This window comes from Triturus cristatus, chromosome 7, assembly GCF_964204655.1.
Source record: "Triturus cristatus chromosome 7, aTriCri1.1, whole genome shotgun sequence".
Lineage (NCBI taxonomy): Eukaryota > Metazoa > Chordata > Amphibia > Caudata > Salamandridae > Triturus > Triturus cristatus.
This window is the reverse complement of record NC_140590.1, coordinates 1,575,049,949-1,575,338,306: the sequence shown is the minus strand read 5'-3', so window position 1 is coordinate 1,575,338,306 and position 288,358 is coordinate 1,575,049,949. Positions and strand designations below refer to the sequence as shown.

Here is a 288,358-nt window from a genome sequence, read left to right as displayed (position 1 = left end):
TATGCAATAAGACGAAAAGACGGAGCCTCAATAATAAAAACAAAGAGGTAAAAAAGTCAAAATAGTTTGTTAATGGAAATGGAGAAAGAATAAGACATCCTACAAAAGTATAACAATAAAAAATAAGGACAAAGTAATCAAAATTCAATATACAACAGAGTCTTTGAGGCACACAGGCTTCTTTCTGGGGCAAGAGTGGTATGTTTCATTAATTTCTTTTTAATTGTTTTTATTAAGGTTTTTATTTTCAAACAAAAAACAAGGCAGAAAAACATTTGTGATATTACAATTGTTCATTTAGCTGCTGCTCCAGAGATCCATGGGTTGTAGCTCATTTAGAAGTTTGCGAATCAGGCACCTCAGTCATCAGAATGCCATAGGGTAAAGTATCGCACGTATGTGTGCTCATCCGACATGTGTCGATAAGCCCACTCAGATAACTGGGGTTGGGCCTCTAAACTGATAGGGGTGGAGGGTGGGTAGTGATTAGGTTTCAAAGATAGTCATAACCATGTGTGTAGCAGATATACTGGTAAGGCCGGAGCTAAGCTCCAGCCGCATTGTGTCGGGTGTCACGAGTGAGGCTGAGGGTGGGATGCTACCCATTGTCCCTTACTCAGAGTAACAAAAGACTATATGGCGGGGGGAGAGATCTTGGGGTGGAAGTGGTGTGTGAGCAGCTACATGCAGGGTAGTGGGTATTGGCTTGGATCTTCTCTCTTGGATGTGAATAACGTTGTCCACTATGCTGACTTGACAGGGGTAGGTCATTGCTTCGGGTGAGTTGCTCAAGGTGATCAAGGAGAGCGTCCTAGGCTGCTGAGATGGATCACTTGCCCAGGTGTCTGATTTCTTCATGTCCTTGCACTTAAGGTGCCGATCACGATCCTGTAAAAACCGGGTACGAACCGTCGGACGGAGCATATTTTCCGTCCGACGCCTACCCGGTCGTAACAATATACAAACATGGAAGTACGATTCGCACGGAAATACCATTTCCGTACGAATCGTACAAAACCCCGACCGACGAAAATAATCATACAAATGTGATCCGGGAAAGCGCCGATGTGACGTCGGGACGCACGCAGCCTGCCATTCACGAACCAGGAAGTACGATTCGCACCGACGTCATCCCGCACGGACAATATTTTCCGGCAGCCAAAAACTTCCGGGAAATCAGGACGACGCGAACAAGGAGTACCTGTACGCGACGGACAGACATGGACCCGAACCTACGTGTCATCCCGGCCCTCATAGCAGTCGACCTCCTCTACAGGTTACGACGCAGACGCCGCAGAAGGTCAGAACAACAAAGGGAGGGGGGAAAGGGGGGGGGGCAGGAGCAGGGGCAGGCCACAAAACCCCCACCATAGTCACACAGCACACATGCCCTGGACATACCTGACCCCCAGGCCCTGGTCACTACGAGGGGGTGGGGGCGTGTCCAGCAAAGCCAGCGTCCGCCACAACGGAAGTGCTTGACGACGCGAACCAGCAACACAACAATACAGGTACGTCCCGTACCCACGCCTTAAGAGCGTGGGTACGAGTCGTACCACACCCACACCTACGTCACCCCAACAATGGCGGGACGGCTGTACCCACGTGGCAAAGGCCTGGGTATGGCCCGCACAAGCATTCCATAGCGTGGGTACGGATATGTACGGACCGTACCCCCACCCGCGTATGCATGGAGCGTACCCCCACCCCAACAGTGTAAGTACGACCCGTACCCTCAACCGCATACGTGTGGAGCGTACCCCCCACCCCAACAGTGTAAGTACGACCCGTACCCTCACCCGCGTATGCATGGAGCGTACCCCCACCCCAACAGTGTAAGTACGACCCGTACCCTCACCCGTGTACGTATGGAGCGTACCCCCCACCCCAACAGTGTAAGTACGACCTGTACACTCACCCGCGTACGTATGCGTCCCACCCCAACAGTGTAAGTACGACCCGTACCCTCACCCGCGTACGTATGGAGCATACCCCCACCCCAACCGTGCATGTACGACCCGTACCCTCACCCGCGTATGCATGGAGCGTACTCCCACCCCAACCGTGTATGTACGACCCGTACCCTCACCTGCGTACGTATGGAGCGTACCCCCCACCCCAACAGTGTAAGTACGACCCGTACCCTCACCCGCGTACATATGGAGCATACCCCCCACCCCAACAGTGTAAGTACAACCCGTACCCTCACCCGCGTATGCATGGAGCGTACCCCCACCCCAACCGTGTATGTACGACCCGTACCCTCACCCGTGTATGCATGGAGCGTACCCCCACCCCAACTGTGTATGTACGACCCGTACCCTCACCCGCGTACGTATGGAGCATACCCCCCACCCCAACAGTGTAAGTACGACCCGTACCCTCACCCGCATACGTATGGAGCGTACCCCCCACCCCAACAGTGTAAGTACGACCCGTACCCTCACCCGTGTACGTATACGTCCCACCCCAACAGTGTAAGTACGACCCGTACCCTCACCCGCGTACGTATGGAGCGTACCCCCACCCCAACAGTGTAAGTACGACCCGTACCCTCAGCCGCGTATGCATGGAGCGTACCCCCACCCCAACAGTGTAAGTACGACCCGTGCCCCCACCTCGTATGAATGGAGCAAACCCACACCCGTGTATGTTCTAAGCGCACATATCCTGAAATAGGAGGGGTGGGTGCCTATCACTCCCAGCAGTGCCCAGACACAGGAGGGGTGGGTGCAGAGTCCTCCCAGCAGTGCCCAGTCACAGGAGGGGTGGGTGCCTATCACTCCCAGCAGTGCCCAGACACAGGAGGGGTGGGTGCAGAGTCCTCCCAGCAGTGCCCAGTCACAGGAGGGGTGGGTGCAGAGTCCTCTCAGCAGTGCCCAGACATAGGAGGGGTGGGTGCCTATCACTCCCAGCAGTGCCCAGACACAGGAGGGGTGGGTGCAGAGTCCTCCCAGCAGTGCCCAGACATAGGAGGGGTGGGTGCCTATCACTCCCAGCAGTGCCCAGACACAGGAGGGGTGGGTGCAGAGTCCTCCCAGCAGTGCCCAGTCACAGGAGGGGTGGGTGCAGAGTCCTCCCAGCAGTGCCCAGACATAGGAGGGGTGGGTGCCTATCACTCCCAGCAGTGCCCAGACACAGGAGGGGTGGGTGCAGAGTCCTCCCAGCAGTGCCCAGTCACAGGAGGGGTGGGTGCAGAGTCCTCCCAGCAGTGCCCAGACATAGGAGGGTGGGTGCCTATCACTCCCAGCAGTGCCCAGACACAGGAGGGGTGGGTGCAGAGTCCTCCCAGCAGTGCCCAGACATAGGAGGGGTGGGTGCCTAACACGCACAGCAGTGCCCCTGCAAAGAAAAGGGTGGAGTACCCACAGATCCAATGCCCACAAATGTCAGTCAGGTGCACAAAGATCCTGCAGTACATGTACCACATGTGTGCGAGGCTGGGAGTATACACATGCATAGCGCCAAAAAGAAAACATGTACACATGAAGTCATGGCAACAGTCTACATACACAAGTACAGTGACCACCAAGGACGCCACGAATGATGCAGGTGGAGACATCGCTCAGCATGCATGGCCCAAGTCTAACGAGTCCGTCACACACCCAGCCAATGTAGACACAGCTCAGCACCACATATTGGAAAGACCCTGCAGGGAAGATGTCAGGTTACACAGAGGAAGGAACACACCTTGGGACGATGACACCATGCAGTAACTGCGTACATGAACAAAGTTATGTAGCCAACAGCTTGTGATGGCACACAGATACCAGGATCCACCCTATGACCAGCACAAGACTACAATTCCCACACACCCAACACATTATCACCACCCAAAATAATGGGGCAGGTCCACCAACAGCAATACCAGACAGACAGTAGTGTACTAAGGAAAAAGAAATTGCTTTATTCAGCATCAAAATAATGTGTTTGTCCCTTGAAAGTTCAAAATGTACAATGCCCATAGGGCAATCCAGAGTTCACATCCAGGTGGGGGACACCTTGGGACGCGTGTCCCCTAGCTTGCCTGCACAGTCAGACTCCTTCTTCTTCCAGAGCGGGGAGGGCATCATGTGGGGGGGAAGGACCAGGCACCGCAGGGACATGAGGGCGAAGGGTAGGCGTCGTGGGTGCAGGGATGGAGGACTCCACCACAGGGGGTGGGTCAGGGCCAAAGGCGGAGGCCAGGATGGCGCTGCACACCTTAGCAAGGTCCTCCAGCGACTCCCCAGCACCCGAAGGAACCACAGGCCCCAAGGAGGGGGGGGGGGGGCAGAGGGATGGGTCGCAGCGCCACTGGGGGAGGGTGTGGACAGGGGGGGACTCAACCACCCTGACCGGGGACTCCCTTGACCGCTTGCGGGGTGGTGTCACTGTGGGGCTCAGGGACAGAGCGGCCATGAAGGAGTCTTTGCCGGATATGTGGCCAGAAGAGCTGAGGGGAGGGGATTTGGAGGGAGTGGATTGGGTGGAATGCGGACTCCCACTCTGGCTGCGTGTCTTACGTTTGCCCCCCGACCCAGTGGGTGTGCCTACTTCAACCTGTGTGTGCGTGCCAGGAGGTGTGCGTTTGACCTTCCCTGCTGGTGTGGTGCCTGTGTCTGTTGTGGTGGGTGCATGCTGACGTCTGGGTGTACGTGGGACAGGCATGGGAGTGGGAAGTGTGGATGGGTCAGGGGTAGGGGGTTGGACGTAGCGCTGCAGTAGACCCACTGCTGCAGTCAGTGTCGAGTCAATGGACCTCAGCAAGTTGCGTTGGTCAGCCTGCGATGAGAAAATGCCCTCCAAGTATGCCTCCATGTTGTGCAGCACTTGGCTGTGGCCATGGAGGACATTAAGCATCGCAGCCTGACCAACCTGCAACTGCCGCTGGATGTCCACAGACTCGGCATTGGCGGCAGCAGTGGAGACAGGGGCAGGGGGTGCGGTGCCTGGCAGGAAGGAGACATGTGGTGACTGGGCACGCTGGGAAGGGACACGAGCAAGTGGGAGGCGGCTGATGGCAATGGAGGGGGCGGGGAGAGATGTTGTGCTGCTGTCAGCTGCTGGTGCAGCCTCCGCCCACTCGGAGAGATCATCCTCGGACCCGTCAGCTTCATATTCTGTCGTGCCAGTGGACAGGTCCTCGGCCTCACTCTCCTCCGCCTCAGTTCCACTCGATGTGCCAGGCACGATGTCACCGCTGGCACTGGTGCTCGGTCCCTCCGCTCCGTCTGTGCTCATGTCTCCTTCCGTGTCCCCCGACGATGCTGTGGGCAAGGTGAAGAGACAGCAATTAATCATACACCTGTATACATATGTCACATGAGTCCAATCTACATAGGTTACAGTGCATAGCCTGAAAAGAAAGATCAGTAACATCTACAAAACAAGGTACAGATGTAGGGCATGCAACACACAGTTGGTTGACCCACCATGCCACTGAAAAACTATGGAGAGCATGACACAATAGCAAATGACATGAAATGGAGTTTGACAGAGGAGCCAGGCCCTGGGGACAATCCAGCACTGCATCTGCACCACACAGCGTTGCCGAAAATAGGGATGAGCAGGGACCATATCCATGAACTTGAGGCACATGCTGCATAGGTAATACTGAAAACATGCCCACCATGACTGGCTCACTGCACCTTGAGTGCATGTGCAGACAAACATCACACACTGGCCAGACCTAGCAAGGAGATATCAGGTTTTGACATGTAGGCTTTGCCCGCACCAACCACCTCCTACATGAGACAATTTGTTGAGACACAGGAAGCACTTACATCTCTTAGTCTGGGTGAAATACACATGGGCTGGATGAATGCAAGATTGGACACCAAATACCCAAGGTGCGCCTGTCCAAATAATCATGTACAAATGGGCATCATCAGATGATTGTAACAAGACACACAGGCACTGGCCACCGTGAGTATGAACAATGAAAATCAGGTCAGGCTGTACAGTGGACACTTGTACAACATTTTACGTCAATATACATGGTGCCAGGGGACAATGGCACAGAGCACAACCTATGCTGTAGACACTGAGAGTGTCCACATTTTGTGATGACACACATGACACCTAGGAAAATATGCCCCAGGGGACAGTAGTGGCCACACAACTCCATGGTACTGAATGGGAATGACTGCAACACACGCCACCATCCCTGCACTATGCGTATCGCACACTCATGCACATCATGTCACAGGCTACAACATAGGACATGCGTGCTGTAAGGCAAGACACTTGAGAGACTAACTCCCATGTCTGGACTCAGCATCAGTGCCAACTGACATGGGACCCACAAGTACTGAACTGGACAGGGCACAGGCAAGGTCCCAAAACCTGTTACACACCACCCCCACACATGATGCTACAGGCATAGTTCACGTGGAGAAAGTGCCAGCCTAGATAACCTTGTGAAGGAGTGACTACACACAGACCAGGGAACACATTGCAAGGAGGGGAAGGGAGGCAGGAGAGCACCGCTATACTGTGGGTAACTGGATCTGCACAGCACCTTTAAACCCTGGCAGTGTATCCATGCAACTGTGCACTTACATATGCTGGTGACACACAACAAACACACATGTACCTACCCCCTTCCTGCTGCTGCTTCTCCTTTAAGCGCCTGTCCAAGTCTGGAAATACCACCGCCAGCACACGCTTGTGGATGTGGATCAGACGGCGGCGCCCGCGGTTCTTATGAGTCTCAGGTGAGTCCCCCAGCAGGACATGTGCGATCCTTCGCGTCCAGCACCGGATATCCTGCCAGCGTTTCCTCACCTGGGCCAGGCGCCGCTTGCGACCCTCCGTCCTCCTCACGGCACTGACAGCGTTCATCCACATCTGCTTCTTGGCAGAGGCGCCTACCTGTGAGGATGAACAAGTGACACTACATCAATACACCTGGCACATGTCACAGAGACACATATTAGAACAAATTTGCTGTTTACAACAAGGCATAGTATGCATCCAACGCATTGCACCTTTGTCATAGGGACATGATCCTCTGGGGAAGGGCAAAAGCAGTACGTGCCATTGAAAGTACACAGGTGGAATGAGGGCAACGACACAATCAATGATCCAGGCTCACATTGTGCATCAGAAGGTACACCAGGATAATGTGCAGCACCTCTAAGCAGTCACATGCCACAGGCCACTGACGCTACCGCAGCAGAGTACACAGACACACACAGGCACAGGACATTCACCTGCCATTGCCAAATGCAGCGACAAACCTCACTCTGCACATGTGCCACTAGACGGGGGGGCTCACAGGTGTGGGGCTGGCTCTGCACGTCAGACACACAGCACTGCTCCCTGCTCACATCACATGGGCAGGGTATATCCATCCCTCATGCAGCCCGGGTGCCACACTCCACATATGCACCCACCCACATGACAGGGGACTTACACACACACCGATGTCCAGGGTACGAACACATCATGTGGACACTCTCAGCACAGGTACACAGAACTAACACACATCTGTGGGTACAGTCACCTGTCACACTGGGCTGACCACATAATAAAATGAGGACTATAGAGGCTACATTCCCAGGAGGACAAGACAGGCAGAATGTGGCATGCACCATGCAGTGATTGTCACAGTAAACACAATGCAAGTGAGGACGGCAGACATGCACCACAGCATGCACTGGCTGGGAGACATCAGGCATTCCCCCCCTGGGACCCCCCCTACAGTACATGTGTGTCACACCTGGACACAATGCCAGAAGTCATAGTCACAAAAAAGGGACACAGTCTGTGCTAGTGGACCCTGCACTCATCTGATACCCTGGTCGCCCATACAGCAGGGGGTACTGTGGGAGGATCACATCCAGCAAAGCCAGGTTCTCCTCTAGGGTGAAAGGCTGTGCCCTCTCCACAGACCTTGACATGGTTCCAGGGAATCAGTAGCAGCAGCTGGCTCGTAGAATCCAAAGATGTGCAGGCAAGTGCTCCCTCATGGGACCTGGCTGCCTTATATCTGCCTTGCTGGCCTGTTTCATGCACAGGAGTACAGAGTGATTGGTCACTCACATTTGCATCCTATGTTTCCTCCAATCCCTTCAAACCTAGCACAGTCAGTGGGTTCTTATTGTGTTTTTTTTTTAGCATGATGTCAACTCCAGAACCACATTGCATCAAAGTAGATGCATTCAAACTGACTACTGCTGTGCACCTGCTGAAAAAAATTCAAACTTTAAACTTGGTCTCCATGACAACCAGCATGCATGTAGGCCTTTATACTTGTCCCTCATGTATCCCCTATGTAATTTGGATTTTCACACACAGGTACGGTGCGTACCGGGACCCTAGGGCACCCCAAATGCATAGCAACGGCCCGTACAGGCATGTGTACGGTCCGTATCACTATGGGTGTTCTCGCGTATGCGTACCCATAGTGATAGTGAGCGTACGCACGCGTGTACGGTCCGTACCACTATGGGTACGCATACGCGACAACACCGATAGTGATACGGACCGTACACACGCCTGTACGCTCACTATCACTATGGGTGTTCTCGCGTATGCGTACCCATAGTGGTACGGACCGTACAGGCGTGTGTACGGTCTGTATCACTATGGGTGTTCTCGCGTATGCGTACCCATATTGGTACGGACCGTACACGCGTGCGTACGCTCACTATCACTATGGGTACGCATACGCGAGAACACCCATAGTGATAGTGAGCGTACGCGCGCGTGTACGGTCCGTACCACTATGGGTACGCATACGCGAGAACACCCATAGTGATACGGACCGTACACACGCCTGTACGCTCACTATCACTATGGGTGTTCTCGCGTATGCGTACCCATAGTGATAGTGAGCGTACGCACGCGTGTATGGTCTGTACCACTATGGGTACGCATACGCGAGAACACCCATAGTGATACGGACCGTACACACGCCTGTACGCTCACTATCACTATGGGTGTTCTCGCGTATGCGTACCCATAGTGATAGTGAGCGTACGCACGCGTGTACGGTCCGTACCACTATGGGTACGCATACGCGAGAACACCCATAGTGATATTGAGCGTACAGGCGTTTGTACGGTCCGTATCACTATGGGTGTTCTCGCGTATGCGTACCCATAGTGGTACGGACCGTAAACGCGTGCGTACGCTCACTATCACTATGGGTACACATACGGCAGCACTCCCATAGTGATAGGGAACGTACACAGGCCCTCTGAGCGAATGTACGGTGCCTTTCACACATCACAGTGGTGACAGGCAGCACACAGGAAGGAATAGGGCTGACATACTTGTCCATGGATGGACATCAAGGCATTGTCTGGGCAGTACTAAATGTGTGGGGCACAGGTGTGAAAGGCTGTGATGTGGCACATTACTCCTGAGTCGAGAGGGCACCAGATGTATGATGAGATGTGTACAGATGTTATGTGTGACGGTGCAATGTGTGCCAGGCATGCCCTTAACTCCTTTGACATGTGTGCATGTCGTACTGCACACTTGGGATGAGCGTCACTGGCATGGCACAGTCAACAACACACGCAAGTGTCCCCTGATGCCCGCTACAGGGGTTACCACACCAGACATGTGACTACCCACGGTGCACGATGTGTCTATGTCATATATGTGTGGGGTGTTCCCATTAGCTTGATGTTGGTGCTCCCTCAAATGCATCAGCTGTTGCAGCAACCAACATGTGTCTGTGTGTAGATGGACATGGCACACTGTTACACACACCAGGCCACATGTGGTATCGGATGTGAGGTGCGTATGTATGCATGGGACACGGAGTAGCGTAACAAGGACATGTCTGCATCCTCTCAATGAATGTGTGGTGAGTCATTACATGTACACCTTATTGGCAAGGTGTGTGGGCTGTCCTAGTGTGATGTCGTGTGACCTGTGGCTCTAGTGTTCCGCTACCAGTGTCTGAAATCGACATCCTACTTCTGCTGATGTGTTGATGTATGTCACTCCTGTGTTGGGTCTGGCTGTTCACTTACACTGGGACACAGCTAATCCCATGCCATGGCATGTGGAGGTTCACAATCTCCGTGTGTAGCTGGGTCTTGGTAGGATGTCACCTGGCAGCCATACGTGTCCAGGGCATGTGGCACATACCTGACTCCGTATGTCGTATATGTGTATTGACAGATTGACATGTACTCAGTACAAAAAAATTGTTGTTGTAGTGCACTCACTCTTCCTTGTCACTTCCAAATTACTGCAGAGCGCCGCCTCTTCCCCGACCAATTCCGGACTTGGCTGACATGCGGGAGAATGACTGTATCTGGTGCTACCGCTTCCCCCAACCGTTGATTGAGGAGTTGACGGCGAGGCTGGCACCACACCTGCAACCGCTGCACAGGTATCCTACGGCACTGACACCCAAGCTGAAGGTAATGGCAGCCCTACATTTTCTTGCCACGGGTACCTTTCAATATACCATAGCTCATGTTGGTGGCATGTCCCAGAGCATGTTCAGCCGTGTGCTGCATGATTTCTTAGAGGCCATGTTGCTTCACCTGGATGAGTTCATCCATTTCCCTACTCCTGAACTGTTGACTGGGGTCAAGCGTGGATTCTATGCCCTGGGAGGGATGCCCCATGTCATTGGGTCCATAGATGGGACACATGTGGCTTTGGTACCACCACAGGCACAGGAGGTGGCGTACAGGAATCGCAAGCACTACCACTCCATCAATGCCCTTGTGGTGTGACTGTCCAACAGGGTGATTTCACATGTCTGTGCTCGTTTTCCAGGATCAGCACACGATGCCTACATCATGAGGCGTAGCAGGGTGCCTGAAATGATGACGCAGCTGCGCAACGAACGAGCATGTGTTGTTGGTGGGTACACTCTGTCTGTCCTGTATTTTGCGTAGACTTCCAGCACGACCGCTTCTCCTGTCCTACTTATGTCCATGTGGTTTCCATGTAGGGGACGCTGGCTATCCCAACATGCCATGGCTGATCACACCTCTCCGCAACCCCATCTAGCCGGCCCAGCTCCGCTACAACACCGCCCATGGCCGGACAAGGCGAGTGATAGAGAGGACATTTGGCCTCCTGAAGAGCCGATTCAGATCCTCCACAAGACCGGTGGCGCCCTCCCATATGCCCCGGCGAAGGTCTGCAAAATCTTCATGGTCTGCTGCATGCTGCACAACATGGCAGTTGAGAAAGCTGTGCCACTCATCCTGGATCAAGATGATCAGGACCATCCACCCGTGGAGGACGAAGGGCTTGGCAATGGGGCTAGTGATGTGGAGGATGTGGTTCCGCAAGAGGACATCCGGAGTCGGCTCATACGCAACTTCTTTGCTTAGTGGTGAGTACCAGTGTCTGTGGGGCCGATTCACAGAACTAACTTAAGACAAAATCCTAAACTTACTACTTTTGGTATTCACAGAAGTTAGGATTTTGTCTTAAATTTGTCTTAAGACAAACTTAAGACAGACTTAAGACAGTCTTAAGACAGACTTAAGACAGTCTTAAGACAGACTTAAGACAAACTTAAGACAGACTTAAGACAGACTTAAGACAGACTTAAGACAAACTTAAGACAAAATCCTAACTTAAGTCTGTCTTAAGTCTGTCTTAAGTCTGTCTTAAGACTGTCTTAAGTCTGTCTTAAGACTGTCTTAAGTCTGTCTTAAGACTGTCTTAAGTCTGTCTTAAGTTTGTCTTAAGACGAACTTAAGACAAAATCCTAACTTCTGTGAATACCAAAAGTAGTAAGTTTAGGATTTTGTCTTAAGTGAGTTCTGTGAATCGGGCCCACTGTGTGCACGCATTGGTCCCCGTGTGGCATGTGTTGCAATGTGTGTGTCCATCTGCATGTATGCCACGTGAGTCAGAGGTGTGTGTGGATGTGTCACTGGAGTGATGGTGCCAGTGATGGTTGTATTTCCCCAGTCATAATTGTGACCTAGCATGTTGTCATCCTTACATGTGTCGAGTACATGCACATGCAAGTGGCTGTGCTTTTTGTGGCTGACTTCTTGTGTGTCTCTCATCCCCAGGTACTTGCGCATGCCGTCTGCTGGTTGCATTGTTGTGGCACTGCTATTCCTCATGGACACGTCATCGTGTGCTGACTCAGCGTTACACGCACGGACAAGTTTGGAAGTCTCCTTAGGGAAAGGGATGCATCAGGGGTGTATTGGGTGTGGCAGTTGTTTACGATGTGTGCACACTGCCCCTGTCGATGTTTGGTTCCTCTGCAGACATGTCGCATCACCATGGGACACATGACATGTAGCTGTGTAGACCTGAATAGATGGTCAGACTTGTTGCCAGTCATCTGTGATGGGATAGTGGATTGTGATGATGGCATCAATGTGTGTAACACTGCCCTCGGACACATACGGTTTGCATTGGCTTGACATGGTGTGGGACTTCCACATCAGAGGATCAATGGTGTATGGCAGCCTCTCCGTGAGCAGCAGGGGGTGTTTAGCTGTTAGCCGACACTTGTGTGCCAGTTCCATGGCTATCACGCATTTGTGCTGCAGAAGGGGGGTTCCAGTGTTGGACCCACATGTTACTCCACATGACCTGTTCATGTGTACTCCGAGTTGCCTCTGCATTCCCGAATACATAAATAATAAAGGTGTCCCTATGCCTCCAAGGTGCCTATTCTCAGTCAATGCTGGTGTGTTGCCACGGTGCATCCGGCATGTCTGGCATGGTTTTCCGTGATAGTGGCTATGTGTCTATGTGTCGAGTAGCAAGATGCAAGCTGTTTGTGTGGGATTAGACTGTGTATTGTGCATGATGTCCATGACTGTGTGGGTATTGTGACATGTGCCATCCCCATGCATCCAACGTTGGCCAGGCCACCATTCTCTGCATCCACCTGACTCAAGCTTGCAGGACATGGTTCTGCCACCTGTCCACACATACATGGGTGCCCCCCAGGACACTCCACATGATCCCTGCCCTCTGCGCATGGCTGTCGCTGTACTCAATATGTCTGTCGGCACGGTTGTACGGCCACCCCCTCAGCTGGTTGGGCCCATCACGGGTGTGTATGGTGCTCCATGTCCATCTTGCCTAATACATTGTGACCCATGTGTGTCCTGTGCCAGACTCAGGCCCCAGGGTGTGGATGGTTGAAGTCAAATGAGAACTCAGGCATGGTTATACTTTACAAGACACATGTAAGGTAATAATGCAAAATGTAGGCATCATCTCTTTATCGTGTAACTTTTTATTTTGGTTGGGGTACGTGGGGGGGGGGGGTATGACATGAGGGGCTTTCCGGGTGTGTGGAATCCAAAGTTCAGTAGGGGAGTTGGTGTCCTTGCCATTGAAAATCCTCGGAGTCCATGCCACAGTCTTTGGCAACATTGGTCAGACAGTGACCAGCAAGTCCATGTGGCAGAGAATGTCTTTTGCTGCTGTGCTGCTGTTGGTCCAATGGGCCAGGTGCCAGGCCAGGTGTCCTGGGAGATGGTGCTGTTGCGCCGACCCTCACGGTCTTTTCCGTGTACGACCCGCCCTCCTGCGGGGACCCTCAGAAGCAGGCCGTGATGATGTTTGGGATGCTCCGTCGGATGACTCCTCCTCCTCCTGATCCCTCCCTGTGGGTGGTGATGTTCTACGCCTGGTGGCACAGGGAGGGTTGCCCATGTTGTCGGCTATCCGACGGAGTGTACTGTGAATTCCCGTGAACACCGTCACGAGCTCAGCCTGTCTGTCCTCCATCCGCCCTTGGTGTCGCAGTAGACAGGTATGTTGCTCCGCATGTTGCTGGGCCTGCTGGGTCTTGATCTCCTCGAGGATGGACACAACCTGGGCCATGCCCGTGGTGTCCTGCCGGTATGTGTCCAGGATGTTTCTGACATGGGAATATACCGGTTCCGCAGCCAACCGGTCAGGCTCGCGCCTCCGCTGTCCTCCACTCCCACCACCCCTGCCCACTTGCACCTGGCCTGCCCTTGTGGGCACATCGGGTCTCCGGGACCCCTGAGGGGTGGCATTGGCGTTGTCGCCTGCCTCCTCCTGGGTGCCCGGTACACCGTGTCCCTCCTGGCCAGCCTGGCTGCATTGTGGTGGTGGGGCAGGGATCCTGGGTGTCTCCTGTGATGTGGCAGGAATGGGGGTGGTGGTTGGCCCAGTTGTACCTGACGCAGGTGCTGCAGGTCGTTGGACACCAGAGGGACCAGGTTGGTCGGGTTCGTCCACAGAGTGGTGAGAGTCGTCGCTGCCGGTGGGTCCATCATCTCGCAGAGCCGGGTCCTGCGAGTCTTCCCCCCAGTGTTGGGGGGTGATCCACGACGTTGACCTGTGTGTGAGAGAGACAATGTTAATTTTGTTCCATGCAACATCCATGTTTCATTCGTTTCTAAGTTGGCACATTTCCTCTGGGAATTTGGATATGTCTTGCATTCCACTCACAGTGCACTTGTGCATGGGTATGTCCCCTGGCCACAGCTTTTGCGACTTTACCTATGTGTGGCACAGTCTTACTTGCTGCGTCAATTGTGACTGCAGTCAGCAGTGGAGTGAGCAGGTGTGGCGAGCCATGCATTGGCGCCTTCCATGTTGCACTGTACGTGGGCACATGGAGTGGTTCCACACACTTAGATAATGCAGGTAGCTGGCATTGTGCTCGTGCACAGGTTGAGACATGGCCCTGTGTTTTGCCATGGAGAAGAGGGGGGGTTCTGGCACTGGCCACCCTTGTCTACATGCACGCAGTCCACCTGCTGACGAGCAGACATTCCCACCCCCCTCAGGCTGAATTGGGCTCCCTGTGTGTCCCTTTCTCACTCCCTCTCTGTCCCCCTCTCCCTCCCTCTGTGTGTCAGCCTCCTCCCTCTGTCCGTCTCCCTGTGTCTCCCTCCCTCTCTGTCCCCCTCTCCCTCCCTCTGTGTGTCACCCTCTGTCACCTCAGCCCAGCTTCCAAGGCACACACTTTTTGCAGATCTTTGAATGGCCCTTGGCTTGTTGATGGGAGTTTGTTTCTGATCTCCAGGCACCCATTGGGTGTAGTGTCTGTGTCTGCGCTGCTGCTGTGGTGGTGTGTGCTGCCACTCTTTCACAGTGTTGGCTGTTCATTATCTGCTGTCATGTGCAAAAACGTGCCGTCACCCCCATGTGTTTATGCAAGGCGTCCGCCATTTGCTGGCAAGTCTTTCCTGTGTGGGGACACACTGTTTGTCTGGCTGTGACCTAGGCCATATGGGCAGGGGGCATTGTTGTCTGCTTCTGAGTTGCACTATGTGATTTTTGGGGCCCACACTCCCGCCATCCGGCTTACCGTGTCTTGTGTTGGTGTTTTCTGTGGCCTGTGACTTGGCATTGTCCAGCTGGGTGCATGGGGCATGGTGGCGCCAGTGGCATGTGCGTGTTCATGGAGTGTGGTTGAGTCATGCGATAGCTTGGGGTGGTTGCGTGCCTGTTTGTGAGTTTGGTTGGGGATGACGTTCCCCCCATGTGAGGTGAGTTGTTTGTGTACTCACCCGGGTCTCGGAGTCCTTCTAATCCGTCCACTGCCACCACCGGCAGTATGGCCATCACCCTCTCCTCCCAGGGATGGTATTGTACGCGTCTGCGGGGCGGCCCTCCTCCAGTGACGTTGGCCTGGTTGTGGTCGTCGGTCATTTTGGCTCGGACCCTCCTCCGCAGATCGTACCACCTGGCTTGGCATTCATGCCTGGTCCTTCTGGTGGACGCAACAGCATTCACAGCATCGACAATCGTCTGCCACATGGCTCTTTTTTCTGAAATGCTGTTCTGTCTGACCAATGTTCCAAAGAGGTGTGGCTCGACTCTGAGGATTTCATCGACAAGGACCTCCAACTCTCGGCTAGTGAACTTTGGATTCTTGTTAGTGGGCATGGTGAGGGGTGTGAGTGTGGATGGTTGTGGGTGTGTGGTTGTGCAGGTGTGTGTGTGAATGTGATGAGGGGGTGTTTGTGAAGGTGGGTGTGTGAAGGTGTGCAAGTGTAAGGTGTAGTAAAGGTTCAAGTATGGTGCTGTAGGTTGTCTTTGGGGTCTGGCAGCAGTGAGTCTGTTGCAAAGGCTCATGGTTTGTGTCTGTGGGCCCTTTTTATTGGTCCATTGGTGGGTGTGGCTGTGTTTGAAGTTTGGGTGGGTGTGTTATAAGGAGTGGTTGTGTTTTGGGCCTCTGTTTGGGATTTTGGCAGTTGCAGGTCAGTGAATGTGTTGTTTTTGTGCTTGTTGGACATGTTTTGTGGCTTTGTGCCATTCGAATGGTGTATTCTTGTGTTGTTTTGCTTTGTCCTGGTTGTGTACGTGCGTTTTTAGCGTTTGTACGGTGTGTACTTCGGGAATTTAGTTGTACAGTGCTGTCCTTGTGTCTGGCTTGGTACGACTCGTACATGCGCGATGTTGTGTGAAGGTGCTGGTGTTGGGGCCTGGGGTGCGCTACGTACTTAGAATGTTGGGGTGGGGGTACGCTCCATACGTACGCGGGTGAGGGTACGGGTCGTACATACACGGTTAGGGTGGGGGTACGGTCCGTACATACACGGTTGGGGTGGGGGTACGCTCCATGCATACGTGGGTGTGGGTACGTGTTGTACATACACGGTTGGGGTGGGGGTACGGTCCATACATACACGGTTGGGGTGGGGGTGCGCTCCATACGTACGCGGGTGAGGGTACGTGTTGTACATACACGGTTGGGGTGGGGGTACGGTCCGTACATACACGGTTGGTGTGGGGGTACGCTCCATGCATACGCGGGTGTGGGTATGTGTCGTACATACACGGTTGGGGTGGGGGTACGGTCCGTACATACACGGTTGGGGTGGGGGTGCGCTCCATACGTACGTGGGTGAGGGTACGTGTCGTACATACACGGTTGGGGTGGGGGTACCGTCCGTACATACACGGTTGGGGTGGGGGTACGCTCCATGCATACGCGGGTGTGGGTACGTGTCGTACATACACGGTTGGGGTGGGGGTATGGTCCGTACATACACGGTTGGGGTGGGGGTGCACTCCATACGTACACGGTTGGGGTGGGGGTACGCTCCATGCATACGCGGGTGAGGGTACGGGTCGTACATACACTGTTGGGGTGGGGTACGCTCCATACGTACACGGGTGAGGGTACGGGTCGTACATACACGGTTGGGGTGGGGGTACGCTCCATGCATACGCGGGTGAGGGTACGGGTCGTACATACACTGTTGGGGTGGGGGTACAGTCCGTACATACACGGTTGGGGTGGGGGTACGCTCCATGCATACGCGGGTGTGGGTACGTGTCGTACATACACAGTTGGGGTGGGGGTACGGTCCGTACATACATGGTTGGGGTGGGGGTGCGCTCCATATGTACGCGGCGGAGGGTATGGGTCGTACATACACGGTTGGGGTGGGGGTACGGTACGTACATACACGGTTGGGGTGGGGGTACACTCCATGCATACGCGGGTGAGGGTACGGGTTGTACATACACTGTTGAGGTGGGGGTATGCTCCATACGTACGTGGGTGAGGGTACGGGTCGTATATACACGGTTGGGGTGGGGGTACGGTCCGTACATGCACTGTTGGGGTGGGGGTACGCTCCATACGTACGCGGGTGAGGGTACGGGTCTTACATACACGGTTGGGGTGGGGGTACGGTCCGTACATACACGGTTGGGGTGGGGGTATGCTCCATGCATACGCGAGTGAGGGTACGGGTCGTACATACACTGTTGGGGTGGGGGTACGCTCCATACATATGCGGGTGAGGGTATGGGTCGTACATACACGTTGGGGTGGGGGTACGGTCCGTACATGCACTGTTGGGGTGGGGGTACGCTCCATACGTACGCGGGTGAGGGTACGGGTCGTACATACATGGTTGGGGTGGGGGTACGCTCCATGCACACGCGGGTGAGGGTACGGGTCATACATACACTGTTGGGGTGGGGGTACGCTCCATACGTATGCGGGTGAGGGTACAAGTCGTACATACATGGTTGGGGTGGGGGTACGCTCCATACATTCACGGGTGGGGGTACGTCTCATACATACACGGGTGTACATACACGGGTGGGGATTCGACTCGTACATGGGAGGGCTGGGGGGAGTGTTGGGCGCATATGCGGGCACATGTCTCCATGGTTGCTATGGGAGTTCGGTGCGGACGGTGTTTTTTCCATACGGTTGTAACATCGGACGCACGGGATGGATCGTACTTCCGCGGTCGGACTTCACTTTTCACATTTGTACGGTAAATTGTCCGAGGACGTGTCGGACACATTTTCCGACCCGAGGACGTGTGGGGAATAATTCCCAATGCGATTCGTATGGACTTTTTCCCATGCGAATCGTACTTGGCAGTTTGTATGGCACTTGTACGATTCGTACGGTAAAAAGACCGGATACGAGTCGTACAGGGAATTTTTTTACAGGATCGTAATCGGCACTGTGTCTTGTTGACGTCTATATCAATGTGACTTGACACTTTCACACGTTCTTGGAAAGATAAGGGTAGGCAACATTTGCATCAATGACAGAAATGTTGATGATTCTGCAAAAATACAAAAAATGGAGCCTCAGCTTACTTAAAATGGAGATGGACCATATAAGCTTTATTTCTCCAGTTATTTAGGGGATATTGGATACATATCATGGGTCACATTTACTATTCTGAGTTCACCCCCACTTACATTAAGGAAAATGTGTATGTTTGCGGTGTGGGAGTTCAGATTTACAAGTTTAACTTCAATTCCACTTACAATGGGGAAAGTGCATACATTTGGACAGTCAGATTCATTATTCTAACCCCAATCCCAATTACTTTTATTGGTGCCAGATACTGTATTCTAACTACAAATTATATTAGGGAATATGCACATATTTGAGGGAAGGAGTAGATTTAGTGTTCTAACTTCAAACCCACTTTCACTGGGGAAACTATATTTAATATGGACGGGTATCACAGTCCTTATTTTAAGTCAAATACCACTTTCACTGGGATAGTATCTTTAATAGTAGGCTTCCAAATAGAGATTACTGCTTTGTGTGCATTTTCATCACTCGTTGATTCTTTTTTAGGAGTCATTCATGATTTAATTTAGTTTGCTTGGTCAAACAACTCCCTGCTTACCTATCTAGGGGACAAGAGGAGATGGATGAATGGTCAGTGGAGGCGTTTAAGATTCAGAACACTAGAACGCTAACTCCACTACTCAGTCTGAGGTCAGTTCCGGATTATTGGTGGTAGAGCTCCATGTAAGACCTATGGGGACTCATGCACCTTGCGTGATAAAACGTTACACTTAGTTCGCACCCAAACCTTATTTTCTGACCTTTGTTGTTTTCCTCTAGTTACGTTCCCTCTTTGTTCCTAGTCCCTTGTTAGTCCATTTTTCTCTTTTACACTTCATATTTGGATCGATGTACTGTCAGCAGTGCACTGGGGCAGTCAAATGCTTTCCAAGTCAGCTCATTCACGTTAGGGACACATTCGCTGTTGAGACTAGTAATCCTATTGTTTGTGTATCTCTTTATGTGGTGTTGCTGTCTATTACACCATGCTTATTTTGTGTCCACAAACCCCATGTACAAATGTCTGTCTAGTAGAATTGCTGAGGTTTGGAAAGGGAGTTCAGTTTGGTGCTTACACCTCTCTCTTTACCCTTCAATGTGGACTCCACATTCCTATTGCAGACAGCAAGTTCTGTTTTGCTGTCAGCGTAGAGACGCTAGGAAGAGATGTTTTAAGCATATCCTTGAACTTGGAGCCTGTGTACTCTTGGCTGAACGAATAATAATTTTTTTGCCTATTTATCACCTACATTCCCAGGAGAAGTGCTCCCTTCTTGAAGTGTGATACGAAATTGGCACCCTTGCCATCAATATCATAGATTTATTGTGCAATGTAATTTTAATGTGCATATTGAAGGTGAAACAGACCAAATAGAATGTTTGATTAGAGGTGCTATGAATATGTTTGGCATGAGCCAAGTAATTGTTTTCCCTACTCACAGTAAGGGCCATGTTTTAGATCACACTTAGGTCAATGAATTACCCGTCCAGATAAATGAGGTGAGGCCACTACCATCATCTGACTGGAAAATGGTTACATTCAACTTTTGTTTAATTACTTTAAAGGCTATCCAGTTCCTCAATCTTAAAAGAACCTCTACATATTGGGTAAACTCTCAAATCCACAAACACTTGATACCTTTACCTTAGTGCTAAATCATGCCAATACATTCTGCACTGTAGAAGAGGCACTGGCTTTCTTCAATAAGTCACTGCTGAAAGTCCACGACCAATTCTTTCTTCACAGCTAGTGAAAATAAACACAGCTAAAACAACACACTTATGGTATAAAGAGGATCTGAAAAATCAAAACTAAGAGTTCACTAGCATGAATGGAAAAGGGCCTATTTCTTAGGACAAAACATTACTTAAACCTTAAAAGTAACAGTCACAATTTACAAAGATGATATTTTCCTACTCGAAAGTTTATATCAATAAAACATTTAAGGTCTTCTCAAATCCTTCCGAAGACCTTATTAGATTTCTTCATTCTTTTATTTTACCTAGTTGTCTTTCATCACAATTTTTGGCGGATTCAAAATTCTGTGAAAAGATCGTGAATCATTTTGTGATAAAATACAAAATATCGTCAAAAGCTTTACTATTGCTTTCGCACTATGAGCTGAAATCAAGACCTTTTTAAAACAGTCCAGGTCTAATCTTCAGTGGTCCAACTTTTCAATTCCCAAACTGGACGAAGATGTGCTTTTTAAAACTAAATTATGCTCCCCAGACGATCTTTGTCATACAATGTTGTCACAATTACTGCACTAAAACCTATGATAAGAGAACTAAAAGAGATATCTTTAGAAATTGACTCAGATGAATGGAAAAAGGGAGTTGTAAAGCTACTGCTAAAGAAGAACAAATTGGATGGCTGCAAGGAGGCCAGTAATAGGTCATTCACGTTGTTGCCCTACCTTAGAAAACGTACAGAGAATGTGATGGCTTACAACTTTCTGGCTATTTAGAGCAAAATGTGCTTCTAAGCACCTGGCAACTAGAATTCAGAGCAGTTAGAGGCAATAAAACTGCTCTTGGCCTAGCAATGGAGGAAAATTCAATCTTTCACTGACCAAGCTGCTCTCTCTACTTAAAAAGTACTATGATGGTTTCAATCACAACATTTTGTAGAACTAGGATCAGAGGCAGATCACTTGGGATCCTTGAGACACAGTTATGGAATAACCTTCCTATATACACAAATGCAATGCTCCCTTATGGCAGTTTTAGGAAAACTCTTAAATATTTTTTTAATTTTATTAATCTATGTGGGCACATCTATTCATAACTCGAATACAATGACTAGACTGTTATTGCCAAGATACCCATGTGTGGGTTTATGTCTGCGTTTTTTAAATTCAATCTTAAATATATCTGGGGGGAGGAGGAGGGGGTCAAAGTAACGTTTTTAACTTTAGCCAATTTACAATGGGGAAAGTGTTTCAATTTGGGGGGTGTCAGATTTTCCATTCTAACTCCAATCCCACTTCCTCTGGGGAAACTGTTTATATTTGGAGAATGGTCAAATATAATATTCTAACTCCAAACCTATTGACAGTGGGGAAATTTAATATATTTTAGAGATCATATGTACTATCTTAGCTCCAATTCCATTTATATTGTAGAATGTTTATACATTTGTGGGGGGGGCAGATTTATTGTTTTGACTCCAATCCCTCTTACATTAAGGAAAGCATTTACATTTGAAGGGTGTTTTGGAGAAACATTGACTATTCTAACTCCAAACCCACCTACAGTGGGGAAAGTATATATATTTGGAGTGTGGGATCAGGTTTACTATTTTAACTTCAAGCCAACTTAGACAGGGACAAGTACATATATGGCCTGCTGCATTTATTATTCTAACACCAATTCCACTTACCTTTGGCAAAGTTCATACAGTTGGTGGTGTCTGCTTTTCTATTCTAATTGCAACCTGATTTACTATTCTAACTCAAACCCAACTTACATTGGGGAACGCATATATATATTGGAGAGAGGTCAGATTTATATTCTAATGCTACTTGCGATTGGAACCTGTAATTATTTGAGGGGATGTCATATTTTCTATTCTTTTTTTTTAAAGTTTAAAAGAGTTTTATTAAACAATGAAAAAGTAAAATGTAATACAGAATACCAATTAGGAAGGAGGGGGGAAAAAGAGAGGGGGAGGAAGAAGGGGGGGAAGGGGATTGCAAAATACAATATGTAAGAGAAAGTACACAACAAAGCAATGAACATGGGCATTGAAAAGAAACAAAGAGATTATATCAATCAAAACTAAACGACTAATTACAAAAAGCATGAAAGTAAAACAGTAGGATGAAAAATTCTGAAGGTGAAAAGGGTATCATGGAGGTTTGGGAACTTCTTGTTGAGCAGGTGATGGAAGGGAGGAACGAGCAGCACAATTATCTAAATATAGCGTAATAGGGAGCCACAGGTCCGCACGTTTAGCTGCTAGTTGAACAGGAAAGACAAAGGCATTATCAAGTCTATGGTTATGACAGACATTATACCACCATGCTTTGAAAGAAATATTAGATGCATTTTTCCAATTAACAGTAATTTGTTGAAAAGCAACAGCTAATAACAAATCAACAATGCGAGCAGACATATCTGCGTTATTCCAACAAGTGGATAGACTGCCCAGGAAAAGGTGAACGAAAGAAAAAGGAATACAAGTATGAAAAATAGCATTGACTTGAGCCCACACCTGTATCCAAAAATCATGTACATGCCTGCAAAGAAATAACGAGTGAAGTAAGGTAGCATTAGGAGCATCACACGACCAACAATTGTCTGGGGTAGTAGGAAATCGCTTATGTAGTGTAGAAGGAGTATGAAGTAATCTGTTGTAGATAAAAAATAGGGATTTTGTCAACAAAGCCGCTCTAGAATTCTAAGTAATTTAATCCAGATTTTGTCCCATAAAAATGTTGGCCAATCTATCCCAAGGTCATTTTCCCATTGAAGTTCAACCTTGGATTTAGACCTAAGTGACTCAGGTGTGTGAAGGTGTTTATAGATAAGAGACGCGTTAGGGACAGAGCGCAAGAGGGAATGAAGTCGAAAAATAGGGATATGAGAAATAGGGGAAGGAGGGAAAGCCGAAAGTCGCTCATGGATCTCCAGGACAGCAGATTTAAGTAGAAGATATTTGGAGAAAAAGGATTGGGGTAAGCCAAAAGAAGAAATGAGATCAGGAAAAGAAACAAAGGTGGAACCAGAGAAAAGCTGCGAAATCCAGATCAAACCTCGGGTTCTCCAAGATTTCCAATAAAAGGGCTTACGACCAATTAGGAGGTATTTATTATGCCAGATAGTGGAAGAAAGGAGATCAGCGACGGTCATAGGAGGGCCGGGGGCAGCCGACAGTAAAAGCTTAAGAGTATACTTGTGAATAGAAGTAGGGATCAAAGAGGGTTTACGGGAAAAAGCAAGATACTCTGCAAAAGAGAACGGGGAGAGGAGAGCACGTTCAACTTTAAGCCATAAAGGGCAGGGGGAAGTGGGATCTTGTAACCAGAGGGAAGCTTGACGCAATAGAAAGGCCTTCTGATATGCAGGGAAGTCAGGGAAGTTGACACCACCTTCAGAGGCAGGACGGATGAGTCTGGCAAGAGACATTCTAGGTTTTTTGGAGTTCCATAAAAACGAGGATAACGTTCAATTAACCTTTGAAAAGAATTTCGTTGAGATGGGGGCAGGTATATTGGAAAGTGTATAGAGAACAATAGGGGAGATCATCATTTTAATAGTGTCGAGACGACCCCACCAGGAAAGGTATAAAGGATGCCACCGTGCTGTGAGATCCGCAATCTTTTGTACGCATTTGGACATGCATAAAGAAATAGTGTCTGAGATTGAGGGGGTAATGTATAGACCTAGATATTTAATGTGGGAGGGACACCAAGTAAACCGAGAGTCAATAAATTCTTGCTTGAAAGTAAATTTGGTTAGGGGGAGGATCTCACATTTATCATTATTAAGTTTATACCCAGAGATAGAGGAAAAAGTTCGGACTTCAGTCATGAAAGCAGGGATGGATTCTGCAGGGTTGGAGAGAAAAAGTAAAATATCATCTGCATAAGCAGCCAGTTTAATGTGCAATCTGAAACCCATGAATGGCAGGATTTTGACGCAACCTGGACAGAAAAGGCTCCAAAGCAAGGTTAAAAAGAAAAGGGGACAAAGGGCAACCCTGGCGAACGCCTCTACCTAGATCAAAGTAGGAGGAGATTTGACCATTCGCAAATACAGCCGCTCTGGGATGGGAATATAACAGGGAAACTAAAGAGATAAATCTAGGGCCAAAACCAAACCAAGTGAGAGTGTGAAAGAGATAGCGCCGCTCAACCCGCTCAAAAGCCTTTTCGGCGTCAAGGGCAATCGCTGCAAGTGAGTGCTGGCAACGGGAGGATTTTGACAGGATGTTGAATAAAAGCCTAGTGTTGTCCGTGATATATCGGCCCTTAACAAACCCAGATTGCTCCTCGCCTAGAAGATCGGGAAGAAGGTGGTCCAATCGGATCGCTAATGCTTTAGCGAAGAGTTTGTAGTCAATATTGACTAGGGATATGGGCCTGTAATTTTTGCAGTAATGTGCATCCTTCCCGGGCTTAGGTATGAGGCAAATATGTGCATCCGAAAACGTCGCCGAGGAGGCACTGCTGGAAATAAAGGTATGAAGAAGAGAATGAAGTCGTGGAATCAACAATTTAGAGAAGTGAAGATAGAATTCAACGGTAAAGCCGTCAGGACCAGGGGCATTGTTGGGTTTGAGATGTTGCAATGCATTAAGTAATTCCTGTTGTGTGACGTCAGATTCTAAAGAGGAGAGATCTAGAGGGAAGTCAGCTGGTGCGCGAATGGTAGAAAAGAAATGAGCAAGGGAATTGGGAGTAGAGTGAGTCTCGGAGGTATACAGAGTTTCATAAAAACGTGAAAATTCAGCAAGAATATCAACATCCATGTGTTTTAAATTGTCATCAGAGTCATAAACAGATTCAATATTTAACTTATTATGCTTGATCTTCAAATAATTAGCCAGAAGCTTTCCTTTCTTGTTCCTACCTCCATAGAATTTAGCAGTAGACTTCAACAGGTACAAGGAGGCATCCTCCGTAGACTTCTCATTAAACTTCATTTTTGCTGCGATAAGAGCTGTCAGGCTATCAGCGGAATGAGAAGTGAAATATGCATGCTCCAGTGTTTTAATGTCAGAAAGGAGATTTTTAGTGAACCTTCGGGCGCTCTTACGTTTGTTCGCAACATAACCAATAATAAAGTCACGTGCTGCTGCTTTAAAAGCATCCCAAATAGTGTGGTCAGGGAGAGAATCGTCATCGTTAAGGAGGAAAAATTCATCAAAAAAGGAAGTAAAGGTGGCTGTAAAGTTGGGGTCTGCAAGGAGGGAATTATTAAAACGCCATCTCCTAGGGCCAGCATTTTTAGGGAATACATCAACACTTGTAAGAACAGGAGCATGGTCAGAAAGCAATATCGGGCCTATCTCAGAGTGCAAGAGTGATTGAGCGAGGTTGTGGGAAACAAAGATGTAGTCAAGTCGTGACTGGGAGTGGTGGCAGGGAGAATAAAAAGTGTATTCCCGCAACTTTGGATTACAAAGGCGCCAAGAATCTACTAATTTATGTTGTGAAATAGCATGGCTAAACAGCTTGTGGGGCCTGTTGGGAATATAGGGGGCTGTGGACACCCTATCGATAAAAGGATCAAGAGGTTGATTACAATCCCTTGCCAAAATAAAGTTGTGGTCCATAAATTTAGTTAAAAGTGGAGAGAAATCAGCCCAAAAAGAAGGTTCACCCATGGTAGGACCATAAACATTGAGAAGAGAGATTGGAACACCTCTGAGCGATAACTTGGCATAGACCCATCGACCAGAAGCATCCGATTCATGTGTAAGGACCTGGAAGGGAAGAGACTTGCGACAAAGGACTGCTACACTATTGCGTTTGCCATCACCTTGCGAGTAAAACAATTCACCCACCCAACCACGTTTAAGCTTAACAGATTCAACCTCAGTTAAATGCGTTTCTTGGAGGAATGCAATATCAACATTCAATTTGGCAAGGTGTGACAGAATCCGTTGACGCTTAATCGGAGAGTTGATACCCTTCACATTCCATGACAATATATTCAGCGACATGACAATAATTTATCTACAAAAAATATGAATAACAGAGCCAGTAAAAGAAAAACCCATGAAAAGTGGAGAAGATAGAAAGAAAAAAGAAAAACTGGTGGAAACACGTTGAAGTAAAAGAAAGAAAACAAGTGGTCACAAGTGTGAGCCGTATCAAGAGAGGGAGAATAAAGTGCGACAGTGTCGGGAATGACACAGAAAGCCAGAAATAAAGAAGTAGAGAGAAAAAAGGAGCCAGAAGAACAGGGAATGCAATTCTCATAAAAGGCAGGAGCAGGAGCATTAAAACAAAGCAGAGAATATAAGAGAATAATAAAGACACTGGAGTAGGAAGCCAGAAGGGGGAGAAAAGTTGAGAAACGAGTGAACCAAGAAGAAAGGAGAATATAATCCTTGCAGAGGCAAAGAATTCCAATCAGAGATAATAAATCACCATAAAAATGTGTAAACAATAATGCAAACAAGGGAAAAGGAGCAAGGGAGGGGAAGAGGGAAAGACCAACAAATGCATCAGGGAGGGAAAAAAGGAAATAGGGAAACAACATACCTACGAAGGGAAGATACGAGAAAGGGTGGAGGGAGGAAGGAGCCACAAGGGTGAGGCAGCACACCGAGGAGCAGCAAGGCAGGGGTCGAGAGACATCATCAAACACGAGGACAAACTCCTGTAGGACGAAAAAAGGAGAACAAAGGATTAAAACATACGGGAAAACCATGCTGGAACCATGACTAAACAAGGAAAGCAAGGAACAATCATCATGCCTAAACAGTAAAAGAGCCAGCCACGTGGGCACCTGAAGAATCAGAAAAATTCAGGTGAATTACAACCAAGAAAAAGTATCTAAAGAAACTTAGCAGAAAAAACATTAATCATAAGAAAAATATGAAAACATTAGTCAGCCACAAGCAAAGGATGATGATCCGGAGGCATCCATGGCAGATGATTTGTGCGCATTGATGAAACTCTGTAAGCGCACTGGATCTTCAAAAGTTGTAGTCTTGTTGTTATAAGTAACTTTGAATAAACATGGGTGATACAGGCCGTATCGCGCCCCCATCGCCCGCAGATCTGCTCTTAAATTCAGAAAAGCCTTTCGCCGAGTGGCCGTTGCCTTAGCATAATCCTGCGCGAAGAACAGGGATGAGCCAGACCAGGTTAAATTCGGAGAGGATTTGGCCGCCGCTAAAACCATCAAAAGGTCAGTATATTCCAAACAGTAGATGATAACCCCTCTGGGCCTCTGAGATGAAGAAGTAGAGGAAGGTGGTCTGCCCAGCCTGTGAGCTCGTTGAATGTTAAGAGCCTTGTCCTGTGCCAGATGTAAGAGCTTGGGGAGGAACGACTTAAAGAAGGTGATTGGGTCAGAACCCTCAAGTCCTTCAACCAGGCCATAAATACGAAGGTTGTTGCACCTGTTTCTGTTTTCCAACTGCTCCACTTGCGGCTGAAGATCCGAGACTTGAGATTTCAAGTTGGATACCACCGAAGATGTCTCTTGGAGCGACTGAACAGATTTTTCAACTGAAGTTACCCTCGTTTCCATTTGCGCCCAATTATCCGTAAAGACCTGGAGCTTAATATTAGTCTCTTCCATAAAAGGACGCAAAGACCGTATCTCTTCCAACAACAGTTCCATGGATACTGGCCCTGAATGCTTTGGAGGTGAAAGAGAATTTGATTTGAGTCTTTTCGTGTTAGATTTAGAAGTGTCCTGCGGGTTCCTGGAAGGATCCATTGGCGTATCTGAGTCAGATGGGATAAGAGAATCTTCTAGCTGCGAAAACGCAGAAAAAACCTTGGAATTCTTCACAAGCTGAGGCTTGGTAGAGTGAGGCGAGCGCGACACTGATTTAAGCCTACCCATGTAGCAAATCCGTGGAATGGCTGACACAGTAGAGGTCACAGGAAACAAGAATAAAGGCAACACAAGAAGGAGCACAGCAGGGGTACGACGACATCCGAGTACCTCAGGAAGAGAGTGCAGCCAACTTCACAGCACCGCAAAGAAAACAGTCGTCAATACACACCCAAAAAAGTGGAAAGAGCCATCCGTAAAAGGATCAAAACATTGTCCATGCAGCACTATAATGCAGAAGGCTGGCACCAACTCACTGCATAATACAAAATGAGCTCAGTCAGAGGAACAAAAGGATGGAAAAAAAAAAAAAAATGACCCATTGAATACCTCATAAGAGTCCGCAGTGAGTAAAGCGCCAACAGAAAAGGGCCACCTGGCGCGCTAATGAAATAAATTGCTGCTTTCAGATAAAATCAGAGGAAGGGCAATAATGTAGTCATGGCTGAAGAAAGGCAAAAAAGCAGACATATAAAATAAGAGCACTCCATGAGGGAACGTCATCCTTGTGCTTAGAGAGAATTGGCATTCCAATAATGCTGATGCTGCATATGAGGGTGAGGAAACATGAAAGCAGGCAGTTTAAAGTCCATTAGGGAGACACAGTTGCAGATGTGCAGGGCGCTAGCGCTGACATTGGGATAATCACCTCACGAAGCGCGTCGGTAGCGAATCCAAGATGGCGGCCGCCCGAGTAAATCCTGTCAGAACTCTCGAGTGCCACTTAAAGCAACGCGAAGTCTGCGAAATGCGTTCCGCGATGACGGACGAGGTCAGGGCATGTTCCGACACCTCAGCAGTCAGTCCTCGTCAGGAGAACGAAGCAGGAACCGGCATAACTCCCAACACCGCCCCGGAGCCTCACCGGAGCGCCGCCATCCCCCGCAGGCGCCAAGCCACGCCCCCCATATTTTCTATTCTAACTGTAATCCCACTTACACATGTAAAAGCATATATATTTGGGAATGGAGTGGGTCAGAATAATTATTCTAACTCTAATCCAATTTACACAGTTTAAAGCACTCATATTTGTTGTGGGGGGAGGGGCGGGGCAGATTTACTATTCTATCTTTAATACCTTTGTGTTAGGGAAAGTGCTTATATTAGAAAAAGAGTCAAATTTAATACTCAATGTCAAGTCCCACTCACAGTGGGGAAAGTGCATATACCCTAATGCCAGTTCCATTTACATTGGAGAAGTGGGCATTTGTGTAAGTGGGGCAGATTTACTGTTCTGTCTCCAATTCAATTTACATTAGGAACATGTATACATTTGGAAGGGGTCAGAGTTACTATTCTAAATCTAATCCTACTTTCATTGTGGAAAGTGTATATTTTTAGGGGAATAAATTTAACATTCTAACTCCAAACCCATTTACACCTACAAAACAACATTATACATTGGGGAAAGACATATATTTCATGAGGCATATTTACTATTCTAACTCCAATATCATTTAAAATAAGGAAAGAGTATATATTTTGGGGGTTAGATTTACAATTCTAACTTCAATTCCACTTACATTGGGAAAGTGTACATGTTTGGATGGGAGGCTGATTGACTAGTCTAAATTCATTCCCACTTACATGAGAATGTACAAATATTTTGGGGCGGGCAGATTTACTATTCAAAGTCAATACCCTCCTACGCTTACAAAACAATATATATTTAGTTTTTTTTTTAAAGTACCATTCAAACTCGATTATCATAATCAAAATTGTATTTATATATTATTCACAATGCTATTCACAATTCTAACTCCACTTATATATTTAAAGCATGTTTAATGAACTAAACAATTCATAATAAAGGTCTATTTAACATATCTGCAAATTAAAAATGATAAAGTAAAATAATATATGAAAAAATAATACAAACTGTCATTCCTATTAATTCCATTTGCATTGTGGTACAAGTTAAATTTTTATTAAACTTGAGTTTTGTAACTAATTTTCAATACTGTAAAGATAGAAAAATATAAATAATTGCTAAATTATATAAAAAATTCAAGTAACATTTAAAATATGTATATAATTAATTGTTGAAATTGTAATTTTATTCATTAATGAAATTAAATGAATAATATTTAATTCTTTTGTAAAATTATTTATATAAATGTAACCTCGAATTAATGTTAACCCCCTGTAGGAAGCTGGCTCGGTATATACTATACCAAAGTAAGGTATAGTGTGCACAGAGTCCAGTGAATCCCCAGAGGCTTACTGAGCTTTTAGTAGATAATACTAAAAGCTCTATTAGTGGTAGTGTGGTCGAGCAGTTAGGCTTAGCAGAGGGTAGTGTTAAGCATTTATTGTACACACTCAGGCAAGAAATGATAGCACACACTCAAAGACTGAATCCGGACCAATTGTTTTGTATAAATATTTATTATTTTGTTATTTTATTGCTAGAACCAAGAAATACTCGGTTGCAGGTAAGTAACAGTTTTCAAAGCAGTAATATGTTCAAAAATGCAGAATGAATTGCTTTGCAAGACAGAAGAAATGCTTGACAGTAATAGCATACTTTTGTAGAATCGACTTAGAACAGTAGAAATTTGCAGTAGCAATAGATAGACTGTTGTGTGCAATAGCTGTCGCACAATGCTATCCTATGGGAGGAAAACAGTGTTAAGCATTAGCAGGTAAGTACTCGACTAACAATCCCAGTCTTTGGGTGGTTTTGGTCAGCACTGGGCAAGGTTCAATTTCCGGTAGGTACTGCAGCACCAGCGGTACTAGGGTGAGCGGGTGCAGAGGTCACTGGGTCAGATGTAAAACAGTGGAGACTAGGGGCACCTCAAAGAGGCACGGGTTGCAGGTAAGTGCCTGTGGTTTCAGGACACAGGCCCAGGGGTTTAAGATCACCACAGGGGGGGCCACAAGACAGCACCAAAGTTACAGCAACAGCGACACAGGGGCAGCCAGGTACCAGTTGCAAAATCAGCGCTGGGCACCCACTAGATTTCAAGGGAGGTTGTTGGTTGCACAAAGAGGCTGCAGACGCGGACCAGGAGGCTGGCTGAAGGTGACCACCGGCTGGGCAGGTAAGTTGGAGAGCTGGGGGAGGTTGAGGCACCGTCGGTTGAGCTTCCCAAGGCCGGAGGGCTTAGGATGCAGGGGTAACTTTTGGTGTCGGATCTTCTGGGTTAGAGTCAGCCGCGGTTAGGAGGACCCTTCTTGTAGAGGCTAAATATGACTTCGTGGGGTCCATGAGAGGTCAGCCACCTATGGGGATACGGTCAGGATTGCCTGGGAGACTTCACTGGACAGGTGAGCCACTCGAGCCCGAGCTGGGGTCATCAGGTGCAGAGTATACAGGGGGTCGCAGATCCACCTGGATCCGGAATCCTTGGTGTTAGAGTGTTATGGACAGGGCCACTGTCCTAGGGCGATCTGGTCCATATTGAAGAGTGGCAGTTTTCCTGGGGTTTATGGAAGTTGCTGGCCATGGGACAGGCGCCTTCTTGTTCACAGGCTCGAGAAAGCAGGAGACAGGTCGGAAGGGCTGTGGCCAAGGCAGTAGATGTCTTCTTGCTTTGCTGCACAGTGTCTTCTTTGTCCGTCTTCTTCATAGGTTGCAGGACTCTGAGGATCAAGGTTTGGGGGTGCCCCTAAATACTGAATTTAGGGACGTTACACGGACAAGCAGATTGTAGGTCATGGGCTTCTTCCCTTTATGGTGACTACACTTTTAGAATGTCCCCTACCTTTGCGGAGGGGGCATCCCCCTAACCTGATTGGGTCGAATCCTTCCATTTAAGTTGGAAACTTTCCTAAGGCGGAGGTCCCCTTGGTCCAGGGCACCTTAGGGGTGGTCCTGGCAGAGAGGGGACACACCTCTCCTGACTACTAATTTTCCCACCGACCTTGCCACCAAAAGTGGGGCAAGGTCATGGTGTTGTGCACCTCCACTATCTGGAGAGGCCATGGCTAGCATATCAAAGGGCTGGAAGCCTTTGAGGCTCACTACCCTGAATGCTGTTCCTCCTTGGGGGTAGATGTGAAGCACCTTCACCCCAAGCAGCCTTTGTCCCTGACCCAGGGGTCAGAAACATGTCTGTGTGTGGCAGGCTGGTGCAGACTAGTCATCTGGACATGAGGGAGTTGGTCATTTTCACTTAGTCAAAGTGCATCAGAAATCTGGCAAAAAGTATGTGGGGGGCTTACTAAAACAGAAACCCACCTTGCTATACCCCCCAAAAATGTAATTAATTTCCCAAAACATTTTTATATTTCATTATAAGTGTTATTATAATATATATATAACATGAAATAGCTGAACGGCAATGCTCGATTTTTAAATTAATAACAGATTTCTTTTTAAATGAATTTAATCATCATTTCATCATTAGTTTCATTTAAAAAGTGCATTTATTTTAAATTCATTCAAAACCCTATAACCTGTTATAAAACATAAACAATTAACGTATGACTATCCAATCACATATTTATTAACAATTTTGAATTACCTAATTAATTACATAATAATGTAATATAATTTTAAAAATATGAACTAATTTGAACAGGACACACCTAAACACCCCATAAATCCGATAACGTGCAAAAATAATGAAGATAATTCCAGAAATAATTAAATAAATAGAAAATAAAAAAATAACGTATTTATTGTTTACATCATTAAATATAAATATTTAATTTTACATTTCAAACTTCTAATACTAAAACTACCCACACATTATTTCAATAGATGTAACATCAAACATAAATAATAAACAATAATTTAAATAATATTTATATATAAACTTTTCAAAAATACAAATTAAAATTATGTATGAAAACATTACACACAACATCTAGACAAATGATGTTTCAAATAGTGATATTTGTACACACATATAAAATAGACTTAACCTCAATATAATTTCTACAATATTTTTGATGTCCCTCTATTTTCTGCACAATTATTTTGCCCCATAAATGTTTTGGTTTCAGCTAGTAGTTCTTTGATGCTGTCATTTTGACTTATTTTTTGGACATATTTTGAGTGGAAGTTTGAGATGGAAACAGCCATACTGTAAATCAGAAAGATTTTCTGCCTTGGGGAGTAAAATCAACTACTTACAATATGGGGAATTTCATGCATATTGAAAATTGGGTTTTGGTGACACTCTACGGTTAAGTCTTATACTAGTTAAAGGTCTAACAATGCCAGCTGAAAATTAATTTTGTCATCGCAGATCCAAATGTGTATTAGAATTGCTAACTTTTTTAAACGTATCCTGTCTTTGATTTTCCTCTTCCAGCAAAAATGCTGCTAACTACATCTTTCAAGACTCCTGTAGTATGAGGTATGTGCGTACATGCTCTCGTGCTTAGTGCGCGAGGGTTCGTATTCATTTAACTGAGGTTCTACAGTCTGGCTGCGAACGATGCGTGCCAGCATTCCTTCAACGTTAGTCAGTTGCTGGAGATCCTGGTACGCAGCGGGAGCGCCGGGCTGTGGGTGTCATTGACCTGTACAATAAATACTTCAAAAGAAGAATTTCGTATCCTCTCTTACTTCATTTGGCGACAAGGAAGAAGAACGGACCGACGCGTCTGACACCCACCAGCATATTTCGAAGATTTGGGCGCAGCAGTTTTCTACGAGACTCCGCCTTGTTACGTTTTCACGCTCCTGCTGCCAGCCTCATTGGTCGTTTATTTTAAACTGCTTCCTGCATACCGGTGTTATTCTGAAGGCATTCTGGGCCATTTTCTCGTGATTGGAGACATCGCGGTTACAACGCGCTGTCTCCTAGCAACGAGGGAGGGCTTCCTTCGCTGACATCACATGCAGAGGTTTCCTAGCAACGCCCACAAGCTCGAGTGAGGAAGATCGACGCTGACATCACACGCAAAGGTTTCCTAGCAACGCCTACAAGCTCGAGTCAGGAAGACCGACGCTTATTTATTTATACTTGAAGGCAGCCACACGCTGAGGCATTACCTGGCTGTTAACACTATTCTTCTGATCCCAGGTAGGATCCAACCTTCGCTTTTAACACAGTGACAGGCACACTTTTGTCTCAAGCACATTTCAGCCTGCACCTTTCACGGTGACAGGCACACCTCTCATATGTACTCTCAAGTTTAGTTCAAGGATATTTTGGTCACTTTTTAAAGAACCATTTCATTTTTTTTTTGTGTTGTGTATGTAGTAATGATTTAAAATTGTTTGATTTAACAGCATAATAGTCACTTGCTCATTTTAAATTTGAAATTATTCTATTTAACAGCATAGTAACTCATTTATTGTTCAAATTTTGTCTCATTTATAATTTATCAATAATCCATTTTGGTCATGGCTTCTGCTCAGCAGTTTGCTCAACCTCCTCCTTTTCTACAACGACCTGGCAAACCTGAAATTCCATGGCGTCAGTGGGTTAAAGCCTTTGAAAATCATATTGAGGCTATAGATGCTGTTAAATTTTCTCATGATCGCAAAGTTGCTATTCTGTATGGTTGTTTGGGTCTGGCAGCGCAACATGTTTTTGAGAATTTACCAAAATTCCCAACACCACCTGGGGAAGCTGGAGATGCGCAACATTGGAATTCTTATAAAGAAGCGTTAGCTCGTTTGGCAAGACATTATGACCAAGAACCAAACATTATGCTTGAGAGACATAATTTTCACAAGAGGAAACAGCGTGAGGATGAAACAGTAGATGAATACATTGCTGCATTACGCGTTCTTGCTTCCACTTGCGAATTTGAAGCAGATCCAGAAATTTATATACGTGACCAGTTTGTTTTTGCTTGTTTTTCCAGAAAAATACAGGAACGCCTACTAAGCTGTAGAAAACCATCCTTAGAAGATACAATTGATATTGCCAAAAGTATTGAAAGGTCAATTGTTACTTCAAAAGTTCTTCAACAAGACCAGTCTGTTAACTCCTTCAGTTCGGTTCCAAACGAACCTGCGAATTCTGTCAATGCCGTTAATGTTCGCAAAATTTATAAGCAACCTTTCAAAAAGGTTAATACAATATGTTTCAGATGCGGTTCTCGTTCACATCTTGGAAATCATCCCATGTGTCCTGCGTCAGGTAAAAGATGTGTTTCATGCCAAAAAATTGGCCACTTTCAAAGCGTTTGTAAATCTGTCAAGAGACCTACTAGAGTTAATAGCATTGAAGTTGCGGAATCCCTTGAGGATTGTACAAATCAATTTCATGACATGATTGTCTCAATTGAATGTAACTCAATTTTCAATTCACATCATGTCAAAGGCCCCATAGGTGTTGCACTATTTGGTAAAATTGAAATTCCTATCATGGCAGATTCAGGTTCTCCTATAACCATTTTATCAGATGTAATGTTTTTGGAGAAATGGAAGAATTCCATCACCTTGACCAAAACAGACATCAACCCAAAAGCGTTTGGTGAATTTGACATAGAGATGTTGGGATTTTTCATTTCTAGGTTGGAGTGTCTCGAAAGATCAATATACACTAAAGTCTATGTTGCAGTTAGGGGACGCAATATAGTTGGTTGGCAGGATCTTGCTAGAATGGGGCTGTACCTCCTCCCTGGGGGGGATAATCCCATTATGCGGGGTGATCCACCCCAAGGTTATTCCCCAGCCGGATGGACAGAAGATGTACTAAGCTCAGTAGATTGTGTTGATGGCACGGATCAATCACATGATCTCAGAAAGATTCTAGATCTTTTTCCTAACTTGTTTTCCGATAAACTTGGCAATGTCAAAGGTTTCCAACATCGGATTAAGTTAAAACCAAATGCTCAACCCTTTGTACATAAGGTTCGCACTTTACCACTTAGTGCTAGGGATGAACTCAAGTCTACACTTAAAAAATTGTGTGATGATGGGGTCATTGCACCTTGCAACTCTTCAGAATGGGTTTCTCCCATCGTTATCGTCCGCAAAAAATCAGGCGAGGTGAGGCTATGTGCGGACTTGCGCACTTTGAATAAAAACATATTAGTTGATTGTCACCCACTCCCAAGGATTCATGATCTTCTTGCTAGTTTAGGGGGTGCAAAATATTTTTCATTAATCGATCTTCGTTCAGCCTATCACCAAATTTGTTTAACAGATGATTCACAAGAGCTTACCACTTTTGTCACACCCTTTGGTGTCTATAAATATCTTAGGCTTCCTTTTGGCCTGGCATCTGCAGCCAGTGTTTTTCAAAAAATTATGGATAGTTTATTTCAAGATCTGCCAGGTGTCCAAGCCTATCAAGATGATATTCTGGTTTTTGCAAATGACTGGGAAACACATCTGAAAAATCTTACTTGTGTTCTATCCAAGTTGAATGATGCGGGCATGACTATCAGATCTGACAAGTGTCAATTTGGGAAACAACAGTTAGATTACTTAGGTCATACGTTGTCTTGTCAGGGGATAAAACCTAAGTTTTCGCTTGTCGGGGCCATCAGTCAGGCTATTCCTCCCAAAGATAAAGATGCGCTTCGCTCTTTCTTAGGTTTGGCAGAGTACTATGCCCGTTTTGTTAAAGGATATGCCCAGACCGTGGAGCCATTACGTGCCCTGTTGCGTAAAGGTTCAAAGTTTCTTTGGTCCAAGGAGGTCTCATTTTCTTTTGATCAAACAAAAAAAATGATTATTGAAGCTCCTGCTCTTCATGCTTTTCAAGATGATGCTAAATGTTTCATTATGGCGGATGCCAGTCTGACAGGTTTGGGGTCAGTGGGTAGCAGGAAAGGAACATACTATAGCCTCTTCATCCAGAATGCTCAAACCTGCAGAGACCCATTATAGCACAATTGAACGCGAAGCACTTGCTTGCGTTTGGGCAATAGAGAAGTTCAGGAACTACATTTGGGGACGTGAATTTGAAATATTCACCGATCATAAACCTCTTACACATTTACTTGATGGTGATGGGTTTGGTAGGACGTCTGCCAGGTTGATTTAGCTTTTGTCAAAATTGCAAGAATTTCATTTTACCATAAAACACATTTCTGGTGGGGGAAATTTTAGGGCTGATTGTCTGTCACGCATGGCATCTTATGATGCTCCTGATTTAGATGTTGTTGAGGACACAGAGTGTGTTGTTGCTGCACTTGACGCAATCAAAGAATGTCCTACCATTACTGAACAAACTTGGTTGGAAGCTTATAGTAAGGATATTACACTCAAATTGGTCATGCAATATATTGTAAAGGGTTGGCCAGAGAGTAGAAAGCTGTCAAATGAGTTAAAAGCCTTTTCTATGGTGGCTTCTGAACTTTCCTTGGTCAATGGGATGGTTATGAGACATGAATCCTTTGTTCCCCCGGTGAGCTTGAGGGAAGATATTATTAAATGTGCACATCAGGGTCATTTGGGGATTTCAAAAACCTCTCAACTTATTAAGTTGTATTATTGGTGGCCATCTTTAGAATCACAAGTCAAGTTTTACATTGATTCATGTTCAGAGTGCCTTTTGTCAGACAAAAAATGGAGGGTCATGAAAACACCCTTACATCCGGTCCCTTTTCCAGACAAACCTTGGGAAAAGGTTGCGGTGGATTTCTCTGGTCCTTATGATCTTTTACCTCCCGAGTTGAGATATTTAATTCTGTTGATTGACTATCATTCCAAATGGATTTATCATATGTTTTGTGATTCACCTAGTTCCAATAATGCCATTAGATTTTTGAAGAGAGTGTTTACTATTGAAGGTTCGCCCTCCATTATCGTTAGTGACAATGGTACACACTTTATTTCACAGAAATTTGAGGAATTTTTAGCGGAAAAGGATGTCACTCATTTCAAGGTTGCTTTGTACTCACCATCATCTAATGGGTTAGTTGAAAGGGCTAACAGGGTGGTCAAAGATGCTATTCAAGTAGCTCTTTCATCAAAAAAGAATGTTCAGGATTTTGTTGAGGAAAAATTATGGTCATATGGTCATACAACATTTCACCACATTGTACAACAGGTCTTCTGCCTTTTTCCCTGTTGAGAGGAAGGAAAGTTCACACTACCCTGTGCCCTGGTTGGCTGCAGGATAAACAAAGTGAGACTACACCTCAAGATATTAATCTAGCTTCACGGATTCTAGAAAAACAATCCTACATGAAAAAGGTGTATGATCAAAAGAAGAGTTTTAATGATGTTGATTTAAAAATTGATGATTGGGTTCTTATCAAAAACCCAAAGAAAGTGGCAAAAGGTTTGTCTAAGTTCTCTTCTCCAGTGCAGGTTACAGATGTGCACAAAGGTTCAGCACTCCTTGGGTATAAAGGGTGGTGGAACAAGAGATCGCTTGTCCGACTAACTGATTCACAGGTTTCATCCTTATTGAAACTGTCTAAGCAACAGTTTGATCAATCTGATTGGACAATTTGGCTGCATGATGGTTCACATCAGAGGGAGGCTGGTGAATCAGTGGGAGGACAATTATTTGACAAGGTTCCTCATGGTAGTATTGGGCATGCATTGTCTTCTCCTACTGTTTTGGATACACGTCAAAGAAGATTGCCTGCAAGATTTAATGACTATGTTTTGTCTTAATAATTTCAATTAGCATTGCTGTATTAATAGTTAACCATTCACTTCTGTTTGTTAGAAGGAGAGAAGTTGTAGTATGAGGTATGTGCGTACATGCTCTCGTGCTTAGTGCGCGAGGGTTCGTATTCATTTAACTGAGGTTCTACAGTCTGGCTGCGAACGATGCGTGCCAGGATTCCTTCAACATTAGTCAGTTGCTGGAGATCCTGGTACGCAGCGGGAGCGCCGGGCTGTGGGTGTCATTGACCTGTACAATAAATACTTCAAAAGAAGAATTTCGTATCCTCTCTTACTTCAACTCCTTATAATGAATGTTTCAAAAGATGTCTCTTATGATGAGAGCATGATTAGGAAAGTAATCAGACACCAGCGGTCTCAGATACATTGGCCCTGTATTCGCACGGCACTTGTACATACAGCATAAGGTCTTAAAATGGACTTGCAGCTCAATCAGCAACAAGTGCAACAAGTGCAAATTTTGTTGCAAACTGGCCGAGGAGGTAAAGCTAGGTGTGTGAAGAAGAAGACGAGCTGCCATATTTTGGACAATTTGGAGCAGTTTTAGCAGGGATTTTGCAACAGCCAAATACAGATCGTTGCTGTAGTCCAGTTTCGAAATCACCAGAGCCTGGACGGACTACAGTTCATTGGGCATGGTTCAGAATGTTTGCCAGAATTTTCTTTAGCCATTTAAGGATGCCGAAGGAGGTGGAAGCCATTTTATTTATCTGATAACTCACGGAGAGCTTGTCTTCTAGCCATACTCCTTCACAGATTAAATTCCTAACTGAAGATGTGTAGAATGCTTTTAGGTTTTATATTATTTAATATCTTTATTTGTGTACAGTTGTTCTATGTTTAGTTGTATAGCAGCATAATTATTTATCATATATTGATTTCTATAATGTACACTGTAGGAAAGTGCACTTTTTGTATGGTCACACCCCCCCCCCCTTTTTTTTTACGGACAGTGCAATCTCCCTAAAACGGATATGCGCTAACTGCTAACCCCAATTGGCAAAAACTTTAACACCCTTATAAGTCCCTATTATACGGTACCAGTGTGGCCAGGGCATGTGTGTTAAAGGGATCTGCAGGGCCTGAAGCACTGGTTGTGCCAACCTGAGTGACCCAAGTAAACTACTGACAGCAGGCCTGTCATTGCAGACTGCAGGAGCAATGCAGACTGCTTGAGCTCGACTTTGCCCTCACCATGTGAAAAAAAGTCATGCACTATTTTTTTTTTTTTTTTTTTTTAAACCGTTTATTACAAGACTCAAAAAATTATACAAGTATGGGCCTACAACCTTCCGGCCGGCCGCTAGTAATAAAAGGAGCATACGGTATACATTTATAAAACACATGGTGCTGCGGCCGAGCATTTACAGGAGATAACATCGTTGCGTGCCACACTATTCAGACCCCATTATACGGTTCCATTTTAAATTTAAAGAACAACAAACACAAACAAACCCACAAGGCAATCCTCAATCGGAATAGCAACACGTGCTCCCCTAGAGGGGGGATTCTAGCCATCCATAGGAATCTCAAGAGGGGGGGGAGAGATCAGAACTAGGGTTGGGGACACCTAATGCCCAGGTACCGGGGGGATGAGTTGGCTAAGGGGACGGGGGCGGCGACGGATCAGGCAATAGGGGTGGAGCACAGATTCCCCCGCGGTAGTCGTTCCAGGGGCCCCACACTTTCACCCATGTCGCAGGCTTACCTCTCGCCACATACACCACCTTTTCCCGAAACATGCACCAATCCATATGTTCCTTCCAGGCCGAGACAGTCGGGGGGCTCTGGGATCCCCACAGCTGGGCAATATCACGCTTGGCAACCATATACCCCAGAGTCACCCACCACGTCTGCGGCACCGAGTAATCGGTTGGCTCCCACACATTCAACAGGCATCTCCTCGCTTCGGGCAACAGCGCCACATGTGTGACCACTCGCAGCACCTCATGCACACCTCGCCAGAACCCCTCCACTTGCGGGCACTCCCAAAGGATATGCAGAAAAGTCCCCAGCGCACCACACCCACGCTTACACAAACCGTCCTCAGCATAGCCCATACGCAGCAGCTTTGGCCCCGTCATGTAGACCCTGTGGAGTATCTTGAGCTGGACGAAACGAAGGCGAGCCGGTATGGCCACCTCTTTCGGGGAGGCCACCGCGGAGATCCAGTCCTCGTCGTCCAGCTCCAGCCCATCGGCTACCCAAGCCTCACGAAGGGCAGTCAGCAAGTCTGAGCGATCGTTGATCAGTTTTTTGTAGATCAGTGAGATCGTGCTGTCAGGGACGTGTCCATCCAGCACTCTATCCTCCAGGGGGGAGCACTCCGGGATGGAGGCAATGTCCGGAAAGACGGAGCCCAGCGCGTGCCGGACCTGCAAGTACCGAAAGTACTCGCAGCCCTGCAACTGAAATTCCGTCTGCAGCATCTCGAACGTTTTAAATCCTCCCCTCGTCCAGAGATCCCCCACTCTGCTGATGCCTATTAAATCCCACTTCTCAAAGCCCTTCGAGGTCCACAAGGAGCCCAACCGCTCAGATGCGTATAGTGGTGACGCCCGGGTCAAACGGTCCTTCCACCCCATTGCAGCATTGGCCGCGTGCCACACTCGCACCATGACACGCGTGGGGCCCGTCAGGCGAGCGTCGGGCGCGCTAGAGTAGAGCGTCCGATTATAGTCACCACCTGGAAGTAGCATCCTATCCATTTCAAACGCCGGGTTTAAGGCTGGCCCATATAGGCCCTGATTAATTGCAGCTAGCTGGGAGGCCCAATAATACCGTTTAATATCCGGGAGGGCAATCCCCCCATCATACCAGGGGAGCGTCAGCTTAGCCAGGGCAATACGTGGCCTCCCGTCCCAGAACAGGCGGCGCTGCAAACTCTCCACTTCGCGGAAGTAGCGCGCTGGGACGAGGTCCATCGTGTTCTGCAACGCGTATAGGAAACGCGGCAACGACATCATTTTAAACAATGCCGCCCGGCCTAGCGGCGAAAGCGGCAAACGCCGCCAGCGCGCGACATCCTCTTTCAGACGCTGGAGGGGGGGAAGCAAGTTCCGATCATACCGAGCCTCCGGGTCCAGAGTAATGAAGACACCCAGGTACCTAAATCCCTGCGGGGCGACCTGGATCGGACAGCCCCGCGGGAGGATAGGAGCCTCCCCAGAGAGAACATACACACACGATTTAGCCCAGTTGATGACCAGACCGGAGTTACGACCGAATGAATGCAGAACATCAACTAGTACTATGAGTGATTTACGTGGGGAAGCTAGGTACAAGAGGATGTCATCAGCGTATAGGGATACGCGGTCCTCATACTCGGGGGTCCAGCGGACACCACGGATGGAAGGCTCCCACCGCAGCCACTCCGCCAGGGGCTCCAAGGCAAGTGCAAAGAGGAGCGGCGATAAGGGGCAGCCCTGTCGAGTGCCCCGGCCCAGCTCAAACGGAGCCGATACTCTTCCGTTCACCACCACCTGCGCCAATGGGCCCGAATATAGCAATTTGACCCAACTGATGAACCCTGGGCCAAATCCACACTTCGCAAGCATCGCCCAGATATATGGCCATTCAAGCGTGTCAAACGCCATGGTGGCGTCTAAGGACGCCAAAATGGCCGGCTCCCGTATAAATGGTGCACGTGCGAGCACACCGTGCAAACGCCGCAGATTAAGGGCTGTGTTGCGATGAGGAATAAAGCCAGACTGGTCCTGATGAACCAAATCGCCCACCACGCCGACCAGCCGATTGGCCAGTACCTTAGCGAGAATCTTGGGCTCCGCATTCAGCAGCGAAATGGGCCGATAGGATGTAACCCGGTCCCGAGGTCTCCCCTCCTTGTGGATGACCACGATTGTAGCCAGACGCTGGTCCGGCGGGAGGGAGCCCACCGAGTGTGCCGCCAGGAACATAGCCCGGAGGTGGGGTGCCAGCGTATCCGGTCGTAACTTATACAACTCGATAGGGAGACCATTCGGACCCATGGCCTTGCCGGAAGTGACCGAGCGTATGGCGAGGGCGATCTCGTCGGAGGTGGGAGCGGCGTCCAACGACACCCTGTCCTCCCCGGAAAGGGAGGGCAGCGCGATATCACTGAGCAGGGCAAGGGAATCCTCTTCCGAGCAGGGAGACACCGGGGAATACACCCCATGGAAATAATCCGCGAAGCAGGAGACAATTTCTTCTGGCTCAGTCACACACACACCATCCGTTTTCTCAATCAGCGGGACCACACGATTCGCTCTCTCTTTTTTGTCCAACCACGCTATAAGTTTACCAGCCTTATCACCCACATCATACAGACGCCCCTGTTGCTCTCTACTGAGGCCCCTGGCCGCCTCCGTGACGAGGGCCCTGTAGGCCGCCTGCTTGAGTTGGAGGACATGTAATGCAGCATCCGTCACCCCACCTTCTAAATTCCCCTCCAACTCGGCTATTTCAGCCTCCATCCGGGTCACCTCCTCCCGCTCGCGCCGCCGGGCATGGGAAATAAGGGATAGGGCCTCCCCTCCGAGTACTGTCTTGAAGGCCTCCCATAGCGGTATGGCCGAAGGCACAGACCCCACATTCTCATCAAAATATCGCTGAAGGGATTTAATCAATGCAGCGTGAATGGAGGGGTCGCGCAGGTACCAAGGATTGATTGGGACCACCCTACCCTCACCCCTCGGAAAGACATCAAAGTGCAGTAGGAGCGGGGAGTGGTCCGAAATGCCCCGTGGCAAATGGCGTACCTCTCCCACCCTCCCAACATAGGCCGCCGGGACAAGGACATAGTCTAGTCGTGAGAGACTACCATGGGCTCCCGAGTGGAAAGTATACTGCAGCTGCGCGGGGTGTTTTAAACGCCAGCAGTCCACTAATCCAAATGTATCTAAGAGGCCGGGTAGCCACGCCTGTGCCCGGGGGAGGTCCCTAGGGGGGTGACGATCCAAAGATCCAGATACCACCGCATTGAAATCCCCCCCCACAACCAAAAGCCCCCCCGGAAGGCCAAGGAGAAGGCGCCCAAGGTCCGCAAAGGTGGTCGACTGCAGCCCCGGTGGGATGTATACTGACACAAAGACAACCACTTTGCCCTCCAGTCTTCCCACCAAGACCGTATAACGTCCCCTATCATCGTGGAGCACCTCATCAATCTCCAACGGGAGCGAGTTCTTCACCATGATGCCCACACCCCGTCAGCCGGACGTAAAGCCCGAGTGAGCCACTAGGCGATAGCCACGCCGATTCATGGCGCAGAAGGAGTTACCAATGAGGTGTGTCTCCTGCAGAAAGACTACATCAGGCGAGATTCGTTTCAAAAACTGCAGGACCACACCCCGTTTGATCCTGTCCCCCAGTCCATTCACATTCCAGGATAACAAAGTTAGTTCCCTACCCCCATCATATACAAAAGCCATCATTCGTACCCCGGAGAGCACTTTAAAACCAACACAATAATACGTTTGCCTTGTGATAAAAACGAACAACACCCCATCCCTACCCACCCACCCCAACAGAACTCCCCCCTCCCTGCACCCCTGCATGAGCCCAAACAGCCCCCCCAACGTGCAGTGTGCCTGTCGCCCCATATGTAGTTAGACTAACTAAACCCCCTAGAGGAGGAGGGAGAACCCCCAAGAGACCCAACACAACCTCCATAGGAGGGGAACTTACAAAAAACTGACGCAGAATTAAAAGTGGCATCATTTTCGTCCAGAGTGAGGCCCATTATTAGACCCTCAGTCCTGATCCAGCGTGCCGTCTCCCCCCGCCGCCCCCCCCCTGCCCCCCCGATCACGATCCCCGGGCAGAGTATCCAGCCAGTCCCCGGCAGCCTCGGGACGATCAAAGAAATGCGTGCGACCATCCACCTCCACACGCAACTTGGCCGGGAAAAGCATGGCATATTTGAGGTTTAGGTCCCGAAGACGGCGTTTGACACCTAGGAAGCTCAGTCTCTGCTTCTGGACCGCTGGGGTGAAATCAGGATAGAAATTAACCTCCATATTGTCAAGCTTGACCGGTCCATGCAGTCTGGAGGTTTGCAGGATAGCGTCTCTATCCCGAAAATTGAAAATCCGGGCGATGAGAGGTCTCGGAGGGGCTCCGACATGCGGCCTTCCCCCGGGAACCCTGTGAGCCCTCTCCACAGCGAAGAATTTGCTCAGCCCCCGTGGCTGGAGATGGGTAGCAATCAGGTCCTCCACAAAAAGATCCGCCGCCGCCTCCTCGCGTCCCTCGGGCACCCCGATAATGCGGATGTTGTTCCTCCGTGCCCGACTCTCGGAGTCCTCCAGGCGTCGATCCATTAGCGCAGTCACCCGACTAAGCCGGCGCACCTCTGTTTGCAAGGCCGCCACATCTGTCCTTAGGCCCGATGCGGTGTGGGCCAAAGACTCTACTCGGTCATTGGTTTTGGAAAGATCGGCCCTCACTAGGCCAACATCCACGAGGACCGAGTCAATCTTCTGCGCCAGTGTATCAAACCGCTGGCCCACCGAGGCCTTCATCTCGGCAATGGCGCCCATAACATCTCGCAGAGTCAAATCTGCGGGCAGGTCTGGGGCATCAGGAGGGCTCTCAGGGGACTTGCGCGGTCCATCGGGCGATCCCTTCTGGAGGGTATAGCGGTCCATACTGTTGGCCGGATGGACGGCGCCGCGCCGGGTCGATTTGGTCTTTGCCCGGTCTCCATCTTGTTTCGTGGCCATGGCCACCAGTCTCCCAGTCGCACCAGCCACGTCGTGTAGGGCAGGAAAGCAGACACGGGCTCCGGGGGGGCCCCCTCAGGGCAGCGGGGTGGATCACAGCCTGCAGGCAGGCAGGGTCTCCCAGCAAGGCCACACCACACCAACACCAAGGGCTCCGCGACCCAACCTCGCAGAAACGACAAGGTGGTGCGAAAGCGAAAGTGCGGGGCACGCGAGTCGCCAGGCCCTGCCTGCCGCTGTTGTTCACTTTGTCACTGGATCACCCCACAGCGCAAATCCGGGGTCCGGCGAGGGGAAGGCCGCACACTTCAATCGGTGCTCACTCCGGTGTCCGAGGTCCGATTCGGAAGCGGGAAACGGGTGCCACCTCAGCACAGGTTCACCAACCTAGTCCCCTCATCCAGGGCAGGATAATGTCAGGATAATCGTAGGAGGTCGCGGAGGTCCTCGGGAGCCTCGCACCTACGCGGCCATCTTGGTTGCGCGCTAGGCTCCTCCGTCATGCACTATTTTTAATATATGCCAATCACCCCCAAGGAAAGCCTCCTGAGCCCAGGAGGCAGGGCGCATTATATTAAAGGTGTGGACATGTGAGTGCAAGCTTATATATCCCTATAATGGCCTTTACCATTAAAGGCTACAAAAAGTGATAGGTGGTCCATAGCATAACATAGACTGGCACCCGGGAAAATTCGAGGTCACAAGCTCCATTATGGTACTGCTGAAATATGGTAACAAACAACATGCCTCATCATTCCTGACATGAATAGCATGTTGAGGACGATGTGGCTTGCACCCAGGTGCAACCTAGTTACCCTGGCTTTTCCTGTGCTCTGGCTGCCAGCCCGCAGCTCCAGCCGCCAAGACAGGAATTTGACCCCCTGCCCGGAGGTGTTAACTCTCCCAGGACTCAGAAACAATGGCCTGGATAGGAAGGAGGTCACATCTCCCTCCCTCCCTGACAGGATGGCTAATGAAGTTGCACATCAAGGTGGTGAGCTTCAAAGACTTCACGTCCTGTGAAATGCACCCAGGCTGCCCCCAAAAGGAGAAACAGCCTTTTCCCTGCCCCAAGCACATTTGCACATAGGAAAATTAGGTATTCATGTGTTGTACACCCCCAGAAGACTATCCACACTTCTAGGGTGGGCTACCTGGACTGTTCAGCTTAGGAAAACTGCATTTTTTTAAAGTGGAAGAATAGAGGGTTTTGGGTAGAAAAGGTGACCCCCCCCCGATGTGGTCACTTCATGGGCAGATTAGCCACTGGGACTAGTAACCCATTGGCCACTTGTACCCACACCCCTAACACCCCCAAACCTAGGATTTAAGAGCTACCTCTGACACCAGAACCTCAGTTCTGTTCTGACTTGCAACAAAGGACAAAGAGGAGACCCATGTCTGCAACAACAGGATCTGCGCAAAGCAGTGGCGTGGTACTCTGCACCTTCCTGGAACTGCACAACTGTGACTCGCCCTGGACCAAAGTCTATTCCCCAGACAGAGGAACCCCTTTGAGAGCCAAAGGCAACTCCAGACTCCCCTAGACTAGAGGCACTAATCCCCTGCACACTGCAGGTAAAAACAACATAACAGAATCAAAGATTCGCGGGCCATCAGGCCCTCTGAGGGATAGCCCAAAAGGAGATGGTCAAATGCATTGTGGGAAATGTAATCCTGACCTGCAGCAGGTTTCAGCCGGCTGCCGCTTTCCCCTGGATCTCTGGATGTTGAAATAACTTTCTGCTGACCTAACAACTGTCAAGGCTTATTGATTGCCAGTCCAGCAGCCACCCCCTTTACTCAACGCTGCACCACGAGGGAACCTCACAAAACTTTCATCCAACCGCAGCAGTGGCTTTGTTGTCGACTTTTTCTTTAGACTCAAAATATTTATTTTGTATTTTTTCTCAATTTTTGTAAATTGGAATTTAAGGACCCTGTGTAGACCCCCATTCCAATAGTATAATAAAAAGACTTAGGAATTTCAGAAAAGGTTCAAAGGTTTTGTAAAGTTTTAAAAAGGTCCAACTTTCAAGTAAATGGTTAATGGCAGTAAAGTAATGGCAAAATTGAGGCAGGTAAGAATCTTGACCAGTCAGTTATCCCAGCCCTGAAGGTCAGTGATTTGAGTGTTTTGTGCAAAGCAAGTGGCATTAGCTATAGAGTTTCAGCTAAAAAGGAAGAACTTGAAAAGCCCTCAGCTCCTATGAAAAACAGAAACTAGAGACGGAGAGCCATTCCTCAGAGGAAGACATTGAAGAAGGTGAGGATGATGCCATCGCCCAAATTGAAGAGAGTGGGAAAGAAGATGAGGATCAAAACTAGTCTCCCTTTCCCAGACCTCGTTCATCAGTGGGAAGTGACAGAAGTCGCACTAGCAGACTCCCTACTGATAAGGTGGTAGTACGCCTTGAGGAAGAGCTTTATCTCCTCTCACTAAAGGAGAAAAGTTTGAACTTGAGGAAAGGAGACTAGCCCTTGAAAAAAGAAGGGTCAATATGGGCTTGAAGCACAAATATAATGGTGGCAGCAACTGTACTAGGGAGAAAGAGCAATTTTTTGACCCTATAATCCTCACTGGGATTGTCCCCATGTTTAGTGATGGTGATGATATTGATAAATGGTTTGCAGTCTTTGAACGGGCCTGCAAAATGAGGTGGATAAGTCACCAGCACTGGGGTTCTCTCCTGTTGGAGTTATTCTCATTGAAGGGCAGAGATAGACTTCTGACCCTTAATAAGGATTTGGCTGAGTCCTATAAGCATACGAAGTGGACCTCGATAGGAGGATTTGGACTAATCACAGAGGAATACAGATTGTAGTTTAGGGACACCTACAAAGTTCCAAACCAGGCATGGTGGACTTTGTGAACTCTTCAGTCAAAGCACTAGAAAGCTGGATGAAAGGCAATGAGATGGATACTTACGATGGGCTATCTAAATACATTTTAAGTAATTGTACCACAGAGAAATAGAATAAGTATTTGGTGGAACCAAGTTGTCTTCTTCAGAGATGCTGGGGAAGATAGTTGACAAGTGGGTCAGAACCAGGGTATCCAGAAAGACACATGATGGGAGTGAGCAGAAAAGGGTGTGCAGACTTCCCAGCAGGGGAAGGGGGTGAGCAGCAACAATGGTAAAAAGAAGAGGTTCTCAAAATGCCTCAAATGTTCTTCTCAGGATGGTGGGCCCCAAGACTTCTCCCAGACTAAAGGCAAAGGGTATCAAGGTAAGAAATGGGACCCAGCAAAGGCTTCTGGGTTATGCTATGACTGTTGTCAGGCAGGACATAAAATTAGAGACACAGCATACTCCAAAAAGTCCCCCAGCGATGGGCAATCCAAGGGATTGGCTAGGATAGGAGTGGGCATGGAAGTATACTCTGGAGAGGCCAGAGGATACAATGAGGGTACTTTAGTTTCCCTGGGTGGAGTGGATATTAAAGCCCTGGCTGTCATACCTTCAAGCCTGGAGGAGCATAGATAACGGCCTAAAATTAATGGGACCAAGGTAGAGGTTCTGAGGGATACCGGTGCCAATGTCACAGTGGCGGCTGCTTGACTGGTTTTCCGAGACCAAATGGTACCTGGTATTAGTCATCAAGTCACCAATGCTGACAACGAAACTAAGCTTCATCCAATGGCCCTGGTAGACTTAGAGTGGGAGGGGTTGCTGTCCTAAAGAAAGGGGCTGTGTCCCCTGCTATCCAAGTGGAGTGTCTGAAAAGAATCTGGAGACTTCTGCTTGGGAAGATGTTGAAATGAAGGCTCATGCAGAAATGCTGGGTCTCCCTAAGAGAGTTTGTTACCACAAGAACACTAGCAGCACATCAGGGAAGTCATGGGAGCTCGGATCCTGAAATAATGAAATAATGAACCAAGGCACCCAAAGCTAGAGAAAGGGCACGAAGTCTGCTAAGGGAGCTTCAAAGATGTCACAGGACTGGGGGGAGAGTTCTCCTGAGGGAGATTCCCTGCTGCATGAGGAAGAAACTGAGGCTGAAGGAGTCTGGCCTCTTCTGGCAGAGCTCCTAAGTGCAGAGGGACCCACCAGAGAGGACCTATGCAAAGGGAAAAAGACATGCCCAACTCCGAAGTCCTTAGGCAGCACTGTAAGGCAAGAAGAGGGAGATGTCAGTGGCACCCATAGCATCTACTGGGAAGATGGGCTTCAAGACACTGAAGACAGGGATCCCATACCAGTGGTAGCCTGGAGACTGGTGGTCCCCCAAGTGTACAGAGATTTTATTCTGACCATAGCACATGATATCCCCCTAGCTGAACATCTGGGACAAACCCACACCTGGGATAGGTTGGTTGCCCATTTATATTCCCCTCAAATGTATGAAAAAGTGAAGGAGTTTTGTTGCTCTTGCGTCACCTGTCAAGCCAGTGACAAGACAGGGGGACAATCAAAGATTTAATTCCAAGTCCAGTGTTTGGGACTCCCTATGAGAGGCTAGAGATTGACATTGTTGGTCCCCTTGACCTTCGAACGGCATCTAGGAACAGATTCATTATAGTGGTAGAGGACCATGCCACTATGTACCCAGAGGCAATTTCCTTCAGGATTGCCCCTGCAGTGGCAAAGGCCCTCCTTGGTATCTTCGCCATGGTAGGGTTTCCTAAACAGGTGGTCTCTGATAGAGAAACACATTTTATATCTGCATACCGAAAAGCTATGCGGGATGAATGTGGAGTGACTTACAAGTTAACCACTCCCTATCCCCCTCAGACAAATAGTTTAGTTGAAAGTTTCAACAAAACCATAAAAGGTATGATAATGAGCCTCCCTGAACAACTCAGAAGGGGATGGAATGTCATGTTACCTTCCCTCTTGTTTACCCACAGAGAGGTGCCACAAAAGGGGGTTGGATTCAGCCCTTTTGAACTTTTGTTTGGCCGTCCTGTAAGGGGTCCATTGATTCTCGTAAGGGAAGCATGGGAGAGACCTCCTAATAGGGCCCACGCACGACATAGTGGACTACGTACTGGGACTGCGTTCACACATGGCTGAGTACATGAAGATAGCAAACAAACATTTGGAGCTTACCAAGCACAGTTATGACCAAAAGCCAGCACTTGTTGAGTATCAACCAGGTCAGTTGGTGTGGGTGATGGAGCCAGTGGCTCTCATGGCACTCCAGGACAATTGGACTGGCCGCTATCTCATTTTGGAGAAGAAAGGGGAAGTCACCTACTTGGTAGACTTAGCAACCTCAGGAGTCCTCATAGAGTTCTCCATGTAAATCGCCTAAGGCTACACCAGGACAAAGCTGCCATGACCATGCTCATGGTCACCGATGGAGGCCAGGAGGAGGAGAGTGAACCCCTACCTGACCTACTGTCAAACAACCCAGAAGATGATTCAGTAGAGAGTGTTGTTTTATGAGACTCTCTGACTGCAACAGTAATTGTATCTTAGGCAAGTCCTAGGCCAGTTTGCTAAGCTCTTTTCTTTGACCCCTGGGCAGACAACATGGTGCACCCATGATGTGGACACTGCTGACAACCTCTCTGTCAAAAATAAAATATACAGACTGTCTGATCATGTCAAGGAATGCATCAAAGCTGAGATAGGCAAGATGCTAGTGCTAGGGTTGATTGAACCCTCTGATAGTCCCTTGGCTAGCCCAGTGGTTGTGGTCCCCAAACTTCACTCCAAAGGTGAAAAAACAGAGATGAGTTTCTGTATGGATTACAGGGGTTTAAATGCAGCCACTAAAACTGACGCATACCCCATTCTAAGAGCAAATGAGCTCATTGACAAGCTGAGCACAGCCAAAGTCTTGAGTGCTTTTGATTTAACATCAGGGTACTGTAAGATTGGAATTACCAAGGGAGCACAGGAGAGGTCAGCATTTTCAACTTCAGAAGGCCACTTTAAATTTAAGGTGATGCCTTTAGGCATAAAATATGCACGTTCCACTTTCCAAAGGTTGGTGAATCAAGCTCTTTTAGGCCTAAACACTTTAGCGCAGCATATCTAGATGATCTAGCTATCTTCAGTTTCACCTGGGAGGATCACCTGGTCCACTTGAGGAAAGGTTTACAGGCCCTGTGTCATGCAGGCCTAACTATCAAGGGCAGTAAATGTCAGATAGGGCAGAATTCTGTTGTGTACTTGGGCACCTTGTAGGTGGAGGCCAAGTCCAACCTCTCTAACCCAAAATTCAGACCATTCTGTAGTGGGAGGCTCCTAAAACCCAGACCCAAGTCAGGGCTTTCCTTGGCTTGACTGGGCGTTTGTGAAGGGGTATGGGAACATTGTGGTCCCACTCACTGAACTTACCTCCAAAAAGCAGCCTCAGAAGGTCATCTGGACCACAGAATGCCAAAAGGCCTTTGACACTCTGAAGGAGGATATGTGCTCAGCACCTGTCCTGAAGGCACCAGACTATGGAAAGGAGTTAATTTCGTAACAGACACTTCTGAGCATGGGATTGGGACAGTATTGTCACAACCCAATGACTAGGGCAAGGATCAACCAGTTGCCTATATCAGCAGGTGACTCCTTCCTAGAGAGTAGCGCTGGAGTACCATTGAGAGGCAAGCCTTTGCTGTGGTTTGGTGCCTGAAGAAGCTGCAACCATTCTTGTTTGGCAATCACTTCAAGGTTCAAAACGACCACAGGCATCTCAGATGGCAGATGCAGATGAGAGGAGAGAACCTCATATTGTTGAGGTAGTCCATTTCCCTACAAGGTATGGACTTCTCACTGGAACACAGACCAGAGACTGACCATGCCAAGGAGGATGGAAACTACCAGGGAATAGGTTAGTTTCCCAGCACCTTTCATCTGGGAGGCGGGGGTTCATGTATGAAATTACCATGTATGTATCGTCACCCCCCACTTTTTGCTCCAATGCTGGTGGTTATGACTCTGAAAGTGCACTGAAGTCTGCTGCCCAGGTCCCAGTGACAGTGCTCTCTCTTAAAGCTGATATGTGGAAATTGGTAACCCCAAATGGCTAGAACTTTAACTCCCTTATAATTCCCTAGTATATAGTACCAGTGGTACCCAGGGCATGGGTGTTAAAGGGGTCAACAGGGCATGAAGCACTGTTTGTGCCACCCTAATGTGAACCAAGTAAATTTATAACAGCAGGCCTGCCATTGCAGACTGCAGGAGCAGTGCAAACAGCTCAACCTCGACTTTGCCCTCACCATGTGTGGCAGAGTCAGTGCATTATTTTTAATATATGCCAGTCACTCCTAAGGAAGACCTCATGAGCCCAGGAGGCAGGATGCATTAAATTAAAGGTGTGGACATGTGAATGCAAGCTTATATGTCCCTATATTGGCTTTTACCATTAATGGCTTCTATAAGTGACAGGCAGTCCATAGGATAACATAGGCTGGCACCCGGGCAAACTCAAGGTCGCCAGCTACATTATGGTACTGCCAAAATATTTCATGTTAGGCATCCAATGAATCGCATGTCAAGGACGATGTGGCATGCACCCAGGTGGCTACCTTAGAGGTTGTCCACCTGGTTGCCCCAGCCTTTCCTGTGCTCTGACTGTCAGCCTGCAACTGCTGCCACCAACACAGGAATCTGACCCACTGCCAGGAGGTGTGAACTCTCCCAGGAGTCAGAAACAATGGCCTGGACGGGCAGGAGGTCACACCTTCCTCCCTGACACCATGGCTAGTAAAGTGACACATCAAGGCAGTGAGCTTCAAAGTCTTTACCGCCTGTGATATACACCCAGGTTGCGTCCCAAAGGAGGAAGCAGTCTTCTCCCTTCCCCCAAGCACATTTGCACCCTAGCAGGTGAGAACATTAGGTATTGAGGAAGTGTATACCCCGAGAGGCTAGCCACACCTCTTAGGTGGGCTACCTGGAATGTACAGCTGAGGAAGACTTCAGCCATTTTTAATGGTGGCAGAACAGAGGGTTCTGAATGGAAAAAGTGTCACCCACCCAAATGTGGTCATCTCAGGGGTGGATTAGCCACTGGGGCTAGTAGGCCATTGTCCACTTGCACCCACATTCCTAAAGTGCCTAAATCTAGGATTTAAGGGCTGCCCCTGACACCAGAACCTCAGTCCTGAGCTGACTTGCAGCAAAGGACAAAGAAGAGACCCATGTCTGTGTCAACAGGATCCGCACAAAGCAAAGTTGTGATACTGTGCACCTATGGCAACCTTCCTGGAACTTCACAACTGCAACTCGTCATGGACCAAAGTCTGGTTTCCCGAGACAGAAGGACCCCTTTGAGAGCCAAAGGCCACTCCAGACTCCCCTGGACTAGTGGCTCTAGTCCCCTGCACACCACAAGTAAAAACATCATACTGGAACCAAACAATCACTGGCCATCTGGCCCTCCGAGGGATAGCCCAAATGTAGACGGTCCAGTGCATTGTAGGAAATGTAATCCTGACTTCCAGCAAGTTTCAGTTGGCTACCGTTTCTCCTGGACATCTTTCTGCTCACCTTACCACTGCAAAGGCTTGTGGGTCACCAGTCCAACAGCCACCCCTTTACGCTGCACCACAAGGGAACTCCGCAAAACCTTAATTCAACATCAGCCGGGGCTTTGTTCTCGTCTTTTTCCACCCAATTCCCCCTCAGCACTGTTGGAACTGGCCCTTTTTGCAGGGTTATCCCCAAACATTTTGCCTTCCTCCTGTATTATTTGTATTATTTCTAACCTGTTTTTGTTGGTTTTATGACTCTGGGCACTTTACCACTGCTGTTCAGTGCTAAAGTGCATGTGCTCTGTCTTGTAAACTTGGTAAGATTGGTCGGCACCTGTTTGGCATATTTAATTTACCTGTAAGTCCCTTGTACACTGGTATCTCATATACCCAGGGCCTGTAAATTAAATGCTACTAGTGGGCCTGTAGTGCTGCTTACGCCACTCACCAAAGTAGCCTTTCAAACCTGTCTCAGGCCTCTGCTGCTGCAGGGCCTGCACACGCAATTTACTTCCAGGCTGACGTGGCACCTTAAGTGTTTGCCATGTCTAAAACTCCCCTTTTACTACATCTAGGTCACCCCTAAAGTAGGCCCTAGCTAGTCGGATGGGGCAGGGTCCTGTGTAGGTCAAGGGTAGGACATGTGCTTTAACTGTGTAGCATGTCCTGGTAGTGACAAACAGCCTATTTGGTTTCTCACTGCTGTGAGGCTGCCCTCTCATAGGATTGCATTGGAAATTCCCTGATATGTGCTTCAGTGGGATTTTCTGATATGAAATGGTTAGTGTGGCCATGTTTGGTCTGTTTGAAATAGTAGTAACAAATATTGCTTATTGGCGAAAGCAGATTTATTATTACTATTTGAGAAATGCCACGTTTAGAAGTAGGCATTTCTGTGTGCTTATGGCTCTTTGTGCCCTGCCTGGATTTGTATTAAACGTCTGATTTTGACTGACAGGAGGAAGGGGATGTGCATTCACTCTAGACAGTCACAAGGGGGGTTGAGGTGTGTCCTGCCTTTCCTGGGTGACTCAGCCCTTGGCTGAATAGACCTTGGCTTCATTTAGAGTGGTGGGAGGAGTTTCCATTGTACATAAATAGGCCTGGTCTCAATTGAGTGGTGGGAGGAGTTGCACCGGCACCTGAATAAGGCTGTGCCTGACTTTCACAATGTTGTCTCTGCCCCCCTGTAGTGTGTTTGGGACTAGGGCTTGGGATGTGAATAGGGGTGTTGCGCACTTCTGGAAAGTGTGTGAAGTGCCCCCAGAACAAAGGGTTTTGCACTATAAGTACAGGGGCCGTGATCCCATCATTTTGAACACTGCATGTGACTTACAACCAGCCGCTGCCGGCTCTACAGATTGCACCTGGCCAGAAGGAACTGTTTTGCTGCCAGGAGGAACTGCCATTGAACTCCCTTGTCTGTTGTGCTGACCTGTGGCTTGGACTGTCAGCTTCTTCGCGAGGACTCTGTGTGCTGCCCTGCTGCATCCACCCAGGCTGGGTGCACCCAGAGACCTCCTAGGGCTTGGTGGCCTGCCCTTTGGGTGGGAGAAATCAGCACAGGGCGAGCGTTTTATTATTACAACAGGCGCATGGTGAGCACTGCATTTCTTCATGTGGCAAAAAAGGAAACAGCCCGGTTTTCCCTAAAAGCACGTGGTGAGCGATGTATTGGCCAATACCCCTCTCAACAATAGGTTTGTGTGGTAGCACGAAGAGGGAGTGTACTGCAAGTTGCCATGGGAGGAGAGAGCTTGAACGTGGAAGTACTCTCCCCACTGGGGGACAGAGAAGCCGTGGAGTGAAGGAGTCTCCTCGGCGTCTCCCAAGACTGGCCTGCTTTTAAAAAGGTTGCCAGGCAACCTGCTGAAGCAACCTGCCCCGCCAAATGCTCTGGAGCGTGACAGCTTTGGTTGGAAGTCGCGGTAGCTGTTGGGCCTCAGGAGAGGCGTACGCCCTACCGGAGTCCGGAGACGCGCCTTGGCTTCCGAGGCCCAATCCAAGGAGTAGGTGGAGTGTGAGTGGCGCCTCTGGAAGGAGTAGCGCCAGAACCTGCAATGGCCATGCCGTTTGACCCTGCAGGGGACTGAGGTGACACGGGGGATTCCCAACTCCTCCGGAGTGCAGGTGAAGTTCTCCTACCATAGGCCACTAAGAGGGGATACCCGGCAAGGTCTCCTCACCAGCTGAGGCCTTTTGTTCCTGCAGCAGCTGACCCTTGTTGATATATACCTTGCGGACATTTATTTATGATTCTCCAATCCCCTCTGCCAGCAGCAGCTTCTCTGCAGGTCACTGGCAGCTACACTTCCCTAGGGTTCTACCTGGCTGCATTTTATGATTACCCCCGCAACAGATGCAGAGGTCTCTAGGCCCTAAGTTAAGTTGAGGGCTTATGTGATTACTGGGGCCTACTGTTGCTGATGTGCCTAGAGGAATATCATGATTAGGGTGCTGATTATGGCTCTACAGGATCTATGTGAATTACCTAACCTGAACTACATTTCATGCCTGGAGGCTTTGGGCATATCATTTGGCCTGCACTGTCAGGATAGCAAATACTGTTTATTTCAGTAACTGCCTAATATGTACAGTGATGGTGCAAGGAGGGGTTAGACATAATGGTTTCAATGTGCTTTTTTTTATGTATGATACCAAGTGATGTATGACAGGTGCAACTTATAAGCATTGCTTCTGTGCACTATATGTGTTATGACAACTGCCCAATGGCAAAGTAATGTATGATCTGTGTGAAGTCATGACAAGTGCCTAGTGGCACAGTGATTTATGTGATTATGATCTAAGGTGTTTTAAATCTAATTCAAAGTGATATTTTTATATAACCTTGTGTGGAGTCTCTTTTGTGGTGCACCTAGTGTGTCACTGGTGTGTGAGTGTATTGCGCAAATGCTTTACACATTGCCTCTGGGATAAGCCAGAGTTCACTGCCAAGCTACCAAGGGGGTGAGCAGGGGTTATATTGGGTGTGTAACTCCCTTACCCTGACTTGAGAGGTGGGTTCTGCCTGGCTTAGGTTTATACTCTAGCCAACCAGAAATCCCTTTTCTAACAAGCACCCTGCCAGCGGTAGAACTAGATATCCCACGGCTCCTGCATCAGCACCAAGGACAGCCAGGACAACTCTGCACCCGGCTTCTCGAGCCAGGTAAAAATCAAACTGACTGTCGTGGCTTGGTCCTGGACCCGCATCACCTTTACTCTTCTTGGGTTCCATGCAACTTGGCCTTCAAGTAACCAATTGTCACTATTGCTTTTTACCATTGACCGCAATGATAACATTTTGCAGTACTGTTTTGCACTGATTTAATTTTGCTTCTAAAATCCATAACTCAGGTTATAATTATGCGATTGACTTCATTTTGGTGTCTAAATTTATCTAAAATCCTGGTGTCATGTTTCTTTTGAGTAATGTCAATTACGTATCATCCATGTTTTGTACTTTGAAATGCTTAACACATGTTCATTCCTCTTTGCCACTTTACCAGGACTAAGCTCAGGGATTATTACTGTGAATCCACGGACCATCTTTGGGGTATTGTGAAATTATTGCATGTGAGAGAAGCCTAATCAGCATCACCACATAATACTCCACCTTCCTACATACACTTTAAACAAAAATAATGTCCAAATTTACCTTTTGTAGTGTGTATCTCTGAAGCTGTAGAGAAAAGGCACAACTCACTCCTCCACCCTTCCATCAGCTCTGGAAGGTGCACTGATGAACTTCAACCTTGAACTCCCTTATTTCTAGCCCATCTGTGCTCTCCCATCTTGCTGATGGCACGAGAGTTCGATCTCAAGAAAAAAACATTTGTCTCTATCACCAAAAGTCTGATAAAATGTGCACATGCACACTTTGTCTTTCTTGCTCATCTTACAAGTCTTGTAGCCTTGTATCTCTAGTCAGAGCACGGCCATTTGAACACTTGCCACAACCTGGCCGATGTTATATGCTAACTGTTATCCTCTATCTCTTCCTTGGTTACAGCTGCACAACTAGTTATAGCTGTAGGACCGTGTACACTGGCTATAAACAATTCACTGATTCAGGGTAATCAAGCAATAGATATTAGAAACTCTTGACTGCACCCTTTATTCTGAGAGCAGAAAGAGGGAATTTCTCCTTTAAAAATGAAGAAATACCCATAAGAAAGAAGAGGCACCACCTATGATCACCACAGGAAAAGCTACTGGTAGTCCATATTGGAGCTAGGATTGTTCTGTCAAAGGTGAAAGGTCCCAGTGTCCGGGCTCAGAGCAAAAAGATGCTCACAATAATTTCCGAGCATTCTGACTTGTGGATGGGAATAGGTTAAGACTGTATTAAAGGCTAAAACAACATGGTACAGATACCAAGAAACATGTTGTTTGGTAGTTACGGCTTCCCTCATCACTCTCTTTGCAGCTGACTATTGTGTTACCCCACTTCTGTTGCTTTTGGCCTTTTTGGTAGTCTCTTGGTCAGAATTTCCCGTTTCAGTCACTTTTTCTGTTTTTTTAAAGTCACTATACCATTGTGTATTGTGTATAGTTTTAATGTTTACTTTCCAAGCTCAGTTCCAGCAGACATCCTGGGGTCCCTGATTGGCATCCAAGTTGGTTGGATGCTCATGACAGCGATTTCCGCTGATTCAATCTCTCATAATACAAGGTTTTCACTCTATGTGTAACCACTTCTTATAGGTGGCCCTATAATTCTTGAAGTCCGTTACCAGGCAGTATCTGAGTTTTATCCCTTGTTATTTAAGCTCAGCTACACACCCATGCCTGACATGAATCAGACGTAGATAACCCTCCAATATTTTTCTCTTTACCCTTTTCCTTGTTCTCCCCAGTTCCTAAGGCATCTGTGTTCCACTCATAAATGTGTGCAGGGACTCTCAGACAACAGGTGCATTCAGAGAGACCCCCCACTAGGAATCTGACAGTTTACCAGCCCCATGCACCCTTCAGGTGATGATGCAAGCCATTACTAAAATACAAGATCTAGAGACATTCGGACTAGAAAGCGTGTTTCTCTTGACACATATTAATCAAATGACTTCTATTCTTAACCGTGCTGTCACCCCAGCCCAAGTTACAGAAATGACACTCACGCTCCATAGTAATACCTTGGAAGCTACACCGTAATGCTGGCATCCATTTTAGTTTATTTCACTACCACTAGCTCGCTTGGAGAAATGTATTGATATCCTTCTATTTTGTTTCAGTCTTTTTCTTTAGCTTGCTTTCCCTCTTTGGCCTGACTGCATAATTGTTTGCAGTATACTACAGCTTTTGCACTGTCATACTTAATGAAAAAGTCACCCGAACTAACCTGTGTTGCACCTTTAATTCTGAATCCGAGTTATTGGCATTTGCATTGGCACTTTTTTCTTATTTCGTTCCGTAAGATTTTTGGAAGACGCCAAGTTGCACATACTGAACTATTTACATCTAGAAAGTATAACAATTTCCACCAACTGGTCTTAGAAGTAGCTTTGACAGATAATGCTGTGATGGCTGTATTTTACATGGGATTAAGAGACTAGTTAAAAGATGCATTATCGATGGTTGTAACATGTCCTATTTCCTATACAGTGTAACTTGATTTAAAATTGCAATTGATGCACAACAGAAGACTCGTAAAACAGAAAGGAGGGGTTATTCTCAGTATCCTTTAACCCTTAATGTCACAGAATCTTCTTCCCACCAAGAAGAAACCATGGTGGGTGGGGAGCTCAAAAACCTCTCAAAGTTGAAAAGGAAGGAGGAAAGCATAATCATGTCTAATTTCTGGAAAATTGGGGAATTCTGTGTATTCTTGTTTTTAACTCCCAGGAAATGGATTGGCTCATCTCTAACTAATGGATTGGAGACAAGGAAAACCACAATTGAAAGACCTGTTACTAATAATGCTCATAATAATTTGAAAGTATTGCTGACTAATTCTAATGCCCTGATCACCATCTACGTTTGATTCAGGCGCTTCAGATGCTTTATGGACTATAAATCACACTCAGAGGTACAAATTTAAATCAATGAGAATTAAGTCCCAGAAGAAACTCATGAAACTGATGGTACAGCCTTGTCTTCCCAAACAGGATATGTACAGGAAATACAATTTGATATTTTCAATGCAACCTCCTTCCCCATTGTGTTGGAGATAATTCTGTTATTGATACATACCCTTCATATTAACTGGGAGAACCCTTCCTGAAAGTTTTCATGGACATAACAATGCTTCTTGTCTCCAGCAGTAAAAAAAAAAACAAAGACACTGTCCTGCTTCTCTCTTCATAAGGCCTCAGCCTTTCATGATTATGAGGTTAAACTGGAATAAAACCTACTGCCCACAGCAGATAGAACCTTTCAAGATGTCTTCAGTAAAAAGGAGCAGATACTTTTCCCCTTCGCGAATATGACAGTGTGAACAGCTGCTACTAAAGGAAAGTTTACCCATGGTAGAATCTATCATTTAATAGAAAAGAAGAATGAAGTGTTGTGCTACTTTTTGAAGGAACATTTAAAGAAAGGCTTTATTCAACACTCTTCCTTGCCCACAGGAGCTCCCATCTTGTTTATCTCCAAATTAATGGGAAGTACCAACCATGTTTTGATTACAGAGAACATAATGCTACTGCCATCAAACACTAGCATCCTGTCACTATCATGGACACATTTACATCACTGCCTTTTGAAACACTAGAAAAGGACAGAGTAGAGCCTTTTGTAAAATATAGCGTCACAGGAAGAAATAGGGAAAATTTCAAAATGATGTTAAGCAGGTTATAAGAGGAGGCATTACGGCATTGAACACATATACATACCAGCCTACAGGTTGTGGCACAAGCTAGCCTTCAAAATAATAATTTAAGTTTCAATCCTTAACTTGCTCTCATTCAGTTAAATGGGTAAAGACAGAGTTCGAATCATCACACTGTGTCTGCAGAGCTCTGTGAAAACAAAACTGATGAGCCCCCTTCCTAGGAGACGTAATACATAGTTCGTCACTTCTGCCACTTCCGGGTATTTAAGCAGCTCCGAGACAGACATTTCTTACTTCCCAAACACAGATGTTACAGAAGTCTGTTGCTGATGTTTGTGGTGTACTTTTTCTTCAAGAAGGTGAAACCATTTAATTTTGTTTAATTGTTTTTTTGATTGGAATAAAGAATTATGTTCCTTGAACTCTAGAGGAAGCTGAGAAAGGCTATACATAACTTTTGTTTACACAGAGCAAAATTTGCTCTGTGGCAAGTTGCTGAAAAATTATTTTCTTATTTGAATTTTTTATTTTGTCAAAGATTAACTCTTTGTTATCACTAAAAGTTTGGGTTGTTTCTGCTGTCAATTCCGTTTGTGCTTTTTAAAAAACCTGTTACAAATTAACCCCTTCGCTGCTAGGCCTTCCCCCCCCCCCCTTTTTGGGCTATTTGGGGTAGTGCGCGCTTAGGCCCTGTAACCTTTTGACCACATAAGGTAGCCATGCCAAATTTGCGTCCTTTTCTTCCAACATCATGGGGATTCTAAAGGTACCCAGGGTTTGTGGATTCCCCTGGAGGGGTCCCAGAAATTAGCCAAAATACAACAAAAAATCTTTTTTTTTTGGATAAATGGGAAAAACGGGCTGCAAATGAAAGTGTCTGGGTTTTTCTCTGCAAATGGTATCAAAAAAGGGTTTGTGGGGCTGAAATCACCATTTTCACAGCTTTTAGGGAATGACAGACTTTTGTCAGAAAACCAACATTTTTTACACAGTTTTGGCATTTTTCTGGGACATAGCCTATTTTTGCTATTTTTTGTGCTTTCAACCTCCTTCCAGATAATGGTAGAAATGAGTGTGAAAGCAATAATGGATACTGGAAAGCTATACATTTTAGAAAAGTAGATAAAATTCTGAATTCAGCAAGGGGTCATTTGTGTAGATCCATCAAGGTTTCTTTATAGAAACTAACAATGAAATATAGGAAAAAATGAAAATTAGTTGAAAAAAACAGCCTTTTTTGTCAACGTTTTTACCTGTAACTTCTTCTAATTATGACAGCTCTTTAAAAGCACCAAGAACCTGACGAACCCAGAGTCAAAAACTGAGCAGCAATTTGCAATGGTTTTTTATTACGTTCCGGGTATATAGCAATTATTGTGGGAAAATGTATACATGGAAAAATCGGTATGAAAGACACCTATGTATTTCTGAAATGGGAACAAATTATAGAGTTTAGAAACAGTACATATTTGCACATTTTCGAAATTGGGAATACTCATACTAGCATGAGAATTATCGGTCATTTTTCAAAATGACTTATTTTTTACACAAAGTCTTTCATTTGGAAGGCAGAAATGTATCAAAAATCAATAGGTAATAACAGTTGCTTTACAAATCTGAATTACCCCAAGTCTCCCAATAAAAATGGTACCTCACTTGTGTGGGTAGGCATAGTGCCCACGACAGGAAATGGCTAAAAACCCAACGTGAACACACCACATTTTCACAATGAAAATTTACCCTTTTTTTGCGAAGTGTCTAGCTGTAGTTTTTTAACCCTAGCTCTGCGGGCACCTTGGGAAACCTAGCAAACCTATACATTTTTGAAAACTAGACACCCAGGGGAATTCAGGATGGGGTGACTTGACTGCCTCCCACCAGCGTCTGTTACCCAGAATCCCTTGCAAACCTAATAAATTGTCAAAAAAACCAAATTTTCCCCACATTTCTGTGGTGGAAAGTTCTGGAATCTGCGTGGATTCACAAATTTCCACCCACCCTGCGTTCCCCCAAGTCTCCCAATAAAAATGGTACCTCACTTGTGTGGGTAGGCATAGTGCCCACGACAGGAAATGGCTCAAAACGCAACGTGAACACACCACATTTTCACAATGAAAATTTACCCTTTTTTTTCAAAGTGCCTAGCTGTAGTTTTTGAACCCTAGCTCTGCAGGCACCTTGGGAAACCTAGCAAACCTATACATTTTTTAAAACTAGACACCCAGTGGAGTCCAGGATGGGGAGACTTGACTGCCTCCCACCAGGTTTTGTTACCCAGAATCCTTTGCAAAACTAAAAAATTGTCAAAAAACCCACAAATTCCCCACATTTCTGTGGTGGAAAGTTCTGGAATCTGCGTGGATCCACAATTTTCCACCCACCCCGCGTTCCCCAAAGTCTTCAGAGAAAAATGGTACCTCACTTGTGCGGGTCGGCCTAGAGCCCGCGACAGGAAACGGCGCAAAACGCAACGTGGTCACACCTCAATTTTGCAGTGAAAAATGACCCTTTTTTGGCAAAGTGCCTAGCTGTAGTTTTTCAACCCTAGCTCTGCGGGCACCTTGGGAAACCTAGCAAACTTATACATTTTTGACAACTAGACACCCAGGGAAATCCAGGAAGGGGTGACTTGACTGCCTCCCACCAGGTTTTGTTACCCAGAATCCCTTGCAAACCTAAAAAATTGTCCAAAAAAACACATTTTCCCCACATTTCTGTGGTGGAAAGATCTGGAATCTACGTGGATCCACAAATTTCGACCTACCCCGCGTTCCCCAAAGTCTTCCAAGAAAAATGGTACCTCACTTCTGCAGGTCGGCATAATGCTTGCGACAGGAAACGGCACAAAACGCAACGTGGTCACACCTCAATTTCGCAGTGAAAAATGACCCTTTTTTTGGCAAAGTGCCTAGCTGTAGTTTTTGAACCCTAGCTCTGCAGGCACCTTGGGAAACCTAGCAAACCTATACAGTTTTGAAATCTAGACACCCAGGGGAATCCAGGATGGGGTGACTTGACTGCCTCCCACCAGGGTCTGTTACCCAGAATTCCTTGCAAACCTAAAAAATTGTCCAAAAAAAACATATTTTCTCCACATTTCTGTGGTGGAAAGTTCCGGAATCTGCGTGGATCCCCAAATTTCCACGCACCCCGCGTTCCCCAAAGTCTTACGAGAATAATGGTACCTCACTTGTGCAGGTCGGCCTAGTGCCCGCAAGAGGAAACGGCGCAAAACGCAACGTGGTCACACCTCAATATCGCAGTGGAAAATGACCCTTTTTTGGCAAAGTGCCCAGCTCTAGTTTTTGAACCCTAGCTCTGCGGGCACCTTGGGAAACCTAGCAAACCTATACATTTTTGAAAACTAGACACCAGGGGAATCCAGGATGGGGTGACTTGACTGCCTCCCACCAGGGTCTGTTACCCAGAATCCCTTGCAAATCTAAAAAATTGTCCAAAAAAACCCCAAATTTTCCCCACATTTCTGTGGTGGAAAGTTCTGGAATCTGCGTGGATCCACAAATTTCCACCCCCCGCGTTCCCCAAAGTCTTACGAGAAAAATGGTACCTCAATTGTGCGGGTCGGCCTAGTGCCCGCAACAGGAAATGGCGCAAAACGCAACGTTGTCACACCTCAATATCGCAGTGAAAAATTACCCTTTTTTGGGAAAGTGCCTAGCTGTAGATTTTTAACCCTAGCTCTGCGGGCACCTTGGGAAACCTAGCAAACCTATAAATTGTTGAAAACTAGATACCCAGGGGAATCCAGGATGGGGTGACTTGACTGCCTCCCACCAGGGTCTGTTACCCAGAATCCCTTGCAAACCTAAAAAATTGTCAAAGGAACAATATTTTCTCCACATTTCTGTGGTGGAAAGTTCTGGAATCAGCGTGGATCCACATATTTCCACCCACCCCGCGTTCCCCAAAATCTTACGAGAAAAATGTTACCTCACTTGTGTGGGTTGGCCTAGTGCCCGCGACAGGAAACGGCGCAAAACGCAACGTGGTCACACCTCAATTTCGCAGTGAAAAATGACACTTTTTTGGCAAAGTGCCTATCTCTTGTTTTTGAACCATAGGTCTGCCGGCACCTAGGGAAACCTAGCAAACCTATATATATGTTTGAAAACTAGACACCCAGGGGAATCCAGGATGGGGAGACGTGACTGCCTCCCACCAGGGTTTGTTACCCAGAATCCCTTGCAAACCTAAAAAATTGTCAAAAAACCACATTTTCCCCACATTTCTGTGGTGGAAAGTTCTGGAATCTGCGTGGATCCACAAATTTCGACCTACCCCGCGTTCCCCAAAGTGTTCCAGAAAAATGGTACTTCACTTGTGCAGGTCGGCCTAGTGCTCGCGACAGGAAACGGCGCAAAACGCAACGTGGTCACACCTCAATTTCGCAGTTAAAAATGTCCCTTTTTTGGCAAAGTGCCTAGCTGTAGTTTTTGAACCCTAGCTCTGCAGGCACCTTGGGAAACCTAGCAAACCTATACAGTTTTGAAATCTAGACACCCAGGGGAATCCAGGATGGGGTGACTTGACTGCCTCCCACCAGGGTCTGTTACCCAGAATTCCTTGCAAACCTAAAAAATTGTCCAAAAAAAACATATTTTCTCCACATTTCTGTGGTGGAAAGTTCCGGAATCTGCGTGGATCCCCAAATTTCCACGCACCCCGCGTTCCCCAAAGTCTTACGAGAATAAAGGTACCTCACTTGTGCAGGTCGGCCTAGTGCCCGCAAGAGGAAACGGCGCAAAACGCAACGTGGTCACACCTCAATATCGCAGTGGAAAATGACCCTTTTTTGGCAAAGTGCCCAGCTCTAGTTTTTGAACCCTAGCTCTGCGGGCACCTTGGGAAACCTAGCAAACCTATACATTTTTGAAAACTAGACACCAGGGGAATCCAGGATGGGGTGACTGACTGCCTCCCACCAGGGTCTGTTACCCAGAATCCCTTGCAAATCTAAAAAATTGTCCAAAAAAACCCCAAATTTTCCCCACATTTCTGTGGTGGAAAGTTCTGGAATCTGCGTGGATCCACAAATTTCCACCCCCCGCGTTCCCCAAAGTCTTACGAGAAAAATGGTACCTCAATTGTGCGGGTCGGCCTAGTGCCCGCAACAGGAAATGGCGCAAAACGCAACGTTGTCACACCTCAATATCGCAGTGAAAAATTACCCTTTTTTGGGAAAGTGCCTAGCTGTAGATTTTTAACCCTAGCTCTGCGGGCACCTTGGGAAACCTAGCAAACCTATAAATTGTTGAAAACTAGATACCCAGGGGAATCCAGGATGGGGTGACTTGACTGCCTCCCACCAGGGTCTGTTACCCAGAATCCCTTGCAAACCTAAAAAATTGTCAAAAGAACAATATTTTCTCCACATTTCTGTGGTGGAAAGTTCTGGAATCAGCGTGGATCCACATATTTCCACCCACCCCGCGTTCCCCAAAATCTTACGAGAAAAATGTTACCTCACTTGTGTGGGTTGGCCTAGTGCCCGCGACAGGAAACGGCGCAAAACGCAACGTGGTCACACCTCAATTTCGCAGTGAAAAATGACACTTTTTTGGCAAAGTGCCTATCTCTTGTTTTTGAACCATAGGTCTGCCGGCACCTAGGGAAACCTAGCAAACCTATATATATGTTTGAAAACTAGACACCCAGGGGAATCCAGGATGGGGAGACGTGACTGCCTCCCACCAGGGTTTGTTACCCAGAATCCCTTGCAATCCTAAAAAATTGTCAAAAAACCACATTTTCCCCACATTTCTGTGGTGGAAAGTTCTGGAATCTGCGTGGATCCACAAATTTCGACCTACCCCGCGTTCCCCAAAGTGTTCCAGAAAAATGGTACTTCACTTGTGCAGGTCGGCCTAGTGCTCGCAAAACGGCGCAAAACGCAACGTGGTCACACCTCAATTTCGCAGTTAAAAATGTCCCTTTTTTGGCAAAGTGCCTAGCTGTAGTTTTTGAACCCTAGCTCTGCGGGCACCTTGGGAAACCTAGCAAACCTATACATTTTTGAAAACTAGATACCCAGGGGAATCCAGGATGGGGTCACTTGACTGCCTCCCACCAGGGTCTGTTACCCAGAATCCCTTGCAAACCTAACCAATTGTCAAAAAAAACATATTTTCTCCACATTTCTGTGTTGGAAAGTTCCGGAACCTGCGTGGATCCACATATTTCCACGCACCCGCGTTTCCCAAAGTCTTACGAGATAAATGGTACCTCAATTGTGCGGGTCAGCCTAGTGCCCGCGACAGGATCAGCGCAAAACGCAACATGGTCACACCTCAATATCGCTGTCAAAAATGACCCTTTTTTGGGAAAGGGCCTAGCTGTAGTTTTTGAACCTTAACTCTGCGGGCACCTTGGGAAACCTAGCAAACCTATACATTTTTGAAAACTAGACACCCAGGGGAATCCAGGATGGGGTGACTTGACTGCCTCCCACCAGGGTCTGTTACCCAGAATCCCTTGCAAACCTAAAAAATTGTCAAAAAAAACATATTTTCTCCACATTTCTGTGGTGGAAAGTTCCGGAATCTGCGTGGATCCACAAATTTCCACACACCCCGCGTTCCCCAAAGTCTTAAGAGAAAAATGGTACCTCACTTGTGCGGGTCGGCCTTGTGCCTCCAAGAGGAAACGGCGCAAAACGCAACGTGGTCACACCTCAATATCGCAGTGAAAAATTACCCTTTTTTGGCAAAGTGCCTAGCTCTAGTTTTTGAACCCTAGCTCTGTGGGCACCTTGGGAAACCTAGCAAACCTATACATTTTTGAAAACTAGACACCCAGGGGAATCCAGGATGGGGTGACTTGACTGCCTCCCACCAGGGTCTGTTACCCAGAATCCCTTGCAAATCTAAAAAATTGTCAAAAAAAACATATTTTCCCCACATTTCTGTGGTGGAAAGTTCCGGAATCTGCGTGGATCCACAAATTTCCACCCAGCCCGCGTTCCCCAAAGTCTTACGAGAAAAATGGTGCGGGTCGGCCTAGTGCCCGCAACAGGAAACGGCGCAAAACGCAACATGGTCACACCTCAATTTCGCAGTGAAAAATGACCCTTTTTTGGCAAAGTGCCTAGCTGTAGTTTGTGAACCCTAGCTCTGCCGGCATCTAGGGAAACCTTCCAAACGCATACATTTCTGAAAACTAGACACCCGTGGGCTTCCTGAAAGGTATGGCTTGTGTGGATCCCCCAACGTTTCCTTACCCAGAATCCCCTGCAAACCTCAATTTTAGCTGAAAAAATCGAGCCACATCCTCCACCACTCCAACTCTAGGGAACACTTGCCTGTTCCACAAGAACAAGGCTGCCTATCACAGATTGCTGAAACTGAACAAACGTCAACTTTGATGCAGGAGAACACTCCTTGAAGACAACAAAAGCATTGAAAGTTGCTAAATTAAAGAGATGGATGGCCAACTTCTTATACCAAACGTAAGCCTTACGAATAGCAGTGTAAGGTTCCAACCTCTGATCTACTCTATCAACACCACCCATGTGCTTATTGTAGTCTAAAATGCACACAGGTTTGCGCACTTCAGAAATCCGACCCCAAACAGCCACAGGTGAAGTACTCTCATCATGGATGGTAGTCAGCATGTACACATCCCTCCTGTCCACAAATTTCACAGCTAGTAGTTCATCACTACGCAAGAAACTGCACTGTCCCCTCTGAAGTTTTCTGCAAACAAGCTCTTTTGGATAACCTTTACGGTTAGAGCGGATTATGCCACAAGCAAAAGTGTCCACTTTGAACAATTCCTTAAACAATTGCACAGCAGTGTAGAAGTTATCAAGGTACAAATGGTGGCCTCTGTTAAACAGTCCTCTAGCAAGATCCCACACAATTTTCTCAGGAACTCCAAAAGTGGACGGACAACCAGGGGGTCAATAGTGGAATCCCTACCAGTGTACACACAGAAATTAAAAACATATCCTGTCCTACTCTCAGCCAACATATACAGCTTAATTCCATAGCATGCCCTCTTGCTAGGGATGTACTGCCTAAAAACCAAATGGCCCTTGAACAAGACCAAAGACTCATCAATAGATATTTCTTTCCCTGGAGTATAGATCTCTGAAAATCGATTTACAAAGTGATCAAGAACAGACCGAATCTTAAAAAGACGGTCACAGTCAGGGTGATCTCGTGGCAACACCAAAGAATTATCAACAAAATGCAGCATCCTTAGCAAAAGCAAATACCGATCACGAGTCATAACTGCAGGAAATATGGCCGTTGCCATCAAGGGACTGGTAGACCAATATGAAGCCATGGACGGCTTCCTTATCAAACCCATCAATAAAGTCAAACCCAAAAACTTCTTCATCTCTTCCAAATTTGTGGGAGTCCACCGGGTAGCTCTAGAGTGGGGCCTAAGTTTGTCACTGTTGTCCCTCAAAAACTGTTCAGCATACAAATTAGTCTGCTCAACAATCTCACCCAAAAATACATCATCCATAAACAACTGAAAAAACTGTATAGGCAAAAAATGTTCACAATCCACTCTACACCCTGCATCACCACTAAAGGCATGCAACACCGGCTGCACCATGTTTGGATCAACCCAGAGTCCAGCACTTTCAGTAGGAAGCCTAGCAGCCTCAGGCTGCAATCCAGATGCCTCTTGCACCATCGGCACAGCAGTATCCTCCTCTAAAACAGGCACTTCATCCGCACTGAGAGTAAATTCATCTGCACTGAGAGTACCTTCATCATCCGATGATTCCATGTGGAGAGAAAACTCACTGCCTGAATCTTCCCCTCCCTCCTCTCCCTCAGACGCACTGTCAGTCTCATAATCCTGCTCAGAGGAAGATTCAAGAAGCATACCAACCACCTGCTGAGCATTCATTCTACAGCTAGCCATAGTGCTTACTAATAAAAGTAACTTGTCAAACAAGCCAACAACAACAAACACTTTGTAAAATAAGTAATAAACAAAATGCACCTTCATCAGAAATACCTATATACTCCAAAACAATACCACTCACTTGCCAGAAGCAGATACATTCACCACCACCTACTCTGCACAGACACAGTATGGATCAACAATATCCCACTAAAAAAGAAAGAGAAAAGAAAATTACACATAAGACAATGCAAAACACATCGCAAAGAATTCCATGCACAAAACACTAACTAAATAAGCTGCCATTATGACACCACTTACAAAAAAATTAATTCATACATGACAAAAATACGAATTTGGAGTATATACAACAAAAATGTTTTTCTTACCAAAAAAATGCAACTACGCAAAACTGCAGAACACCACTGTCGAAATCGCAAACAGGAATCAAAAGCTTTACACTAGAATAGAAAGGAGAAAAAAACATTACAATCACATATGCTAATAAGGCACCAGTTCACACACAATCCACCAGCCAAGCTAAGGGGTAGGTGGGCCTAAGAGTATAAATAAAATATTCACCCCCGTAAAAGGGGAGCAACCCATGCCCTTGAGGCCACTCCCAAACACAAAAAAAAAAACAGGTGGCTAGTGGCTTCTGCCCCCCTTGAGGGCAGATGGGCCTAAAAACATACTGCTATTCTGCCACCCAAAGATGGCAGAAATGACCACAATCATCCTCCCATAAAAGGGAGCGACCCTTGTCCAAGGGGCCGCTCAACAACAACAAAAATCTCTGGTGGTCTAGTGGGCCCAATTTAAAAAAAAACATGGCCATCTGGCCCCCTGCGGGGCAGACACAGCCACCAAGATTGACCCCAAAGAAGAGTGACCCTTGCCCAAGGGCTCACTCTCCGCAAATAACTCCCTGGTGGCCTAGTGGGCCCTACATTAAACAAGCATTTGCAATGCAATCGGTCTCACCTTTGGGACCTTATATGTACTTAGCTATGCAGCACATTAGCCTGTGCTCTGAAACATTTGCTGTTCTTTGACATGGAGGGAAAGTAAGCACCAAACTACGTGACACGCCAAGTATTGGAACACACAGAGAGAAATATTGCCTTTCAGCTGGAAATGGTATAGTCCAATGCTCTATGCTCTGTTTTTAATAGAAAATGTGGGCCTTTGGTGGTCATATCACTGACAATACAAGATTTAAAAAAAATATTATTGTCTAAGGGTGCTCGTGGAAGACAATGTCTATGGATTGAAAACTAGAGAATGCTGAAGTGATTCTGGTATTTTACTGACCTCTGCTGGTCGTTTTCTATCAAAAAAGTTAAATAGAGTCAGTTAATCAGAAAGAAAAGTCCCTAAGCGGAAGCAGACAAGTCCTAGGGCTGATCTCCAAAGCACACAAACCATAAAAACATATAAGTAAATACTAAAGACTATACAAGAGGTCTCAAATGCTCAACCTAAAAATGGTGAAATCTGCCCCCCCCCCATGGGGGCTGACAGCCAAAATCATAAGCCCCCAAAGGGGAGTGACCCTTGCCCAAGGGGCCACTCCACACTAAACAATTCCTGGTGGTTCAGTGGGCATTTTTTTTTATAAAGAAAATCTTCCCCCCCACCCCCAGGGGGGCAGACAAAGCCTAAAACATAGCCCCCATGAGGGGAACGACCAGTGCCTAAGGGGCTGCTCCCCCAAACAAAACATACATCAAAACAACAAACCCAACAAAACCTAACATTATAGACATACCAAAATGGCCCCCAAAGGGGAGTGACCCTTGCTCAAGGGGCCAGTCCCCAGTACATTTATTACATTAGCCCAGTGGGCCGATTCTTTTTAATAAAATTAAAACTACCCCCCCAGGGGGCAGACATAGCCAAAATTTATGCCCCAAAAAGGGGAGTGACCCTTGCCCAAGGGGCCACTCCCCACTACATTTATTCAATTGGCCCAGTGGGGGGAATACATTTTTTTTAATGTAAATCTGCCCCCCCAGGGGGGCAAACAAAGCAAAAATGTAGGCCCCCAAAAGGGGAGCGACCCTTGCCAAAGGGGTCTCTCCCCAAAACCAAAACCCAAGGGGCCACTCCCCTGCACATTGGCAAAGTGGGCCGATTTTGGGGCCAAAATTTTAATTCTGACAATACATATGCCCCCAACAGGGGGAGCGACCCTTGCCCAAGGGGCCGTTCCCCCAACCAACACACTACCCAAATTAAAAAAAATAAAAATAAATCCCTGGCTCTAGTGGGCATTCCTGCTGCACGATCACATGATCGTGCAGCAGGAATGCACAAAAGAGGCATTGAGGGAAAGGAAAACCCTTTCCTTTCCCTTGATGTCTCTTTAGTTTAAATCCCCCCCTCCCCAGCCCTAAAACTAACCTCTTAGATCACCGACACGCAGGAAGCAAATGGCTTCTTGCGCGTCAGTGATCCAAGGGAACCCTCAATGACGTCAGCGAGCCTCGCGCGCTGACGTCATTGATGACGCGAGGGGGGGGGTGGGGGGAGGCAGGGGAAGGTCTTCCCCAGGAAAAAAAACCCGATCGGCCGCCCACGGGGGAGCGCCAGCGCTTCCCCCATGGGTGGATGTCTTCTCGTCATGAGCACACGGCAACTGTGTGCCATGGCAAGCCCAGCTCGTCATGAGCACCGAAGGGGTTAATTTCTAAACTGAAAGTAATATGCATTTTCACAGACTTTATATTTGTTATTTACCTTTTAGGAACATTATTTAATAGACATCAGATGTCAGAGAAACCCATACTGAGTTAGATAAGATATTCTGACAGGTATTCAAATAAGGTTAATTTACTATAACATTTGAATTGAATATTTAATCTGATTCGTATTAGAAAGCTTACATTATTTTGTGTGTATGTTACAGCTTTCAAGGTGGTAGTCAGTGAAGTGTCCAGTGGGAGCCACAATCAGAAGCACATCAGATTCCACTACACTGCCAGCATGTGTTTCTCTTTCTCCACACCCCTTTCCCCCTTGAGGTGTCCTTCAGTTCATTTGTGTATTTTGAGTGATCTGCTGGAGTCCCAGGTAGGAGAATGAGGGCATTTACACTTTTTCCATAATACACCTTTGGCATTTAATCAGGTGAAAACCGTGACACATCCTTCCCCTCTCATCTCATTATTACAGGACCAGATTAAGACAGTTAAGATCTCTTTGAAGTTCATAGTTTTACATTTTTGGGTTTCAAAATCTCTGAAGGTAGAATTAGTATGGATTCTTCTAGAGTGAATACAATATTCCTCCCAGATCAATCAAAGACATGCAAAGTTTCACCAGTTCAATAGGCTTTCTCAACCATTTTTCATTCCATCATATGGTTGTGCTTGGTTTGTTGCTGGAAAGAAGATCAAGAACAAGCCTTCAATAAACTGTAAGCAGCCTTTACATCATCCCCAAAACTGAGACATCCTGAGGTGTTATTACCTTTTCTGGTAGAGACCGATGTCTTACTGCGCAATTGGGGATTTATTATCACAAAGGGACCCTCAGTTGCAAGGACTGCATCTAGTAGCATATTTTTCACAGACTCTTTGTAAAACTGAGAGAAAATATACCATCTATGAAAGAGAATTAAGAGCAATCAAATACACCTTCACACCCTCGAGTCATTACCTGGAAGAAGCCCATTATAAGATCTTGTGCCAATGTTCGACATGTACGATTGACTTTGGTCTAGATTAAACAGCATATGGCCTTATTTTGATTGCGACAGACCGGACACTCCATCACAAACTTGGCAGATGTCCTGTTTATCGTATTGCAAGCAGCACATTAAATACTACAGCACTTGTAATATGGTTGATGGGATATCTGTGACATTTTGACTTAGTATCCCATCCTCATAACTTAATACAGCCAATCTGTACCTTATAGAAAAGGAAGTAGACATGGAAACGTGGATGCACTTTCTTGAAAAACTGAAGATTTAAAAGTTTCTGCCTCATCACCATGTATCCTTTCTATAACAATCAGGATACCAGTGACGTCATCAGTTCTTTAGCAATCATTAAACAATTACTAAAAAATATTGATGTTCAATGATGGATGCAGGAAGAGTGTGACAAGAAGTCATGAAAGGAGACTCTGTACCTACCAAGTAGCACCATACAACATCAGGTGATGAAATGGTATCATGATTCTCCAGTGACAGAGCATCCGGAACTAGGAACGATGCAAGATATCATAAACAGATATTTCTGGTGACCTCCCTTAAAGCAATCAGTGCAGAGATATGTGCAGCAAATGCACAGAATGTGCCTAGGCCAAGGCATCTCAGTCTTTCAGCTGGATGTCAACAGTCCTTACAACAGGTTCTTTGAGTATGAGTTTGGTGAATTACGGAGTTACATTCTTTCCATGTTTATACAACACTGTCAGTTGCGGCTGACTGTTTTAGAAAAACATGACAATTTATTCCACTCAAGAAATTACCTGTAACTATGGAATTAGCAGATTTTCAGCTGCTCATCTTTAACTACATGGTTTTACAGATGTTACTATCACAAACAGGGAAACTCGGTTTGCATCACTCTTCTGGAAAGAACTTATAAAACATTGATGCACAACACAGTAGTATTTTGTTCCTGAGAAGATGTAGTAATGTTCTCCGGAAACATGACACTGGCATCATCACTGCATGGTTTGAATACTGGCTGTGACATGTCAATATCTTCCGAAGGTTGCATGCCATTGTCTGATGTATTGGATTCACCTACATGGAAGGAGAATGGTGGATAATGTAAATTGTTGCGTCATCATGCACCTTACAAGATACAATTTGCATTTGCACAATTGGGAATGACATGTTACATAAATGAATGCTCATGGTTTACCTTGACCATACCAAAGGAAATGCAACATTGTAATAAGTGACAGGTTGTATTCAGTGTATTAGTAGTGACATACACCTATCACAGCAGTTCTGATGATAAACTGCAATGGACTATCAGGCACATGCATCAAATAGAAAAATTGCGAGTCCCTAATTGCGATTTTTAAGGAATCGCAAATAAAGACTCGCAAAACGCGATGCACCTAAAAAATTGCGAGAAAAGAAAGATTAGCTAAAAATCGCAAATATAATAGCGAGTCCGGTAATTGCAAACTCGCTAATAGCGATTTCGCTATTTGCGAAATCGCAATTACCGAAGTCGCATTTTGATGCATCCTGATGACATCACAACCAGGAAGTTAGCAGCTCCAGCCTCATTTCCAGTGTACAGTCTCAGGGAGAGGAGGGAGCTGGCTCTGGGAGCTGAACAGGAGTGGGACAGAGACATTAGAAAAACTACCTCAACCAAATGGAAGCCTCACAAACAGCAGAGGAGAGCCAAACAGGCAGGAAGCGCAAAATAAAGTTTGCAGAAAAAGAAATTGACACCCTCATTGAGGGAGTAGTCCACAGCCATGATAAGCTGTTTGGAAAGGCATCATTAAAAGTGGCAGAGCAGGAGAAAAGGAAAATCTGGCTCCGGATCCAAAACAGGGTCAATGCCATTGGGGTGACACACCGCACCATTGAAGAGCTGAAAAAACCATGTTACGACTTGCACAGTCGGGCTAAGGTGCGCATTGCTGACCGGCTGAAGGAGGCTAAAAAGACAGGAGGGGGAACACCAACAGACACTGGGAACACTCCCATGGAGGACTTGGTGGAATCCACCATCCAGCCAGAAGCTGTTGTAGGTGTGACCCAGCTTGACACGTCCGGAGCAGCAAACACATCTGAAGGTAAGATGAATGCATGTTACCATTATCCCAAAATTTAAAGGTAGAACATGACCACAGTACAGCCCAAGTGCACTCTTTGAACATCCAGTACACAATGTATTCATTAGGGGAGGTGCATTATGGGAGATGTAGTCAGGTCAAGTAGTTACAATGACAAATCTCAGAGGAACAACCCAAAATGGTTTAATAGATTATAAATTCATTAACAAAGTCAAAAATGTATTACTGTGACATTTTGATCACAGACATTAAATAATGCAGTTTTGCACTGTTTCACCTCACAGATGCTCAACGTATAGAAGCTGTGGATAGCAATTCCCCAGACATGCAGGACACCAGCGCAGGTGAACATATGGACACACCTGTGGTGCAATTAAATCCATCACGTGCCACAAACTCACGCAGGGCAACTGTCCCATCCCTAGTCACCATGGAGTGTGATGATGAGCCTGATGCAACACCAGGTGCCAGCCATGGACAGCCCACTTCCACCCAACAACCACAACCACAGTTCCCCAGAACCAATATCAGAGTCCAGCGTAGAAGAGGGAGAGCACTCAGGACACAGCAGGAGGAGCAACCAATTGATGTCTGGGGTGGTCTTGAGGGACAGATGCTCCGTATGCAGCGCCTGCAGACAAAAAACACACGTGCAGTGCAATTCCAAATAGGCAAGATGGCAAGCAACATAGCAGTACTAATTGAAAGTGTGCAGCAACTGAGAAAGGTGATGCAGGAGGGAAATGTATCCCAGAAGAGACAGCATCGTGAACTGATGCAGCACCTCAAACTGTTTGCGAAATCAAACAATAGGCTGGCCACGACAACTGCACTGCTGGCACGTAGGTCTGTGACCATGCAAACTGAAATGTGCCATTGGAGCGGGGATGTGGCTAAAACACTGGACCAGGTGACCAATGCAGTAGAATTGCTTAATGCTTCCACAATTGCGACAAACATTTCCACGCCGGAAGAGGGTAGTGAGGGTGCCTCAAGCCTAAGTAGTTTGACAATTCCAGTCGGCACTGCAGGAAGACGCAACACACGCAGCAGTACCACAGCCGCTTCCAACATTGGGGATGACCATGCTGGCTCTGACAGGCATCTGGGTGTTCGTGGTAGAAAGCGCTAGACTGGCATGTACAAGTACATTCCACCATGGTGACGTAACCATTGTTGGGATCTGACTTTTTACTGACTTACAAGTACATTTTCTTTTGCAAACCACTTATGTCCATTACACTGGTCAGATTAAAAGTGTGCTTCAACACTCATGACATTTTTATTTAATTAAAGATTACTTTGATTGCAATATAACGTTTCTGTGTCATCAGTACTCACCTCAGAAATAATTTTGTGTGATGTCCAATCTTCTCCTACGCCCTTCTGCTGCGTTTGTCCCTTGTGCTGCATGGTGGTGTGGCACTTGCTGGTTCCCATCCTCCCAATCGCTGTCAGACACCTCGATTTCCATTCCTCCCTTTGTCGCAATATTGTGCAGCATGGCACATGCTGCTACTATCTTGCAGCATTGTTCAGGGTTGTACTGCAGTGCTCCACCGGTCTTATGTAGACATCTGAATCGGCTCTTCAGCAGGCCAAATGTGCGCTCTATGATGTTCCTTGTTGAAATATGTGCTGCATTGCACCTCTGTTGATTGGCAGTTGTGGGATTGAGGTCAGGCGTCATGAGGTAATTACGCAAGGCGTATGCGCTGTCACCTACATGTAAGGAAGGAAAGGGTCAGTGGCAGTTTGACATTGACATACGTACAATGACAGTGAGAAACAATTACACATATTTACCAAGCAGATGTCCCTCTCCAAATTCTCCCCTGACAAGACGGGTGTGTATGCCACTTTGCCTGAAAATATAAGAATCATGTGCACTCCTGGGAAATTGCGCAACTATGTCAGTGATGATGTTTTTGGCATTGCAAACAACCTGAATATTGAGGGAATGGTAACATTTCCTATTTCTATAGAAATATTCCTGTGCTGCAGGGGGACATATTGCCACGTGGGTGCAATCAATACAACCCAAAACATGTGGGAAGCGAGCTATCTGGTAGAACTCCTGTTTTGTTTTTGCAAGGTCAAGCGCGGTGGTAGGGAACTTGATGTGAGACCCGATCAAGGCCATCATGGCATCAAGGAATGATTTGAATATTCTTGAAAGTGCGCTTTGTGACACACCTCCCGCTACAGCAATGATCCCCTGAAAACTGCCTGATGCCAGTAGGTGTAGGCAACATAGGACCTGCACATGCGTTGGGATGGCATTGGTCCTACGTGTCTGTCGTTGCAGAATGGGGTCCAATTCATTGATTAGATCATGGATCATTGCTGCATTGAGCCTACACTTATCGTATATCTCATCCTCTTGCTGTCCTAGCAAAATTATGCGGACTCTGAAAATGCGCTCATTTATTCGCCTCCGTCTCTGTCCGGCAGCCTGCAGCCTCATCCTCCTCGCCATCAGGTAAATCCCTGCCATTGTGAAAAGTGCTAGCTCATTCTGGCTGTGTTTCAATGGGTTTTATTTGGTTTTCAGCTGTCTCTGATTAGTACTCATGATTACCACCTGGTTGGGATCCTTCTTATTTAGCTCTCGCAAAATTGCGATTTTCATGGAAATCGCAATTTGCGATTTTTTATGCATTCATTTTGCGATTCTTTGTTTGCGAATCGCAATTTGGAAGACGCTACCACCAACTCGTAATTTTTTTCGCAGATTTTTTTGCGATTCCTTATTTTTGCGAAAAGTTGGGTTTTCGCAAATATCCAGTTGATGCATTTCTACACGGTATTTTGCGATCGCAAACGGCCAATTTTTGCGATTTGCACCGTTTGCGATCGCAAAAAGGTTTGATGCATGTGCCTGATAGTCCTCACAGATGCAGTGGCATTTTTGAAAGATAACATGTAATGTATACATCTTTGGTGCTGAGGATGTATGCTGCTTTTTTACATTATCACTTTTATTAGCTCCTATTCACAAGCAGTAAAACTGCAACATTGCTGATTTGTGCCTCGCAAAGGCATGTACAGTCATTGCGCCTGTAGCATTTGTTAATGTCCCTGTGTGACAAGTGTCATGTTAGATAAGTGCATTGCCGTGGTTTCTTCTTTGTTTGTGTTTCTTCTCATGCCATTGTCTCTTAATTTCTTTGGTAACCCTTTTGGTAGTTGCCACTGAATTGATTTGTTTCCAAGACTTAATTCCACAATGCAGCTTTCTTACCAGGTGCAATTTTAGTACTCATAAGGAATTTATGTTTGTGTTTGTTGACCTAAAAAGGAGGATTTCCACCTGCTCATCTGAGGAGTATGTTTTCCTTTTCCTCCCATTGCTGCTTATGGTTCCTAGTGCTCAAGATGGTCGGGTGCCATGTTTTCTCCTGGACAATTCTTTTTGTGTTCTCCATGTGAGCATTCAAACTTCAACAAAGTTGGACTGATTGTTAGTGCTATTTCTGTTTGAGTCTTGATACAACACTAGTTGCATGTGCATCACGTTTGCGTCATATTGTTTGCATATGAGCGTTCGCCGTCATCATCAACATATGACAATCAGCAGGTCTTATGCAATGCATAATTCTAGTATTGGAGCAACAAAGCAGATATTTGAGTTGGTTTGCCCTACACATCACACTGAGGCCTAAATTTAAGTAATTTCTAACAAGTATTTCACTCTCAACAGATTCTTGGAAACAAATGAAATAAGGTTGTTTCTCATTAGTGGACTGTACAGAGAATGTTATTTTCTGTCCCTCCAGTTGACACTTCAATCTGGGTATTTGTCTGATAAATAACTCAATTTCCACAGTCATTAAGTCATCAACCACTATCTCACCATTTGTACTTTGTCTGCCATTACCTCATTATAACGTAGATTTGAAAGCCATGTACTCCTTCACCTATGCTAGATACTCCGGTGATTGGCCAACAAAACCTACTGTGGCTTTCAAACAAACGTTTTGTACATTGAAAAGAACCACCCTATGCTGTTTCCTTTCAATGTACAGAGATGACCAGTAAGCCGTCAGTCAACTCTTAATTTGATGGATGGTAGGCAATCAGTCTGGTGGAAGTAATGTCCTCCGCCACCGTGACATGTGGAATACCATCCGCCAAATTATAAATCAGGCTCTGTGCCTCTATAGTCTGGTGGACATGAATTCCTTGTTACCTCACCAGTCTATACACCTGACACTGACTACATTTCTTATTAAAAAGGCCTATTTAGTGGTCTGTAAAGATTTCTTAATTTGATATTTCTATCTCTGGTTGATCATATGCATTCATGCTTTGATGTCTTTTACTAATACCCACTTCATTCCTTTAAGGGTCCTTTTGGTAAGCAGTTTATTCTGTGGGCTCCTTCTTCCAGGTGTATTTCCCGCTCCTTCCTTTCTGCTATCTTCTCTCCCATTGTCTTTTGCAGAGTATTAATTTCAGTTTCTCTGTCTTATACAGCATTAGAGTGGTATTAGCATTGGGTGCTGTTGTGATGCTATTACATGTGTGCTGAGAATGGAGTTGAGAGCTTGCCAAAGCCCTGTATTGGCTGAAGAGGAAGAAGCCTTGTTTTCGTTGTCATGTGGTGTGCCCTGAGATGCAATGCTCAGTGCATGGCTCAGCACCTGCACAGGCATGACTGCTCGGATTTCTGCATGCTTGCTGCCAAGGGGAATTTCATGAGCTGCCTGTAAAACAGGACCGGAATTGCAGAAACGGGGTGAAACGTGTAAATCTTGGGCTCCTTTGTTTGCCCTGAAAACACCATAATTTCTAGGATGAGATCATGGTGAAGACTTACAGTGTGCCTTTTCCAAGATGGTGGTTTCTCCACAGGATGCTGTCTTAGGATTCCGAGCCAAGATGAAGTAAGGTGCTTTCATGTGATGTCAGTTCCTGTTATTAGGAGGCAATTCTAAGTGAATTTTTTTTTGTATTGCATTCTTCACCCCCTTACCTACATTTCCCCCTGAATTTACTCCTTGCAGCTGGAATTGTCCATTGGATCATAATTACTGAAATTGGCGAGGCTATTTTCTCCTTCCTGCTCCTCAAGAGAGGAGTTTGGTGCTTTGCTATTCTCTTCATTTCTAATCTTCATGTTCAGTCAAGGTTCATAAGTTTGTCAAAGAAGTTATTTTTCCCTTTGTCGGTTTTTCCTTCTATTTGGCACCTCCTTAAGGAACATGACTCTTTTCATGTACACTATTCTGTGCAGAGTAACCCAGTGGCTTCTGGAACAAGTTGCCCTTTCTTAGGGCAATCTAGAAGGGAACTCAACAGATGCCCCAAACATCCACTTCTTGACATCTAGTTGCTAATTCTTAGGATCCTGGCCTGCTGCTTACCATCACGCAACAAAGAAGCACAGTTTTTTGTGCCGTTCCTGTGAGACTGATCAACACCTGAAAGCCATGGGATAGCGGAGGCATTCATTTACCATGTTGTAGTGGGCTCATGATAAATTTTAACATTAGTATCTTTTATGGAATCCATCAGAAAAGACCTAACATAGTTCTCCTTTGTTTTTTTCCCTCAGATAGGTGAAGGCAAGTAAATATAAACTAACTTGAAAGGACTGGTTAACACCAGAGTTTGCAGTTAGTGACTTAATCCCTCTAGCTAAGTCAAGCAGGTAATAGGTGAAAATCTTAAAAATAAATAAATCAATATTAAACAATATGGAGCATGTTTTAAACAAAAATAAAGTACAACTATTTAAGATTATATACCTTTGATCTCCGGGCCAAAATAAGACATGGCCATGGAAACCACATCTCTGGCAGTGTACTTCTGTCAACACACCATATTACACTATGGGTGTGTGAGTGGTTGTATGAGTCTGAAAGTGGGTGTGTGAGTGACTGTATGGGTCTGTGAGTAGGTGTGTGAGTGGTTATGTGGGTTTGTGAGTGGGTGCTTGGGTCTGTGAGTGGTCGTCCTGCTGAAGCTCTTGTGGGGGCTTTGTGACCACAGTGTTGGAATGCAGATGTCTTTTCTTTTGAATATGTCATATTAGCTCCACATTCCACTGGCAATGTCTCTTTAAGGAGTAACCCCTCGAGTGAGTAGCCCATGTTGCCTTGTTGCTAGATTATGACAGTTCTGTGGAGAATGTTGGGTTCCTGCATCATGCGTGCACCGGTACATGAAACTGAATGATATACTGCGGTACTCTCCCATTGTGCAATGAATACACTTGTTCTAAACTGCACACTTTTTAGAACGAGAATGCATATTGAAGATGATGTCAGATTGTAATCATACAGATAGTGTACCTTATCTAATGCTGAATTTCCTGAATGTATGTACAACAAAGTTTCTGATACTGTAGTTTATAAGGTGTCATAAGAGGACAAAGGGAACTAACTTCTGGCATTAGGAAATTATATCATCTGCCTGTAAATTAGAAATAGATTTTGCTTTCAGGTAAAGAACGTTTGCTTATTCACTCTAAAGGTGGCACCAGACAGTGTTTAAAATGGAGACCATTTCATTTTGACACAATGGAGCACAGATAAATAAATGAAGGCATGAAAACAGTTAACATTTTACCCTTTCAGTCTAGTTCAGGAAACATTTGAGAACTATAGTTGCATGCTTGGTGAGGAATAAAGAAACATATCTTTGTTTTTCTGCTTGAAAACATGGGCATAGTTCCAACTTCCTCCACTCTGAAGAAACATTTCCTGTTTTTACCCTTGTCAGCTTTTTAGAGGGTCAAATCGAGTAGCAATCGAAATTAAGTACAGATTTTGTTACAATGACGGATACGCAGGGAAATGTTGCTAGAACATATAATAGTTGCTCTATTATCTCCCCGTACTGATAATTTGTAATGCCTTCTCAAAAATGCATGCTGAATCTTTTTTACATCAATCGCATTTGCAGACATTTATCCACTCACATTTATGACGTTGCAGAGGTGGAGGCATTAAGGAGAATAAATCCGATGACTGTGCTGCTGGTCACAATTTGCCTGGACTCTGGTACACCTACTGATATTAAAAGTCTATGCTATTCGTATTTTTAGGACTTAGTTCTGCTTCTTTATTATATATCATCCTTACTCCTGTTTTTTTCTTTGTGGATTTTTTTGTTTTATTTTTTATGTTTCTCTTTTTTTGGCTGGAAAGATCTGTATCGGATTCTGCTCCCTTGTTTAAGGATGCTAAGGAACTCCATGTTCTCACTTGCTAGCTGAGGTGAGGTTGACAAGGTCTGGCTTGCCGGAAGAGGTAGGTACCACTCAAGCCTCTGAAGTGGGAGTCAGGGTTTATCTCCTGAAATTGTTTCATGTTTTCTGGGAGAAGATAGTGTGCTGGGGGATTTTTTAACAACTAGCTGTATAGACATCCCTAGGGTTGGGGACAAGAAAATCCCTGCATTGTTATATGCAGATGACACGGTCTTACTTGCAAGAACAGCTGTGGGGCTCCAAAGATTACTAGATGGGTTTATAGTTGTTATGGATTCTTTAGATCTATCAATACATTTTAAGAAGTCACATATAGTGTCTATTGGCTCTCGAAAACCCCCGAAGTTCAAATTCCATTGTAAGGGGGTTGAACTAACAAAAGTCCAAACATTTTCATATTTGGGGGTACTCTTTGATGACCGTGGGTCGTGGGGAGCACAAATTATACAAAAAAAGAATACCTTGACCAGAGCAATGGGGGCTACCCTAAACTTTGCCAAGAGACTAGGAACTAAACTTTACCCGACCTGTTGAAAGTTTATAAAGAAAAGTTTATCCCCATGGCTTCCTATGGTTGTAATATTTGGGGCTATAAGGAAGGTAAAGAGATTCAAAGAGCCGAAGATACGTTTTTACGCAAACTATTGGTGGTATCTTCCACCAACCCGGCATTTATTTTACATGAAGAGGTTGGGGTGGGGTATATTGAGGATGAGATAGCGGAGGAGCCATTAGATGTAGAAAAAACTGTCATTTTAACAATTACTATCAAATCATAATTTTTTATGTAATCATGATTATTTGAACGTTTACTGTTATTTATTCTGTAAATTTAGCACGTTGCACTTTATACTACAGCATTTTGCACGTCACTGGATACCCCCTGTTCTATGTAGTAATTTTAAATTGCAGTGTCTACTATACTGTGAGCACTAAAATTCACTTCTTAAATATTAATATTTGTCCAATTGTTTACGATAATGTGAATGTAGAATTTTGTACTCCACCAGTTAGTATTTGATGTTTTATATGTTATCATCTGCTCCAGTCAGGAATTTTAACTTGTCTCCTTATTGTATATAGTAATGTGAATTTGGCTCTATGCACTTTACATGAAACCCTCTGCTCTATCCGATAATTTTAACTTTATCTTTTGGTCTACAAAACTTTAAATTTTAATTATTATTTTTAAAAGCAATGTCTTTTTTTGATGAAACGTTTCCTCCTACACTTTTATGGCATTGATTTGTCGAATAAAGTATCTTTGACTGACTGACTGATAGTGTGCCTTAGTCTAGAAACGGATACCGTCACATTAACAACAAGGGGGCATAGCTTTCTTTTTCACTTTATTAAATACAAATTAATTATTCGATTCCCTTGTAAATCATGTCAGTCAATTTTTTGGTAGGTTGTCAAAATGTATTTTTTTTACAGAACAATGTCATGAGTGTTATACAGAAAGTTGCATACATTTCAGTCCTACCAGTCACCAGTGAAGTAGTTGCACTATTAGTTGGGGATATAATGAAACATTTAGTTAAACATTACAATTTTTGTTTCTTTTCTTATTTTCTTCTTCCAGCTTTTAGAGAAAATAATTACATGGCATTATCTGAATATTAATAATTAACTGCATACCATACATTAGCCACGAGTTTTTTCACACTACATGTAAAAGGTTATGTTCTTAAGAAAGCCACAACTTTATCATTTACAGGAAAAATGTCTTTCTAATGATATGAATAAATAATTGATGGGAATTCATTTGTAATTTCGAGAGAATTATCGATTTCAAGACTACTGTTTTTCAAGAAGTACAGCAATCAACCATGTCAGAAAGACGTCAACATCCCTTAAAGTTGCCCTGGAGATATCTAACGTCCCACAAATTGTGACATCTGTAATTAGTGTACATAATTATTATGTTTGATAAAACTTTACAATTCAAACATACGTGGGTTTGAAAAATCACATGTTGAGTGGGAATTTAGGGAAAAGGCAGAGAGACAGAACAACAGCTAATCCGCAATAGGATACAAATGTATGTCATGTTACATTATGTTACGTTATAAATATATTTTTAAAACTCAGCTCTAGCTTTAGTTCAAAATGCTATTTTGGGTTTGACTAGTTCACTGATTGAATGGAGTGTCCGATAATGTGAATTCCAAGAGAAGCATCAAGTAGTACCTGGGAACAAGATCTTCAAAGCAACTTAGCTTTGACAGAGATCAAAAACTGCAACAACTGTGCATTGAAAATGTGGCTCTAAAACAAATCTTAGTATTCAGGTCTGCTGACAGCTCAGTAGTCTTTTCCGGTGCCCTATGTTTCTCTGGGGACCTGGTGAAACTTTGAGAATTTTTGGATTCCCTAATAGTGCATTTTGCCTTCTGACCTACAGATGTTTTGCAACACTGAACCAAGGTGGGACATTTGTCTCCTGTTTCAATTGATCTGCCTTAGCCTGGGCTACAACATAAGTTGCCACATCATATCCTTGGACAAAAATGAATACAAGGCGATGGACCAATCGGTTAGCATTTCACTCTTTTACTGCTACCTTATCAGGATGGTCCCGCACAAAACTCCAGCACCTGTCACCCTTTGGTGCCGCTGGTTACAGATTCTTACAATATTTTAAACAAATGGAGGTGCACTGAACATAAAACAAAAGTCCAAATTGTTTTTCGTTTCTTTTCACCTTATATTTCAAACTTGACAGAGGTGCACAGAGACAGCCAACGCGTTTCATTCCTCAAAACCACAACAGTTTTTGGAACTTCATCAATGCTTAGCCAATAACGAAGCAGTGTATATAAATCTTACTCCAAGGTAATAACACTTGGTGCTTCTTAAAAAATTGAGATTGGCTTTTTCTGACTGCCCATAAGAAAGCTCTAGACAATTCGATGCCTCTGACACTAAAGACCTAAATAAACTTGCTTATCTTTCGCAAGGCGCTTAAAACCTGCTGTATAACAACTAGCTCAGTGTTGGCTCTCACCTGGACCACACTCTTTGTTGTTCGGTGATTCTTTTAGTCGTCTACCCTCTTGAAGTCAGTGCCTATACACCCAAGGGTAGTAGTGCACTTTAGAAATCCTAATTTCATTTCATTTCACAGATATTACATCAGACGAATATCCTCAGGAAAGATGGATGATAGCCAAGTTGCAAATAGATGGGAGAGCCATAACACCCACTAGAATTTTAAGGGCCAACATGGATATTCCATAATGCTCACATAGTTAGATTATGTTAATTACTTTTGATTATTTTCAGTTGTTTACAATTACAATAAAGAACATCAATATATGTAGCATATTGAAATCTAATCACACAGTTACAATTGGAGCTGAAACAGTTTCGGCCACCTTTTAAATTCATTGAATGCTGTAATTCTATTTTAAATGTAATTAACAGGTCACTAAGAAAAAAGATTCTCCAAACCAAAACATAAATAGGCAACTGAATTCTTTTCCTGGGAGTTGGGTTTGGTGGATCTCTGGAGTAAGAACAGCCCTGCAATCCCAGTTCATTTGTACGTTTTTGGCCAGGCATTGTTTTTTCTCAAGGATTGTTTTTCCCTGGTTTCCTGAGAATTTATTTTAGGTCAATTTCCAATTCAGATACTACCTAGCTATCTCTCTGACTTCTTACTGCTTGAACTGAAAGTAGATAGCACAACAAAAAATAAGAGGAGTAAGAGATAGGACTATTTTGCAAGATAAAGAATTCTTTGTTCACTTTCCGATGTAGTCAGCAGTTTTCTTCCAAGGAAATTCGAAGTTTACAAATATCTGTACAGTTAGTGGTAGATATGAAGCATATTTGTGAGGTCATCATTAAAGAATTTACTGTTCGCTGTAGGCTACTGAAGTAACACAAGATTGACCAGCTCGTATGAGACACTCTCAGAAGAACTCTTAGCTGCATCCACAAAAGATCACAACAAGCACAAACTTAAGAGAACTTGCCTGAAATGTGAGGAACATATAGCTTATCAGGAAGACCATTTTGAGTTTAGTAAGCGAGAGCATAAGTTCGTCCTTCACACAGTAAACTCAACGCAAACTAAATAAGATGACATTTCAAATGCTTATAAGATGGGAATCAATATGTATCTATCTACAGCTCTATCAAATGAATATTCAAAACCTATTGTGCCTAGCGTTCCTTCTGCGAAAAACAGACAGCCCAGTAGAATTGGATGAGTTTCTTTATGTTATCAATCTTTCAACTTTAACAAAGGAAGTGCATTGGCAGTCAATTGGTGGCACTGGAAAGGGAGAGGTGGTGGACATTATTAATAGTGCAAAAAAGGGGAATCTCTGAGCCCACATAACGTCTCAATAAATTATGGAACTAACTAATAAAAAAAAATATGTTATACTTTTCTCAGAGTATTCTGGTAAATTCAGAGTCCCTACATCGTTGCATAATGCTGAGATTGTGTTGTTCACTAAGTCATGAAAAGGTCCAACTCTATGTAAATTATACAGGCTGACTTCACTTCTGCTCTCCAACTGCAAAACATTTTCAAATTAGTCACAATACTGTAAAAAGTTCTTTGATTCTCAAAGAGTAACAAGGGTGTTTAGCTGGTAGGCAGCAAGGGAAGAACATAGTGGACTTTTTGGCCAGGACAGTTTTTGATTCCAGCTACTTCCATCAGCTAATGATGATACTTATCGATGGAGAAAATATCTTTGATGTTGGAAAATTGCAATATCTTTGGAAAATAATCTTTTTAGAATATCTTTTGTATTTAAAAACACTGTAGAAAGTTTCCAAGACAGCAATAAGGATTAAAGATTAATTAATGGGCTGTTTCAATATCAACAGGGGTACTCAATGTAGGCATCTTCTATAATCCCTATTATTTTAAATTATACACAGAACGTTTAGCTTCCTATATGTGAATTAACCAAAATATAGCAGGATTCCTACTAGGGCTGTCATAATGATTGTTCAATTGTTTACTGATGATTTATGAATCCTTTGGTTTTGCTTTGGTCGCCCTAAGTTGGCAGGGTATGCCCAGACGTGGGTCCCTTGCTCACTTTGCCACTGGATTCAAGATAGCCTGGCTGATGAGGGTTTTGAACCCGAAACCGGTCCCAGGATGCTTGTTTCCGGTCCAGGGAGGACATGGTTTGGCAGTTCGGGCTGGACTGTTCCCATGAGGCACAGAGTCAGACTGATTTGCATATGGCCATGTCTGAACTGGGGTGGCGGAGTGAGCTAAAGAATGATGATGGATTAAACCCAGATCTGTTGACTGGGGGTGAGTGTTTGCATTGCTTCAAATGCTCCGTCCATCATCCCCTTTGATTTATGAATCCTCGCCAGCTATAGCAGAACATACAGAGAGGCTATAGAAATGATAACAAGAGTCAGTCAGTTTTCAGATCATACAAATAATATCAAAATAAATGTGCTTATGATATGGAATTCCTAAGTTCTCTCCAACTTTCCTACTGTGGAATAAGTCAAATATCTGGGAATTGATGTGATGCACAATCTTGATCTATTCTTGTCTTATAAAATAAGAGGCAAAAAGGGCAGAGATAAATAAGACATTACATCAGCACCAAACTGTGTCCATTTCAATCACTGATGGGTACTTTTTATATAGGTGGACTTACGGACCACATTATTGTTATTATTTCAAACCCTGCCTGTGTACATTCTTGGTAGTTTTGTTAGTGAATTTAGAATCAAGTATCAACTCTTATCTATGGCAAGGTATGCTGTCTAGTGTAGCAAGGAAAAACAAATGTATGGGATAGACACTGCAGGCTTAGCATTGTTACAGTCACTATTATTACATAAAACATGTATTCATTAGCAAAGGATGGTGTAGAAGCCATACATGACAGTAGAATCTTGATAAGAAATTGTCAAATTGCCAAGGCTGTGAACATTCCCAGGCTTGTGGATGATGTGAAATGGATAGCCTTGCATTCTTAAACCCAATCTCTCTCCCTCTCGCTACATATATATTACCTACTGGCGGTCGCCAGTAGGTAGTTATAGTTAGGACCTAGTTACTATAGGAAAATGGCAATATTCGATTCGCAATAACTTTGGCGCCGATTGATGAATCTTCGTGAAATGTTCAAAACTAATTCTTTGTTGAGATCAGCTCCTATGTTGAAAGTTTGGGGGTGATTCGTCAAGGGGGGGCCGAGAAAAAAGGGGTGTCCCAAAACGTGTTTTTTCATTGTTAATTTCCATAGGCTACAGGTCAAACGGGTGAACGGAATTACCCCAAATTTGGCAGGGTGAAGGGTCTTGGTCTAGAAAGCACGCTTTTGTTTATTTGGTATAAATCCGTTCAGTAGTTTTTGAGAAATAGCGAAATTTACAGATATCGATTTTTGCTAATTCTGCCATCTGATTGGCTGAGGCGTTACGAGCATGAGCTTGCTGCTGATTGGCTGCTAGCGCTGCGAGCGTTTGCAATTAGGAAGTGTTGACCGCCATTTTGTGATTCCGTTGAAGCGAGTAAGAGGGAAAAAGGGAAAAAAATGTGGGAAATAGGAGGGTAGGAGCACTGTAACCTCTGTGGGGTGTTTAGGGTGTGCTATAGATGGGGTGCGAAGTGAACTAATCATACCTACCGGTGTGAAAGTACTAGGCTACGAAAATTAAGTGAGGTATTGCCTAGAGTGTGATGCTGCTAAGGTGAGGTGGTGCGAGACTCGGGGATTAGAGTGTGAGTCTAAATTGTGTGTCTTATGCTGTGAAGTCATGTGCTGTGGCTGCTGCAGTACAGCTGTGGAAGTAGTGTCAGCATGTGTTTATAACTACTAGGATGAACTACTGACCCGTACTTGTCTGAAAGTTCTGGGGTACGGAAAATATGTGAGGTAGTGTGTAGAGTCTCATGCTATTAAGCTGAGCTGCTGCCGGGTTCGGGGATGAAAGCGTGAGCCCAAACTGTGTTTTTTTTTCTTTAACATATTTTTATTGGCATTTATAGTTTACCATGACAAATAGCAAGGATAGAATACATTCAGTTGGATTGCATGTCACATCTCATATCACAGTATAGCGCTATCCAGAAAAAGGGGGTTGGTCGATAGACATTTTGTTAACATTGGGGTCTTAGGCTATATGCATGCCTCATAGAACAGGGGTATAAAAACTGGGAAATGGTTCATGGAATTTCCGGGAACTGATATCAGATGTCGGATGAGGCGTCTGGGTGCTACGTGTCTCGTTAATCAATACAGTTGTGTGCTGTTGGAAGTGGATTTCAGTCGGTCTGGCTCCAATATTCGGCCGTCTAATGTGACGTGGTGTGTAGTACTACTGACAGTTAGCGGTATGATCACGCTACCAGGGGAGATCTGGTATGTGCGTTTGTGGTCTGAACCTGTGGTTGTGGGTCCATTGGCGTGTGCACACCACCGCCTGGGCCCTCACCAGGAGTCGATTGCTTGAATCGGTGTAGAAATAGGGCCCACTCCATGGAGATGGCGTGCTTGCGTATACCCCTCACCTCCTCCTCCCGCAACACTTCTTCCTCTCCTGCAGCCCATTTGTGTATTGCTCCCACCCATGCCGCGAGCGGGGGACCTGTGGGGGAACACCAGTGCATGGCCACACTCCGCTTAGCTAGCAACACGGCTAGTGAAATAAATCGAGTGTGCACTTTGTATTGTTTCTGTTTCCGGAAAATACCTAATGCACTGGCCTCCCATGTGTTCATGTGTGTAAGCCCTGTGAGGTCCCTAAGAGAGTCATGAACGTTTTGCCAGTAGGGTCGGATTGTAGGTCAACTCCAGAACATATGGTGAAAGTCTGCTTCCTGTGATTGGCATCTAGGGCAAAGGAACTGTGTGTCTGGGTAGAATTGTTGAAGGCGTGCCGGTGTCAGATACGCTCTATGGAGTATGTAGAATTGTATATTTTTAAAGCGTGTGTTTCTAGACACCTTCTTGGGATATTCCAGACCCCGCTCCCATCCTTTCTCATGTAGTGGGCATCCAATTTCTTCCTCCCAGGTGGTTTGTAAGGTCACTAATGGTTTGTTAGTAAGTTCTCGTATGGCTTTATTTAGCCATGTGGTTAAGTGTCGTCCCATTCCCATATGTGAGTCCGTGTGAATGACTGGGTGTGTGTTTGGTTCTCCTGTCGAGAGGTCATGATACTGTCGGTAACTCTCGAGAAGTTGACGGTGAAGTAGGAACTGGCCTGGGGGAAGACCGTAGTCGTCTATAAGGCATTGGAACGGTCTGAGCTGTCCGTCCTCGAATAAGGACTCCATCTCGGTGATGCCACAGTTCGTCCATGAAATTAGCATATTAGTTGTTTAATAGTTTTCGCGCTTGGGCCACCCGACCAACGGGAACAAAGGGGAGTAAAGAGGTGTCCCTGGTGACATGCGGTGTACTCTTTGCATACATTTGCGTGCCACTGCTACTTGTAAGGGATATGTACATCTTGGTTTAGTGCCAGGTAGTAATAGGCGATGGAGTTCCAAGATGGGCACCCGATCAGTCGTGGTGTGCGTTTCATCTGTGTGCCTACGTAGTGTCAGCATGTAGTTATAGCTACTTGGAGGAACTTTTGTTTCCAACATAGTAACTTGTGTATGGTGCTTAGGGGGTGTTATATAGGGAGTGCGAAGGTAAATTTGTGTGTATGAAATGAATTTGGTATTTGGAAAGTGGAAAGCACTGACTCCTACGGGTCTGATGGCGCTGGGGCGTAGGGTGAGGTGCTGCTGGAGTTGAGAATAAAGCTGATGAACTACTGACCCCTATTGTGAAGTTTTATCGTGCACGTGCTGTTGAATGTTCGATAAAATGTTGCAAAAGTATACCGTTAGGTTAAAAAAAGAATGATGAACTTTTAACCTGCAGGTGTCGTAGAAGGTTCCAGAAAGTGTGGTGATAAAATAGGTTGAACTTGTGACCTGTATGTGGCGCGGAATAATAAGTAGCTTTTCGGAAGGAAAATTCAAAATTAACCAATGGAGGTAAGTTTTGGAATGTCGTATTCGGATTTGTTCTTTACATGCATTTATGTGTGAAGCGAAAGAGAAATTGTGCCATTCCTGGTTTCATTATTGATGAAGTCGGAGCTTTACATGAGAAAGAGAGAATTGTATGCGTGTGTCATTCGAAATCTGGATAACAACTACAAAGGTGAGTTAGAAATGAACAAGGTGTGTTATGTGTTTTATAGTATTGATTAAGTATTTGAGGTGATGTTTTTAATTTTGAAAGTATTTTTTATTTCAAAGTAATATAGTGTTAGTAAAGTGTGGTGTTTGATATTGGTTATGCAATATACATAAAATTTGAGCTGTTGTAATATATTAAGTATAAGTATTTTATATATGTTTAGGAATTTCTCACATAGAAGAAGTGTAGTTTGTCATCTTTATAGGACTGTATTGTTTTGAAAATGAGGTACAGCATTAATTTGAGTTTGTAATGTATTTGGGGAGATAAAGAAAATGTCGCACGTTTGCAACTGATACTTTTTGTGGAAATAGTGGGGTGAGGGGTGGTGGTGGTAGGAGACGTATGTGTTATTAAGTTAAAAGCGATAAAACGAAATGCAGAAATGTTATGTGGACAGGTTGTGGTCTTATTTTTGACACTGAGAGGTAGGTTTGAATGTAAGTCAGGGTGGGTTGTTGTACAGTTGGGCCATGTACAGTGTTTGAAGATTACATGGAGAGGAGATGGAGATAGGAAAGGTGATAGGTTCCTTTTATATGTACGTATAGTTTGAATCATGTGATTCTAAGTTGAGATAAATATGAATACGGTTTCTGGTTTGCATTTGGGTATAGTGAATAGTTTTTGTAGTTTCTGACAAGTGAATAATAAAAAGGTAGATATACTAAAATATATGGTAGTAAACGTATTAATTATTTTCTGTATTTATGGAATAGAAGTAGTTATGGAGTGCTTCTGTAGAAGAGATGTTTTATAAATGTGTGAGAGATAAAAAAATGTAAATGTGCGGTATATTTTCTGTATGAGTCTGTTGACATTAGAGAACTACATGTGATTATAAGTGATACTATTTGTCAGGCTGTTTCGCTGTGGCGGATATATGTAGGTGTTGAAGTGGTTCGTGTTTTACTGATGGTGAGCTTCACTATCCCTGTTGAGAAACTCATCAATTTATTCATTACATTTAATATCTTTAATATAGATACAGTAAAGGGACTGTATATCAAAAGTTTGGGAATTAGAACTTTGTTTACTCTCCCCATGCCCTGCTATACACTCTACAGAGGGGCCGATTCCGATCTCGGTCAGAAGGGCACCGAATCGGGTTCGGCCGGAAAAACTATGAGCCGTACGCGTGTTTTCCGGCCGACTCGTACAGCTGCACGAGCGAGCAAGTACGATGCGAGCTACATGAAATTCACCGACCGAGTCGTTTCCGGGTCCGAACTGCTCCGTACGTGTCGGTCGGGAGCTAACCGTGGCGTGCAATGGATGCGATTTACAACCGAGCCAGTACGATGCACGCGTCGGACAGCCTGTGCGAGCCGGAGTGTCCGGCTCGCAAAAGCTCCCGGAGTCGGACTTTGGGGATCCACGTCGGACCCCCTGACACCGGCAGCCCTACGACTCGGACACAGGGGGAGACCTATGGGTCTCCCCAACACAGGCATGTAAGGTGCAGGTACCCACTGTAGGGGGCGCACTTGTTCGAGACGTACCCATTCAGTCAATGGGAGCCCATGTGCACGTTGTACGACCGGCTCCCATTGACTTCTATGGGAGTCCGACCGAACCGAGTCCGACAGCATACGTGCGCATCGTACTCGCTCGGTCGGACTGTAGGGGCTCAGTCGGAAAACACTCCGGATCCGACTCGGTCGGAGTGCTTTCCGACCCGGATCGGAATCGGCCCCAGAGTGTTTAAACGACTTTCGTAACATATGGATGTCTACCTAGTGAAGGTGGTGTAGTTCGACTGGGCCCATTTATAAACCGTGCTATGGGATGGTTTATGTTTTACCTGCCAATTTGCATGTTTGAATACTTTTTGCTGATAAGTGTTCCAGCAGACACCTGTTAAAATTAACGTTGTATATGGGTATAGTGGCGCTACTGGGAATGGTGGGGGTTTCTGTTTGATTTCGTACGGTTAAGCAAGGGCGGGGGTGGGTGTGGGGGAGGTGGTTATGTTGCTGATTGAAACACAGAATATAGTAATGTGCAGATGTCGAGCTACTAAAGGTGATCTAGTACCACTGGGAGCACTTATAAAGCGCCCTATGGCATAGGATATGTTTTAGTCGCAAATTTGCATGTTTTCATACGTTTTGCTGGTGAGCGTTTCGGAAGACATCTGTTGAAATTAAGCCTCTGTTTGGCTATAGTGGCACTTCTACGTTTGCTGGGGCTCTTTCTTTTATTGCGTAAAGTTAAGCAAGGGCGAGTGTTGAGGTGGTCAACACCTCCTTCGACACAGCCACCTTCCCGGAAAGCTGGAAGCACGCCGAGCTCAGCACACTGCTGAAGAAACCAACAGCGGACCCGACCGACCTCAAGAACTTCCGCCCCATCTCGCTCCTTCCCTTCCCTGCCAAAGTCATCGAGAAGGTCGTCAACAAACAACTGGCCGCCTTCCTCGAGACGAACGGATCCCTCGACCCATCACAGTCCGGATTCAGAGCCAACCACAGCACCGAGACCGCCCTCATCGCAGCCACCGACGACATCCGAGCCCTGCTCGACAACGGTGAAACAGCGGCACTCATCTTCCTAGACCTCTCCGCAGCATTTGACACTGTCTGCCACCGCACCCTAGTCCAACGCCTCAACGACACCGGCATCCAAGGGACGGCCCTGGAATGGATCATCTCATACCTCTCCGGCAGAACACAGAGAGTACGCCTCCCTCCTTTCCTCTCTGAGGCCACCGGAGTCATCTGCGGCGTCCAGCAAGGATCATCGCTCAGCCCCACTCTCTTCAACATCTACATGAAACCCCTCGCTGCCATCGCACGCCAACACAACCTCAACATCATCTCCTATGCCGATGACACCCAGCTGATTCTCTCCCTCACCAGAGACCCCGACACCGCCAAAACCAGCCTACACGAAGGGATGAAAGACGTCGCCAAATGGATGGACATCAGCCGCCTGAAATTGAACACGGACAAGACAGAAGTCCTCATCCTGGGACCATCGCCCTCCGCATGGGACGACTCCTGGTGGCCCCCGGCCCTAAGCATCGCACCCAAGCCTACGGACCACGCACGCAACTTGAGCGTCATCCTGGACTCCTCCCTATCTATGACCAGACAAGTCAACGCCGTATCCTCAGCCTGCTTCCACAACCTTCGCATGCTCCGTAAGATCTTCCGCTGGATCCCGACCGAGACCAGGAAGACGGTCACCCAGGCCCTCGTCACCAGCAGACTAGACTACGGAAACACCCTCTACGCCGGTACAACAGCCAAGCTTCAGAAAAGACTTCAACGTATCCAGAACGCCTCCGCCCGACTCATCCTGGACGTCCCCCGACGCAGCCACATCTCGAGCCATCTGAGAGACCTGCACTGGCTCCCCGTCAACAAGAGGATCACGTTCAGACTCCTCACCCACGCACACAAATCCCTCCACGACCTTGGCCCAAGATACCTCAACGACCGCCTGACCTTCTACACGCCCACCCGCCAGCTACGATCCGCAAACCTCGCCCTCGCCGTCGTCCCTCGCATCCAGAGAACCACCGCCGGAGGAAGATCCTTCTCCTACCTGGCGGCTAAGACATGGAACTCCCTGCCCGTCCACCTGCGACTGACCCCGGACCACCTCGCCTTCAGGAGACAGCTCAAGACCTGGCTGTTCGAGCAGTAGCAGACCCCCTCCCTCATGCGCCTTGAGACCCTTCCGGGTGAGTAGTGCGCAATACAAATTTCATGATTGATTGATTGAGTGGTGTAGTGATACTGTGACTATTTATAAACCGTCTTATGGTATGGTGTATGTTTGAGTTGCAAAATTGCAGGTTTTAATAGGTTTTGCTGATGAGTGTTCCGGCAGCCACCTGTTGACATTAAGTCTATGTATGGCTATAGTGGCGGTAACGGGAGTGCTGGGGCTCGTTGTTTGATTACGTAAGGTTAAGCAAGGGATGGGTGGGGGTGGGGGAGGTGCGTATGTTGCTGATGATAAGATGGATATTTGTAACGTGGGCATGTGTAGTTACTAAAGGTAATGTAGTTTCACTGGGCCCATTTATAAACAGTGCTATGGGATAGTTTATGTTTTACCCACCAATTTGCATGTTTGAATAGTTTTTCCTGATAAGTGTTCCGGTAGACACATGTTAAAATTAAGCCTGTGTATGGGTATAGTGGTGGTACTAGGAATGGGGGGTTTCTGTTTGATTTCGTACTGTTAGCCAAGGGCGGGGGTGGGTGTGGGGGAGGTAGTTATGTTGCTGTTTGAAATACAGAATATAGTAACATGGAGATGTGGAGCTACTAAAGGTGATGTAGTATTACTGGGAGCACTTATAAAGCGCCCTATGGCATGGTATATGTTTTACCCACAAATTTGCATGTTTTAACACGGTTTGCTGATGAGCTTTTCAGGAGACATCTGTTGAAATTAAGGCTGTGTATGGCTATAGTGGCGCTTCTACGTTTGCTTGGGCTCTTTCTTTTTTTGCGTAAAGTTAAGCATGGGCGGGTGTTGAGGTGGTGTAGTGGTACTGTGACTATTTATAAACCGTGTTATGGTATGGTGTATGTTTGAGTTGCAAAATTGTACGTTTTAATAGCTTTTGCTGATGAGCGTTCCGGCAGACACCTCTTGACATTAAGTCTATCTATGGCTATAGTGGCGGTAGCGGGAGTGCAGGGGCTCGTTGTTTGATTTCATAAGGTTAAGCATGGGTATGGGTGGGGGTGGGGTCTGTGTGTATGTTGCTGATTATAAGACAGACATTTGTAACCTGGGCATGTGTAGTTAGTAAAGGTAATGTAGTTTGAGTGGGCCTATTTATAAACCGTGCTATGGTATTGTGTATGTTTTTCTCGCGAATTTGCATGTTTGAATACTTTTTGTTGATAAGTGTTCCGGCACACACCTGTTAAAATTAAGCCTGTGTATGGGTATAGTGGCGCTACTAGGAATGGTGGGGGTTTCTGTTTGATTTCGTACGGTTAAGGAAGAGCTGGGGTGGGTGTGGGGGAGGTGGGTATGTTTCTGATTAAAACACAGAATTTCGTAACTTGCAGATGTCGAGCTACTGAAGGTTATGTAGTACCACTGGGAGCACTTATAAAGTGCCCTATGGCATGGTATATGTTTTACCTGCAAATTTGTATGTTTTAATACACTTTGCTCATGAGCGTTTGTCAGGACACGAATTCCAGTAAAAGGATACCAAACCTCGGGGGCGAAGATATTTCTCCTCTCTCCCCTCAGGGCACGACCAGATTCGAAAACAATCTCGACCTCTGACCTGCTGCCCCACTGGGAGGTAGGAGACAGCGTAGGACCACCAGACTTCAAGGAAGGGACGGCTGGGTTGTAGTGTGTGTCAGGTAAGCGTGTTCCAGGCAGAGGTGTCAGGAGAGTGATTCCCTACAGAGAGAGAGAGAGAGGGTAAGGGACATGGTAAGTAAAGCACCCCTTCTATTTCTCCCCACCCGCCCACCTATTCCTGCTATATCCACTCCCCTTCTACTCCCCTTCCCAGGAGGTGTGTTCTTACGGACTCACCAGTTAGGTAATCAGGATGAGGCGTCTTAGTAATGTAGCAGGTGGTTGGAAAGCAGTTCTTAGAAGAGGAGAACACTTTTAGATGTGACCTGATGTTCCAATGTTCGGGGTCTCCAAATTGTTCACCTGGAGAGACCCTAAACTTCAACACTCGCTGAGTTCCGCCGAGAGGTAAGAATTACACAGTAGAACACACAGAGATGGATCCGGGTTAGCGGGGTTAGCGGTGACGTGAAAGTCCGGTTAGGCGGTGAGTGGAAGCGGGATGTGTCCGACTCTCACAGCGATGATGTCGAAGGCAGGGGGAGGATCTGCGGCTTTGTTGAAGTGAGGCGGCCAATGGAAAAGAGGCAAAACACGGACCGGAAGCAGAGGGAGAACGAAGGCGTTCTCCGCTGCACGAAACGCCTATCCGTTGGTTCGAATCTGCTGCTAGAGCGGGGGACCAAAATAGGCAGGCAAGGATCCAGGTTCAACTAGGTACGGACAGTGCGGGTCTCGAACGGGATAGCAGCACACACGCTGCAGACGAAGAGCTCCAAGGCAGGAAAGGGTTCCGATGCAACTGGCTACGGGCTGTACAGGTCGGAACGGTTTGGCAGCAAACGCGCTGCAGACGAAGAGTTCCACGGCAGGCAAAAGGTTCGATGCACAGCTGTGAGGAGGCGTGGTCCATCCAAAACGGAGGGATTGTCAAGCTTCGAGGTGAGGGAGAGAGACGCTTATATCTCCGCCTCTAATGTCAGGTGATCACCGCAAGCACACACCCCCTCCTACCCTTCCCACAGGATTCTAGGAAATGTAGTGCATGTAGTGCATCTAAGTAACCAGTGTTCCTAGCGCGGGGTCTATCGTGTAACAGCGTTCCGGTAGACGGTTGTTGAAATTAAGTTCTTGTATTGGTTTAGTGTGTTTACTAGGTTTGGTGTGGCTCTTTCTTTAATTTTGTGAAATTAAGGAAGGATGGGGAAGAGGGTGGTGCAGTGGCAATGTGCCCATTTATGAATCGCTTTATGGTATGGTATATGTTTTTCTGGCAAATTCCCTTGTTTTAATACGTTTTGGTGATGAGTGTTCCAACAGACAGGTACAGAAATTACACAACATTTCTGTGGATAAGACATCTTTGTGCTGATAGACACTCTTGTACTGTGGTAGAAGGCTGATAGCGTTGATGGAAAATTATGAAACTTGGTGCCATTGTAGATTTTATTGGAAAGTTACATTGTTTGTTTGTTACTATGGTGTAGTTAGGGTTCTAAGTGGGAGAAAAAAAAGTGGGTGTGCTCTAAAAGGGGGGGCAAAGCTCTTAAAGGTGTGTGGGCTATGCAAGTTGGGGCGTGGTGTAAATCAAGATAGGTATCATTGTGTGCTTTAGAAAATCCTCTCCAATTATCGTAGGTTCGGAAAAAAACATTGTTTAAAGGATTTCCCGTTCTTCTACAGCGTGGGTAACCTAGCGTGATGTCTCCAGTTCTCAGTAGTGAGCAAAATAAGAATGCGTACATCGATGTTCATGCTGTCACTGCAGTGTAATAAAAAAAAAATTGACTATCTTTGAGAGGGCCGAAAATAGAGCCTGGTAGAGAGTCATTTGGAGGCTGCCTGAAAATAAGTGCCGGTCCCCAGACCCGGCCCAATTAAAGCGCAGTATCCATGCATCCTAAGCACTGCGCCATTCAACCATCTTTTAATTGATACATATATTCCTACTTATATGTATACATAAATCTGTTCGTCTGCTTATCTTAAGCATCTATGAGTGCACTCGCCTATAGTAAGCACTGTGCCATTCATGCAGCGATACGCCTATATATGCGTAGATATATCTGTCCCAGAATCAATCGTAAGCATTTATCAGCCCACCCGTCTATCGTAAGTACTGGTCTTTGCATTCATTCATCCTTCCATCCATCCATACATTGATACATTGATCTATGTATCTATCCATTGATGCATCTGGTAATGCTTCCACTCGCCCTTTATTCAACTATACGTTCTTATTTCCGTGCATCGTCCGCCCCCGATCTGAAATACGACGTATTATACTCATCTAGCTACCCTCTTAAGGCATTGAAAAGGCTTGCGAAAAGCATTGACAGGCAGATTTTTTCATAAAGAATAACAAAGTTTTGAGTTACTCTTTGTGGAGCATACTTCAACACCCTTCTCTGGTGGTGTTTTAAACAAAGGTACATCTAGCGAAAGAAATGTAAATGAGCTTTTAAGTGTAATATGGTAATTTAGAAACATAACGTTTTGTCGAGTTGTTTATAGGTACACTGTTTTAAAGTGGCCGTGACTGACAGATACTGAATGCCTGTACTTCTTATATTTGAGAAAGTATACCAGAGAGCTAATTTGGGGTGGTGAGAACCTTGAGTACTATATTTCCATGTGAAGTACAGTATAAGAATATAAAAGTAATTGGAAAGCTTTTATGTTCATATTAAAGAGGGGGTGTGAGAACTTAGTGAGGCAGGCAAAGTATGTGTTTTCGTAGCACTAAAACAAGACCGTGTATAAGGTGAGAGCAGGTTCGTGCTGGAGTTGCCTTGTTGTGGTAGTTTGCAGAGGCGCAACCAAAGGGAAATTTTGGGGGAGCCTAATTCTTTCAGCAATAGGCAGAGTTGGTAGGGGTTGTAAAAAGGGGTGAAAAAGAACAGAGTCTCCTTTATAAAAAATGATGTTTTGAAGATCGGTGAAGTACTCGGATGTGGCTCTGTGTGTGCGCCATGGAAGCTGTGTCAGAGAGTCCGGGGCAATGGACGTTGCGCACCTGGTGGTCTGTCTGCTAATCACCCCACGATGATGTTGCTGGTGCATTGCAAAAAGAGAAGGGAAATACTGAGAGAAAATGGCTCTCTTTAAAGGATTTCCCTTCTCCTACAATGCGAGTCACTTGGTATGATGTCTGCACTTCTAAGTAGTGAGCAATGTGCATGCTCTCACAGTGCCACTGCAGTGCAATAAAGAAAAAAAAAACGGATTACGTTTGTGAGGTCGGAAAATATAGCCCTATGAAGACCCTTTTCGAGGCTCCTAAAAATAAAGTGCTGGTGGGCACATCCCCACAGACACCCCCTCCAGTTAAAGCCCTGGGTGCATTGTTATGTTTGCGAAGTTGTTGATAAAATTGTTAGGTAATAATGGAAATTTTTATTTGTGCTGTTTGGTTGATAAGAGCATTCTAAGTACATAGATTACAAATTTTTTAAATACTATTTATAAAGTTGTGTGTGGTAGGTTGCAGCGAAAGTGGTGTGGGGTGGTGGGGTGTGGCAGAGAGGTGAAAAGTATGAGGTAGTGCAGTTATATATAAATTGTAAAGGAGTATGTAAATAATTAAATAAATACTTGCTGTATGTTCTATGGCACTACTTGTCATCCTAGTGCTCATCTGTCGTGCTCCATCACGTTGCAGCACTGGGTCTGGAAGTTGTTAGTGGAAGTTTTGCAATTGTATGTTATTATTTTAACATAGTGAAGAAATGTGAAAAATAATTTAATCTATTTTTTGTTTTTCAGAAAATTATTTCATTTGGATTGAAATTTTGAAATGCCTAGAAGAAGTGAAAAAAAAAGAAAAGAGAAGAAAAATATATATTTGATGAAAAGGAAAGATCTTGAAGTAGAAAAAAATGCGAGTAGTAGAGAAACTGTTTGAGTAAAAGCAAAGACAATTTTTGAGAAAAATATTACGAACATTTAATGAGAAAAACATCACACAAAGCAAAAAGAAGAATTTTTTAAGTAAGGTGAAGCAGAGTTCAATTTCAAATACGAGGAAAAGGAAAGATGATGAAGAAATAGTATCTGGTACTCGGAGACAAAACCAATTTCAAGAAATTTGTCAGAGACTTTTTCGATCTAGAGTGATTCAGAATTTATTGAAAACATGCTGCAAATATAAAAGAAGAATGTTCCAATTCAAAGAGAAGCAGCGTATTGAAAGTATAGTGGATACTGCTTTCAATTTGAAACAGAAGTTGTTCATTTTGATTTTAAAGAGATTGAAAGTATTGGATAAAATAGTGAAAGTATTGAAAGACAAAAGTAGAAAAAAAAGACTTGTGAACAGAACCAACTTTTGTAAAATCTTTAGTGGACATTGGAGACATACTTCTAGTACTGAGCCTTTTTTTAATGAGGAAAGTTACTTCCAGGAAAATAGTTTATCATTTGCAGTTGATACTGGAGGTAGTTGCAAGGAAGTTCAGGATGGTGTTCCTCTTCCAAAGGAGGAAATGGTTTGTAAAAGTGCAGAAGAGTTAATAGCTGAAGAAGTGCAAGGGAAACGCCCACGAGTTCCTGTGTATAAGTGGAGTTGTAGTGGCATTTGTAGTATTCAACAGGAATCCATTGATATAATAAGAAATTTGCTACGAGAATATACTCAGAAAAGGATAAAACAGAAGATTGAGTTGTTACAAGGACTAGATCCATTCAATGTAAGAAAATATACTGAGAAGTATGGGCATTCTCTGGCTTGTCTTTCAAGAAAAGTTTGTAAAGGTGTTTTTCATCATTTGAGGATGTTAGCAGTACACCATTCAGAAATGCGGAACTTTGTAAAGAAACTGTACTATGTAAAAAGTCCTGCATTAAGTTTAAGTGAACTGAATGGAAGTCTTTTATATGGTTCTTTATCAGCTGTTCAAAAAAAATGTGATGATATTGAAATGCGATATTTTGTTTCAGAAGAGCAGTTCATAGAAAGTGAAAGTTTGACAATTACAGATGTTGGAGGAGATGAGAAAGTGATTTGTACTGATCAGTTTGAAGAAGAAATTGGAAAGTTTAATGTAGTGTGCTCTGAAATACCAAACTATGTTTGTGTTTGGTGTCGACGTACTCATTATGAAAGTCAAAGTAGGAATGTTGATTTGTATTTGAAAAGTGAAATGAAGAACAAAGGTAAGTGGGAAGAATTTGCAACTTACTTGTTTGTTGAAGGTCGATTTGAGTTAGGCAGTGATCAACGTATATGTAAATATTGTTACAACAAATTAGAAGAGAACAAAATGCCTGCTAGAGCAGTGCATAATAAGTTGGAGTTAGGAGCTATTCCGCAGGAGCTGGCTAAATTGAATACATATGAGACGGTTCTAATTCAATCTGTTCATCCTTTTCAAACTATAATTCAGATGGAGGCTAAAACAGGTAAACTGCCACCAACAGACTTGCAAAGAGGGCTGAAAGGAAGAGTGGTGTACTTACCTTTGGATTTTAAGAAAAACATTGAAACTATTGCTGGAGAGAAAGAGGAAGATGAGGCAGTAGTTATTTTAATAAATGGTGTACCCACAAAGAGTAGGAAAATATGGCAAGAATTTGTGGATGTTAATAAAGTTGAAAAGGCTACCTTATATCTTATAGAGAACAATATTTATTACACCAATGTAAATGTGGATGAACAGGTAATACGTTTAGAAGATGATTTTGAAATTTCAAGTGGTCAAAAAGAGAAAGAGGACAAGTCAAGGACTGAAGAGATTTATGAACATTATAAAATATGTCCTTTGCATTCAAAAGAAGTGATAGGAAGTAGCATTGAGTTATTTCAAATGAAAAAAGCACAGGAAACTCCAATGAGTGTATGGGAGAAAAGCTTGGAAGCTCGTTTTCCACAGTTGTTTCCTACTGGAGAAGGTGGACGATATGATGACCGCCCTGTACGGATTCCAGCTTCAGAATATCGGTCAACAAGATTATATTCTGAAGATCCTAGATTTCTACAGTGCATTCCATACATATTTCACCTTTTGTTTGAAAGTGATCTGTCTTCTCTCTCGTATGTAGTGAATCATATACTTAAAACTGGAGTTCATGAATCACTTCTTTCTGCGAAAGAATTTGTGGAGAAAGTTCAAGAAACAGATGAAAATTTAGAAGCACAGTTAATCAATTTGATGGCATGTCAACGTGGAACAAATGAGTATTGGTATTGTTGTCATGGAGAACTCAAGTGTATGTTACGGAACCTAGGTACACCAACATGGTTTGTCACACTTAGCTGTGCAGAGTATGCATGGGATGATTTGCTTGAGTTTTTAAGAGAAGTGAATTCTAAAATAAAAAATGTTGAAATAAAGAGTACAGGTGAACTGTGTTCATTGGATCCTGTAAATGTGTGCAGATATTTTAATCATAAGTTTCAAGGTATGATGTCTTTTATCTGTAATAAAAAGGATCCACCTCTTGGCGAAGTTACCTATTTCTTTTGGAGAAAGGAGTACCAAGCAGCACCTCATATACATATGCTACTATGGGTCAAGGATGCACCTACATTTGGAACTGATTCTGGTGAAACAGTATTGTCTTTCATCGAACAGTATGTGGCATGTGAGATTCCAAGAGAAGGAGGAGATAGAAGCTTGAGACAGCAAGATTTACGTTTCCAAAGTCACCGTTGTGAAAAGTACTGCAGAAGAAAACACAAGTCTAAAGGAAAATTTTACACCAAATGTCGGTTTGGTTTTCCCCGTCCAGTCATTTGTAAAGGAAGAGTAAATTCTTTTTTTTCTGCTGTGAGGCACATAATAACTCGGAAATCTCCAAAGAATACCTACAACTTAAAAATAACAGAAGTGTCAAAGTATATCAATGACTACAATCCAGTCATTTTAAAAATGTGGAATGCGAACATGGACATCCAGTATGTTGCGGATAACTCAATTGGTGTTGCACGTTATGTTACATCGTACATAACAAAATCTGAAAAACCAGAGATGAAACAAATGTGGGAAGAAATTGCATAAGAGAATAGTCTTAGCAAAACATTGTACAGCTTTAGTTTGAAAATGCTTTCCCGCCGAGAAATTGGATCATATAAATGTTCAGACCGCTTGTGTTCTTCCAGTTTATATTCAAAGTCACGAGGAATCATTTGGGTAAGTTGAGGTCTTGCCTGCAAACAAATTAGAGTTTTGCAATCATTGGAAGAAATTGAACAATTAGCAGCAAATGAGCCAGATAGTACAGACATTCTTAAAACTAATATGTTGGACACATACTATCCGAAAAGGAGTCAACATCTGGAACAACTATGTCTGTATGAAGTACTTCAACATTACAGCTTCAAAAGAAATGTTAAAGAGAATTTAAAAGAAGGAAAGTTTGCAGTAGTTGGATGTCATGGTTGTTTAGTAAAACATGCAAAGGGTAATCTTATAAACCACAAGAAACTTAGTTGTGAAACTCCAGATAAGCGAGAATTTTACTGTTTAAACCATGGCGTAGCGAAAGTGAATTACTTGGAGAGTTTGACTGCTACGAAGATTCTTTTAATGCTTGTAAAGATAGCATTCGATGTCCAATTTTCCCTACATATTTAAAAATGTTGAATGATGAAGTTGAACAGGAAAAGACTATTATAGCTGAAATAGCTCATCAAAGTTCTCAGGATAGTCAAAGTAGTGGTCCATGTAGTCAAGATCCTCTTGGACAACCAATGCTGGAAAATGAAGCAGCGATTGCTATGCATAAAGTCGAAATTGCAATGCAACAAGCACACGTGGAGAATAGAACATTGGAAAAGTTAGAAGAACAAGTAAATGTTGAACAGAAAGAAATATATGTGCAAGTGAGAGAACGGATAGAACATGGTTTTTTTTTGCTTGAAAAAAAAGAATGTCTGTGTTCATCTTTTAAACCTCTTCTGATGTACATCAGTGGTCAAGCTGGGACAGGTAAAGGTTTTTTAATTAAAGTTTTGACCAGTTATCTTAAAAAAACAACTGGTTCACATTTATGTTGTGTGGTAACAGCTTCAACTGGATTAGCTGCACACAATGTTAAAGGAGTTACCTTGCATAGATTATTGATGTTACCAGTGGAGCATGATAATAAATTACAATATCTGAAGTTGTCTGGAGAAGCTTCTTATGAAGTGTCAAGAGTGCTGAAGAAAATGTAACTTTTAATTATTGATGAGGTAAGCATGGTCTCAAACTTAATGCTTGCTTTTGTACACTTAAGAATGCAACAGGTATTAAAAACAGATTACGACATTCTCTTTGGGGGAAAACATTTAATTGTATTTGGAGATCTGCTACAACTAACCCCTGTAAAAGGAGAGCCAGTGTTTAAAACTCTTCTACATGAAGACACTAAGAAATCTTTGGGAAGTATTGGAAATGTGAATCTGTGGTTACATTTTGAATATAAAGAACTCACTCAGAATATGCGACAAGCAAGAGATGAAGATTATGGAAATATTCTAAAAGATGTAAGAATTGGTGTTCTAAGCAAACATGGTAAACAAGCTTTTCAAAGTAGTCTACTAAAGAACATGTTTACAAATGAAAACACACCAGCAGAAGTAATGTACAAGAAAATGAAAGAAAAAAAGTCTATAGTTTGCTTAATGCCTACAGTGGAAGAGTGTTATACATTTAATAGAGAGCTTATTAAATTGGAAAATCAAGAAATAGTCACATTGAAGCTATTGATAAAATAGAGCATCAATGAATAACAATTGTTCTTTCAGAAAAACTACAGACTAAATTGGATTCTTTGGAAAAGCCTGTATCAAAAACTGCTGGCTTAGAATCTTTTTTAGATGTATGTTTAAACTGTTGGGTAATTTTGAAGCGTAATCTGAATGTAGAAGAAGGTTTAGTGAATGGAGCAATGGGGAAAGTTGTTGATTTTGTGAAATATCAAAATAGAAATGGAATTGAATTTTTGAAAGTTAAATTTGATCAGATTTCAGAGGTAAGACAGATTGCACGTTCTGCCGCATGTTTTTGGTTTGTAAAAGACTTGTATGTTCGTAGAAAACAGTTTCCCTTCTGTTTAGCATATTCAATAACTATTCACAAATCACAAGGTTTAAGTGTAGATAATGCTTTGGTAAATGTTGGAAAAACTGTGTTTAAAGAGGGAATGGTATATGTTGCATTATCTCGAGTTAGAACGTTGTCTGGTTTGTATTTAATTGATTTTGATGAGAACAAGGTTAGTGCTGATGTTAATTGTGTAAGAAAATATAATAGTTTGAGAAGGCTTTATGCTCCCCAGTTAGGTGAATATCCTATTTATGAGAAACGTGTTGTGTGTTCAAAATGCAAATATGTTGAAGAGTTAACCATAGTTGAAAAGCAGAAAGAAAGTCAACAGAAAAGAAAAGATGTAAAGAAGCAGAAAATACAAACAAGTGATGATGTTGTTGGATACCAATTAGAAAATGCTTCTGGTGTCAACTGCTATGGTAATGTCATTCTAAATGTTATATTTCATCTTGAAGATGTTTGCGGTGAAATTATGGAAAGTCAGGAAAAAACTTTATGTTCTGCAGTCTACACTTTATTTCAAGAATTGAGAACTGATAGAAGTAAGATTCCTTCTGCTTCTGGTATTCGCCAACTGTTGGATACATGTACTGGATCTTTAACGTTCAGTGCTAATATACAGCAAGATGCACAAGAATTTTTGATGATTATGCTTGGAGTACTAGAAGATGAAGGAATTCAGATTGAGAGTTTATTTGGACTCAGTTACAAATGGGAACATAAATGTGAAGAGTGTTCGTTAACTTCAAGCACTATAGTTGACAGAGACTATTTTTATATTTAACAATTACTGACTGCAAATCTGTACCATTTTCCAAATTAGTAAAAGAAGCTGATCATGAGATGATGTGTTCTCGTTGTAAATCAATAATGCTATCTGCATTATGCCTACAAAGATATGGAAAATATTTGATTATAATGCTGCAACGCTGTCGACCAAATGGAAGAAAAGTGGAAACCAAAATTAAATTTTTTGTTGCTAATCAAGTATCTATTTCTGGAAGAACTTTTGCAACAGTTGTTATTGTTTTCCATGCTGGAAGTACTACTACAAGTGGACATTATACAGTTTATTTAAAGTGTAATAATGGTTGGAGTCACTGTAATGATACACACTTGGAAATGAAAGCGAGATTGCCTTATGAATTACCCAACTCATACTTAATTTTTCTGAAACAAAGATTTTTGATGCAGTATTCGACTTTAATGGGAAGGTGTATAGATCTTTAAGGAATTCATACTGAATGCCTTCAAAGCGAAATTTTTGATACATTATCTGATGTATTGGGAAAATTGTGCAGAGAAACTACGTTAGATCTTTAAGGAATTCATACTGGATGCTTTCAAAGCAAAGTTTTTGATACATTATGTGGTGTATTGGACAAATTGTACAGAGAAACTACGTAAGAACTTTAAGGAATTCATACTGGATGCTTTCAAAGCGAACTTTTTGATATATTATCTGGTGTATTGGGTAAATGTGCAGAGAAACTACGTAAGATCTTGAAGGAATTCATACTGGATGCTTTCAAAGCAAAATGTTTGATACATTATCTGGTGTATTGGGTAAATTTGCAGACAATCTATGAAGTAAAGGTAAGCTTTGAACATTTGAAGTACTATTGGATGTGTTATTTGTGTTGATTTTGTATTATATTTGAGAGAATTAGTTTTTTTTTAACAATCTAGTTGATTGTTTTTTTCCCCCTGCTGTTTATGATGAAACTACACTGGCATCACTGTGAATAGTGAAGTTAAATAGTAGTTGATGGCAGCAAAAGAAGAGAGACAAATTGTTATCTGAATGTTAAATTGTTTTGAATTATTTAAAAACTCATTGTAATTTGTGAAATGTATTACGTTACATAGTACTTTTGTAGTTTAATTGATGTAGTTTAAAAGTTGGAAAAAATAGTATTAATGACAAATACACAATAGTAGTTCGATATTTAAAAAACCTTTGAAATTCACTGAAAAAAACATAGGTTTCAGGGACGTTATAGTTAGCAAATAGCATTTTAAAAAACCTTAGAAATTCACTGAAAAAACCATAGGTTTCAGGGACGTTATAGTTAGTTGGACATTTGACTTATATAAAACCAGAGAAATTCGCCTGTTATAGTTAGTTGAGCTAACTATAACTCGCGCCCCCGCAATGCACTGCTGATGACGTCACATATTACATCACTCATGACATGGTCAGTGACATCACTGATGACATCACTGATGACATTGATGGAGCAGGTAAACCAAAATTTTGTATACCTTCTCTATTTTGCATGAAAATACTAATTATATAACCTACTTATTATAATTTGACTAACGGTTTGCTGTGTTAAACTAAATCAACTATTTGCATACACCAATTACACGTGGGACTTATTGCTATTTGCATGGCAGAATAACTCTAATAATTAAATTATGTACGCATAATAATAGTAGTACATATGGTATTAGGATATCGCATGATATATGTTGCTTTTGTGTTGCTTGCGTTCCCGTTTTGCTTTTGTTATTGCTTTAAATGTCTCTATATGCTAGGAAAATACTAATACATAAAAGGATTAGTGAGGGTTTAACATTAGAATCTTCATTTCTTTGTATTAATTATTCTTTAGTGTTTGTTTCGCTTAAGTTGGCATTTGGGCCTACCAAAATATGGCGTCCAAAATGGAGTTCGGAAGTGGCCACCGTCTTGTGAGCGCGATGCCTACTGCGCAGACTTGAATGGCTCCATGAACCTCCAGGCGACCCCAAGTCACAGTGTTCCTGGTCAATGATAGGAACATGGAGGACTGCCAAACTTCAAACGGTAAAATCTGGTCTAAATGAACAATTGGGACATACAAGCAAACCTTTAACATTGTTGCATAAGGGCTACATGAACGGAGGAAGTGAACCAGCAAAATCCATGAGAACATCCACTGATGTAAAATCGGACGTTTCCAATCAGCCAATCATTGGCCTTCTTTGCCTAAGAATGTTTCATGTTTTCCCGAATTTTATTATAAAAAGGGTCGTAGAATAGGGAGGAATATTCTGTATTCCATTTTCCATTCCCCATTTTTTCCGACATCTATGCTGTCTGCTTACTCGATGACCGCAAACCCCTATCGATCCCACAGACGATGACAGATGCTTGCACGATTTCTGGTCCTTTGGAGATCTTTGGGACTGTAACGTGCTGAGCAAAGAACTTTCGGACTTTGAGCTTTGACCTGCTTTATTTGGACAATTTAACGGCTAAATTCGGTTATGCAGAGCCAAATGAATTAGGAAAAATCCAGACAGCAAGAATAGGTAAATATAAATGTCATGCGATTAATGCTGATTGAACAAAACTTCTAAAATTTGATTGACCAAAAATGCTAATATTAATTGCAAACAAGATTTAGATAAAACAAATATTTGATTACCAGAAATTACGAGTTTGTGGTTTTTCAATGAAGAAAGTAGAGAATTCCGAGTCTTAAATGTATTTTAGCTGGTTCTAAATCACCATCAACCAGTCCAACTAATTGGTCCGTCGACCAAGTGGTGGAGTGCCTTGATGTTTAAGGTTAGGACTCTATAGGTGGTGATACTAATGTATATTCTGGAAAATAACTTTTCTTCCCTATAGGTAATAAGGTACTCCCCCACATGTCCAGCGCTTGATCATCATCATCCCTCCTGTGTGCACACTCGTGAGTAGGAGACATGCTAGTGTTGGTGTTATGGGCCCCACCAATGAATGCGTGTGTGAATAAGCTAGTGTGACGTCAGGTCTGCGACGCAGGAAGGGATAGTTGTAAATGTGCCTCCTTTTTTCTTTTTCCCCCGGTCTTGCGCTGGATCAGTTTTTCTGGTAGCAGAATGATGGTTTTATTGCATTGATTTGGTGATTATTGCTTATTGATTTGATTATTGCTTATTGATTTCCGATTTTTTGAATATTGATTATTGATTGTGGATGTTTGGATGAGTATTGATTTATGTACTAACATTCTATGTTGAGCCGCGTTGCGTTCTATGTTGTTTTTGAAGACTTCTGGGATGTAGGAAGTCGGATGGCCTGTGGCAAGTGAAGTCACATGGTGAATTGTTTGTTGCCCTGTAGGTACACGGGGAAAACGTGTGACGATTGAAGTTGCACGACGCATTGTCTGGGTTCGATTTGGTAACATCGCCGTGTGTTATCGATAGGGACATTTCTGTGTGAAAGAGGTGTATGGGTAGCGAAGGCCAACTGTGAAATTTTGGTCTTAAGTAACAGGAGTCCAAGTGAACTCTGATTACGCTTATCATTGGAAAGGTAATAGGTGTTCCCTAAGCTTGATAGAAGGGTAAAGTAGATGCTACTTTACTAACGAGTGTCATAATTCTGTAGTAGGGCAGAGGTAAGCGCTGCTCTCGGGAAAGACAGGATTCTGTGTGAATGAACTACATTTTCCGTATGAATGTGTGTAAATGAAATAGCATTCGACTTAATTGTGAAACTCTGGTTTTATATCTCAGGAGCAGTGCGTCTCCAACAGGTGTCTTATTTCCAGAGAAACGGTTCGTTAATGCTTGCTAGAAGGGTAAGGTAGAGGGAAGTGCTACTTTATCAACGGATGTAATGATTCCGTAGTAGGGCAGAGGTAAGCGCTGCTCTCGGGAAAGACGGAATTCTTATAAGAAAGGTCAAAACTATCTCTTTTGTTAGCGAAACAGATAATAGTGGCGTTTTTATGTCGTTACTAACAGAATTTGAGTAAAAGAGAACGTAAGAAAAGTTTGCCGATAAATTTTGTAAAGGAGGGGTCAGCAGAAGCAGGAGTAGCGAGAAAAGCTGACGTCAGAAAAGACCGCGCTGGGATTGGCCAGTCAGTAAGAGACGTAAACGCTCCTGATTGGTGCGTTAGTGTACGCCGCGCTAGGAGTGGAGAATCACAGGGTGACGTAGATGCTCCGGATTGGTGCATTGGTGTGAGTCGCGCTGGGATTGGAGAATTGCAAAAGTGACATAGATGCTCCGGATTGGTGCGTTGGTGTAAGTCGCGCTACGATTGGATAAGACAACAGAATAGTCGTAGGAGAAATCTAGTGATACTAAGAAAAGAAAATGATGTATTACGATCCACCAGAAAAAGAGAAAAAGTCCTGGTTCGGAAAGATCAAGAACTTATTTAAAAAGGACAAACCGATTGTGACTAGAGAGGGACAGTTGCTTCCTCCAGCGAAATCACCCGCATCCTTTATGGTTGCGAAATATGGATATCATACATGTATTTGGTTAGACAATTGGGCAAAGTATACAAAAGATGATGGAGTTTTAGCATTTCCAGAACATGGTTCATTCAATTTAGCGGTATTTAGAAATTTAAGAGAAAAAATGATGAGATTAGAACCGAGACCTAAACCTACTCAGTTTGAAGCATTGACAGAATGGGAAGATGAAATGTATGACAGAGAACGACAGCGGAGTGGCGGAAGGTACAAATATATGTTTGTTAGACCGTGTGGACAAGAGAATCATGATGATAGAATGAGGAGATGAAGAAGTGCAAATATGGCTGATGGTATGTTCCCTATGAGAAGTGCTGAAGAGACTAGTAGTAGAAAATGTACAGAGAAGAGAAATAATACAGGATCAGACGGTTATAAGTATGGTGTGCATGAGTCAGAGGATGATGTTCTTGAGGACATGTTTTATAAAAATCCACCCCTGTACCAACCAAATTCCACCTTGCTGACACCAAGTGCCCCAGTAAAAGAATCACCACAAAATATAAAGTTTGAGTCAATACCATCTGAAATAGGAAGAAGTAATCACTTTAGAGAAACGGAAAATACACAACCTGGTAAAATGATAAATTAAAATTCAGCAGAATTAGCCAGAACTACTTTAGAGTTATCTGAAAAGATTAGGGAATTGACTAAAAACATGGAAGCTGTAACTGTTCCTGTAACAATAGGACCCGTAATGCCTATTTTTGATAAGCAAAAGGATAGTGAGCATTGTCTGACGATTCCTTATAACAGTAATAAACAAACCGAAATGGAAAGAAGAGGTTCAAGAGAGAACCCATGGGGACAAGTACTCCTACAAATTTGACAGTAAATCAGAGTTTAGCGAATAGAGCAATAATGACGACAGAATCAATACCAGGGTCACCAAAAGGTTTAGAACAAACACAAAATGAAATGTTTCCTGTAGGTCCTACTTCTGATGACTGGTTTTCACTTTGTCCTTTGTTTGGGACTATTACACATACAGTTATGATGCTTCGTTTCAGCGTGCAAGCACGCTCACTTGTTTATCTTCATATGCGTTTCTTTTTATACTGCCTCACGTTCTGCTTTCCTTCTCCGTCGTTTACAGTTGCGGTTTAATCAGACTCAGCTTGGATTCAGGACATGCAGAACCTGGGCTCTTGAATTGGGGATTAGAAACATACCGGCAGAGACCAGGAGTGATCAGGAGGCCGTGAGGGCAACGGCAACGGCCGAGCTTCCAGCGCATTTCTCACGCCGTGAGGGCAACGGCCAGCGACTACATCTCCCGGCTGCCCCGGGGACCACCGGCACACTCGTGACGCTCCCGCCGCGCCCGGAGGTGCTAGAAGAACGCGGAACGCCTCCCGCCTCGGGGGCGCGCGCGGGCGCCGGGCTAAGCTCGGGTAAAGTGCGGGCCGTCTGTGGCCGTCAGGGGCCGAGGGAGGCCGGGCTGGGCCACTCCCTTAACAACCAGAGCTAAAAAATACAACTGTATCCTGTAGTGGTGAGTGGTGTGTTTTTTCTTCTGGTACTTTTTGGATGTCTGGGGTTCTGTCATTATGGGCAAACATAGCGTTACTACCACAGCACGCAAAATTACATCCATAGACACTATGTTGGAGTGGGCGGTGAATATGGTCAGCACCGAGATCGAGCTGGCGGAGAGAAGATTGTCCCTGGGCCCCACAAAAACCCAATGTGAAGCACAAACTGATATAAGCGATCCAGAGGTACTGACACAGAGAATCATTGAATATTCCCCTCAAACCTCTACTGGAGAGAATACGCTGGGCATGGGAGGGCTTGGCTCTATAGGAACAACTGCAAATTTTGATTCTGGGTGTAGTCCAACTGTTCCATTGACATTAATTACAGCCAACCTGGACACAACCCCTAACCCAGAAGTAAGTGGAGCGAGAAAGAAGAGGAAGGTGGTGAAACCAGCCTGCTCTAAACGAAAACAGCCTCCATGCTTGAACTCACAACGTACAATGTTAAACACGTGGATTAAGGGCCCTATGGTCCCCGCAGACCCAATCCCCAGTAGTGTCTCAATTGATCTAGTTGATGTAGATACCCAAAGTAATTCCACTCAGACGAAGTCCACGCAGACTGCTTTTTCTAACTTCACACTTGGGGATACTGCTATAGATATCATAGTTGACACATTGTATGATCTTGTTAAAGGGCTTGTGGATAAAAGTTTTGATAAGTTATGGAAGCGTTTAGATCGCCTGGAATCCCTAACTACTAAGGCAACACCACCTTGCAGGGAACACAATGAGCCAGCTCGACAGGTCAGCACTCTGGAAAACCCACCTCAGAATGTGCAACTGGCTCGACAAGTGCCCCAAACCGTAAAGTCGTTGCCTGTTCCCCTAAAACGAGCAACCCCCTAGCCTCTGAGCTATACGCTCGATCTGTCAATACCCAAAATGTAAACCCTGATGATTCCCAAGATGGTCCGATAGTTAGCACGAGTGTTGTTGACATTCGCACCAGGGGGCATGTAGAACCAAACAAGGATGTTTTAAATGTACCCCCTGCATCCTGTCCATATGCTAACTCTTGTAGGGGTACCCCCACTAGAGAAAAATAAACCAGAGTCCTGGGAACAACTACGGAATAAATGTGTGGACTGGATGGCTAAACACAAAGGGTACAGGAGGTCTGATATACATGAAATTTAATGGTACGAAAGGTAGGCTGGGTGGGACCTTCAGCGAAAACTATCAGGGGCTTTTGCATTGTTATTCATTTTTCCCGGCCTAGGACCGTTGGATCCATATTAGCAGTTAAAGAGACCAACTGCCTTTCCTCTACAAACATCTGTGCATTACCCCTTGGTTTCTTCTATAAACCGCCATCTATACAGTGCCCACTCCTCAGCCCTTCTTATCAGTCGGTAAATAGATTTTTGGCTATTTCTGACTTAGACACCCTTGATTGACTTTCACCCAAAACTCAAACTACTGGGTTGGTCTATATGGTACCTAAGGAGACTTCTAATATCATCCCTGGGGTGGAAATGACCCAATTAATTGATTGCTCAGACTCAATATTGAAGGTGTTGAGTTGGAATGTGGCAGGTCTGGCCTCAAAATTAGATATAGAAGATTGGGCAAATATGATAAATAAATTTGACATCCTTATGTTCCAAGAAACCTGGGCAACTAAAGAGCTATATCTCGAAGGGTATGAGTGTTTTAATATTATTTCCCCTAAACCTAAACATGGCAGACCTTCAGGGGGTTTATCAATATGGGTCAGTATCGCTTCAGGTGGTAGAGTAAAACTAATTCCCACCGAGAATGTTAATTTTCAAGTACTGATCTACACACGGGGGGCCTCTATTTGTTTTATTAATTTCTATATTAATGATTTCTTAAGTACACCAAATGTTAATTTTGTTCACCTTTTTAACTTTATTCAGGATTTGGATAATTCATTGGGAAAGTACAAACTGGCAGGGATATGCCTGCGCGGTGATTTTAATGTAAAGATAGGAGAAGGAACGACTGAGTGTTCTTACCAATTTATTCCACGCAACCTATGCAAGAGAGGACACGAGCTATTAGACCACCTATCAAGTAGCAGTCTTTTAAACGTGATGGATATTGCAGCTGCAAACACTAATGATAATCCGTTACCCACTTATAGAGGCCTAGGACGAGCCTCAACTATAGACTATGTCTTCATATCTCCATCATTAGAAGACTATTTAGTTGAGGCAGAGGTCAGGGCATCCACTTTTGGTGATCATAATCCTATTATGGTCTCGTTAAGGGTAGCCCTGCAACCAAATATTAGAAGAGAATTGGGAGCGGGAAACTTAGAACTCTCAACTGATAGTTTAAGAGTTAAATGGAAGGGTATGGATTGTAGGGAGGTCTTCCAGAAGATGGTAAAACGTATCCATCTCTCTGTGAGACTTGTCTCACTTTGGCTGACCCCAACCCAGAGGCAGTGTCTGCTTTTACTCTATTATGTGTAGGCATTAAGGAACTGATCTCCAGACCTGCAGCCCTACACAAATTTGACCCTAGGTGGTTTGACAACACCTGCTCTAGGGCAAATAGGGATCTCAGAGCAGCTTTATCAGTTTCCCCTAGAGATCCCACTCTTATTAGAACCCTAAGGCACAATTATAAAAGTGTAATAAAACTAAGGCGAGACGTGGTCTTAACCCCTTCAGTGCCCATGACGAGATAGTCTCGTCATGGAGCGCGGTTGCGCTGTGCCCATGACGAGACTATCTCGTCATGAACCCCGCCCGCTAATGAAAGGCCCGGCACAGGGCGGGGGAAGGGCGGGGCACTGAAGAGGTTAAACGAGTATTGGAATACCCTGGCTTGTGCTGCCGAACTTAATAATATAAACAATTTTTGGTCTGCCACTAAGTCCCTGAGAGCTTTTGGGAATACATCTACCCCCCTAAGTTGGAATATAACTAGTGAAGTGTGGGTTGCTCATTTCTCGAAAATATATGCCTCCCCGCCCCAATGCGAAGACACTCTGGAAAATGTTATGCCTACCCAAATTCAAATTTCTTTGATTGAGGTCGAGGAGGCAATATTCCAGAGTGCGGGAAATAAAGCCCCAGGCCCAGATGGGCTGCCTATTGACCTTATAAAATCAAGGCCAGAGTTCTGGGCTCCTCTGCTACTTAATGTTTTTAACAATTTAATCACAACAAAAATCCCAAATACATGGTCCACATCTGTAATTATCCCCACTTTTAAAAAAGGAGATAGATCGAACCCAAGCTGTTACAGACCAATTTCCCTAATCGATAACACCCTTAAAATATTGGGGGGAGTTCTATTTAACAAGATCAGAACTTGGGCAGAGGATGAAAATATAATAAATAAATGGCAGTTGGGTTTTCGTAGTCATCTTGGTACTGTGGAACAGTGTTTGAATCTTAATTAATCATAGGGAAATACACTATCGCCTGACATAGTCCTCTTTACCTGGCATTTATGGACCTTTCGTCCGCTTTTGATTTTGTTAATAGATCCAGGCTCTGGCAATGCCTTTTAGATTATGGGTTAGATAAAGATTTGGTGTATTTTTGAGCATATCTGCATAGGGACTTAAGGGCCAGGGTAAGGATAAGTATGGATGGGGCAGTGTCAGGAGACATAGTGGTTGGGAGAGGCGTTAGACAAGGGTGCGTTCTCGCCCCACTCTTATTTATTTTATATATTAATGAACTTTATAATGTCCTGTCTAACCGAACCACCGATGTCCCTATAATTAATGTTTAAAAACTGCCTGCCTTACTATATGCAGATGATGCTGTTTTAATGGGCCGAACACCTAATGCCTTGAGAAGTTTAGTTAAGGGATTTGCAGTTTTTATGAATAATCTGGATCTTTGCACAAATTAAAAAAATCTTTTTTAATGTGTTGTGGCCCTAAGAAACGTTCCATTAATACTATCACCTTGGGCCCTGATTCTTTGATATGCACTCGCACTTTCCCTTATTTCTGCTTACAATTTTCTGATAATGGGTCCTGGACACCACATTTGGCTTATGGACGGACTAAATTTTCAAGAGCCATAAACTCAGTAATAAATCTCCCCCAACCGAAAAGATTTGAGGTGGTACTGTCCCTACTTAAAATCTATAGGACACAATGTGTACCAATTATGACCTTTGGGGCTGAAATTTGGGGCCATATAAATTTGAAAAGTGTCCAGGCCGAAGAAAACAGATTTTGCAGGAGACTTTTGGGCCTACCAATTTCATCGTCCACCTTTGTATGCCATAACGAGTTAAGAATGCCATACTTGGAAGATTACATTAGGTCCCGCCCTGTTTTATTTTGGCTAAAGGTTTGGAAAAATCCAGCAGCCTTATTAACAAGGGAGATTCTGGCAGATTGTCTAAAATGTGATAAGGGCAGTGATATCCCTTGACTGGCCCAAGTACGGGCAAATTTGACTGCGGTCAATCTAGAGCATATTTTTAATAATCCTGAGCAACTAGATGGAATTGATGGAAAGACTATCCGCAAAGTTTTATATCAATATTACGGGGATGCAAGATATGCCCAGGAATCCGCCAAAGTATCTGTGAAACAATATATTTTAATGACAGGCAAGGGCGGATCTCCTTTATGCTCTCCTATTAGTTATCTCTTAAGAGATATTACTCGCTGGGAGCGAAGCCTTCTTTTTCGTCTTAGATCGGGCTCAATAAAGTATCTGTTGTGCTTCCCTGTAGGTTATCAACCTAATATTGAGAACTTGGTTTGCCTATGTGGTAACTTAGGGAAACAGTCTATGTTACACTTTCTGTTTTTTTGCTCTTTTTATCAAAAATATAGTATGCAGTTATTGATACCGTTTTTCAGGGCAAAGGGCACAACGGATTTTAAGGTTGCATACAAAATTATTTTCCAGCTTAAAGATGATGATATAACATATCGAGTGTGCACCTTCCTGAAAATGGCCATCCGCTCACGTTTTTCTATGAATTGATGATTGCTGGATTAGGCTGTACAATATGTATTTTTGGATTTTGTATTGCTTGTATTTACATTTTGTACTATGCACACCTGCACTTTCATTTAATGCTGCTAACTGTAACCTTTCTGAGATTTAAGGATTTGCCCGTCTTTACCTGCTCTTCCGTGAAATATTTGCACTTTGCAAACTGTCATTTTAACATCGTTGATGATATCAAGTTATGGATAATTTAGTAATATTTTAACTGATTAGTTTTAATGATGAGTTTTATTTTTAATACTTTAATGATGATGGACTATGTATATGATTATGAGTAATGTTTGTACTTTTATGGATAATGCATATCCGAATAAAGATAATGATGATGATGAATGCTGATGATGAATTAGGTGAATGGTTAAGGAGTTTACAGCAAAAGATGCTGAACCTCGACCTTTGGATGTGTCTAAATTAAAAATAGTTTTAGAAGAATTAATAGTAGGAACTATTCCCACAGAAAAGTTAAAAGCCTATCAGGATGAAGAACTAATGTTTCTATGCAGAAACCACACAGAGTAGACTTTTCTGAAAAAGAAATTGAAAATGTGAATACTGCAGTAAGATTAACCCAGATTAAAGACTTAATTATTTTACTGAGAAAATGGGGCGATGTAGACAAATGGAAAAGTAGGTGGTTTCGAAAACGAGACGATGCAACAGACAAAACGTTTGCAGCTTTCCCAGTAAAAGAAAAAGAAAAGGTGGTAACTGAATGTCCCATGAGGGATATTCCAGGCGGAGGCTATGTGCATGTCCCCTGGACCAGACAAGACATTTTATCATTCACCAATGATTTTCCTCGCTTGCACGAGAAGCCGGTTGAATGGTACAGGCAGGTAGACAGGTTTGTAAAATTTTCAAAAGTACTATGGATTTATTTGAATAGTTTATTTGACATAATTGTGCCAGCAGACCTATGGACAGAATGTAAAATTACAATAGGTTGGCCTACTCAAGAATATCCTAGAGATCCAAAAACAGGTGCTCCTGATCCAGAAGTAATGAGAAAATATGAACAGGTAGTTACCTTCCTGAAAAACAAAGTGCCTCCTAAAGAGACTGATTGGGTACAAATTGATAGAACTCATCAAGAAGTAAAAGAATCTGTACATGCCTACTATGAGAGATTGTTATTAGCTTTTAAACAATACAGTGGTGATGAAAATTTGAGTGAGAAGGATTTGAGTCATTTTGTATATCGATATGTGTATGGGTTGCGTCCTGAAGTAAGTGAAATGATTAAACAGAATACAGTGGATTGGCAAAATAAAAAGATAGATGAAGTACTGGGACATGCGAAATATTTTAGTGATGAGATTGAAGCCAAGAGCATGCAAGTTGGGAAAGAATGTGAGAGTGACTGTGATAACAGATAGTCAATACGGCTTTGGTGTGGTGCATGATTTTGGCCAAATCTGGTCCCAGAGAGGGTTTTTGACATCGAGTGGAATTCCTATAAGGAATGCTGAAGTGGTTGGAAAATTGCTTGAGGCGATACAGCTCTCTAAGCAGTTAGCAGTGGTGAAGTGTGCTGCGCATTCGAAGTCTGCTGATTACATTTCAGCTGGCAACTAGTTTGCAAACGACATGGCTCAGTATTGTGCACGTAATCAGAACTCCGTGAATCGGGGTCGAGAAAAAGACATGAATTCATGTCCCTTGCTGTTTACTAACACTGTGAGTACATGGGAAGAAGTGAGGCAGTTGCAGAAAGAAGCAGGAGATGAGGAAATGAGAGAGTGGGTAAAAGCAGGATGTGCACCACGGGAAACAGATCATGTGTGGATTTATCGGGATGGAAGACCAGTCATGCCTGATAGCATGGTTTGTACCATGGCACGGATGTATCATGGACAAGCACATGTAGGAAGAGATGCTATGGTCAGACTTTTTAAACAGACATGGTATAACACAAAATTCAGACTTGTAGCTGAAAGCCTTTGTCAAAGATGCCTTATATGTCAGCAATACAATCCTGGAAGAAAAACAGTGGTAAGTCTGGGAACAATAGGACGAGAAGGAGGGCCTTTCACAAGAATGCAGATTGACTTCATTGAAATGCCCCCCTGCAACAGGGGGGCATTTCATACGAGCAGCTGATTCACGGCGCGCAATCAATAAAGTTTAAATACCGCAGGTCTGGCATATGCGTGTTTTCTCCTTCTCCTAAGCCTCTGATGAAGATTGTTTGAAACGCGTCAGGCAGTGGTGATTGGGACTGCTAAAAGGATTTTACAAGCAGGCAGCTTCTAGATCGAAGATTGGGCTGCAGCTTGAGGCCCGTGACCATGTTCGAGTTCCTCCTGCTCGTTGGTGCAAGCATGAGCCTGATTTATTAGCGGCCGCCATGCCGCTGGGAGAGAACCACCCCAAGACCCTGGGGGCCACGGAGGTGTGCATCCAGCTAGCCTCAGTTTGTGGGTTCACGGACACTGAATACGGAACCTACCTGTTTGTCAAGGCCCATCGGAGGGCCTCAATTGCCAGCAGAACATTTTCACGCACTTTGAAAGGGGATATCTATATCCCTCCGGACTGCAGGTACCACAATGCAATGCGCAGACTCATACGAGCAGCTGATTCACGGCGCGCAATCAATAAAGTTTAAATACCGCAGGTCTGGCATATGCGTGTTTTCTCCTTCTCCTAAGCCTCTGATGAAGATTGTTTGAAACGCGTCAGGCAGTGGTGATTGGGACTGCTAAAAGGATTTTACAAGCAGGCAGCTTCTAGATCGAAGATTGGGCTGCAGCTTGAGGCCCGTGACCATGTTCGAGTTCCTCCTGCTCGTTGGTGCAAGCATGAGCCTGATTTATTAGCGGCCGCCATGCCGCTGGGAGAGAACCACCCCAAGAACCTGGGGGCCATGGAGGTGTGCATCCAGCTAGCCTCAGTTTGTGGGTTCACGGACACTGAATACGGAACCTACCTGTTTGTCAAGGCCCATCGGAGGGCCTCAATTGCCAGCAGAACATTTTCACGCACTTTGAAAGGGGATATCTATATCCCTCCGAACTGCAGGTACCACAATGCAATGTGCAGACTCATACGAGCAGCTGATTCACGGCGCGCACCCAATAAAGTTTAAATACCGCAGGTCTGGCATATGCGTGTTTTCTCCTTCTCCTAAGCCTCTGATGAAGATTGTTTGAAACGCGTCAGGCAGTGGTGATTGGGACTGCTAAAAGGATTTTACAAGCAGGCAGCTTCTTGATCGAAGATTGGGCTGCAGCTTGAGGCCCGTGACCATGTTTGAGTTCCTCCTGCTCGTTGGTGCAAGCATGAGCCTGATTTATTAGCGGCCGTCATGCCGCTGGGAGAGAACCACCCCAAGAACCTGGGGGCCACGGAGGTGTGCATCCAGCTAGCCTCAGTTTGTGGGTTCACGGACACTGAATACGGAACCTACCTGTTTGTCAAGGCCCATCGGAGGGCCTCAATTGCCAGCAGAACATTTTCACGCACTTTGAAAGGGGATATCTATATCCCTCCGGACTGCAGGTACCACAATGCAATGCGCAGACTCATACGAGCAGCTGATTCACGGCGCGCAATCAATAAAGTTTAAATACCGCAGGTCTGGCATATGCGTGTTTTCTCCTTCTCCTAAGCCTCTGATGAAGATTGTTTGAAACGCGTCAGGCAGTGGTGATTGGGACTGCTAAAAGGATTTTACAAGCAGGCAGCTTCTAGATCGAAGATTGGGCTGCAGCTTGAGGCCCGTGACCATGTTCGAGTTCCTCCTGCTCGTTGGTGCAAGCATGAGCCTGATTTATTAGCGGCCTCCATGCCGCTGGGAGAGAACCACCCCAAGAACCTGGGGGCCACGGAGGTGTGCATCCAGCTAGCCTCAGTTTGTGGGTTCACGGACACTGAATACGGAACCTACCTGTTTGTCAAGGCCCATCGGAGGGCCTCAATTGCCAGCAGAACATTTTCACGCACTTTGAAAGGGGATATCTATATCCCTCCGGACTGCAGGTACCACAATGCAATGCGCAGACTTATACGAGCAGCTGATTCACGGCGCGCAATCAATAAAGTTTAAATACCGCAGGTCTGGCATATGCGTGTTTTCTCCTTCTCCTAAGCCTCTGATGAAGATTGTTTGAAACGCGTCAGGCAGTGGTGATTGGGACTGCTAAAAGGATTTTACAAGCAGGCAGCTTCTAGATCGAAGATTGGGCTGCAGCTTGAGGCCCGTGACCATGTTCGAGTTCCTCCTGCTCGTTGGTGCAAGCATGAGCCTGATTTATTAGCGGCCGCCATGCCGCTGGGAGAGAACCACCCCAAGAACCTGGGGGCCACGGAGGTGTGCATCCAGCTAGCCTCAGTTTGTGGGTTCACGGACACTGAATACGGAACCTACCTGTTTGTCAAGGCCCATCGGAGGGCCTCAATTGCCAGCAGAACATTTTCACGCACTTTGAAAGGGGATATCTATATCCCTCCGGACTGCAGGTACCACAATGCAATGCGCAGACTCATACGAGCAGCTGATTCACGGCGCGCAATCAATAAAGTTTAAATACCGCAGGTCTGGCATATGCGTGTTTTCTCCTTCTCCTAAGCCTCTGATGAAGATTGTTTGAAACGCGTCAGGCAGTGGTGATTGGGACTGCTAAAAGGATTTTACAAGCAGGCAGCTTCTAGATCGAAGATTGGGCTGCAGCTTGAGGCCCGTGACCATGTTCGAGTTCCTCCTGCTCGTTGGTGCAAGCATGAGCCTGATTTATTAGCGGCCGCCATGCCGCTGGGAGAGAACCACCCCAAGAACCTGGGGGCCACGGAGGTGTGCATCCAGCTAGCCTCAGTTTGTTGGTTCACGGACACTGAATACGGAACCTACCTGTTTGTCAAGGCCCATCAGAGGGCCTCAATTACCAGTAGAACATTTTCACGCACTTTGAAAGGGGATATCTATATCCCTCTGGACTGCAGGTACCACAATGCAATGCGCAGACTCATACGAGCAGCTGATTCACGGCGCGCAATCAATAAAGTTTAAATACCGCAGGTCTGGCATATGCGTGTTTTCTCCTTCTCCTAAGCCTCTGATGAAGATTGTTTGAAACGCGTCAGGCAGTGGTGATTGGGACTGCTAAAAGGATTTTACAAGCAGGCAGCTTCTAGATTGAAGATTGGGCTGCAGCTTGAGGCCCGTGACCATGTTCGAGTTCCTCCTGCTCGTTGGTGCAAGCATGAGCCTGATTTATTAGCGGCCGCCATGCCGCTGGGAGAGAACCACCCCAAGAACCTGGGGGCCACGGAGGTGTGCATCCAGCTAGCCTCAGTTTGTGGGTTCACGGACATTGAATACGGAACCTACCTGTTTGTCAAGGCCCATCGGAGGGCCTCGATTGCCAGCAGAACATTTTCACGCACTTTGAAAGGGGATATCTATATCCCTCCGGACTGCAGGTACCACAATGCAATGCGCAGACTCATACGAGCAGCTGATTCACGGCGCGCAATCAATAAAGTTTAAATACCGCAGGTCTGGCATATGTGTGTTTTCTCCTTCTCCTAAGCCTCTGATGAAGATTGTTTGAAACGCGTCAGGCAGTGGTGATTGGGACTGCTAAAAGGATTTTACAAGCAGGCAGCTTCTAGATCGAAGATTGGGCTGCAGCTTGAGGCCCGTGACCATGTTCGAGTTCCTCCTGCTCGTTGGTGCAAGCATGAGCCTGATTTATTAGCGGCCGCCATGCCGCTGGGAGAGAACCACCCCAAGAACCTGGGGGCCACGGAGGTGTGCATCCAGCTAGCCTCAGTTTGTGGGTTCACGGACACTGAATACGGAACCTACCTGTTTGTCAAGGCCCATCGGAGGGCCTCAATTGCCAGCAGAACATTTTCACGCACTTTGAAAGGGGATATCTATATCCCTCCGGACTGCAGGTACCACAATGCAATGCGCAGACTCATACGAGCAGCTGATTCACGGCGCGCAATCAATAAAGTTTAAATACCGCAGGTCTGGCATATGCGTGTTTTCTCCTTCTCCTAAGCCTCTGATGAAGATTGTTTGAAACGCGTCAGGCAGTGGTGATTGGGACTGCTAAAAGGATTTTACAAGCAGGCAGCTTCTAGATCGAAGATTGGGCTGCAGCTTGAGGCCCGTGACCATGTTCGAGTTCCTCCTGCTCGTTGGTGCAAGCATGAGCCTGATTTATTAGCGGCCGCCATGCCGCTGGGAGAGAACCACCCCAAGAACCTGGGGGCCACGGAGGTGTGCATCCAGCTAGCCTCAGTTTGTGGGTTCACGGACACTGAATACGGAACCTACCTGTTTGTCAAGGCCCATCGGAGGGCCTCAATTGCCAGCAGAACATTTTCACGCACTTTGAAAGGGGATATCTATATCCCTCCGGACTGCAGGTACCACAATGCAATGCGCAGACTCATACGAGCAGCTGATTCACGGCGCGCAATCAATAAAGTTTAAATACCGCAGGTCTGGCATATGTGTGTTTTCTCCTTCTCCTAAGCCTCTGATGAAGATTGTTTGAAACGCGTCAGGCAGTGGTGATTGGGACTGCTAAAAGGATTTTACAAGCAGGCAGCTTCTAGATCGAAGATTGGGCTGCAGCTTGAGGCCCGTGACCATGTTCGAGTTCCTCCTGCTCGTTGGTGCAAGCATGAGCCTGATTTATTAGCGGCCGCCATGCCGCTGGGAGAGAACCACCCCAAGAACCTGGGGGCCACGGAGGTGTGCATCCAGCTAGCCTCAGTTTGTGGGTTCACGGACACTGAATACGGAACCTACCTGTTTGTCAAGGCCCATCGGAGGGCCTCAATTGCCAGCAGAACATTTTCACGCACTTTGAAAGGGGATATCTATATCCCTCCGGACTGCAGGTACCACAATGCAATGCGCAGACTCATACGAGCAGCTGATTCACGGCGCGCAATCAATAAAGTTTAAATACCGCAGGTCTGGCATATGCGTGTTTTCTCCTTCTCCTAAGCCTCTGATGAAGATTGTTTGAAACGCGTCAGGCAGTGGTGATTGGGACTGCTAAAAGCATTTTACAAGCAGGCAGCTTCTAGATCGAAGATTGGGCTGCAGCTTGAGGCCCGTGACCATGTTCGAGTTCCTCCTGCTCGTTGGTGCAAGCATGAGCCTGATTTATGTATATATATATATATATATATATATATATATATATCAACTCCTCTTATATGTAATTCGTGCATTGGTTAGGTGATTACTTATACATCAACAATGCGCAAGTTTGAAATGGAGAATAAATCGCAAAACGAACTACTGTAATTCATTTTTTCGTTTCAATAAAACTTTATGCAAGCGCATGAGTTACACGCATTCTATCTTGCTGGATAACGATAGCATAAAAAGACTTCTACCCTAGTGGGTAACATTTTGCTGAAACAGGTCAGAACATTTAAACCCTAGTGGGTATACCATATTCAATTGTCTAAAAAATGTCAATAAGATCGTTGTTACTGTCACGCAACAGAAATATCATTCAATCTGTTAATTTAATTTAGCCCCTGTGGGCATAAACCCATTTGTTGTGAGGTTTCTGCACGGTTTATATCAGAGCAACTTATGTCCAATTTCACCATGCGTGTCTTTTCTTAATTAAATCAGAATAAAATCTGCTCATAATAACACTGTATTGTTGATGCTGTACCTACCCTAACCTCGACAGAGTTCTAGTCACAAATCGGCCTGAATAGCCCATTGTAGCACGTAAATTATTCCGATCCTACTACTAGCCTGAATGTATGTAGTCCCCCGTGAAAGAAAATGTGCAAAATTATAAAATAAAATTGAAAAACTTAAGAAAAATTGTTAAAACCAGAAATTAAAAGAGGTTTTAGCATGAATTATTCTCACATGATTGACAACTTCTGTGCCCACTACTCTACAAGTGTGTTATCAGATCCTCTTCCATATTTAAGCCCATAGGGGCTTTCGTATTTAGTTCTATAATATAGTGCGATTCTAATTTCCTGAGCTTTCTTTCTCGGTTTCCGCCTCTGATATTAGGAGGCACGCAATCTATCACAAAATAACTTAACTCTTGTGCATTTTTAGCATGGTGAAGATCAAAATGCCATGCTACTGGATATGACTTGTCACCATTCCTAATAGCTCTCAGGTGTTGTAGGATTCTAACATGTGCTGGGTGAATTGTACTGCCCATGTATTGCAGACCACATGGGCACTGCAACACGTAGACAGCATATTCTGTCTTACAAGATAACAGACCTTTGATCTTTTTCTCTCTTTTAGAGAGTCCAGGTTTGTAGGAAAAAGTGTTTTTCCCATGGCTGCATGCTTTGCATTTTGTGCATTTAAGAAACCCTTCTTTCCTTCTTAACCATGTATGCATCTTTACATTTTGTTGTTGTGGAATCATGTTACTGACTAGCATCTGTTTGAAAGATCGAGCTCTTCTAAAGGTGATTGCAGGTCTTTTTTGTACCAGCTTGCCTAACACTGTGTCATTCATTATTCTGTTTCTCTTGATCTTACTCTGACTATCGTGAAACAGAATGTCCTCCCTTGTCCTCTTTTTTGCCTTTACAATAGAAGCTTGGATGTATTCCCTTTTGTAACCTCGTGATTGGAATCGTCGTTCCAAATTCCCAAGTTCTATTTCTAGGATTTGCTGGTCACTACAGTTACGGATGGTCCTAAGACATTCACCATACGGAATGCTTTTGATTAAATTTTGCGGATGGAAACTCGTTGCATGTAGCAGCGTGTTTCCCGCTGTCGGTTTCCGATACATCTTTGTGTGCACTCTAGAGTCTTCTATGTACACAGTCAAATCTAAAAAGTTGACTGAGGTATTACTGATTGAACTTGTAAATTGCAAATTTAAAGAGTTTGTTTGTATTCTCTTAATAAAGTTTTTTGCAGATTCCTCCGTTCCTTTCCAGATAATAAATAGGTCGTCAATAAAACGACTCCAATGTAGGACATTTTCCTCCCATATTTCTTGGAACTCGACCCGGATCACCTGCTCCTCCCACCAGCCCATATGCAAATTAGCATAGCTGGGGGCGAAGCAGGTGCCCATCGCGGTGCCACAGATCTGATGGTATAAATCATTATTGAAGAGAAAATAGTTATTTTTCAGACACATAGAGACCATTTGAAGCAGCATTTGGGTGTGTGACCAGAGTTTAATTGGTCGTCCACTTAAAAAAGGTTTTATGGCCCTTAGTCCATCATCGTGTCTTATGCTAGTATATAGCGTGGTTACATCAATAGTAACTAGTAGCATGTCATCCTCCCAGGGTATATCATATATCCTTTTTAAGAAGTCACCCGTGTCCTGAATATATGAGGGCAAGACTTTAGTTAATGGACACAAAAAAGAATCTATGAATTTAGAGGTGTTTTCTAGGGCCCCTCCAATTGCAGAAATGATTGGTCGCCCTGGCGGGTTTTCTGCATTTTTGTGGACTTTTGGTATTAAGTAGAATACTGGTGTTGTGAGATTGGATACTTTCAAAAACAGTTTTTCTTCTTTGGTAATTAAACATTTATTATACCATTCCTCAAGTTGTTCATTATACACATCACAACTGCTTTGCATCACTGCCTGAGTTATTTTGACATAATTAGTGCGGTTATTGAGTTGTTTATGAGCTTCATTTAGACATTTTGCCTTGTCCCAGAGAACAACGTTCCCACCCTTATCTGCATTTCTAACTATACAGTTACCCCATGATTTTAATTTGGTAATTAATGCAGAATATTCTTTTTCATGCTGTGTAAAATTTTTATGTTGAACACTGGTACACTTTTCCAAATGTTTTAGATCATTTATGACTAGCTCATTATACACATCAATTGAGTCCTTTGCAGTCATTGGGACAAATTTCGAATTGAGTCGAAAATTAGTAGATATAGTTCCTTCAATATCTAGTTCTTGTTCTCTTGCCAATTGTATTGCTTGACTGTTTGATAAAGACCACATTTGATCTTGGCTTAAGTCCACTGGTGCTTCTTGCAGTTCTGTGCTATTTCTGCGTTGACGGTCCATATTTTCCAACTCAAACATTAAATCCATGTCGGATACCGCAAGACTGCTTGTATGCATGGACGAATCCGGTGTCATTTGAAGTTTGATATCTTTTTTAGTTTGACTTTGTGCGAAAAATGTCTTCAATTTTAAGGATCTTATGAATTTGAAAGTGTCTACCCTAGTTGCCACATAGTTGAACTCTGCTGGAGGGCAGTATGACAATCCCAGTCGCAAAATATTCTCTTCTTTTTGTGTTAAGCTAACATCTGTTAAGTTGATGATAGAACTTTCATTAGCCATTGGTTCAGTGTGTTCTATTTGTTCCCTTTGGCGTTGGACATACTGGCGTTGTTTGGCCCCTTTGCGCCTCTTTTGCTTCTGCCTCTTCCTCTTGGTTTGTTTTCGTACTGAGGTTGGGGTCTGGGTCGAAGATTGAACTTTCTTTCTTGTTCTAAAAAACTGAACTCATCAAATACAGAAGGTACAGCTTTCAATGGTTGACGACTTTGTCCTTCCTCTAAATCAGTGTCGATTTCTGAGCTCTGTATGCTGCTTGCCTCCGATTGTATCTCTGCTCTTGCCTGCGACATCGGGTTCATTCTCTGTTTTCTCAAGGTATCACATTTCTTGGCAAAGGTGTAGATCTGCCATCGATCGTAATGGTTTTTGTCTCTGATGAATTTTTGCGCTTTTCTTTCTTTGATTGTTGTTTCCAACTTCTTTAAACGTTCAGACATTTCATTTGTGAATTTAATGATAAGTTCTTGATCTCCTTCCTTTGACAGCATTTCAAGAATTTGGGCTATTTCTTCCATGATTTTCTTCCGGTCAATATCCGCATATTTGATTAAAATTGCTAACATGTTCCGTGATGCATCCTGGTTATTTTCTGCCCATTCTAATAACATGTTGGGATTAGGGTCTTCATACGTTGGTGCAACTAAGATGCGTAGTCCCTGCGGGATTCGTTTCACCTCGATGTAACGTTGCAGGGATTTCGCCTCCCACCATTTCGAAAGTTCACTCCGCTTAAGTTTTTCTAAGCGTCTCAATCGCGTTAAGGTATCTGAAACTACTTCAGTAGCTTTCTGACTTCCTGTTGTTTTCGTAGGTACACTAGCGTCATCAAAGATGGAGAGTGCAGCTTCCTCTCTTTCTTTTAATTCCGCCGCTGACATTATATATTACAAACTTAGGCGTGAATGCCTATGGTCAGAAACCGTCAGTCTCTATACGCTATCTGCTGATATAGAGTGTAAGTATTGTTACTGACTTCCCCGTTTCCCGTGCTGTATTTGTTGGCGCTCCCTACCTGGGAATACTGTCGCGTCTCGTGCCGGTCCTCCGACTCAGCTGCGATCGCTGCCAGATCCCAGGAGTTGTTTTGCCAAGTACTGGATGCTTGCAATCAGCTTCCTTCTTAATCCACAGTGCGGGGGGGCGGCGAGCACAAACATCAACTCCTCTTTTCCTCGGAACAGCCGCCGCTCTCCAAATCAACGGGTGCGTCGTCGAAAGGGACCACCCAGGAAAGGTCTGTAATATTTTCTCTTTCTTCCTCACAACGACAAAGATTGACGACGCTATGTTCTGACCAATTATTTTGTTATTATTTTATTTCAATTGATCGTTACATGAACAAATTAATACATGTAATTCGTGCATTGGTTAGGTGATTACTTATACATCAACAATGCACAAGTTTGAAATGGAGAATAAATCGCAAAACGAACTACTGTAATTCATTTTTTCGTTTCAGTAAAACTTTATGCAACCGCATGAGTTACACGCATTCTATCTTGCTGGATAACAATAGCATAAAAACACTTCTACCCTAGTGGGTAACATTTTGCTGAAACGGGTCAGAACATTTAAACCCTAGTGGGTATACCATATTCAATTATCTAAAAAACAGATTGAATGATATTTCTGTTGCGTGACAGTAACAACGATCTTATTGACATTTTTTAGATAATTGAATATGGTATATCCACTAGGGTTTAAATGTTCTGACCTGCGCATTGTTGATGTATAAGTAATCACCTAACCAATGCACGAATTACATGTATTAATTTGTTCATGTAACGATCAATTGAAACTAGAAGCGCTCGATATGTAAGAACTACTAGTCTTTTGTTCAACACACTACAAGTGTAGTTGTATCAAGTGATTATGTCTCTATGCACTGTGGTTTAAAATGGCCGATTTTGAAATGGTAAAACTATTGGTGAACAAGCCTGCTGGGCAGGCGAAACGCGTCCTTCCAAGCTGTCCCAATAAAATAATTGGTCAGAACATAGCGTCGTCAATCTTTGTCGTTGTGAGGAAGAAAGAGAAAATATATATATATATATATATATATATATATATATATATGTATATATAGATATATATTACCTACTGGCAGTCGCCAATAGGTAGTTATAGCCGCCAATAGGTAGTTTCCATAGGAAAAGCGGTTTTTGTTTTCCCTATAACTTTGGTGCCGGTTGACGAATCTTCGTGACATTTTCCAAACTAGTGAGGCGCTCCGGTCAGCTCCTGTCTTAAAAGTTTCCGAGTGATTCGTCAAGCAGGGTCCGAGAAAAAAGGGGGTTCCAAAACGCGTTTTCCCCATGTTATTTTCCATAGGAAACTTTAGACAACGCTACAGCACGAATTCCTAAACGGAATTACACCAAATCTGGCAAAAAGGTAGCCCTTGGTTCAGAAAGAGTCCTTTTTGTTAAATGGTGTAAATCTGTTCAGTAGTTACTGAGAAATTTGAAAATAAAAAAATATCGATATCTATGGCCACGGTGGATTCACGAACCCTCCCCACCACGAGCTTCACTGTGACTGGCTGCCAACACTCCAAACCAGGAAGTGTTGGCAGCCATCTTGTGACTCAGTAGAACCAAGTCACAAGAAAACAGTAGAAAATACATTAAAAAACAAGAAAAGGGGGCAGTATAGAAACACTCTGACCCCCTAGGCCTGCTCAGGGGGTCCCACAAGGACCCCAAAAGCCAAAAAAGCATTTTTTCAAAATAATTTCGCGGAAATCGCGATTAGGTCGCGAATCCCGCCGAACTTATATAAAAAACAAAGCGATTCGTTTAGAAAAAGCCACTGGGTGAGCCAGGTCCCGGGGGCACTGCCAATTTATTAGCAGGGGCCCGTGGGGGCCCCCGCAGTCCCGGGAACCGCCACCTCCCTGGGGCTGTGAAAGAAAAATGCTTGTGGGGTCCCAATCCCCCTCATGCTGCCCCAGGGACCGCCAGCTCCCCGGGGCTTCAACAAATAAGCGCGGGGGCACGTGGCGCCCCCGCAGCCCTTGGGAACGCCACCTCCCTGGGGCACTAAAATGTATATTTTACGGGGCTGATGAAAAAAAAGCGTGGGGGTCCCAATCCCTCCACGCTGCCCCAGGGACCACCACCATCCCGGGGCTCTATTTAAAAAAAATAAAACCTGTGTGGGGGGCTCGAGCCCCCCCACATGCCCTGGGGACCGCAACCCCCGGGGCACTAAAATTTACATGCGCGGTCCGTAACAGACCACCACCTCCCGGGGCTTTGAATGGTAGGGAGGGGGGCCACACGGCCCCCCTCCTGAAGCCCTTCATGGCCCTGGGGAACGCCACCCCCCAGGGCCGGCTCCTGCAGTGTCCCGGGGTGCCCACCCCGGGACACTGCTGTTTGCTATGGCAGGGCGGGAGCCGTGTAGCTCCCGCCCTGCCATAGCAAACTCTGCTTTGGATTTTGGAAGCGAGAGCAGGTTTCCTGCTCTCACTTCCAAAATCCAAAGCAGATTGCTTTTCCACAAGGGGATCTGCATGTTAGCAGCTCCCCATGTGGAAAAGCAATGCCGGCTTCCGCAGAAGGCGGGGAGCCGGCGGGATCATGGGGGAATTAGGGCTCCCCCCATGGTCCCCAACAGAGAGGCCAGGCCCTGGGGATGGGGTCCCTGGGGCCAGAAGTGGCCTGGGAGGGGGCCAAGCGGTCCCCCTCCCCAATAAAATGTTAAAAAACGAGGCTGATCCCCGGGGGATGGGGTCCCCAGGGCTAACAGAGGCCTCAGGAGGGGCCCACGCATCCCCCCTCCTTTAAAAATATATATTTTTAATATATAAATATATATATATATATATTATCTACTGGCGGTCGCCAGTAGATAGTTATAGTTAGGACCGTGTTTCCATAGGAAATTCTATTTTGAATAACTTTGGCGCCGGTTGACGAATCCTCGCGAAATTTTCAAAACTAATGAGGCGCTCTGTTCAGCTCCTACCCTGAAAGTCTCGGGGTGATTCGTCAAGCGGGGGCTGAGAAAAAAGGGGGGTCCCAAAACACGTTTTCCCCATGCATTTTTCCATAGGACCTTTAGACACAGCTACAGCCCGAACGGCTGAACAGAATTACTTGAAATTTGGCAGAGAGGTAGCCATAAGGTCAAGGAAGTGCCTTTTGCAGGTCTGGTGTAAATATGTTCAGCATTTCCTGAGAAAATAGCATTTAAAAGCATATCAATATCTATACGCGCGCAGGGTGCGCGCACCGTGCGCGCACCGTGCGAGCACCGTGCGAGCACCCTAACGTGCGCGAGCGTAATTCTGATTGGTGGTTACATGTTAGTCAACGTTCGAATCGGTCGAAATCAGGAAGTGTCGGCCGCCATTTTGTTTGTTTTCAGTGCGAGAGTGAAAAAGGAAGGTGGCGAACGTGAAAAGGGGGCAGGGTAGAGAGTTCCTAACCCCCTAGCCTTTGTCAGGGGGTCCCTGAAGGACCCCGAAGGCAGAATTTTTATTTTTTATTTTTTTTAAATCACGGGGGTGCGCGCACCGTGCGCGCACGGTGGAAACCCCCCCCTCCAAAAAAAAGATATATATATTTTTTTAATTGCGGGGGTGCGCGCACGATGAAAAAAAAAATGATACATAAATAAATTAGCATTTAAAAAAACGTACAAATTCACTGAAAAAACCATAGGTTTCACACACGTTATAGTTGGGAATTAGCATTTAAAAAACCTTGCAAATTCACTTAAAAAACCATAGGTTTCACACATGTTATAGTTAGGTGGATATTTCACTCGTAAAAAACCAATGAAAGTCCCCCGTTATCGTTAGTTCAGATAACTATAACTCGCGCGACCGCCACTCTATCACAAGGATGATGTCATCAGTGATGTCATGAGTGATGCCACTGACCATGTCATGAGTGATGTAATATGTGACGTCATGAGCAGTGGATTGCGGGCGCGCGAGTTATAGTTATCTGAACTAACTATAACGGGGGAATTTCATTGGTTTTTTACGAGTGAAATATCCACCTAACTATAACATGTGTGAAACCTATGGTTTTTTAAGTGAATATATATATATATATATATATATATATATATATATATATATATATATATATATGGCCTGAGGGACGGGCTCCCCGGGGCAGAAATTGGACTCAGGAGGAGGGGCCACACAGCCCCCTTCCCATTTATTATCTCCCCGGGGCTTCAACAAACCGGTGCGGGGGCAAGCGTCCCCCCCACAGCCCTGGGGAACGCCACCTCTCCGGGGCACTAAAAAATTATATTTTACAGGGCTGATGAAAAAAATGCGTGGGGGGTCCCAATCCCTCCACGCTGCTCCGGTAACCACCTGGAGCCCTTCATGGCCCTGGGGACCGCCACCCCCCCCAGGCCCGGCTCCTTCAGTGTCCCGGGGTGGCCACCCCCGGGACACTGCTGTTAGCTACGGCAGGGCGGGAGCCGTGCGGCTCCCGCCCTGCCATAGCAAACTCTGCTTTGGAAGCGAGAGCAGGTTTCCTGCTCTCGCTTCCAAAGTCCAAAGCAGATTAATTTTCCACAAGGGGAGCTGCATGTTAGCAGCTTCCCGTGTGGAAAAGCAATGCCGGCTGCCGCAGGAGGGGAATTAGGGCTCCCCCCACGGTCCCCAACGGAAAGGCCAGGCCCCGGGGATAGGGTCCCTGGGGCCAGAAGTGGCCGGGGAGGGGGCCACGCGACCCCCCTCCCCAATAAAATAAAAATAACATTTTTTAAAAAGAGGCTGATCCCCGGGGGATGGGGTCCCCAGGGCTAACAGAGGCCTCAGGAGGGGGGCCATGCAGCCCCCTCCTTTAAAAATATATATTTAAAAAAAAATACATATATATGGCCATGCCCCGGGGGATGGGGTCCCCGGGGCAGAAATTGGCCCCTTCCCATTTATTTATTTATTTTTAACAATAGGTGTCAGGTCCTGGGGATGGGGTCCCCAGGGCCCAAAAAGTGTGAAAAGAAGGGAGGCTGTTACTTCACTAAGGGCTTTAATAAAATGTCTGTATGAAAGGCACATTAGAGAAAAAAAGTTTCGTTTTTATTTTATTCAAAACCAAATGCTGCATTATCTATTAGAGACTATGAGAACTTTTTAATAATGGCAAAACGATACGATTAGCAACAGGTTTTAAATAGTGAATGTACATGCAGACATGGCGGCCACAACACTGGTATCGGCACCAAAACTTTATTAGTCCTTTCTTGTTGCCTATTTGATGAATTCCTCCAATGAAATCATCCATGGAGTAATTTAAACCTGTGATATTTTGATGGCATTTAAAATGAGCACTGAAGAAGGTTAAAATAACCAATGTCCCAAGAGTGCTATGTGACTGTTTTTGGAGATTGAATGTTACAAGTGACTCACCCTCACGCTTGCAGAAGAAAAGCACCCGTCTATATATTACCTACTGGCGGTCACCAGTAGGTAGTTATAGTTAGGACCTCGTTTCTATTCAAATAGAGTTTTTTCTTTTGCCAATATCTTTGGCGCCATTTGACGAATCTTTTCAAAACTAATGGCCCGCTCAGTGATTTGTCAAGTGGGGGCTGAGAAAAAAGGGGGGTCCCAAAACGAGTTTTCCCCATGTTAATTCCCATAGGAAAAATTGGAACAGGCTACAGCCGAACTGCTGAACAGAATTACACCAAATTTGACAAGAAGGTAGCCCTTGTATCAGAAAGAGACCTTTTTTGTAAATGGTGTAAATCCGTTCAGTAGTTCCTGAGAAATTAAAAAAAGAAAAAATATCGATATCTGAGCACCGAGGAGGGTTCCCGAACCCTCCTGGGCATGAGCTTCACTCTGATTGGCTGCCGACACTCCAAACCAGGAAGTGTTGGCAGCCATCTTGTGACTCGGTAACCGAGTCACAAGAAAAGAGTAAAAAAAAGGTGTGAAACAAGAAAAGGGGGCAGGGTAGAAACACCCTGACCCCCTAGGCCTGCTCAGGGGGTCCCACAAGGACCCCCAGGGCCCAAAAAAGCATATATATATTTTTAAAATGGCAGAATTTGCATTGGGGTCGCGAACCCTGCAGAGAAAATTTTAAAAAACAAAGCGTGGCCTTCTGCGCTTCATTTTCAAAAAGTCCCCGGGTGGGCCAGGTCCCGGGGTCCAACACCAATTAATTTGCGGGGGGCCACCGCAGCCACGGGGACCGCCACCTCCCCGGGGCTTATTTAATTGTATGAGGGGCACTGCGGCCCCCCGCAACCCCGGGGACTGCCACCTTCCTGGGGCTGTAAAAGAAAATGCCTGGGGGGGCCCAATCCTCCCCACGCTGCCCCGGGGACCGCCACCTCCCTGGAGCTACGATAATAAACTGCTTACTGGAGGTACCTGGCGGGCAAGTTGGCCACAAGAGACCCTCAGTATTGAAGGGGAATTAATCCCCCAACTTAGAATGTGCCAGGAGGCGCGTTTTCAGAGTGGTGGAGAAAGGGGGCGTGGTCTAGTATGCGAAGTTAGCAATCCTGCTGTGTGGGATTTACTGTAGGTAATAGGAGGGGTACCAAGGTTGACGTTGGGGGCTAACTACCCCTCCTGTTACCTTCAGTAAATCTCACACAGTGGGATTGTTAAGAGGTGTTCGGAGGCCACACTCACCTTTCTTCACCACTCTGCAAATGCGACTGCTGTGTTATAGTTAGAAATTAGCATTTAAAAAACCTTTGAAATTCACTGAAAAAACCACAGGCTTCAGGGACGTTATAGTTAGAAATTAGCATTTAACAAACCTTTGAAATTCACTGTAAAAACCATAGGTTTCAGGGACGTTATAGTTAGAAATTTGCTTTTTAAAAAACCTTAGGAGTTCACTGAAAAAAACACAGGTTTCAGGGATGTTATAGTTAGTTGGACATTTCACTCGTACAAAACCAGAGAAATTCGACCGTTATAGATAGTAGAGATAACTATAACTCGCGCCCCAGCAATGCACTGCTGTTGACGTCACATATTACATCATTCATGACATGGTCAGTGACACAACTGATGACATCACTGATGACATCTCAAATGACATCACTGATGATATGCTAATTTCTCACTATAAAGTACCCTGAAACCTATGTTTTTTTTTGTGAAAATATATATATCTCAAAACAATTTCCTTACAGGCATATAGTGATGCATAAACCATGCAAAAAAAGAAGCAGAGAACTCTGGGTAGCTCCCAAGTTTAGGTGGAAAGCAGCTCCAGTATAGAGCACCCTCAACACAAGCGACACTCTAAATTTGCTCATCTCAAATGTCTGCTTTTCTATCAAAGTCTTTAGGCTTAGGATTAGGGCAGTGCCATCAATGCCGCAATAGAAAGGGACAAAGTCTTTTCCCATTTCTACATCAACGTTTTTTAAGCATAGGATTAGCACAGTGCTATCCTTGGCGAGCTGTAAAATGGCCTAATCCTTTTACCACTTCAGGCACAGTATTACAGCTTTGGATTGGTAAATACCATCCAAGTCAACCTGAAATGAATAAAAGCAACCCCTGACACGTCTTTTGCTCTCATTAGAGCTCTTCAGAAAGGTACAGCTTTGCCCGGGCACAAAAGAGCACCCAGTATAAGTCAAAACAATTCCCTTTCAGGCATAGAGTGATGCATAAACCAGGCAAAAAAAAGAAGCAGAGAACTCTGGGTAGCTCCCAAGTTTAGGTGGAAAGCAGTTCCAGAGCATCCTCAACACCAGCGACACTCTATATTTGCTCACCTCAAATGTCTGCTTTTCTATCAAAGTCTTTAAGCGTAGGATCAGGACAGTGCCATCCACACTGAGATAGAAAGGGACAAAGTATTTTACCATTTCTACAGCAAAGTTTTTTAAGCATAGGATTAGCACAGTGCTATCCTTGCCGAGCTGTAAAATGGCCAAAGCCTTTTACCACTCCAGGCACATATATATTACCTACTGGCGGTCGTCAAAATGTAGTTATAGTTAGGATCTTGTTTCTATTCAAAAAGCAGGTTTTTTTTTGCCAATATCTTTGGCGCGGTTCGAAGAATCTTTGCGAAATTTTCCAAACTACTCGTTTACTCAGGTAAGCTCCTGTCTTGAAAGTTTCGGGGTGATTAATCTAGCGGGCCCCAAGAACGGAATTTCACCAAATTTGGCAAAAAGGTAGGTCTTGGTTCAGAAAGTGTGCTCTTTTAAAATGGTATAAATCAGTTCAGTAGTTCCTGAGAAATTCAAAAAATAAAAATATAAATATCTGAGGGCGAGGAGGATTTGCAAACCCTCACGAGCACGAGCTTGATTCTGATTTGCTGTCAACACTCCAAACCAGGATGTGTTGGCAGCCATCTTGTAACTCAGTTGAACAGAGTCACAAGAAAACAGGAAAGAAAAGGGAAAAAAACAAGAAAAGGGCTCAGGGTAGAAACACCCTGACCCCCTAGGCCTGTTCAGGGGGCACTTCTTTTGTTTGTTTCTGCAGCTCTCTTGCTTCTTTCTGCACCCCCTTGCCTCTTTCTCCACCCCTCTTTCCTCACCACTGTTGCCTCTTTCTGCACCTCTGTTGTTTCTTTCTGCACTACTCTTGCTTCTTTCTGCACCCCTCATCCCTCTTTCTGCACCACTGCTGCTTCTTTCTGCACTTCTCTTGCTTCTTTCTGCACCTCTGTCCCTTCTTTCTGCAACCTTTGTGCCTCTTTCTGCACCCCTCTTCCCTCTTTCCGAACCCCTCTTGCCTCTTTCTGCATCTCTGTTCCTTCTTTCAGTACTTCTTTTGTTTCTTTCTGCACATCTCTTGCTTCTTTCTGCACCTCATGTGCCTCTTTCTGCACCCCTCTTGCCTCTGTCTGCACCTCTGTTCCTTCTTTGTGCACTTCTTTTGTTTCTTTCTGCAACACTCTTTTCCTTTCTGCACGACTCTTGTCTCTTTCACACCCCTCTTCCCTCTTTCTGCACCCCTCTTGCCTCTTTCTGCACCTCTTTTGCTTTTTTCAGCACCACTCGTGCTTCCATCTGCACCCCTCTTCCTTGTTTCATCCCTCTTTCTGCACCTCTGTTGCTTCTTTCTGCACTTCTCTTGCTTCTTTCTGCACCCCTTTTTTCCCTTTCTGCACCCCTGTTGCCTCTTTCTGCATCTCTGTTCCGTCTTTCTGCACTTCTTTTGTTTCTTTCTGCAGCTCTCTTGCTTCTTTCAGCACCCCCTTGCATCTTTCTCCACCCCTCTTTCCTCACCACTGTTGCCTTTTTCTGCACCTCTGTTGTTTCTTTCTGCACTACTCTTGCTTCTTTCTGCACCCCTCATCCCTCTTTCTGCACCACTGCTGCTTCTTTCTGCACTTCTCTTGCTTCTTTCTGCACCTCTGTCCCTTCTTTCTGCAACCTTTGTGCCTCTTTCTGAACCCCTCTTGCCTCTTTCTGCATCTCTGTTCCTTCTTTCAGTACTTCTTTTGTTTCTTTCTGCACATCTCTTGCTTCTTTCTGCACCTCATGTGCCTCTTTCTGCACCCCTCTTGCCTCTGTCTGCACCTCTGTTCCTTCTTTTTGCACTTCTTTTGTTTCTTTCTGCAACTCTCTTTTCCTTTCTGCACGACTCTTGTCTCTTTCACACCCCTCTTCCCTCTTTCTGCACCCCTCTTGCCTCTTTCTGCACCTCTGTTCCTTCTTTTTGCACTTCTTTTGTTTCTTTCTGCACCTCTTGCTTCTTTCTGCACCCCTCTTGCCTCTTTCTCTACTCCTCTTATCCCCTTCCATATCTCTGTTGCTCCTTTCTGGGTTTCTCTTGTCTCTTTTTCCACCATATTGCCCTCTTTCTGCACCTCTGTTGCTTCTTTTTGCACCTCTCTTGCTTCTTTCTGCATCCCTTGTGCCTCTTTCACACCCCTCTTACCACACCCCTCTTACGTCTTTTTGGACCTCTGTTAGTTCTTTCTGCACTTCTTTTGTTTCTTTCTGCACCCCTCTTGCCTCTTTCTGCATCTCTTTTCCTTCTTTCTGCACTTCTTTTGTTTCTTTCTGCAGCTCTCTTGCTTCTTTCTGCACCCCCTTGCCTCTTTCTCCACCTCTTTTCCTTCTTTCTTCACCCGGCTGCCTCTTTCTGCACCTCTGTTCCTTCATTCTGCACTTCTTTTGCTTCTTGCTGCACATCTCTTGCTTCTTTCTGCACCCCTCGTGCGTCTTTCTGAACTCCTCTGCCCTCTTTCTCTACCTCTCTTGCTTCTTTCTGTACTTCTCTTGCTTCTTTCTGCACCTCCTTTCTGCACCTCTCTTGCTTCTTTCTGCACCTCTCTTACTTCTTTCTGCACCCCTTGTGCCTCTTTCACACCCCTCGTCCTGCACCGCTCTTGCCTCTTTCTGGACCTCTGTTCCTTCTTTCTGCACTTCTTTTATTTCTTTCTGCACCTCTCTTCTTTCTGCATCCCTTTTGCCTCTCCCTGTACCCCAGTAAAAAACACAAGGCTAGCGGAATCCCACTAAGACAGCACCGGATTTTAGAGTAACCTAATATAATAATATGGTGAAAAAGATTATTTATTCACCCGGAGTGTGCACTTTTGGTTAGCACCCGCCAGCACAATGCCGTTCCATTAATTGGAATCTACATATATAAAAAAACACAGCACCAAATGCACCACTCAACCTATGCAATACAAGTGAGTCCAAATCTTTAGGGTAGTTTGTTTTCCAAAAGGTTCTTCTTTATTATGCAGTTTAACGTGCAATTTTTTAAAACTTCCGACAACAGCAAAAGCAGCCGACGCATTTCGTCCAACTTTGAACTTCTTCAGGGCTGCAACAAATTTATACACAAAAGGCAATATGAATGACACACATAAGGACCAAAACACAAGCAGCAATTACAATACAATTGTGAATATTAAAAACATTGTGAATACAAACATATTGTTATTGGTCTGTATAAAAAATCGTCAGGGCAAACCATATTGCAGATGAGAGACATTAATGATAAGCAACATCATAGCAGTGATATATTGTACACATGGAAATGCCGAATCAGTGTATTAGTAAAGCGTAAGGACACTCCTTACCATATGTCACATTTCTAGAGGCCCATGACAATCATGATAATAAAAGAAAAAGAAAGCCAGTAGGGGACACAGAAAGAGAGGGAAAATCGTCACCCAGGATAAAAAGTGCGGAGTATGCGAAAAGTGATAACAATTTTAAAGAACCCGCAGGGAAAAAGAGGTAAAGTCAGGTGATGGCGGTCAAAAGAAGGAAACCCAACTGGTGATAACATCTAGACCCGACGAAATAAAGAGAGAAGAAAGTGGCTACAAACAAACAAAACGCTGGGTCTGTACCCACCCAAAATAGTAGGTTGAATAACAAACACGTAGGGTTCTTATTAACTCAATTCAAGAGTCTTTCTCCATCCAATAGGATATAGTATATTCCTGATACGAGATCACTGTCCCTGAAAGGAAGAGCAGGTCACATCAGAGGCACTGTAGAGAAACGAGGTCATTCTCTCTAGCCATTGACATCTAAAGGTCAAAATGTAATCCTACTTACTGTTTAAAAACAGAAGTTTATGGTACTAATTAGAAGATTAAAAAGATCCTTTGCCATCAGTTACAAGCCATAGTAGGATAGTGGGTTTATATGTAAACTCCTCCAATGATAAGGGCGAGTTTGTCCTATCGTGGGATACCTATGAGAAAAAGGAAGGGACATACATGAGGCATGTTTCTTCAGAGAAATGGGCATTTGTAGTTCTAATAAAAAGAGGGGTATCCAACTAACTTCAGAAGTGGAAACCACGGACAGAAATGGAAAACATGTGCTAAATCCAGCAACATGTCTACATTAGGCATGAGTTAAACGTTTCCTGAGCCGTAATACAGTTTGATGCACTAAAAACCCTTTAAACGTCACATCAAAAAACGATAAGTATCCAGAAGGTAGAGGCCGTTTAGGAAATGAAGAATACTCTCTGTGACTATCCACAAGGCGCTATTAACTCTATTCAATACTATCCTCCGTAAAGCATGTCGAACAACATCTTACCCGATTCAGTATCCAGATGAAAGTCAAAGGGAGGCACCAGCCCCGTCCGGTAACAGCGACATCCACGAGTGAGGAAAGCTGTTTAAATAGTGTCTTATAACAGGCTATAGTGGAAACACCTGATCCCAATCTCCAGGTGCGGGAATTCCAAATTGCAGGTCGAGCGCCTCCCGACGGGAGAGAAGACTGATAAGTCGGCCGCCATGTTAGAAAGGTGAGAGAAGCCTACAAGTCTATAGCCCGAATCGTAACGTCAACGGGATATTCCTAATCCCAAGTGTCCATGACTACCCTATACCGATCCTGTAGTACTGTCCTAGACGCGTGGGACCAACTGTAAACCGTCCAGAAGACTATACATCCATAGCTCGAATCGTATCGTCAACGGGATATTCCTAATCCCATGTGTCCATGATTAGCCTATACAGAACCTGTAATACTGTCCTAGACGTAGGGTACCAACTATAAGCTGTCTAAATCTATGTATGGACAAGGTTAAGATATGGGAATGGTCGCCATCTTAGAGTGGTGAAATGCGTCCATGGTCGTATAGTTAATCATCGGTCTCAACCAAGGCATATCCGAAAAAATACGAGGTGTGCCGCCATCTTTAAACTGTCAAGGTAAAAATGGCTTATAGTTGGTGACAACGATGTACGAGGTGACTATATCTCCTAGTCGAAGGAGTAACCAGAAAAAGGTGAAAGTATTAAAAAAGCCCAACCGAACAATGAGGAAACACCCCCGAACTTCAATCTATGATTGGCAGCAACTATCCAACTAATGCCTCAATATCGGGAAGGGCGCCATCTTGAAGAGGTAATGGACGCCCATGTAATAGCCAACAAAAAAAAGAAACGAAACCAAGAGAAAAGGGAAAAGGATATTAAAATAACGGTAGCAAGAAATTGACTGGACACATCTTTATGAACAGTCGGTGCAACAAAAAGCGCCAAGCTGAGCACCTCGGTCCGTGCCAGAGTGGGCGAATGTTAATATATGAAAGGGGTGTATTAACACAGAGTTCCTGCTGCGGAAACGATAAAAGCACAAGATATGTCCCTTACACCAGTAATGTCCATTGCAGGGCAGCAATCTCAAGATATTGGTACCCATAAGTCATGTGTCATATGGAAAGGGGTACCCAGAGGGATAATAGAGGGACGGGAGTACATTCAGGGACCAGAACAGGGTTCAAAGTCGATATATCACCACACAAATATGTTGAGCATCGTATCTAACATGGTCAGTGGTGATGTCATTAGAATTCACATCTAATTTGAGTGCAGATTGGAAACACGGAGGTCACCTACAGAAGGAAACCGTTGGGTGATCTGGTGGTTTTCAGAGGAAATAATGCATTTCGGATTCACTGTTGTGACCCATCTCTACGCACCGAAGTCTACATATCCAACTGGCTTCATTTCTTCTCAGGTCCTGTTCCCTATTCCCACCCCTAGGTGAGATCCGTATGTGATCAATACCGAAAAACCATAACTCATCCAGGTTATGTTGTTGTTCCTGGCAGTGCAAAGTTAGGGGGTATCTCAGATCCCCATTCTTGACTGCCCTTAGATGTTCCTGTATCCTGACTTTTAGTTCTCTTTTGGTGCTACCAACATATATCTTATTACATGGGCATCCCAGTATATATGTCACAAACTTAGTTTTGCATGTAATAATATGTTTAATCGTATGCACTCTGCCGGTGTTAAATTGAAAATTGCGTGTTCTGTTTTTACCTATTTTGCAGACGGAACACTGGGTGCATGTAAAAAACCCACCCTGGCCATCCCTCATCCAATTAGGGGCTTTGGGTGATAAAACCAAACTGGGACAGAGCATGTTTCTCAAATTCTTGCCTCGTCTGTAGGTAACTTTCGGGTTTTTAGTTATCTCATTCTTGAGGCCAGGGACCTCCTCAAGTAATCTCCAGTGTTTACGCAAGATGTTATAAATTCTGCTACTGTCCCTATTGTAACCCGTTACCAAGGCAGTGGGCGAGCATCTCCCTGTCATACTCGGTGTTCTCATTGCAAGTGTACTCTCTCGCCTGATATTCAATGCCCTCTTCTCAGTTTTGTTCATCAAGCTGGCAGGGTAACCTCTTTCCAAAAATCTTTTTTTCGTTTCTGTTATGTTTTGAACAAATGTCTCCTGGGTACTGCAGATCCTTCTCATTCTCACCATTTCACCGAAAGGGATGTTGTTAACCACATGTCGGGGATGGGCACTGTCATAGTGTAAAACACTGTTGCAGGCAGTATTTTTACGATGGACTGTGCTTTGTATTGCATTATTGTGGATAAAGAATTGGATATCGAGGAAATCAATCCTCTCTCTGTTCCAGTTTAAGGTGAATCGGATATTGTACGGATTATCATTTAGATAATTGTAGTACTCCATGAGTTCCGGGACAGGTCCATTCCAGATGATAATAACATCGTCGATGTACCTGCCCCAGAATAGTACATAATCCGTCCATGCAGAAGAGTGTCTGCCCCAGGCATGCACCCGCTCATACCAGCCCATGAAAAGGCCAGCATAAGCGGGCGCAAACCTTGAGCCCATGGCAGTGCCCTGTGTCTGTTGATACCACCCATTGTCATGCATGAAGTAATTTTTTGATAGGATTATGTCCATCATTTCCATCAACATTTCATTGTGGCCCAAATGGTCGGCCGTTCTTTGTCCCAGAAAGAACTCCATGGCCCTAACACCAAACTCCTTTTTGATACTGGTGTAGAGGCTGGTAACATCCAAGGTCACAAAAATCATGGAATCCAACCACTCCAAACCCTCAAATTTCGAAAGGATATCCTTGCTATCCTTTATATATGCAGGCAATTTTTGTACCAATGGCTGGAGGAAACCATCCACGTACTCAGATAATCTTTCCGTGGGGGAATTGATGCCCGAGATTATCGGTCGCCCCGGTGGAAAGGGGCCACCCTTGTGGACCTTGGGTAGAATGTATATGCATGGAAAAGTGGGTTCTATGACCGTCAAGTATCTATATTCCTTCTCGTCAATAAGGCCAGTTTCGCGCCACTCAAAAAGTTTGCTTTTAATATATATGCATAGTTGTCTAGTGGGGTTGAGTGTCAGCCTCTTATAGCAGGTGGCATCCGCCAACTGCCTCTCAATTTCCCCCATGTAGTCCTTCTTGTCCATCACGACAACATTGCCCCCTTTGTCCGCCTCCCGGATGACTAGAGTGGAATTCGATTTTAAATTTTTTAGTGCTTGGTTCTCAGCCAGGGAGAGATTGAATTTAGTATTGTTCGTTCTAGGGTGAGGAGTTTTGAGTTTGTAGAGGTCATGTGTGACCCTCTCATGGAAGATGTCAATGTTAGGGTGTGTACCTGATGGAATAAATTTAGATTTCAATTGGAGACCACTGTTTACACTTAAATCCTCCGCTATGTTTAATTCCATGCGAAGTGAATCTGTATCAATCTCCGTCTCAGACTGGATTGATAACATGGATCTGAGAGTGTTAAATTCCGAGACAGTTTGTTCAGTACAGATACGATTAGGAAATTCATCAATACATGGAGGCAAAACATTTGCAAAGTGGTCTTTTAATTTCAGTTGCCGTACAAATTTGTAAACATCCACAAAAATGTCAACATCATTGCCTGTTTGGGTTGGGCAAAAACCCAAACCCCTACTCAGAACGGTTATCTCATCACTTGAAAGTTCTTTTTTAGAAAGGTTAACGATTTTCAATTTATCAGTCATATTAGTCCCAACTTCCATCACTTCCTGATTCCTCCCTTCCTGGTTCTTGTTGTCCTTTCTGGGATCTCTTTTGTCATGCTTTTGTTTTTTTCGCTGTTCCTGCCATCTCCTACCACCTCGTCTTGTCTTTGTTCCTTTCCCACTGGTCTTCCGCCCACCCTGACTTTCTCCATTTCTAATAAAAAAGAGGAAGCGGAGGAGGGTTGGATATTATCAGTAGATCTTGGAGTTGTGTCCTCAGGGGCTATGGAGCTAACGGAGGATGAGCAGGAGATCACTGAACTAGAGTCTGAAATAGCATCCATGGATCTAAAGGAGGCTATCAAGAAAAACTATGAAATATTAGACAAGATTCTGGATGATCACCAGATCTATCTAAAGGATAAGAAGGTCAAAAAGATACGCAGGGATGACAGAGATTATAGGGACGGGAGGGTTTATACGTTCGCCCGTAAATACGATAACATCAAGGTTACAGGGGAAGGAAAGAGGCAACGTGAGGACACAATGGGTTCTTCATTGGCGGGCAGTGTGTCTTCAATCTCATCCTCCGTTAGCTCCATAGCCCCTGAGGACACAACTCCAAGATCTACTGATAATATCCAACCCTCCTCCGCTTCCTCTTTTTTATTAGAAATGGAGAAAGTCAGGGTGGGCGGAAGACCAGTGGGAAAGGAACAAAGACAAGACGAGGTGGTAGGAGATGGCAGGAACAGCGAAAAAAACAAAAGCATGACAAAAGAGATCCCAGAAAGGACAACAAGAACCAGGAAGGGAGGAATCAGGAAGTGATGGAAGTTGGGACTAATATGACTGATAAATTGAAAATCGTTAACCTTTCTAAAAAAGAACTTTCAAGTGATGAGATAACCGTTCTGAGTAGGGGTTTGGGTTTTTGCCCAACCCAAACAGGCAATGATGTTGACATTTTTGTGGATGTTTACAAATTTGTACGGCAACTGAAATTAAAAGACCACTTTGCAAATGTTTTGCCTCCATGTATTGATGAATTTCCTAATCGTATCTGTACTGAACAAACTGTCTCGGAATTTAACACTCTCAGATCCATGTTATCAATCCAGTCTGAGACGGAAATTGATACAGATTCACTTCGCATGGAATTAAACATAGCGGAGGATTTAAGTGTAAACAGTGGTCTCCAATTGAAATCTAAATTTATTCCATCAGGTACACACCCTAACATTGACATCTTCCATGAGAGGGTCACACATGACCTCTACAAACTCAAAACCCCTCACCCTAGAACGAACAATACTAAATTCAATCTCTCCCTGGCTGAGAACCAAGCACTAAAAAATTTAAAATCGAATTCCACTCTAGTCATCCGGGAGGCGGACAAAGGGGGCAATGTTGTCGTGATGGACAAGAAGGACTACATGGGGGAAATTGAGAGGCAGTTGGCGGATGCCACCTGCTATAAGAGGCTGACACTCAACCCCACTAGACAACTATGCATATATATTAACAGCAAACTTTTTGAGTGGCGTGAAACTGGCTTTATTGACGAGAAGGAATATAGATACTTGACGGTCATAGAACCCACTTTTCCATGCATATACATTCTACCCAAGGTCCACAAGGGTGGCCCCTTTCCACCGGGGTGACCGATAATCTCGGGCATCAATTCCCCCACGGAAAGATTATCTGAGTACGTGGATGGTTTCCTCCAGCCATTGGTACAAAAATTGCCTGCATATATAAAGGATAGCAAGGATATCCTTTCGAAATTTGAGGGTTTGGAGTGGTTGGATTCCATGATTTTTGTGACCTTGGATGTTACCAGCCTCTACACCAGTATCAAAAAGGAGTTTGGTGTTAGGGCCATGGAGTTCTTTCTGGGACAAAGAACGGCCGACCATTTGGGCCACAATGAAATGTTGATGGAAATGACGGACATAATCCTATCAAAAAATTACTTCATGCATGACAATGGGTGGTATCAACAGACACAGGGCACTGCTATGGGCTCAAGGTTTGCGCCCGCTTATGCTGGCCTTTTCATGGGCTGGTATGAGCGGGTGCATGCCTGGGGCAGACACTCTTCTGCATGGACGGATTATGTACTATTCTGGGGCAGGTACATCGACGATGTTATTATCATCTGGAATGGACCTGTCCCGGAACTCATGGAGTACTACAATTATCTAAATGATAATCCGTACAATATCCGATTCACCTTAAACTGGAACAGAGAGAGGATTGATTTCCTCGATATCCAATTCTTTATCCTCAATAATGCAATACAAAGCACAGTCCATCGTAAAAATACTGCCTGCAACAGTGTTTTACACTATGACAGTGCCCATCCCCGACATGTGGTTAACAACATCCCTTTCGGTGAAATGGTGAGAATGAGAAGGATCTGCAGTACCCAGGAGACATTTGTTCAAAACATAACAGAAACGAAAAAAAGATTTTTGGAAAGAGGTTACCCTGCCAGCTTGATGAACAAAACTGAGAAGAGGGCATTGAATATCAGGCGAGAGAGTACACTTGCAATGAGAACACCGAGTATGACAGGGAGATGCTCGCCCACTGCCTTGGTAACGGGTTACAATAGGGAGAGTAGCAGAATTTATAACATCTTGCGTAAACACTGGAGATTACTTGAGGAGGTCCCTGGCCTCAAGAATGAGATAACTAAAAACCCGAAAGTTACCTACAGACGAGGCAAGAATTTGAGAAACATGCTCTGTCCCAGTTTGGTTTTATCACCCAAAGCCCCTAATTGGATGAGGGATGGCCAGGGTGGGTTTTTTACATGCACCCAGTGTTCCGTCTGCAAAATAGGTAAAAACAGAACCCGCAATTTTCAATTTAACACCGGCAGAGTGCATACGATTAAACATATTATTACATGCAAAACTAAGTTTGTGACATATATACTGGGATGCCCATGTAATAAGATATATGTTGGTAGCACCAAAAGAGAACTAAAAGTCAGGATACAGGAACATCTAAGGGCAGTCAAGAATGGGGATCTGAGATACCCCCTAACTTTGCACTGCCAGGAACAACAACATAACCTGGATGAGTTATGGTATTTCGGTATTGATTACATACGGATCTCACCTAGGGGTGGGAATAGGGAACAGGACCTGAGAAGAAATGAAGCCAGTTGGATATGTAGACTTCGGTGCGTAGAGATGGGTCACAACAGTGAATCCGAAATGCATTATTTCCTCTGAAAACCACCAGATCACCCAACGGTTTCCTTCTGTAGGTGACCTCCGTGTTTCCAATCTGCATTCAAATTAGATGTGAATTCTAATGACATCACCACTGACCATGTTAGATACGATGCTCAACATATTTGTGTGGTGATATATCGACTTTGAACCCTGTTCTGGTCCCTGAATGTACTCCCGTCCCTCTATTATCCCTCTGGGTACCCCTTTCCATATGACACATGACTTATGGGTACCAATATCTTGAGATTGCTGCCCTGCAATGGACATTACTGGTGTAAGGGACATATCTTGTGCTTTTATCGTTTCCGGAGCAGGCACTCTGTGTTAATACACCCCTTTCATATATTAACATTCGCCCACTCTGGCACGGACCGAGGTGCTCAGCTTGGCGCTTTTTGTTGCACCGACTGTTCATAAAGATGTGTCCAGTCAATTTCTTGCTACCGTTATTTTAATATCCCTTTCCCTTTTCTCTTGGTTTCGTTTCTTTTTTTTGTTGGCTATTACATGGGCGTCCATTACCTCTTCAAGATGGCGCCCTTCCCGATATTGAGGCATTAGTTGGATAGTTGCTGCCAATCATAGATTGACGTTCGGGGGTGTTTCCTCATTGTTCGGTTGGGCTTTTTTAATACTTTCACCTTTTTCTGGTTACTCCTTCGACTAGGAGATATAGTCACCTCGTACATCGTTGTCACCAACTATAAGCCATTTTTACCTTGACCGTTTAAAGATGGCGGCGCACCTCGTATTTTTTCGGATATGCCTTGGTTGAGACCGATGATTAACTATACGACCATGGACGCATTTCACCACTCTAAGATGGCGACCATTCCCATATCTTAACCTTGTCCATACATAGATTTAGACAGCTTATAGTTGGTACCCTACGTCTAGGACAGTATTACAGGTTCGGTATAGGCTAATCATGGACACATGGGATTAGGAATATCCCGTTGACGATACGATTCGAGCTATGGATGTATAGTCTTCTGGACGGTTTACAGTTGGTCCCGCGCGTCTAGGACAGTACTACAGGATCGGTATAGGGTAGTCATGGACACTTGGGATTAGGAATATCCCGTTGAGGTTACGATTCGGGCTATAGACTTGTAGGCTTCTCTCACCTTTCTAACATGGCGGCCGACTTATCAGTCTTCTCTCCCGTCGGGAGGCGCTCGACCTGCAATTTGGAATTCCCGCACCTGGAGATTGGGATCAGGTGTTTCCACTATAGCCTGTTATAAGACACTATTTAAACAGGTTTCCTCACTCGTGGATGTCGCTGTTACCGGACGGGGCTGGTGCCTCCCTTTGACTTTCATCTGGATACTGAATCGGGTAAGATGTTGTTCGACATGCTTTACGGAGGATAGTATTGCATAGAGTTAATAGCGCCTTGTGGATAGTCACAGAGAGTATTCTTCATTTCCTAAACGGCCTCTACCTTCTGGATACTTATCGTTTTTTGACGTGACGTTTAAAGGGTTTTTAGTGCATCAAACTGTATTACGGCTCAGGAAACGTTTAACTCATGCCTAATGTAGACATGTTGATGGATTTAGCACATGTTTTCCATTTCTGTCCGTGGTTTCCACTTCTGAAGTTAGTTGGATACCCCTCTTTTTATTAGAACTACAAATGCCCATTTCTCTGAAGAAACATGCCTCATGTATGTCCCTTCCTTTTTCTCATAGGTATCCCACGATAGGACAAACTCGCCCTTATCATTGGAGGAGTTTACATATAAACCCACTATCCTACTATGGCTTGTAACTGATGGCAAAGGATCTTTTTAATCTTCTAATTAGTACCATAAACTTCTGTTTTTTAAACAGTAAGTAGGATTACATTTTGACCTTTAGATGTCAATGGCTAGAGAGAATGACCTCGTTTCTCTACAGTGCCTCTGATGTGACCTGTTCTTCCTTTCAGGGACAGTGATCTCGTATCAGGAATATACTATATCCTATTGGATGGAGAAAGACTCTTGAATTGAGTTAATAAGAACCCTACGTGTTTGTTATTCAACCTACTATTTTGGGTGGGTACAGACCCAGCGTTTTGTTTGTTTGTAGCCACTTTCTTCTCTCTTTATTTCGTCGGGTCTAGATGTTATCACCAGTTGGGTTTCCTTCTTTTGACCGCCATCACCTGACTTTACCTCTTTTTCCCTGCGGGTTCTTTAAAATTGTTATCACTTTTCGCATACTCCGCACTTTATATCCTGGGTGACGATTTTCCCTCTCTTTCTGTGTCCCCTACTGGCTTTCTTTTTCTTTTGTTATCATGATTGTCATGGGCCTCTAGAAATGTGACATATGGTAAGGAGTGTCCTTACGCTTTACTAATACACTGATTCGGCATTTCCATGTGTACAATATATCACTGCTATGATGTTGCTTATCATTAATGTCTCTCATCTGCAATATGGTTTGCCCTGACGATTTTTTATACAGACCAATAACAATATGTTTGTATTCACAATGTTTTTAATATTCACAATTGTATTGTAATTGCTGCTTGTGTTTTGGTCCTTATGTGTGTCATTCATATTGCCTTTTGTGTATAAATTTGTTGCAGCCCTGAAGAAGTCCAAAGTTGGACGAAACGCGTCGGCTGCTTTTGCTGTTGTCGGAAGTTTTGAAAAATTGCATGTTAAACTGCATAATAAAGAAGAACCTTTTGGAAAACGAACTACCCTAAAGATTTGGACTCACTTGTATTGCATAGGTTGAGTGGTGCATTTGGTGCTGTGTTTTTTTATATATGTAGATTCCAATTAATGGAACGGCATTGTGCTGGCGGGTGCTAACCAAAAGTGCACACTCCGGGTGAATAAATAATCTTTTTCACCATATTATTATATTGAGTTACTCTAAAATCCGGTGCTGTCTTAGTGGGATTCCGCTAGCCTTGTGTTTTGTACTCATGTATGTTGTCACCCTGTTAGCACGGATTTAACTCCCTTACACTTGACGAAAGGAACTTTTGGAATACTTCAATCCAATTTAGCATAATCTAGTTTATCATGGCTCAGTTTAAGGACAGAAGGCACGAGCTGGCCCAGGACTTATTTGTCAGTAGTCCAGGAGCAGGAGGACATGCAACGGTCACCCCCAGTTCCGAAGGACTACGTAGCAAATTTCAAAAGTTAGAAAGGCTCAAAAAGGCCGAAATGGCACGGTGGTGGGATGGCACCACCCTGACCAAGTATATGGAAAATGACAAAATTCCCAGGGGGTTGAGAATTCTTATTTTCCCCACCTTTGAGAACCTTGAAGAGGGGGACCTTAAGGATTGGGAAAAGAATTTACACGATGCATCATTTGTGATGATGCGAATTCTTATTAAAAACGCAGAAGGTAAGGGTAAAAAACTAGAGCAGGAGATCACTGAACTAGAGTATGAAATAGCATCCATGGATCTAAAGGAGGCTATCAAGAAAAACTATGAAATATTAGACAAGATTCTGGATGATCACCAGATCTATCTAAAGGATAAGAAGGTCAAAAAGATACGCAGGGATGACAGAGATTATAGGGACGGGAGGGTTTATACGTTCGCCCGTAAATACGATAACATCAAGGTTACAGGGGAAGGAAAGAGGCAACGTGAGGACACAATGGGTTCTTCATTGGCGGGCAGTGTGTCTTCAATCTCATCCTCCGTTAGCTCCATAGCCCCTGAGGACACAACTCCAAGATCTACTGATAATAGCCAACCCTCCTCCGCTTCCTCTTTTTTATTAGAAATGGAGAAAGTCAGGGTGGGCGGAAGACCAGTGGGAAAGGAACAAAGACAAGACGAGGTGGTAGGAGATGGCAGGAACAGCGAAAAAAACAAAAGCATGACAAAAGAGATCCCAGAAAGGACAACAAGAACCAGGAAGGGAGGAATCAGGAAGTGATGGAAGTTGGGACTAATATGACTGATAAATTGAAAATCGTTAACCTTTCTAAAAAAGAACTTTCAAGTGATGAGATAACCGTTCTGAGTAGGGGTTTGGGTTTTTGCCCAACCCAAACAGGCAATGATGTTGACATTTTTGTGGATGTTTACAAATTTGTACGGCAACTGAAATTAAAAGACCACTTTGCAAATGTTTTGCCTCCATGTATTGATGAATTTCCTAATCGTATCTGTACTGAACAAACTGTCTCGGAATTTAACACTCTCAGATCCATGTTATCAATCCAGTCTGAGACGGAGATTGATACAGATTCACTTCGCATGGAATTAAACATAGCGGAGGATTTAAGTGTAAACAGTGGTCTCCAATTGAAATCTAAATTTATTCCATCAGGTACACACCCTAACATTGACATCTTCCATGAGAGGGTCACACATGACCTCTACAAACTCAAAACCCCTCACCCTAGAACGAACAATACTAAATTCAATCTCTCCCTGGCTGAGAACCAAGCACTAAAAAATGTAAAATCGAATTCCACTCTAGTCATCCGGGAGGCGGACAAAGGGGGCAATGTTGTCGTGATGGACAAGAAGGACTACATGGGGGAAATTGAGAGGCAGTTGGCGGATGCCACCTGCTATAAGAGGCTGACACTCAACCCCACTAGACAACTATGCATATATATTAACAGCAAACTTTTTGAGTGGCGCGAAACTGGCCTTATTGACGAGAAGGAATATAGATACTTGACGGTCATAGAACCCACTTTTCCATGCATATACATTCTACCCAAGGTCCACAAGGGTGGCCCCTTTCCACCGGGGCGACCGATAATCTCGGGCATCAATTCCCCCACGGAAAGATTATCTGAGTACGTGGATGGTTTCCTCCAGCCATTGGTACAAAAATTGCCTGCATATATAAAGGATAGCAAGGATATCCTTTCGAAATTTGAGGGTTTGGAGTGGTTGGATTCCATGATTTTTGTGACCTTGGATGTTACCAGCCTCTACACCAGTATCAAAAAGGAGTTTGGTGTTAGGGCCATGGAGTTCTTTCTGGGACAAAGAACGGCCGACCATTTGGGCCACAATGAAATGTTGATGGAAATGACGGACATAATCCTATCAAAAAATTACTTCATGCATGACAATGGGTGGTATCAACAGACACAGGGCACTGCCATGGGCTCAAGGTTTGCGCCCGCTTATGCTGGCCTTTTCATGGGCTGGTATGAGCGGGTGCATGCCTGGGGCAGACACTCTTCTGCATGGACGGATTATGTACTATTCTGGGGCAGGTACATCGACGATGTTATTATCATCTGGAATGGACCTGTCCCGGAACTCATGGAGTACTACAATTATCTAAATGATAATCCGTACAATATCCGATTCACCTTAAACTGGAACAGAGAGAGGATTGATTTCCTCGATATCCAATTCTTTATCCTCAATAATGCAATACAAAGCACAGTCCATCGTAAAAATACTGCCTGCAACAGTGTTTTACACTATGACAGTGCCCATCCCCGACATGTGGTTAACAACATCCCTTTCGGTGAAATGGTGAGAATGAGAAGGATCTGCAGTACCCAGGAGACATTTGTTCAAAACATAACAGAAACGAAAAAAAGATTTTTGGAAAGAGGTTACCCTGCCAGCTTGATGAACAAAACTGAGAAGAGGGCATTGAATATCAGGCGAGAGAGTACACTTGCAATGAGAACACCGAGTATGACAGGGAGATGCTCGCCCACTGCCTTGGTAACGGGTTACAATAGGGAGAGTAGCAGAATTTATAACATCTTGCGTAAACACTGGAGATTACTTGAGGAGGTCCCTGGCCTCAAGAATGAGATAACTAAAAACCCGAAAGTTACCTACAGACGAGGCAAGAATTTGAGAAACATGCTCTGTCCCAGTTTGGTTTTATCACCCAAAGCCCCTAATTGGATGAGGGATGGCCAGGGTGGGTTTTTTACATGCACCCAGTGTTCCGTCTGCAAAATAGGTAAAAACAGAACCCGCAATTTTCAATTTAACACCGGCAGAGTGCATACGATTAAACATATTATTACATGCAAAACTAAGTTTGTGACATATATACTGGGATGCCCATGTAATAAGATATATGTTGGTAGCACCAAAAGAGAACTAAAAGTCAGGATACAGGAACATCTAAGGGCAGTCAAGAATGGGGATCTGAGATACCCCCTAACTTTGCACTGCCAGGAACAACAACATAACCTGGATGAGTTATGGTATTTCGGTATTGATCACATACGGATCTCACCTAGGGGTGGGAATAGGGAACAGGACCTGAGAAGAAATGAAGCCAGTTGGATATGTAGACTTCGGTGCGTAGAGATGGGTCACAACAGTGAATCCGAAATGCATTATTTCCTCTGAAAACCACCAGATCACCCAACGGTTTCCTTCTGTAGGTGACCTCCGTGTTTCCAATCTGCATTCAAATTAGATGTGAATTCTAATGACATCACCACTGACCATGTTAGATACGATGCTCAACATATTTGTGTGGTGATATATCGACTTTGAACCCTGTTCTGGTCCCTGAATGTACTCCCGTCCCTCTATTATCCCTCTGGGTACCCCTTTCCATATGACACATGACTTATGGGTACCAATATCTTGAGATTGCTGCCCTGCAATGGACATTACTGGTGTAAGGGACATATCTTGTGCTTTTATCGTTTCCGGAGCAGGCACTCTGTGTTAATACACCCCTTTCATATATTAACATTCGCCCACTCTGGCACGGACCGAGGTGCTCAGCTTGGCGCTTTTTGTTGCACCGACTGTTCATAAAGATGTGTCCAGTCAATTCCTTGCTACCGTTATTTTAATATCCCTTTCCCTTTTCTCTTGGTTTCGTTTCTTTTTTTTGTTGGCTATTACATGGGCGTCCATTACCTCTTCAAGATGGCGCCCTTCCCGATATTGAGGCATTAGTTGGATAGTTGCTGCCAATCATAGATTGACGTTCGGGGGTGTTTCCTCATTGTTCGGTTGGGCTTTTTTAATACTTTCACCTTTTTCTGGTTACTCCTTCGACTAGGAGATATAGTCACCTCGTACATCGTTGTCACCAACTATAAGCCATTTTTACCTTGACCGTTTAAAGATGGCGGCGCACCTCGTATTTTTTCGGATATGCCTTGGTTGAGACCGATGATTAACTATACGACCATGGACGCATTTCACCACTCTAAGATGGCGACCATTCCCATATCTTAACCTTGTCCATACATAGATTTAGACAGCTTATAGTTGGTACCCTACGTCTAGGACAGTATTACAGGTTCGGTATAGGCTAATCATGGACACATGGGATTAGGAATATCCCGTTGACGATACGATTCGAGCTATGGATGTATAGTCTTCTGGACGGTTTACAGTTGGTCCCGCGCGTCTAGGACAGTACTACAGGATCGGTATAGGGTAGTCATGGACACTTGGGATTAGGAATATCCCGTTGAGGTTACGATTCGGGCTATAGACTTGTAGGCTTCTCTCACCTTTCTAACATGGCGGCCGACTTATCAGTCTTCTCTCCCGTCGGGAGGCGCTCGACCTGCAATTTGGAATTCCCGCACCTGGAGATTGGGATCAGGTGTTTCCACTATAGCCTGTTATAAGACACTATTTAAACAGGTTTCCTCACTCGTGGATGTCGCTGTTACCGGACGGGGCTGGTGCCTCCCTTTGACTTTCATCTGGATACTGAATCGGGTAAGATGTTGTTCGACATGCTTTACGGAGGATAGTATTGCATAGAGTTAATAGCGCCTTGTGGATAGTCACAGAGAGTATTCTTAATTTCCTAAACGGCCTCTACCTTCTGGATACTTATCGTTTTTTGACGTGACGTTTAAAGGGTTTTTAGTGCATCAAACTGTATTACGGCTCAGGAAACGTTTAACTCATGCCTAATGTAGACATGTTGATGGATTTACCACATGTTTTCCATTTCTGTCCGTGGTTTCCACTTCTGAAGTTAGTTGGATACCCCTCTTTTTATTAGAACTACAAATGCCCATTTCTCTGAAGAAACATGCCTCATGTATGTCCCTTCCTTTTTCTCATAGGTATCCCACGATAGGACAAACTCGCCCTTATCATTGGAGGAGTTTACATATAAACCCACTATCCTACTATGGCTTGTAACTGATGGCAAAGGATCTTTTTAATCTTCTAATTAGTACCATAAACTTCTGTTTTTTAAACAGTAAGTAGGATTACATTTTGACCTTTAGATGTCAATGGCTAGAGAGAATGACCTCGTTTCTCTACAGTGCCTCTGATGTGACCTGTTCTTCCTTTCAGGGACAGTGATCTCGTATCAGGAATATACTATATCCTATTGGATGGAGAAAGACTCTTGAATTGAGTTAATAAGAACCCTACGTGTTTGTTATTCAACCTACTATTTTGGGTGGGTACAGACCCAGCGTTTTGTTTGTTTGTAGCCACTTTCTTCTCTCTTTATTTCGTCGGGTCTAGATGTTATCACCAGTTGGGTTTCCTTCTTTTGACCGCCATCACCTGACTTTACCTCTTTTTCCCTGCGGGTTCTTTAAAATTGTTATCACTTTTCGCATACTCCGCACTTTTTATCCTGGGTGACGATTTTCCCTCTCTTTCTGTGTCCCCTACTGGCTTTCTTTTTCTTTTATTATCATGATTGTCATGGGCCTCTAGAAATGTGACATATGGTAAGGAGTGTCCTTACGCTTTACTAATACACTGATTCGGCATTTCCATGTGTACAATATATCACTGCTATGATGTTGCTTATCATTAATGTCTCTCATCTGCAATATGGTTTGCCCTGACGATTTTTTATACAGACCAATAACAATATGTTTGTATTCACAATGTTTTTAATATTCACAATTGTATTGTAATTGCTGCTTGTGTTTTGGTCCTTATGTGTGTCATTCATATTGCCTTTTGTGTATAAATTTGTTGCAGCCCTGAAGAAGTCCAAAGTTGGACGAAACGCGTCGGCTGCTTTTGCTGTTGTCGGAAGTTTTAAAAAATTGCATGTTAAACTGCATAATAAAGAAGAACCTTTTGGAAAACGAACTACCCTAAAGATTTGGACTCACTTGTATTGCATAGGTTGAGTGGTGCATTTGGTGCTGTGTTTTTTTATATATGTAGATTCCAATTAATGGAACGGCATTGTGCTGGCTGGTGCTAACCAAAAGTGCACACTCCGGGTGAATAAATAATCTTTTTCACCATATTATTATATTGAGTTACTCTAAAATCCGGTGCTGTCTTAGTGGGATTCCGCTAGCCTTGTGTTTTGTACTCATGTATGTTGTCACCCTGTTAGCACGGATTTAACTCCCTTACACTTGACGAAAGGAACTTTTGGAATACTTCAATCCAATTTAGCATAATCTAGTTTATCATGGCTCAGTTTAAGGACAGAAGGCACGAGCTGGCCCAGGACTTATTTGTCAGTAGTCCAGGAGCAGGAGGACATGCAACGGTCACCCCCAGTTCCGAAGGACTACGTAGCAAATTTCAAAAGTTAGAAAGGCTCAAAAAGGCCGAAATGGCACGGTGGTGGGATGGCACCACCCTGACCAAGTATATGGAAAATGACAAAATTCCCAGGGGGTTGAGAATTCTTATTTTCCCCACCTTTGAGAACCTTGAAGAGGGGGACCTTAAGGATTGGGAAAAGAATTTACACGATGCATCATTTGTGATGATGCGAATTCTTATTAAAAACGCAGAAGGTAAGGGTAAAAAAACTAGAGCAGGAGATCACTGAACTAGAGTATGAAATAGCATCCATGGATCTAAAGGAGGCTATCAAGAAAAACTATGAAATATTAGACAAGATTCTGGATGATCACCAGATCTATCTAAAGGATAAGAAGGTCAAAAAGATACGCAGGGATGACAGAGATTATAGGGACGGGAGGGTTTATACGTTCGCCCGTAAATACGATAACATCAAGGTTACAGGGGAAGGAAAGAGGCAACGTGAGGACACAATGGGTTCTTCATTGGCGGGCAGTGTGTCTTCAATCTCATCCTCCGTTAGCTCCATAGCCCCTGAGGACACAACTCCAAGATCTACTGATAATAGCCAACCCTCCTCCGCTTCCTCTTTTTTATTAGAAATGGAGAAAGTCAGGGTGGGCGGAAGACCAGTGGGAAAGGAACAAAGACAAGACGAGGTGGTAGGAGATGGCAGGAACAGCGAAAAAAACAAAAGCATGACAAAAGAGATCCCAGAAAGGACAACAAGAACCAGGAAGGGAGGAATCAGGAAGTGATGGAAGTTGGGACTAATATGACTGATAAATTGAAAATCGTTAACCTTTCTAAAAAAGAACTTTCAAGTGATGAGATAACCGTTCTGAGTAGGGGTTTGGGTTTTTGCCCAACCCAAACAGGCAATGATGTTGACATTTTTGTGGATGTTTACAAATTTGTACGGCAACTGAAATTAAAAGACCACTTTGCAAATGTTTTGCCTCCATGTATTGATGAATTTCCTAATCGTATCTGTACTGAACAAACTGTCTCGGAATTTAACACTCTCAGATCCATGTTATCAATCCAGTCTGAGACGGAGATTGATACAGATTCACTTCGCATGGAATTAAACATAGCGGAGGATTTAAGTGTAAACAGTGGTCTCCAATTGAAATCTAAATTTATTCCATCAGGTACACACCCTAACATTGACATCTTCCATGAGAGGGTCACACATGACCTCTACAAACTCAAAACCCCTCACCCTAGAACGAACAATACTAAATTCAATCTCTCCCTGGCTGAGAACCAAGCACTAAAAAATTTAAAATCGAATTCCACTCTAGTCATCCGGGAGGCGGACAAAGGGGGCAATGTTGTCGTGATGGACAAGAAGGACTACATGGGGGAAATTGAGAGGCAGTTGGCGGATGCCACCTGCTATAAGAGGCTGACACTCAACCCCACTAGACAACTATGCATATATATTAACAGCAAACTTTTTGAGTGGCGCGAAACTGGCCTTATTGACGAGAAGGAATATAGATACTTGACGGTCATAGAACCCACTTTTCCATGCATATACATTCTACCCAAGGTCCACAAGGGTGGCCCCTTTCCACCGGGGCGACCGATAATCTCGGGCATCAATTCCCCCACGGAAAGATTATCTGAGTACGTGGATGGTTTCCTCCAGCCATTGGTACAAAAATTGCCTGCATATATAAAGGATAGCAAGGATATCCTTTCGAAATTTGAGGGTTTGGAGTGGTTGGATTCCATGATTTTTGTGACCTTGGATGTTACCAGCCTCTACACCAGTATCAAAAAGGAGTTTGGTGTTAGGGCCATGGAGTTCTTTCTGGGACAAAGAACCGTCGACCATTTGGGCCACAATGAAATGTAGATGGAAATGACGGACATAATCCTATAAAAAAATTACTTCATGCATGACAATGGGTGGTATCAACAGACACAGGGCACTGCCATGGGCTCAAGGTTTGCGCCCGCTTATGCTGGCCTTTTCATGGGCTGGTATGAGCGGGTGCATGCCTGGGGCAGACACTCTTCTGCATGGACGGATTATGTACTATTCTGGGGCAGGCACATCGACGATGTTATTATCATCTGGAATGGACCTGTCCCGGAACTCATGGAGTACTACAATTATCTAAATGATAATCCGTACAATATCCGATTCACCTTAAACTGGAACAGAGAGAGGATTGATTTCCTCGATATCCAATTCTTTATCCACAATAATGCAATACAAAGCACAGTCCATCGTAAAAATACTGCCTGCAACAGTGTTTTACACTATGACAGTGCCCATCCCCGACATGTGGTTAACAACATCCCTTTCGGTGAAATGGTGAGAATGAGAAGGATCTGCAGTACCCAGGAGACATTTGTTCAAAACATAACAGAAACGAAAAAAAGATTTTTGGAAAGAGGTTACCCTGCCAGCTTGATGAACAAAACTGAGAAGAGGGCATTGAATATCAGGCGAGAGAGTACACTTGCAATGAGAACACCGAGTATGACAGGGAGATGCTCGCCCACTACCTTGGTAACGGGTTACAATAGGGACAGTAGCAGAATTTATAACATCTTGCGTAAACACTGGAGATTACTTGAGGAGGTCCCTGGCCTCAAGAATGAGATAACTAAAAACCCGAAAGTTACCTACAGACGAGGCAAGAATTTGAGAAACATGCTCTGTCCCAGTTTGGTTTTATCACCCAAAGCCCCTAATTGGATGAGGGATGGCCAGGGTGGGTTTTTTACATGCACCCAGTGTTCCGTCTGCAAAATAGGTAAAAACAGAACCCGCAATTTTCAATTTAACACCGGCAGAGTGCATACGATTAAACATATTATTACATGCAAAACTAAGTTTGTGACATATATACTGGGATGCCCATGTAATAAGATATATGTTGGTAGCACCAAAAGAGAACTAAAAGTCAGGATACAGGAACATCTAAGGGCAGTCAAGAATGGGGATCTGAGATACCCCCTAACTTTGCACTGCCAGGAACAACAACATAACCTGGATGAGTTATGGTTTTTCGGTATTGATCACATACGGATCTCACCTAGGGGTGGGAATAGGGAACAGGACCTGAGAAGAAATGAAGCCAGTTGGATATGTAGACTTCGGTGCGTAGAGATGGGTCACAACAGTGAATCCGAAATGCATTATTTCCTCTGAAAACCACCAGATCACCCAACGGTTTCCTTCTGTAGGTGACCTCCGTGTTTCCAATCTGCACTCAAATTAGATGTGAATTCTAATGACATCACCACTGACCATGTTAGATACGATGCTCAACATATTTGTGTGGTGATATATCGACTTTGAACCCTGTTCTGGTCCCTGAATGTACTCCCGTCCCTCTATTATCCCTCTGGGTTCCCCTTTCCATATGACACATGACTTATGGGTACCAATATCTTGAGATTGCTGCCCTGCAATGGACATTACTGGTGTAAGGGACATATCTTGTGCTTTTATCGTTTCCGCAGCAGGCACTCTGTGTTAATACACCCCTTTCATATATTAACATTCGCCCACTCTGGCATGGACCGAGGTGCTCAGCTTGGCGCTTTTTGTTGCACCGACTGTTCATAAAGATGTGTCCAGTCAATTTCTTGCTACCGTTATTTTAATATCCCTTTCCCTTTTCTCTTGGTTTCGTTTCTTTTTTTTGTTGGCTATTACATGGGCGTCCATTACCTCTTCAAGATGGCGCCCTTCCCGATATTGAGGCATTAGTTGGATAGTTGCTGCCAATTATAGATTGACGTTCGGGGGTGTTTCCTCATTGTTCGGTTGGGCTTTTTAAATACTTTCACCTTTTTCTGGTTACTCCTTCGACTAGGAGATATAGTCACCTCGTACATCGTTGTCACCAACTATAAGCCATTTTTACCTTGACCGTTTAAAGATGGCGGCGCACCTCGTATTTTTTCGGATATGCCTTGGTTGAGACCGATGATTAACTATACGACCATGGACGCATTTCACCACTCTAAGATGGCGACCATTCCCATATCTTAACCTTGTCCATACATAGATTTAGACAGCTTATAGTTGGTACCCTACGTCTAGGACAGTATTACAGGTTCGGTATAGGCTAATCATGGACACATGGGATTAGGAATATCCCGTTGACGATACGATTCGAGCTATGGATGTATAGTCTTCTGGACGGTTTACAGTTGGTCCCGCGCGTCTAGGACAGTACTACAGGATCGGTATAGGGTAGTCATGGACACTTGGGATTAGGAATATCCCGTTGACGTTACGATTCGGGCTATAGACTTGTAGGCTTCTCTCACCTTTCTAACATGGCGGCCGACTTATCAGTCTTCTCTCCCGTCGGGAGGCGCTCGACCTGCAATTTGGAATTCCCGCACCTGGAGATTGGGATCAGGTGTTTCCACTATAGCCTGTTATAAGACACTATTTAAACAGGTTTCCTCACTCGTGGATGTCGCTGTTACCGGACGGGGCTGGTGCCTCCCTTTGACTTTCATCTGGATACTGAATCGGGTAAGATGTTGTTCGACATGCTTTACGGAGGATAGTATTGCATAGAGTTAATAGCGCCTTGTGGATAGTCACAGAGAGTATTCTTCATTTCCTAAACGGCCTCTACCTTCTGGATACTTATCGTTTTTTGACGTGACGTTTAAAGGGTTTTTAGTGCATCAATACGGCTCAGGAAACGTTTAACTCATGCCTAATGTAGACATGTTGATGGATTTAGCACATGTTTTCCATTTCTGTCTGTGGTTTCCACTTCTGAAGTTAGTTGGATACCCCTCTTTTTATTAGAACTACAAATGCCCATTTCTCTGAAGAAACATGCCTCATGTATGTCCCTTCCTTTTTCTCATAGGTATCCCACGATAGGACAAACTCGCCCTTATCATTGGAGGAGTTTACATATAAACCCACTATCCTACTATGGCTTGTAACTGATGGCAAAGGATCTTTTTAATCTTCTAATTAGTACCATAAACTTCTGTTTTTAAACAGTAAGTAGGATTACATTTTGACCTTTAGATGTCAATGGCTAGAGAGAATGACCTCGTTTCTCTACAGTGCCTCTGATGTGACCTGCTCTTCCTTTCAGGGAGAGTGATCTCGTATCAGGAATATACTATATCCTATTGGATGGAGAAAGACTCTTGAATTGAGTTAATAAGAACCCTACGTGTTTGTTATTCAACCTACTATTTTGGGTGGGTACAGACCCAGCGTTTTGTTTGTTTGTAGCCACTTTCTTCTCTCTTTATTTCGTCGGGTCTAGATGTTATCACCAGTTGGGTTTCCTTCTTTTGACCGCCATCACCTGACTTTACCTCTTTTTCCCTGCGGGTTCTTTAAAATTTTTATCACTTTTCGCATACTCCGCACTTTTTATCCTGGGTGACGATTTTCCCTCTCTTTCTGTGTCCCCTACTGGCTTTCTTTTTCTTTTATTATCATGATTGTCATGGGCCTCTAGAAATGTGACATATGGTAAGGAGTGTCCTTACGCTTTACTAATACACTGATTCGGCATTTCCATGTGTACAATATATCACTGCTATGATGTTGCTTATCATTAATGTCTCTCATCTGCAATATGGTTTGCCCTGATGATTTTTTATACAGACCAATAACAATATGTTTGTATTCACAATGTTTTTAATATTCACAATTGTATTGTAATTGCTGCTTGTGTTTTGGTCCTTATGTGTGTCATTCTCCCTGTACCCCTCTTGCCTCTTTCTACACCTCTGTTCCTTCTTTGTGTTCTTCTTTTGTTTCTTTCTGAACCTCTCACTTCTTTCTGCACCCCTCTTGCCTCTTTCTGCACTTCTTTTGTTTCTTTCTGCAGCTCTCTTGTTCTTTCTGTATCCCCTTGCCTCTTTCTCCACCCTTCTTCACCCCTGTTGCCTCTTTCTACACCTCTGTTCCTTCTTTCTGTACTTCTTTTGTTTCTTGCTGCACATCTCTTGCTACATTCTGTACCCCTCTTGCCTCTTTCTGCACTCCTCTTCCCTCTTTTTGCACCCCTCTTGCCTCTTTCTGCACCTCTGTTCCTTCTTTTTGTACTTCTTTTGTTTCTTTCTGCACCTCTTGCTTCTTTCTGCACCCCTCTTGCCTCTTTCTCTACTCCTCTTATCCCCTTCCATATCTCTGTTGCTCCTTTCTGCGTTTCTCTTGTCTCTTTTTCCACCATATTGCCCTCTTTCTGCACCTCTGTTGCTTCTTTTGCACCTCTCTTGCTTCTTTCTGCACCCCTTGTGCCTCTTTCACACCCCTCTTACCACACCCCTCTTACGTCTTTCTGGACCTCTGTTAGTTCTTTCTGCACTTCTTTTGTTTCTTTCTGCACCCCTCTTGCCTCTTTCTGCATCTCTTTTCCTTCTTTCTGCCCTTCTTTTGTTTCTTTCTGCAGCTCTCTTGCTTCTTTCTGCACCCCCTTGCCTCTTTCTCCACCTCTTTTCCTTCTTTCTTCACCCGGCTGCCTCTTTCTGCACCTCTGTTCCTTCATTCTGCACTTATTTTGCTTCTTGCTGCACATCTCTTGCTTCTTTCTGCACCCCTCGTGCGTCTTTCTGAACTCCTCTGCCCTCTTTCTCTACCTCTCTTGCTTCTTTCTGTACTTCTCTTGCTTCTTTCTGCACCTCCTTTCTGCACCTCTTTTGCTTCTTTCTGCACCTCTCTTACTTCTTTCTGCACCCCTTGTGCCTCTTTCACACCCCTCGTCCTGCACCGCTCTTGCCTCTTTCTGGACCTCTGTTCCTTCTTTCTGCACTTCTTTTATTTCTTTCTGCACCTCTCTTCTTTCTGCATCCCTTTTGCCTCTCCCTGTACCCCTCTTGCCTCTTTCTACACCTCTGTTCCTTCTTTCTGTTCTTCTTTTGTTTCTTTCTGAACCTCTCACTTCTTTCTGCACCCCTCTTGCCTCTTTCTGCACTTCTTTTGTTTCTTTCTGCAGCTCTCTTGTTCTTTCTGTTTCCCCTTGCCTCTTTCTCCACCCTTCTTCACCCCTGTTGCCTCTTTCTACACATCTGTTCCTTCTTTCTGCACTTCTTTTGTTTCTTGCTGCACATCTCTTGCTACATTCTGTACCCCTCTTGCCTCTTTCTGCACTCCTCTTCCCTCTTTTTGCACCCCTCTTGCCTCTTTCTGCACCTCTGTTGATTTTTTCTGCACCACTCGTGCTTCCATCTGCACCCCTCTTCCTTGTTTTATTCCTCTTTCTGCACCTCTGTTGCTTCTTTCTGTACTTCTCTTGCTTCTTTCTGCACCTCTGTCCCTTCTTTCAGCAACATGTGTACCTCTTTCTGCAACCCTCTTTCCTCTTTCTGCACCCCTCTTCCCTCTTTCTGCACCTCTGTTTGATCTTTTTGCACTTCTTTTGTTTCTCTCTGCACATCTCTTGCTTCTTTCTGCACCCCATGTGCCTCTTCCTGCACCCCTCTTGTCTCTTTTTGCAACTCTGTTCCTTCTTTCTGCACTTCTTTAGTTTCTTTCTGCACATCTCTTGCTTCTTTCGGCACCCCTCATCTCTCTTTCTGCATCCCTGTTCCCTCTTTCTGCACCTCTGCTGCCTGTTTCTGTACCTCTGGTGCCTCTTTCTGAACTTCTCTTTCCTCTTTCTGCACCTCTGTTGTTTCTTTCTGCACTTCTCTTGCATCTTTCTGCACCCCTCTTCCCTCTTTCTGCACCTCTGTTCCTTCTTTTTGTACTTCTTTTGTTTCTTTCTGCACCTCTTGCTTCTTTCTGCACCCCTCTTGCCTCTTTCTCTACTCCTCTTATCCCCTTCCATATCTCTGTTGCTCCTTTCTGCGTTTCTCTTGTCTCTTTTTCCACCATATTGCCCTCTTTCTGCACCTCTGTTGCTTCTTTTTGCACCTCTCTTGCTTCTTTCTGCACCCCTTGTGCCTCTTTCACACCCCTCTTACCACACCCCTCTTACGTCTTTCTGGACCTCTGTTAGTTCTTTCTGCACTTCTTTTGTTTCTTTCTGCACCCCTCTTGCCTCTTTCTGCATCTCTTTTCCTTCTTTCTGCCCTTCTTTTGTTTCTTTCTGCAGCTCTCTTGCTTCTTTCTGCACCCCCTTGCCTCTTTCTCCACCTCTTTTCCTTCTTTCTTCACCCGGCTGCCTCTTTCTGCACCTCTGTTCCTTCATTCTGCACTTCTTTTGCTTCTTGCTGCACATCTCTTGCTTCTTTCTGCACCCCTTGTGCGTCTTTCTGAACTCCTCTGCCCTCTTTCTCTACCTCTCTTGCTTCTTTCTGTACTTCTCTTGCTTCTTTCTGCACCTCCTTTCTGCACCTCTCTTGCTTCTTTCTGCACCTCTCTTACTTCTTTCTGCACCCCTTGTGCCTCTTTCACACCCCTCGTCCTGCACCGCTCTTGCCTCTTTCTGGACCTCTGTTCCTTCTTTCTGCACTTCTTTTATTTCTTTCTGCACCTCTCTTCTTTCTGCATCCCTTTTGCCTCTCCCTGTACCCCTCTTGCCTCTTTTTACACCTCTGTTCCTTCTTTCTGTTCTTCTTTTGTTTCTTTCTGAACCTCTCACTTCTTTCTGCACCCCTCTTGCCTCTTTCTGCACTTCTTTTGTTTCTTTCTGCAGCTCTCTTGTTCTTTCTGTATCCCCTTGCCTCTTTCTTCACCCTTCTTCACCCCTGTTGCCTCTTTCTACACCTCTGTTCCTTCTTTCTGCACTTCTTTTGTTTCTTGCTGCACATCTCTTGCTACATTCTGTACCCCTCTTGCCTCTTTCTGCACTCCTCTTCCCTCTTTTTGAACCCCTCTTGCCTCTTTCTGCACCTCTGTTGATTTTTTCTGCACCACTCGTGCTTCCATCTGCACCCCTCTTCCTTGTTTTATCCCTCTTTCTGCACCTCTGTTGCTTCTTTCTGTACTTCTCTTGCTTCTTTCTGCACCTCTGTCCCTTCTTTCAGCAACATTTGTACCTCTTTCTGCAACCCTCTTTCCTCTTTCTGCACCCCTCTTCCCTCTTTCTGCACCTCTGTTTGATCTTTTTGCACTTCTTTTGTTTCTTTCTGCACATCTCTTGCTTCTTTCTGCACCCCATGTGCCTCTTCCTGCACCCCTCTTGTCTCTTTTTGCAACTCTGTTCCTTCTTTCTGCACTTCTTTAGTTTCTTTCTGCACATCTCATGCTTCTTTCGGCACCCCTCATCTCTCTTTCTGCATCCCTGTTCCCTCTTTCTGCACCTCTGCTGCCTGTTTCTGTACCTCTGGTGCCTCTTTCTGAACTTCTCTTTCTGCACCTCTGTTGTTTCTTTCTGCACTTCTCTTGCATCTTTCTGCACCCCTCTTCCCTCTTTCTGCACCTCTGTTGCTTCTTTCTGCACGTCTCTTGCCTCTTTCTGTACTCCTCTTCCCTCTTTCTGTACCTCTCTTGCTTCTTTCTGTACTTCTCTTGCTTCTTTCTGCACCTCTCTTGCCTCTTTCTGCACCTCTCTTGCCTCTTTCTGCACCCTTCTTCCTCCTTTCTGCACATCACTTGCCTCTTTCTTCACCTCTCTTGCCTCTTTCTGCACACACAGGGCTACTTTTAAACTGACCCCAGGCTCAGCAGTGCACATATGCAGGTGCAGAAAATGGCTGCTGCCTCTAAACTACCATGCCCTTTTATATGCTAGGTACTTAAAGGTCATTTTAATTCCCCTGCCTTATTATGTACTAGGGCCTTACTGGGGAGGTCATGCTAATCACAGGGGAAGCCCAACCCACAGTGTACCCTAGTGTATGTAGGTGTTTTCACTGTATTCTACGTGTCTTTCAGCATAGCACTGGTTCCGGGCCTGGTCTGGCAGAGCCCAGGGTCAGTCAGAGTCAGTTACCACTAGTACCAGTCAGCAAAAAGTTGGGGGGTGCCCAGGCACAGGATGACTTTGCAACAAGGCCTCTTTCTGCACCTCTGTTGGTTTTTCTGCATATGTCTTGCTTCCTTCTGCAGCTTTCTTCCTCTTTCTGCACTTCTGTCGCCTCTTTCTACATTTCTCTTGCTTCTTTCTGCACCTTTCTTCCTGTTTCTGCACATGTCCTACCTCTGTAGGCATAGTTAGAAATTAGTATTTAAAAAACATTAGAAATTCACTTAAAAAAACATAGGTTTCAGGGATGCTATAGTTAGAAATTAGCATTAAAAAAGCTTTGAAATTCACTGAAAAAAACCATAGGTTTCAGGGACGTTATAGTTAGAAATTGTGTAAAAAAACTACAGGAGCGTAAAACCATAAACCTAGTTGAGATTAGGGTAAGTGAGTAGAAAGCAACCAGAGATCTCAACCGGTCTCATTCAAAGGCAATTATACATGCATGTCTATAACATTGCAAGCACAGAAAGGAAGACTCTCGAGCAGTAAAAATTTAAAAAAAAACAATTATGTATTAAATACAATTCATACAAAAGGACAGGGGTAAGGGTGTTGGACCAATCATCAAAGGAAGAAGGTTACAGTTATATCAGCACTGCACGCAGAATCAATAGGCTAAACACAATCCGAAACTGTACTTGGTGCTGGGAAGTGTACGTGACACATAAAGACAGTGACACAAGTGACAAAGTGAGGTCAGCAAGGGGACGGCGCAAAGTGAAGTGAAGGTGAATATATACAATATAATACAGTCGGTGGTTCTAGTCTCAATTTAAACAATAAAGTTGAATATAATCCATATTTCATAGAACCATATGACAGGGTGTTGCCATCAACTACGCTGACAAGTCGACGGCATTTCGATCCACACGAATTGGGATCATCATCAGGACCGGATTGTCAAAGTTTCAGACAGTGCTGTATAGAAGGACAAGAAAAGAAGGGAAGGGGAATTAAAGGCCAGGAAGGGAAATAATTAAATTTTAAAGAATAGCCCGAACCAATTGAGCCAAGGGGAAGTGAACAAGGGGGGAGTGGACTGGTAAATGGGTAGGTGAATATACACACAGCACCTCACTTATTCATACAGATACTAACACATACTTACTCTCTTATACAATCACTGATACAAGCACACACTCATCCATACAGCCACTCTCACAATCACTCACTCTCACATATAGTCATTTATATACTCCAACACTCACATATACTACCTTTCACATATGTAGTTACTCACACATGTACCACTGAGATATCCATTCACTCACCAACACACCCATACACACTCACCCACCCATACAGCCCTTCACAGATGCACACTTGAACCCATACACCCAGTGAATCACCCACTCACACATCTATGCACAGAGTCACACACACCCAACCACCCACACAGACACTTAGGCACCCATACAGGTACTCAGACAACCAATCAATAACCCATATAGACACTCATGTAGCTACTCACTAACCCATGCAGCCGCTTACACTCCACCTGACAGACTGATACAGACATACAGACAGTTTAGTCACTAACCCATGCATTTAGTAAAACACGTTTAATCACTCACTTTTACAGTCAGTCACACACCTACTAAATCATCCATTCAGACACTTATACGCCCACTCATTCTTCAATACACCTTGGCATATATACATAAAACATATTTAAACTTTACAGAAACACACAGTCACTGGATGATGTCATCAGTGATGTCATCAGTGATGTCACTTGAGATGTCATCAGTGATGTCACTGACCATAGTTAGCTCAACTAACAATAACGGAAAAATGTATCTGGTTTTGTTCAAGTGAAATGTCTAACTATAACGTCCCTGAAATCTGTGTTTTTTTTATTGAATGTACATATATATATATATATATATATATATATATATATAAATAAATTCGCTGAAAAAACCATAGGTTGCAAGATGGCGGCCGCGCTGATGGCCTGTTGAGCAGGCTGCTCTTCTCCTCTCCTCAACTCCGGGATGCTTTTTGGCTTGCTTAAGTGGAAAAACGAAGGGAAAACGAGAGCAAAAACTCGCTGATGCTGTGGCGGATTCTATCTTTATTTGACTCCCCTTACCGGCGGCTTCATCTGTCCTCTAACGGCAGTTGCTGGTCTTGGGCGCTCTGCGGAGCGCGAGATATGGTGTCTAAAGCGGTGCCCCGACTAGCGAGACGAAGAGCGGCCGCACCTCCGACCGGCACTCCGGTCAAGACGCGCCTCGCTGTTGCCGCACTGAACAGCAAAACACCGCATGGAACCGAAGGGGCCCAGAGAAGAAATCGACCGACCTCTGCTTCAGTATTGGAGGCTCCGGACCGGGCTTTGACGGATCCCGGTCTTGGGGGTGTGAAATCAACGGCTCAGGCTCAGGCTATCCCGGCAATGTTTAAACAAAGAGCCAACAGACACACCAGGACGAGCCTGCATCGCGGGCGATTCAGGGTAGCAGCGCTCTGCTAGCTCAGGAGAGCATTGATGGTTTAATCTCCTTGGCGTGTGCAGAAGGCCAAACGATGGGGGAGATGGAAGAAGCTGGTAAGACTGCGATTTTAGAGAGAGCAAGTCCCTGCTAATGGAGTTCTTCTGCCTGGTCTAAGTTTCCTTTTGTTGTTTTATTTATAAAACAGTTAATAAGAAACCCTTCTGTAGTGCTGGGTTCAGTTGTGGACGGCTGCAGCCGTTACGCGTGCGGTTCGCTCCTGCTCTCATGATTGCTGTATTATTGTTTTCCTCCCTTTTTTCTACGTTAGCGGCCGGCCCAGGCGGTTGTAGGCCCATGACTGTGACTATTTGATGTGTAAATAAAGGTTTAAAAAAAAAAAAAAAAAGACTGCGATTTTACCTTGTTCCGAGGCATCGATGAGCGCTGAGTCTGTATCTTTGTCTCAATCCAAGGGCATTCTGGGAGCTGAAGTCATTTTTGAGATCTCAAATGAACAACCCGTTGTTAGTGTTATATATGACTCTGCTTCAACAGGTATGTCCGAGGGAGAGAAGGATAGCGCACTTTCTGCATCTGCGGTGGTTGGGGGTCAGGAGCATTTAGAGCATGGTGAGCTACCGGAGATACCGGATAAAGTATCTAACACTGACGATTTCTTTTCTCTGTCTGATCATTCTTCAGTTGAGAGTCTTGAAAAGGACTGGTTAGAGGGAGCATGCTCTGGTGAAGAGGGAAATGATGTGGTAAGGCCCTCGGCGAACATAGCCGATAGGGCTATAGAGAAGGCACTCTGTGGCATGAACTCGGAGGAAGGAGCAGAAGGGGCGAGCCTAGCCGGGTCAGATACATCACTCTCTTGGGATTATCAGAGCTTACCAAATACACTGGCTCCCTCAGGATCCCATCCAACCGTATCTGCTGGTGATGCCAGGAGCGATGACGGAGAGATAACGCTGGCAACAATTCATGATCTGATTGTGGCACATAGGGCAGAAACTCAGGCCGAGAGTATACGCACAAATAATGCGTCTAAGAAACTACAGAATTCAATACGGAGGGTGGTGAAGACGTGTGCGGATATGGCTTATAGAATGAATGAGGCTGAAACCCGGATTTCTGCTCTGGAGGATGATCTTATCGCACAGAAAGAAATTACAGTCTCTCTGAAAGCTCATTGGGATGACTTACAGTGGAAATTATCCGACTTAGAAAATCGCTCAAGGCGCAATAACCTCAGAATTTTGGGGGTTCCTGAAGGCAAAGAAGGTACGGATCCATGCAAATTTGTAGTTGAGCTGCTGGGTGAGACTCTTCCTGAGCTCTCACACTGGGATTGGCAGACAGAGGTACAGAGGGTGCATCGTTTTCCAGCTAAACAGAGAAAGAAGGCAGACCAGTCTACATCTCTTCCTCGGGCAATTCTTATCTCACTAAATAATTTTTGGGCCCGTGAGGCTCTCTATGACCTGGCACGACCCAACAAGAAGGCCCATGCGAAGGACTGCGATTTTTTTGTCAGACCTGATTTTTGTCAATCTACTGTTGACCTTCGCTGGAGGTTGCGGCAGTTGATTCCACAGTTCCAGGTAAAAGGAGTACAGGTTTTTCTTCAGAACCCGGCTAAGCTGAAGATTATTGCCAAAGGACGGTCACAGATGTTTTTTGATGAACTGTCTGCCAAGGAATTCTTGCAGACCTACAAACCTTAGAAAAGTTGGACTAGGGTGTTCAGACTGCTCATGATGGTTTTTGTGCTTTGACTTTCCTCTCTGTTTATATCTGATTGATTTATGCCTGATCTACGATATGATAAGCAGGTCTATTATTGATGTTTTGAGACGAGGAGTGGGGGGTCTGGGTGCCCGACTCTGCATCACAAGGGACAATGGTCCCATTGCCTTATGGGGTTGGTAGGGTGGGTTTGGGTGGGGGAAGGGGGGCTACTAGGGGTAGGGGTTGGTTGTATTGGGGGGTAGGTTAAGGGGGCAGGTTAAGGGGGGAGCTGATGGTGAAAAATTTGGCACTGCATGATTTCTTTTTATGTTGGTATGGGGCGATCCCTTTATTCTATTATGTTTTTGCTCATAGCCTTAATCTGAAACTAAATTTCCGCACTTTATCTTCTTGTGGCCGTAATTTTGCAAAGAGTGAGAATGGCAAGAGGGGGATAGAGGGGGATAGCTCTTGAGAAGCGGTGATGGTCTATGTGGAATAACAAATGTATCTATACAATGAGTAAACTTGTAGTTTGAACTCTTAATATATGTGGTGTGAATAATCCTAATAAGCGTCGAGTTTTGGCCAAGGTAATCCAGGCATTGTCCTCGGACCTTCTTTGCTTGCAAGAGACACATATTTCATGGTCAAATAGGGGCTGGCTCAAAACGCTGGGCATGGATCTGGTTGCATGTTCACGTCAGTCAATTAATTCTAGGGGCGTCGCTATTTTATGTAAAAAGGGGGTATTAACGCTCAGGAAATCTAAGGAGGATAAGTGGGGACGGTGGGTAATTTCAGAAGTTATCTTCAATAACAAGATATTTACAATATGTACTGTATATGGTCCTAATCTGGACGATACTGAATTTTTTGATAAGATCAATCTGGAACTGTCTCTTTGGCCTCAACCCCTTATAATTTGTGGGGACCTAAATATCCATTTTGATGGGGATTTTGATGTCATTGGTAGGCAGGTATATTATGACAGGAAGCCGAGAGTCTATAAAAGTGTGCGTAGATTGATTCTGGATCATGGACTTTGTGAGGTCTGGTGTAGGCTTAATGCTGGTCAGCCAGGGTATACGTTTTTTTCAGCCCCTCACAAAAAGCTGGTCCGACTGGATTATTTTCTTGTCTCTTATTCTTTGCTGGGTAAGGTGTCTATACGCTCTCTGCCAAGGTTTATTTCAGACCATAACCCCTTAATTTTAGAGATTGAGTTTGACATGTTTATTCCCCGCAATTTTGAGTGGACCTTTGATAGAAAATTGCTCTTAGACTTGGAGTACTGCAATCGTATTAGGGATTGGATATCCTGCTTTTTTCAGATAAACAGGAACTCTGCTGCAGGAGGGATGGTCTGGGACGCTTTTAAGGCGGGACTCAGGGGTGAGACCCTGAGCTTCGCTGCACAAAAGTGTAAAAATTTGAAGAAAATCATGGAAAAGCGTATTTTGGATCTTAGTATTGTGGAACGCGAATTGGACAAAAAAGTAAAAGAAGGAGCGGATTTGAATCAGGTGTTGAGAAAGCTCGCTATTAAAAAATCTGTAGTTTACCAGCAGTTTGCTGATGAGGCCGCTGCTAAATTCCAGCTCCATAAGAGGGAGTGCTATGAGTATGGGGAGCAGACTGGCAGAGTTCTCGCTAACCGACTTCGTCAAAAAGAGGTACATAACAAAATTACTAAAATTAAAGATAATCAGGGAATAATTCAGGAATCTCCCCAAGGGGTTCGGAAAGCCTTCCAGGGCTACTATGAGGATCTATACTCTGATAAAAAAAACAGATGAGGCGGATAGTTATTTAGCAGGGATTGTGTCCTCTTCATTAACAGCTGTACAGAGAGATATTCTGTCGGAGGCGATTACATGGGAAGAAGTGGAGGCGGATCTTCTTTCGCTTTCGCATGGCAAAGCGATGGGCCCTGACAAAATCCCACTCGAGTTTTACATTATGTTTAGGGCGGAGCTGGGGGTACAGTTAATTAATCTGTTTCTGTGCGCTTTTGAAGGTTCCCCTCCGGACTCATGGTCTAAAACGAGGATTGTGGTTTTTAAGAAGAAGGGGAAGGATGGCCTTCAGCCAGGGTCATATCGACCTATATCTCTAATAAATTCGGATAGGAAGATATATTCCAAACTACTTGCTAGGAGAATTGCTAGAGTCATTACCTCAATAGTTTCAGTACGCCAGCACGGCTTTATTGCCGGTAGGGGCACTACTGATCATATAAGGCGTGTCATATCTCTATTAGACTGGGCACAGGCGACGGATTCCCAGATGGGGGTGGCCCTGTTGGATTCCAAGAAGACATTCGACAGGGTCTCCTGGGATCTTTTGTGGTCGGTTCTTGTATGGAAGGGATTCCCTCCTGATTTTCTGACGGCTATCCAGGCCCTATATCGGAAACCAACTGCCACAATCCGGGTCTCAGGGAAGGAATCTGAGGAGCTCAGAGTGTTCAGGGGCACTAGACAGGGCTGCCCTTGCTCGCCCTTTCTCTTCGCTTTATATATAAAGCCGCTAATTTTTAAATTGGAACATGATGCACTAATTGCTTCAATTAAACCCCAGCAACATGATGTTAAAGTACTAGCCTACGCTGATGACTTAGCAGTCCTCACAAGGGATGTGGCTAGTGCTTTAAATAGAATTGAGATTTTGACTAAGGAATTTGCCGGGTTCTCAGGCTATAAATTGAACTTAACCAAAACTCAGATTTTACATTCAGCCAGGGGACGCCCATCTGATTCTAAAATAGTTGATGAGGCAGTATATCTGGGCATTAAACTTTAAGCGAAAGTAGAGGACATCCCTGCTTTAAATGCTGAACCTACTGTTATGGCTTCTATTAAAATTTTGGAGAAATTAGACCACCTGCATTTGTCACTTTATGGTAGAATTAATTTTATTAAAATGCTAATTTTTCCAAAATTCTTGTATTTATTCCGAGCTATTCCGTTATGGTTTTCCAACTCTTTATTTGTGAGAATAGAAAGGATGTGCTCCCGGTTTATATGGAGCTATAAAAGGGCGAGAAGAGCCATGAGATGGCTCTATTTACCTAGAAGTCGTGGGGGGTGGTCTATCCCTAATTTCCGTCTTTATTATTATATATCACTGCTTCAGCACATTGGGGGTCTTGATTTTTGGAGAAAGGGCTGCATGGGACCCGGCCACTTTTCCTTCCATTTATGAATTAACTATGGGTTCAGAAGCTCGGTATCTATTTGTCAGGATTATTTAACCAAGCTACTATAAGAAAACTAGATTTAAAATCTTGATGGCTGTGTTTTCTGAATGGAAAAAGACACGTGCGCTGTTTAAGATAAGGGATTTTAATTATTATACTCCGATCGGCCTACTAGGGACTTTTTCTACAGTCTTTCAGGATTCTGTCGCGAGAAAGTGGCGTGCTGCCGGTATTAGGACTATTGGGGATCTTTGTGAATATAGTCAAATTAGGACGTATGTCTCTTTGAGGGAGAAATTTGCTCTTGATAAGGGCTATTTTTTCAAATATTTACAGCTGCGGAGCTTTCTAGATAAAGCTATTACAGAGGGCATCTGCTCACTTGAGGGAATACCCATTCTTGAGGTAATAATGTGTAGGGGTAAGCTGGCGCTAATGTATCAAGAAGCTAGTCGGGGGCAGCAAGATGACCTTTTAATACAGGAACAAAAATGGGAAAATAGGTTTGAGGTTTCGAACATAGATCTACAGAAAGTTCTGGAAATGGCTCATTTAATACTGTTGACTGGGAGTTTTAGGAGCCAGTGCTATATGGCGATTTTTGACTTATACTATACTCCCGCTAAGATAGCTAAATGGAAGACCGGAAGGGGGAATAGGTGTCCCCGGTGCGGTGCGATTGCAGCTGATGCCGCACATATGTTTTTTTTATGTCCGTCTTTAGCCCCATTCCTGCGTGATCTACAACATTTTTTGAATTTTTCCTTGGCAATTCCGGTGGTCCTTAACGCGGGATTGGTATTGTTTGGCATCGAATTTGACACAATACCTAACAAACGGCTAGCACCACAAAAGGGCTATTTATTTTTATGTATGGCTGTGATGCGTCTTTGTATAACTTCGCAGTGGTTGAGCCAGGACCCACCCCAATTTTTTGAATGGAGGGCTAGGATTCTTGCTTTGTATAATATGGAAATGGCTCTATATAAACTGAAAGGTTATAGAAGAAAGACATTTGGGGAGTGTTAGACCTGTCAGCCCTTTGGGTGGTCCCTCCTCATCATTATTTATTTTGTCCCACTTTTGCCTCAAACCCTGTTTGAATTTTTCCTTTTTGGGAACCACCAGACTTTTTCGTGTTGCCACAGATTCAGGGAACCATTTTAGCTACCCCTGAAACTTCTGTCTGAGGGCCTGAAGCACAAAATGGTGGCCTCCTGTGACATCACCAGCATCCACTGGAACCTACCAGCACCTTCCAGAACCTTCCAGGAGATTCCAGAACTGTGTGACAGTTGGAAACCGTTTAGAATGTTGGGAGGATAAGAGAGGCAGTTGGCAGTTGGAGCTGGCAGTTGGCACCTGACTGGTGAAGAGAGAGCAGTACAACAGTGAAGGAGGAAGGAGTGAAGCAGCAGGGGTGGAAACTTGTGCCTGGAGTGGGGTCCATAAACCCACCCTTGATACTTGTCCCTACTGATGGATCCCAGCCTATAGCCCTGTGTGGGAAGAAGACAGAAGAAAACCATCCTAAGGACCTGGACAGCAGGAACAGGCCTTAGAACCAAGAAAGCAGCAAGATTCTGACCTGAGAACTGGTTTCCCTGGAGCCTGGCGTCGAGTAGCCGAAGACCTGGAGCCCGAGGTGGAGAAGCGGCGCTGACTGAGGTAGCAGACGTCGTACCCGGAGCCGCCTGAGGTCGTAAGAGGGCGCCGGCGGAGGTCGAGAGGAATACCAAGGGTCGAGAAGGAGGTGAACCGAGGTCGAGTGAGCGGCGTCATCGGAAGGGTGAAGTCCGCCCTCCGGAGTCGTAGGAGACCGAGGTAGAGGAGCACCGGAGGTCGGGAGTGAGGATCGCACTCCGGAGTCGCCCGGAACCTGTGAGGAAGAGCACCGGAGGTCGGGGGTGAGGATCGCACCCCGGAGTCGCCGGAAGTCGACAGCGAGGCCAGGCCGGCCGACGTCATCGGAGCCGAGAGCGCCATCGGACCGGAGCCGCCCGAAGTCGACATCGTGAAGAGACTGCCCGACGCCATCGAATCGGAGGTCGAGATCGAACCGAGGCCACCGGCATCGGACCGGAACCGCCTACCGGCGTCGACAAAGAACTGACACTGTGCCGAGGCCGCCGAGACCGAACCGGAACCGCCTCACGGCGTCGACACGACTCCAGCGGCGTCGGAACATCAGAAAAGGGCAGTAAGTGGAGTAGAGGGCGCCTAAGGCCCTGTGGAGACCTGAAAGACTACTCTAAGGGGCTAGGGAGGTGCTGAAACCCACCTGACTGTGCCTGGGGTGAACTGGGACTAACCTAGAGAGGTTGTGTGGAGAGGAAAGCCAGGGCATTGGAATTCCCCCCTTTGATCTACCTCAGTTTAGGCCTCAGCCTTTGCCTCAGCCAGGGAGTAGGACCCCCCAAGCCTTCCACACCCTACAAGCTGTGCCTGGGCCAAATCAGCCCTTAAGTATTGAAGTGTCATCTGATTCATGAGTGTTATTGTATACTTCTAATTATTTATTGGGGAAACTGTATTTATTAAATTCTTATCTATTTAATGCTGCACTGTATTTATAGGTCCACAGGACTTGTTGGTGTACAGTAATTATTGGTACAGTATTTATTGGTACAGTATTTATTACCTCAAAGTATTTAATTGTCTGTATATATTGCACTTGTATTTATGCCCTGTTATTTATGATCACCCCTATTTATTTCAGCAAACAGCAAATATTTATTTGACCTGCTCTATTTAAGAATTTGTATATTGTGATTGTTATTTATTTTCCCAATCAGCAACTAAGAGAAAAAGATAAAGAAAGATATTTTCATAATTTTTACGGTGTAGAGTCGTTTTTGGAACGGATGCACGCATGGTTATTGTATGGGTATATTGTATGCTTAGCACGGTGCCTGTGTCCTGACCACTCGAGCCAAGCTACCCCATTGTGTCGGGAAGGCCCTCCACCACCCTGCGGAGTGGGAGTGGGGCTGTTTCCAACATAAATTGGTGTTCAGTGGTGGGATAGAGCTGTGCCTACATATACTCAACAATAACTGTGGGTAGTCCATAGGCCTACACCGGGAGTTTTCTCAAAAGCGGCCTTCCTAATTGTGGGTTTTTGTTTTTTTCCAAATTTACTCTGGTGGTGGGAGGAGGTATTACTAAAGGTACCCCCCTGCATTGTTACTGCACAAAACCTGTCCTCTAACCTGAGTGGGCAAGATGGAGTTTGTTCTTGAAAATCTAGACACGTACACTGTGGCCCAACTCAGGGAGTTTTGCCAGCGAGAGGGGGTGTACTGTCCCCCAGGAGCAAAGAAGGGTGCACTTCAAACCAGCTTAAGGGCTTGGGGGGAGGCACGCAGGGAAAGCAAGGCTGAGGAAGAAGACAGGGATGGAGAGCCTGACCCCGAGGGGGCTGAGATGTACCAACCTGAGGTGGGGAACCTGTCCGCAGGGCCCAGGACACTTTCTAGGGGGGGCAGCCGTGCCTCTAGCGGGGGCTTGTCTGAAGTGGAGTTAGCAGACCGGAGGGAGAAAAGACAGCTCACATGGGACTTAGCAAAGCTGGAGAAGGAAAAGGAGGAGCAGAGGATGGCCCATGAATTGCGCCTGAAAGAAATAGATCTTCAGATTTTGCGAATCGGGGCACAACCTGTTCCCAATGGTGGCAGCCAAAACCAAGAGTCCACCAGGGAATCCAAACCTTACCTGCCAAAGGACATTGTAGCGAGCTATGGGGCAGGTGACGACATCGCCAAGTGGCTAGCAGCCTATGAGGTCTCATTGAGGGCCCATGGGGTTCCAGCGAAGTATTGGGGAGGGGGACTGTATAAATACATGCCTCCAGCTGGTAGGGATGCTTTATTGGCCCTCGAAGAGGATGAGCAAACCCACTACCCCACCATGAAACTGGCGCTCATCAGGAAGTTTGGACTTACTCCGGAAAAGTACAGACAGAAGTTCAGGGGTAGTCACAAACTGGGCACACAGAATTGGGTGGACTTCCTGGACTATGCAAAGAAGGCACTGGAAGGTTGGATTCAGGGCAGTGAAGTAAGGAACTACGAGGAGCTGTTTGACCTAGTGTTGAAGGAACACCTACTCGAGAAATGTTTCCCTGAACTGCGGCAACACCTGGTGGATAGCAAGCTGACCAGTCCCCGGAAGCTTGCTGAGGAGGCGGACATTTGGGCTAGTACCCGGGTGTCCACAAGGGGGACTGGAGGGGATACTCAAAAGGCCGGACAGGGCGCCCCCCAGAAGAAAGAAGGAGGGGAAAAGAAAAAGGAGTTCTCCAAAGGCCCCCAAAATAACTTCCAAGGGAAGGGAACAGGATTCACCTCTAAGGCTAACCCACCCAGAAACCCTAATCCTGGCCAGAGTCAGCAGCCAAGGGTTGTCCATTGCTACGAGTGCGGTGGCGTTGGACACTATAAAGGAGATCCGAAGTGTCAGAAACGATCACCCCCTCCCACTGGAGGAAAGCCCCCCGGAGTAGCTAGTGTAGTGCTCGGGGAGGAGATGCCCTTAACTAAGGGAAGGGAGTGGGCGGGTGTCACTTTAGTGTCCCTGGGAGAACGGGAGATGGTTCCTAAGATCCAGGTGCCCGCAAATACCGCAAAGTATGGGCAGTGGATCACCATCAACGGCCAAAGAGGGGAGGCTCTGAGAGACACAGGAGCCAGTATGACTATGGTACGTAGCCAACTGGTGTCTCCAGAGCAAGTCATTCCCGATGTACTCCACCCAGCCGCGATGGCTGACGGCAGAACCGGCCACTATCCCGTGGCTGAGGTTCCCTTTGAATGGGGGGGGGTTGCAGGTTCACTTCGAGTTGCCGTAAGCCCTGCCGTGCCAGTCGATTGTCTGCTGGGCAATGACATGGAGCACAACGCTTGGAAGGAGGTGGAATACCGGACTCACACCGAGATGCTGGGTACACCTGACTGGGCCTGTGTTAGCACAAGGTCCGTGACTACCCGAAGAGGGAGTTCATTCCGGCTGGAGCCTGGAACAAAGGCCCAGCCAGCTGCCAGTCAAGGGAAGAACCGAGGGCAGGAGGAGCCTGCCTCGGCGTCTCCACCCCGTAGGACGGATAGGCCACCGGAGGTGGTGGACCAGGAGTCTGCGGAGGGGGACGTTACCAACCTGGAGGACCTACCCATCCCGGCCGAGTGGCACGTGGAGGGAGGCCCGTCCAGGGAGGAATTCTGCCAGGGCCAGAGGGAGTGCCCTACCCTTGAGGGGCTGAGGCGACAGGCCGAAGCCCAGGCAGCAGGGAACGTTGAAGGGAACTACAGTGTTTACTGGGAGGATGGCCTCCTCTACAGTGAACCCAAGGCACCCCTACATGGATCGTCACGAGCCTTGGTAGTCCCTCAACGTTATCGAGCCTTCCTTTTAGAGTTGGCTCACGAGATACCATTGGCAGGACACCTGGGGCAAGACAAGACCTTCGCCCGTCTTGTCCCACACTTTTATTGGCCTCAGATGAAAGTGTCGTCCGATACCTACTGCCGGACATGTGTGTCTTGCCAAGCCAGTGGGAAAACAGGGGTGAAGCTGAAAGCTCCCCTGGAACCACTTCCTGTCGTTAGCACCCCCTTTGAAAGGGTGGGCATCGACATTGTGGGTCCGTTAGATCCACCAACATCAGCTGGTCACAGGTTTATCCTGGTTCTGGTGGATCATGCCACACGGTACCCAGAGGCAATACCTCTGAGGACCATAACAGCACCTGTTGTGGCTAGGGCCCTGATGGGAATCTTTACCCGAGTGGGTTTTCCCAAGGAAGTTGTGTCCGACAGGGGGACCAACCTCATGTCAGCATATATGCGGGCAATGTGGAAGGAGTGTGGAGTGACCTACCGGTTCACGACTCCTTACCACCCCCAGACCAATGGTCTGGTGGAAAGGTTTAACAAAACCTTAAAAGGCATGATCCGAAGTCTGCCTGAAAGCCTGCGGAGGAAATGGGACGTCCTCCTACCCTGTTTACTTTTTTCCTACAGGGAAGTGCCACAGAAGGGAGTGGGCTTCAGCCCCTTCGAGCTTCTGTATGGGCACCCTGTACGTGGACCTCTTAACCTGGTGAGAGACGGATGGGAAAGAACTCCCAGAAAGCTCCCCCAGGATGTGGTGAGCTACATGCTGGCCTTCCGGAGCCAAATGGCTAAGTTGTGGAAGCAAGCTTCTGACAACTTGGAAGCCAGCCAAGCAGTAATGAAGGCGTGGTATGACCACAATGCTCACCCGGTGGAGTTGGAGCCTGGCCAGAAGGTGTGGGTGATCGAACCGGGAGAGCTTAGTGCCCTCCAGGATCGCTGGTCAGGACCCTTTGAGGTGTTGGAGAAGAAGGGTAAGGCTACCTACTTGGTGGACCTGAAGACCCCTCGTCAGCCCCTGCGGGTGCTGCATGCCAACCGCCTCAAACCCCACCACGAGAGGCCCGAAGTCATCTTGATGATGGTGACTGACGGAGGAGAGGACGTGGAAAGCGAGCCTCTCCCTGATCTGTTTGCGTCTCAAGAAAAGGATGGGTCGGTGGAGGGAGTGATTCTCTCCCCATCTCTAACTCCTGAACAGCAGGAGGACTGTCGCCAGGTCCTGGGGCAGTACTCTTCGTTGTTCTCCCTTGTCCCGGGTAGGACTCACCTGTGCGTCCATGACGTGGACACAGGAGACAGCCCACCTGTGAAGTCCAAGATCTACCGGATGTCAGACAAGGTGAAGGCCAGCATTCATAGTGAAGTCACTAAGATGCTGGAGCTAGGAGTGATTGAACCTTCTAGCAGCCCCTGGTCCAGTCCGGTGGTGCTAGTACCAAAAGCTGCACCACCGGGTGCCCAACCAGAACTGAGGTTCTGTGTGGACTACCGGGGACTGAATTCAGTGACAAAGACTGATGCACATCCGATCCCAAGGGCGGATGAGTTGATTGACCGGCTGGGAGCTGCCCAATATCTAAGTACCTTTGACCTTACTTCAGGGTACTGGCAGATCTCGTTGACTGATGGAGCAAGGGAAAGGTCAGCCTTCTCCACGCCCAATGGCCACTACCAGTTCTGTGTGATGCCCTTTGGGCTCAAGAACGCACCTGCCACGTTTCAGCGCCTGGTAAACCAGATCCTCACCGGAATGGAGAGTTTCTCTGCTGCTTATCTGGATGACATAGCCGTCTTCAGTAACAGCTGGGAGGATCACTTGCGTCACCTGCAAGCTGTTCTCCAGGCCCTGAGACAAGCTGGATTGACGATCAAGGCCAGCAAGTGCCAGATCGGGCAGGGGTCGGTAGTGTACCTTGGACACTTGGTGGGTAGGGGAACGGTGCAACCCCTCCAGGCGAAGATCGAGGCCATCATGGCCTGGGAACCCCCCAAGACACAGACTGAGGTCCGAGCATTTTTGGGCCTCACGGGATACTATCGCCGCTTCGTGAAGGGGTACGGTACCATCGTAGCCCCTCTCACGGAGCTCACGTCCAAGAAACAACCTCGACGGGTAGTCTGGACGGAGGCTTGTCAGCAAGCCTTTGAGAAATTGAAGAAAGCCATGTGCGAGGCCCCGGTCTTAAGGGCCCCAGACTTTTCCAAGAAGTTCATTGTCCAGACAGATGCATCAGAACATGGCATTGGGGCAGTGTTATCGCAACTCAACGAAGAGGGTCTGGATCAACCCGTGGTCTTCCTATCCCGGAGACTACTTCCCAGGGAACAGAAGTGGAGTGCAATAGAGCGTGAAGCCTTTGCAGTGGTATGGGCTCTGAAGAAGTTGCGGCCATACCTGTTTGGATCGCACTTCCTAGTTCAGACCGACCACAGACCCCTTCGCTGGCTGATGCAGATGAAGGGGGAGAATCCCAAGTTGTTGAGGTGGTCTATTTCCCTACAGGGGATGGACTTTCAGGTGGAACATCGGCCTGGAGTGGACCACGCCAATGCAGACGGTCTCTCAAGGTATTTCCGCCTTAGTGATGAGAACTCCCAAGGGGTTGGGTAGCTCTCCCCACTTTCAGCTGGGGGGGACGCGTGTTAGACCTGTCAGCCCTTTGGGTGGTCCCTCCTCATCATTATTTATTTTGTCCCACTTTTGCCTCAAACCCTGTTTGAATTTTTCCTTTTTGGGAACCACCAGACTTTTTCGTGTTGCCACAGATTCAGGGAACCATTTTAGCTACCCCTGAAACTTCTGTCTGAGGGCCTGAAGCACAAAATGGTGGCCTCCTGTGACATCACCAGCATCCACTGGAACCTACCAGCACCTTCCAGAACCTTCCAGGAGATTCCAGAACTGTGTGACAGTTGGAAACCGTTTAGAATGTTGGGAGGATAAGAGAGGCAGTTGGCAGTTGGAGCTGGCAGTTGGCACCTGACTGGTGAAGAGAGAGCAGTACAACAGTGAAGGAGGAAGGAGTGAAGCAGCAGGGGTGGAAACTTGTGCCTGGAGTGGGGTCCATAAACCCACCCTTGATACTTGTCCCTACTGATGGATCCCAGCCTATAGCCCTGTGTGGGAAGAAGACAGAAGAAAACCATCCTAAGGACCTGGACAGCAGGAACAGGCCTTAGAACCAAGAAAGCAGCAAGATTCTGACCTGAGAACTGGTTTCCCTGGAGCCTGGCGTCGAGTAGCCGAAGACCTGGAGCCCGAGGTGGAGAAGCGGCGCTGACTGAGGTAGCAGACGTCGTACCCGGAGCCGCCTGAGGTCGTAAGAGGGCGCCGGCGGAGGTCGAGAGGAATACCAAGGGTCGAGAAGGAGGTGAACCGAGGTCGAGTGAGCGGCGTCATCGGAAGGGTGAAGTCCGCCCTCCGGAGTCGTAGGAGACCGAGGTAGAGGAGCACCGGAGGTCGGGAGTGAGGATCGCACTCCGGAGTCGCCCGGAACCTGTGAGGAAGAGCACCGGAGGTCGGGGGTGAGGATCGCACCCCGGAGTCGCCGGAAGTCGACAGCGAGGCCAGGCCGGCCGACGTCATCGGAGCCGAGAGCGCCATCGGACCGGAGCCGCCCGAAGTCGACATCGTGAAGAGACTGCCCGACGCCATCGAATCGGAGGTCGAGATCGAACCGAGGCCACCGGCATCGGACCGGAACCGCCTACCGGCGTCGACAAAGAACTGACACTGTGCCGAGGCCGCCGAGACCGAACCGGAACCGCCTCACGGCGTCGACACGACTCCAGCGGCGTCGGAACATCAGAAAAGGGCAGTAAGTGGAGTAGAGGGCGCCTAAGGCCCTGTGGAGACCTGAGAGACTACTCTAAGGGGCTAGGGAGGTGCTGAAACCCACCTGACTGTGCCTGGGGTGAACTGGGACTAACCTAGAGAGGTTGTGTGGAGAGGAAAGCCAGGGCATTGGAATTCCCCCCTTTGATCTACCTCAGTTTAGGCCTCAGCCTTTGCCTCAGCCAGGGAGTAGGACCCCCCAAGCCTTCCACACCCTACAAGCTGTGCCTGGGCCAAATCAGCCCTTAAGTATTGAAGTGTCATCTGATTCATGAGTGTTATTGTATACTTCTAATTATTTATTGGGGAAACTGTATTTATTAAATTCTTATCTATTTAATGCTGCACTGTATTTATAGGTCCACAGGACTTGTTGGTGTACAGTAATTATTGGTACAGTATTTATTGGTACAGTATTTATTACCTCAAAGTATTTAATTGTCTGTATATATTGCACTTGTATTTATGCCCTGTTATTTATGATCACCCCTATTTATTTCAGCAAACAGCAAATATTTATTTGACCTGCTCTATTTAAGAATTTGTATATTGTGATTGTTATTTATTTTCCCAATCAGCAACTAAGAGAAAAAGATAAAGAAAGATATTTTCATAATTTTTACGGTGTAGAGTCGTTTTTGGAACGGATGCACGCATGGTTATTGTATGGGTATATTGTATGCTTAGCACGGTGCCTGTGTCCTGACCACTCGAGCCAAGCTACCCCATTGTGTCGGGAAGGCCCTCCACCACCCTGCGGAGTGGGAGTGGGGCTGTTTCCAACAGGGAGCAACTATGGGCACCAATTACAGGTTGGCTATGATTGAAGGCTATATTTAAAAATTGCAATGAATTTGTCTCAGTTTTGTATTTGTTTTGTAAAAGGAATAATGAAATCTGCTTTTGCTATCTAAGCCCCCTGAGCACGTAGAAAGATGGGAGAGGTATCGTTGGAAAGGGGAGAATCTCCCCTTTCCAATGGTACCCCTCCCCAGTGGATCCCTGCTTGGGGATCACCACAAGAGGGCGATCCCCAATCAGGGATCCACCCACTAGACACCAGGGAGGGGGGAGCGGCCCCTTGGGCAAGGGCCTTTGCTCCCCCCTAATTTTTTTGGCACCATGGAGTCTTTTTGCCCCCCCTGGGGGGCAGATGGGGGCAGTAGCCCCCAATGTGCCCCCCCGGGAGGGGGAAAAAAGCCCACTAGACACCAGTGAATTTGAAAAAAAAAAAAAATAGGGGTGGGGGCTGCCCAAAACGGGCAGGCCCATGCCCCCACCCCCCAATTATCACAGTCTTTCTGCCCCCCCGGGGGGCAGATGGGGCACTGGCCCCTAATCTGCCCCTTTGGGGGGCAGAAAGCCCACTATACACGAGGGATTTGTTTTCAGTTTTTTTTTAGGGTGGGGGCTGCCCGAAACGGGCGCGCCAATGCCCCCACCCACCCACCCACCACCATTACAGCCTTTCTGCCCCCCCTGGGGGGCAGATGGGGCATTGGCCTCCAATCTGCCCCCCAGGGGGGCAAAAAGACTACTAGACACCAGGGAATAAAAAAAATAAAAAAAATTGGGGTGGGGATGCCCAAAACGGGCAGGCCCACACCCCCACCCCACCCCCCAAATATTACAGTCTTTCTGTCCCCCCCTGGGGGGCAGATGGGGCATTGGCCCCTAATCTGCCCCTTCGGTGGGGTAGAAAGCCCACTAAACACCAGGGATTTGTTTTTAGTTTTTTTTTAGGGTGGGGGCTGCCTGAAACGGGCACGCCAATGCCCCCACCCACCCACCATCATTACAGCCTTTCTACCCCTCCTGGGGGGCAGATGGGGCATTGGCCCCTAATCTGCCCCTTCGGGGGGGCGCAAAGCCCACTTGACACCAGGGATTTTTTTCGCGCAATTTTATTTAGGGTGGAGGCTACCCGAAACCAGGTCGTTTTGAGGTAGGCAATTTTCATGTCGCCTCAATACGTTTTGGGCCCTTGCCTGTCGCGGGTACTTGGGCCTCCCACACGAGTGAGGCACCATTTTTATCGCGAGACCTGGGGGAACGCTGGGTGGTAGGAAATTTGTGTCAGCCCGGTGATGCCACAACTTTCCCACACAAAAATGTGTGAAAAATGTGATTTCTTTCAGCTAAATTTGAGGTTTGCAGGGCATTCTGGGTAAGGAAACGTTGGGGGATCCACGCAAGCCATACCTCCCTGGAATCCCCGGGTGTCTACTTTTCAGAAATGTGTGTGTTTGGTAGGTTTCCCTAGGTGGCCGCCGAGCACCGGGCAAAAAACCCAAGTGACCCCCCTTGCAAAACCAGGTCGTTTTGAGGTAGGCAATTTTCATGTCGCCTCAATACGTTTTGGGCCCCTGCCTCTCGCGGGTACTTGAGCCTCCCACACGAGTGAGGCACTGTTTTTATCGGGAGACCCGGGGGAATGCTGGGTGGTAGGAAATTTGTGTCAGCCCGGTGATGCCACAATTTTCCCACACAAAAATGTGTGAAAAATGTGATTTCTTTCAGCTAAATTTGAGGTTTGCAGGGCATTCTGGGTAAGGAAACGTTGGGGGATCCACGCAAGCCATACCTCCCTGGAATCCCCCGGGTGTCTACTTTTCAGAAATGCATGGGTTTGGTAGGTTCCCCTAGGTGGCCGCCGAGTACCGGGCCAAAAACCCAGGTAACTCCCCTTGCAAAAACAAGTCGTTTTGAGGTAGGCAATATTCATGTCGCCTCACTACGTTGTGGGCCCTTGCCTGTCGCGGGTACTTGGATCTCCCACACGAGTGAGGCACCGTTTTTATCGGGAGTCCCGGGGGAACGCTGGGTGGTAGGAAATCTGTGTCAGCCCGGTGATGCCACAACTTTCCCACAGAAAAATGTGTGAAAAAGGTGATTTTTTCAGCTAAATTTGAGGTTTGCAGCACGGCAGACACTGTGCCGGTTGCTTGACGTTCAGCGGCAGTACCGGGATCTGGCGACGGGAGAAGCCAAAAAACAGGCGTTGGCAACGCTCCACCGTTTATATGACATTGGTGATAAGTCGGGCAAGCTATTGGCGTGGCTCAGTAGAAAAGAGAGGGATGCAAGGTGGGTAGAACAGGTGCGAGATGATAGGGGGAATTTAGTAAATTCCGATGCGCAGATCGCGGAAGCCTTTGCAGGGCACTTTTGGGCATTCTATGCTGCTCGGGACCTGGGCTCGCAAGAGGACGCGCTACAGTACATGACGGATTCAGACCTATCGACGCTCGCGGATGGAGACATCAAGGAGCTGGAGGCCCCCTTACGTTAGATGAGGTTAAAAAGGCGCTGGCCAAGCTGCGGGTGGGGAAGGCGCCGGGTCCGAACGGGTTCCCCGCGGAATTCTTTAAAAAAACGGCGGATCTTCTGGCTCGCCATCTGTTGGCGTTATTTGAGGGGGCGCGGGGAGAGGGGTGCCTCCCCCCGGATCTCAGATTGGCCACGATCGTCCCGATTTTCAAGGAGGGGAAACCGCCGGAGGAGTGAAAGTCGTATCTCCCGATCTCGCTGCTTAACACCAAGGTGAAATTACTGGCGACGGTGCTGGCCCTCCGGCTGCGGCGGGTGATCCCAGATTTGGTCCACCTGGATCAGACGGGCTTCCTCCCCAGTAGGGCGACGAGATTGAATCTGAGGCGCTCGCACAACTGGCTACAGGTGGTGAGTGGCCGACGGGACCCCCATTGGTTTCTCTCCTTGGACGCGGAAAAGGCGTTCGATGCGGTGCATTGGCCCTTCCTAGAGGGAGTCATGGGGCGTCTGGGATTCCGACCTGTCTTCCGCCAATGGGTGCGACTACTGTATACGGACCCGAGGGCGCGGGTGAGGGTAAATGGGGTTACATCGGGGGAATTCCCTATTTGCAGGGGTACGCGGCAGGGATGTCCGTTGTCCCCCCTGCTCTTCACGCTGACGATAGAAGTGCTGGCGGCGCGGGTCAGACAACACCCGGAGATTCGAGGTTTTCGGAAGGGTCCGCTAGATGACCTGGAGGAAAAAATATCTCTCTATGCGGACGACGTCCTTCTGTATGTTACGCACCCCGACACGACAATCCCGGTAATTTTCTTAGAGGTAGAGCGATATGGTGCCCACTCGGGTTACAGGGTGAACTGGCATAAGTCGGTGCTATATGCCCCGGAGGGGCGGGAGGACTGGCCGTGCCTCCCAGACAGGCTCCAGGCGACGACAGAGGGGTTTCAATATCTTGGAGGGTTTATAACACTAGACCGGGCTGTCTCCTACGACAGGAATATTGGGAGGGTTCTGACCAATTTCGTGGAGGATGCGCAAAGATGGCGTCGGCTGCCGCTTACGCTACTGGGGCGTGCAGCCATGTTTAAAATGATAACGCTGCCCTTGTTCCTGTATGTGTTACAGAATGAATATTATCCGGTCCTTAGGCGGGTCTTTCGTGAAATTGATTCGGAACTACGTAGCTTTCTCTGGCTCGGTAGACAACCCAGGGTGACGATAAAGACCCTGCAGAGGCACCAGTATAGCGGGGGGATCTCGCTTCCCAACATTGAGGCCTACTACTGGGCGGAACACCTGGTATACATTAATGACTGGCTTCACGCCCCGGCAATGCACCCGACGTTTGCTTTGGAACGACATGTCATGGGCGCCCACTCGTATCATTATTACTTATATGGTGGCAAGGGTACGGGACGGTTACTGATGGCCACTAAAATCACCCTGGCGATTTGGAAAAGGGCGACCCGGGAGATTGGCTGGGACAGGAAACTAAGTAGACAGACGCCCCTATGGCGCTGCACGTGGCTACCAGAACTGAACAAGTTGAGGGGGTTCACGCACTGGGATAACATCGGGGTATCGACACTGGGAGACGTGCTAGTGAGGGGGGAGCTGAAATCCTTTTCGGTGCTCCGCAGGAAATTTGGATTGCTCCCCACGCAGTACTATAAGTACGCGCAACTGAAACATGCTTGGCAGGCAGAGGGGATACAGACGGCTTCTCTTCCCGAATGCACACCACTAGAGGGGAGACTGTTGCAGGAACACATTGTGGAAAGGGCGGTGTCCCTCACATATCGGACCCTCATGAACAATATGCCTGATACTATGGGGGCGCTCCGGGCGACCTGGGAGGCGGACGTTGGTGAGATGGACGAGGTGGACTGGGATACAGTTCTCATGCACCCACGAGAGGTGGCGATTAAGTCCCGGCTGCGGCTGATCCAATTCAATATTCTGCATAGAACATACTTTGATAGACTCTGACTGTTCAAAATGGGACGGGTGGGGGACACGTCGTGTGTGAGGTGCGGAAGGGAGGGAGGGACTTTCTATCATGTACTTTGGCTTTGCCCGCAGATTCAGGGGTACTGGCGGAGGATCCTAGGGGAACTGAGTAAGGTGCTGGAGGTGCCACTGCAGGGGGACCCCAAGTTAGTGTTACTGGGAATGGATCTCCCCCGCCCGCTGTTGACTTTCCTGGTGCTGGCTCTGGTGGTGGCAAAGAGGGACGTAGCAAAATACTGGGGGGCGCCCTCGCCACCCCGATTGGAGGAGTGGAGGAGGGGTCTTGACGTCTACATGGCGGCCGAAAGGGTCACGTACAAAGCACGAGGCTGCCCCAAAAAATTCACCAGGGTGTGGTCCCGATGGCGGAGGTATCACGTCCTGGAGGGGGGACTCTAGTGGGGCGGTGGAGTGGAGGGGGCCGGCATGGTTCATGGATGACGTGTACAGCCCTAGGGCACGGACAGTGGTGTATACTGAAGACGCTGGTGCCACCCGCAGCATAAGTCCAAAACAGACTTCCTGTGTGATGAGAGAGGGGTGGGGGCGGAGGGCGGGCGGGATGGGGGTGGTGCTCAGTACTGACCTGTTTGTTTGGTTGTTTTACTCTGTGTGTAGCAGTAAACCAAAAATGCCAATAAAAATGTTTAAAATAAAAAATACAATTTGAGGTTTGCAGGGCATTCTGGGTAAGGAAACGTTGGGGGATCCACGCAAGCCATACCTCCCAGGAATCCCCCGGGTGTCTAGTTTTCAGAAATGTGTGGGTTTGGTAGGTTTCCCTAGGTGCCGGCAGAGCTAGGGTTCAAAAACTACAGCTAGGCACTTTGCCCAAAAAAGTTCATTTTTCACTGAGAAATTGAGGTGTGTCCACAATGCGTTTTGCGCCGTTTCCAGTCGCGGGCACTAGGCCGACCCACACAAGTGAGGTACCATTTTTTTGGAAGACTTTGGGGAACACGGGGTGGGTGGAAATTTGTGGATCCACGCAGATTCCAGAACTTTCCACCACAGAAATGTGGGGAAAATGTGTTTTTTTGGGCAATTTTTTAGGTTTGCTAGGGATTCTGGGTAGCAGAACCTGGTGGGAGGCAGTCAAGTCACTGCATCCTGGATTCCCCTGGGTGTCTAGTTTTAAAAAATGTATAGGTTTGCTAGTTTTCCCTAGGTGCCGGCAGAGCGATGGTTAAAAAACTACAGCTAGGCACTTTGCCAAAAAAGGGTCATTTTTCACAGCGAAATTGAGGTGTGTCCACGTTGCGTTTTGTGCCGTTTCCTGTCGCGGGCACTAGGCCGACCCACACAAGTGAGGTACCATTTTTCTCGGAAGACTTTGGGGAACGTGGGGTGGGTGGAAATTTGTGGATCCACACAGATTCCAGAACTTTCCACCAGAGAAATGTGGAGAAAATGTGTTTTTTTGGGCAATTTTTTAGGTTTACAAGGGATTCTGGGGAACAGAACCTGGTGGGAGACAGTCAAGTCACCCCATCCTGGATTCCCCTGGGTGTCTAGTTTTCAAAAATGTATAGATTTGCTAGGTTTCCCTAGGTGCCGGCAGAGCTATGGTTAAAAAACCACAGCTAGGCACTTTGCCAAAAAAGGGTCATTTTTCGCTACAAAATTGAGGTCTGTCCACGTTACGTTTTGCGCCGTTTCCTGTCCCGGGCACTAGGCTGACCCACACAAGTGAGGTACCATTTTTCTCGGAAGACTTTGGGGAACGCGGGGTGGGTGGAAATTTGTGGATCCACGCTGATTCCAGAACTTTCCACCAGAGAAATGTGGGGAAATGCGGTTTTTTGGCAATTTTATAGGTTTGCAAGGGATTCTGGGTAACAGAACCTGGTGGGAGGCAGTCAAGTCACCCCATCCTGGATTCCCCTGGGTGTCTAGTTTTCAAAAATGTATAGGTTTGCTAGGTTTCCCTAGGTGCCGGCAGAGCTATGGTTCAAAAACTACAGCTAGGCACTTTGCCAAAAAAGGGTCATTTTTCACAGTGAAATTGAGGTGTGTCCACGTTGCGTTTTTGCGCCGTTTCCTGTCGCGGGCACTAGGCTGACCCACACAAGTGAGGTACCATTTTTCTTGGAAGACTTTGGGGAACACTGGGTGGGTGGAAATTTATGGATCCAAGTATATTCCAGAACTTTCCACCACAGAAATATGGCGAAAATTGGGGTTTTTTTGGCAATTTTTAGGTTTGCAAGGGATTCTGGGTAATAGAACCTGGTGGGAGGCAGTCAAGTTACCCCATCCTGGATTCCCCTGGGTGTCTAGTTTTCAAAAATGTATAGGTTTGCTAGGTTTCCCTAGGTGCCGGCAGAGCTATGGTTCAAAAACTACAGCTAGGCACTTTGCCAAAAAAGGGACATTTTTCGCTATGAAATTGAGGTGTGTCCACGTTACGTTTTGCGCCGTTTCCTGTCGCGGGCACTAGGTTGACCCACACAAGTGAGGTACCATTTTTCTCGGAAGACTTTGGGGAATGCGGGGTGGGTGGAAATTTGTGGATCCACGCAGATTCCAGAACTTTCCACCAGAGAAATGTGGGGAAAAAGTGGTTTTTTTGGCAATTTTTTAGGTTTGCAACGGATTCTGGGTAACAGAACCTGGTGAGAGGCAGTCAAGTCACCCCATCCTGGACTCCCCTGGGTGTCTAGTTTTCAAAAATGTATAGGTTTGCTAGGTTTCCCTAGGTGCCGGCAGAGCTAGGGTTAAAAAACTACAGCTAGGCACTTTGCTAAAAAAGAGTAATTTTGCATTGTGAAAATGTGGTGTGTTCACGTTGGGTTTTGAGCCATTTCCTGTCGTGGGCAATATGCCTACCCCTACAAGTGAAGTACCATTTTTATCGGGAGACTTAGGGTAATTCAGATTTGTAAAGGAACTGTTATTACCTATTGACTTTCGATGCAATTCTGCCTTCCAAATGAAAGACATTGTGTAAAAAAGAAGTCATTCTAAAAAATGACTGATAATTCTCATGCTAGTATGAGTATTACCAATTTCGGAAAAGTGCAAATATCTACTGTTTCTAAACTCTATATTTTGTTCCCATTTCAGAAACACATAGGTGTCTTTCATACCGATTTTTCCATGTACACATTTTTACAGAATAATTACTATATACCCGGTACATAATAAAAAACCATTGCAAGTTGCTACTCAGTTTTTGGCTCTGGGTTCGTCGGGTTCTTGATGAACCTACAAGTCCTATATATCCCCACAACCAGTAATGTCCAGCGGATGTAACGGTATATTGCTTTCAAAGAGCTGTCATAATTAGAAGAAGTTACAGGTGAAAACGTTGACACAAAAGGATTTTTTTTTCAACAAATTTTCAATTTATCCTATATTTAACTGTTAGTTTCTCTAAAGAAACCTTGATGGATCTACACAAATGACCCCTTGCTAAATTCAGAATGTTGTCTACTTCTCTAAAATGTATAGCTTTCCAGGATCCAGTATTGCTTTTGTACGCATTTCTACCATTAACTGGAGGGGGGTTGAAAGCACAAAAAATAGCAAAAATAGGCTATGTCCCAGAAAAATGCCAAAACTGTGTAAAAAATGTTGGGTTTCTGACAAAAGTCTGGTATCCCCTAAAAGCTGGGAAAATTTTGATTTCAGCCCCATAAACCCTTTTTTGATAACATTTGCAGGGAAAAACCCAGATGCTTTCATTTGCAGCCCGTTTTTCCCATTTCCCCCCCAAAAAACTAAATTTTGCTGTATTTTGGCTCATTTCTGTGACCCCTCCAGGGGAATCCCCAAACCCTGAGTACCTTCAGAATCCCCATGATGTTGGAAGAAAAGGACGCAAATTTGGCGTGGATACCTTATGTGGTCAAAACGTTACAGAGGCCTCAGCGCGCATTACCCCAAATAGCCAAAAAAGGGCGTGGCACAGGAGGGGGAAAAGGCCTGGCAGCGAAGGGGTTAAATATGTATTATATATATACCAATCTGTATTGAAGATTTAGTGGATATATAACTGTCTGGATGGAGGATTTAGTAGCCGTCTGACTGTCTGTTTAAGTGAGTAATTAAAAGTGTCTCACTTAATACATGGCTTAGTAACTAAACTATGTGAATGTGTGCAGCACTGTCTCTGTTGTTGTATAACATGCTGCATCAGTTGGTCACTAACTACATGAGTGTGTATATTAGTTATTGATTAGTTGGGTGAGTATTTGTATGGGACACTGAGTTTGTGTGTGGTTGGATGGGGTGTGTGTAACTCTACGCATAGATGTGTGAATGGTTGATTGACTAGGTGTATAGGTTTAAGAGCGCATGTGGAAACAGTTGTTTTGGTGACTGAGTGTATTTATTTGTGTGTTGGTGAGCAAATATATGTTTTAGTTGTACATCTTCAACAAAGTAAAAAAATAAAAGGCATTGTATGTGAGAGTTGGTGTATATAAATAAGTATGTGTAAGAGTGATTGTGAGAGTAACTATATGAATGAGTGTATAATTGTAATGGTGCTTTTTTAACATATTAACTATGAGTTACTATGTGTTTGAATAAATGAGGTGTTGTTGGATAATTGTGTGAGTAAATGTAAGTGCGATTAATTTTTTTCATGAGTGAGTAGGATGACTGCATAGCCGACTAAGATGACTGCTGATGTGTCAATGTCTATATATGTGTATAAGTCCATTTGATAGTATTCTATTAATTAGTGACTGCATGTATAAATGATTCTGTTGTTGAATGGGTAGTTGTGTGTACACTCAGTGAGTGGGTATGTAGTAACTGGTATTGGTGTGTCAATGGTTTCAAATATGGTACTCTGTATTTTACAGTGAGTGATGAAAGGCTATACTAGTGTATGATGAGGTGTATCAGATTGTCACGTGGATGATGTCATCAGTGATGTCATTTGAGATGTCATCAGTGATGTCACCAGTGATGTCACTGACCATGTCATGAATGATGCAATATGTGACATCATCAGCAGTGCATTGCGGGTGTGCGAGTTATAGTTAGCAGAACTAACTATAACGGAGGAATTTTTATGGTTTTGTACGAGTGAAATGGCCAGCTAACTATAACACCCCTGAAACCTATGTTTTTTCTGTGAATTTCTAAGGTTTTTTAAATGCTAATTTCTAACTATAACGTCTCTGAAACCTATGGTTTTTTCAGTGAATTTCAAAGCTTTTTTTAATGCTAATTTCTAACTATAACGTCTCTGAAACCTATGTTTTTTTCAGTGAATTTCAAAGGTTTTTTAAATGCTAATTTTTAAGTGTGATAGTAGTTATACCTATTTTTTTGTATTGAGTTTTTTAACTGTTTATTTATAAATATTTTATTCATTAAATAACATTATATATATTTTTTTTAAATTGCAAAAAAACAAATTTAAAAAACAATTAAACTGAAATATTGATTAATTTTCTTGTTTTCATTTTTTATTTTAATATATTTATATTATTTTCAATTTTTTTTCGGAGTCGCGCACTCAAAGCGTACACATCACGGTGGGTGCGCGCATTCTAGCCCCCATTTTAGAAAAGTCATGAAGGAGCCGCGTATGGTGTGCGACGTCTGCGTGTTTTTCAGTTACATCATATACATTTAATATCAGGTGATGTGCGCGATTGGTATGCGACCAGTCCGCGACTCCTGCTCCCGTGCATTCGCAACACATGGGCATTACGGTACAAGATGTTTGCGCGGTTGCGGGTCCCGCGTGACATCATATACGTCCTGGAGCGCGCTGGGTGCACGACTCCCGCAAAAAAAAATGTCCAAAATGATATGTATGTGTCTTTAATATACATATTAGGGCAAGAGATTATGTAAGATATTCATAAAAATAATATATTTGTACTTATAATAAACATATTATTTTTAAATATATTTTCGCGAAGTCGGGTGCGTGCATCGTGAATGCAGAAAACCAGGTCAGCAGAGCTGCTGTAGAGCCAGAGAACCAGGTCAGCAGAGCTGCTGTAGAGCCTAACAACTAGGTCAGCAGAGCTGCTCTAGAGCCAGAGAACCAAATCAGCAGAGCTGCTTTAGAGCCATAGAACCAGGTCAGCAGAGTTGCTTTAGAGCCAGAGAACCAGGTCAGCAGAGCTGCTCTAGAGCCTAAGAACCAGGTCAGCAGAGCTGCTCTAGAGCCAGAGAACCAGGTCAGCAGAGCTGCTGTAGAGCCAGAGAAACCAGGTAAGTAGAGCTGCTTTAGAGGGAGAGAACCAGGTCAGCAGAGCTGCTCTAGAGGGAGAGAACCAGGTCAGCAGAGCTGCTCTAGAGCCAGAGAACCATGTCAGCAGAACTGCTTTAAGCCATAGGACTGGGTCAGCAGAGGTGCTTTAGAGCCAGAGAACCAGATCAGCAGAGCTGCTCTGTAGCCTAAGAACTAGGTTAGCAGAGCTGCTCTAGAGCCAGAGAACCAGGTCAGCAGACCTGCTTTAGAGCCAGAGAACCCGGTCAGCAGAGCTGCTCTAGCTCACACTGACTGACTGACACTGACTGACTGACACTGACTGATTGACACTGACTGACACTGATTGACTGACACTGACTGACACTGATTGACTGAAACTGACTGACTGACACTGATTGACTGACACTGACTGACTGACACTGACTGACTGACTGACAAAGACTTACACTGACTGACACTGATTGACTGACACTGATTGCCACTGATTGACTGACACTGACTGACTGACACTGACTACTCTCCACTACTCTACTACTCACTCTCTACTACTCTCTCTCTACTACTCACTCTCTACTACTCACTCTCTACTCACTCTCTACTACTCTCTACAACTCACTCTCTACTACTCACTCTCTACTACTCTCTACTACTCACTCTCTACTACTCACTTGCTACTACTCTCTACTACTCACTCTCTACTACTCTCTACTAATCACTCTCTCCTTTTAACTCTCTACTACTCACTCTACTACTCCCTACCACTCACTCTCTACTACTCTACTACTCACTCTCTACTACTCTTTACTACTCACTCGCACTCGCTACTACTCTCTACTACTCACTCTCTACTACTCTCTCTATGACTCTCTACTACTCACTCTACTACTCTCTACTACTCTCTACCACTCACTCTCTACTACTCTACTACTCACTCTCTACTACTCTCTCTCTACTACTCACTCTCCACTACTCACTCTACTACTCTCTACTACTCACTCTCTACTACTCTCTCTCTACTACTCACTCTCTTCTATTCACTCTCTACTACTCACTCTCTACTACTCACTCTCTACTACTCGCTCTCTTACTCACTCTCTACTACTCACTCTCTATTACTCGCTCTCTACTACTCACTCTTCACAACTCACTCTCCACTACTCGCTCTCTACGACTCTCTACTACTCTCTCTACTACTGACTCTCTACTACTCACTCTCTACTACTCTATTACTCTCTACTACTCTCTTTACTACTCACTCTCTATTATTCTCTACTATTCACTCTACTACTCTCTCCTACTCTCTACCACTCACTCTCTACTACTCTACTACTCACTCTCTACTATTCACTCCACTACTCTCTACTACTCACTCTGTACTACTCAACCTCTACTACTCTCTACTGCTCACTCTCCACTACTCACTATCTACTACTCGCTCTCAACTACTCTCTACTACTCACTCTACTACTCACTCTCTACTACTCTCTCTTACTCTCTCTACTTCTCACTCTCTACTACTCTATCTACTACTCACTCTCTACTACTCACTCTCTACTACACAGTCTCTACTACTTCCTCTCTACTACTCGCTCTCTACTACTCTCTAGCACTCACTCTACTACTCACTTTCTACTACTCACTACTACTTACTCTACTACTCACTCTCCACTACTCTACTACTCTCTTTCTACTACTCACTCTCTACTACTCTCTACTACTCCCTACTACTCAATCTCTACTACTCTCTCTCTACTACTCTCTACTACTCTCTCTCTACTAATCACTCTCTACTACTTACTCTCTACTACTCTCTCTCTACTACTCTCTAGTACTCACTCTCTACTACTCTCTCTCTACTACTCATTCTCCACTACTCATTCTCTACTACTCTCTACTACTCACTCTCTACTACTCACTCTCTAATATTCACTCTCTACTACTCACTCTCTACTACTCACTCTACTACTCTCTACTACTCTCTACTACTCACTCTCTGCTACTCTCTCTACTACTCTCTACTACTCTCTACTACTCACTCTCTACTCGCTATTAATCGCTCTCTACTCTCTACCTCTCTCTACCTCTCTACCTCTACCTCTCTACCTCTACACCTCTACCTCTACACCTCTACCTCTCTACCTCTCTCTACACGCACACATATGCACATATATATGCATATATATTTATATATATGTGTGTATATATATATATATACATACATATATAAACATATATATATAATCTGCATATCTATATAAATATAAATGCATGCATACATATACATATATGCATACATTTCCAAAATCACGCTTCTTCTGATCGTCTGGGACCCGAGAGAGGTGGTGCATATGCCGGCGAAGCCAGCCGGCTGATATATCCCAAAATTTCATAGCCAGTAAATGCGCTCTCAGTAAAACAAAACTCCACAGCCAGTCACAAAAAGAGGTGTTTAATATGATGCATTTCAGCTCCTGGCAGAGCCTTGGTCACGTAATTACGTGACCAAGGCTCTGCCAGGAGCTGAAATGCGTCGTATTAAACACCTCTTTTTGTAACTGGCTGTGGAGTTTTGTTTTACTGAGAGCGCATTTACTGGCTACGAAATTTTGGGATATATGCATACATATGCATGTTATGTACATGAAAGTTTGAAAAACACGAATACAAGCAAAGCTAAAAAGCCACCTAATTACAAACAGAATTGCTTTAACTTCAACAAGGGTGAGACCTATTGCATTTTCAATGCTTGTTTACTTTGGGACCATCAAGAAGGCATTCAGATGTGTCACACATTTGCCATAAATTCTGAATGGTAGCACTCTAGTTGCTCATTAGATCACTGTAGTAAAGCTACTGCTCACCAGGGAAGTCTGCTGCTGGTATTGAAAGTGCATGTTTCAGTCTGCATGTCAGAATTTTTTTATGAAATAGAAGAGGATTTGAGAAGTCACTCAAAATGTGCCCTAATTTTTATTTTTTCCGCACTAATAATAATTTCTATGGCAAAATGAACCCCCTCATTGTGTTCCTTTTAAATTAAACTACTCACTCTCTACTACTCACTCGCTACTACTCTATACTACTCACTCTCTACTACACTCTCTCTACTACTCACTCTCTACTACTCACTCTTCTACTCTCTACTACTCACTCTCTACTACTCTCTCTCTACTAGTCACTCTCTACTACTATCTACTACTCGCTCTCCACTACTCACTCTCTACTTGCTCTCTACTACTCGCTACTACTCACTCTACTACTCACTCTCTACTACTCTACACTACTCTCTCTACTACTCACTCTCTACTACTCTCTCTACTACTCTATACTACTCTCTACTACTGTCTCTACTACTCACTCTCCACTACTCTCTCTCTACTACTCACTCTCTACTACTCTCTACTACTCACTCTCTACTACTTGCTCTCTACTACTCAATCTCTACTACTCCCTACTACTCACTCTACTACTCACTCTCTACTATTCTCTACTGCTCACTCTCTACTACTCCACTACTCTCTACTACTCACTCTCTACTACTCACTCTCTACTACTCTACTACTCTCTCTCTACTACTCACTCTCTACTACTCACTCTCTACTACTCTCTACTACTCACTCTCTACTACTCTCTATCTACTACTCACTCTCTACTACTCTCTCTACTACTCTTTACTACTCACTCTCTACTACTCTGCTACTCCCTACTACTCTCTCTCTCTACTACTCATTCATTTCATTTCATAAGGCTTTATTCGAACAAAAAACAAGTTCATAAAAGCACTGCATTAAAAGGACAACAATATAAAACAGCAGTCAAAAACAAGAAATACATCAATTTAAAACAGTTAAAAAAGCATACTTTTCCTTGCATTAATTGATTTAAGAAGAAAGGTAGCCGTATAAAAACACACATCAGGGTGACGTAAATTAAAAAGCAAACTCATGCAGTCACGAATTGACCTTACTCCAAATTTGGTAAACAGAGGTTTCAAATATGCAATTCGCAGATACTTATACAGTCGACAAAGCAGAAGAAAATGCACAGTGCTTGGGCAGGAAGTGTTGTTACATGGACAGGGGCCAGCGGGATGTAGGTGCAGAGAAGGGAAGGCAACAAGGTTGTGGACTACTCCCATTACCATCTCTACTACTCATTCTCTACTACTCTCTACTACTCACTCTCTACTACTCTCTCTCTACTGCTCCCTCTCTACTACTCACTCTCTACTACTCTCTACTACTCAGTCTCTACTACTCTCTCTACTACTCTCTACTACTCACTCTACTATTCACTCTCTACTACTCACACTCTACTACTCACTCTCTACTACCCTCTACTACTCACTCTCTACTACTCTCTACTACTCACTCTACTACTCACTCTCTACTACTCTCTACTACTCACTCTCTATTACCCACTCTCTACTACTCTCTACTACTCACTCTCTACTACTCTGTACTACTCACTCTCTACTACTCTCTCCTACTCACTCTCTACTACTCACTCTCTACTCTCTATTGCTCATCCTCTACTCTCTACCTCTCTCTCTACTACTCTCTACCTCTACCTCTCTACCTCTACCTCTCTACCTCTACACCTCTACCTCTCTACCTCTTTCTACCTCTCTCTACACGCACACATATGCATATATATATGCATATATATGTATATGCATTTATATATATATGTATGTGTATATATATACATACATGTATAAACATATATATAATCTGCATATCTATATAAATACAAATATAAATGCATGCATACATATACATATATGCATGTTATGTACATGAAAGTTTGAAAAACACTAATAAAAGCAAAGATAAAAAGCCACCTATTTACATACAGAATTGCTTTAACTTAAACGAGGGCGAGACCTATTGCATTTTCAATGCTTGTTTTCTTTGGTTCCATCAAGAAGGCATTCAGATGTGTCACACATTTGCAATAAATTCTGTAGTAAAGCTACTACTCACCAGGGAAGTCTGCTGCTGGTATTCAAAGTGCATGTTTCAATCTGCATGTCAGAATTCTTTAATGAAATAGAAGGGGATTTGAGAAGTCAAAATGTGCCCTAGTTTTTCTTTCTGCAGCACTAATCATACTTTCTATGGCAAAATGAACCCCCTAATTTTGTTCCTTTTCAAAGTAAATGTTTTAAGTGTTACCACTTTATTCCAATCAAGATGGCTTCAGGTGTGCCATACTTCTTGCCATACGTACGACTGTTAGCGCTCTAGTTGTTCTTTAAAACACTCGGGACATTCTGTCATTGGGCTATACTTGGGCTACATCTGGGTGATATTTGTGCTACATTTGGGCTCTTTTGTCTCTGGTGGCCATCTTGGGAGACTTATTTGTTATTAAGTTTCCTAATTTCCTCATTTACTACAGTCTCCTCAGTAGGAATACTTTCAGTGTTTTACTTTGATTCCATCAATAAGGCATTCAGATGTGTCACACATTTGCCATAAATTCAGAATGTTAGCACTCTAGTTGCTCATTAGATCACTGTAGTAAAGCTACTGCTCACCAGGGAAGTCTGCTGCTGGTATTGAAATTGCATGTTTCAGTCTGCATGTCAGAATTTTTTAATGAAATAGAAGAGGATTTGAGAAGTCACTCAAAATGTGCCCTAATTTTTCTTTCTGCAGCACTAATCATACTTTCTATGGCAAAATAAACCCCCTCATCTTGTTCCTTTTTAAATTAAATGTTTTAAGAGTTACCACTTTATTCCAATCAAGATGGCTTCAGGTGTGCCATACGTTTATCATAAGTAGGACTGTTAGCGCTCCAGTTGTTCTATGGAACACTCTGGGAAGCTGCAGTAGAACACAAAGGAATCAACTGACAGTCTCTGCCCTTGTTGGATGTACATATTTTACTGAGAATGTCAGACTTCATTCTCACATGACTGAGAAAGATAATGTGAATTTACAGAAAATATGCTCTCAGTTTAGCTTATAGATCACCTTCCAAACCTCTGTGGGAAAACCATGAGAAAATAGTTTTCTCTCAAACATGATTCATGATATCCCAGCAGAAGGCTTTTTCACATGGTAAAATCACCTTAGAACATACCACAATTCCTAAAATGAGTATGGTACCATCAACAAATGATTTATAATGTAACTAAAGTCTTAAAACCTTCTATTAACTGCAATGCTTTTTAATGAGGTGCTATCATGTATATTGGTTCCAAGATGGCTGCCAACACTTCTTGGATGAAGTGCTGATAGCCAATCAGATCTCACGATGAGATGTGTGGTTAGGCTTCACCCAGATATATATGTGATTTTACTTTTGATTTCTCAGGAACTACTGCACGGATTTACACCATTTAAGCAAAAGGCATGACTCTGAACCAAGATCTACCTTTCTGCCAAATTTGGTGTAATTCCGTTCAGCAGTTCGGGCTGTAGCTGCGGCTAAAGGTCCTATGGGAAATTGCATGGGGAAAACACGTTTTGGGACCCCCCTTTTTTCTCAGCCCCCGCTACACGAATCATCCCAAGACTTTCAGGATAGGAGCGGACCGGAGCTGGCCAAAAGTTTTGAAAATTTCGCGAAGATTCGTCAACGGGCGCCAAAGTTATTCCGAATAGAATGTTGCGGATTTCCTATGGAAAATAGGTCCTAACTATAACTACCTACTGGCGACCGTCAGTAGGTAATATATATATAACCATGCAAGATATAGTGCAAACTGATTTCCTTGCTCCCGCATAAACCAATGGAATTGTGACAGACAAACAGCAAACTACAAGTGAGTTCAAGGCAAACAAATAGAAGAAATACTCATTCATTGAGTACACTGTCGTTCCAAATAGAAACTAGTTGGAAATCATTCAAAAATAATACCATAGTGGTTAAAAATTAACATCATAAAGCCCTGATTTTACACTAATCACAATTCCACAGGTAAAATGAATTGGCCTCTATTTCATACATAGATAGGTCCAAAGAGTAAAAGGCGGAATATACAAGAACATGTACAGGGGGAGGAAAGGAAAAAACCTAAAAATGAGTAAAGAAAATATATGAGGCCATAGCGTTCCTCTCAAATAAACATTCAAATCCAAAAACGTATTATTTAAATTAAACGACAAATTTAAACACGCCCCCTCTCATTTTTTGTCATATCGCTTAATACTGCTGATTTCATGATGCTTGTGATAGGGCACAGTAATAGTATATTGATGGATCTCATGTGGTTTATAACCAAATTCTAAACATGAAGAGCATAAAATATATATATATATATCACTATGATCAATAGATAGCTGATTATAGCATAAAATATCTCATCCACTAACAATGAATTGAAGATGGGACTGTGCTAACACCCAATAAAGTGCAAGTGCAATAAATATTGGGGTTGAATCAAGCTAAAAACATAATGATTTTTAAAACATTCTTCAAAAGCTATTAATGTACCACAAGATAAAATCAACTGTACATATCATAAAGTGCAAGTGCACCTGTGCAAAATCAGCAAAACATGTGCAAATAGCAAAGTAATAGCAGCAAAAAAAGAGTAGTCTAGTAGATGAGATTTGTGCCTTGAAGTGCTAAAACCCTGAAGTAATAAATATTGTGGCCTCCATAAAATCGTCTAAAATTCCAGGTACGCAACCTCAGTAAAAGCCCAATCACAACTGATAGGTTAAAATTAGGTTAAAACCAAAGCACGGACCGGCTAAAAGAGCGATAGAATGAAAGCTAACAATATAATATTACATAGTCAAAAAAAATAATCAAGATGGATGCATCAATCATGCCACAGAAACTAACGATAACTAATTCTCACAGTATCATAAAATGTTGTGCATATCTTCCCTAGTGTTTAAGGCCATTGGGCATCTTTGTATCTAATAGTAGTATCTAATGGGATTCTAGCTGTCTAAGACGTTTTTCCCTGTTGCCTCCCCTCGTTAGTTTAGGTACCGCATCAATCACAAAATAATTTAACTCATTCAAATTGTTGTGATGAACTAGTTTAAAATGGCGTGCTACAGGGTAACTAGGATCAGAGTTGACAATGGCACGAAGATGTTGTAAAATCCGTGCAGATACCTGTAATTTCGTGCTGCCAATATACTTTATTTTGCAAGAGCATTCAAGTATATACACTGCATGATCTGTTTTACACGTGAAGAATCCCTTAATACTAGTGGGAGTTTGTTTAAATGCATTCATGAATTCAAAGGTGTTGGTGCCAAACTTGCAAGCTTGACAAGAACTGCATTTAAAAAAAACCTTACGATTAGATAACCAGGTATTAATAGTAGTAACCTCAGGGCTGGTCCTCACCAAAGCATCCCTCATAGAAGGTGCTCGTCTGAATGTGATCTGAGGTAAATTAGGCACTAGTTGTGACATGGTTAAGTCAGTTTTCACTATAGGCCAGTTTTTATAAATGAGTTTCCTTAAATCTTTGTCCTGACTACTGAAGGTCATGATGAGCCGAACAGGGTCAGGATCACTAGGCTCAATGCTAGTGCTTAAAACAGCTCTGTGGGTAGTCTTTCTAGTGACCATCTCAAAATAATCACTACGCTTTAGCTAATGCTCTTTCTAGGTCCTTTCTTTTATACCCACGGGCTAAAAATCTTAAAAGGGATTCATTCTGGCAAGTGATACAATCTGATTCTGAACTGCATATTCGATTGATGCGAAGAAATTCCCCGTAAGGGATACTTTTAAGCAGGTGATAAGAGTGAGAACTTTGGGCATGTAGTATAGCATTACCGGCTGTGCTTTTACGATGTAATTTAGTTTGTATGCTGTTATTATTGATATACAATTCCACATCAAGAATTTGAACTCGGTCTGAACTGATCGGAGCAGTAAATTCAAGATTCAATTCATTATTGTTGACACAGTTCACAAACTCATTCGCTGATTCATTGGACCCATTTCAAATATTGCAGATATCATCGATAAATCTCCACCAGCGTATAACATGAGCCACATATAGCTCACTGTGGGTGTGCCTAAGGACATGCTCCTTCCACCAGCCAACGTGTAAACACACATAGCTGGGAGAGAAGCAAGCCCCCATGGCTACGCCCTGCAGTTGCTGAAATAGCTCATTATTGAATATAAAGTAGTTATTATGTAGACAGATCTCTATCATTCGTAACAGCATCACATTATGTTGGTGGAAAATGATATTTCTTTTGTCGAGGTAGAATTTAACTGCATGTAATCCATCTGAATGGCGTATGCTTGTGTAGAGGGAACAAATGTCCATGACAATGATTATATATCCCTCTTGCCAAGTGACCGTTTGTACAGTGGATAAGAAATGGCCAGTGTCTTTGATGTATGATGGTAATTCTTCAACAAATTCATGGAGGAAAAAGTCCACGTACTTAGATATTTTTTCACAAACACTACGTTGGGCAGAAATAATAGGTCTCCCTGGGATGGGAACTTGTTGTTTATGCACTTTAGGAATAAAATATAAAATCGCAATGATCGGAAAATCAACTTTCAAAAAACTGTGTTCATTTTTATTCAAAAGACCATCCCTTCTCCATTGCCCAAGTTCTTTGTGAATGGTGTCATTTAGTTTTCTTGTATCATTGATTGTGGCAGAATTCATAGTTCAAATGACGGTATGCTTCCTGTAAATACTGACTTTTTGCCCATAGCACAACATAGCCTCCCTTATCGGCCTTAGTTATGATTACATCAGTGTTACTCTTCAATTTATTCATTAAGATAGAATATTGTTGATCACGATATGATCGATGTTTGCTGGTTTTTAATATTTTTCGATTCAGCACTTTAAGATCTTGGATGACACAATCACTAAAAATGTCCAAAGTATCTTTTGGCATGAGTGGAATAAAAGTGGAGTTTGGGCGGAAAGGGCTCAATGCTGGTGAATTTCCAGTAGTGCCTAGATAAGATAGTTGTTGTTGGGTTGACCAATCAGCATCATCTGAATTGTCGACAAGAGCACATATTGTTTTAAGATTGGTCACATCACTGGGAGCAAGTTGTATACTCGGTTTGTCAGAGATTGCAATGTTGGCAGCAGTGTTAGAGGCTTTGCTAAGTTTGAAGTGTTTCAATAATTTTAGTTTTCTTATAAACTTGAAAACGTCAATTCTGGTTTGAACATATTTGAAGCGACTTTTGGGGCAGAATGACAAACCCAAAGATAATAGTTTTAACTCAGCTTTCGTGAGGTAAACATTTGTCAGGTTAATAACAGTATTGTCCATCGTCGTGATAATACTTAGTTCTTCTTCTTCATGTTTCGCCATCTTCCCCTGTTGTTTCCTCCTTTTGGCTTTGCATCTTTGTTTTCTGTATTCATTCCTCCATCTGTTCCTCTCTTGGCCTGAGTAGTTTGCCGCAGGGTCTGGCGGCGATGTTCTACAAAAAAAACTAATTCTTCAGACGGAGATAAATTGCTTGGAATTGATGTAGGCACTTTAACTGATCCACTATCATCTGAGCAAACGCTGCTAGCACCTGAACTGAGATCTAAATCATCTTCTTCAGGATTGCGCAGATTGGTTGTTGGTATTGGAGTTGTTTTGGGTGTCAAAGCCTGCCTTTTAACGTTATCAAATTTGCGTGCAAAAGTAAAAATTCTTCTGGATTCATAATCTCTCTTGTCTCTGGCAAACTTAAATATTTTGCGCGCTTTGATAGATTCTTCATACTTTTGGAGGCGTAAGTCAATTTCTCCTCTACTTTTGGCAATAATATCTTGTTGCTCATATGATGTCAATAATAGATTAGGTGCGTCAATCTGTTTTAGGATTTCATCTCTGTCAATTGCAGCATATTTTATTAGTATAGTTACCATATTCATCGAAGCCTCAAGATTATTGGTAGCCCATTCCTTAAGCATTAGGGGGTTTGGGTTCTCAAAAGAGGGGTTGATAAGCACCCTCAACCCCCGTGGTACTCGTCCTACCTCTTTATATTTCTCCAATGAACGCTTCTCCCACCATTTGCTTAATTCAGTGCGAAGAAGTTTTTCTAATTTCTTTAGGTGAGTTTTAACGTCCGTAACAGTTTTAGGATTAGTATCATTATTTTCACCGGGTATCGCATCATTATTTGGAAGATTGTCAAAAAGAGTGTCCACTATGACCTCTCGGTTCCGTAGTGCGGCTGCCAATGAGGACATTATATGGAACACTGGAATAAGGCACTCAGGTTCCCGCCTCCGATCACGGGCAGGTATCCTGTAGTTTGGAACAATGTATTCCCCACGCCCGCAAATGCCAGAAAGATAAATACAAATCCCGGCTTACCCTCAAGGGTTTCCGATAGGTCTGCTGGCGTCCTCCGACTCACATGGACCTCCGTTGTCCCGAGAGAAACCACCGAGATCCGCAATACACAAATCACTCGGCTGCGGGGGGTTGGCTCAATGTTACTCCCTTCCGGGTCACTGAGATATCGCGTCCGCGATGTCGGCCATTGAAGAGTCAGTCTCAAAGATACGGGGAGGGTCTGTAAAGCAAAGATCGCCGTACTTTGTCGTAGATAAATGAAGAAAGCAAGTTCCCATAAGTCCAACTTTTTAGAGGAACACAGGTACAGACCACAGCACGCCGGAAGTAGATATTAGTGCAAGTTTATTCCATGTGGATCGGCATTACGCGTTTCGGCCGTGTTGCCACGGCCTTGATCACATGACACGCTGAGAACCAACCATGCAAGATATAGTGCAAACTGATTTCCTTCCTCCCGCATAAACCAATGGAATTGCGACAGACAAACAGCAAACTACAAGTGAGTTCAAGACGAAAAAATTGAAAAAATACTCAATCATTGAGTACACTGTCGTTCCAAATAGAAACTAGTTGGAAATCATTCAAAAATATATATATATATATGCATATGCTGGCTTCATTATACATAAAGTACCAGCACTCACGGAAGACTTTTTAAACCAAATTTATTGGTATTAACACAAAAACAAGACGCGTTTCGGCAACTGCCTTCCTCATTATATATACATACATATATGTGGTTATCTCCAAGCTTTGTGATTCAAATAATAGAGATAAGCACCTGGGACTATGACAGTAATGTGAAAGTATGTATATATAACTAAGTTTGGATATACTATTCTTAATGGCAACTCCATATCCCTTGAAGCTATATACTGTAAAGGTACATAGACATTCATGTGAAATGGATAGCCCTGCAATCTTAGAACCCATCTATTTATACCAATTTGTCTCCAGGCTTTGTAGTTCAAACAATGGAGACAAGCGCCCGAGCCTAGTGGCTATTGAGGGGATGTCATCAGTGATGTCATCAGTGATATCAGTGACCATGTCATGAGTGATGTAATTTGTGAGTTCATAAGGAGTGCATTGCGGGGCGTACGTTATAGTTAGCTGAGATAACTATAACAGCTGAATTTCGACGATTTTGTGCATGTGAAATCTGAGCGTAACTATAACGCCCCCGTAACCTTTGTCGGTGAATTTCTAAGGTCTTTTAATTCAATTTCCTGACTATAATGTAAGCTTTGTTTTGTTTAGTGAATTTTTATGGTTTTATGATGTTCTTTCCTAACTATAACTTCCCTGTAACCTTTGGTTGTTTTAATGAATTTCAAAGGTTTTTTAAATTCTATTTCCTAACTGTAACCTGTTACCTTTGAGAGTGGGTGTGTGAGTGGTTCTATAAGTCAGTGAGTGGGGTTGTGAGTTGCTGTATGGGTCTGTGAGTGGCTGTATGGGTCTATGAGTGGGTGTGTCGTACAGGGTAAATCAGGGTGTGCAAAAGGGATTCACGCACTTCTTCTTGAGACCCAATTTGTTGTTGGTATGTGCCTCACAAATGGGTACACCCAATAGCCATTGGAAGGGAGATAATGTAGGTAATTGTTGGAGGTTCGTACCCTTCTTAATCAAACAAAGATTTAAGTGGAAATAAAAGTTTATACGATGTCTTCGTTGGATAATAAATATTCTCTTTATTGTCATGTGCAAGCAAATTGCTGGTGCAAAAGGAAAACAACAAAGAAAACAAACAGCCAACATGTGTTTCGCCCGGTGGCTAGGCAACTGTGGGCTTTTTCAAGGCAAGTTCTGTCTGTTAACGTCAGGGAAACTTGATATCAGGGCCAAGGTGTGCTCTGTGCGGTCTGGGCAGTCAGGTGTGACTGGCCTTGTGGGTGAGTGAGTGGGTGTGTGAGAGGCTGTATGTGTAGGTGAGTGGTTGTGTGAGTAGCTGTATGGGTTGGTGAGTGGGTGTGTGAGTGGCTGTATGGGTCTGTGAGTGGCTGTATGGTCTGTGAGTGGGTATGTAAGTGGCGGTCTGTGAGTCAGTGTGTGAGTGTCTGTATGGGTATATGAGTGGGCATGTGAGTAGTTTTGAGTGTGTGAGTGTGTGTGTGTGTGATTTTGTGAGTCGCTGAGTGGGTGTGAGTGTGAGTGGCTGTATGGGTCTGTGAGTGGGTGTGTGATTAGCTGTGTGGGTTTATGAGTGGCTGTGTAGGTCTGTGAGTGGGTTGGTGAGTGGCTGTATGGGTCTGTGAGTGGCTGTGTGAGTGGTTATGTGGGTGTGTGAGTGGCTGTATTGGTCTGTGAGTGGTTTTGTGGGTATGTGAGTGGCTGTATGGATGTGTGGGTAGCCGTGTGAGTGGATGTGAGAGTGGCAGAATGGGTGTGCGAGAGGGTGTCTGAGTGTTTGTGTGGGTGTGTCAATAGGTGTGTGAGAGAAATTAGGCCAGAATGGAACCTCACCTGCCCCTGTATCCAGCAAGAGTCCACAGTTTTGCACAAAAAATCTTCCAAACTGGTGTACTTTCTACTGGTTTAATACTAAGTGTTAACTCATTACGTAAATGTTTAGTGCATATTTTATACAACAGCTGCGTAATGGACCAGGAGGAAATGTCTCCAGTGACCTTCTGTGCAATTAATTTCTACAATGTGATTGTTCCTCAAGCATTTTCCTCCAGAAATCTGTAATAACATGAATTCTCCTATAGAGACGATGACAAGACTACAAAGAGGTGAATCTCCTCTAAACAAGGGTACTTCCTCTTAACTATATAGAGTATGTGCTACCTTGTTTGGTGGAGATGTCCTCATATTCTTCGGCATCAAAAAGGCCTTCACCAAAACAGGTGCAAATGAGAGACATTTTGGTAAGCTGTCCATCATACTGGCAAAAGATGGAAAGACCTTTGCATACTACTAAGGTGGAGGGGCGTAGCCAAACTGGTGAGGCGTCCAGTTGATTGTGCACATTTGCATGCTCCTATTAACTCAAAAGGCGAACCAAAGACTCTGCTCTCATCAGGCGGGGCCAAGAAAGAACCCACTAGCCACAGTCACTACAGATAGCACTCCAATAGATTAATGATGCATTCAAGGGGAAGGGAGGCTGCACAGCCTACTTTCCCGGGCTGATTTTGGCCCCGGGGACCCTAACCCCCGCTGCCTGTCCACTTGATGCTGGGTGCCGTGGCACCACCCAGGGCACCCAGTGTGCAGTCTTGGGGACCGTGGGGAGAGCCTTAATGCCCCAGCGTTCCCTGCCTGCTCCCCACCTCTGGTAGGAGCCTGCATTGCTCCTGCACACAGCGAGGAGCCAAAAGTTCTGCTCCCTGCATGCAGGAGCAATCGTTTAATCTGTTTTCCTCCCCAGAAAACACATGAAAAGTCCGCTGCCAGCGAGCAGGAGCAATTTTCCTGCTCCCGCCCTGTAGAAGCGGGCTTACTGTTTGCACTTGCTTGGCGGTAGCTGTCAAAGCTCCCAAGTCAGAACAAGCATTGGCATAGCCAATAGATGTTACTTTTGGGACCTTATAAGTGTTTAGCCATGCAACAGTTGATGTTGTTGCACCAAGGATATTGTGCTGCATAACTAAATACTTATAAGGTCCCAAAAACGAGACCTATTGGCTATGCCAATGCTTGTTTAAGCTCTCTGTTGTTGACAGTGATGTGGTTTCCATGATTTAAAACTTCAAAAATAAAATAGGTACACTTCAAGCACAGCTATTCCTTTTGCCCCGTGGTTAATCGCCCTATTAAGACAGGTACACTGGCAGTCACGCGGAGAAACACTGATAATCCTTACATTTGTAATGGGAGTCCTGGCAATTACCAGACCCACAAGGCAGTGCAACTAGGATGACCACTTCCCTCCAGATTACTAAGGACACAGTTTATGATTCTGGGTGCTTAAGTCTTTATATGCTTCAACTGAACTAATTAGACTGCTAACACAACTAAATTTAAGGAATAGATACGGTGTCCGTAATAACCTGCAGTACAGTGATCAACCTAAGCCCACAACACTCAAAGAAGGTGAATTCAAGCATTTGTGGCAGACAATCCGATTACATTTAACGTAGATCAACCGCTTTATGGAAGGTGCTGAAGATTTGGAACGCGGACGTCACCCACTCCAGTCTGGGGAAAGCGTTTGGAACTTTGGGAGGGTAAAGCGATTCCAGGGAGGGTAAAGTGATTCCAATGAGGGCAAAGTGATTCCAAGGAGGGTAACAGTCACTCTCTGGACGAGCGCAAGATACACCTAAAGCTTTAACATGAACACAGGTAAATGTTTGCAAGCGAGTGACTAGGAAACCGCATTCTGTTACGCTCTCCTGAATGATGGAGCACACTAATGCTACAAGCCCAGGCGAAAAATTTATACTTGCACCAGCTGTTTAGTCGGCACAATTTTTGCAGGCTGCCTTAAATTGGGTCGGGCGGTACCCTAGTCTCTTGCCCAGGGAGGGGGCGGGGGTTGTGGTAGTGAGGACAACATATCTAGTGAAGGGGGGGATTTGGGGGTCATCATGATGCACCTTAGGAGTAGAGTTTACAGCTCACCTGTGGAGAAGTGTGTAGTGGGTAGGTCAGCTGGCAGGTACCGTGGCAGGAGAAAGAGTCACCCAACACGGAGTTGAAGTCATCCGAGGAAGAGGGCGAGTCTGCCCTAATCATCGAACAACAGCCTAAAATTAGGAAAAGGGCTAGAGGAACACATACAGCAGCCATTTTATCTGTCTCTGTGTTTGTTGTTACTGTGTTGATGGTATAGACTTCAGCGTAGACATAGATGGCAGCACTGGCGCGCGAAGAGGACTCCAGTATGTGTGAAGGAGACGACCATGTTTGAATGTGCATTTTGTGGCTCATAGAAAAACGTTATACAACAGAAAAGTTGTGAAGCTGAAGAAATTACTAATATTAATTTAAAAAGTAGTGCTTCAATACATTATTATGTTTAAAACATGTTATTGATCAATTTTTACTTGTTACTTTTGATGTGTGCAGGGGTTCATTTAAAAAAGTTAAGCTCTATCTTCAGGAAACTTTCTGCGCATGTTCAGAGAATTGCAAAAGTACATTTTCGCTTATTAGGGTTTGAATTTGTAACCAACTATATTCGCCAGTCTTTTCCAAGGACTTTAAAATACGGGCGTCTACAACCTGAATCGGATGTTGGCATGATATACTCGTCTACTTTGACACTGCCTGTCTATCGCAACACATCAATTCAATTACTTTGTGGTAATGCAAGGCGAACTACGAATGAGTACGCCGCATGGCAGAGCAGGGCTGCAGGGGGGTCCTTCAGACGCGGAAAGTAGATATGAAGCACACCATAAGAGGGCATCATTCAATCCGTAGCCTCATTGCAGAGCACACAGCAAGTGTGACACTTATGACAAAGCCTAATTGCATAGACCATTTTAGGTGAAAGAATGTGAAGGAGGTACACAACTGTCGAAATACTGACAGCACCAAATTAAAGAAAATAAAATTCTGCATTTGCAAGGGAGAAAAGTGGATGTGTGAGAGAGCAAGCATGGTGAAGGGACGATAAAAGTATATGCAAAAAGAATGAAAAGACAATGGGAGGATTTGGGAAGATTTTTACAGAAAATGGCGCAAGTGGCTAACAGCGAGAAACTGAAGTGGTGTGAAGTGGTGAACAACAGTGACTTAGACACTACAAAGGTCACTATCCTTTCCACAGATCTAGTAACAGAAAATTCACAGAGGGGCTCTCAGATACCGATCAGTGCTTAGATTTATATGCGAGAAAGTGGGATACACTTGACAGTAGAAATGCACTCTAACCAGATAGAAACCATAGAAATGTCACATGTTTTACTATACAAAAAATACGATTGGCATTGGTTATATTTCCTTTAGCGCTCCTACAGCCTTCGCTCAATCCAATACACTCCCACAATACAGCGCTCCCACAGCCTTCTCTCAATCCAATGCACTCCCACAATACACCAATCTTACCCCATTATAGCATGTTAACTAACAAATTAGCGCAGCCTGCCACATAATAAATATGCTCGACTCAGCCACCTCAAGAACTTACCTCCAGACGGAGGATCTTAAAAATCCTGTCACTCAGATTTTGCTAGCGACTCTACTTCACTTCTAGAACTGAAAACATTGAAAGCCAATCGGAAACTTTGTATGAGCCGGAGTGCATGGCGGCAACCGAAAGGAGCAGCCAGCCGTAGCTCATTCTCAGCATAAAGCCTACAATTGGTTACTGAAAGAAAGGGCTACACCCCGGAAATGGTGGCTCGAAATATTATTGAAACGCACCGCCCTATTCCCCCGGAAGCAAACGCCCCTTAATGTCCTGAACTATTTCCATAAGTTGCAGAATCGCCCTTCTTTGAGAAAACGAAATTACGACGGAATTGTACATCTGGCGTTCACGGCCGCGTGGCCCGCGAAAGTGAAAGTGATCGCGATCAAAGGAGGAAAGACAGATGGCGGATGCGCGTGTGCACGCTCACATGCATGCAAGCTTTAGGCCACCAAAAGCCTGTGGCAGCACTTTGAAAACCCACCTACTAAATGTCTTGCAGAGCATCGCATGCGCTAGCTCAGGCGAGACCTAAAAAGGGCTTTTTCTGGACCAAGAGCTACCTCTCTGCCAAATTTGGTGTAATTCCATCCAGCAGTTTGGCTGTAGTGGTGTCTAAAATCCCTATGTGAAATTGCATGGGAAACGCACATATTTCAAACCCCCCTCTTTTTCTTGGCCTCTGCTTGACGGATGCGCAACTAGAAACAGAAGGTCACTTTTTAGGGAAAATTTGGTGAAGAGTCGACAAACGGCACTAAAGTTATAAGCAAAGACTTTTCCAATGGTAACTAGGTCCATCTATAAATACCTACTCGCAACCGCCAGTACATACATATATATAAACCCAGTGACGCTTGCCAGTACATACATATATATAAACCCAGTGACGCTTGCCACTGGGTAGTTACAGTTAGGTCTGCCTTACCATAAGAAATTTATGGTTTGCTAATAACTTTGGTGCCGTTTGACGAACCTTCGGAAATCTTTCTAATAAGTACTCTTTTTTTGTCTAGTTTCTTTATGCAAAGTTTCAGGGTGATCCATCATGCGAGGGCTTGAGAATAAGGAGGGGACCCCAAAACGCAAATTTCCCATCTATTTTCCATACAGATTTTTGGAACAAGGCATCACAAAAACTTTCTTTCTGTGTGGTAAACCCAGCTTTGCTTAATTTTTTGAGAATGTCTACAAGGACTTTGTTGTGCTCTTCTTTTGACTCCCCATACATTAGGATGTCGTCCTGAAAGCATAAAACCTTGTCAGTGCCCTGCAATATGTGTTGCATAGCACACTGGAACACTGCCGCGGCAGATGCCAATCCGAACAGCACTCTACGAAATTGATAAGCACCAAACGGAGTTATGAAAGAAGTGAGAACTTTGGATTCAGGATGGAGTGGTAAGCTGACGAGAGGTCCAGGACACTAAAATATTTTGCTCGCAGTATAACGCTAAGCATTTCATTGATATCAGGGAGGGGGTGCCTATCCACCCAAATATTAGCATTTAGATCTCTCAGGACAACACACAACCGGGTACTCTTACCCCCTTCCTTGGACGCTATGACAATAGGGGCAAGCCATTCGGAACTCTCAATCTTTTCAATGACTCCATTGGCCTCCAGCTGGTCCAAGTCCTTTTTTAGGGGTTCCCTTACTAACAAAGGAATGGACCTGGCTTTATGTACAACAGGTTTATGTTGCTCTTTCAATTTAATTTTGTGAAGGAAACCCTTAAGTAAGCCTAATTTGTCAGAGAAAACTTCTGGGGAACTTTTCGCATGTCACTGGCAAGTACAGATTTGTTTACTAAATAGACAGGTTCTGGGGCATTTGGATCCAACTGGATCCTCAAGTCTTTTTGGTGTTTCCACCCTAACAGATTGGAGCCATTTTTTGTGATATACACCTTCACAAAGGTAGATCTATCTTTGAAACTTATATGCCTAACTAGCATTCCAACCAAGGGTATGGGATCATTATTGCAACCTCCTTGGTTAATATCAGGGGGCAGAAGAGTGTAGCTCTTGTTCTTAGAATCTTCAATAAAATAGGATTCCTTAATCAGGGTATAGTGAGAACATGAATCATTGTTTGTTTGTTTGTTTAACTTTATTTCGGCTTTTGTAGCCTTAAAAGCAGAAGTACAGAAGGATAGGACAAGGCATAAATACTTACATAACCATAATCAGCAAGAAAAAGTTTAAAATTTAGGCATAGCAGAAAAAAGAATCAATAGGTTATGACCATTAATGAGCTACCGCAGTTAAAAACATTAATATAATCATTAATTTAACTAAAAGCCAGATACTAAAAACAGTTAGGACTGCGAGAATCAGTGCATAGGTAATTCTAAACAATTTAGAAGTAAATATTAGGACACATCTATACATTACAGTTTATGACCAGACCGTTTCCTAATAAGGTACACACTAAATAGGAATCTACTTATACCAAATACCATAAGTTGCAAAGTATTGGACTTAAATATGCGCTCTGCCTCTTTGTAGGATCTAACCCCCAGGTTTTTACATAGGGGTTTGATCCAACGATCTCTCGGTTTTTTATAAGCCGGGCAGAAGAAGAGTAGATGGGCATCATCTTCCTTTGCTCCTTGAGAGCAAAGAGTGCAAAAGTCCGTACCATTTTTATCCCCCCACCTGCATGTAGTTGCAGAAATCTGTAAGACCCCGTATCTATATTGCAAGAATAACGTTTTTGCTAATGGTGGCTCTATCTCATCCATAAATTGTTCAAAGGAAGGGCTATCTTTTGTATTAAAAAATCTCTGGGTCAATGTGCCAATCGATGTACTACGTATTAGTTCATGGTTGACATAAAACCAGAAAGTATCCTTTATAAGCTTTTTTGAGGATGAAGTCAAATTCTGGGGAACCTCCCAAAGATGGGAAAGCCCTAACCTCTCATACCACATAAAAATGTGCTTTAGCCAAGGTATTTTCATATGCCCATTGATCTGGATTATTTCAATCAACCCGTTCTTATAGTCATCCAGCTCCAAAGTTGTCCACAACCTAGCCCAATACAATAATGGTCTTAATATAGCTTGGTAATTAGTCCTTTTAAGATTGATATCAAGGAACACTGGTAATAAGGGGGTTCTAATCGGGATTTTGAGCAGTCTACGAACAAAGTGATTTTCTACTTTATCGAAGTTGTCTTTACAGCAACATCCCCAAAGCTCAGCACCATAAAGTTCTGCTGATTGGGCTTTAGCTTTAAATACCTCAAGTGCCGGCGTAATAGCTTTAGAATAACTTGCGCCATGCACTTTTAAAATAGGTAGTGAATTTTGTTTAAGGGATAAGTTGCTTTTTTCTAACTGCCCTTTCCATGTAAGATTATTATCCAGCAATAATCCTAAATAGTTAAAACTCCCCACATGTTCCAATTTTAAATTTTCTAAAAACAAATTTTTCCTAAAGGACTTTTGGGGTTTTATGGACATATATTTGGTTTTGGATGGGTTGATCTCTAACCCCTTCCTCACACAATAACTTTGAAATGAATCCACCAATTTTTGTAACCCCTTCGGGGTCTGTGAAATTAGGATTGTATCATCAGCAAAAAGTAAGGACGTAATCGCCTCACCACCTAACTTCGGGGAATCATGGTCACAGTTCCTTAAATGGCTAGGGATATCGTTAACATATAGCGAAAAGAGTGTAGGTGCTAACACACATCCTTGTTGTACGCCACGGTCCACAGAAATGGGCCCTGAAATTTCTCCACTCTTCCCCCATCTAATTTTGGCGTAATTCCCGGTGTGTAATTTAATAAGTTCTTTAAGAAGCTCGCCTGGGACCGCCATAGTCCACAGCAGATTTCGAGGAACAAGGTCGAAGGCGGCTCTCAAATCAACAAACGCTATGTACAGGCTACCTTTCCTTAAATTAATATACTTCCAACAGATGCACAAGAACCTAAATACCTGGTCAATCGTACTAATTTTTGACCTAAATCCTGCTTGGTATTTGGTTAAAATCTTCATCTCATCAATCCAATTTAAAAGCCTATTTAAAATATGTCTGGCGAAATTTTTTTGTAAAATATCAATTAAACTTATTGGGCGGTAATTACTCGGGTCATAACGATCACCTTTTTTAAAGATAGTTACAATTTCCGCCCCTTTCCATGATTCAGGGATTAGTGTTCCTGCGACAATTACACAGGAAATTTATATATGGCCCCCATACTTCCCCGTCATGCTTAAGTAAATCACCGGGGATTTTGTCAGGACCAGGAGCTTTACCCATTTTAACAGCCTGAAGTGCCTGAGTAGTTTCTTCTAGGCTAAATCTCAAGGGAGCAATATTCAGATCTACATTAATGTCTTGGAGCCCTTGGGTCAATCCCTCAGAGTCATCAGAATAAAGCTTTGAAAAGTGGTCACACCAAGTTTTCTCATCCAAATATACATCCTTTGGTGATCTACCTCTTTTATTTCCTTTAGAAATTAAATTCCAAAATGTACTCTGATCTCTTGACTTTGCCGCACTTAAGAGATCATCCCATAGGGTTCCATCCCAATTCTTTTTCGCTTGTGCCAAAGCTTTCTTGTAAGCCAGTCTAGCATTTTTTATATCCAGTTGGTTCTTAGATTTTACTGCCTGAATCAAACTGGATTTGGCTGAACGACAATCCTTGTTATACCATGGGTTCGTTAGTTCGTAGTCAGTCCCTGTTGGATTTTCACCTTTTTTATACAATTTACTCATAAGGGGAGTTAACGCATCTACCAATTTAATGTGTAGATCAAGGACGCCCTCAGAGCCCAATAAGGGCTTCTGAGAATTACCTACTGTCTCTGAGAATGCATTATACATTTTTGTCAGTAGCTCCTCGTTCCCCAAGATATGAGGCCATCTTAGGGCACGCCTATTATTTGTTATCGTTGGCTCCTCATCAATGCTAGATAATATAGCTTCACCAACTAGTCTAGAAGTAAAAGGTTGTGGCACTAGCCATAGTTGGAGTGGAAGATGGTCACTCTCTGACCTAGAATCTATCTTAAAGTCAGTAATTAGATACCAAAGTGTCATTGAGACCAATACAAAATCAATATGTGACCTACAGTTTCCCTTCGAGAAAGTTGGAGCCGGTGGTCTATCAGAACGAAAACGACCATTGCATGCCCTTAAATCGTGAGACACGGTCAGCTGTATAATCTGTGTAGCTGCTATTGTAGATTTAACCGACCCCGTGGACTCTAGGATCAAGATATCATTAGCAGCATCTTGCTCTTCAAATAGGGTTTCCAACCCCAAGACTGGCTCATACTTACAATTGAAATCCCCACCAACTATTACTTGTGCACTAGGGCCCAATGTATCTAAAAAGGAATCCAGAAGTTCGACCACCTTCGATTCTTTATTTAATGGATATGGTCTATTGTATATATTTATCAAATGTATAACTTCTTTTCCTTTCGTCACAATTTTTAACCCTAGTAGGGGATAGGTAGTTGAGTAACAACTATTTCCAAGGTGACTTTGACCCATATGACCAACCCCCCTGATGCTCTTCCTCTTACTGATGGAGTTGCGTCAACACTATAGGCTTTATACCCTAGTCTATGGGGAGTTTCTACAGACCAAGTCTCCTGTAATAAAATAATATCATAATCCTCAATGTATGAGCACCAACCCACATCCCTTAAATTCCTGGCTAACCCTGCTATGTTCCATGATACCAATCTTAATCTTGGGTTATCTTCTACACTTGCTGGGGGTATACCTGATATTGTATCTCTCACAAGAAGAGTAGCGGTGTTTGTGTCTTCAGCTTGGGTGTCGTCCATAATGTTCCCTTTTGGTATTAACTCTGGATTTATAGCATAAGCACTAATGGCCTCACCCTCCCCAGTCACCTCGACCATCTTAACTGCTTCTTCCGAGTTGGTTTTATGGAGACCGTTGCTGTACAACAGCTCATTTGACACCACAGCTTTAAGAGTAGGTTCCAATAAATGGGTACGAACGAGATTTTCACTACATGTAGTTTGCCCCCATACCTGGGTTGCAGAAATTTTTCCTATAGTGGATATCCCATCCTGTGAAAGTCAGTCATTGTGGTCCAATGTACTCAATGGCAAAAATCTATTTGCAGTGGGGATTTGAAAAACTAGCCTACTATTAATATTTTGGGGTCCATTTTTAACAATACCGGGTTTAGATATTCTATCAAGGTGACTATAGAAAAAAACCCACGAGTGCACGGTCACATCTTTCTCCCCCGGGGCCAGGGAAGCTGCTCTTAGCAAAACGGACTTAACATGTTGGGGGTATCTAAAGTTTATAATCACACAATCCCCCATATCCCTTTTCTTTGAGTTACCAATCCAGGGGACCCGCCTAGTAGACAATATTTGATGAGACAGATGTATAGGAAAACCACAATTTTTGTTCAGCCACGCAACTGTTTTCCGTTTAAGTGAGTCGTGGGGCTCATCCCGAGGGTTAGGTACAATAGAATTTAAAGGAGGAACATTTGAAAGAACTACTACATAAGGTTCGCAGTCTGGTGGAAGATTCACAGAGCGTGTTAAACCCACTGGAATATTGGGCATCACAGCACTGGATGGTATTTTATCTTCCCCCACAATAGTACTGTTTGCCCTCTGAGGTAGCTCCCCTGGCTCAGGAATAGATTCTAAGGGTTTTGCTCCCCCAGGTACACACAAATGTGCAGAATGGGTAGATTCTAGTGTCTCTATGTGGGTTATGCTCTGTACTTTATTAAGATCAGCTAAAAGGCCACCTAACCTAGATACTTCAGCAGTTAGAAAATCTATTTTTTCCACTAATGGCTTAGCAATAGCATTTAATTTTGTTTCAAACATCTCCGCAATATGGCCCAGGAAAGCAGAGTTCATGTCTATGGCATTGGACTGGGTCTCCTTAGTAGTCTTAGTGCTTCTCTGTTCTAGTGCCAATATTGGCTTAGAGCGCGCATTCTTATCCTTAATCTGTGTTTTCCTACATTTCCTTACTGCACGTTTAACAGGAGAGTGTTGTTTAGTAAACTCTTCGAGGTCAGATGAAGGATCCTGATCTAGAACATTTGGAGCCAGAACTGGACTTGCTAGAGTCTCCATAAGTGGGGAATCAATAATAGAAAAATCAGCCATAGCAGTACTATTGTTATCATCTATAGGTGGGAGCAGTGATTCTGGGGATATATCTTTGCCCAATGATTTCCTTCTATCGTTGTTAATTTTGCTCACCATTTTAACTAAATAGTTATCCATGGTGGACTTGCTTTTTGCCATAATCTACAGAAGAGATCTAGAGTCTAAAATGGCTAACCCTCAAGGAATAGCTGGGACGCCTCAGGGGTTAGCTAGCAATAATTGCTATCCTAACACAAGGTATAAATCCTTCACAAGTCACTTCACCCTTCTGCAATAAAAAACTGACAATACTCACAATAGTTTAAATGAAAAGAAAAAATGGAAACAGGTATTACACAATGAACATACTACATTAAGACAAGCCTTCTATAGGCTCTCTGATTACATCACCAGTCCACCTCGATAATCACACTCCTGGACGGCCAGTACTTAGTGGGGTGGCCCGACCCGACCTCCCCCGGCCCCCTAACGGCCACACAACGGCCCGCCCTTTGCCCGGGCTTAGCCCGCGCGCGGTCCCGTGACGCGGGGGGCGGGGACAGTTAAGTAGCGCCTCCGGGCGCGCAAAAAGCGTTGGTCCCACTTCCGTGTCCCAGGGGATCCTGGGTATTGTAGTTCAGTCGAGCGCTCCCCCCAAACAGCGGTCGCGATGTCGGGCGACGGCGGGAGGGAGACGCGGAAGACAACAAGAGAGCCGGTAGCCCCAGGAGTCAAAGGGCCACACAGGTAGGTAGCAGGAGTCAACAAACGTGGTCAAAGTTTCAGGAAACAGCCCCCGCTCTGCCGGGGGCGGGGACAGTTAAATAGCGCCTCCGGGCGCGCAAAAAGCGTTGGTCCCGCTTCCGTGTCCCAGGGGATCCTGGGTATTGTAGTCCAGTCGAGCGCTCCCCCCACACAGCGGTCGCGATGTCGGGCGACGGCGGGAGGGAGACGCGGAAGACAACAAGAGAGCCGGTAGCCCCAGGAGTCAAAGGGTCACACAGGTAGGTAGCAGGAGTCAACAAACGTGGTCAAAGTTTCAGGAAACAGCCCCTGGGGCATTTGGATCCAACTGGATCCTCAAGTCTTTTTGGTGTTTCCACCCTAACAGATTGGAGCCATTTTTTGTGATATACACCTTCACAAAGGTAGATCTATCTTTGAAACTTATATGCCTAACTAGCATTCCAACCAAGGGTATGGGATCATTATTGCAACCTCCTTGGTTAATATCAGGGGGCAGAAGAGTGTAGCTCTTGTTCTTAGAATCTTCAATAAAATAGGATTCCTTAATCAGGGTATAGTGAGAACATGAATCAGCAAATACCGTAAAAGGAACTTCACCTAAAAGAATATTGCATGTTGGATAACTATTGCTAAAGACACCTTCATTATCAGCAATTTGAAAGATGATATGTTCACTTTGAACATCTTCACAACTAACCATGTGTGTGACATTGTTTTTCATGTTCCTGCAAACTTTGGCAAAATGCCCACGCTTATTGCATTTCCCGCATACTACTCCTCTGGCTGGACATTAGATGTTGTTGGCCAAATGGTTTGAGTTGCCACACCTTAAACATTTGAATTTTACTGTTTCATTTTTTTGCTTTAGATTGTCAGCTCTGAAAGACTTGTTCTTATCATCTTTCCCAGATACTTTATACACACCCTTGTCTATAACCTGCTTGACATATACGGCATCTCTCATTTCACTGATGCAAAAGGCCGTATGCTCGATGCTCTTTGCAATGTCTAACGCTTGTTTTGAATCAGGAGCATCGGCTAATAACTTTTTTTTATTTTTATTTTTTATATTTCTTTTTATTAAAGAGTTTCGACAAAATCACATCAATTGATTACAAACAGGCAACTTCATCATTTCTCAGTACCATCATAAACATTTCAAGATAGGTTACAGTTATTATATTGATTAAATCAAGGGGTTTCAAGAGTTTCAGTGTTGATCTGCTGATAAGGTGGGAGACAGATGTCACCTCTGTAATGATACCATGCTCCCCACACCCTACTCCATTTCCCAGGACACCCTCTGGCCACGTAAACTGACTTTTCTCTATACATGCACCAGTCTAGATCCTCTTCCGACCGCCTCAATTGGGGCGGCTGACTTGCGCCCCACTGCTGTGCGATGTTTCTTTTTGCTATCATGTATGCTAACGTTGCCCATTGTGTAGTGTACGTGTTGACATCTGTAGGCTCCCAGAGATTTAGTATACACCTCCGAGCCTCTGGCTGCATGTCAACCCTCAGTACTGCCCGCAGTGTGTGGTGGATGTCTCTCCAATACAATTGTATCTGCTGACAGTTCCACAATATGTGGATGAATGTCCCTAATTCCCCACACCCTCTTCTACATTCTCCACTTTCTGCCTTTCCCATCCGAACCAGGCAAGGCCCCGTTACATAAGTCCTATGCAATATTTTAAGCTGCACTAATCTCAGCCTGGCCTGGATTGCGACTACCCGTGGGGAAGAGATCGCCTCTTGCCAGTCCTCGTCATCTAGTTCTAAGCCATCACTGTTCCATTTTCCCTTGAGGGCCTGTAGTGGATCTTCCATGTTATTGATCAGTTTCCTATAGATGAGAGAAATGGTCTTTTCCGGGAGGTGTCCGTCCAGCACTCTATCCTCCAGGGGGGAGGCTTCCGGGAGTGTTGTGTAACTTGGTATTTGAGTGAGCAATGCAAGTCGGATTTGGAGATAACGATAATACTCAGTATCTGTCAAGCTGTACTGTACTTTAAGTGAAGTGAACGGAAGAACCGTTCCCTCCCCCAGACATCTTTGATTCGCGAGATCCCTATGAGGTCCCATTTATCACAACCCTTGGATTTCCAGAGGCTCCCCAGTTTCTCAGAGCTCCACAGTGGAGTGGCCAGAGTGAGTTTATTGTACCACTTCAGGTGTTTATTGACCGTATGCCATATCTGGATGGCGTGTGCTGTAGGTCCAGTTAGTGGGAATCTACAGGGTCTGGTGTATAATGCTCTGTTATAGTCTCCCCCTGGGAGCAGCCATCTATCCATGGTATACCCGGGATCATCTGGGCGGCCATATAGCCCGTGATTGATAGCCGCGAGTTGATATGCCCAATTATATTTCTTTAGGTCAGGAAGACTAATGCCCCCATCGTACCAGTTAAGAGTTAACTTGGAGAACGCTATGCGGGGTCTGCCGTCCCAGAGAAGTTTCCTTTGGAGACCCTCTATTTCTTTAAAGTAGGATGCTGGGACAGGATCCATTGTGTTTTGGAGAGCATACAAAAAACGAGGCAGGGCCATCATTTTAAAAAGGACCGCCCTGCCTAACATGGAAAGAGGAAGGGATCTCCAATGTGCGACATCGTTCTTAAGCAGCTGCATGGGCGGATCCAGACTACGGGCAAAGCGGAGCTTCGAATCCAGCGTCACATAGATACCGAGGTATCGGAAGCCTTCAGGCGCAATCTGGATAGGGCAATTTTGCGGTATTATAGGCGGGTCACCCTGAAGGACGTAAACTACTGACTTGGACCAGTTTACGGTGAACCCAGAGTATTTCCCGAATATCGCCAGTACATCGAGGAGGCAAATTAATTACGCTCTTGGAGAAGCTATGTAGAGGAGAATGTCATCCACATATAAGGATATCTTGTCCTCCCAATCCAGGGACCACCTCAATCCGCAGATGGATCGGTCTTGCCTGATCCAGGCCGCAAGTGGTTCCAGTGCCAACGCAAAGAGGAGTGGAGACAGGGGGCAGCCCTGGCGAGTACCCCTGCTCAGCTGGAAATCTGGGGACTTGCGGTTATTTACCACCACTCGGGACATCGGGCAGGAGTACAAGAGATAATCCAGCCTGTGAACTCCGGGCCAAACCCTAATTTGCCTAAAAACGCAAATAAATAGGGCCACTCGACCATGTCAAACGCCATGGTAGCGTCTAACGATACTAGAGCTGCCGGTTCCAGCTAATAACTTTTCTTGAATCCTTTTATCACTTTTTGCATCTCACCAGCTGATCCCTGATTAAGGATTCAGTCAAAGCATCAAAATCAAATATCGTAGCTAAACTCTTCAAAAATGCTATATAGTTACTCACTTTCTAATTTTTCCCCTGCCATCTAGGAAAAAAATGATGACGTTCTAACACCACGTTTAATTTATCACCAAACTGAATTTCTAATTTTGTTTTGTTTTGTTTAAATGTCTTTATTGATATTAAGATAGACATATCACACATAAGAATGGAATACATTCATTACACCCTGGAATAGGATCAGCGAATCGGAAGCTAAGACACTAGCCATAGTACCTAAGGACAAAAACTTAATAAACAACAGAACTCCCCCCCCCCCAATTACTCCCTCTCCGCCACTTGTAGACTGAAAGTGCATCACAAAGGTGTTACCAAGCTCCCCCCCCCCCCCCAATCCAGATAGTCTATCCATGTGTTCTCTGTTTTGACTTCTTGGTTGAAGACTCACTCTGAGGTGGGTCCGCTAAGCATAGGAGCCTTAGGTATTTGGGGCATGTGAGTTCCTTGAATTTGGAATTTAATAGCGACAGAATAGGTCTCCACAGGTCATGAAAGGAGGCCCATGGGTTAGTCAGAGAGAGGGATATTTTCTCCATTCCGATTATCCCCCACAATCTGTGTAGCCATCCCACATAGGTGGGCGTAGTTGTTTTCCCCCAGGTTAGCATGTTCTGTACAGCAGCTCCCATTGCTAATGCCATCTGTTTCCCCATCTTGATTTCAACGGGAAGGTAATGGGGTTGGGCAGACCTAAGAGAGTGTAAGATGGGAAGCAAGGTATTTGAGGCCTAAAGTGGGAGTCAATGTCATCAAAAACTTGTTGCCAATAGTGGGAAAGCTGGGGGCAGTCCCATAATAGATGGGTTAAAGTGCCCACCGAGCTGCAGGCCCTCCAGCATAAGGGGCTATGCGCAGGGTTGCCTCTGTGGAGCCATGAAGGTGTCAGGTATGTTACTATTTTCGTCGCAGTCTCTATATTAGGGACACTGTGTGCAGAGTGGCGTGCCCTGAAGTAGATGTCCTGCCATTCCTTCTGCGTTAACGTCCTGCCCAGTTCCCCCTCCAATCTCTGCTGACTAGGTGTTTTCTCAGAGCTAGGACCTTTACGGATTAGTTTGTAAAGATCCGTGGTCAACCGAGCATCCGTGTGTCTAGTGAGTAGTCATTTTTCAAAGGTAGTGAGCTGTTTTTCTGCCCTCTTTCGTACCTCTGGCTGCAATGCCCAGTGCCTAATCTGATGGTAATGGTAGTTTTCATTCTCAGAAAGATTATGCTGCACCCATAGGTCATTGAAAGACAACAGTCCTTCTACGTCGAAGAAGTGGCCTACTGAGCAACAGCCTGTTTGTGACCACTGCGCAAAGCTAGTTTCATCCATTCCCAGAGAGAAGTCGAGATTGTTGACTATCGGCTTGATTGGGATGGGAATGTCGGAAGACCTCGTGAGACGGCCACCCTGTCCTAAGCCGCCAGGGTGGAATGCGTCACCTTGGATAAGTACAGGTTTTGCGGCCTAGCTGCTCTAGACAGGAAGGGAACCCCCCACAGTGATTGCTTAGCCAGCGCCCTGTCCATGAACAGCCAGTGTTTCTCGGACTCCGGTTGAGACCATTCGACCAGAGCCCGCAATTGCACTACCCAGTAATACTCCTGCAGATTTGGGATCGCCAATCCTCCCACTGTTGGAGCTCTATAACTTAAATCTTTGCACATCCTGGGCGTTGATCATGCCAGATGAAGCATTCTATATCTGTCTGCAGTGACCGCAGCACTCCCTGGGGAGGGGTCACAGGGAGGGCCTGAAATACAAATATCACTTTCGGTAGTGCAGTTATTTTAATGGCTGCAACCCAGCTCAACCAGGACAGCAAGTACGGTCGCCATCGACGAAGACAGTCACAAACCTGCCGCAGCAGTGCTGTGTAGTTCAAGGAGACAGTACTTTGGATGTTGTTCGCCAATTGCAGGCCCAGGTATGTGATAGCATCCGAAGCCCACTGAAGGCGATGAGAGCATTTAAGGGAGTCCATCATAGCCGGTCTGAGAGTCAGACCCAGAGCCAGGGACTTACTAACATTCATCTTGAATCACGATGCATGTGAGAAGCGTTCAAGCTCTGCCAGCAGAGCAGGCAGTGACTGTTCCGATTGCTCAAGGGTGGCTACCACATCGTCAGCGTACAGGCTAATTACGTGATCCTCTCCACCAAACTTTACTCCGGAGATTAAAGGGACGTCACGCACTCTCTGCGCCATGGGCTCCATGTATAGAGTGAATAGGAGCGGTGAGAGAGGGTACCGCTGTCTCGTCCCTTGTTGGATCGGAAAGGGGGCCGAGACCACATTTACTCGGACCGACGCAGTAGGGATGGTATAGCAAGCGAAGACCCAGTTGACAAAGCGATCAGGCAGACCAAAGTGCTGTAGGGTGGCTTTGAGATAGTGCCAGTGTACCCTATCAAACACCTTTTCGGCGTCTACTGAGAGAACCATACGCTCATCCTGGAAACGCTCTGCTTTGTCGATAATATGCAGTAGACGTTTTGTATTGTCCGAGCACTGGCGTCCCGGCACAAAGCCCAACTGGTCCGGGTCGAGTAGCCCAGGAAGGCAAGAAGAGAGTCTCGGTGCCAGAATCCCTGTAAATATTTTGAGGTCGACGTTAAGGAGAGAGATAGGACGATAGGACGATAGGACGTGCAGTACTGCTTATCTTTCCCCGGTTTAGGAATGACCGTGACTATCGCCTCTAGCATTGAGGGTGGGATAAGAGAGGACAAACCGATCGAGTTGAATACCTTCGTTAGGAGCGGGGCCAGGGTAGTACAAAATGCCTTGGAAAAAAAGAGAGGAGAACCCATTCGGGCCCAGAGATTTAAGTGGTTTTAATCGTGATATGGCCGAGATAACTTCCTCAAGCCTAAACAATGCTTCAAGGTCCTGCACCTGGCTAGGAACTAGCCTGGCGGTATTAACACCCTGCAGATATTGCATAGGAGCCGTATCAGGAAGATCCTGTGCCTTGTACAGGGCTGTGTAGAATTGCTGAAAGCTATATGTAATGCCTTGATCAGTGGCCTGCTCCTGCCCGGAGTGGTCTATAATCAGTGGGACATTGGCTGATTGCTGCTGCAACTGCAATTTGTTGGCCAACAGCCTCCAATACCTATCTCCCACCTACCCTTGACTTCGGCCCACTTGGGACCTATCTTACCTTGGAAGGGCAAAGAAACTAAAACGGCTACTCGGGCAGTTTTGGCCGAATGGGAAGAGAATAGCTGATGCGGAAACACCCTGGCCCGCAGCCTGTGAGTGTCTCGGGGCAATAAGTGTGTCTCCTGTAGGAGGCATATGTGTGCATGCGAGTGTTCAAGGAAGGAAAGGATGGCTTGCCTCTTGAAAGGGAAGTTAAGACCTTTTACATTAAGTCCTGGGTGGTCTACCCCATGGAAAGGCTTGAGATGTCAGCAGGATCCATCCCGCCTCCCCGCCCAGGCCCCGGCCCCATGCAATTCGATCCAGGAGCATTCAGTTGTAAGCTGTCACAGCTGTCCCCCCTTCATTGTAGCGCGGCCAAACCCTTCTTAGTCCGCATGAGCAGTCTCCTCTCCCAGAGAGGCGATGACTGCCTGTTTCTCCTTGGCGATGGTCTCAGAGTCCGGCCTGAGACTAGATGTGGAGTGGCCGACAGGGCCGGACTGGGGAACCAAAAACAGCCCTGGCAAAAATGCTCAAACCAGCCCGCTCTGGTCATACTCTTTCCATGCATTCTCTCTGTCTCTCTTTCCCCTTCTCTTCTCTCTCTCTACTCCCTCCATGGCCGCTTTCTCTTGGAACAGCGTAATTTTAGCTCTACCCTTACCCGTCATAAATACGCAATATATATGTGCACTTAGCACTTCATACTTGTGTGTCCTACCGTTATTGGAAAGTGTTGCACTTAAATTCAATACTGACATGCATTCACTGTAGAATTAGAAACATATATACTGTGTGCCTTAACTTTATTAAATGATATATACTCCTTAGACACCTGATGAAACCATCCTCACACTATTAAAATGTATTCACTTGGGGAGCCTAGCGCTTGGCCAAGATGGCTGCGTGAGCTCTGAGCTCCCGAGACCCTCGCGCCCTCCGTCGACTATCCTGTCTCTAATCCTGTCGGTATGCACGGCATCGTGTGGATGCCCTGTCAGGGAGGCGATTGATGCTACCCGCGGTCTGATCGCCCACCGGGAACCGGACTTATGCCTGGCGGAAGATTGCGGCCTATCTCCGAGGGATGCCAGGGGCTAGAGTTGGCAAGATGCCCGACTTCTAGTTGAACAACAACGGCCAGGCGAGGTGTGAACTGTCGGACGGAGGTCCCCATCCTTTCACTTTCGCTTTCTCTCCCTTTGTCAGCCCTGCCCCTGGAGAGCTCTTGGTGGCTTTATTACCCTATGGACGCTCTGCAGGCTACTCTGGTGGCCCACTGCAGAACTGATCACCCCTGATTCCTTTCATTGAGAGGGACCCGTCTTATCTGAACCGACCTGCTTGGTATCAACCATGTCGGGCAAAGCAGAGGTGGATCGGCTGAAGGCTAAGTCTACCAGGCGGGGAGCCTATACCCAAGTCAATAGTATGGACCGCTATGCTCTGCAGAAGGGATCACCGAGTGGGTCGAGCCAGTCGCCGGATACCCAGAAGGCGGCCTCGCCTTTGGCCCCGGAGCTCTCACTACAGGATGTCATGGGCGCGCTCGAAGGGATGCAGACCTCGATTGGGAGACAGTTTGATGCCCTGGCGCATAAGGTGGACGCCATCTTGGTGGATGTTAACCTGATCCGTGCGGACTTGGGCAAAACGAATGAACGGGTTAGGACCCTGGACCTCAAGACCACGGGCCTCACCGATGATGTCACGGAACTGCAGATCGAGGTTCGTAAGCTGAGGACCGAGAGTGATCTCGCCGCCCGCCGGCTGGAGGATTTTGAGAGCCGGGCCAGGCGCAACAACGTGCACGTCATCGGGGTCCCGGAGTCCTCGGATGAGGCTTCGGTTGACCTGCTTGTTGAGGACATGGTGCTTAATCATCTGAAGCCTAAGGGTCTTGGAAAGTTCTTTGCGGTTGAAAGGGCCCATAGAGTGCCGGGTGGGAGGCCCAAGGTGGGTGCCCCACCGAGGCCGATCGTCGCTCGGCTCTTTCATTTTCGAGATCGGGACGCTATCCTGCAAGCATCGAGGGTGACGGGCCCGGTCCCCTTCCAGAACGCGTCGGTGAATTTCTACCCGGACTTCACCCAGCAGGTGCAGAGGCAGAGACAGGGCTTTCTGGGGGTGAAGAGGCGGCTCCGGGAGAGGGATCTGAAGTATGCCATGCTCTTCCCTGCCAGACTACGTGTGGTGCACGAAGATCGGACATTCTTCTTTGACTCTCCTGTTATGGCCGATGAATGGCTGGACGCTTTGCCCCGGCGACGGACGGGGGAGGACATTGCCGAGGATGGGGACAGTGGCCGGGATGGGCAGGGCTGATTTTTCGGAGCCGGTCTGACTCGATTTGGCTATATTTGAAGACTTGAATAGAGTGCAGTCAATGCGGAGGGCGGCGGGAGGACGAGGGGTGCTCTTTTCCTCCCTTAGGGTACTTTTTGTAGATTTTTGGGGTTTTTGTAGGGCGACAGGCACACTGCAAGTTGGGGGGGCTTTGTAAGCTGCCGCAGGGGTGCAGGGTGGGGGGAGTTTCTGGGATTTTGGGTTTGTTGTTGGGGGGTTTATTTCTGCAAGGCATGATGATTCTTTCCAGGACCGTTCCATGGTGGCTCTTCGGGAGTGGGGTGGGCCTCTTTACGTTCGAGGATGGGGGGTAGGGGTTTAAGTGTTATAAGCTGGAATGTTAATGGTTTGGGGGATCGCATTAAGCGTGGGATTGTTTTGCAATTCTTGAAACGGTCAATGCCGGATGTTGCCTTGCTGCAGGAGACGCACCTTATTGGTAATACGTGCTATGCTCTGAATAGGAAGGGTTATAAATTCATAGCACATTCGGGATTCTCCTCTGGGTCCAGGGGGGTGGGCATCCTAGTCAGAGCCTCGCTACCATTTGAGGTGGACTCCACCATTGTTGATGATAGGGGGAGGTTTGTGGCGGTGGCGGGGCGGTGGGAAGGAAGAACTTTGGTTTTAGTTTCGGTTTATGTCCCGCCGGCCCTGCAAGCCTCCACGTTCACAGATCTGGGTAGGGCCCTGCTGGATCTCCCGGGGGTATGCTTGTGGTGGGAGGTGATTTCAACGCTGTTGGCTCCGGCCTGCTGGATAGATACCCGCCCAGAGACACAGGGGGGGCTCAGAAGTGGCTCCCAGACTTCCTAAACACGCTTGGCCTGATAGACTGCTGGAGGCTCCGGCACCCCACACAGAGCCAATACACGTTCCACTCCGGGGCACATGGTAGTCTTTCCAGGATTGATTACCTACTCACTCTGGCTGCGCATGCCTCGTTGGTCTCCGAGGCGAGGCACATGGCGCGTGGTATATCTGACCATTCGCCAGTGTGGATCCGGCTGGATCTAGGTCGGGAGGGAGGAGGAAGGGTGGCCCCTATCAACCCGTGGTATTTCCGAGACCCCAAGATGCGCAGCGCGCTGGTAAAGAAAGTAGATAATTTTTTCAAGGATAATCAGGGATCCGTGGACTCGGCAGTGTCGCTGTGGGAAGCATTTAAGACCGTGCTCCGAGGGGAAGCCCTCTCCCTAGTAGTAGCTGCCAAGCGGCGGAGAGATGGCGAGGTTCTGCAGGTTGAGGAGGAGATCGCGGCTTTGGAGGGAGCGCTGGAGGAGGAGGTTACAGAGTCCTCACTGCATGAGCTTTGCTTGAAGCAAGCTGAGTATAAGGACCTGGTGACGAACGCCGCTAAGACCCTCAGTAGGGAACAGCATGTTGGTGACAAGGCAGGGAAACTCCTGGCTTGGCTGGACAAAAAAGAACGGGTCAATAGAGTTGTGCCAGAGTTGACGGGAGAGAGGGGAGAGGCGATTGTGGAACCTGAGAGGATTGTACAGTGTTTCTCGGACTATTTCTGTAGGGTTTATGCCTCAGTGTCGGATAGGCCGCCCGAGGACTCGTCTGACCTCCTCCGTGATATCGAGTTGCCCTGTCTCTCCGACATAGATAGGGACGATCTAGATGGTGACATAACGGTTGACGAGGTGGCGGGGGCTATCCGCGCGTTAAACGCGGGTAAGGCCTCGGGACCGAACGGCTTGCCGGTCGACCTGTACAAGCTATTTCCGGATAGGGTCGCCCCTCACCTGCGCGCCATGTTTATGGAGGCGCGGGGGAGTGGGACCCTCCCGTTGGACCAGCGACTGGCGACGATCGTGGTTATACACAAAGAGGGCAAACCCCGAGATAAGTGCGCCTCATATAGGCCTATCTCACTTCTTAACGCAGAGCCGAAAATTCTGGCTAAAATCCTGGCGACCCGATTGATTAGGGTACTCGGTGACTTGGTCCACCCGGATCAATCCGGCTTCATCCCGCACCGAAACACAGCGTTAAATCTTCGGTGCCTTCATGGTGTAATCGCCAGGGCGGGCACACTGCGTGAACCAGCTATTGTGGCGTCTCTTGACGCCACGATGGCATTCGACACGGTGGAATGGGCATATTTGTGGGACGTGCTGACCAAGTTCGGCTTTGGCCACAGTTTTGTGAGTTGGGTGAGGTTGCTGTATGAGGGGCCACTTGCGAGTGTGGTGGTGAATGGTCGGGCGTCGGTTCCGTTTCAGCTTGGGAGGGGTACTCGGCAGGGTTGTCCCCTGTCGCCTTTGTTGTTCGCCCTTGCCCTTGAGCCGCTGGCTGCGTGGATACGTTGGCACCCGGATATACGGGGCCTTAGATGGTCGCCTGCACACGAGGACCGTATTTCGCTCTATGCCGATGATATCCTGCTGTATCTTGCCTCACCCAAGAAATCACTTATAGTGGTCTGTGACGTACTCACATCTTTTGGTAGGAACTCGGGTCTTGTTATCAACTGGAGTAAATCATATTTGTATGTTCTTAGTGGCGAGGTTCCCCCGATCCCTAGAACATGCTCGATACAGGTCGCTCAGTGGGGTTTCGTGTATTTGGGGATTTTTATCTCCATGGACTCTGCTGTGCGATATGAGAAGAACCTGCTCCCCCCCCTGGCACGCCTGAGGCGGGATGTTGAAGGCTGGCGGAGGCTGCCGCTCTCCCTCGTTGGGCGTGCGGCCCTGTTCAAAATGATGTCGCTTCCCCGCTTCCTCTACGCACTGCAGAATACTTTGGACTGGGTTCCGGCCAAATACTTTCGGGAGGTCGAAGGCCTCCAACGAACGTTGCTTTGGGATGGGCGGCCGCGAATAGCTATTGCAAAGTTGACGCTTCCATGGTACGACGGGGGCATTGCGCTCCCAGACATCCGACGGTACTATTGGGCCACCCAGCTGAGTGCGATTAATCATGGGTTTTATGGCCCTGCCCTCAGCCCTGGGTATGCCATGGACAGGTGGTTGCTGCGTGGTGGTAACTATTACAGGGCGTTGTATTCGCGGTCTCTGGACTCGTCCCTCACGGGGCCCACTGGTGTGGCGGTGCGAGTGTGGAAGATGGCAACTGACTCGCTGGGCTGGAAGGATAGGCTCACCCTCGCTACCCCGCTGTTTGAATCTGAGAGACTGGGTAGGCTTTGGCACACAAAAGGCTTTGACAAATGGGACTTGATCGGCATCTCCAGGGTCGGAGATGTCCTGATTAAGGGGAGGGTGAAGTCCTTTGAAGAGTTGCAGAAGGAGTATGAGCTGGGGCCATCTGAGTTTTTCCGCTATATCCAGGTGCGTCACGCCCTCTGATCAGTCCTCATAGAGGGTGAGAAGGTGCCTGAGTCCTCTCCTTTGGAGGACCGGGTCCTTGATGGCCATATGCCCGAGAGCACGATTTCGCTCATCTATAAGAAACTGATCAACGTCCGGGCGGATATGCTTCTGGGGTTGAGGGACCAGTGGGCTAGGGATGGCCTCGAGTTGGATGACGAGGATTGGCAGTCTGCTGTTTCCTCTCCTAAGGAGGTTGCGATCCCGTCGCGTCTGAGGCTGGTGCAGCTTAAAATACTGCATCGAGTGTATGTGACGGGGCCAAGGCTGGTTCACATGGGATTCTCGGAGGACGGCCTATGCAGGAGGGGATGTGGTATGGTGGGTACTTTCCTGCATATCATTTGGGAATGTGGTGTCATCACGGAATTTTGGAGGAGAGTCCATGCAGTGATGGGGGAGGTGACGGGCATTGCTATGCAGCCGGAAGCGCGGTGTTGTCTCCTGAATGTCTGGGGGCCCACTGATCATAATGCGGCGCAGACCCAATGGGTGACTCTGGGCAACATGGTCGCTAAGAGAGATATCGCGCGACTGTGGGGCTCCGCGGGGCCCCCCACATTGACCGCGTGGAAAGAAAATATGGACTGGAGTATGTTAAGGGAGAAGACGGTCTATTGCGCTAGAGGCCGCCCCCGGAAGTGGCACGCCATCTGGGGGCGGTGGAATCAATACAGGGGGGGAATATGTCTTGCCCCGGATCTGGATCCTCCCGAGGAACAGCTTTCCTCCTAACCTTCTTTCCAGCTCAGTATGGTTTATGGACTTTTTGGCCTCTGCTGTCCCTCTTCTTCCTCTTTACTCTGTACTGTAACTGTTAGATGAGTGGGGTCCGGCCTCCCCTGGGGGGCTCATCATGGGCTTTCAGTGTTCTTGCCTTGCTGGGGTTTTTTGTGTGTTTTTGTGTTTAATTAAAATTGAACCTTTGCACTTCTCCTTTCATGGTACTGGGGACGCATCTCTGTTTCTATATATCGATGCTGCCGAACCTCCGGGTTGTCGGCTGAATAGCTGTGTCCTGACTTTTGAAAATAAAGGTTTTAAAAAAAAAAAAAAAAAAAAATGTATTCACTTTAGAAACGAGAATGGTTTATGTAAACGTGTGCACTAATGTTTTACATTTGAATCTAGAATGAGTTCGCATTTGTGCACCATCAAGTTGATACGTTAAGTTAACATAAGTGGGCCTGTATTTCTGTCTGCATAAATTCTGTTTTTCCAATTTCTGCTTGTGTGTCTTATCTTTTCAGGTATGTTCACATGGTTTTTGAGGTACCCGTTTTTGAGGACTTGGCCATAGGATACATCAGTTTCCCTATACATATATTTCACCATAAAAGCGTTAAGATATACTTACATCTGTCATTATTTTATGCCTACTGGGCAGCACTAGGGGTTTCCTACATTCCAATATAATCCTCAGCCTCATGGATCACCTTACCATAACTGTCAAATTTAGCATGTTTGCCAGGATCGCCAGGTTTTGTTTCTACTGGTTTTAATCCACTGGTTGTCCACTGTTTTTACATGTTCGGTGCCCGTTTTTTCATGACTCACACATACGATACCATCAGTTTCCCTACACATATGTTTCACATGAAAGAATTGAGACTCCCCTATTCCTAAGAATTCTTTTATGTGTACCCGTCAGCATTAAGAGTTACTATGTGCCAATGTATTCTTCAGCCATATGGGCTGTCCTACCAAGATACCATAACCAATTCATGTTCATCTGTAGACAGCCTTCATCAATATGCTCTATCTCTACCACAAACAGTCTCATGAGGTGAGCACAAGACTACACCCAATCTCTTCCTAGCATGCTTTCTTTCCTTGTCACATAACTGGGACATTACACAAGACTCTAGTTGGGTGCCACTGTTGGCCTTAGTTGTTTAACTGCACTCTGATTCCATGACCTCTGCAACTACTGTGATGTTCTTGTTTGCATACCTAACGCTTAATCATTTGGTTTGATAGTCATTATAATGTCATGACAGTTGGTTGTCACCCCACTGTCATCTCCCTCACATTTAATGTTTTGGGTTATGGGTGGGGGTGGAACGGGGGGTGGGTACGGGATCCTTTCTTTTGTTGGTTGTATTCAGTTGTATTGCCATGTACTGCTTTCAATCACATCTGACAAACTGCGTAGCTTGACACTCCACGTCTGTCCCTTGATGATGTCTATTTCTTGGGGACAAATCTCCCTCACCAACATTCTCAGAGGGATATCATGGACACGACTATACCCCAAAAGCCTGCTGCTTAGGCACTACGGTTATCTCTTAAGATCAATAACCAATATGGCCGTTTTCACTGTAGGCACAACTCATGTCCTCCGTTCATGCATCTAATAACCATTTACACACCCCCTACATCATGACTAGCAACCCCCTTGATGTGAATCTAAAATTAGCCTCTCTAAAAGTCAGGGTACTCAACCATCCAGTTAAGCGAAAGAAAATTAAAAAATTCCATAATAAAATCAAAGCTGACGTAATCCTACTACAGAAAACAAAGATCACCCACAAAGAAATGTCATAGTTTGGGAGGAACTGGATTTGTGCCTCCCACTGTTCCCCTACCAACAATAAGAAGAGATGGGTGATAAAGCTGATTACTTAAAATTCAGGCCTATCTGTTGACTCTCACATAACAGATGATCAGAGAAGATTGATCTTGATAAAAAATATACAAAAACACAAATTGCTTCCGTGTTTTTAATGTGTTCAGCACAAACGTTTAAGATCTGTAATTTTGGGACTTTTTGCTACTCCTCATAGCCAAGTTCCTACCGATGGTTTCATTATCATGAGTGGTGACCTTAATCTCCCCATGGATGTTACCATTGACAGACAATCCAGGTCCTTATTACAGCCCACTAAATCACACAAGACACTTCTTAAACTATGCTCCTTGAGACTGCAACACCCTGACACCCGGGATTATCCCTTCTTCTCCAGCCCACACAAATCATACTACAGAATTGATTACCAAATTGACCAGACAGACACTCTATCAAGACTAGTTTCTGATCACTCTGCCGTTACCCTAGCTCTAACTGGCACCAATGTGAAACCATGTTGTCAAATGTGGAGGTTCAATGATGAATCAATTAGAGATGTGGTATCGAGAAACATCATGAAAAACACCATTCTAAACTATATTAAAGAAAATGTGGCCTCAGATACGTCTCCCTCCACCTATTGTGACATACTCAAAGCTACTGTTAGAGGCACACTAATTGATATCCAATCTAAATTAAACAAATTCCACAATAACAATCTCCTTGAGCATGAAAAAGAGATTAAAGCTGTAGAGGCTTACTTACATTTCGAACCCCCATGCTTAAACCCTCTCTACCCTTACCTATAAGAAATGTGAATGCAATTGAATCCTGAGTGAAAGGGCGGGGGTCCGGTTTAACAAATATAAAAGCCTAAAACTGTGTGACAAGGCTGGTAAAATACTGGTGTCATATCTGAACCATAAGGGTATCAGTACACTCAAGAATAAAGTGAATGTCACTCACATGAATCCTCAAAAAATCTTGGCCATCCTCAGAGACTTTTATAAATCTCTATATGAGGACAACTCAAACTCCTCTATAAAGAACTGTAGCCATTACCTAATTAACACACACCTATCCGCTATCATAGACCTAGAGAAGAAGTCCCTTAGCTCATCAGTGATGTTAGAGGAAATTGCAGTGCTTATCAAATCTATTAAACTACATAAGGCAATGGGCCCTGATGGCTTCACGGCTAACTTTTATAAAACAATCGCCTCCGTCCTTAGTCCTATGCTTCTTGACCTCTTCCATCACTTCTCAGATTCAGGTGTATTGTCGGTACGGCTAGCAAGGCCACGATTGTAGTAATCCCAAAAGAGGGCAAAAACCCAACCCTGGAAAAAAAATAACAGGCCAATCTCCTTAATTAACTTGGACACAAAACCCTATGCCAAAAACCTCTGTAAGAGACTGGAACCATTTTTGCCATGTCTGATTGACGACACTCTAATGACAACACTCGCCTCCTATGCCATATCATTGCGAGCCAAATCAACGAATTCGGACACTTGCCCCACTTGCCCACTCTAACCTGAACTCACACTGGCATAACCCTAAAATAAAAATCCAAGGGGTACCTATAGTTTGGCGCCTATGGACGTCTAAGGGCATTCACTTTTTGAAACAATTAAGAACACAGCAAGCACATCTTTCCTTCAGAGAACTACAATAACAATATAATCTGTTAGATATGACTATGATTATTACTTCCTCAAGCTCAAAGCCAATCTGTCTGAAATTAAGTGCCCCAAAGGAGATCCCTCTCTTCTAAAGATTATCATCTCCTTTAATAAAACTGGCCACCAATCCTCCAAGTTCTACCACCATTTAAAACCTAAAACTACACATTTAACCTCAAAACTTCTGAAGAATTTGGATGCTCCTGGGTCTATTTCTCCGCACGCCTAGGACATAATTTGAAAATCAGTTGTAGCTCATAAAATTCCCCCCATCTCTATCTCAAACAAAATACTGACTCATGCATTGGACACTCTGGAACCCATCACGACTTCATAAGATGTCCTTTAGAGAGAAGCCAATCTCTACTATTCTACTGTAGTGCTGTCTCTCCTTTCTGTGACTGCATATTCGATTTTATCCAAACTGTTTTATGGGGTACATCTGAAGAGGGACTTTCTTTCACTAATTCAAGGCTTCCTTGATCCGCATCTCAAGACACATATTGATAGTCTCCTTGTAGACATACTATTGTCTGCGGCCTGTAAGTCTGCCCTCGCAAACTGGAAAAACACTGCTGCCACCTCATTTCGATCCTGGCTGAACTGGGTTGCTTACTTAAGGGTTCCTGATAACATCACTCTTCAAAACTCCCCCTGTAGACTACAGAGAAGATCTGTTGGGAAGACAGGTGACAACTACTTTGCCATTACCAAACCACCATGAGCCACTTAGCATGACATGAAATGGCCTCAAAGCCATTACCTACCCTGAAACACAGACTGTTGTCTTCTCAAAAGTATGTGTATTGCTGTGTCTAAATACAGGTTTGTCAGGCCTACTGTTGTATATCTCCTGATCCGCTGTTTATTCGTATGTTTTATTTCACTTTCACGATTTGGCTTAATTTACCTCATGTTTTGCTTTCCTTTTGTTCCCCTTACAGTTGTTAATCAACCTTGTGCAAGAGAATATTCATTGTACCTGCTTACTTCGACATGTTTTTGCATTAATGTTTTTCTTTTGTTTTTTTAGCACAAAACCCAATACAATTCTTTGAACATAAAAGAAGAAATATTCCATACAAGAAACACTAGGCAAAGAAGCAATCGTTTTTAGGTCTCGGCTCGAAGGCTGCGCTTGCGCAGTCTCGGTCCGAGATTTAAGGACTTGGAGAAGAGGGGCTTGAACCCGGCCCTCTTCTCCCCTGTTCTCCATTGGCTGGCCTCTTGAATGCTGGCCAGCCATTGGAGAAGAGGTCCCATCACTCCGATCAGGCCCCGTCCTTTTCGGATCGGGGGGCGTGTTTTTTGCAGAAAGTCTAATTATCTCCTCCAGCCAATGGCACGCCCCCGAATCCGAAAAGGACGCTGCCTTTCTCCGAGGCATTTCTGCTCTGCCTCGGAGAAAGGCGGTGGTGTTCATGGCGTCCTCTCCCCTGCTCTCGGCTGCCTCGTGCTCCCGTGTCCGGCTGCTGCTCTGGTCTCCTCCCCCTGTCCTAAAAAGTTTGAATGCCGTTGGTGTCTCCGTTCCCCCAGCTGCTGCCATGAATCAGTGTTAATGGCCCATCAGCGGGAGGCGCCGCTTCGCACAATGTGTACAGCCTAAAAGTCTCTCTTTTTGTAGGCGAGTGCCAGGGAGCCTTCTACACACCTGGCACTCTAGATGCAAATGTAATACACTTCAAACTACACAACCCATGAGGCTAAATTTGGCGGTTTCTCTAATAATCCACGGATTACCGCTTGGATTAGGGTATCGCCACTGTTATGCCTTGACACATTTAGCACTCTGAATTGGCATTTATTAGATGCCTTATACACACTTGGCAAGCTTATTTTGCATTAAATTGATTTTGTATGCACACCGCATGCACCCTTATGTGGCGTTTCTCTCCAATATTTACATAACACTGCTCAAGCACTGCAGTTTAAAAAAACTTTATTGATTCTCATAATCGTGACCGCAGACAAACTACAATTCCCAAGTCTACTCCAAAACTGAGTAGTTCAACACGGTCACGTGGTGCGGTAGCAAGCAATGTACCGTGCTGACACGTCATTGCGGGTGGGACTGGGCTCTCATTCCACCTGGAACCACTTCCACACGCCCTTAAAAAATAGCGAGGGCAGCCTGAGAACCTTGCGAAAGCCCGGGGACGCAGACCAAGTAGGTGTGCTTATGGGGCAGGACCCTTGGTGTAGTAAGTATTCGGCACATCAGACTGCAAAGCACTCACCACACAGGTATGATTGAGCTCTGACAACCATTGCAATTCTCTAAAAGCACGAGCGGCTCTCCTTTGTTTCCCCTGATTTTTTAATCACCTTGTTGCCTTCGTCAGACTGACATCAGAGTCTGACTAAAGGGCTACCCCCTGCAATGCTGCAATCCCTTGTGAAGCGTGCACTCTCCCTAATTGGGGTAAAGGGTATGCTGTGCAGTATAAACGTAACCTTGGTGAATGACAATATGTGTGTAGCGTGAAGTGTGAGCAATAAGGATGTGGTGTTGAGATACAGTTTAACCGAATTCACTTTCACTGTACTTGGATTAGTGGCAGAATGCGAGTCATATCGCCACCTCACCAGAGATGATACAGAGCAAATTGCTCTGGTAGAATAATGAATCATGATCACATATCAAATGGGTATGAAGTGTGATGGCTCCCACACACCCTCCCTGTTTGACAAGCATGGGTTTACAGAGCACATCACAGATGGGAATTTTGAAATGCAAGAATCCTTTCGAGCCATTTTCCTTTCTGTTTCCTTTCACAGATGGAGTAATACAAACCTTCAGGAAAGCAAGACAAGCATTTACAATGCAATGGTCTCGGCATTGGTAAAGTTAGAGCTATTGGCATTGCTCATGACATTATTTTTGTTTATGTTTTTGTTTTTAAAACATTTAAAGAAACGGCATTGTCATGAGCAATGCCAATAGCTCTAACTTTACCAATGCCGAGACCATTGCATTGTAAATGCTTGTTTAAAATTATAGCTGTTTCCCTTGCACACTGGCACCTACCATTTGTTTTCTCGAGGGTACAAGAGGAGGGGGTCCCCTGGGATCCAGGGGTCAGAAACCTGGAAAAGAACAGATAAAAGAGTTAGAACTATCCCAAGTAAGAGACTGTGCTATTCGTTGGGAATGCATAACCATTATTTTCCTGAAAACCACAAATCCTGACTTCTTGGAAAATAAACCTAATGAAAAAAACAAAGTCCAGGGAGAGGCTATCTCCTTTCACCAATGCGTTTGTGACTGTTTACACACATGTCTCACAGGTAAAGAAGGCAGCTAACAGATAGGAGATCAGTGAGTCTGATAGTACCCCCATTGCGAACCTGAGAAGATTGGCCAGCTTGGACAGTACTTTTACATCAGTACAGTGGTTGTGGGCGCAGGATACCCTGGAATTTATTGACATCCCAAATGTTTTACCTCAGTCAAAATGCACACATTCACTGGATGCGAGACGGCGTTAAACCTCATGTTCATGAGGCAATGTGTCCCCGCGAAAAGGCACCTTCAAAAACACTAACAATCAGAAATAGAATCAATTTAGTAAATGGGCCAGCTCAATAACTGAATTCTCGATCAATGGAAAAGTTAAAGGGTTTCATTACAGAATTAGAAACTAAAGCGGTACAGAGTTAGTGCACGAAGGCTCCTAATGACTGGGCAATACAAAGAGATTCAAGATCAGGAATTATTCTAAGCCCCAAATGGACAGCAAAAACAGGAAAAGTAATGGACAGCATCCTTAATAGATCAGGAAAGCCTTCTAACTCACCCCCAAAATTGAGGGTTTTTATACATAATTTTCTGATATGAAATTACAGAATCTGCAGACTCACTGGGTGTGAGAACATGTATCATTTCATCAGCATATCGGAGCACATTAAAAATAAACATCATATTGCCTTAACACATAAGCACTATCCCACTACATGAAAAATAGCACCCTCTAAGGTAATGCGTTCCGGAAATGCTAGAACAAAACTAGATACATTAACAATAATGTGTTATATGAATGAATAAGACACACTAAACCAAGGGAATTGAATGCAAGTTCATCAAGAGCAGAATAACAATAACAGTGGGAAAAGAATGGGACATCTCAGCTTGACTGTGTGCTGCAGAGTTTACAAGGAGAGAAGTGGGCAGAGGTAGAAAGCATGAGTAACAAGGGTGACTTTCATCTAGGACAAGATGGCGGTTGTACCTAATTAACTTACATCAGAAAACACACTTCTGCGCATAATATAGAATTGGTTTCAAAAGCAACAATACTGTATCAGTGTACACATGTTTAATCAAGTGTGAAAATACATGCTGCACGTTGTTAATATAAGCCCATATAAATCCCCGACAGAATAAGTAGGGCAAAAAAAGTTTCTTTTACTCAGCAAAGTTTTGTAACTAGTGAAAAAGGAAGCTTTCCTGCAGCTTTCCCAAGTAAGGCACTAAAGAAAAATGGAGGTGGCTAAGACTCCGATGGAGTAGGACGCACCTCGCGGTGTCTCCGCTCTCCCGCGGCCGGCCCTGAGATTGTGTCTCTAATGGGGCCCCAAAAGCAGAGGTGGACCCTCACCGAGTGCTCAGCATGCCACTTGCACTGACATCAAGACACAAAACACCTCCTAAGCTCAGGATGGAGACCGGAGAATAACGGTCGGCTGAGGGGAGAGGCTAGATCCGCCATCTTGGGCCCAGACGTGAAGGTAGCGGCCCTTACAACGAAGGCCCGGAGCTCCCCTGTGGAAGCCTTGCCTGGTGACTTTTGGGGACCGGGGCGTGGACTCCGTCGCCCCCACGCCAGTGATCACGAGCGCCGTACCCGGCTGGAGCCGGGTGGGCCTTCCAGCATGTGACGGTGCCGGTGCAGGCCTCGCGTGCTGTGCGTCTGAGCGGACCCTCCCCCTGGGGCCATTGACTGAGCTCTCTGGGGCAAGGGCTGTGGCCCGGGAGCTGAAGCGGGGGCTCAACACCTTTTAGCTGACCCAACCTCTGCACGGGCCCCCATCGGCTGGAGTCTTCGTCGGCCCCAACGATACTGAGCCTGGCCTTCTTCTAACACATGCACCCCCGCGGACCGCTGGGCCGTCCTCGCTCTCCGGGGTGCGATTGATGAGGAGCAGTGGGCCCATCGCCTGCGGGGGCCCACCAACGAGTGAGCAGAGGGAGGAGCCACCTTGACTCATATGAGGGCCCATCGCACCAATGTTGGGGCCCTGCGAGAGGTGCTGCGCAAAGAAGGAGGGGAGAGCTGGAGCGGGCACTTAGGCAGCGCTGGTGGGGGTAGGAGGGAGCGATCGGCTGTGCGTTTGGACAGCGGGCTTGGCCCCGCTCCCTCTCCCCTATCTCTTCATCATCGGGACACTGCAGGGCCCTTACAGAGGGGGGGCTCGATTGGCTGCCTTACTGAGCGAGGGAATGGCTTCCCCTTAGAACCTGAAGCAGAGTGGATCTCCCCATTACCCCTGGCGGGGTCAACAATCTAGAACTGAAGGTGGCAACCCGGAACTGAGCACCCTCACCCCTCATTGTCCAAAGTGCTAAAGCTGTCCCTGCTGGAAGGAGGGGGATCTGGATCTGGTTGTGAGGGTGGCCCCCCTTGGGTGCAGGAGGGGAGATTGACTGCCTTGTCGGGTGGCGGGGGCACACCCCCACCAACCCACCCTGTGAGCCACGGTCTGAGCACGCCTGGCTCTCTGGTGACCTTGGGGCCTACTAACACCAGGCCATACTATTCTCCTATGCTATCCGGGAGGTTCTGGGTCATCGTTGCAGGCCTTCGTGCTTTAGCAGGGTTGGGCCCGGGGTATCTCATCCACCCCCACTGGGCAAGCAACCTGGGACTTAACCACCCGCGTAGGACGCAATTAACAAGGGGTGCCTCAGGAGAAACATGACCCACACCAAGGCAGGAAAGGACACTACTCCAGGCCCCACTAAGGCAACTAAGATACCATCAATATGGTTAAAGCAACCTCCTGCCGTGGCGGCCCAGCAGGGTATCTTGGTGGCGGCCCACCCTGAGGGTCCTGAGGCGAGCCCTCTCATGCAGGCCGTTATAACTAACTTTCAACAAGAAATCAAGGCAGAAATTGGCTCACTCAAGACCGAGTTCAAAACATGCCTGCACGATCTCTGGCGCGATGTGACAGACATTGGGGCAGAGTAGATGACCTTGGATGAACACTTGATACATGAACAGAGGACCAGGAAGATCTATGACGCAGAATGGCAGCTCTCGAAGAACATCACATTGAGCTGCAAATCAAACAGGAAGATTTGGAAAACAGGAGTCGGAGGAACAACCTCTGCATCAGGGGGACCCCCTGGGGCATAGAAGGGCAGGACATCATGGCCTACAAATCGGAACTCCTTCAGGCGGTCAGGGCTGATGACGATGCCTCCACCTCCAACACTGAACAGGGCACACCGGGTAGCAATCCCTCATGGGAACACAAGCCTAATCCTAGACATCCTTACTCGGGTACACTTCTTTACTGAGAAGGAGGCAATCTTGCGCGCTGCCAGAGATAAGACCGACCTGACCTATGGCGGACATCGTATTCAAATTTTTCAAGACCTCGCTCCTGTTATGCTGCGACGGCGCAGAGAATTCAAACAGGTCACAGACAAACTGAGGGAGTTGGAAATTAAATACCAGTGGGGCCATCCTTTTGCCTTGATTTTTACATGCGAGGGCAAACGCAAGTCACTCAGATCCCTAAGGGAGGCCCAGCAGCTATTCCAACTTAAGACGGAGTCACGTTCAGCCAGCCAGAACTCTGGCTTTGCCCAGTCTAGGTCACCGATGCGACCGGAATGGTCAACTGTGCCCTGTCCCAGAAATAAGTCACGGAAAGCAAGCGAATTGTCACAACAGGCCAAGCAAGACATTATACAGCACCTCAGGTCTATGGATGGCGCTCAGTCCCTGGTTCACTCTCAACCAGCCTCAAATCCACCCTCCCCCAGTGTCTCCTACCTGCGGAGGCCCAGCATCTCAGGCATCCTTGGAACACAGCAACCTTGCACTCGCATTCCTCAAACCTCCACACCAACTGATTACATTGTTCACTCCAATATTTTGCGACCTACAACACGTTATCCGGAGGGGGCTAGCTTGAGACTGGTTGCTTTCCACGCAAGGTAGCCTTCATCTCAGCACTCTCCATGCTTGATTTAGTCCTAAAGGGGCCCTGGGCCCCGGGGGGGTGCTTTCACCCCCATTTCGACTCTGATGTTATGGGCCCGCCGCTGGGTACGAAGACCGCGGCTTGCAGCACGTTAATTTTGGCACCCCCGCTATTCAACTGGTCCCCAGGAGGAGTGACTTCCTCTGGTATATACTGAAGGGACGCTCCAGGACTGGAATGGACTACTATGGCCCGGTTGGCCTTACTTTCGTTATCAGTTTGTTTGCCTCTTTTTCCTTCCCTACCCTTAAACACCCCAGGGGTGGCGGGGGGTAAACCTTTCTATCGCCCTACTCCTTCACCATTGGAGTCACATTATTCTACACCGGGTGAAATACGTGGGACGGTTTTAGCTATCACTCTTCTTACATTTACCACACCCGGGCATCACGAATGCCCAGACGATACGAGTGTTTCACCGCTTACAGATGGGCGGGCTTTACATACGTCTTTACACCTTTTCTGTAAAAATAGCTAAGGTTCAGATTAAATGTCTCTCATTTAATGTGAAAGGGTTAAATGCCCCTAACAAGCGGCAGCAGGTATGGCCCTACCTATTGATCCAGGACCAGGACATTGTCTTCCTCCAGGAGACTCTCCTCCTGCGCACAGATACACAGCGCATGCCACATCCCAAATACCCAACTCAAATTTGGGCATCCTCTTTATCTAAAACAGCAGGGGTAGCTATTCTTCTTAAAGTAGGTCTGCACTTACAGGGGGCATGAACAGTACGAGACATAGAGGGGCAGTATGTGAAACGTAAGCTACTACTCAATGGCAGGCCCCTCACACTGATCAACATCTATGCCCCTAATCACTCCCAAGACACATATCTTAGCTACTCAAAGTGCATGCCTCCCAGGAGATGGGCCCGATGCTGATTGGGGGAGATTTTAACCTAGCCTGGGACCCTCACCTAGATCGTAGTGCAGACTCATTTCAGGGCACGGGGCAATGTCTGCAGTGCTAAAGCAAGATAACGTGACCTTGGGCCTGGTAGATGCTTGGCGATACGCGGCACCGGCGCAAGAGACTACACCTTTTTCTCCCATGTCCACCCTTCATACTCCCGCATAGATTATTCTTTTATATCCCAGACCCTCACTTGGTCTTTGGAATTGGTGACTATATTGGACATCTCTATATCAGAGCACACTCACCTGGAGATCTCCCTGGGAGGCATAGGAGTGCCTTGCCGGTCCTTGCCATGCTGAAGGATCCCCCCGCACATTATACAAGATCAGGTCAAAGTAGCAGAAATATGGCAGGCAATTCAAGCGTACTTTGAAATGAATGATCTCCCTGATACGGTTAAGGCAACCATCCGAGGCAATATCACCTCCATAGCAATCGCCGAACGCGGGAATCTCGTTTGTTAGAGACCGGTTTAGCTAGAGATATCAAGGCGCTGGAGTGACAGGATCCCACAACGTTGTTGCGGCAACATCAAAAATGGCCGGCCTCCCTCGGCAGCCAACTGAAAGCGATCCAAGTAAACAAGGACGAACACTCTCCCTCCTTACCCTGAAGCAAAAATATTACAAAGGGGTTAACAAGGTTTTCTCCCTACTGGCCTGTCAACTCCGCATGCCTATCTTCCGCGCTCATATTGCCAGAGTTAGGACCAAAGAGGGCACATGGGCTACCTCGAAAATAGACAAACAACAGGCATTTCACACTTTATTTTCAACCCTATACAGCCAAGGCAAAATTGTTCAGGAAGAGATTGATTCATTCCTTACCTCTTGTACCTGGCTGCCACTTGACCCTACCCATGCACAGCAGTTGGAAGACACATTTACCCTAGCAGAGCTCCAAAGAGCACTGAAAAGTTTGCCACTAGGTAAGATGCCGGGCCCTGATGGCCTCACGGTCTCATTCTATTGCTTGTTCCTTCCTCAACCCCAGGTCCCCCTGCTCCGGCTATACAATAAGCTCGCTGCCAGTACTAGCTTAACACCCACAATGCCCAGGGCAGAGATAGCTCTCATTCCCAAACCAGGGAAAGACCCGACATCCTGAACCTCCTACTGCCCTATTTCTCTACTCAATCTTGATGCCAAACGATACACCAAGCTACTGGCACATCGCTTGGAACAATACCTTCCCAGCCTGATAGACCCAGACCAGGTGGGATTCATACGACAACGGGCAGATAATATTCAGCAAGTAGCCCATCTGTTGAAAAAGGTCCAGCGGCGCAATATTCCAGCATTTCTTCTTCTCTCTTTGAGCTGTACTATGGAGGATTGGGCCCAGTCATGGTATCTCGTATAATGGCATCCTATGTTCCCCCGTCTGCACAAATTAGAGTCAATGGGCTACTGGCCCGTCCAATCCAGATTCACAGGGGTACTTGCCAGGGATGCCCCCTATCCTCTCTGCTCTTTGCTTTGGCAGTAGAACCCCTTGCGATAACCATCAAGGGCATACCATTTGGAGGTGATGAACACATGGTAGCGTTATTCGCAGATGACCTCCTACTCACTCTAATGGACCCTGAGAGCTCCCTTCCGGCACTTCTCACCTTGCTCTCTCAATTTGAACACATCTCGGGACTTAAAATTAACGTGCCTAAGTCGCAGGCACTGGACCTAATACTCCCCCCTCAAGAGGTTCTCGAGCAAACCACTCTCACACCGTTTGAATGGGCTCCTCATTCATTGCGGTATCTGGGCCTCAATGTCACAGCCATGCTGGAGTCATGTGCTCAAGCAAACTGGCCGGATTGCAAGCGATCCATTAGAGAGGACCTCAGGTGATGGAAACCACTTCTCATATCATGGCTAGGTCCCCTTAACGCGGTTCAAATGTCCATGCTTCCCAAGGTACTTTACCTCTTCCAAACACTCCCGACACCTGTTCCCCAATCGGATATCGTAAGCCTACAACAAGAGGTCAATGATTTCATTTGGGGTAAAGGTTGACCAAGGTTCTCGAACAGAATCCTAATGCTGCCGAAAGATCGAGGGGGGCTTGCCTGTCCCAATTTCCTAGTTTACTATTGGGCGGCGTGGGTAGTCTGCAAAAGTCAGAAACATTGGTTTTATATATGCAGGGCTGCGGCATGCCTCCCCCTGTGGGACTTGGCCTGGCTGCCAAAGAGAGCAAGGCCGCGTAGTGCCTCCATCGCCACTCCCACAAGAACGGTCTTGGATATATGGGATAGACTTGCGATTAGTCAGGGTCTTACCTCCTTCCCCTCCCCAATACGCCTCTTACCTGCAATCCTAGCTTCCCCCCCCGCCCTACAGCCCAGCTCTTTCCTGGCCTGAGTGGATGGAGAATGTCACACGATTAGTGATCTCTTCGAGGAAGAAACTTTCAAATCCTCTGATCATTGCAAACAAGAATTTCACCTTCCAGTCACGGCACACTTGCAATACTATCAAATTCGACACTGGCTACATACACCCCTCAACACACAAGGAGCCACATGCCAGCTCACCTCATTTGAAACAATTGTACGCTCCTTTGATGGTTCGTGAGGACTGATTTCCCATACCTACCAGGTCCTGTAGCATTCCCACCCCCTGCCCCTTCACTCTTACCAGCGGAAATGGCACTCAGATATAGCAGATGACACCCCTCCAGAGCAATAGGAGCAGCTGTGGGGAGATATCCTCAGAACATATGAAAGCATTGCTCACAGGAGACGGTCTATAAAGTTATGACTCGTTGGTACTAAACTCCACTCCGCCTCCAGAAAATGATCCCCACCTCTACATGCTTGTGTTGGCGTTGTAATGCTGACACAGGTTCATTTATACATATTTGGTTGTCTTGCCCAATACTAACTCTCTTCTGGAAAGAGGTGTTGATCCACATCAAAGACGTAGGGGTTTCCTATCCCGAGCACCCCGCAGATAACGATTCTCAGATTCCGACCCCAAACCCTCAAAGCCATGACCCATTCTGATTGGCGTTTGATTCTCCATATGCTAGGGTCAGCTAAGCAGGTTATTGCCCTGCATTGGAAGAATGCCCTGACCCCGCCAACTCTGGTGTGGCTCATCTGCCTCTGGTACACCATGGCGATGGAGCTCCTAACTAGCCGCATCGTGCACTCTGATACTAAATTTACACAAATATGGCAACCCCTAGTACACCTGTCTGAACTGGAGCACTGCCGCTCTCTCCCTCCTCGCTTAATGGCCCTTCACCTATTTGAAGACGCTTTGCTACCGTGAGGGGCAGAGGTCCCAGAATGAAGCAGACCATACTAATGACATTTCATCCTTACATCGTACTCCTCCTACTCCTGTCTGTACCACAGCAAGCACACACGACAAACCAGGGCTATGACGTCATCTTCAGCGATGTCCCTATGGGAACCCTTTCCCTCCCACCCCCCCTCCTTTCCCTTGTTACCCCCAGTCCTTTTTATTGTTGTACTCTGGCGAAAATAGACCTGGCAGCGATACCATTTTTTTTTTATATACCTAAGCCAGTTAATTATGGCAAGTATGATCGTCCACGAACTGACTCAGTACTACAAGGCTGTCAAGCCCGGTGAGGCCTCTGTCGACACTTCAGTGACGACAATCGTCATAATCGATGTGCCAGGATGTTGTATGTTTGTAAGATTGTGACTAGCAGTTATGTGTTATAACTATGCACACAGGTATGTGAAAAATAATAAAATAGATTTCAAACAAGAAAAATTGAGACAGATACTCTATTTGACATTCTTAATTTCAAAGCCAGTTTTTACCACCACAGACCTCCAGGCTTTGGGAATGATATCTTGGCTCTAGGAGATTTTTAAGCACCATTAGGTGCTTATTTTAAAAACTGGGACATACCTGCTTCATAATAGTAGCTGGACAGTGCTCCTCAGGGAAATCAGAGGGATGATGTCCTGTTGCATTAATTGATAATCATTGTTCCATTACAGAATCAGAGCCTGCTGGTCCATCGTCTCTATTACAAATGTTCGGCACCGGGACACTCACAAGGAGGATATTGGCACACATTTTGAGATTTCTTCCAAGAAGTAGGAAAAACCTTTGAAGAAATGAAATAAGGGTGGAAAGGCACATTCACTAGCTCTTGGTGACTGCAGCTCAGCAGGGATGTGAAACAGTTCTTTTGGTAATGAGAAGCCTGGATGATGCGCACCGAGAAATAGAATTCCTTTGCTTCCCTAATTTTGTTTTTGAATGTGGATAAGATTGATGCTCTTTAGTTCAGGTGAACAGCTTCTTTTCCATTTATTTCTGCCTAGTAGACTTCTAATGGTAAATTCTTAGCCTCAGAGAAGAACCAAGCATTATTATTATTTTTTAACAATTCTTTTTATTAAGCAGTTGGTTTACGAACACAAGTCATCATAAGCAATGCAATGTACACTTTAAGGGACGCTCGCAGGGGGCCTTCTCCATGCCAAAATACAACACTCAAGCCCACTCCTTCCTCTTGGAGTAGTCCCCTACTCTTGGAGTAGTCCCCTACAAGGTGGAGCAGGCTACACATTCTACACCCCGGCCTACTATGTGGTAGTGATTTCCCCCACTCCTTCCCCTACTTGGCCGTTTGTACCCTGGTATTGTTTCCATGGATCCCATATCTTTTCGAATAGAACCAAGTACTATTAAGATCAAGGAGAGTGGTGGATCAGATTGGGGGAAAAAAGACCCGAATTTAGGTAGGGCAGTAACTATAAGGGGCTGCTATTCTGCAAAACGTTCTCAGGTTAGGTTGACACAAGCCTATGATGTTTTGATGGCCAGGAATAGTGATAAAAAAGAGATCACAAAATGGTCTGCCCTGGCAATTGGAATTGACTCTCCTATGATGATGGTTTTGCTTGAAGTCCTAGCCAAACGTGCTGACTTGGTCCTAACTGCTATAAATTAAAATCTGCAAGGTCCTTTAGAAAAATTACAGTCATCTGCTGTAGGGTCTTATAGCCATATATTTAGGTAAGCCAAGAAAAAACGCATTTTCTTTCTCTCACGCAGAGAGGGCAATTTCTCAGGCTTGTGTGGGCAATTTAGACACCAATCCATTTGAAAAGCAGTAGATTAAGAATGAGTGTTATGGTATTAGTAGTGTATGAGAATTCCAGTAATGTGTGATACTAGCTTGGATGGCCAAGCAGTAATTTTCTATCACAGCAATCCATCACCCCCAACCGTTTTCTGGGGTTTCGCCTGAATTCTTTGACATTGTCAGCACTACTACATGTAAACTAGCAGTCATGCCATCTGCTAGCTCGGTTTCAGTTATAAACAGATCAATGGAATAGATGGCAAATACATAGGCAATGTAATACCTGTGCTGCACCATTATCTAGCGTTGAAAAGCATGGCATTTAACGCATCACAATTTCTCATGAAAGTGTAAGAAGAAATGTTTTGCAAGGGCATAGGGTGATAACTATTTTCGAGTTTAAATATCTGGGTGAACTATTTTCTAGTTTACTTATCTGGATGATATCACTCTGTACGTGTCACTGTGTAAAAACACAGATCAGAAAACATATGACTGTTTGAAGCTATCTTTTCTAAAATCAGAGGCAGCCCTGCAGTTTTTGGCTGGTGGTCAGGGACGTAGCTTCAGATGGTTGTATGGGGTGGGACACCCCTTAATGATATCTTAGTCAGGTCTTTGCCTGGCAATATCAGTCGGTTCAGCCAGGGCCGGACTGGCGATAGCGGGCACCGGGCATTTCCCCTGGTGGGCCACCAGGGTGGGGGCCAATTTTGGGACCCTGGGGGCTGTTTTTGTGAAAGGGCCGTTTTTGCAGCATAGCTGCAATTTCGGCCCCTGTAACAAAAGTGGCTAAAACCGGCCCTGGCAAACAGTTCAGCCGCACCTCTTACCCCCAGGGGCGCTGGCCGAGAACTTTGCCAGGGCCGGCTTTGGTTCCCAGTCCGGCCCTGGGAACAGCCATCTACAGCAACAATGACATCAACTCAGTGTCATACTATTGCAGGAAACATGGTCCCTGGTCAGTCTTCCAATAGAAGGATACCTGGAATATAGAGTCCCCGCTCAGAGGCTGCATAAATCTGGCCAACCCAGCGGCGGTCTCTCAATCTACATTTCAGCCAAGTTAAACGTCAATATCGCTCAACTGACATTCAAGGAAGATTAGATCTCCGGCGTAAGGATAGATAACATCAAAAACACTGACCAATTGATCTTGATCAACGTCTATATCTCACCAAGTACCAGGGAGAAAAAAACGAAGTTCAACCACCTAATTCAGACCCTGTGTAATATAGAAAGTAATTACAAATGTCCTGCCTGTCTTGTATCAGGTGATTATAACACAAACCTTTTTCAAGAACTTCCCGAAGAATATGCTGCACCATGGCCAGATATCCTAGAACAAACAAAACATGTTGGCACCAAATACAGCAAACTCGGCGAATATATGGTGCTACAATTCAGTGCTCTGGGCTACACAATCTTGAATGGTCGTTTTCCTAAGGATAATCCACCGAACTGGACAAGATCAGATGGTCATACTCATTCCTTCATAGACTACACCATCTGCAACAAGGAAATCCTCCCCATGATCGAGAATTACACCATAGCTGCTCGAGGTGACAGTGATCACCGTCCCCAAGTGATCACTATGTCATTTCACTTACACATCATGCTGTGACAAGCCAAGCTTCAGGAGGACATTATACCGAAAATCTCAAAAGGTTGAAATGGTCAGATCCAATTATACCAGCAATAATGAGTAAATACAGAGACTTGCAAGACCTAAGGAGTACCGATGAGCTATCGCCAATTCCAGCATGGGATCTCTTCTCCCGGGAACTGCTCAAAAACTTTTCACGTACTTCAGGAAAAACCAAGAAATGCAACCCAGTAATAATAACAGATGAAATTAAGAAATTAAAATCAATACATAACAGTACATTAAGACAAGTTGATAGGCACCCTGGGGAAGATCACAAACTCAATAAATACAAGGAAGCCCAGAAAGGTCTTCGAAAAGCAATATTCCTTGAAAAAAACAAACGTTCCGAACAGTTTTGGCTAAAACTGATACACGCAAGTAAAAGTCATAATCCAAAATCCTTCTGGTCACTCGTCAACTCCAAAATACATAAGCAAGGAGGACAAAGTAGCGCCAACATCTCCGAAGCCGAATGGGTATTCTACCTAACAACCCATTTCGAGGAACAAGAAAAAGAAGCCGGTCCACTGGCCAAGCCCCCGGTAATGGCCCAACAACCCAACGGCTGCCAACCGTCAGGTACAATGGATGTAGGCTCCCCAAAGAAAAAAGTTGAATCAAACATAAGGACGTTACTGGCAACTAATACTAAAGCCTTGTTCCAACCTGCAGAACCATTCCAACATTAATTCACAACATTGGGAATTACTACGGAAAAAATAGTTCAAACTATAACTGAGGGCCGCTCAGATGGAGCCCCAGGGCCAAATGGCCTACCCCAGTCTTTGTTTAAACAAGACACAGAATTCTGGGCCCATCAACTGGCACCCCTTTTTTCCTACTGCTGGACCAACCCAGTATTACCAGAATCGTGGCGCGGTGCCATCATACATCCAATCTATAAAGGAGGCAAGAGAAAAACTTATAGGATGATTACTCTACTGGACGTAGAATCAAAATACTATGCCAAACTGCTCCTTCAAGATCTGGTGTCCTGGGCAACAAAAGATCATCTAATACCTTTTAACCAGACAGGATTTGTGCAAAAATCAGGCACCATAACAAATTTGCTTGCCATATCTGTTCTGTTGGACAAAGCGGCTTCCTCAGGATCGCTAATGCATGGCTGCTTTGTGGACTGTAGGGACGCCTTTGACCGTGTACCCCGAAGCCTATTATGGCTTAAGTTGCAGAAATGGGGGATTCCACCAATGCTTCTTCGAGCCATAATCACGCATTACACCAACACATGGATCCGCATAAAACTTGGGGATGGATCATATACCTCAAGAAAAATACAAACACCATGCGGAGTGAAAGAAGGTTGTGTGTTGGTGCCCCTTCTTTTCAATCTCTTCATTTCCGACCTGTCGGAGTCACTCGATGAAGTTAATTCTCATCCACCAAAACTCGCCGGGGTAAGAGTTAGTAATCTGTTGTACGCGGACGATTTAGTCCTGCTAAGCCACACCAGGGTCGGCTTGCAGAGACTTCTTGATCGATTGTCCCTTTATACCACCGGAAACAAACTGGAATTGAACTTAACAAAGACAAGGGCAATCACCTTTGGGTTAAGGAAATACGAGGCGGTGGTTGGTTATACAACGGTAAAAGTGTTGATAGAGCCGTCTCATACAAGTACCTGGGGGTCCACATGGACAGAAGGGGCTCATTCTCCAAACATAGAGATGAGGTAGAAGCCAAAGCCTTGACAATCCAGGTGGCATTTAAGACCCTTCCCAGGAAACTGTCTGGGCCCAGCCTGACTCCACTCATAACAGTTATGAAGGCAAACATTATCAACTCCCTTACCTACAGCCAGGAGATTATGCAAGGGAAGGACAACAGCCTTGGGAATAAATTATCAACAAGAATATCCAAACAAGTGTTGATCCTTCCGAAAGCTTCATCTCCTGCTCCAATACGTCTCGAGTTTGGCCTTCAAGACCACCAAGCAGTAGGAGCTGGAGCATTCATCAGGCTGTGTAATAAGTTGCGTACCTCCAGAAAAGGAATCCTGGAGGCCCTCCTGCGGCAGGAAATCTCAGCCGATCAACTTGGTAGATCATACTGGTGTTATCTGCAAGACTCCATAAAACTCCTGGATTCAGAAGAAATCTGGAGCTAGAATCCATCGCAGCAGGCACTCAAAATCCACATCAAAAAGAATGTCCGCCTTTGGTCCTTCCACTCGGATAGAGCCCAACTGGCCCAATGTAAGCAAGTCTGGACAATTGTATCACGGTTCAAGCCAGGGACTATGGCCCCATATCTGTCATGCACCTACTCCGTGCTGTGGAAAAAAAGATTCATGGCCATCAGAATGGGCGAATGGCCATTCTTGTACCATCTGCTGAGCTGGCAACACGTAAACACCAATGTAATGTGCAGATGGTGCGGGAGTAGCAAGGAAACAATTGAGCATGTGGCATGTCTCTGTCCTACATTACTCAATGACCGGAAGATCTTGTTAAAGAGCGAATGGAATAAACTTGGCATTCGCACGTGCCGACAAGCTATCCTTGCATCAATGAACCCGGATAACTCACTGCTCAACATCCGGTTCACAAAGTTTTTGACAAGAGCATCAAGAAGATTCATAATCGGAGAGAGCCAGCAAGCAAACAACGGTCAACCACAAAAGGGAGGATTAAGTCCTCTGCTCCACTAAACAGCAGTTGACCATGGCCGCCTTCATACGGATCACTTCTCGCCCTCTTGTGCGCCCCAGGATCATTCAAACCACCATTTGTAAGGATTTTACCATATTAATGGAACCGCGCTACCAGTAGTATTAATCACTAACTTTTAACAACTAGGGTCCTGTTCTGTGGCCATAGTAGACGTTAAACCGGAAGAGCCAACCACGGCCCCTAACTGCTTTTTATTTGTTCCCAATAAAGTTGTATCACCTAGATGAAGTCAATATTTTATTATATCAACAAACATAGATTTTTAGATCTTTTTTAAATTATTTATAGATGAACTCTATCTTTCAATTCACTAATTGGCCGCTCCTGGGAAGATTCTTAAATAAGAAAAAAAAAAGGGGGGGGTTTGTAACCCAATCATAGTACTGAGATAAGACACGTGTCTCCTGCACCATGTGTAAATATTTTAGCAATATCGATACATGTTTTTATTATTATTGATGCATGTTTAACATTGTAATGATTTTTATTAATCAAACAATAAAGTACCTACACCTCAACTCAGTGTTGATGCAGACTAGTAAAGGTGGACAAGACAACTTATATGACAGGGAGAGCCCAGCAATAACCGAGTCTAGGATCTGGTTTAGCTCTAACAGGCGTCCGTACACGAGCTGAGCCATCAAAGGAGTTGGCATGTAAATCATCATACAAAAATCATGCAAAAACATGATGAAGTTGTTTCAAAATAAAAAAAAAGGTTATTTCTTTAACATACGGAAGAGTTTCCCCTTAGTACTTCAGATTGGATCATGGCATGGAGATGCATTTATTAAAAGTAATAGTTTTAAAACATGAACTTAGAAATATTCATGCCTCCCCACGCCCTGACGACTGTGCCGTTTGTGAAACCTGATGCAGGTCAGTTACCATCTCTTCCCTGTATGTGGCCTAGATCATTATTATAAATGGGGCAACATTATGATCATTTAAATCAAACAAATCTGTTTGTACAACACACTTCTTGAACTCAATCATTTGAAGGTACTCTCATATGTGATAATGACGAAAAAAGATACTCACAGAAACAAAATATTTGCCTAAGATCACACAATTTGTTCAAGCGAGGCAGGCAGGATTGATCCCACATTTTTCGGTTTCTCTTTCAGCAGTTCTCTACTAGATGTGTATCTGTTTCGCTTGCCCGTTTTATAGCAAAGGTCACTGCTTTGTTGTAAGCTCTTTGTGCATGAGGTTAGGACATGGGGGAAGGCAGATGGCACATTAGAGCCCAGCTTGGTTTGGACTCAAAGGTTCAAGAGGACTTCGAGATGGGCCGGGCATGTGGATACAGCTTTCAGTAATCCACTCCCCTCTAAGACTGGGCCTGGGGTGACCACAGTAACCAATGAAGATCTATGTGATTCACAGTCAGGACCACGGCCATGAATCGGATTAGGCCTTTTGCCTGTCATTCACAACACATCAGTTTGCTACTTGCAGGTAGGTTGGGTCCTGCCAGGTCTCACATGTAGTAGTAATTAAAAACTGTCTTTGAAATTGGTCCCTAATGGGTCTGAAATGCATGCCCTTTACAGGCAAAACTAATGCTTGAATCCCCAAGCATGGCTGTAGAAAGCCTTGAAGTAATCCATAACAGCGATGCAGTACCTTTTTATGTTTAATTTTAACTTCATCTTACATTCTCTAATAGTATTCATTTTTTCCATATATTGTGTTTCTGTAGTTTTCACATGCGACATATGACTCATATGAATCGAGCCATCTACAGACGTCCGGATGAGTTCTGGTTGTGGGTGAGCATTCATGATGGGGCACGAGTGAGAGCACTGGAGATGAGTCATAAGATAGTGTGGATTTCTCACAGTGCTTGACAGTGTGTCATTAAAGTGACACATGCAATCCTTGGCCCATCTGCAGAACCCACAGCACAATGGTTGCACAAGTGCCAATTGTAATTGTGGTTTTATTTCAAAGCATGTGATGGAAAGAGGTTAAATCCACTACATCTACAAACACATAGAATGCCATCAAAGCCCCATATTTAGGAAGGGTAGCTCAAAACGCAACAACCACTTAAACACAAGCAATGGACAATTGTACATCCGAGGGGTTGCCATTATGGGGTTATTAGGGTAGCTGGACGAACAGGGAAAGGAGCCAACCGGTAGTTGAGATCACCATTATTCGCTTACGAAAACCTTGGTCATGGGGAGCAGACGTCTACAAATGAGGGCATTGGGGTCTTATGAGTTACTTGAGGCAAAAGGAGCTCATTGCATCCCGAAAAGCCCTTGGTATGGCTTTTGGTGATGACATCTCCCGCTACGACAGTGGGATTGTTAGTGCTGAGGGCTGGCTTACAAGACATTCTTGATGTGTGATTGTAAATTGTCTACAGACCCTTGAAGATTTCACACTAAATGCTCCAGGGCAGAAATCCTAGGTCCAATGGCGTTGAGGGCTGTTAAAATCTTGTGTTCCAAATTACAAAAGAGTTCCGCAAAATAGCGTTCAGCTTTATCAGGCCCTGGGGCAGTGGAATTATCAGCATTATTTTCACATGCGGTCTTCACTAATGCCTTCCTAGGGCCAGTTGCAGGCTCCCTGATTAGTTTTTTTATTGTTATTGTTTTTATTGGATTTTTCATTGCCCAAACAACAGTCGCAGCATGTTCAATATGAAGCATATTATCAGCAGCTTTATACGTGCAAAGCATGTGTAGGGCGGTAGTGACTAAACAAAAATAAAAATAAAAAAAACAACATTAAACAAAGTTGCAGGTACATACATTATTGAGTCGTGAGCATTGAATACAATACAATCGGCCAGCTGGCACAGTGGTTACTTTTACCATAGAGGGCGCATCATCAGTGAGCTCAGGGTGGAGCAGCAAATAAGCGTGGAGCGGCTGACAAACGTTTTTAGAGCTGGAGGCGGGGGCAGCAGAGAAGCATAGATATCACTGGTGGTGTCACAATACATCAGATCTCCCAACCAGGCCTTCACTAACGGTGGCCCCAATGCAAGGAAACCTGCGTCTGATCCCCGCACCCAGTGGGGAAGACATATCCCAGCAGGGCCAGAAGCGGCGAGGGGACGAGCTCAGACTCAACCATGAGTTCTAGATGTCCGAATACCGCCTCCCAAAATGGCAAAACCGCTGGGCAGTTCCACGCCAGATGGATATAATCAGCATGCGCTGCTTCACATCTCTGGCAGGTGTCTGGCTTACTGCCGTCCATCTTTGCGAGCAGCACACGGGTGACATAAAACCTGTGTATGTATTTAAAATGTAAGAACTTGAGTTTATAATTATTAGATACAAGTCAAGTCAAGTCAAAGCCACTTTAATCGATTAATTAAAATCACAAAAGTACATCACAATACTACATATTTATTAGACACATAACACGTTTGCTCACAACAATAGGTCCACATTTTATCAGTCAGAGGGTGCCCCAGGTCCTCCTCCCATTCCACCCGCGCCCCCCGCCCACTGCTTGTCTAAGTGCAAGATGATACAGCCGGGAAAAGAGGTGTGTGTTTTCGAGTGATGTGATTATTGTTGTGAGTGGCGGAAACTCCGGGGGTTCCACAGCCAAAGGGTGAAGCGCAGCAGCCAACGACACACACGTTCTGTGTACCAGGTGACCATCCAGTGTGGATATGTCGTAGGCCTCCATCAGGTCCGCCACTGAGCACATTTGTCCATCCCTGAACATGTTGCCCATGGTCTGGAGCCTGCAGCGGTTGAGCGTGCACTTTACTAAAGTTTTGTTAGAAGGGGGTAGCCATGGATTGATTCTCCAAGAGTGGCAAGTGTGGAGAGTACAAGTGGTCAACCTTCAAATACTTGTGGAGGCATCTCCAAGCCCAGCATGTGGTTTGCAAGGTATGGATCTTGGTCGGGGTTCTTGTCAGCCCACGCAGACGAATAGTGGCAAGGGGAAAAGGGCGGGCCTGTGTGTATGCAGGCTTCAAAAATTGCAGTCGCGCATCTGAATGATACCAGATATAAGCAAAGAGCGTTTGTGCAACCAGATAGTATAGATAACAATTGGGCACACCGAAGCCCCCTGTGCAAAAGGCTCAGTGAGTATCTGCCATCCGACTCGTGCCTGACCGCCCGCCCAGTCCAGCCTCGTTAGCATGCCCCGAAGGGTGTCAAAAAAGGCAACCGTAAGCGGAATTGGAATGTTTGAGAACAAATATAAAAACCGTAGCAGAACCACCATATTAATCATCGCAATTCGACCGGCAATCGATAGTGGAAGTGTTATGCAGCGATCTATCTGTCCCGCAAGGCCATCTATGACCAGACCATAATTTAAACAGATGACTTCTGAGGCAGTATGGTGTAGAAACACTCTGAGAAATCTGGGCAGGTCCTCGCACCAGCACAAGGGGAAGTCAAGCAAGAACAGGAGAGTGGCGTCTGTTAAGGGAAAAACCTTAGACTTGGTCCAGTTGATTACTAGACCCGGAGAATACACCAAATCACACCACCTCTCGTATAATAGGGGAGAGGTTTAAAGTCGGAGAGGGCCCCGGTGGAACCCTATCCCCTGCTGAAGATGCCGCTCCTGCAGGTGCCGCACCAGCAAGTCTATCAATATGATGAACAGCAGGGGCGAGAGCGGACATCCCTGCCTGGTGCCCCGCGACAGTGAGAATTTATCCAAGAGTACCCCATTTATTTTTAGCTGTGCGACCGGGTTAGTGTAAAGGAGGCGGATTAAGGAGCGGCCATTTTGTGGGAAGCCGAGTTTACCGAGTGCTGCCTGAAGAAATTCCCACTCCAGGGAGTCGAACTGCTTCTCGGGGTCTAGCAATATCGCAGCGGCCGGAAGAGTAGGATTTATCTGAATAATAACAGCGAATAATGTGCACAGATTCACGGGGACAAATCCCAATTAAAGGGGGGAGATAATTTGGCCAATTATGAGTGATATTCTTGTTACGAGAACTTTTGCCAAGATTTTATAATCTTGATTTAAAAGAGAAAGGGGCCGATATGAAGCACAGTTCTCGGGCGTTTTGCCCGGCTTGTGAAGCAATGTTACATCTGCCTCTCTCATGGTGGGGGCCAGTTCCCCTCCAATAAATGTGGGACTAACAATTTTTCATAGGCCTTGTTAAACCTGCCAGTGAGCTGTCTGTGCTAGGGGAACGGGAGCCATTCAGGCTGTCTATCACTTCAACAATTTCGTCAGCACGGATAGGCGAGGCCAAGAATTGTTGTTGTCCGCTCTCGGTTCTCACCATCGCTATTTCGTTCAAGTAATCGGATAGGGTGGTGCCAGTCTGAGGGGGAATATGTGGTGTATAGCCGAGTGTAATAGGCGAGAAACGTCGAGAGGCTATCCGTGCCGCGTGTGACACAGGTACCGCCTGCTGTTTGGAGTTGGGTAATGTGCGTGTTATGTTGCAGAGGAGTAAGCAGCTGGGCCAGTGTGCGTCCCAGCCTCTCTCCCTCCCTGTACACGCGAGCACGTGTGTATTTCCCTAAGTAAGCCGTCTCGCGTAATGCAAGTTCCCGAAAGTCGCTCAGTAGCTTCGTGCGTTGATGCGGCAGAGAGGGGGTCGCCCCAGCCAGCACCCAGGCATCCAAATCCCGCAACGCCTGCTCAGTGGCATCGAGGTCTCCGCGGATCGTCCGTATGACGCTGGCCTGTTTGGATATACAGATGCCCATGATATAGACTTCGAAAGCCTCTCATAGGGTGGCGTAGCGTGGGACAGAGCCAGTATTGGTATGGAAATACTCTATGATTGCATCCTTCACTTCACTTTCAACAAGCATTGGCATAGCCAATAGGTCTCGCCTTTGGGACCTTATGGGGCTCATTTATGAGCCCCTGCGTCACTTTTGCGCCACCGGTGCGTCACTTTTTGTGACGCACCAGTGGCGTAAAACATGCGCCATGATGCGCCATATTTACAAAGTGACGCATCTACCTAGATGCGTCACTTTGTAAACCCCTGCGCTACATTATACCTGCGTCAGGTATAATGTATGCAGGGTGGGCGTTCCCACGCAAGGAAGCATCGTAGAAGTGACGCAGTGAAATCTACGAGATTTCACTGCGCCACTTCTAGGGTGCAAATGCGTCAATATCTTACGCCTACCTCACAGCAGGCGTAAGACTGACGCAGGCCCTTTCACATGGGGCTTGCCCCATGTGAAAGGACACATTGCTGGAGTTGCGTCACTTTTGTGACACACTCCAGCAATGCGTCACTTTTGCGCCTACAGATACGTCAGAAATACTGATGTATCTGTGACTCCTTGCGACATGATGCGTCATACTGTAAATATGACGCATCATTGGAGTCGCAGGGAGGGCGCAGTGAAAAGTGACGCATCACTGTTTTCACGCAGTGATGCGTCACTTTTCATAAATGAGGCCCTATGTGTTTAGCCATGCAACAGTTGCATAACTAAATACTTATAAGATCCCAAAAGCGAGACCTATTGGTTATGCAAAGCGGCCATGCGGCCGCGAAAGTTAAAGTGATCGCGATCAAACATCAGCAGCGAAAGTGAAAGTAATCGCGGTAAAGCGCGGCGCGCGCGCCCGCCCACATGCACTGTAGCTCTAGGCTGGCCTGGTAGCACTTTTTGGAGCCCTCTCAATAAGTCTCGCCAGACCAGCGCATGCGCTGGGTCAGGCGAGACCTAAAAACAGTGTCTAATAATGCATCAGCGGGGAAATGCCAGGATCTAGAGGGACGCGCAATATTTGTTAATGCCATCAGTACTGGCGAGGGGTCTGACAGGATTCGAGGCAAATGGTCCACTTCATGTAGTGAGATTAAAAGATCCAGAGTTGTGTACCATCTATCTAGGTGGGACCAAGTGCCTGGTGGTGCAGAGTAGAATGAGAACTCCCTGTCCGTTGGGTGTCAATGTCTCCATGAGTCGGTCATTAAGTGTGTATGTAATAGAGACCCGAGTTCAGCTGTGGGGGATGGCTCTGTGAGGAGGCTCGGCCCGAGGTGTCAACATCAGGCTGTAGCGTGAGATTAAAGTCACCCCTGAATATGATAGAGTCATTTGGCACATCTGAGATGTGTTTGCAGATACCGGCCAAGAAGCATCAATATTTGGGGCGTAGACATTAATAAGAAGTATTCGTTTTGTGCCCAAGCTCCTCGCCACCAGCAAATAACGTCCCTCAGGATCACCTAGCACCATCTGTGTTGCAAAGGGAAGTATTTGAGTAATTAGTACACATTCTCCATTGAAGTAGGTGCTATAGCTAGCAAAGAACCTGTTGCTACCTCAGCAAGCAGCAAAACGGTTATCCGATTTTGGGGGCATAGTGGTCCTCCTCCAGTAGGGCAATTTGAACTTTTTTGTCTTGCTAAATAGGCCAGCACTTGTTATCCCTTGTGGAGATTCAATAAGCCTCTCACATTCCATGTCATGCATCGGAGCTCAAGCCCCCCATACAGTGGTCGCAGTAGCATTTCCCTGTGCACCGTTTTGTACAGTGTGCCAGTGCATACAGTAGTGTCCTGCAACATCAAAACTAGTTTAACCTTAAACATCCCAGGTACCCACCCTACCACCCCCCACCCACATCGGATAACCACCCAATCTGTATCCGGTGAATCGCAATCCCTATCAACTAGAACGATTAAAAAGAAATTTAGATGACAACAACTAGGAGATCTCCTAGGGGGCAGCAACCTCCCGAGCAGGTCACTTAAGATGATACCAGTAGTTTGTGCGCTTGTGTGTAACTGCATTTGGATAGGATTGGGAGAACCATTATTACACCACTAATCAGGGAAGATAAAGAGGAAAGAGAGCAATTGTCACCATATCCTTAATAGTGTTTGCGGATCTGCGTCTGGTGAGACCGCGTCGGGCACATTAGCTTCATGTTTCTGGTAATTACATAGCTGTGAGCGGCAAGTGGTCATTTTCCCGGGGGAGGAGCCTCTGTCTGATTTGTGGCGTTTCCAAAATTCAGCCGTGTCCACAGGTGTGTCAAAGACAGAAGTCTTTCCGTTGAGCTAGATGCGAAGGCGTGCCACTTTCAAAACGCGCTTGATATCCTGGAACTCGCGCCGGGCCTACTGCACCAGTGGTGTAAAATCTGGGTAAAGGGACAGTGACATTCCCTGAAATTGCAGGCTTCCTACCTCTCTGGCCATGCGCAGAGCAACGTCCTGAATGTATGATGTTACAATGCATACATTTACAACGCATGCCTTTACAACGCAGTTTTTACATCGCAACATCCTTTACAATGCATACATTTACATCGCATGCCACTACAACAAATTTTTTTAAAACTACATTTACAACGCATTCCATTACATCGCATTATACCTTTACAATGCATACCATTACAACACATACCATTACATTGCATTTAAGGTAAGTTTTGGATAGTGTAGGGGTAAAAATTACTATTCTAACTCAAGGGGGTGCAACAGTAGGGTAAGTGTTGGATAGTGATGGGGTAAAAATTACTATTCTAACTCCAGGGGGTGCAACAGTAGGGTAAGTGTTGGATAGTGTAGGGGTACTATGCGTTGTAATGGTATGAGTTGTAATGACATGCGATGTAATGCCTGCGTTGTAGTGACATGAGTTGTAGTGTCATGCGTTGGAGTGACATGCAATGTAATGGCTGAGTTTTAGTGACATGCGTTGTAAAGGATGTTGCGTTGTAAATGTAGTGTGATGTAATGACTGCATTGTAAAGGTTGTTTTCCCAACGTCCCGATCCCGATAATTGAGCACACGTGCTATGATAATGCGCGAGGAGCACCAGGGGCTGATCTGGGGGCCAAAGACCTGTGAGCATGTTCCACAGCAAATGTGGGGGACAAACAGTCTCTGCCGAATAGCTCAATCAGCAGTGGTTCCATGTACGCCTCTATAGGGCCTGTGTTGGTTGTCTCGGCAACAGCAGCTATCCGAAGATTGTTGTGGAGCGATCTTGCCTGAAATCCTCTGCCTTTGCCGCCGTCGTTTTCATGAGGAGCTCTGTACGTTCCAGGCGTTTGGCCATTGCCGTCTGCGCATCTTCTTTTTTTATGTATTTATTTTATTCTTTGACTGCATGACACAACAGCAGCAATTAACTCAACAATGCTATATGCCATTTAGGATTATACATAGAAACAGTAATTAGCTTTAATTTTTTATAAATGCAATCCCACACCCGCCCCCCAACCCTACAAAGGAAAAACATAGGCAGGCAGGTAGGGCACGGTAGCACATTGGAGATGCAAACGTAAAGCAGTGCAACATCTAGTTCTTACAATTCTCACATAGCATATAGGTCAGGTTATTCCATATTCACTTAGGTGAAGTTGGGGTTCTCCAGGAGGTACGCAGATAGTGGTGCCCAAAAATCCTTTGGTCTGGACGCCACTGGGATCTCTTCAGCATATGTTTCGAACTACTCTTTACAATATTAAAGGTCACAAACCCACTTCCCCAATGTAGGCACCGCTTTTGTACACCAGTGCATTGCAACAGCATGCTTTGCAAACAAGGTAAAGGTAAAACGGCAAAAAAACTGTTTCTAACCGACAGGATAAATAAGGTAGGCAATTCTACCAAGGAGCTTTACAAGGTCCTGAAGGAATTTACAATCCCTAGAAACCTGGCGTCCGCACCCGTTTTGCAACACTGGGTGGACTCTCTTTCCAACTTCTTTGAGGAAAAGATTTTAACCATCCACGATCCTTTACTCTTTATGATAATAGTTCGGATCCAGTCAATGAGTCTGATGCCCTTGCGGCCCCTTCTCATCTTCTAGATGAATTTACTAATGTTGAACCAAAACTAGTCCTCAGGGCCTTGCAAAAGGTAAAATCCGGTTTCCCCACTGATCTGATCTCCCCAAAGCTATTTCTAACAATTGCCCCTGCACTGGTCGAAAACATTACAGATCTTTTTAATAAATCACTTTCAGAAGCTGTTTTTCCTTCAAGCTGGAAGATTGCCCGTGTGAAGCCCATTCTGAAAAATCCTACGGCTGATCCTAAACTTCTCTCCAATTATCGTCCAATTTCTTTACTCCCCTATTTTGGGAAAGTATTGGAATCTCTTGTTAATCAGCAACTTGTTGTCCATCTGGAGAGTCACAATCTACTAGACCCTTCACAGTCTGGGTTCAGAGCTGCTCATAGCACTGAGACGGCATTGGTCGAGGTCACAGATAACATCAGACGGGCTCTGGACAGACATAAATCGGTTATTCTCGTACTCCTCGATCTGTCGGCTGCATTTGACACCATCTCTCACAGCATTTTAGAACATCGGCTGTGGGAGATCGGTGTCAGTGGTAAGGCCCTGAAATGGTTCAGAAGTTACCTTTCGGACCGTAAAACCATTGTCCAGTCGGGACTCAGTATCTCCTCCACAAGACCTGTCACGATGGGTGTACCACAAGGTTCCATCCTGAGTCCTTCCCTTTTTAATCTGTACATGACTCCTCTGGCCCCAGTGATTCGGGCTTATGGATTTGATGTCATATCGTATGCCGATGACACTCAGATTACAGTCACACTGGGTCCTGACCCGAATGAAACCATGGTGCGTTTTAAAAACTGTATGTCCCACGGCAACAGGTGGATGAAAAGTAACCATCTTCAAATGAACGGTACAAAATCTGAGATTATGCTTTTTGGGAAAGCGCCTGAATATTGGTCGCCAGACTGGTGGCCCTCCGACCTCGGCACCTGTCCTGTCCCCAAAGAGGTGGTTCGTAATCTGGGCTTCCACATGGACAATCAATTGTCCATGAGGGCCCAGGTCAATCATATTATTAGTACATGTTTCGGAATAATGCGCACGTTGCAGAAAGTTTTTAAATGGATCCCCTTGGAAGCCAGAAAACCTTTGATTCAGGGTCTTATTACTAACCGAATGGACTATGGCAATGCACTATTACAGTCCATCAATGAAACCTTTTTAAACAAACTGCAGATTCTACAAAATATTGCGGCTAAATTGATCTTGAATCTGCCTCATCGAACATCTTCTGCCCCATGTCTCAGAGCTCTACACTGGCTCCCAGTGAGAAAGCGCATTCTCTTTAAGGTCCTATGCCTTACGCATAAGTATCTCTATGGGAAAAGCCCACAATACTGGTCCAAAAAACTCTGTTGGTACAAGCCTCAGAAGGCACTCATGTCCAGTACCAAGTCTTTGCTTACTCCCTTCAGAATTTATACCACTAGACAAGGTGGTAGATCTTTTTCGTACCTAGCTCCGGCCTCCTGGAATAAACTGCCTGTTGGCCTACGATCTATCCCCATTCATAGTTGTTTTCGGAATAAGCTGAAAACTTGGCTGTTTGATCAGTAACCTTCCCCAGTCTCTCCGCCCCAGAGCCGCTGCAAGCGCCATGAAACTCTTCGGAGTGATATGTTTTGCGCTATACAAAATGCCTATGACTTGACTAGAGACAGCAACAATACGTCGATTGCATGGTTTTATCGATTTCAAGAAACCCAACAAGCAAATTTCCGGAGTGAATTCAATCCTATCCTCTGTGATATTTGTAAGTACTTTTACCACCCTCTGCCAGAATTTGAATATAGTGACACACCCCCATGCCAGATGGATAAAATCAGCATTATCCTGCCCACACCTGGGACACCTTGCATCCCCTCGCAAGCCAAATTTGCACAGTTGAGCAGGCGTATAGTACAATTGGTGCAAATACTTGAAATGGATAATGCGGAGATTGCAGTTCACAGTCAGGCTACAACATGATTCCCAGTTTTCTCGGGTTAGAGCCATCACAAGTGCACCGTTCCACTTATCAAATGAAGGGGAATCTAACCAGTCATTTTCACGTTGGGAGGCCCCATATAACCTAGTGATCAGTCCTCTGCTGTCCCCCCTGCTAGAACCACCTGTAACACTCTCAACATGCGTGGCTCCTGCGGGAAGTCAGGGTATAATGAGCGTACTGCAAAGTGAATTCTGGTGTAAGTAAATCCATTCATTGCTTTGTACGTTTGTCCTGACTGGAAATCTGTCAGAGATAGGAATACCCCATTCTCATACAAGTTTCCAAGTTTAGTAATACCTGCATTTCGCAACACAGTCAAAGCCCCCCGTTCCTGCGCCACCGAGATGCCCAGGTGGGCAGCGATAGGCTTGGATGAAGCATATATGTAGTCCCGCCCAGCGCGCGTAGTAAGGGTCTGTCACGCCCAGGCAGTGTAGCCAACTAAACTAATCTCCTTTCTGGAGCCACTCTTGCGTCCATGTAATACCCTAGGAGTCAATGGTACAGGGTTGGCGGTGTCTGCGTCTACTGCTAGATGCGGTAAATACTTCTGAGGAAAATACCAATAGTGCGCAAATTGCACCTGTGCACATAAATAATACAGTCTTAAATCAGGTGCTTCAAATCCACTTCATTCAAACGGCAGCGTCAGAGTGCTCCAACTACATCTAGGCTGTTTACCGGCCCAAACCAACGTCAACAGGCAAGACTGCAATGTTTTGAATAGTGTGACAGTCAATTTTATTGGGATATTCACAAATAAGTAAAGTAATTTAGGTTGGATAGTCATCTTGACCACAGCAATTTTGTCTTCCAATGATAATGGTAATCAGGTCCATCGAGCTATCTGATCTGTAATGTTAGGGATAGTGCAGCCATAGTTCCTACTTAATACAGTCTCCGAATCTCTATGTATCCGGACCCCAAAATACTTGACGGGGTCCTATGACCAGTCTCGTATGCCTTGGAGAAACCTTGAGCAATTGCGGGGCTAAATCCTCTCAGTATGTCTAATAAAATTCACTAGGTAAGCCGTCTAGCACCGAAGCCCTACAAGTCGGTAGCACCATAGTGGCCTCTTTTACATCTTCCACTTCAAATGGCTGGGTCAAATATTCCCGCTGACCCTGTCAGAGCCAATCAAGGGCGATATCCTCCAGATACCCATTAACCGCTTCATCACTAGCAGTCTGCCTAGATCCATATACTTTGGTGAAAAAATCAATAAACACCCTGCTAATTTCTGTGGTGGAGTGTCGAGCAATAGACTCTTCATCCAACATATGCACCTGCCCTTTAGGTATCTACAGCGTATGCGCCAACGAGCGACTCAGCCTTCAACCCTCCTCATAATAACATTCTTTGCTTCTCCTAGATCTATGCAGTATATCCTGGTCCACTGTGTTATTATGTTCAGATGAGGGATTTAGCTCATATTCGAGCTCCAGCCTACTAATCTTATCTGCAAGGCCACTTATCCTGTTCCTAATATCTCTCAATACCCCTGCCTGAGCTCCAATACATTCCCAACTTATCATAACTTTAAAAGCTTTCCATAGTATGCCTGCACTGCCAACCGAGCCCTCGTTTTCCATAAAAAAGTTTGTAATTGCCACAACTATTTTAGCCCTAAATACTTGGTCCGTTAGGGATGACTGCTGTAGCCGCCATTGAAAAGGTGGCTTGGCACATGCCAGCACATTTATCTCCAGCAGCACAGGAGAATGGTCGGATAATGTTTTTGCTAGGTGTTTAATAGATAGCACCCGAGAGCCCACCTCCCTAGAGACCAACCAGTAGTCCAATATAGACCAAGAGCTGTGCACCGTAGACACAAATGTGCCCTCTTTTCCAGTTGGGTTCCTGACTCGCCACACATCCACAATGTCTTCGGATTCCATCAATGCCGTCACTACCTGCACGGCCTGCTTTCCCCGTCCCGCCGCATCGGCAGAGCGATCTAGGCGTGAGTCTAGGCTTATGTTCAAATCTCCACCTCAAATCCCCACAGAGGGAGGAAAAGCGGAAATGCGCCTCCAGACATCATTAAAAAAGGCAGGATCATCAATGTTTGGCCCATATGTATTCACAAACAAAACCATTGTTTCACCCAATTTGCCATGCACTAGAACACTCTTCCCTGCTCATTTATTTCAGACTTAGTTAATGTGAACGGAATGCCTTTCTTCACCAAGTTCATGACCCCTCTAGAATAAGAATGTTGATGTTAATGTTATTGACATTTCTAAAGCGCAACTGTTACCCGAGGGTGTCCTGGCACTAAAATGAAGTCCTACCGAAGCCTGACATCGGAGGAGTAATGAAACATGATTAAACGGTAAAAAGCCACGTTTTTAAGGCCTTACTGAAATCGAGTAGGTTAATCATGACTCTAAGAGGCAACGGGAGTTCGTTCCATGCCTTGGCTGCACTGACCACAAAACTTCTACCACCCCAGTTGGCTTTCTTTGCAAAGGGCACTGCTACCAGTTTTGCTTCTGAGGAGCGCAGAGGTCTTCTGGGTACATACCAATGGAAATGCTGTTTTAAGTAGTGGGGCCCACTTCATTGATGGGCTTTGTGAACCAAGCACAGAGCTTTAAACTGAACACATTTTCTGACGGGCAGCCAATGGAGCCTTCTAATCTCGGCTGAGATTGAAGCATATTTTGGTGTGCCGGTAATTAGTCTGGCAGCTGCATTCTGCAGAAGTTGAATTTTTTTCATAAGACCTTCCTGGATATTGAAATAGAGACCATTGCAATAGTCCAGTCTGGACACAGCTAATGCAGTGATGACTGTTTTTTGGCTGGTTTTGGGCAGGAATGGCATAACTTTCTTATAAGATCTAAAGATATACAATATAGATGAGACCACCGCATTCACTTGATCCTTCAAACTAAGTTTATTATCTATGTAGACCCCCACATTTTATACCTTCCCAATAGGAGTAGGGAGGGGACCCAATGTGTCCGGCCACCATGCCGGGGTCCAAAAATTAGGATCATTGCCGAACAGTACCACCTCCGTTTTACTGGAGTTGAGTTTCAAGCAATTTTGGGCCATCCAGCCACCCACCGCTGTCATGCAATCATGGAATCGGGCCGCCGTTTCCTGGACCCCTCCTGGCAGCAGTGACACTATAATTTGGGTGTCGTCTGCGTATGAGGTTAAATTAAAACCAAAAGATTCAATCAAGGGGATCAGCAGTGACACGTAAACATTGAAAAGTGTTGAGCTCATGGATGACCCTTGAGGAACTCCACAGGGCAAAGAGAAAGGTTTAGCAGAGAATTCACCGAGGGACACAGTTTGTGCTATGTTCGAAAGAAAGGATTTGAGAAGTTTCCAGGTGGTGCCCTGGATTCCAATCTCTTGCAGAAAACGTTGCTGCCACATGCCCCCAGCCCATCTAGCCCCCACATTCACTTCTGTAAGTTTGGTAAGATGTGTCTCTTACAGAAACGCGACCTGCACATCCAGTCTGTTAAGAGAGGCTAGTACATTATGGATTTTCCTGGGATTGTTTAACCCTCTCACATTCCAGGTGACTAATTTTACAATTCCACCCATACCTGCGCATCACAATACATTTGCAAGTTGACATTACTCGAGCTACCATCGCCAAAGTTAACTATAAAAAAGTACACTGCATCTGTATCAAACCATACCTGCCAACTCCCACCCCTTCTCCCCCACCTACTTCAGCACCCCAAACTTGCTAAGGACATCCCAGTCTAACACATTCCCCTACCCCAAACACCCACTAACCCAAACAATTAGACAGGGTACACCCATTGGGGGGCACAAGAGTACAGATCAACCTCCCATCAGTGTGGGGAGATGACTGAACTCATCCATAGTTGGGACAGAGCCTATCGGATAAAGATCACAATTCCAAAGACCCATCCAGCTCAGAGCCACACAGACACCCCAGGTACGTTCATATCAAGAGATCAGGGCAAGGGCCCTCCAATGCGGCATCTGTTCCATGACAATCATAATTTATCCATGCGTGTCCCTTCTTGCTACCGTTGACCGTCCAAAAGTAAAACTTATTAGTCCCCAGCTCTGAACTTACAGCTTGCATAAACCAGTGGAGCATTATTGTTCATCTTCTTCCGGGATCATTGTGGACTCTCTTCGACGCTTTTTCAAAAGTTTCACGTGATCAATAGCAGCATTTGGGGTATTAAAGATCTTGGCTGTCCCTTCTGTGCCAATCCATGCGGGGTAAAGCATAGCGTATGGTATATCCTCTGCCTGCAGTAACTTTTTAACCAGTATGAACTCCCTCCTAGCCGCCTGAACTGCAGCAGTGAAGTCCGGAAAGAAAGCTAGCGTATTCCCCTGGTATGTTATGGATCCTTGGTCATGAGCTAACCGGAGGATTATGTCACAATCCCTATAATTTAACAACCTTGCGATGATAGGGCATGGTGGGGCACCGGGGACAGGGCGCACCGCCAGCGAGCGGTGGGCTCTCTCAACTATCAACATGGGGGCAGATTATCAGCACCAAACATTTCCCTGAGCATCCCTTCTATGTACACCTCCAGCTTCCCAACGTTGGTTGACTCCGGCAGCCCAATAATCCTCAAATTGTTGCTCCTGGACCTCCCTTCCAGGTCCTCGTTCTTAGCCTGGATGACCGCGAGGACTTTTTCCATATTCCAGGTCTTGTCAGCGACATTTTGTAGGTTGTCCTTCGCTGTGGAGTCCCGTTGTTCCACCTCACCTAGCCTTGAGCCCTGTTTATTAAGTTTCGCCGCCATATCGTCCATACGGATGTTGAGTGTGTTGATTTTACCATCTATCGACTGCAAACTATGTTGCATCACTGCCAGAGTCGATTCCAGTGTCAGGGCAGTGTCAGACGGGGTCTCCGCCTCCAGGGTCTGTTTGTGCTGCGACCTTCCCGCTTTGCACACATCAAATGTGAGGAGTGTCTTCTCTTATCAGGTTTGCCAATTTTATTCAGCTCTCCAGTGTTCTGGCGGATACCACTCACCCCCTGGTCCGCCTGCACACCGTGCTCCTGCCGCACGACAATTCACACGCCCCGTACCGGTCCGTGCAGTGTGTATATATACGTGGCACTCCACATCAGTCCGTCGTTGTTCCTAAACACTATCCAATTAGGTATGTCAAGATGTTTTTATGACCCATCGCCCAACCGTAGTGCGCCACAATGTCAGAGTCCGGCAGGCAACATTGAACTTATTCAGCCCACGTTGTGGCCCGCAGCCGACCAACTCACTCCCGCTTTAACAGTCCACAGATTATCTTAACAGGCCAGCACATAGGAGCCAACCTCTGCACGCCACTATGCAAGATCTCTCTCCCTGCTAGCCTCTTCAGGGTTCACAAATCCAGGTAATTGAGGCCTTTCCGCCTCAGAGTGTCACAGCAGAAGAACAGCGGGGAACGAATGCGGCTGCCGCGCAGGCAGCAAACTCAGTCCAGTCGAAGCAGGAGGCCTCCCGCTTCCAATAAATACTTCAGCGCAGGCAGGCCCAACCACAAGAAACGATATCTTCAATCGCCGCTATTCCGCCACTCTCTGTGCCCTCAGAGAGTCAGGCGGGTCCCAGCCTCTCGAGCCCCACTCACCCCAGATTAGGCTTTCTGGCAATCGTCCGTTACACTGCCCAGCACAGCTCCAGGCCAGCAGCTGTCTCGCGGCACGGCTCAGGCCTCAGCAGCCTCACCGTCACCATTGGTCTTCGCCAAGACCACTGCCTGCATTCCACGCAACAGCTACGTCATCAGTGCACCGTGGTCATGCTTCCCCATCTGGCTGTACCACAAATCCAACGATCAGCGAAAGCGAGCACCGCCCTCTGCAGCATGTCCATCATTTTGCTTTCCCGGCCGCTCCTCTCGCCACCGAGTTACTTGCTGCCACTTCTGCCCCGAGATCCCCAGATCATTTCAAATTATCCCTGGGGTGTCGTCAGCGCCGATCCTCACCCGATATGTATATCTGTCACGTCCTAATGCTGGATATTGTGAGGATTATAGAGTGGCAGGCATAGCTGCACAAAAGCGCAGCCATCTTGCCATGCCCCTCTAGCGCCCCTCAACTGTCTGTACATCTTCGATATCAGAAATACGTTGTTCAGCAGTGTGCATCCGGGTCTCATGCTGCTCCAGCCGGCCATGCATCTGGTTAATTTGTTAAGAGGTAGTTATTGTTATTTTGATTTTGTAAGGCGCACAGCTACCCTAGGGCTTCCCGGTGCCGCCTGAAAAGAGCCAAGAGCAATAAGGAAGAAATCTACATATTAAATAGTCAAGTTTTTTAAATCCCTGAGAAAATTCTCATAAGAAAGTTCATTCCGGAGACCAATAGGAAGGGAGTTCCATAAAGAGGGACCCAGACACGAGAAAGAGCAACCGCCCATACGCACTAATCTCGTCCTAGGAACAGTAAACTTGGTCTGAGTGGCAGAGCGGAGCACTCAAGATGGTGCATAAGGGTGAATTAGAGTCTTCAGATAGTGTGGCGCCTTACCAGATTTTATTTTAAACATAAGACTCAAAGCTTTAAATTTAATACTGTTCTCAATCTTGAGCCAGTGGAGGTCTCGAAGCGACCCAGAGATGGAAGCAGTTTTTGGAATCTTACAAAGCAGCCTCGCTGCAGCATTCTGTGCTCACTGAAGTTTGCGTAACACATCCTTAGTGGCACCCAAGTACAGAATGTTGCTGCAGTCCAGTCTAGAGGTGATAAGAACCTGGACCACGGTACGTTGGGTAGAAGGGGGCAACATCCATAAGATTTTCTTAAGCCATCTAAGGATTGTGAAGCAAGTCGAGGCTACTCTCACTGCTTGCTGCTTTAGGGATAGTTGGTCGTCAATTAAGACGCCCACATTTTGGACCTGATGTTTTGGCTGAGGTAGAGGACCCTTTTCAGTGGGCCAATGCTGGGGGCCCCACAGATCTTTATTCTTGCCCACGATCAGCACTTCCGTCTTATCGCCGTTGAGTTTTAACAGGTTGGTATGCATCCAGCCTGCTATATTCCTCAAACCGGCCTGAAGTAGGGAGGGTTTAGACGCCCTATCAGCAGAGAGGGAGAAGACAATCTGGGTGTCATCAGTGTACGAAAAGAGGGACAACCCAGCTTCCTCCACAATCCTAGCCATTGGCCCAACATAGATGGTAAATAATAAAGAGCTGAGTATTGAGCCCTGAAGAACCCCATAAGGTGAGTTGTGAATCTTGGAGCACGCTGCTGGCGAGAAAACCTGAAACGTACGGTTCATCAGGAAGTCTGCAAGCCAATTGAGTACCCTGTCGGTCACCCCCAATGATTGGAGAGCCTGCAATAACACGGTATACGAAACCGTGTCAAAAGCGGCACTTAGGTCTAAAAGTATAAGTGCCACAGTGCCGCCCGTGTCAACTTGATGACACACCATTTCTGTGACCCCAAGCAAGGCAGTTTCAGGAGAAAAACCAGCTCTGAAGCCCGACTGTGAACCATGAAGAAAATTTTGGGAGTTCACAAATTATGTCAATTGGAGATTGACGTGCTTTTCCAAAATTTTGGAAAAAGCAGGAAGAAGGGAAATGGGCCTAAAATTGGATAGTTGCGTGGGGTCAGCAGGGGCCTTCTTCAACAATGGTAAAACCATTGCGTGCATTCAGATAGATGGAACAATTGCCTCTCATAAAGAGGCATTAAGCAGCTCCATGATCAACATCAGGGAGGATTGCTCAAATTTCTGAAACACAGTGACAGGAATGGGATCTCTGGGAGAGCCAGATTTCAGGCTGTCCAGTATCAGCCTGAAGGAGTTCATTTCTAAGGCTGCCCAGAAGTCAAGTTTGTCAGTGTGTACGAAGAACAGGTCTGCCTGTAAGGTCCCAGTGGTAGTAAGATAATGGGAATTAACAGATTGCTGTGAGGCATGATTCGGCGTAGAGTCCTGGAATGAACCATATATATTTTCAACTTTACTCAAAAAAAATCTGGCAAGCTCCTCACATTGAGAAGCAATCAGATCAGGAGAAGCAGTTAGGCAATAGGTACCTGACAAATTTTTTACAAGCTTGAATAGTTGCTTGGGATTATTTTGTGCTCTGGACACAGCTGAGGCCAAATAATCTACGCGTGCGGCCTTGCAAAGTGAGTGATAGTTCCTTAAAGCCTTTTTATATGTTAATTTAGCCTCTAGCACATAAGTCCTTCTCCAATGCCTCTCTAACGTTTTACATTTGCTTTTCTCTATTTTAAGTTTCTCTGAAAACCAGGGGGCAGGTGGGAGGTGATTATTTGCCTTTTTGGCAGATAGTGGGAGGCAAGCCTCGACAGAGTTGGAAATCCAACTTTGAATGGCAACAACATCGTCTGCCAATGAAAGGCCGACTGTAGGGACAGTTTTAGATAGCATATTGTTGAACACTTCAGTGTCCAATTTTCCCCAATTCCTAGATTTAGCTGTAAGGCCAGAGACCGTGGGAGACGGGTCAAGTGAATCTTCTGAAATTTGGAAGCCAACTAGGAATTGATCGGACCATAGTACAGGCAAAGCTGGGGAGTAGCAAATGTTGTGCATGTTAGAAAAAATAGGGTCAAGTGGATGGCCAGCCACATGTGTAGGCCCCGCATTGCAGAGCAGCATATTCACAACAGCAAAATCTGAAATAAGTGCAGCACTGGTTACACAGGTTAAATCTTCAAAGTGCAAATTTAAATCACCTAATATGGTAAAATTGGCGACGTCCACAAGGTATGGGACCTAGTTGATCTATGTTATTGGTTTCATGCCGGACTCCCAGTCAGTTCGCTTATTGGAAGTAGATTTGCCGTTCTTAAGATGTACCTCAGTGATTAAGGAATTAGAAATTTAAGTTTGATAGAAGGGAGGGGGTATGAGGGAGGGATCAGAATGGACAGCAATTAAACTAACAGCCCCATCACCTTCTGAATCTCTGGCTGTAACAATAGCTTGATGATTAGCAGCAAGCTCTATCTGGGCACAGGAGATTTCATCTGATAACACTCCCACTGCCTGATTTAGGAAGGACAGAATAATATTACTGGCTCTTGGTCTTTTCTCGGTCCCATTAATGGGTTCCGCTTTCCTCTTTTCCATTGTGCTTGAAGATCAAATTCAGACAGTACTATCCGAGACCAAATAACCAGCAGATTGGTAATAGCATTCAGAGGTTTCCAGTTGAATCCACTCAAAAGGCCACAAGGTGTTAATAAATCAGCACTCACTGCCTCCAAAATGAATCACTTATGAAGATGTAAGAGTAGTGGCCCAGCCCAGCCTTCTCTAGGTGATGACTGGCGCAGGTTGGGCCAGCCCTTGGCCTGGACTTTACTCTGTCGCTGCCCGCAACGTTGAATTAAGTGCCTTCGGGCGCTGCAGTGACGCAGCGTTTGACTGGGGGTTCTGGGAGGTGAAGTCCTCTTTCCTTGAATGATCCGGTATTTGGGCATCCCGTGGAGCGGGGCGCATGACATTGATTTAAGAGCGTCCGGGCGCTGCAGTAACGTGGCGTGTGACTGGGGAGTCTGGGAGATAGAGTCCTCTTTCCCCAAAGGATCCGGTATGCAAACTCCCTGTGGAGCGGGCCTGCGACATTGATTTAAGCGCCTCTGGGCACTGCAGTGACGTGGTTTGTAACCGGGGAGTCTGGGAGATAGAGTCCTCTCTCCCCATCGGATCCGCTATGCAGGCTTCCTGTGGAGTGGGGCCCGCAACGTTGATTTAAGCACCTCCAGGTGCTGCAGGGACATGGCGTGTGAACGGGGAGTCTGGGAGATAGAGCCCTCTCTCCCAAAGGATCCGGTATGCGGTGCACTGTGTAGAGAGTCCAGGTATCCCTTATCGAGTTACAGGGTTGTTCTTCTGATCTTAAGGTAAGTAGGGGCTAAGGTCCTTAGAACCACCAGCAGTTTTGGTTTACCTATCCTGTTGTATCCGGCTGTAGAGGTGCTGGTCGCAAGGGTAGCCTATCGCTGAAGTCTATGGGACAACCTGTAACAGAAAAAGGTTGCAAGTGGTTATCAGTCTGGTATAACCCAAAAGGGGCACTTGAGGGCCTTTGGAGAAAGGGTGCACCATCGGTAGGCTTGAACGCGAGCTGTGGGGCTCGGATGCAGAAGTGTTTTTATGGCTGATCCCTTTCGTTGGAGACTCTCACTTATTAGATCAACTTGGAAATGGGTCAAAACAGGACAGCAGGGTCACTTTCAATGATGGCCTCTCTGGTGCTGATTTCCCATGTTGGTAGGTCGGTCTTCACAGGCCTTGGCTGTTGCAAGGGCTCAGGTACCACGGGTATTGGTGCAGGGCGGCTCCTGGGGGGTCCTGTCATCTCCAAACTTGATAGGGAGACACACATGACCTGCTGGAACATGGATACCTCCTCCTGGGATGCTGCTTACTCAGTGGACCCAGGGGTCAGCAGAACAGTATACTGGGTCGCTTCGGTCGGTTCCTGCAGGCTGCAGGGAAGTGGCTTCTCCACTTCAAGGGAGATGCTGGTTTGTTGGTGAGGTGCTTGCAGCCCTCCAAGGGGTTTTGTACGATGCACAGCTGCAGGACGAGTTGGGTCTTTGCAATTGTCTTGACAGGAGCAGGCAGGCAAGGTTTGGCGCCAAGTCCACAGCTAGTCCACAGTTCTTGCATTCTTCAGCTCTTCTTTGTCCTTCTTCTTCTTTAGTCAGGCGAATCCAGTTCCTGGTTTCAGGGGGCCATCTAAATTCTCAACTCTCTGACTCATCTCAAACCTCTTTCTAATACTCTTTCCAACGCACTAACCTATTTCTCACCTTATACCTCTATCAATATATCCTCTACCTCCACTCTCTCATTCATCCCAAACTCCATACCACTAGTATGATCCCCAAAATAGCTCTTTCTAGACTCTTCCCTATTCTACCCCTCCTTGCATCATCTCATACCTCTTTTACTATTCCAACCCTCCAAAACAAGCCTGTCTAAACTCTTCCCTCTGACTCTTTCCCTTCCACCTTCCTTTTACTCATCCCAAGCCTCCTCCTACTAGTCCAAAACATCTATCCACTATTCTTTCACTCCAAATAACAGAATAACATGTCCACCACTCAAATTACTTTTGTTTTTCACTATACGAATTCACCACTAATCCTTTATGGGTTCCGGAGTAACATGCTACTCACCAAAAAGGCGCTTCAATGCCATGTCAGGAGTCGTAAGCGCTATATAAATGCAGTTACAACACAATACACTACAATTTAGGGGCATTAAGGGGAGTGAAGGGTAATAGCCAATGCGCTACTTACCCTTGGGGTCACTACAACCACTATTTGACCACTTTCTGTGGGGAGTGGGCATAACCCTGTCCCAGAGTTCCTAATTCCACCAAAAACAAGATGATGGAATCCTTCTTTCAAGGAGCATATCAGGTACCCCACCTTAGGGGTGTGACAAGACTGGTGGTGCAACATGCCTACTACAAAGCTAATTTCCCTCCTGTCCTGGGTGCCAAATGGGCCTCAGGCTAGGGAGTGGAATCTCCCAGGTCTGGCTGAAGCCAGGGTCACATATCAAAGGGGGCAGGGGTTTTGAAGCACCTGACCTTGATATGCTAAATAACTAGCCATCCTGCTGGAGGAGGTGTGAACAACTTTCTCCACAGCAGTCATTGTTTCTAGCCTCAGAGTGTGAGCTCTCACCTGCAGGGGGTCAGAAGCATGGATGGCTGGATGGGGCACCTCTAAGATGCCCTCTGGGTGCATGTCATAATAAATCTTGTACTGGCAACAGCACATATTTATTAAGACAAGGTGTTTGATACCAGACACCATAGGTATCAGCACAGCCATCATGTAGCTGGGGAACTCGTAATGACCAGTGCCCAGTACATATATTTAAGACAGCTTCCATGGCACCATGAACAGGTTATCAGGGACTCAGTGCACCTCAGTTGAAAAACATCAGCACTAGTGGCAAAAAGTTTGAGTGACCATGACAAAAAGGGGCACTTTACTACACTGAATTGATATTGTTCCTCACTTTTCTGGCTGTCGTTGCAGCATCAGCATTGTTAATATCAGTGGGCTCTGCAAACAGACACACTCCGTAATACCACATCAGTTATGTTGGAAGGAAACACTGACCACAGGAAGGGTGTTATATGTAACCTATCTCTCTGCCTCACGCATCCAAATAGCCATTGTGGAACCCTGCACAGATTAGCATAAATGAAAGATGATCAATGCTTCCTTTAGCGGCTCGTAGTTATAGTTTAAATTAATTTTTTTATTATGAATTCCATCATAGCAAGTAACATAAGCCAAATAGCCTGTGGGTCACAAGATGCAGTACATATATTTATGTAACTTCCCCAAAACTTCCCCTCCCTCCTCGATCCGGAACCAGTCTGCCTTGTACTGACTACTAAAGACTGTGTCACACTCATCCACCCGGCCATGTCCCGATTCAGGGCTTTGGAGTGGAAACCATAGGGGCCTCTGAGAGGCGCAGTAGTAGCGGCTCATAGTTAGAAGGAAAAAAAAACACTAAGCATAAAAAGCCTCCTTGGCAATTCTGTTAGTCTTAATTCACAATGAATAGAAAAGCACTAAACTCCTCTTGACATCAGGAAGGTAACAAGAGCCAGTCAAAGGTAATCCAGAAGTACAATCTAGGAGAAAATTTCAACTGCAAGGAGCAGAAATCAGTGATAAAATGTTAAGAAAAGGCAGATGAAAGTAACAAAAAAATAATAATAAGGGAAGAATGTGTTGTGACATATGCTACACTAGGAAATACTCTTCATGCAACAGGAACTGACATCATAGGCAAAGACCCTGCCTCATCTTGGATTGGTAGCTTCTTCAACCACCATCTTGGAGAAACAAGTTCCAAGGCTTGTCCACTCCCCTTTTCTGAGAATCATGTTGCTCACATGGTAAACGAAAGAAGCCCAATTCTGACATATTTCACCCAGCACAGCATTCTGTGATTCCACACTGCCTTTCATGCCCAGTACTACAGGCAACTGACAGACCGCCCCTCTGGGTGGTTGTGGGTGTGGAGACACCAGGCCATTCAGACAGTGCGGGTGCTCAGTTCGTGGTTCCTTCCTCTGCAGCATGCACAGGGTCTCTACTAAGCTTTTGGTCAGTATTTGCCGCACGTATTATAGCTTTGGTCTTCAAATCTCTGTAATAAATACATGAAAAATAAATAACATAATGGAACAGAATGGATGAACATTTGAAGATCAAAACTGTAGTCCCTGAACAATTTATAGCCACAAGCTAAGGCACCCCCGTGCGTGGAGACCACGGAACACAGTTGCCAGTAGATAGTTATAGTAGTTAGGACCTAGTTTCAATAGGAAAAGCGTTCTTTGACTTGCTTATAACTTTGGTGCCCTTTGACAAATCATCTCGAAATGTTCCATAAAAAGTGACTTCCTGTTTCTAGTTGTGCATTGAGTTTCGGCATGCTCCGTCAAGCAGGGGCTGAGAAAAAGGGGGATCAAAAAATGTGTTTCCCATGTTAATTCACATAGAGATTTCAGACATTGCCTTAGCCAAACCACTGAGCGGAGTTACCCCAAATTTGGCAGAAAGCTAGCTCTTGGTCCAGAAAGCGTGTTTCTGTGATTTGATGTAAATTCATTCATTTTTTTTTTTAGATAATAATGGAAACAGAAATATAGATATCTAGAGGTGTGAACCCTCTACAAATAAAGCGATACCAAAGGGGATGATGGACGGAGCGTTTGAGCTAATCAAACACTCACCCCCAGTCAACTGATCTGGGTTTAATACATCATCATTCTTTAGCTCACTCCACCACCACAGTTCAGACATGGCCATATGCAAATCAGTCTGACCCTGTGCCTTATGGGAACAGTCCAGCTCGAACTGTCAAGCCATGACTTGACCTAGACCGGAAACAAGCATCCTGGGACCGGTTTCGGGTTCATAACCCTCATCAGCCAGGCTATCTTGAATCCAGTGGCAAAGTGAGCAAGGGACCCACGTCTGGGCATACCCTGCCAACTTAGGGCAAACAAAGCGATATCAAAGGGGATGATGGACGGAGCGTTTGAGCTAATCAAACACTCACCCCCAGTCAACTGATCTGGGTTTAATACATCATCATTCTTTAGCTCACTCCACCACCCCAGTTCAGACATGGCCATATGCAAATCAGTCTGACCCTGTGCCTCATGGGAACAGTCCAGCCCGAACTGCCAAGCCATGTCTTGACCTGGACCGGAAACAAGCATCCTGGGACCGGTTTCGGGTTCATAACCCTCATCAGCCAGGCTATCTTGAATTCAGTGGCAAAGTGAGCAAGGGACCCACGTCTGGGCATACCCTGCCAACTTAGGGCAAAAAAAGCGATACCAAAGGGGATGATGGACGGAGCGTTTGAGCTAATCAAACACTCACCCCCAGCGAACTGATCTGGGTTTAATACATCATCATTCTTTAGCTCACTACACCACCCCAGTTCAGACATGGCCATATGCAAATCAGTCTGACCCTGTGCCTCATGGGAACAGTCCAGCCCGAACTGCCAAGCCATGTCTTGACCTGGACCGGAAACAAGCATCCTGGGACCGGTTTCGGGTTCATAACCCTCATTAGCCAGGCTATCTTGAATCCAGTGGCAAAGTGAGCAAGGGACCCACGTCTGGGCATACCCTGCCAACTTAGGGCAAACAAAGCGATATCAAAGGGGATGATGGACAGAGCGTTTGAGCTAATCAAATACTCACCCCCAGTCAACTGATCTGGGTTTAATACATCATCATTCTTTAGCTCACTCCACCACCCCAGTTCAGACATGGCCATATGCAAATCAGTCTGACCCTGTGCCTCATGGGAACAGTCCAGCCCGAACTGCCAAGCCATGTCTTGACCTGGACCGGAAACAAGCATCCAGGGACCGGTTTCGGGTTTAATAACCCTCATCAGCCAGGCTATCTTGAATCCAGTGGCAAAGTGAGCAAGGGACCCGCGTCTGGGCATACCCTGCCAACTTAGGGCAAACAAAGCGATACCAAAGGGGATGATGGATGGAGCATTTGAGCTAATCAAACACTCACCCCCAGCCAACTTATCTGGATTTAATACATCATCACTCTTTAGCTCACTACACCACCCCAGTTCAGACATGGCCATATGCAAATCAGTCTGACCCTGTGCCTCATGGGAACAGTCCAGCCCAAACTGCCAAGCCATGTCTTGACCTGGACCGGAAACAAGCATCCCGGGACCGGTTTCGGGTTCATAACCCTCATCCGCCAGGCTATCTTGAATCCAGTGGCAAAGTGAGCAAGGGATCCACGTCTGGGCATAACCTGCCAACTTAGGGCAAACAAAGCGATACCAAAGGGGATGATGGACGGGGCGTTTGAGCTAATCAAACACTCACCCCCAGTCAACTGATCTGGGTTTAATACATCATCATTCTTTAGCTCACTCCACCACCCCAGTTCAGACATGGCCATATGCAAATCAGTCTGACCCTGTGCCTCATGGGAACAGTCCAGCCCGAACTGCCAAGCCATGTCTTGACCTGGACCGGAAACAAGCATCCTGGGACCGGTTTTGGGTTCATAACCCTCATCAGCCAGGCTATCTTGAATCCAGTGGCAAAGTGAGCAAGGGACCCGTGTCTGGGCATACCCTGCCAACTTAGGGCAAACAAAGCGATACCAAAGGGGATGATGGACGGAGCATTTGAGCTAATCAAACACTCACCCCCAGTCAACTGATCTGGGTTTAATACATCATCATTCTTTAGCTCACTCCACCACCCCAGTTCAGACATGGCCATATGCAAATCAGCCTGACCCTGTGCCTCATAGGAACAGCCCAGCACGAACTGCCAAGCCTTGTCTTCCCTGGACTGGAAACAAGCATCCTGGGACCGGTTTCGGGTTCATAACCCTCATCAGCCAGGCTATCTTGAATCCAGTGGCAAAGTGAGCAAGGGACCCACGTCTGGGCATACCCTGCCAACTTAGGGCGAACAAAGCGATACCAAATGGGATGATGGATGGAGCGTTTGAGCTAATCAAACACTCACCCCCAGTCAACTGATCTGGGTTTAATACATCATCATTCTTTAGCTCACTCCACCACCCCAGTTCAGACATGGCATATGCAAATCAGTCTGACCCTGTGCCTCATGGGAACAGTCCAGCCCGAACTGCCAAGCCATGTCTTGACCTGGACCGGAAACAAGCATCCTGGGGCCGGTTTCGGGTTCATAACCCTCATCAGCCAGGCTATCTTAAATCCAGTGGCAAAGTGAGCAAGGGACCCACGTCTGGGCATACCCTGCCAACTTAGGGCAAACAAAGCGATACCAAAGGGGATGATGGACGGAGCGTTTGAGCTAATCAAACGCTCACCCCCAGTCAACTGATCTAGGTTTAATGCATCATCAAACAGTAAGGGCCTGATTTACATCTTGGCAGGACTCCCTTTGTCCCTCCAGGTCAGCGTTTACAGGTACTCTGCCAAGCTGCCTGACTCGCGCCTGCGGACTCCTCGGCTGGCTAACATTACTCCATCACCGTCAGGGTGGTGGGATTGCACTGAGCCTATTTACATTTCACAATTGTGCTGGTGGTGTTCTAGCTGTGGATTGCCGACGGAGTGATACTGTCGTAGGACGCATTCAACATTGGACTGTTCCTGTGGCTGTAGGATGGATGCTAGCATCACACACCTGATGTGTGTTGGCTAATTGTGTTCACCTGCATACCACACTATAAGACACACTCCATTTCAGACCATGATACTGTGCCATTCCAATACACCACAACATTTTCAAGCTGAACTTTGTCAGTTAATTCAGGGCTATTTTCTAGCTTTCTCTGTTTCTTGTCCCTTTTTTATTCTTTCATTCATATTTGTGTGCGTCATAACATTTATTTAATTTTTGTTTATTGATAATGACAGGGGGAAGAAATCCCCATTCTACAAAGGGAGAATTATCAGTCATGGTGGATGAAATTATTAGAGTAGAGCCACAATTGTTTGGAGCCCGCAGTACAAAATACGACCATATCTCAGAAAAGGCAAATGTGGGGAGAATAGTTGACTGAATGCTGTAACAAACAACCTGTGCACACAGGAGAAAATTAGGAAGAGGGAGAACAACCTCTGGGGATAGTGCGTTCCCTGGCCTCCAAGCGTCACCTGGAGGCCCAGAGAACTGGTGGTGGCTCTCCCAGCCCCCCCTTACATCTTTTTCCCCAGGAGGAGAAGGTCTTGCAGATCCTACATCTTGAAGGGTTGACAGGAACCCCTGGCTAGTAGAGTGGAGACTGGTATGTCACACTTTTGAATGTGTCACTATACCTAAATCTTGTTTTTGATTTACATTGCTGTTGCTAATGCATTTTGCACCTTTTGGAAACATACAAACATATTTTCATTTTTATAAATGCTCTAATAATAAAAGTAATAAAACAGTAATTTTGCGGTTAATAAGATTACGGGTTTCAATCTCCATAATATTTCACATGATGTTATGTTGCTTGTAAGTGTTTTTACACCAGATAACAGATTGCATATATGTTTTTAACATTGTAAATGTCTGTCGTTTTTTGCAGCATAATTTCAGTAGGTATGTTTAACTTACAAATTTGCAAGAGTTGTTAATCTTTAACTGAAATGACGCATCTACCATGATGTGTTGTTGTTGTTTTGTCAAAATAATATTGCAATGTTATCTGGCTCATACGCTCTTTCCTAACATATTTTCACATATGCCAATGTGTCAGGTATTCATGAATCTCTATTTAATGCTATGTTTTGAAATGTTTTTGGGTTGAGTGTTGTATGTTGTCTTATCCCTGTTATTTGATGAAATTGATTATTTACTTTAAATTTTAAGATATGTAATTTGGTATTCTGAATATGAGTGGTTATTTCTGTGAAAATGTACTCTGCAATGTTCATAGGATGACTGATGCTATATATCCTTTTAAGTTGTGTAAATGTCAGAGTATTAGCTGCTAGGCCTTGGAATGGTTTATTTCACATTTCGCCTCGCTACTGTGTTGTGTGAAATGTTTGATATATTTGATCTATACTTTCTAATAATCTTTTTGCATTTCACGACATCTTTTCACCTGCAGTTTTGAAGTAGTTTCGTGTGTCATTTAAAATGTTTCCTTCACCTATTACCATACCACTGCAAGGTATAATCATCATAATCTTTAGTTTTTATTTTTAGGTTGCTTCATATTGTAGCTTTCAAATATTTTGATGTATAATCCAGAATAAAAAAAATTCAACAGACAGAGGAAGTGGACAACAATCTACCACTGAGGATACCTCCGCTCCAGATCAGGATCAAGCCTTCGGTGAGGACTACACTCCTGCAAGTCCAGGTGATGAGGAGCCGCCTGGTTAATCTGTTCTGCCTGGGCAGGACACCTACACTCGGCCCACACCTACACCTTCCACCCCAACTGTTACCACACCTCAGCCTGTGGACACCTCTACTTCCCATATCCAAACCATGTCCAAACCAATACCCCAATCATATGCCCCTCAGTTTAGGCAGAAACCAGTGGAGTGGCCAACACTGGGGCATGGGCACAGGGTAGTGGGGGTAGGGGTAATCCATGGGTCAGCAAAGTGAGACCACTGTGTTCACAGTCACCCAGGCCACCATCGACTACGTTTTTGGATCCCTCCATCAGTCCCAAGACATGATGGGCCAGGTCTTGAAAGAGCTCTGGGAGATGAAGCAGTTGTAAAGGGAGCACAATGTACAGATGGAGAATCTGAACTACAATTTCGGCTCCCTGACTGGGGTGCTGCAAAATATTTTTACCCATATGTGCAGGGCTTTTCCAGCAACATTTCCCCTTTCTGTGGTCCAACTACATCTGCCTCAGCTACAGGAAGGGAGGTCCTGTCACAAGAGGAAACGCCTGCACCTACCTAGGTCCCTGCAACTGTGGATTCACCAGCCCTTCGCAGGTGTACACGTTTATCCAGACCAGCAGGAGAGGATAGCAAGACCTTTACCACAACCAGCAAGAGACACAAAACCTGACTTCCTCCAGTCTGTGACTACCATTCACTCTGTGGACTATTTTCTGGACACATTTACCTTTCTGATGCCAGTGTATCTTGGACATTGGACTTCAAAAAACTTTGCCTTGTAAAAAATAGTTTAGTTTATTTGGTTTTGTAAAATAAAAGAAAAAATAACAACGTCAAAGACTAGTGTTGGATTTTCTCTATATGTAAAGGTTTTTTTCTCCCATCATACATTTTCAAAAGTTTAAATAAAAAAGATAGTTCATTCATAGATGAATTCCACGTAGGTAATTGTTTTAATTATTTAAAAAGTAGTAAAAAAAAGACAAAAACCACAATTCAAAAACTAAGGGCGTCATTACGATGGCGGAAGGCCTGCCACCGCCAGCCGTTCGGTGGTGGGGTGGTAGAAGTGGGTCTGGGTTTGGAAGGGGTGGTAGGGGTGGGTTTGGAAGGGGTAGGAGTGGTGGGTGTGCGTGTGGGAGGGGTGAGTGTGGATTTGAGTTTGGAAGGCATCAAGGTTAGAGCACAAAGAAAAGCAGACTAGGATAAAGGGTAGGAGGGATTGGAGCGGACTGGGTTTTGGAGGTAGAGGGAGCTGGAGTGTGTGATGAGTGTTTGTGTCTGTCTGTTGTGCAGTTGGATGTGTGGATGTGGGTGTAATGTATGTTTTGTATGTTTGAGTGTATGTTTTTGGCAGGTGTTTGGAGTTTGGGTGCGTGTGTGCATTTGGTTTTGGGTGGTGTTGTTTTGGGTGTAGGTGTGGTTTTGTATGAGTGTATTTATTTAGATGAGTGTGCTGTTGAGGTGGTTGGTCCGGTTGTGATGCTTGTGGGTGTGGTGGTGGTTGTTGTCGTTGTGGGTTTGCTGGTGGTTGTGAGTGTGCTGGTGGCTCTGGATGTGCTGGTGCAAGTGGGTGTGCTGGTGGTTGTGGTGCTTGCGGGTGTGCTATTGCACGTGTGTGTGCTGGTGAATGTGGGTGTGCTGGTGCTTGTGGGGTTGCTGGTGGTTGTGGGGGCACTGGTAGTTGTGGTGGGGGTGCTAATGGTGATGCAGTGCTGGTGGTTGTGGGAGTGGGTGTGGGGGTGGTAGTGGGTGTGGTGGTTGTGGTGGTGGTTGTGGGGTTGGTGGTGGTGGGGGTGGTTGTGGTGGTAGTTATGATGGTGGTTGTGGTGGTGGTTGTGGTGGAGGTTGTGGTGCTTGTGGGTGTGGCGGTGGTGGTTGTGGGTGTGGTGGTAGCTGTGGTCGGTGTGGGTATAGTGTCAATAGTATCTGTATGTTGTTTGTGTGTATGCTTGTGTTTCTTTGCGTGATTGTGTATATGTGGGTGTGTGAGTGTGCTGCTTGCATTTATTTATTTATTTATTTATATAAGGCGCTACTACCCGAGGGCGTCTAGGCACTTGCAGCTCAACACATAGATAAACTGAGAGAAGTTATAACCCAGTTGTTTAAGAGAGGTTATAGCGTATAAAGCCAGGTTTAAATTCCCTTCCTAAAGGAGAGTAGATCAGGGGAGTTTTGTATTTCTATTGGCATCTCATTCCACCATCTGGATGTGACACGTCTGAAGCTTTTACCACCCCATCTGAGAAGGCGGAACTTAGGTTCTTTCACGAGCATCAGAGAGGCAGACCGAAGTGTGCGTGCTGGAATATGCCATTGGAAGCGATCTGCTAAGAAAACAGGACCAAGGTTATGCAAGGCCTTACAGGCGATGCAAAGTGCCTTAAACTTTATTGGAGTGGGTACCTGCAAAGAAGTGAGCATGCTTGGGATTGGGGTGAGTAAGGGACCTGATTTGGGGCACAAGGTTGGGCTGGTTAGAAGTCTGCAGTCAGTGAGGAGGCTAGTTCTGTAAATGATCTCTGCAAGCCAGACATAGCACTATAAGTGCCTTCCGAGTATGCTACCATTTGTTGCATTTGGCAAATAAGGCCCTGGATGGCACTCAGGAATGCAGTTAGGCCTACAGAGATGCTGTGTGGGAGGTCAATAGCCTTCTCACTCAGCACAGTCAAGAGTGAGGGGCCTGTGGCGAAGGAGACCCCAGCCCTTTTAGAGGCTGGGTTTGGCCAACTGGGGGGAGCAAGAGTGAGGGTGGAGATGGCTCTCTAGGCGGTGGACAAGGATGCATGTCTTACAGTTCCTGTAGGGACCGCCACCACTAGGGACTGCTGGCTTGTGGAGGATTGCGAAGATGATGATAAGGAGCTGGTGGCCTCCATTGCAGTCCCTTTACCCTACACCCTCCATGCCACTGTGGCTTTCGGTGTCTGTGATCTCTGCACCCAAAACACAGTGGCCAGCTTCCTCCCGCTATCGTGGCTACTGCCCCCTTCACCTGCTCCTGAAGATGCTGAAAAGACATTTACAGTTTTAAATCTAGAAAGCAAATCACAATATGCCACAGAATAAACGCTGATGCATTTCTACAATTTCCTCACAAATCTTGAGTTGAGCCTGATTTGGACTTTTCCAGATGGAAAACTCCATCATATATGTGACAGAACATTCAATCTGCCAAAGTCCCTCAAAGTTGTGGGGTATGTGTTTCTCTGTCACCAATGTGTACACATTCCAGTCTGTTTTATCTATAAAAATGAATGCCTATCAAAAATGTTTTAGAAAAACAGACTGGCTTAAATGCACATTTGTTAAGGAGCATGACATCATGCAAATCTGTCACTTTCAACATAACTTAAAATGTATTTTTGATGCAAAACATATTTGTGATATGATCATATTAAAAGATTTAACCATTTAATCTGATGTCTCTAGTAATTTCGGCTCACTATTGTTTGTCTATAATCCCAACTCACCAATGTGACGTTTGGAACATCCGTTAAATCATAAGTGCATTTTATGCTGTGACACCACTAATAAGCTAACGTAACATCATTCACAATAGTGAAGGAGCATGACACATGGCACAATTATAACTTGTGGCCTCTTTGATAAAACTGTCCCTTATAATATTACATATGAATATGTATATT

At 45.3% G+C, this 288,358-nt stretch overlaps 1 long non-coding RNA gene across 1 annotated transcript; it reads right to left on the bottom strand.

Annotated features, from left to right (window-relative positions):
• Positions 1 to 75,419: 75,419 nt before the first annotated feature.
• LOC146812418 (uncharacterized) lies at positions 75,420 to 200,347 on the bottom strand. The gene is made up of 3 exons (XR_014966858.1): positions 200,299 to 200,347; positions 76,435 to 76,815; positions 75,420 to 75,724 (listed from the first exon to the last, which is right to left on the bottom strand). It is a non-coding gene; the product is annotated as an uncharacterized LOC146812418 (long non-coding RNA).
• Between the last annotated feature and the right edge of the window lie 88,011 nt (positions 200,348 to 288,358).